General features: G+C 39.3%; 12 protein-coding genes and 1 long non-coding RNA gene across 22 annotated transcripts; 7 read left to right on the top strand and 6 right to left on the bottom strand.

The window, feature by feature from the left end:
- The first annotated feature begins 4,562 nt into the window (after positions 1–4,562).
- Positions 4,563–7,757, top strand: LOC132985362 (retinitis pigmentosa 1-like 1 protein). The gene is made up of 2 exons (XM_061052712.1): positions 4,563–5,182; positions 7,728–7,757. Exons 1-2 carry the CDS (start codon positions 4,682–4,684, stop codon positions 7,755–7,757), a joined length of 531 nt encoding a protein of 176 aa, XP_060908695.1. The 5' UTR covers positions 4,563–4,681.
- A 155-nt stretch (positions 7,758–7,912) lies between these two features.
- rp1l1b (rp1 like 1b) lies at positions 7,913–24,888 on the top strand. The gene has a single exon (XM_061052171.1). The coding sequence runs from the start codon at positions 7,947–7,949 to the stop codon at positions 23,952–23,954; it is 16,008 nt and encodes a 5,335-aa protein (XP_060908154.1). The 5' UTR covers positions 7,913–7,946; the 3' UTR covers positions 23,955–24,888.
- A 5,442-nt stretch (positions 24,889–30,330) lies between these two features.
- Positions 30,331–39,266, top strand: blk (BLK proto-oncogene, Src family tyrosine kinase). The gene is made up of 14 exons (XM_061052170.1): positions 30,331–30,437; positions 31,546–31,632; positions 31,737–31,827; positions 31,983–32,007; positions 33,764–33,857; positions 33,954–34,052; positions 34,163–34,266; positions 34,422–34,571; positions 35,053–35,205; positions 35,287–35,466; positions 36,075–36,151; positions 37,205–37,355; positions 38,314–38,445; positions 38,550–39,266. Exons 3-14 carry the CDS (start codon positions 31,738–31,740, stop codon positions 38,750–38,752), a joined length of 1,458 nt encoding a protein of 485 aa, XP_060908153.1. The 5' UTR covers positions 30,331–30,437; positions 31,546–31,632; position 31,737; the 3' UTR covers positions 38,753–39,266.
- Positions 39,267–48,986: 9,720 nt separating this feature from the next.
- On the top strand, positions 48,987–74,455 carry fndc4a (fibronectin type III domain containing 4a). Its single transcript, XM_061052168.1, has 6 exons — positions 48,987–49,483; positions 57,395–57,510; positions 59,707–59,911; positions 68,259–68,348; positions 70,999–71,132; positions 72,359–74,455. Exons 1-6 carry the CDS (start codon positions 49,408–49,410, stop codon positions 72,398–72,400), a joined length of 663 nt encoding a protein of 220 aa, XP_060908151.1. The 5' UTR covers positions 48,987–49,407; the 3' UTR covers positions 72,401–74,455.
- An 8,469-nt stretch (positions 74,456–82,924) lies between these two features.
- Positions 82,925–121,622, bottom strand: si:dkey-71h2.2 (low density lipoprotein receptor adapter protein 1). 2 transcript variants are annotated; one of them, XM_061052172.1, is made up of 10 exons: positions 121,282–121,622; positions 100,195–100,337; positions 97,871–97,983; positions 90,895–91,009; positions 90,436–90,508; positions 90,246–90,332; positions 88,897–89,024; positions 87,373–87,407; positions 84,368–84,396; positions 82,925–83,768 (listed from the first exon to the last, which is right to left on the bottom strand). In XM_061052172.1, the coding sequence occupies exons 1-10, from the start codon at positions 121,364–121,366 to the stop codon at positions 83,722–83,724; spliced, it is 855 nt and encodes a 284-aa protein (XP_060908155.1). In that variant the 5' UTR covers positions 121,367–121,622; the 3' UTR covers positions 82,925–83,721. The 2 variants fall into 2 exon arrangements, with proteins under 2 accessions (XP_060908155.1, XP_060908156.1); XM_061052173.1 differs by having other exon boundaries at positions 88,897–89,018.
- A 1,103-nt stretch (positions 121,623–122,725) lies between these two features.
- Positions 122,726–147,577, bottom strand: si:ch211-278j3.3 (E3 ubiquitin-protein ligase RNF19B). Of its 2 annotated transcripts, XM_061052166.1 has the most exons (11): positions 147,399–147,577; positions 138,611–138,921; positions 138,285–138,464; positions 136,699–137,195; positions 132,672–132,877; positions 132,354–132,501; positions 128,889–129,051; positions 128,413–128,527; positions 125,533–125,664; positions 124,697–124,964; positions 122,726–124,322 (listed from the first exon to the last, which is right to left on the bottom strand). In XM_061052166.1, exons 3-11 carry the CDS (start codon positions 138,435–138,437, stop codon positions 124,004–124,006), a joined length of 2,001 nt encoding a protein of 666 aa, XP_060908149.1. In that variant the 5' UTR covers positions 138,438–138,464; positions 138,611–138,921; positions 147,399–147,577; the 3' UTR covers positions 122,726–124,003. The 2 variants fall into 2 exon arrangements, with proteins under 2 accessions (XP_060908149.1, XP_060908150.1); XM_061052167.1 differs by having other exon boundaries at positions 132,354–132,495; positions 138,285–138,921.
- A 2,544-nt stretch (positions 147,578–150,121) lies between these two features.
- On the top strand, positions 150,122–159,825 carry znf513a (zinc finger protein 513a). 3 transcript variants are annotated; one of them, XM_061052163.1, is made up of 5 exons: positions 150,122–150,323; positions 151,592–151,728; positions 153,203–153,337; positions 156,309–157,067; positions 157,230–159,825. In XM_061052163.1, the coding sequence occupies exons 2-5, from the start codon at positions 151,689–151,691 to the stop codon at positions 158,177–158,179; spliced, it is 1,884 nt and encodes a 627-aa protein (XP_060908146.1). In that variant the 5' UTR covers positions 150,122–150,323; positions 151,592–151,688; the 3' UTR covers positions 158,180–159,825. The 3 variants fall into 3 exon arrangements, with proteins under 3 accessions (XP_060908146.1, XP_060908147.1, XP_060908148.1); XM_061052164.1 differs by lacking the exon at positions 150,122–150,323 and adding an exon at positions 150,393–150,647; XM_061052165.1 differs by lacking the exons at positions 150,122–150,323; positions 151,592–151,728; positions 153,203–153,337 and adding an exon at positions 154,758–155,381.
- Positions 159,826–160,224: 399 nt separating this feature from the next.
- On the bottom strand, positions 160,225–187,971 carry snx17 (sorting nexin 17). Its single transcript, XM_061052162.1, has 16 exons — positions 187,137–187,971; positions 181,753–181,827; positions 179,824–179,941; positions 178,254–178,318; positions 175,799–175,909; positions 173,307–173,397; positions 170,064–170,151; positions 166,954–167,023; positions 166,191–166,283; positions 165,723–165,926; positions 163,323–163,451; positions 163,013–163,090; positions 162,586–162,660; positions 162,458–162,499; positions 161,287–162,333; positions 160,225–161,244 (listed from the first exon to the last, which is right to left on the bottom strand). Exons 1-15 carry the CDS (start codon positions 187,194–187,196, stop codon positions 162,214–162,216), a joined length of 1,419 nt encoding a protein of 472 aa, XP_060908145.1. The 5' UTR covers positions 187,197–187,971; the 3' UTR covers positions 160,225–161,244; positions 161,287–162,213.
- Positions 187,972–188,607: 636 nt separating this feature from the next.
- On the top strand, positions 188,608–191,673 carry atraid (all-trans retinoic acid-induced differentiation factor). The gene is made up of 7 exons (XM_061052161.1): positions 188,608–188,745; positions 188,909–189,042; positions 189,371–189,439; positions 189,868–189,939; positions 190,054–190,175; positions 190,287–190,387; positions 190,502–191,673. Exons 1-7 carry the CDS (start codon positions 188,647–188,649, stop codon positions 190,604–190,606), a joined length of 702 nt encoding a protein of 233 aa, XP_060908144.1. The 5' UTR covers positions 188,608–188,646; the 3' UTR covers positions 190,607–191,673.
- Positions 191,674–192,069: 396 nt separating this feature from the next.
- Positions 192,070–198,783, bottom strand: eif2b4 (eukaryotic translation initiation factor 2B, subunit 4 delta). 2 transcript variants are annotated; one of them, XM_061052158.1, is made up of 14 exons: positions 198,699–198,783; positions 198,153–198,190; positions 196,763–196,943; positions 196,445–196,654; positions 196,262–196,344; positions 195,930–195,962; positions 195,345–195,436; positions 195,096–195,210; positions 194,060–194,136; positions 193,813–193,915; positions 193,535–193,662; positions 193,147–193,324; positions 192,831–193,011; positions 192,070–192,389 (listed from the first exon to the last, which is right to left on the bottom strand). In XM_061052158.1, the coding sequence occupies exons 1-14, from the start codon at positions 198,718–198,720 to the stop codon at positions 192,190–192,192; spliced, it is 1,641 nt and encodes a 546-aa protein (XP_060908141.1). In that variant the 5' UTR covers positions 198,721–198,783; the 3' UTR covers positions 192,070–192,189. The 2 variants fall into 2 exon arrangements, with proteins under 2 accessions (XP_060908141.1, XP_060908142.1); XM_061052159.1 differs by lacking the exon at positions 195,930–195,962.
- Positions 198,784–200,249: 1,466 nt separating this feature from the next.
- LOC132985037 (uncharacterized) lies at positions 200,250–202,892 on the bottom strand. Its single transcript, XR_009675018.1, has 2 exons — positions 202,048–202,892; positions 200,250–200,694 (listed from the first exon to the last, which is right to left on the bottom strand). It is a non-coding gene; the product is annotated as an uncharacterized LOC132985037 (long non-coding RNA).
- Positions 202,893–205,779: 2,887 nt separating this feature from the next.
- On the top strand, positions 205,780–215,933 carry nme6 (NME/NM23 nucleoside diphosphate kinase 6). Of its 2 annotated transcripts, none has more exons than XM_061052153.1 (6): positions 205,780–205,798; positions 211,853–211,948; positions 213,015–213,117; positions 213,341–213,380; positions 213,800–213,960; positions 214,922–215,933. In XM_061052153.1, exons 2-6 carry the CDS (start codon positions 211,856–211,858, stop codon positions 215,071–215,073), a joined length of 549 nt encoding a protein of 182 aa, XP_060908136.1. In that variant the 5' UTR covers positions 205,780–205,798; positions 211,853–211,855; the 3' UTR covers positions 215,074–215,933. The 2 variants fall into 2 exon arrangements, with proteins under 2 accessions (XP_060908136.1, XP_060908134.1); XM_061052151.1 differs by lacking the exon at positions 205,780–205,798 and adding an exon at positions 211,380–211,620.
- On the bottom strand, positions 215,371–222,971 carry baalcb (BAALC binder of MAP3K1 and KLF4 b). Of its 4 annotated transcripts, none has more exons than XM_061052155.1 (5): positions 222,521–222,971; positions 221,089–221,273; positions 220,157–220,378; positions 217,611–217,810; positions 215,371–216,261 (listed from the first exon to the last, which is right to left on the bottom strand). In XM_061052155.1, exons 3-5 carry the CDS (start codon positions 220,335–220,337, stop codon positions 216,097–216,099), a joined length of 546 nt encoding a protein of 181 aa, XP_060908138.1. In that variant the 5' UTR covers positions 220,338–220,378; positions 221,089–221,273; positions 222,521–222,971; the 3' UTR covers positions 215,371–216,096. The 4 variants fall into 4 exon arrangements, with proteins under 4 accessions (XP_060908138.1, XP_060908139.1, XP_060908140.1 ...); XM_061052156.1 differs by having other exon boundaries at positions 220,157–220,374; XM_061052157.1 differs by having other exon boundaries at positions 220,157–220,374; positions 221,188–221,273.
- Positions 222,972–288,065: the final 65,094 nt, after the last annotated feature.

Here is a 288,065-nt window from a genome sequence, read left to right as displayed (position 1 = left end):
TAGCTTAACATTGAAATATTAGTTTTTCATTCATGCATAACATTTATCCTTTTAACTAAACCGTTAACAGTCGATATTAATGCAATAACTTTACATTGCTTGTATTTGTGAACATCAGTTTATGCATTTATTGGAAGTATTTATCACACACTAGATTCAACCTGAGTTAAACCCCACAAGTGTTATAGGCATTTACAGTATAAGGGCTTTTTTTCAAGCTTTTGTAGGACTGTGACTTTACCTACCAGGACTCCTGCTGCACAGCAGTTGGACACTAATTAGACCTGATATTTAAACTGGATCCAGGACAGGGGAGGGCTAAGCCTGAGAGTCAGTGCACACGTGCAGGATTCATGGTTGTTAATCTTGTCATGGCGCCCTTCTATCACCGGATCCAAAATGAAGGACTGCTAATTATATTTAATTCAAATTGATGCGGACTACAGGTTCTCGGTATGTGATTTATTTGTGGTGTTTAAACTGTTTAAGAGTGTTTCGGTGTGGGAGGAGTTAGAATCACTCATCCGAGAAACATGTGGAGCCCTTCCTTATGTGGAAGAATCAGAAATTTAATGAAAAGATAAATCATATCTTCACAATGACTCCTTACAGAGCTGCTTCATGAAGCTTAGAACTGAGGGGAGGTGCCTTCCTCGCACAGGAAAGTGCACAGTCAAGATGACTAAACCGGGTTCTCTGCAGTTCTCCAGAGTCACTCACTCACTCACTCACTCACTCACTCACTCACTCACTGTCATGACTCAGCAGGGGGGCTGTTTTCTCCCATGAGTCAGGACACAATAAATCTGCCCCACCTCGACCCATCAAGCTCCTTAAGACCAAAGACAGATGGCATCACGAGAGCTTGCCCCGCTGTGCAGTATGTGTACATGTGTAAGCTTTGTGGGAGTGGGTGCTCCTGTGATGAAGCACTTCTTGACACTCCCGGCATCACAGGGAGGGGTCGGCACACCGCCTGTGGACCTCTGATAAGGGTTACCCCTCACGTATTCTGTGGCAGTTCCTTTGTCCTTGAAAAGAGTGAGCTGACCCCCACTGGTATTTAGACAAGGAAAGTGTGCTCTCAAAAATAGATCCAGGCGCTTTAACCTTTTACATGTATGAAGTGAAACATGTAAACATATGATTAGATGATTTTGGCCCTCAGAGATTTTCACATGTTCTGTCACAGCAGTCTGTCAGGACACTGCCAACCAGGCAGCTGGGTTCACGGAGGCCAATTAGCCTTCAGTTAAGATTACAGTGCCACGGAAAGACAATGGTAATTTAAATGACGCTGTTTGTCTTGATACGACCCTTGAGGCAGCTCTTCTCTTCTGTGATGATTACACAGCTCGACATTACTGGAGCTGGTGCCAATAGGGGAAATGGCATTTTAGCAGAATATCACTTAAAATATCCGATTGCTATTTTATTCAGGTTACCAACTGAAGCACAGAAAGAAAGCAAACTGAAAGACATGAATGCTTTTAACAGGAGGGAAGGGAACAATTCACCAACAAAATCAGTTATCATCACTTGAAAGAGCTATTCTTCAATCCACATTCATTTAACAATCTACAATACTAAAACACAATACATGCAGAGTGGTGGCTTGATATAAAATCACACACCTAAAAGCTGATTTTAGAAAGGTTGTGGAGTTTAGTTTTTTCTATTTTCCAATCGACACAAGATAAACACAACATGTCAGGGTTTTCTGCTCTTCAAAAAAAGAGAAAGTAATTCTGGGAAATGAAAGACACCAAATATGGGACATAAAACACAAAGCTGATGCTTTTTTAAATTCATTATAGGAATACAAATCCTTCCTTAATTAAAGGTATTAAGTTAGGCAAGGTTTACATTCAGATATGAATTGAATTAACTTCTCAGTCTGTCTGAAGAAATATTCCTTCTAAATGATCTTTTAGGTTTATTATAAATGTTAAAGTCATTTACTGTGTCACTGCTGACAGATCCATTCAAATAAATAGTCAAGTTTTGTTCATATTTTGAATACTTTCTAATATCTTTTTAACAGGTATAAAATATAATCCAGTGGCTAAATAATACATGTTACAGACAAATCATGTAAAAAAAAAAAGAAAGAAAAAAAGATCTGCATCCCTGTAAGAGGGCAAAAGTTGGCAGATATAGACAGGAACATTATGCCTAGTCATTGTCACTGAGCCTTCAGCTGCTTTCTTAAGGTGTGTTAAACTCCCTTTATGCAATGGCGAAGTCCAAGTCATGTGTCCAAAGCCTCAGCAGATTTCAGTCCAATCTCAGAGTGATTAGCAAGGCTTTTCATTCTATCCTTAGCGTCCCATAGATGTGATTAGCAGGTAGGCCCGCTTCTGGAGGGAGGCTTTTGAACTGGTTTCTTGTTCTCTCTGCGTGCATGAGCTCGGCTGTTTCCTTGGGGAGTTTACATCTTACACGCTGCAGCTTTGGAAATATTTACTTTCAGTTTGGTCCTTTCAAGATGGTGGATCATGTGAGTATATGCAACCTTTATTTGAATTTTATAGTTTGTCTGGAAATTCAGCAAATCTGCGTTTAATGGTATAAGTGCAACAACATTAATACCTTCGAAAAATAAATAAAAGAATAACCCCAATGACTGTACATGCAAAATGAAGTTAAAATTTAAGTCATGTTAGGTAGTACTTTGTTTGATTTCCACAAAGAACAAAGACACTACTTCATGTTCAACTGGATGAACCCAGGCCGACCTGTATGCAGGATTTTTATTCTCCTTGTTTTAACTTTTTTAGGGACCTCAGTTTGCAAAAACAACACCTTAGGGATAAAAAGTATTATTTTAAGGATCAAAGGCCATGTATGTTTCCTGGTCAAGTCGAATAAAGAAAAATACCTTTTTGCATTTGTAATCCATCAAGAACGAAATAGAATAATCTCTGCCATGTTACCAGTGATCAGCGACTGAGCAAACTAATGTAAAACACTGTATGTATGTTGTGTTATCACAACATAAATCAGATAACTCATATGTACCTTTATCAATTATTATTACAATTTCTTATTGCACTCACAAACCAGTCTGTGTTACCTGCAATGTTAGCGCCCTGCAAAATGCATTTTTAAACTTTTTTTTCCTATCAGGTCTGTTCTGATGTTATGTCCGGGCTTGTACTCAAAAGTCATGAAATATATGATTAACAATATCAGCATTCTTTACTATAGGACACAGATTATTTTGTAGATATTACAACAGCACCGTCTGTGGTAAAAATAAATCCAAAACAACCAACAGAAATAGAGTTGGCCTTCATAATCCTGGATTATAGAGGACAGACCAAAAAAAAAATCTACTCAGCTTACATATTAAGAGGACCAAAATAGTTTTTTTTGGGGAGCTGAAAATGAGAATATTGTAGGTTCAACCTCAAGACTGTGAAGCTAATGTTGGCAACAGGACATGCAAGATTATTTACAACAATTAATCACTTCTTCCTGCCAACATTTGCAGCCAGCAGAAACACTTGCTACTTTAGTCGGCATCTACAACATTGCTAATACAAGAACAAGGACAACGGCCAAACCTGTTCTTTCTATGTGCCAGTCAAGCTTAGCCTGTTTTCGAGTCACACAATCTGATTCATTTAAAAAAAAAAAAAAAAAAAAAAAAAATGCCTTTCCATCACGCAACAATGAATTATCTTTGCTTGTTGTGTTGTCACAGTATAAATACATTGTGCTTATTGCAGATATTGCTTTTTATATTTAATCCTTAGCATTTTTGAGAGCAGATCAAGCCGGCTGGGATTGTATTGTTATTGCATATATTCTTCAATGATAATCACTGAGGTGATGTCCACTTTTACACTTCACAGAGACTTAAGCTTGTTATTTAAAGTCACTTGTGGGATTTATTTGTGGTTCCATCCTCATTATCCCTGTCTTCATTTACTCTTTGATCCTCTGAACAGTCTGTACATGTAGTTTTTAACAACATGTGATGTGTATCCTACTTTAATATGTTGGGAGCTATTTGCAATGGTGAGAGATTTTCAACCGCTGCTACACTGAGAGGACAACTTTTCTTGGTCTTGATTTATTTGCATGTTTTGAGTAAAAATATATGACAGGATAAAATGTAGAGGAAGTTTAGAAAGTAAAATCGTGTAGGAGAGCATGTTAGTGTGTGACCACAGGTCAGCAATTGAACCATCCTCGGGATAAATGTCTTCAAAGATTCCCAGAAGATGTAAGACAGCATTAGGCTGCTTACTCCCTCAGCCAAAAGTTTTTCTTTGCATGGATTTTCAGTTTCAGATGAGCCTGATGTAAACCCAGAGTAAACATGTTTACAAACTACTTTAGACCTTAAGACTTTAGCCACAATGGGTTACCAAGAAACACTAAAATTGACACTTAAGTGCAAGAGCAAATTCACTGTTTGCACACAGGTTAGCAAAAATGTAAAAGTTGCATGAAAAGGAAGAAGGGTTTTCCATTATGTATTCGCAGAATGCAGTAATGTCTTGTTTATCACCACCTATTTGAATTTCTCTTTCAGCCTGGGATGCGTTGGAGCCATGCAGACGTGCAGTGCAAGCATAAGAAACATGCTAACCCCTTTTAGCGGTTTGCCTGAGCCCACCTGCTCACGTGACACCATCCTTCATCCAGAGCAGAGGGACTACCATCCAAAATGTCCTCCCACAAACGCAGCTTCCAGTGCTTCAATGCTTTAGGAAGCGAAGGCTCTCATATGTCTTCTCTTCCCTTTAAACATCACACCACCCGCCTGCCCAGGATCTGCCATCATGGCATGGTGGCCCGCCAAGACCCTCTGGAGGAATGCTACCTTTGCTCTGAGTATAGACACGCCCAGGCTCTGGAAGCGCTAGAGACTCAGGTCCCACCTTTTTGTCACACTCACCACCCCTATCAACACCACCATCCGCACCAGTATGTTCTCAGGGGGCCCACCAGGCCAGAGGAGCACCCCATGGCACATTCAGGCCACGACCGCCACATTCATCACAGCCAACACAAGAGGGTGGTTCTGGTGAAGAACAGTGACCCTGCATTCAGGAAGACCATCGTCCTGCACCGCAGGAGTCTACGCAGCTTTGGGCTTTTCTTAGAGGAAGTTTCTGAGCTCATGCAGTACCACATCAGGAAGCTGTACACCCAAGAGGGTCGCAAGGTAAGGACATAAACACCTGAAACTCAAGATTTGGTTGATTAATTTCACTGTATTCTCTTGCACAACCTGCAGAGCATTATGGAGTTACTTGATAGTTTAAAATTGATTCAAATATGTTTTAGGAAAACTCTATTTCTAAGATGAAGTCTATTGCCCTATAGTGAAAACCTTCCCATGCTGGTTAAAGTATCAAAAAGGCTGGTTGAATCATGAATTGACAGAAGCACAAAGGTTTAGGTTGTTGTTGTTGTTGTTGTTTTTGTATTAACCTGGCTTTTAAAAACTAAGTTGAAAAGTGAGTTGATTTGAATGCAGTTACATTGCTGTCATTCAGGCGTCAGATAAAAAAAGAGTGAAAGAGAGGCCTCTAGTGACAGGAATGACTTTGCTCTAAATCCCAGCTGAGAGCTCTATCATCTATCAGCCAGACTGCAAGCATACAACAATTTTAAAAATAAATATTTCTAACACCATGAATTGGGGCTGCACTGTAGTGTATCAAGCATTAAAAGTGGTGATATGGTTTGCAGAAAATCAATGGCAAAGGCAACTTCAATGTTGACTAAAAATGACCACAAATGGTGAAGAATCCCCACACATCGAAAAACCAAACTAGATTAGTTTATTACTTCATCACATTATCACAAATCCCTTTACAGAAATTAACATCCCAGGTGAATTGTCATGCTAGGTGGCATACAATTAAAATTATTTATGCAAATTGCTCTTCTGGTTTTATAATAAGAACAACCCTTAAATCAAAAATGTTATCACTGTCATCTTTTCTCATGTAAACTGTTTAGACCTAGGACAGTCAAATTCCTCTCATTATTCAAAGTTAGAGAGGATTCATGCATCATTTGAAATCATATTTCATTATGTGTTAACATTGAATGTCTTTAAAAAAAAGTAAATTGTTTCTTGTACTTTAAAACCTGGCTGAAATGGAAAGAAGCATTAAAAAGCAGATTTTTGTCAGCATGCGTTTCTGTTTATTTGTGACTGACGACTAAGTTTGCATTTACAAAATGGTAGTTTGCTATGTAAAATAATCCCTGTTATATATGTAGATTTATTGACATTTATAAAGCATGTATACGATATCAGTTTCATTTACTCTGCACTTAGTTTGTTATAATCTAGGTCTACTGGGACACATTTTTTGAGTGTGTGCATAAAGGATGAAAAACAGGGATATTCCCTCACACATACAGTAAGATTGTGGGTATCTCTCCAAACCCCATTAATCTTGGTCATATCAGAGCTATTTTTGAGAGAGGAAAAACAGGTCAATGTTGAAACTCCACTCCCGCCACTTTGATACCAGAGGTATCTCAGAAATGTGTCTTCCACAGGGGCAATAAATTATCTTCACTTTGGCTTCGTGTGACTGCAGAGGAAGCCATTCATCTGCCTTTACCAACAACAGATTTCAAATGGAAAACTGCAAACTCATCAAACTGAGTGTTCACAAGCAAATCAAATCAACAAAACCCTCAATATTAAAGTCTCTGTTCTCTTTTGAAGATGTCAGGTGTAAACAGAAGTTAAAGCAGCAGCATGTGATTTGAAGGGTTTTGAAATTGTTACAGTGCAATTGCATTATTTCAAATATATATAGACATCACAGTATAGCATCAAATCTATAAGATCAGTGTATCCCAACCTTTTTTTCCCAGATGTCTCCCCTACTTGTATCTCTAAAAAAAAAAAGTGGAGACCCCCCGGGACACACACACAAAAAAACCCTGATATACTGCAAACAAAGGTTGATAAAAATCCCAACACAATATAGGCCTACACACACATTTTCTTATCGAAAAGACTGAGAGACTATCCTGTTAATGTGTTTTAAGTAAACAGATCCAACTTCGACAACCTCTGAGCATACAAAGCCCAAATGCTATGTTCCTGGATTAATATATGCTTGTTTGATCTACACCTTTCACACACTCAGCAACCATGTAAAACTGCCAGTCAAAATCAATGGCTATTAGAAGTGACAGTGGCAGCTCAATAATTCAAGAACCCATCACATGTAATTTCCCAGAGATCATCCTGGCTTAAGATATTTGCCCAGTGCCTCACTGCTCAACTAAGAGCCTTCTGTTAACGGATTTGGATCAGTCAATGGCCCAAAGAGGGAACCAGTGGATTCAATTTAGTGTTCTTCTCCTTACACATGCTTCTCAAATGTATGCCCAAAAATGTTTTCTGACTTGCCATAGTATTATGTTTTTTTGAAAAACAGAAAAATACTAAACCCTGAAAACTAACTAGCATAAACTGACATTTTAAGAAAATAAAACCCTGACTTGATACTTAAATAATAAAGAAGTAATATAGAAAGGGGCCTCAGAAGTGTCATTCCTCATCTAACAAGAGCTATGTTTAACAGTTATATAGCTTAGTGGGTAGGATTGCTATTACATGCTATAACCTTCAGCAATATAAGTTATTCTGAATTAATTACTTTCTGTTCCTCTATTTCAGATCGACACTGTTCAGAGTCTTATTCAGTGCCCTAGTGTCATTGTCTGTGTAGGACGTGAGCCCTCTCACCCTTCCATCATAGACAACTTTCGGAAAACCTCGGATGACAAACTCCCAAAGCTGAGGGCACACATCAGTGGCTGCAATGACAGACATCAGGGTATGAGGACAATTTATGTCACAGACTTCCTTTTTTGTATATTGATTTTGAAATCAATCTTCGACTACATTTGAAGCACTATTCCTTCGAAAAGAATGTACTATTTACAATATGATTGTCTTGTGGACAGATCAAGTGAAAAATACTAATTTCATCCCTCTTTTTGTTTTCTGTCTTTTTCCGGTCATGATGGTAAACCAAGAACCGCCAACAAAGCAAAGTGTCATCAGTCCAAAACTGGAATCTGTCAACACACCTACCAGGCATTCAGTGTCATCTGACAAGTCCTTACCAGAGGGAACTGACTCAGGAGATAATGTGGATTCTGGCCAATTCACTGGTGAAGGAATAATGGAGGATGATATTGAGAAAAGGGTTCATGTGAATGAAGATGGCAGTTTGTCTATGGAAATGAAAGTACGCTTCCGTCTACAAAATGACAACACTATAGAATGGTCGACTCAAGTTAGAAAGACAACAGGCAGGACCTGTGATTACCTCCAAGGACATAATAGTCCTTATTTTGCACAAGTTAGTGATAGAAGCTGTTCAGAATCTGAAAACATCTCTGCTGATGAGCAAGAAGAGGCGTATATCCACAGACGCCATCAAAGACATATAGAGGAGCCACACTGTCCTCAGTGCTGCAGTCACTGTCAAGATTATGACATCTGGCAAAACATCAAAGGTACACATGGAGCAAATCGCCACATTCGAACATCCAGCTCAAGTGCATCCTCACATACAGTGGTCTCTAGAAAGACAGTGGTCGAAAGACAAACTATGTCGAGGTCAAGTGAAGAAAATTCTGAACAATTTGTGGAGAGAGAAACTTGTGTGAAGCAGACTGTTGAGGAAGCTGAAATGTTTGAGTATTGCACTACCAGGAGTAAAACTTGCTCACCAAGATGCAAGGCTCAATCCCCTGAACTGGACAACTTAGAGATATGTGTTGACAGTTCTACAAATGATCAGGCCAATGACCAAACTGCTCAAACATCAGAGCAAGATGCGCAAACAGAATCTGCTCTTTGTGCTTCTTCTGAAGTTTTATCTGGTATTGAGGAGGATGAAAATGATGATGTCCCACTTAGTGTTTCAAGAGCATCTTCTCAGAGAAGTAGACCTGGCAGGGAAGAGACAATCGGGAGTGCAGAGTTGGAAACAGGATCGCCATTGCATCATTCATCCCAGAGCTCGACCAGTAAGGCATCAAATGCCTCAGGGAACTCCAGCAGGTCAAAAAGATCCAAGAAATCATACACTTGTAAATGTGTAGTGTCTAGTGATCCTGAGGGTGATATTAAAATAAATGACAATGCCCGCGCTGAAGAAGAACATGAGATTCAAAGAGATCAATCAAGTGCCATGTCTGTCAAATCAAATGCCACTGGCAGATTAGATAAGTCTGACGTACAGATTACAAATTCTGAAGACCAAGAGGAGAAAAGACCCAAAAGTGCCATGTCAGTTCATTCAAATGCCTCCACAAAATGTAATTCTCATGTTGTGGATGTTGCAGCTGAAGAATTGCAAACATATGACGATGGTGAAACTCCTAAAAGGCCAAGAAGTAACTTGTCTGTTAAATCCTCCAAATCTGAGAAATCAATGAAGTCAGAAGTAGCAGCTGAACAACAAGAATCAGAGGAAAGAGTTGTTGAGGAAAGAGTCTTAAGCTCTATGTCTTCAAAATCCAAATCATCAATTAAGTCAAAGGGATCAAGAGTTCCGTCTCTCCTAGATAAAGAACAAGATGAGAAGGAAACAGAACAAAGGACACCCAGCTCAATGTCAGCTACATCAGTATCTGCACAGGAAAGCATTCCGAATCCAGCTCAAGAAACGGAGACAGAAGCCGAACAGAGAGCACAAAGCTCAATGTCTGTGAGGTCAAATGTTTCTGTAAAATCTAATAAGTCAACAACATCTGAATCTCCACCTCAAGAAACATCAGAGGAAAAATGTGCAGCATCAGAGTCACAAGATGCTGATGAAAATGTTGAGCAAGAAGAAGCTGAGGAGTCTGGAGAAAATCCAAAAAGAGTGCCAAGTGTTATGTCAACTAAGTCCAATACCTCTGCAAGATCAAATCATTCAAATAAGTCTAATATTCAAGACGAGGAAAATGCTAAAGGATCTACTCAAGAGAGAGCATCTACTGCCATGTCAGCAAAATCATCAAAGTCTAAAGCCTCTGAAATTGCATTGCAACAACATTCTGACGAAGTGCAAGATATCGACGCAAGAACACCCAGTCCTTTGTCAGAAGTGACATCAGATAAAGCTGACAGTGAAGAGGAGGAAGTGGAAACTGTTGAAAGGGCTGCAAGTACCAAGTCAGCAAAATCCATGAAGTCAGATACATCTGCAAGGTCCAGAAAATCAGAAAAAACAAATGCATCGGAAGAATCAATAGGCTCGGATCGTTCAGCTGAGGACAAAGAGGCTGAAAATGAAGAAAGTGGAAGAGCATCTAGTGCCATGTCATCAAGGTCTATCAAATCAGATGCATCTGCAACCTCTAGAAAGTCCAAATGCTGCGATGATATTAAAGTAAATGCAGATGAAGAACAAATGGAGAGAACAACAAGTGCTATGTCAGTTAAATCTAAAGCATCTACAAGATCAAGACAATCAAAGATGTCTGAACGTCATGCTAGAACAAGCTTTGACATTTCAGGTGATGGGAATGAAGGGGAAGGTGAAGAAAGACCACAAAGCAAAATGTCAATTAAGTCAGAAAAGTCAAATATTTCTGCAGAATCTAGCAAATCTAAATCATCCGAAATCCCAAATGAGGAAAGTCCTGAAGACAATGCAGCAAGTTGCAAAGATGATGTTGAGGAAACAGTTAGCTCCTGTGATGTTTCAGCTGAGCAGAACCCTGTTGAACATGATGAAACTGAAGAGAGAGCATCTAGCGTGATTTCAGAAAAGTCATGTAAATCAAAATCCTCTGCAGTATCTAAAGAATCTAAAGGAAAGTCTGACGAAAACAGTGATGATGATGAGGAAATTACAGAAAGACCGCAAAGTGAAATGTCAGCACAAAGCGCAAAGTCAAAAGCCTCTGCAGTATCTACAAAATCTAAGGCTTCTGATATTCCTCCCCAACATGATGATGACATGTGTGATGAAGGAGATACTGAACAGAAAAACAGTGATCCCCAAAGATCGCTGAGTTGCATGTCAGATAAATCCCACAAATCAACCGTTTCCGCAAGATCAAGTAGGTCAAAATGCTATAGCGTTTCAGACAAAGAAAATATTAATGAAAATGAGGAAGACAGGGTACCTAGTGCAATGTCAATAAAGTCAGCAAAGTCAGATGTGTCAGCCAAATCAACACATTCAATTAATTCTGCCAAATCTGATACTTCAAAACACAGTTGTGTTTTAGCTGAAGAAAATTCTGCTGCTCATACAGAAAATGGCGAAATACCTCCCAGCAATATGTCAACTGCCTCTGAAAAATCTATGAAGTCCAATGCTTCAGTATCTGGGAAATCAAGAAGTTCTGAAAAACCTTCTGACAACTGTAGTGAGGATTCTGAAGAAGACGCTGAAGGGAGATCAATGAGCTCAATGTCAATACGTTCAGTTCAGTCAAGCGTTTCTATAAGATCCAATAGGTCAAAATGTTCTGCTCGAGTCCTAGCTGAAGACAGCACTGAAAGCCCTAATGATGAAAATGACAAAGAGCAACCTGAAGGAAGAGCACCAAGCTGCATTTCTGTCAAGTCAGTCCTGTCACATGTTTCAGGAATATCTATAAAAACTGCAGAGAGAGCACCTAGTGCACTGTCAGCTAAATCAGGAAAGTCAAATGCTTCTATCAAATCAATTAAATCAGAAGCTTCAGAAATGTGTTCTGACAATAATACTAATATCCCTGATGGAGACGGTGAAGAGGAAACCCAAGAGAGAACACAGAGTGCAATGTCATCCAAAACTGCAAAGTCAAATATATCTTCAAAATCTTCTAAGTCAAAAGGGGTTGATGGTGCAGCTGAAGAAAATACAGCTGACAACAAGGAAGATGCAGAAAGGACTCCAAGTAATATGTCAGTCAGATCAAGCAAATCAGTTAAATCAAATGTTTCCCGGACATCTAAAAAATCCAAAGTTTCTGAAGCCCACTTGGAAGATTGTGTTGACAATCCTGAGGAAGAAATTGATGAAGGGGAGGTTGAAGGGAGAGCAGTGAGTTCAATGTCAGCCCGGTCAGTGCAGTCAAATGCTTCTGCAGTTTCAAATAAGTCAAAATGTTCTGCTAATGCTTCAGTAGGGAAAAGTTGTGATGACGAGCAAAATGAAGAAAGAGCACCAAGCTGCATGTCTGCCAAATCGGTCCAGTCACATGTTTCTGAAATTTCTATTAAGTCTAAAGAGAGAGCACCTAGTGCTTTTTCAGCTAAATCAGCAAAGTCTCAAGCTTCTACAAAATCTATCAGATCAGAAGCTCCTGAAGTTCATTGTGACAAAACTACCAAAATTTCTGATGAAGATGCTGAAGAAGAAACTCCAGAGAGAACACAAAGTTCTCTTTCAGCTAAGTCAGCAAAGTCACATACATCAACAAAATCAATGAAATCAAATGCTTCTGATGTATGTTCAGGCAAAGCTAATCCTACTCCAGATATAGGAGATGATGAAGAGCAAACTCAGGAGAGGGTGCAAAGCGCACTGTCAGACAAAACTGAACGGTCAGCTATCTCTGTAAAATCATGTAGATCAAAAGGGGTTGATGGTCCAGCTGAAGAAAATCAGTCTGATCATGATGAAGATGCAGTGAGGACTCCCAGTAATTTGTCAGTCAGATCATGCAAATCGGTTAGATCAAATGCTTCAAAGGCATCAAAAAGATCCAAAGCTTCAGAAGTGAACTTGGAAGATTGTGTTGACAATCCTGAGGAAAGAATAGTTGAGGCTGAGGGTGATGGAAGAACCATGACCCCAATGTCAGCGCGATCAGTACAGTCGAATATTTCCGCAAGATCAAATAAGTCAAAATGTTCTGCTGGTCAGCCAGCAGAGGAGTATTTTGAGAGTCATGATGAAGTAAATGACCCAGAGCAAAATGAGGAAAGAGCAGCAAGCTGCATGTCATCCAAATCAAATCAGTCACATGTTTCTGAAATTTCTATTAAGTCTACAGAGAGAGCACCTAGTGCTTTTTCAGCTAAATCAGCAAAGTCTCAAGCTTCTACAAAATCTATCAGATCAGAAGCTCCTGAAATTCATTGTGACAAAACTACTGAAATTTCTGATGAAGATGCTGAAGAAGAAACTCCAGCAAGAACACAAAGTTCTCTTTCAGCTAAGTCAGCAAAGTCACATACATCAACAAAATCAATGAAATCAAATGCTTCTGATGTATGTTCAGGCAAAGCTAATCCTACTCCAGATATAGGAGACGATGAAGAGCAAACTCAGGAGAGGGTGCAAAGCGCACTGTCAGACAAAACTGAACGGTCAGCTATCTCTGCAAAATCCTATAGATCAAAAGGGGTTGATGGTCCAGCTGAAGAAAATCAGTCTGATCATGATGAAGATGCAGTGAGGACTCCCAGTAATTTGTCAGTCAGATCATGCAAATCGGTTAGATCAAATGTTTCAAAGGCATCGAAAAGATCCAAAGTTTCAGAAGTGAACTTGGAAGATTGTGTTGACAATCCTGAGGAAAGAATAGTTGAGGCTGAGGGTGATGGAAGAACCATGACCCCAATGTCAGCGCGATCAGTACAATCGAATATTTCCGCAAGATCAAATAAGTCAAAATGTTCTGCTGGTCAGCCGGCAGAGGAGCATTTTGAGAGTCATGATGAAGTAAATGACCCAGAGCAAAATGAGGAAAGAGCAGCAAGCTGCATGTCATCCAAATCAAATCAGTCACATGTTTCTGAAATGTCTATTAGGTCTGGAGAGAGAGCATCAAGTGCTTTGTCCGGCAAATCAGTAAAGTCCCACGCTTCCACAAAACCAATCAAATTAGAAGCTTCTGAAGTGTCTTCAGACAAAACTGCTGACAACCCTGAGGAAGTAGATGTTGAAGAGGAAACTGAAGAGAGAGCACCTAGTGCTTTGTCAGCTAAATCGGCAAAGTCACATCTATCCACAAAATCGATCAAATCAAACGCTTCTGAAGTTTGTTCTTGCAAAGCTGCATCCAATCCTGGTGAAGTAGATGATGAAGACCAAACTCAGGAGAGAGCACAGAGCACCATGTCAGCCAAAAGCAAAAAGTCAACTAGATCTTCAAAAGCGTCTACATTAAAAGGGATGGATGAGCCAGCTGAAGAAAACACAGCTAGTGCTGAGAGGAGTCCAAGTAATATGTCAGTCAGATCAAGCAAATCAGTTAAGTCAAATGTTTCATCGGCATCTAAAAGATCCAAAGTTTCAGAGGCACCCTTGGAAGATTGTGTTGACAATCCTGAGGAAGAAATTGCTGAGGGGGAGGCTGAGGGGAGAGCAGCAAGCTCAATGTCAGCCCGCTCAGTGAAATCAAATGTTTCTGAAGGATCAAAAAAGTCTGAATGTTTAGATGATGATTCAGCAGAAGTACATCTTGAAAGTCCAAATGAAAGAAATGACAATGAGCAAAATGAAGAAAGAGCACCAAGCTGCATGTCAGCCAAATCAGTCCAATCACATGTTTCTGAAATTTCTATTAAGTCTAGAGAGAGAGCACCTAGTGCTTTGTCAGCTAAATCAGCAAAGTCACAGGCTTCTAAAAAATCTATCAGATCAGAACCAGTAGAAGTAAGATTTAAGAAACCCACTGATGGTGAAGAAGAACCGGAAGAGAGAACAGCAAGTGCCATGTCATCCAAAACTGCAAAGTCAACTATTTCTAAAAAATCTACCAATTCAAAAGATATAGATTTCTCAGCAGAAGAAATCACAGCAGATCACGATAAGGATGCAGAGAGCAGCCAATCAACAGCCTCAAAAAGTTGTTCCCATCACACTGCTGATACCACTGCAAATGCAAACGAAGATGAGCAAAGCAGATCAGAAAGTTCACTGTCAGCCCACTCAGTCCAGTCAAATGGTTCTGCTTCTAAAGACCCCCCTAATACTAATATTCCTAATAGTAGAAATGATGATGAGGAAATCCATGATAGGGCAGGAAGTGCAATGTCTATGAAGTCAAATATATCTGCAAAAACAAACAAATCAAAATTATCAGTTTCCTTTTCTGAAGTGAATACCGTTGCAGAACACAAAGGGAGAGTGAGTTCAATGTCAGCTCAGTCTGTCAAGTCAGTTCTTTCTGTTAAATCAAAAAAGTCCAAATGCTCTGATGGTCCAGCTAAAGAAACCCTTGAGGACCCAAATGAAGATGAACAGCAAATTGAAGAAAGACCACCAAGCTCCAAATCAGTCAAATCAACACAGTCTCATATTTCTGAAAGATCTATTGAGTCACAAACCTCTGGTGCTTCAAATGTGGCTGAACATGAAGAAATTACAGGAAGAGCCCCTAGTGCACAGTCAGCAAAATCCAAAAAATCCAATGCTTGTGAAGTATGTTCTGTCAAATCTACTGACATTTCTGGTGAAGAAGAAACTCAAGAGAGAGCCAAATCCAACATGTCATTAAAATCAAATGAAGAAAGTAAAGAAAGAGCACCGAGTTGCATGTCCACTAAATCAGTCAAATCAAATGTTTCTGTAAAATCTCTGACTTTGAAAGAAGAAACTGCAAATGCTGAAGAAACAACAATTGAGCGAGTACCAAGTGCAATGTCTGAGAAATCAAATTCTGAAAATGATCCAGAGGAACCTTCAGAGGCAGAAACTGAGGAGAGAGCCCCAAGTAACATGTCTACCAAATCAGGAAAATCAGATATTTCTGTTTCATCAAAGAGTTCAAAAGCATGTGAAGTCCCTTCTGAAGAAAACACTGCAAATGACAGACAGGAACCCGAACAGAGACCACTAAGCACCCTTTCAGCTAAATCAGCTAGCTCTGCCAAATCAACACAATCAAATATTTCAGCAAAGTCTCATAATTCAAACACTTCTATTGCCCCCAAAGAAAATCATGAGGAACATCGGGCATCAAGCTCTACTTCAGTCAGATCAGCCAGGTCCGATGCTTCAGCAGTATCAAAGACATCAAAGGCTTCCGAGGTACCTGCAGAAGATGGTGCAAACACTACTAATGAAAACATAGAGCAAGATTCTGAGGCAACAGCAGGTAGCTCAGTGTCTGTGAAATCTGGGAAGTCAAATGTAACATCTGCATCGACAAAATCTAAAGCATCTCAAAATTCTCATAACTTATTAAATGAGGATGATCATAGAAACAACGCTGAAAAGAGAGCACAAAGTGCTGTGTCCAATACATCATTGGTGTCCACTGGAAAGTCAAGTCAGAAAAGCACTGACATTTCAGCAGAAGATAGTGTAGTCGATTCTGAGAAGATCGATGATAGAGCACCGAGTACCATGTCAATTCAATCAGCAAAGTCAAAAACATCTAGGAAATCAGAGAAGTCAAAGGTATCTGGGAAGGAGAAGAGAACACTGAGCCCTGTGTCAGCAAAATGTGATCATTGTGAAATGTTAGGCAGATCTGCAGTCCCAGAAGTGACAGTTGAGGAAATCGAAGACCGAGCACCAACTGGGATGTCCTCAAAGTCTAAGGTTTCTGCACGTTCAAATAAGTCAGCAACTTCAATGGCTAAAGAAAAGAATAAAGAAGCACGGTCACAAAGTTCTTTATCCGTCAAGTCAAATCTGTCTATGAAATCTCGAAAATCAAAAACCGCAGACATTTTAATGAATGCAAATGAGGACACAGCTATTGATGTTCTGGCTACAATTGAAGCAGTGGACCATGAAGACGACAGTAAACCCACATCTAGTTTGCATGAAGAGGAGGAACAGCAAGATACAACCGATAGGAGGAGTTGTAATTCTAAAACAAGCAAGTCAAGCAGGAAAGAAATAAAAAATGCAATTGCAGAGGTTATTTCCAAGCCAAATTCTGGTGCAAATTCCTCTGTTTCAGAAACCTGTCAGAGTGCACAACAACCAAAAGGAAACAAAGAGCATGTGATTAGTCACACTGAGTCACATGAAAGTGATATGTCACAAACGCTTTCCAGTTCAGATGTTGTCAAAGACGTTTATGAGACTCCAGCAAATGGAGGAAACAGTGTTTCTAAGAGGACAGCAAATGGTCCATTGAAAGCTGCAGAAATCAGTGAAAGTGTTACTGATAACAAAAGTGACAAAAGCAGCAAATGCATACACAGGGCCGCAAATGATGTGGAATTTGATCTGGTCCCCTCTAGCCTACCAAATGCATCTCCTACAGAGGTTGTGAATGAATGGCTGAAAACAATACCCGCAGATAGTGATATGTATGACATGGATGAATTTCCGGAAAACTGTGATGGACAAAATAATGACAAAACAACAGAGGATTTTATGAGAACCGAGGATACTGACAACAATGCTAAATCTGCAGCTGAAAATGTAAATGACACAAATGAAGGCGATGTGATGAACTGCACTGCTGATGATAACAGCCAACAAAGTAAAGATATGACGAATGCAGATAATACCTGTCCTCAGAGAGATGACGCCTCAAAAATATTTCCCTCCTCTGTTCAAGTGATGAAAGTACTACTTAGTCCAAAGCTTGACAGATGTAACAGTTTACCAGAGATTTCTCAAGTGTATGGGCGTAAACTAAGCACTTCAGCCAGAGGTCTTCTGGATTGCCTAGTGAAGTTGCAGTTAATAGACCATGATCCTCAAAATGCAAATGAAAATGATGAAAGATACCAAGAGCTTATGAATATACTTAAGTCTCTTTGGCTTTGCGATCTTCCTGAACATAAACATGTGATAAAGAAGAATGATCATCAATCTGTGGACGGAGATTTCAATCATACATCATCCTCTGGTGTTGATGTCAACAGTGGCTCCACGGGCTCTGGGAAGAGTAGTGATGGTGTGAATGGGGATGTCTCCAAGCCACATACCACTGCAGATATGTTAAACAAAGTACAAGAAGTCTGTGAAGATGAAGCAAATGAAGATGCTCAATGTACATGTGAGAAAGAGGAAGAAATGTGCGAGGAACAACAACATGAAGACGGCCAAGCAACAGATGAAACCATCAGAAGCAATGATAGTCCAAGGGAACTACCTGAAACACCACCCTCCTCAAACAAGAGTTCAGGACATGACAGCAATGGTCCAAAACTTACAGAGGAGGTTGAAACCCAAGCGAACATAAAGTCTAACTCTCCTCCCCTTATTCAAAGAGCACAGTTAGCCAAAAGGATTTCGCAAGATCCGGATCCCGTCTGGGTCTTACACTTACTCACAAAAATTGAAAAGCAGTTCATGACTCATTATATCAATGCCATGAATGAGTTCAAAGGCAAATGGAACTTGGATGATAATGAACAGCTTGACATGATGATAAGTGAACTTAAAGTTGAGGTCCAAAAAAGAATCCAAACAAGCATAGACAGAGAACTGAGAAAAATTCAAGGTCGAGCAGGCCTACCGAGACCTCCTAAAGAAGCGATGACTCGTGCTTCAACAACGCAAACTGAAGAGAGAAGGATGAGGCTAAAGGTAATGGTCAAACAATCAATTGATCCCCAAGCAGATAAAAGTTATGACTCATCATTTAGTGACCAGCGCAGTGAAAATTATGATTACTGTCCGTGTGAAACATGTATACAGAGAAAAATGGCATCTCAGCCAGATCCAACACATACGAGTACTGCACCTGTTGTGATGGCCTTTGATCTGAAAAGGATTTTGCTGATGAAGAATGGAGACCCCTGCAATACACAGGAAAATTACAACGACACAAAGATAGCAGAAACCCTCGTAGAAAAAGTCCTCATCAACGCTGTAAGAGAAGTGGAAGGGGATGAAGTATACTCTGAAACAGATTATGATCTTGAAGTTGCAGCAGATGAAAAAGAAGAGAATCTTGCTCATGCAGATGATAATGAGGAACAAAGCAAAACAGAACCCGAATGGGCAACAACTGATCATGCAGATGATACACTGGAGAATGATGCCACCACTATCACATGTAACGAGTGCCAGGAAAGTGAGGAAGAAATTTCAGCTAAGGATTCTGATGAGTTTAAGGAACAGACTGGTACCGCCATCGCTGCTGAAGATATCAATGTGGCAGAAGAGAATTATGGGGAGACCACACTTGAAAACAAATCTGGTGAAAACGAGGCTGTGGAAACAGGGACAGTTTATGTGGAAGAAATGATTGCTACCACCAGCGAAGAAGAAATGAAAGAAGAGATTGCTGAAGAAGAAATTGCAACTGAAGATAATCCTGTGTCCACCCTAGCTAAGCATGAGTCAGACAAAGATGAAAGTGTACAAGAAGGGTCACTCTGTGATGAGGAGATTCCTGCAGATGATTCTGCAAATGAAGGCAACAACCTAGCTTCAGCTGATGAGTCATCAAAGGAGCAAGTTGAAGAAACAACAAATGAAGACAAGATGGATGTAGAAGCGATTGATGTCACGAATGAAGATGACTCAAAGGAAGATATAGCAGAGGAAGCAACAGCAGAGGCAGCTTTGGAAGCCATGACTGACCATGAATCAGACAAAGCTGAGGATGTGGAGACAGAGGCAGTTGAACAAGAAGAAGAGATTGCTGCAACTAGTGAAAATGAAATAGAGGAAGAGCCCAGTGAAGCCACCACGGCCACATGTGATCTGGTATCCACTGCAAAACATGACACTGATACAGAAATGGCTGAAGACGTAGATGCAGTTGATGATGAAGAAGGGCTTGCTTCTACTGCTGCAGATGAATCTACCAATGAGGAAAATGAGACAACAGCTGAAGAATTGTTAAATGAAGAAACTGATAAGACAACTGAAGATGAGATTGCCGTAGAGAAAGAGATTAAATGTGAAGATGAAACAAAGGAAGACACTACTGAAGATGAAAATGCAGCAGAAATTGTGGCAGACACAACTGAACATGAATCCAAAGAAGAAGGAGAATCTGCAGACGAAGAAAAGGCACCTGAGGACCTTGGCGAGACTGCTCCAACCAGTGCTGTTGGGTCTGCTGATAGTCCATATGAAGCCAGAATGGAAGAAGAAACAGCAGAGGAAAATGATGCCACGTCTGATAAATTGACACGGGAAGGTTCTGAAGAAGCAACCCTAGAAGATGACCTCGAAAAGGCAACTGCTGATACTAATGAGAATGAACTTGAGGAAAAGGCTGCTGAAAACACTACAGCTGAAGATGAAAATGCAGAGGAGACTATGATAGCAGTTACAAGTGAACATGAATCAGACAAAGAGGCTACTGAAGAAGAGATAAGCAATGACCAAGGAAAGCTTGCCTCTACCAGTGTAGATTTATGTGAGGATGATAATAATGATGAGGCCATAGCCAAAGAATCATTAGAACTGGCAGATGAAGAAGAATCAAATGTAGAGAGTGCTGGGGAGGCTGATGTTGGAGCTACATCTGAACAAGAATCTGAAAAAGATACGTTGGAAAACACCAGTGCAGATGAGTCTGGCGCTAGTGACATAGAAACAACTGAAAAAGCCACAACTGAAGATGAGGTTATTGAAGATAAGGAGATTGCTGCCACCAGCGAAGATGATGAAGCTGTCGAAGGCACAAGTGCAGATGAGGCCCTGGAAGCAGGGACAATTGAAGACGAGGCTGCTGAGGTTGAGGAGATTGCTGCCATGAGCGAAGAAGAAATGGAAGAAGGAGATGTTGAAGCCACCCAAGTCACAGTGGGAAGTGAAGAAGTGGTAGCCACAACTGAAAATGAATCAGATGTAGAGGACACTGCAGAAGCAGGGATGGCTGACGATAATGAAGAGACAGCTGCCACCAGTGATGATGATTCAACTGAAGCAGCAACAACAGAGGGTGAGACTGCTACAGAAAAAGAGATGGATGTCACAAGTGAAGATGACTTAAAAGAAGAAATGGCAGAAGCCACCAAAGTTGAAGAAAACACTGCAGAGAAGTCTGATGTGGCAGCCAAAACTCAAGATGAATCAAGCAATGATGAGGTTGTTGAAGAAGGGATTGGCGAGGATGCTGTCACTAATGATGAAAGTGAAACTGCCGATAATGATAATGCATCAACAGCAGAAGATGAAAGTGTTGTGGAAAAGGGTATTGGAGCTACCAGTGAAGATGAAACGGAAGATAATAGTGCTGCAGAGGAGGAGGCTGATGTTGGAGCTACATCGGAACAGGAATCTGAAAAAGATCCTGCTGTGGAAGGCACTAGTGCAGATGAGTCTGGGGCAGATGACATGGAAACATCTGAAAGAGCCACAACTGAAGAGGAGATTGCTGAATGTAAGGAGATTGCTGATGAAACTGGAGAGAACAGTGGATCAGAAGAGGCTGAAGTTGGAGCTACATCTGAACAGGAATCTGAAAAAGATGCTGCTGTGGAAGGCACCAGTGCAGATGAGTCTGGGACAGACGACATAGAAACGTCTGAAAAAGCCACAACTGAAGATGACATTACTGAAAGTAAAGAGATTGCCGCCACCAGTGAAGATGAAATTGCAGAAAATAGTGCAGAAGAGGGGGCTGATGTTGGAGCTACATCGGAACAAGAATCTGAAAAAGATGCCTCTATGGAAGGCACCAGTGAAGATGAGTCTGGGGCAGACTACATAGAAACATCTGAAAAAGCCACAACTGAAGATGAGATTGCTGAAAGTAAAGAGATTGCTGCCACCAGTGAAGATGAAATTGATGAAAACAGTGCAGAAGAGGAGGCTGATGTTGCAGCTACTTCCGAACAGGAATCTGAAAAAGATGCTGCTTTGGAAGGCACCAGTGCAGATGAGTCTGGGACAGACGACATAGAAACATTGGAAAAAGCCACAACTGAAGATGAGGTTGCTGAAAGTAAAGAGATTGCTGCCACCAGTGAAGATGAAATTGATGAAAACAGTGCAGAAGAGGAGGCTGATGTTGGAGTTACATCTAAAGATGATGCCACTGTGGATGGACCCAGTGCTGATGAGTCTGAGGAAAATGACATGGAAACATCTGAAAAAGCAACAACTGAAGAAGAAATTGCTGAATGTAAGGAATATGCTGATGAAGCTGGAGAAAAAATTGCAGCAGAGGAGGTTGATGTTGGAGCAACATCTGAACAAGAATCTGAAAAAGATGCGTTGGAAAACACCAGTGCAGATGACATAGAAACAACTGAAAAAGCCGCAACTGAAGATGAGGTTATTGAAGATAAGGAGATTGCTGTCACCAGCGAAGATGAAGCTGCTGTAGAAGGCACAAGTTCAGAAGATGCCCTGGAAGCAGGGACAACTGAAGATGAGACTGCTGGGGGTGAGGAGATTGCTGCCACGAGCGAAGGAGAAATGGAAGAAGATGTTGAAGCCACCCAAGCCACAGTGGAAAGTGAAGAAGATGTTGCAGAAAGAACTGAACATGGATCTGATGAAGAGGAGGCCCTGGAAGATGGGACAGTTGCAGATGATATTCTTAAAGATAAGGAGATTCCTGCCATAAGTGAAGAGGAAATGGACGAAGAAGATGATGAAGCCACTGCAGCTGGAGTGGAAGATAAAGGAGAAGATTTGGCAGAAACAACTGACCAAGAATCGGAAAAGGCTGTGGAGGCAGGGATAACTGAAGATCTGGAAGAAACTGCTGCTAGCACAGATGATGACTCAGCAGAAGGCACTGATGCCACCACGAACAATGAAGAAACCACAGAGGAGAATGATCACACAGTCGAAGTTAACGATTCTTCAGAAGAACAATCTGTAGAGGCAGCAACTGGAGATGAGGTTTCTATGGAAAAAGCTGTAACCTCTGACGAGGATGACACCAAGGATACTGATGAGGTTAGTCCAGTTGCAGAAAAAGAAGATTCAGCTGAAGAGGAAATCAGTACAGCTGACAATGAAGCATGTGAAGAGGACATAACCACAGATGGAGAAGAACTTGTGGAAAAGGGAGCTAATGTAGAAGCAGCTCCTGAATTTGCAAAAGAAGAAAGCTCCAAAGCTGCCACTGAAAATGAATCAGCAGATGTGAGTGATGAATCAGCAACAGATGAAAATGAATCTGAAAACAATGCGACAACAGACGCAAATGACACTGCAGGAGAAGTGGATTCTTCAAAAGTTATTAACGATGATGGGGGAGAGGAATTGGTGGACGCTGAAAACGATCTGGAGGAGTCTGCTGAAAATGAAAGTGATGAGGAGTCAGAAGATTGCACAGAGTCTGCAACAACAGGAGATGAGACTGAAGAGAGAGAAACAGCACAAGAAAAATCTTTAGGACCTGAAGTGACAGGAAACGAGGTAACTGAAGGGGAAGACTCCACTGATAACCCAGGAGATGAATCTGCAGAAGATAGCAGACAGAACCTTTCCGATGGGGAGGATGAAGAAGTTGTTGAGAATGCTGTTAGTGAATCGGAGACTGATCCTGACCAAACTGAACAAAAATCCGAAGAGAGTGAAATGATTGACAAGCATCAAAAAGATGCTTTAACTGAGACAAACGATGAAACAGAAGGCCCTGATGATGTGGTGGAGCTTAAACCAGATAAAGAGGAGGAGGAAGAGGAGGAAGCATCAGAAAACAATGAACAAAAAAGTGATAACAAACCAACGGAAGATGAAGATGGAGATACTGGGGAAAATGTAACACAATGTGAATATATTTCCATTCCAAATGGAACCCATGATAATGATGAAGATACTGAAGCCTCTAAAACTGAGGAGGATGCCAAGACATCCACTGAAGGCTGGCATGGAAACCAGGGAGAGTCAGCTGATGGAGAAGATGAGGCAGAGGAAGATTCGGAAGAACCCAAAGACGAAACGGATGAAGGAGAGAAAGAGTTTGTTCCAAGAAAGACTGACACTCAAGAGGCAGCTAAAAAAGCAGCTAAAAAGACAACATTGATCCCACTTGATTTGATACAAAAACTAAATGAGGAATCTGAGGAAGGTGCTTACGCTGATGTTGAAGACTCTGAAACTGACGGTAACAGCCAAGAAGAAGCTTCAAGCCTTGAGTCCAGAAGTTTGCAAAAGTATTTGTCATAAAACTGATTGACTCTGCAAAGGTTCTGGGAATCTTTTCAGGTTACAAGCAATATGCAGACTGAAGTCACTCACAATGTCACAATGTCAAGTTTCCAAGAGGTGACAAAAGAAGAACTGTTAAGAAAGAAGAAATGTAGATTTTTCTCTTCTCATTTAAGTTTGTGTTAACCTAGCACTACAGAAATGCAAGCACTTTCTCCTATCATTTGTAATGCTAATACTGTACACAAGAACAAACAGTACTGTTCATACAGTTGTATGAAAAGAGAATCTTTAATACTTGAATGTATATATTTTATGTAGGTTTGAATTTGTTTATGATCAACTAAATGGGATTGATTTTTATGCAATATAAGTCATAGAGTATTGGTTACATGTTATCTAATCCAACTCTGTAGTACTGTAGTTTTTCCTCCAAATTACTTAAGTGTATTAACACCTTTTGTGCTGCTCAAAATTGTTTTGCAGGACTAAGCCAGTCTGTGAATGTTATTTATCTAATCAAAAGCATTATTTAACAACTTTTGGTTCTAAGGGTAAAGTAAAGAATAATATATTTTTCTAGTTAATATTGTATTCTTTCTGGAAAGCCAGAAAATGCTGATATTATTGTGCAGAAACCATGTTGGTCATGACTGAATTCAAGTGCTGGATCTAAAGAGCGGAACAGGATGATGGTTAACATCATTGTATGTTTATATTTCCATCAGGTTACTGAGCAATAGCTTGAATGGTCTCTATAGCAGATTACAAACATATCTGAAAGGCTTAAATCATTTGCTGAATGTACTGTACTTATTTTCTCTGTTATTAAATGAACTTTCAACCAATTCTAGTTTTGTTGGACAAATTATAAACACAAACCAACACAGGTGCAGTATCAATATGAGCTACAGAGGTGACACTGAACACTACCACTGGAGTCTGACAGTGTCCTCCAGAAAGATTTTCTTCAGCCTAAATTACTGAAAATCAGAAGGTTTCTGGCCAATAATGGCTTCTCACATAGGCTACAGAGCATTTCAGCAGTTTTGAATATAAGTCATTGATATTTTCCATCCTATTCACAAACACAAGTTTGATGAGTTTCCGTGTAGAGTTATAGTGAATGAGTGTGCAAGTCTATTGAGAATTCATTCATTCTCTGTCTACTGTGAACCCCCTTACACAGGGCTGATGGATGTCCCTCTCTATGACTTTCCATTTGTGGTCTCTTGTGCTCATGTGACATACATAATTGGTGTCACTCTGATTGACTGCATTACACCAGTGTGAGGAGCAGTAGTACAACCATCTCAACTTCTGTCATTGAGCCATAAAAAAATCATACAACCTTTAATATAATCTTGACTATAATTGATGTAACAGTATGTTGAGTAGGCTTCTTTTGGATAGCATGGTTATTTACACTGTTATGTTAAGTTTAGCTTCACACAAATGTGATGGGGGGGAAGAAACTGACGACATGAAGCTTTTCAAAGATTCAATTCTGTCTTCCACGTATAAGTATGTCTCTTTAGCGAGATACCAATACAAATATGTAGGCTATGCCTTTAAGTTCTGTTTTAGAGGCTAACATGTTATACATGGTTTAATCATATAAACAGTAGCAAACAGCTGTTTTAAGCACCAAGTGGCTAACAGACAGATTTAGCAACAAACTACAAAAGAAAGTCAAATTATCTAGATTCAGCAATTTGATACACTCCCTGGTGGAGACTGAAAAGTAATGGATGCACGTTTCTCTTGTTCCAGAAACTCAACTTTCCAGAAACTCAACTCCCAGTGGTTGATAATGTGGATCCTCCATGTCTGCTGGTTCATCAGTCACTATAAGCTAACATTGCTAGCTTTAACAACTGTGCCAGCTAGCTAAAACGCGTTAGGTCTAGCTCACAGCAAGTGCAAGAGTGTAAAGATTTGGGGGAATGGTTTTTGTTTTTAGTCATTTGTTTGTTTCATTACTTTCAAGGGTAACACTTTCTCACAGGTGCTGTCAAATAACTGGATAATTAAACATTTGCTCTGGGTTGATGGTGGAGTGATTAAGGAATAAAATCAACATCCTTAAACCCTACTCGTGACATTAAAAAAAGACATCAACTGGGTATAACAATTTCAACAGCATATTGATGGAGGATGGATATTTAGAAGACTTCTTATCAGACAATATGACTGATACATTGATAAGTCAGCAAGCTGCAAGATGCTGGATGACCAGAATCATGTTGAAGTAGGTCTACCATGAGGAACAAGACTTGTGCCGAAACCAAAATGCATCCGTTTTTTTAAATTAAATAAACACTACTCCTCTAATAAACATTTAGCACAACTTTTTAAATAATGCAGCATTGATGTTTGATTTGGTGAAATCAAATCTATCCTTAAATCTTCTGGATAAGTCAAGAGTGTTGGAGGAAGCACCTGCCTGCTGGCACAGAGTTATTTCCACAGTAAACACTGGAGGAGTGAGGAACGTCATCCGGAGCACAATAATAAGGGGCTTTCCCGCAACCATGTTTACCTCATTGCAACTTGCCCCTGGAACAGCTGCATAACATTGCTCTGAGATACATTCCTTCACAACCGACTGCAGGTATCCTTTTTAATGGGTAAAAGTGCAGTTTTTGTGACTTAACATAACACAGTTATGGATGAAAACTGTAATTGATTCATTATGGAATCTTCCATCTATGCTTGTACTAAAATACAATTAAATATCAGGAAATAAGGTCATTCCAAAAAACAACAACACTACGTGCACATACAGTAATTAATTCCAAGGCTTGTTTGAAGTCTGCTGTGTAGAGGAAAAGAAGCCCATAAAACGTATGGGATGTGCTCACTGAATTAATTGGAGAGTTCAATTGTTCCTTGTTTATTGACAATCACTTTGTCTTTTAAGGCTAATGCAAGTCCTTCTCTCACTCCATGTGTGACAGAAGACAGAAATGGTTCCCACACGGACAGGAAGCTAAAGAGAGGCCTCTTGTGATGAAGGGGAGGGGTTGGGGGAATCAAAAATTAGGGAACGTGTGTGTCCGTGTGTTAATTTGTGCCTGTGCTACCTCATAAAATCAGAGATTTGATGTGTTTAACAGTACACTTTTATATTATATTTTTAATTTGATTTCAAATAATGAATTCCCAGTTTTATTAAAAAAAAAAAAACACATTATCACATATTGTGACGATTTGCTCACCCACATTGATGAAGAAAGTTCAAAGCGCTCATTGGCAGCATGTATGCTTTTGGCACAGTGGTGGTCAGGACTGTGTTTCTTAAGGAGACCCACGCTCCTGGTCTTTCCCACCGTTGTTCAGGTTATCCTGTGGGGCCACTTATGACCCTCATGCAGGCAGGATGCAATGTCTGGGGACCCCAACAGAGCTGTACACAAGCATCCGCCGAGGCCCTGGGAAGAAAACAAGAGGCTGATGGAAAACCAGGAGAAGGGCAGTATAAAGAGAAACAGCAGCTAGTAACCAGGACGCACTCAATAACACTCACAGTGCACCTGCAGCCTCTGTGTGTGTTTGTGTGTGTTTGTGTCTGTTGCTCGCTCAGAGAACTACAGCACAGTCCCCACACACAGCACAGGTGGTCCAAACAAAAACCTGTGAAGTGTTGCCCAGAGAGTAATATCCCCATGTTGCGTGTTGTATAAAGCCCCCCATAGGAAACAAACACTTCCGGTGCTGTAAGATTTATTGTTCACTGCCTACAACACACTCTGAATGATACCTTCCTTACAAGCTTCTTTGATTCCTCTTTAATAACGTTTAATCATAATTTATCATGCAGACCAGAAACAAAAGGGTGATAATAAATGCCAGGTAACTCAAGGACACATTGTTTTGTGTTTATGGTTCCCATTGCTGAAGAAGAGAGGTGAATTCCCTCTTCAGCGCATTGTATGGTGAGAAAAGGAAAGAGCTGGTTAACTGTAAAGTATGGTGTGAAAAACCAGAGCATTGTTACACTTTGATAGATTGACCGCACATCAGTTTGTAATTTTTTTTTCCTTTCGATGTGACTGACTTTGCATCTGTATTCACATCCGCACAATGCCCCTCTGCACCAGTTACAGATATACAAGCATTACGCAACAGAAATCCCCCAAAGTTCAACACTCAACGTTTCTATATCAGAGGTCAGTGTTAGGGTTATCTTAAGTCAGTATTTAGGGAAAGGCTGACAAAGTATCTTCAAATGGACCCACATTAAGGAGAAACAGGTTTAAGACATGCCTTTCTATGCCCTCTTGTGTTGACATTGTGGAACAGCAGCAAGCAGAAAACAGCACAAACAAAACCTCAGCCATGGAAAGCAAATCAGAGGTGAACACAGAATCACCTTAAATACATTTTGTAACTCTGACAACAATTTTAAAGTTAATTTAACAAATATGTTTTATTTATTCATTTGAAGAGAAAAGCAAACGTAAAACTAAAACAAAAAAGAATACATGTGTGTCAGAGGGTTAATAAGAGTGGTCATCTAAAAGAAGGGGTCTCTAAAACAAAATATTCTAATTATTGGTTTATCAATGCATAAATCTAAATCAGTTTCAACCAAATGACTAATGCTGCTTCATCATCCATGTTGAGTTAAATTACCAACCCATCATTTCAGACAATTATTTCATAATAACCAAGGTGCAATACTAGGCAGGGGTTAGTCACCATTACTATTCTGTTACGATTTTGTTAAATGTAAGATGACAATATGATCGTCGATTGTGTGATAAAAGCAAATACTGTATTATCCATTGCATCTATATAATAATGCACTCTGATTAAAGTTTCAGTTTATACGTTTGTCTAAATGGGATTTAGATTGATAGAGAAATGTATCCAATTCAGAGTAAAGATATGTATTTTCTTAAAAATAAAAGGCTTGTGTGTCATAGAAGGGATTTTTACAATGTGAAAATAAGAGAGCACAAGAAGAAGAAGAAGAAATATTTGAACCTAATCAAATTTGTTAAATGATAATAAAATATTATTCAGAAGGGCCCTAATACCTTGATTATGGCTCTCCGTAATAGCCTAAAGCAAGCCTTAAGTAGCTGTGTTTTCCAGTAGTATATTTACATGCCTGTAATAAAGGTAAAAGGATGGTTGAAAGGAGAGATTGTTGGGTAAGGAGGCCAAAGTTAAGAATCCAGGTACATTGTTTTTTACTTTTTAAAAAAGTAACATGTTTACTTAATAACATATAGATCTATTTATATAGCCTATATACCTGCCCCTGAACATTGTTTGTGGATTCTTCATTTCTAAGTCTGAGTTACAACAAGCTCAGAGTTCCATCTTGTGGTAAGAATGAGTTCTGCAAACAGTAAATGTGTTCCACACTTGGTTGTGTTGCTTTGTTGAATTGTATACCCGTACTTCAATGTAGCTGTGTTTTACACCACAAGAGGAACTGAGAAGTATGTCATGGAAAGCACTAACCCTTTAGCACATAAGTAGCCAGCACTCAACCACTTAAACTGTACCCTAGAAAGAGAAGATACACTTCATTCATTTTAGAAGGGATATTCAATTTTTCACTCTGTTATGTAGACATACTACACACACGCACGCACGCACACACACACACACACACACACACACACACACACACACACACACACACACACACACACACACACACACACACACACACACACACACACACACACACACACACACACACACACACAAGGAAACGCACTAATGGAGAGTTGTCAGTCAGTGTGAGTGTCTGCAGGAAAGAATGCCCGAGCAGTCAGGGGGACGGTACCTTGCTCCAGGGCACCTCTGTTGTGCTTAGAAAGTGAACTGGCACCCCTCCAGCTACCAGTCCAATTTCCATACTTGGCCCACAACAGGACTTAAACTTTCGACCCTCCAGTTCACAACCAAGTCCCAAAAGACAGAGCCACTGCAGCCTATTAGTCACACATACAGTACAGTACAACCTAACTTCTTTCACTATGGATCTCATTTGACATTAGACATTTCAGTAACAACACAGTAACATTTTAACAGAAATAATTAATTAATTAATTAATTTATTTTTAATTTGAGCAATAAACCTGACCTCGTTTGGGATAAATCAATGATTGAACAGATTTAGAAAGAATTGTTCTTCTCACTTTAATCATCCATTGACTAAAGTTTACTTATTGAGGCTAACCATCATTTGTACTGTTTTTAGACAATCTGGCACAGAAGCAACAGGGGGACAGAAATAAACAGACAAACTGTTATCTGTTACAAAAAACTCTCTGTGGCCCCCCAAGGGAGGCCGCGGTCTACACAGAGTGGAAAAAGAAAGAGAGAGAGAGAGAGAGAGAGAGAGAGAGAGAGAGAGAGAGAGAGCAGCTTTTAGAAACAGAATGAGCGAGTGAGAGTTACACACTGACAAGCTGTTAGTTCTCAATGAGGAAATTGAAACACTTTGCATCTGGAAGCCTTGGAGACAAGTTCAAGGTAATATCTGCTGTTTATTTGACATAAAAATATGGTTGTTAAATTAACAATTGTAAAAATTAAGTGCAAATTTTACAAGTGATGAAAATTAACTTTCATGCCAAGCCTTATATTGGCCTGTAGGGTTGCATAATTAGTGATACATTTTAACCTTAACTGTTTGGAAAACTAAAATCTTTTTTGGTTTAATTAAACATAAAATATTTTAAATTTTATGAAAAATAAATTCCAAGTGTGGGTGCAAAAGGCACAGCGGTTGCGAAGGTCAGTCATAATATTTATTTGTTAAATATAGTTTTCTTTAAAGCTGTCAGTTACTTACATTATGTAAACAGACAAGGGACATAAAGTTAAGCTTATAAGGGTTATCTAAAATATAAGCATAATATAGATAACAGCAAATATAATAACACAAACGTTTGTTGCTGCTAGCAGCTTGGTGACTTTCACTTGTATGAGCGCCACAGTTTATAAAATACATCAATGGATATTTTGAAGTAAGTATTTTGTTTGATGACAAAATGAAATTGTTTTTATTCCTGTTAAACTATTGGCTCAGAGCGCATTAAATTAGGCACAAAAATAATCTGCAAAAATAGAAAGTATGAAATCTAAAAGGACGATGTCAGTGTTAAGGAATTGGAATTTATCAACCATAAACTCAAGCTTTAGTGATACACATGGTTCATAAATTCTCTTTTATATAATTCATAATGTAAGTTGAACTTGCTTTTCTACTGCTCTTACATCTATGGTCTCTTCATTTTTAAAAATCTATCCTGGAGTTTGAGCATACAGAGCTCGTAATGTTTTTTTGGAAATACGCTCAGAAGCAGCAATAAAAGGTGCACCATAAATGAAAACATGCTAAACAGGGGGAGCTCAGTGTGCATTTCTGCTTGTTCCCCTTATCAGTATTTTATAGCTTTTTATTTTGACAATACGGCTATATCTCAACTGTAAATGCAAATACTACGATAGAAGATGAAAATGTGTTTTACATTTCCTCTTATGAGCACTAATTCATTTTAAGATAATTTGTACCCAAGAAGTAATACTGAAGAGACTTCTTAGTGATGGAAAAAGGTTTTTTTTGTTGTTGTTTTAGATTCAGGCATGAAGTCACAGAGAGGGCCGTGCAGCTGGGGGAGTGGAGACTGAGAGCAGCTTCAGTAAAGCTCATCTGCTTTATCAGGTAGGAATATAGAATGAACGTACCCTAACTGATGATGATAACTAACTAAGATGATTGGTGGTATTCTTGATTTAAGTGATCCTGTTAGTTTTCACATCCTGCAGGATGGGCTGTGCTTGCAGTGGCCAGAAACAAGTGAGTGAGGAGTTCTTCAAAGGAAAGCAAAATGCTTACACCTCCCACCCGTCCAATCACGTAAGTACACCGCTGACAAGGAAAAGACTTGACCTTTAACTTACTATAGTAGTGTACTTTGAATCCTTACCATGAATACTTTAAATTATAAGCCTTCAATGATGTACTATTATTTACAGATTGATGACTTATACATATATTGTTCCGTCCTTTAGGGGCCAAGTGGAAACTCGGATTATGGTAATTACTGCATTCAACACATACATCAAACACTATTAAAAATAACCAGATGGTGTGCTTTCATGCAGTCTCGTGTAATATTTATCCGGTCATTTAATCTTGTCCTCTGTGGTTGAATCTCCGGGAGCTGCATAATGCAAAAATGCAAAATTTTTTAATAATTCAATCTGATTGGATGAAAAATAATCGAAATTTTGGTCGCGATGTGCACAACACTGTCACCACCTCAGTGTACGTTGGGTGTGTGTCCTCCTTTGTGACATTAGTACTTACTTAATCTGTTTTTATATAAAAACATATGGTCTCACATGGTGACAGGGATTTGACTGAGGTGAAGAACATTTTGCCTTGGAATGAATCAGGAGACTGAGACTCTGAGCTTCCAGATGATGAGGAAATAGTGAAAAAGTGTGTAAAGGGTATTTTCAGATGGCTGGTTTCTATAAAGGTATTTTTGGAGCAAAACTCCAGAGCACCTGTGACAGTGGAAATTGTACTTGTAGAAAATAGTCACACATAGATTTTAAGTCACAGAGAAAAAAGCTTTAGTAGTTACAAACTTGTCGAATGTTTTGTCTCTCACAAACACAACTTAACAGTTACACACAACAGTTCATTTGTGAGCGGAAAAACCAGCATTTGAGACTCGTAGCGGTAGAATCAAGCAGTTGTAGTTATTGACTTGTGTTTGTGCTGGAAAAATATCCAAGAAAAAAAAAAAATATTTGTGAGAAATGTGTGCTGATGTGTTTTGCACCATATTCAACTGCAACAACTGTAGCAAAAATATGAGCGTATAAGTTTCCTAATTTGCGATTTGTAAAATATGATTTGTGCACCTGCAATAATGAACCCGAGAAGGTGTTACTGTTGTGTTGTGTTTGTGGGAGAGACCAAAAGTTCTACAAGTTTGCAAATCCTAAAGCATTTTTCAAGTATACTAATTCCACTGGGTGCTCAGGGGTTTTGCTCCAAAAATACTTTCATAGTTTTTCTTGAGAAGCGTCACTTAAGCTAGTGGGGATTCATTCTTAGTGGTATTCTGTTACATAGGCTGCCACCTACACCCGGGGAGATTCTTAAACTTTGGCTACAGAAGTCTTGGACTGACTGACACAAGTTGTGATCTAGTGTGGCCTAAAACAACTGTGACCATTGTGATACCTGGATTACAGTACTTTTCTTTTATTAAAGTGAGTGTAGCCTTATGATTACGTTATTCCTTGTTATTTATTGCTGCAAAGGAAACTGCGCTCCTGTTTTTGCTGATGTTGTTTCTGCAAATCTTCTCAAAGTGAGAAATTGTCAGAAAACTGCCAGAAAGATTAACATTGTTGAGGTTAACTCACTTTTTATTTGAATAACTTTCGGTGATTGTTTCAGTTGGTGCTGATGGTGCAGCAGCAGTAGGGTTTTGCTCTAATGCGGAGCTGGACACAAGAAATATGAACAATAATTACTCGGCGATGCCCTGAAGTGAACTACAGAATACATAAAATACAAAGAAAAGTAATTAATAAATATTATCACAGAGGCAGTTATTTTTTCATACCTTCGGACTTAAGACTGGTGGAATTTATCTTGATTTGACTGAAATTCTCAAACTTTTCATTTCTCAAGGTCTAAGGAGGATAGACTCACTTGAAAGGCCGGAGTAGCGAAATGCCACCTGCTGAACATTTTTAATCACTGATTCTAACCGTTACCATGGGTGATCGATCCATTTGGACTAACTCTTCGTTATACATGTCTTTAGATGAAGCTGTGTTTGTGGCACTGCATGACTTCAAAGGGACCAATGGCAGCGATCTATCTTTCAAAAAGGGCGACAAGTTGAAGGTTTTACAGGCGTAAGTGTGACATCGTCCTATCCTCAAGTAAACAGCATGTATTCAACAAATGACCCAGGGGTTCTAACCTGAGAAATGATCTGGCATGTTTTGTAGAAATGGAGAATGGTGGGTGGCTCAGTCGTTGACAACTGGCGACGAGGGCTTCATACCGTGTAACTATGTAGCCCGAGCAGATACACTGGAGGTGGAGAAGTGAGAGACAATTTCATACATACTGTCAGAATACAAGCTACATTGTTAAAGGTCTGCTGAATGGACATGTGTATGTTATTATTAAAAGCAGTGACTTTTGTTTTCTTCAGGTGGTTTTTCAAGGACTTGAGTAGGAGGGAGACTGAACGGATGCTTTTAGCCCCCGGAAATAAAACGGGTGCCTTTCTTGTCCGAGAGAGCGAGACGAGTAAAGGTGACCGCTGCAACCACAGGCTCTCTTTAATGATCCCCTTAATAAAAATCATAGTTTGCTTTGTGGTGTTTATCAGGAAGCACATCAAGAAATGTATTATTAAATCTAATTTTAAAACAGTTCTAAAGGTCGTTTTAATTTGTTTTTCCTTTCAGGGTCTTTCTCGTTGTCAATCAGGGATTATGTACCAGACCAGGGAGATGTGGTAAAACACTATAAGATCCGCTGTCTGGACAAAGGAGGCTACTACATCTCCCCCTCCAACACATTCCCGTCCCTACATGACCTGGTTCAATACTACAGCCGTAAGTTCAACACCGCACACATTTTATACATTCAATAACCTACAACATTCTATTGATCTTATTTTCCTTGAACAGCTTCATCATTTCAAAAAGTTACGACTTTGTGAGGGTCTTCAAACTTTTCACAACTCTGAAAGATTTTCATTTTGCTACCTGCTCTATAATCCATTTGCACTGAAGTCGACTGAGAGGAAGACTTCAAACCCTCTGTGGTGCATTATGCATTTCCTGTTTGAGAAGAGTGATAGTCTTTCCTCTCCGGTGACTTAACCACAAGATCAACAGCTAAATCTCTAACATGGCTGCAAACGCACAGAAACCAATAAGACACACGTTTAAACATACAAGCATACACAGACAAGCTTTCAAAGAGATTAAGGGGAACAAAACGCTTCAACCCTGCTCTGTTTTAGTAAGTACCCTTAAAAAACAGCTGCACAATTTGGTTCATTATGTTTGTCTGTGTGACGTTTGGGTGCAGGGACATCAGACGGCTTGTGTCAGCAGCTCTACGCTCCCTGTAAGCCCAAAGCCCCGCAGCAGCCATGGGCACAGGACGAGTGGGAGATTCCCCGAGAGACCCTGAAAATGGTGAAGAAACTTGGGGCCGGGCAGTTTGGAGAAGTGTGGATGGGTAAGAGAAAGATAATCCTATTATTGGCCACATCTTTATATGCAAGAGTGCGGTAAATGAGACCCTCGTTTGAATACATAGGTTACTACAAGAACACACAGAAAGTTGCTGTCAAGACGATGAAGGAGGGAACGATGGAGCCCGAGGCCTTCCTCCAGGAGGCGAACCTGATGAAGAAGCTGCAGCATGAGCGACTCGTGCGCCTCCACGCCGTGGTCACGATGGAGCCCATTCTTATCGTCACTGAGTTCATGATCAATGGTGAGACACAATGCAAGAGTGATGCACGGAGATTGTTGGTGATTAAAGATTCTCTAGTAAGAGACAATAATTAGTTCTATACATGGCTGTGAGAAAGGAATATATGGATGACTGTTGAATATGGCAGAGATTTTTATTTTTTAGCCTTCAGTTTTAAAAAAAAATGGTCAGAAATTTAAAAAAGGACACAATCATATTTGGTCAAAAATATTTTTTTTGTCTGATCAACAATCAAAATTCTTAATCCTGCAAATAATATTTACAGTTGTATTAAGAACAGAGGGAAGCTGACCACATCCAATGATTTGAGGAGCTGTAATCAGAGCATGATTGTCATGTTTGGTGAAAATAAATGATGAATTTGTCATCATTTCAGGTCAATGAAATAATCACAAAAGGTTATTGTTTTTTTTTTTTGGTTTTAAACAAAATCATGACTTCTCATTTCATAAAAAATGTAAAAAGTTGGTTTAGAATTTGGTTGCCTTTAGAAACAGCTGCCTCAGTCTTTCATTTTTGTGCGACTTCTTTACGTTTCTAAGGAACTACTACATGAAAACGTTATCTTCGGTTTCTGGTGATGACACAGTTGTGCTTCTTATTTACAGGATGTCTTCTGGATTTTCTAAAAACAGATGAAGGGAAAAAGCAGAAGCTACATAAACTGATCGACATGTCAGCCCAGGTAAAAAAAAAAAAGAAGTTTAATTCTAATCGAATATTTTACAGAATGAACCTCTCTATTTTGCATGTCCTGAATCCAAAGCTCTTTGTGACTTCTTATCATTTTCTAAACTCTCACATCTCAGCGGAATAATGAAAGGTTTTTCTTTGAAATAAGTTGAATATAGACGCGGCGGTGATTTCCTGGTGGTTAGGTCGCGCCCCGTGTACTGAGACTGTAGTCCTCCAAAATGGCGGGCCGGGTTCAAGTCTGACCTGCGGCTCCTTTCCCGCACGTCATTCCCCACTCTCTCCTGATATCCCACTCTATCCATTGTCCTATTTCAAATGAAGGCAAAGGCCCAAAAACAAATCAAACAAAAAAAGGAATAAAGGCACTTCTTTTCACTTTTCTTCCATAAAGCACTGTGCACTTTAAAAAACAATTTGTGTTTACGGATTATTTCGTCCTCAGCTACAAATAGACACACTAGCCTTCAAACTGGCCTCAGAGTCTATTTATACACACTAGCTGCTCCTCAGTCGCACTATGTTCTTTAACACCAGGCTTGATGAAGATGCGAAGACACATGGAAACTGTCAGCACACTGTCAGTGTGGTTTCTGTGGCGGAGCTTTTGCTCATCTGGCATGAAAACCTCACCCTACGTCAATTATTAACATCCGGACAGGAAGTAGTGTTATTTTCCATCCACAGCGAGCCCCCCCCCCCCCCCCCCCCCCCTCCCCCTCCTACCACCACCCACAATTTCTTTACCCGCCTAAAGAAGCTTTTTCACTTCCTGAGAGTTTGGCACTTCGCTGCTGATATCATACACGGAAACACAAGTTTACACACTTACTGCAGCTGTACATTTGCATATGTTCCGACCAAAACAACTGGACCCATTAACAGAGGAAAGAAACCCATACTGTCTGTCTGTAACATTTCAATTCATTCTATAGATTCACTTTAACATGATTCAGTGTATTTCTCCTATAACTTAAGACAACGTAATGAACTCGTAGCTTCTGATTCAGTTTCCAATATTCCTCTTTCCCTTTTTATACGACAGATCGCTGAAGGCATGGCGTACATCGAAAAGAACAACTACATCCACAGAGACCTGCGTGCGGCCAACATCCTGGTCAATGAGACGCTGCACTGTAAAATAGCAGACTTTGGCCTGGCAAGGATCATCGAGACAGAATACACAGCTCAAGAAGGTGCAGTATGAGCAGTGTTTGCCCATACCAGAGAATAAATGCACTCAGGGCAGCAGCCAGAACTAAGATCATAAGTTTTCCTCACCTAATGACCCATAACTTCCTCTAAATGTTTGCAGACTTCAAAGAGAAGGTCTTATAACTCTTAATCTTGTATATACGATATATTTTTACTTAATGTATTAAGTCAAAATGTACTTTTCCATAAAATGGTTCCTCTCTAGCAACCTGGAAGTCAACATTACTTTTAAAAAAAGTGCATTTAAATTAAAGGGAACAAGAGATTTATGCCTGAAGTGCAACCGATCTACTACTTTTTTTTAAAAAGAAATAAAGCATTATCCAAAGCAAAGTAAATCATTTTATATGTCTTAAAATATGGCAACCAACCAATGAAACAACTATTTTATTTACTCAGCAAATATGTTACAAAAAGGGACAAAAAAACAAACAGAAAAATGACTTCAGTGCAGGAGGCTGTGGCCCTGAACGCATCATTTCTATTCTAAAGTTAGAGGCACATTATCTCAAACATTACTCTGACAGACTGCTGCAGTGGATCTCAGGCAAACATGTCTCCACAGCAAACATTAGACAGGAACACTCGAGAGCCCATTTTAAAATGCATCTCTTTTTAAATGCAATATTTGAATTGTCTGTTTTAGATAAAGCAGTGCACTAATAAAGAAGGTACTTGTTGTATTTTTAGAACAGTTACTGGGAAAGTGACAAATACGAGAGAAACAAATGCAGAGTTGCTAGGTATACGCCTATCTGCCAATCAAATCTCTCTCATCTCTGGGCTCACACTGTCATATCACGCAGCGATAAGAGGAATTAGCAAACACACAAAGCAACACACTGACAAATTCCCAGCAGTCACCGCCCATCAGAACGCACAGCTCAATAACATAATCTCTCTCTCGGTGCTTTTTCTCACCCGTTCTCTGAAAACTAGGTGCAAAATTCCCCATTAAATGGACAGCTCCAGAGGCCATTAACTTTGGCACCTTCAGCATCAAATCAGATGTGTGGTCCTTTGGGATCCTGCTCACTGAGATATGCACTTATGGAAGAATCCCCTACCCAGGTATGAGGAGTGAGAAATAAATAAAAAGAGAGCCACATACTTAAACACACTCTGCAGCTCGCAGAGAAATACATCTCACAAATGCTCTTTTCATCTCTAAACAGGGATGACTAATCCAGAGGTGATCCGGTGTCTGGACAGGTTGTACAGGATGCCATGTCCTGATGGATGCCCTGGGGAACTCTATGACATTATGATGATGTGCTGGAGGGAAAGGCCTGAGGACCGGCCGACTTTTGAATTCCTTCAGAACACTCTCAATGACTTCTTTATTGCCACGGAGGGACAATATGAGATGCAGCTGTGAATAAAGAAAACATTTCCTGTCGATAACACGATACGTGCCTTGGATGCAAGAAGCGCAAGACCAACACGATATCCTCTTTTAAATGTTTAATTCCTTTTTTTGTATAAATATATATATTTTAAATGGACACTTTTTTTTTACACCTATCTGGAATGTAGAAGATATTTATGACTTCCTTCGTCACATCTGCTAAGAGTCTTTTTTACTGACTAACTACAGCAGCCATGGAGTATGAGCAGACATCATGAGGACTGTTAAGACTGACACATGATGACGAAAAGGAAAAAGGAAATACAATAACAGCACATGCATGATGTTTAAAAAGCCTTTGGACCTATAGGAAAGACTACGGAGGTAAAGTAACATTTTTATGGTACAGAAACAAGCAGCCTGAGATTTCATGCACAACATTTTGCACTAATACAAATACATCGGATGAATAGGAGCGCTTCCTAAAGAGAATTTTCAAATGCACAAATGTTTTTCTGTAAATAAATATTCACATTACTGAAAACTTTGTTTTGTGCCTGTGCGTCACTAAAGTTAGTTTGAGAGCATCACTTTTACTATTATTCATTTGAAGTCAGAGATTAGTGGCTACAACCTGTTTCACTAGTTTCTTGTTTAAATTAGTGATTGTATGATTGGTTGTAAAAACAATAGTTTTCAGATGGTCTAACCTCAGAATCAGGTGCCACCTCCATAATGAAAAACCACGACACAATTTTGGGTCATTTTCAACCATTTAAATTAGTTTAATAAAAAATGGTGCTGTTTACACCTGAGACGGAAAAGACAAAACATCACAAAAGAGAAAAGTACACCAATCATTTAAGTATTCAACAGGTTTGTCTTTAAAAGCAGAGTGTTTCAATCATTCATTGTTTATCCTGTTTCGGCTTTATGGCTTACTAAGTGCCAGCACTTTGCTGTACAAAACACACTGAGGGTTTTCAACAATTAATCCTTGATGTATGAAAACCATTTTTTTTGTATTCCATGTCAAATTTGCATTTCATGGCAATAGCGTTAAAGATAATTACTCATAAACTACCCCAAAGATGCACGTGCACTGAATCATAGGATATATTTCAAAATCCTTCAAAAGCACAGCATAGACCTATTGCCACAGCCTTTTTCCCAAGGCACGCATCTGTGTCCCATTGAACACATCTCTGCGACCCACTTGCAGGTCTCTACCCACCAGTTGAGAACCATGATTGTAAAGGGTTATTGAAATATGGGATTACTTCATTATAAGCAAGCTTTACATAAAGCTGAATGTGTAGAGGCCTCTTGCTCAACAGCTTTTTTGATGTGTTGAATTTAGACGTTAAAATGCAAATGGCACTCCGGTTGAAAGAATAATGAGAGTTTGTATAAACAGGATGTCCAATACAAACCTAGTTTAAGTCATGTTTAAAATAAGTAAATGAAGGAAAATGGGATATTGACCCAACCCTAAAAGACAAACTTTACATATTGAAAGTTTCCCCCACTGTGTGATTCTGAGAGACAACAGTAGCCTACAGGAAGCCTTTAAAGACACAGACTGAACTAAATTACTCTGGTTTTGATCCTTCAACTAAATGGCTCCTGGGGGGGGGCAGACAGTATCAGGAAGATAAGAGTGAAATGGTCGCGACAGCCAGGGGTTAAACCCTGCCACTTCCTGAGTGGACAGGGAAAAGGAAGTGTGAGTCAGCATTCCTCAAGTGCCACACAGCTAGAACAACCTCACAGGACGATTTGGATATTTTTTTCTGCTTCTAAATGTGTTTGGTTTTGGGTGGTTAAAAAAAACTTCCTGAGAAGATTTTTTTTTCATTACACTGATTGTTTTCTGCCGTAAGTCTCACAGTAATGATCAAGTTCTTATGTACCACTGGCCAGCTATATCCTGTTGTATCATCAAAACAGCCAGTAACAGCGATTGATTGGATGTTATATCAGTGAGCTCAGTGCTTTCTCTACAAACAGAGGCTGACATCAATTTTCAATCAATTTTGGCAGGTTTCCAAGTGGCACAAAACTGAGAGACTAGAAACAACAGCATCTTCAATTTTCCCCACAATAATTCACATATTCCATTAAATGTAATCAAATTAATATTTGTACGCATACAAGCGTTCATTGGCTGCCAAAACTAGGGTGATATCCATCTTTTTATAATCGCAAGCAAAGGCAGTTTCACGTCAGTTTAATGCCTGTGGTGTCTTAGATGTTTACTTCTGATGTGAAAATGAAAAATCATCTGAAGTCAGATGGGCCTTTGCTGACAATACAAATCAAATGCAAATTATGCAATGTTAGTTAAAAAAAAGACATTGAAAGTACTTTCAAATGGGGAGAACTGAAAAGGTGAAAAAAGCTCTTTGAAAGCAGTTACCATACTCTTGTCATCCTACAGGGGTCAGTGTCACACAATTTACTTTGTTGTCCTGTTTTAAACTGCCACCAATAATGACAGTATAATACTAGAGCTTTACATCAAATTAGACCATTTAGATTCAATTCAGAGAGGGGACTTGAGAAACGTTCTTAATCCATCCCCATTTGTGAAATCCACCATAACGTCTCATAATGAAAAAAAAAAAATACACTTGGCCAGGATAAGGTGAAAGAAAGATGATGATTGAAACCGAATCGACCCTAACAATTTGATGAACAATTAGCTTGGATTTAATATTCACATTGACAGCAGATAATTGCATCCTCTGAAGATGCTGTAAATGTGTGGACATACTCTGGACGCTATGTTTGAAAATTCCTCATTAATCCTATTTTAGACCTATCATAAAACCTGCAGCTATGTGCGAAGCTTCCAACAGTGTACAATATATATAATATATATTCTTTCCTGTACCATGCTCAGAGTCACAGCAGCTCTAACCATAGGGCCATCCTGCCACACAATAACCATATCACACTTTTCTGTTTTAGTTGGCTTTTATCTGTCTAATTGTCTTGGAGGTTTAATTTTACTGGTAGACATAAAATATTAGAAAATTATGTTTGATTTAAGTTTCTGTTATCCTGTATGACTCAAAAAGAATAATAATTCTAAAATTAAGCCTTATTCTTGCAGGGTAACAACTGCATTAGTCTGCTTTTGCTCGGTTTGGTAAATGTGAGAAACCATCTGTTGATAGGTATTGTATTTTTCTTTCAGAGAAACTTTCTGTGAATGTTGTTCTTCATACTAACACAGCAATCTGTTGTTTTCTGTTGTTACAGTCAGGGGGAAGCTCAAATGATGTGAAACAGAGGCGGATCAAAGACATGATCCAGGGGCTGGCCAGCGATAGCAATGGCCTCCCCTGAAATCTCAGTAGCCACCCCAAAATTCTTAATGATTGACTATTTGCCTTCACAGAGGGTGGGAATTATGTTACCATCAACTATTTTTTTTTTTTTTTTTGCAGGTTGCTAGTAGCTTTCTTTACATTTCTGTGTAGCACATTTCTTTGATTAGTATTTTAGGTTTTGACTTTGGACAAAAAAAGCTAAGAAAAAAAGTTAAGAACATTTAAATGACTCTACCCTGTTGCATTACTTTAAAGAAAAAAGAACACAATTAATACTATCTTCATGATATACTGTAATGTTAGGAGATAAAGTAGAGGTGATAAAAAGAGATAGAAAAGGTAAATAAATACTTTCATTCATATGTGTGTGTTCACAAACTTCATGCCACTCCTTCATAAATCAGTGCCCTAGTTTGGCAACCCTGGACAGTCTGGCTCTCTACTGCCTTTTTAAAATGTAGTAATGCTGGGTCAAACAAATGGCTACCATTATACTGCTTCCCAGTAGTTCAGCTACTAAATACAATGGATAGTGAATTCCAGACAGACACAAGAATTTCAAAGTAGCCTAAAATACTTGTATGGCCACCTATTAGCTATTAGACAAAAGCTAACATTAGCATAAACTTCTTCCTAACTGCTATTTTTTTCTATTATTGGGTACTAGCCTTATGTAAATTAGGTGACAACAGTAACCGCCAACAATAATGTTAGCTAGCTACACGACTTAAATGTTAGCTAAAAGTAATGTAAGCTTGGTAACTCTGTTTGCTAACTGTAACCTATTGTGAGCTGGTAACATTAATTTTAGCCTACAAAAATATGACCAAGTAAAATAAATGTTAGCCATGTTTTAGCTTTGTAAAGGGGAAGTTAGCCAGGCTAAGTAAACTTTAGCCAACACCTATGTGAGCTTGAACTGTAATGTTAGCTAACAGTAATGTTGGATATGGATCTGTTTAAAACTAATTCTAGCTGTTTTGACTGTGCTGTCAGTGCTGAGTCATTTGCGATTCAATATTTTCAGATTCCCTTAATTTAAAAGATTCACAACACTGTAAAAAAGCAGTACAACATTAAAACAACATTTGAGCTTACCATCTCAAGCAGCAAGGGGAAAATGGCCGCCGTGCAAATATGTCGGGTAGAAGCAGCTTTCTCACTTTTAAAAAAGCTATCTCACCGCACAAATCCTGATAACATCAATCTTTCAGCTGATGAAGCATGTGAACTACCATAAATAAATCTGACACTGAAGTATGATTGATAAGCAGCCTCACCTTGGAGTGAGCCATGATGTTAACACAAGTTGACAAGACATGTGGGATAAAGGTTGGGAGGCCTAATCACCCTCTCCCCTCCTCCTGTTCATCACTGCTGCCTTTCAGGAATAATGACGGGAAACGGCAGCTTGGACACAGATTGATGACTGATCTCTGCAGAAAGTAACACGTCATTAGCATCTTTTAGTATAACCCTGCTCTGTCCTGTGGGATGATAAAACAAAGAGCATCACCACAGATGAAAAGAGATGTGCTTTCATCTTACAATAATGTTGCTGTTGTCAATGGTATTCAATTTGGATTACGCTCCTCATAAACATGCTTTCTCTCCTGGGCTTTGATGTCATTAAATTAATGGCGTCCATCAATCAAGAGTGTTTGGTCCATTGGTTCTGAGGGCTCTTGAAACGATGACAGAAGAGGTGTACAGAACATTTTGCAAAATGAGCATTTGGACAGTTGAACAGAAAAAAGAAGGACGAGTCTGGAGAGGGAAACTATACTGTAATGTTCATGTAGCATACATAATCAATTGATTTTTTTTAAAACATTCTTACAATACTTTTTTGGGCCCTTTATCTCCTTATATTTTGGTTTCCTTATTGCTTGAAAAGAATACATCCGTCCCAGCACTCTTTCAAGGCAAAGCACCAAACAGCTAGCAGAGTTAGCTAGGCCTACTAACCAGGGAACACTTGTTGCTAAATAATTCAGCATCTAAATTGACAGAAGTTGGTGGAGACAAAATGAAACTAAAGGGAGAGTGAATATTGTAGTTATATTCACAAGGTAGCCAGAAAAACAACCCTTTAAAAAAGGCATTGCAAATATTCCTTTCTAAAGTAAATTATTATCATACCAAGTTGGTCACAAGGTCAGACTTCAGCACTTTACTTGAAATCTACTTGAAATCTGTGAGGCTGTTGCTGCCCTGATATCTGCTGGAAAATGTTTCTAATTTGTCTGAATGAGACTCAAGATATGGTATGTTTTTCTTCTTCAAGTACAGGTACCTAAATGTCCCTGCTCTATAAGATAACCATCACACAGTTGCATTTAGATATAGATAGAATGCTAGCGCATTCTTAGCCCCAACATAAAACTACAAAACCCTAATTTTCCAGGTTGTGATCAATAAAGTAGACATCCATCTATCTTAAGGAAGAAATGATAAATACAAAAAAAGAAGAAAGAAAGCACTTCCTTCTTGGCATAAGTTATAGATCTATACAGTAGGCAGATTATACTCGCTTTTTTCTGACCAAAATTAAGTCTTATTCAGGCGCCTTTCCTGCTAATGGAATTTTCTTTGATGAAGCCAATACAAAAGAAATGTGCACACGGGGCACATTTTACAGAAGCCTGCTTCCTTTGCTCGGGTTGATTGGGTAGGATTTGAGAAACCATCTGCTAGATTGATATTTCCTCTTGATATATGAGTCTATATCCATTCACTTACTGAAGGAGGCCTTTAAAGACATGAGGTAGCAGGAACCCCCTGCCCCCACACACACCCACAGACACACACACACTCACCCGACCCCCAACAAATATATCTGGTGATTGAACACCTCGGTTGTGCACAATGATGAGTCAAGGGCAACGGTAACTACAGGGAAATGTAATTATATGTGCACTAGTGCAGTTAAAAGTACTGATGGCCTATACGCAATGTTGGCTCAGAAGTGACCATATAATATAAGGTATCTCTTATTTTCCTACAATGACGCATTGAGCGACTATGTGTTTTAAACGAATAATGAAGAATCTGACTAATTATTGAATTGTAGTTTTAGAGCTAGCATCCGTCTCTCAGCTAAATGGACAGTAAAACACAAGGCTACAGCTGCAGACTTACCTAACACCTGATATCTGGTGTCATGGAGTCTTTTGTTAGCTCACAAACAAGACAGCTGATCATTCCTGATCAGTATGCAGTACCGCGTCTGCATGTTTTAAGATCCCTGCTGTCCTCATCTCCATTCAGTGGTTTCTGTAGCAAATGTCAACGTACATATTCATGTGTGTGGCTTTGACCTTGGATGGTCATCCGCTCAACTATATATTGAAGTAGGCTATATGCTTTCTTTTTTCCTTTTTTCTTTACATTCAATGTCAATAAGATGGAAAACAAGAAAAGTTGAAGTGGAGGTAAAGTGGAACCTGTTTTATTTCTGGCTTTGTTTGGACAGAAATGTACTTAAAACCAAATAACTGATTATTGATTTAGAATTGTTTTTTTTTTTCAATTTTCATTTTTAATTGAATTGTATATAAATCCCTGAGGGAAACACTGCTTTTACACCCTGTTATTGAGAGACATGCTTCTCACACACATAGGCCAGAATCAGACAGATGTGACTTTGTCAGGACTGATCATCGTATAGTGTTATCTAGTTTGTTTACTAATCCTTATATCCATATTAACTTAACTAATTTGTTGCCCGTAGTTATGTGTTTTTATGCTTTTATACACAAGCTGCTCCAGCCAATTGCCCTTGGTTGGATTAATGAAGTTGTTCATCGATTGATTGATTTATTTGATTGATTGACTTTCAGTGTATCATCTAGAGAGAAACACAGAAAGAACTTCACGTTTACACAATTTGTGTAACTTGTAAGGACACTTTCTGTGATAAAATCAAAGATAGTAAACAATGGGAGATATATACACAATGCTTTATCATTCCATTTTACTGAACAGTGACTGACACATCTGTGAGCCGAAACACTCCTCCAGCTTATTGTTTTCGACTTCTACACCGTTAAGTACCTGAGAGTCATCAGGAGGATGGACAATAATGAACCGTAAAACAGTCTGCAGTCACTTATTAAATCACTGCCATCCTCCTTCCTTCTCATTTCTTCTAAAGTTCCTTTACTGGGCACTGAACATCAAGCAATTAACATTTTGAGTCTGTCCTCCAGCCAGGGGAAGTTTCTTTTAGGCTCTTGAGATCCGGTTAGAAAGTTTGCGAAGTGATGACGAAGCATTACAGAGGAGAATGAGAAGTAAAACAAGGTATTTGGGATAAATGGGGTTCAAAACCCGGAAGAGGTTTGAAGGTGATCCTCTGCCTTTTAGGGGTCTTTTGCACTTTTACTTCCTTAATTTATTCATTAAAAACAAGCTCTTTATGACACCACCTGCATGCGTTCAATTACCCCCTATATAAGCGTGCTTGACATTAATTCAACAGTCCACTAATGTGAAGGTGACACCGTTTAAACACTATCACAGCATCATATATGTTTAAAGTATAACTCCTAATATCTCCTTTTATGTAATTAATTAAACCAATAAATAAATGACATGTATTGGCCATGAATGGATTCTTTACATGTATAAAGAGCTACATCATTTCTTTGGCAGTCTGTTCAAAGTGTTTGTTTCAGTTCCCAAATTCTGCAGAGGTGTGTGCATAATAGCTCTGACAGAGCGTCCCACAATTCATCAGTCATAAGTGGAGCTCCTACACTGAGAGCAATAACTCAATCCATTATGGTGAACTGTGTATTTTTGAAAAGAGCTTGACTTTATTAAGACCCCAAAACACACAAAACTAATCTGCCACTGCAAATGCATCCGCAACTGAGCAACAGGGGCTTCTTTTGCAATCAAGCAATTATGTTCAAAACAAACAACTCGGCCTACAAACAGGACAGAGTGGAATCAAAGAGAAGAACATGTTTCTGGGCAAAGTTAAGAGGCCAAAACCTTGGGTGCTGCTACGTCCCCCTATGTACACACATACATTAGTCCCTGCTAATCTTCCATCATTACACAGATCATCATATGATGTCAAATGAATTCCTTTCAAAGAGCTGATCTACATTGGAAGAGTTTTTCTTAAACCTCAGAGGTAACAAAATATTTGAACTATTTTAAATAATTTCCAACTCCAACAAGCCAGCGTCTCTCTGTTATGGTGGATTTATTACCTCTAAGCCTCTAATACTCTCCACTGGACACAATAACTAGTGATTATAGTCTTTTATAATGAAGGGACAAAGTTGCATACATTTTGGCTACAGCGCTACATCCCTCTGCTGATTCTTTTTCAGAACTGGACAGACTCAGCCAGAGGGTTTTTAAAGCCAAGAATATAAATCAAAGCGTAGTAGAGTTATTATCTGTATTGCTATATATGTGCCAATGCTGCCAACACTTCAAAGAATGGTTCAAACTAAGCACCTTGTTAATAAATCACACATCACTGTTAAATATCTGAGTCTCATGCTGACACAATCTCATGATTTCTCTTTACTTTAACAACATGATGTGAAAAAAGTCTCTAAAACCTCCAAACTGCTTTGACATTTACAGCTAGAAACTTTATTTGATTTTGTTGCGCTCAATAAATAACTGCAAGCTGAGAAGAAAAGGAGTAGTCTCTACATATAGTCTAAATCTCCTAAAAACCACATAGGCTATCACAAAAGAGTCGAGTTAATACAGTGCTTACTGCAATAGACGTTTCGGTAAAAAAAAAAGCTCTGATTGAGTTAAATGCCACAGAAATGTCAGCTACAAATAGACAGCTGTCATGGTAACTCCAACATCTCATATCTTGCTTAAACAACGTGTATATACAAAAGCCCCCCCACCCCTTGCTCTGTCTCCCTGCTTCAGCTCACTAAAGGACCACATGAGCTCATAGAAACCATGGCAACACCTGAGACGGAACAATTTCGGAGCACTAAAAGGTTTCAAGAGGTTAATTTTAGACGACAAAGATGTGGAAATAAAGTTTTAATGGGAACACAGGCACATCTGTCCTTGGAGTTATTTTTTCTTATTTGAAAATCGGAATTGAAATTTGGTTTGATCTGATTTCCCCCATAAGATGTAATAACCCCTGCCAACAACCACATACACACACACACACACGAATGTCTTTTTCTGTTCCGTCATAATAAAGACTGGCCTGCATGTGCTGGTAGCAGATTCTCTATAGCCTAGATGAGCGTCTGACGTGAAACGTGTGTCCCATGAGGCAACGCACTCATCTCATCAACGTGATCTATCTCTTTGATAACGTGCTGTGCGTCTGTACGGGGTGGTGCGCGCGCGGTGTATATACTGAATGGGAAGCATATGTCGACCTGCTGCTATTGCTGGGGTTACAGCACGAGGCACTCATAAAATAAGCCTTACAACACTTCAGGCTTATTAAGTTTCTCACAAAGTTCAGTGAAGGAAAACAAAGTTGGCTACTGCGGCGTCTTTTTTTTATGTTGTAGGTTATATCATACAGGCTACTTCTTCCAGGAATGTCAGTGAACACAACATAAACAAGCTCTAATAATAGCCCCTCATAGGTTAATATTAGATTTCAGCATTGCTACTGAAATATTTAAACTGTAGAAGTATGCTGCAGTGTGAGTGGCGGCTGTGTCAAAGGTAGGCGTATTTCTACCTGCTGCTCACTTCTCTCATGGCACAACACGGATGATTAATGATGTTGTGCTGCGCGTGCACTTGAGTTGAAGCGCTAAGTGCTCTGGACCTGGGCTGTAGAGGACTGCAGGGATGACCTACACCGCGTCCGTGAATAATAAAGCATCATTTAGGTCCGAGCCGTAATCGGTGAGCTGCGGACTGAGCTGCGAGGACATTCGGAAAACTTAACAGTGCGCTGCCCGTGGCGTCTCCTCCCGTGCCGACTGTGAGCGTCATCTTGCTCCCTTTACCGCGACCTGTTCATACCTGAGCGCTTGTGCGAGCCCAGGGATGATGGAAGATTCGCTGGGACGTCTGGTTGGCTCAGTCTGCCCGAGGACATGGGTGAAGGACTTGTGGATTTAAAAGCCTAAATGAAGAAAAGCCGCTCGGCAAAAATGTTTCTGAAGACAACATTTGATACGTGCTTTCGCTGGTTATCGATTTATTGACCAGCTTGAGACCGACTGAAGCAATAGAATACAATTCATTCATTCATTCATGAGAGGAATTCCCAACATGTTGTGAAAAAACAAAAAATGAACCGCTGTGATTTAGTTACCCTTCAAGCATTGGAGATCTGCGTTTAAGCGTGAGAAGAGCATCGACACCCGCTGAGACATGGCTCGTCTGATGGTTTTGGTCAACTCCGTCGTCCTGTTGCTTTTGGGCAGCGACATGTTCCTAGTAGGGGCAAGTAAGTATAAACCTCTACAGCAAAGGAGTCAAATCAATTAGGCCATACTGTGCACAAGTAGCCTTGTAAAATGCACCATTACATGCACCTTACAAAGTCTTACAAATCGTCAACTTTAACGATGCTCTTGTGTTTTCATCTGTACCTGATTTTGCACATGATCCCACATTATAATCAGGTTTACTAAATGTTTATTTTTTGTGTGCATGATAAAAAAAAAAAACACCCTGCAACACCTGTTTGACAAGACATAGAACATTTTGCAACCATGTTTTAGGTATAAGAAGGTTGTTATACGCTCTTCACCATTTTGAATCATTTATAAAGTAATACAAGTGTTTAATTTGGGTCTTACATTCACAGATTCACAACAATGTATTCACTGTAAGAATATTCTGTGACATAAATCAGTGTTTGCATTTATTGTTGAGCTTTTTTAGGAATTTACCTGCAGGTTTCTTCCAAAAGAGAAGAGGATTGTGAATCTGCTGCCACATTCAGCTTTCCCCATTGAGCATGCTATTTGGTATTTCTACAATTTTTATGACTTCAGTAGACCAATCATTCTTAAATCATAGCATTACAAAATAACCAGGTGAGTTTGAGAGTCTACATTGGTTTCAATGAAGACTAAAGGTTCTATTTAAGATGGTGCATTTACAGCTCGTATTTATTATGCATTCGTTCCATTGCAAGCTCAGCTTCTTATACGTATATATTCTATTTCTGTGACGTGTGCATCTACAGTATCTCTCTCTCTCTATCTCCATCTACCTGTCGCCCTCTATCACTTCCTCCCTTGCCTCTCAAGGGGACTGAGTCCTACATGCGGCAGCGCCTTGGGACAATCAGATTGGCACCACGGTGTTTCTGTGTGTGTCTGCCTGATACAAATATTCAGAGCTTTAGCCGTGCTCTGCACTGACATGTGGAGCGCAGGAGCTGCTCAGATCTCAGTGGAGTTCTGAAGGGTCTCTCGGGAGCAGGAAAACCTTCGATTAAAATTAGGAATGCAGCGCTCAGAAATATAAACTCGGCTCTTGCAAACGAGCTTCAAAGTGAATGAAAATAAAAGTTGAATTCATTACTGCCTGCCCTTTGCATGCCATGAGACTGGGGGAGTTTCGGTGGCACGTCATTCTGAGGACGTTTTGAATTAATTGTGAGCCTCTTTTCTCCACACTGAGATTGCCATAAAAAATTTAACTATACACCCACATAGGAAAGGGAGCATTTCAGGTTCTACAAGGAGTAAAATCTAGAACCACAGAGTGATGCAATCTCCCAAGGCAAAAATGAATTATTCGTCTTGACTGACAAAAACAACAACTAGTATCCATATTTACACAGTCTGAAAAACAAGACCGCTACAAAATGAATCCTACATGAGGCCCAGCTGGAGCTGTAAGCACTGAGCAAACGTGAATTAAAATGAATGGGATTTATTTGGAGCACCAGACTCATATCATTCCTCAAATTGGCAATCTGCTGTTCATAAACCTGGTGACACATTCTTGACAAATGTATTAGAGCTGAGTCCATCACAGTGGAGGCCGAGGTTTGCTCATTTTGTCATAATTCCATCTGCTGTCGGATAGTGAACGTTTAACAAGTATATCCTGTATTTCACATTTGTTCCCATGCTTATAGTGAAGCCAGGAAACCTAGCGGCATGTCAAATGAAGCCACCAACTCAGATTTTGTTCGTAAATCTGCTTTTAAACACCACAGCATGCTAGCCTTTACAGTTTTTAGAGGATGAAGTAATGTTTACTGCCAGCTTAAAGCTTCAGAGGTCAGGCAGTGATCACATTTGCCTTAGACTGGCACCTGCTCCCATACGGTCCTATACTGTCTGTCACAGGCTCAAAGGATGAGTGTACCTAAAGGAGGAGACAGTAACTTTCTGCAAGGCGGTGAAATGTATAGGAAATGCTGAGGACTGAGACATGCCTGGCCTGACAAGTCGTTCCATCTGTTAACATCTAAACCCCTTTATGATGTGGAGAGATTTAAGCAAACATCACAAACAGCCACTCACTCCTCCCACACATGGCATCAAATGTGAAAGAAAGGCCCGATATCAGGAGGGAATAGTGATTGGAGATGATGAAACAAGAAAATGGTCTTGAATGGTTATACAAGTATGTAGGCTGGCCGAGACTGCGGCTTAAGAGCTCAACTAGCAGCTGATTTGCAACACGAGCTGTGTGATAAACTCTCGGGGTGCATAGAAGTACATTTAGACTCCCAAGACACATCCAGATGAAGCTGTTTGAGGATTGACTGGGCAATGCATCAAAATTCAAGGCACCTGTTATGAGCCATTTCCTTTATTTATGAGAAGTTGGCGATTCTATCATCTCACCAGGGAACAAGGCTTTATTAGAATTATAACAGGATTACATCTTAAGCAGCACTTCAGCCTGTCACTTGCTCCGAGGCAAAAATATGATTGATAACACAGTGGGTCGATAACCATAGTAAACCACAGTGTTTGCTTTGTGAATGCGGTCAAAGATTTATGAGTTATGTAACTTTGGGTGTTTGATGTAGTTAGTGCATCGATCAATCCATCTGAAGGTTTAAGACTTCATATTTAGTCTCATTCATGTTCGACTCGATAGTGTTTGTAAAACCGACTAATAGCAGCTTTTTAGTATTTGGGACATTTAGATGTTTTTCTGAGTTCTTTTGAACGTAATGCTTCGTTCTGTGTTTCTGTTTCAATAAACCCTGAAGAGAGACCAGAGTTCAAAGAGGTTATAAAAGTACAGTGGCCCTTTAGAAGAGGTTACTGTGCTTTCACACATTTCAAAAGAAATTAGAAGAATTCAATGTGTGCTTGACCTCAAGATACATTAACTTCCATAAATAGTGGTAGAATATAAAGGCCTTCAATCAGTTGCTTAAATTAGAATGACACCATGAGGCTCACTCATTGCTTATCTTCATGGGGATCAACTAAACACAGAATTTGCTCCTAAAAACAGCTAAATGAAAATGCCATGTCACCTGTCAAATTATGTTCCCAGGCAATCCGACAGGAATTGTAATCTCCAATTCTCCATTCTGGTCTCATTTTTCCATTTCATTTTAATGAATGTGTCATGGTTAGCCAAGATGATCGCTTGTCATAAATCTCTACGTTCTTATTGTATGACCATATGAAACCTCCACAATAAATCTCTGCTGTGATGCTGTACAGTATGAACAATCATAAAAAAAAAAAACAACCAGGTGTAAATCAAGAGAAGTCACGCTAATGTGCTTTGCAAGCAAATATAGAGGACAAAACTTAAGATGCCGTGTCCGTCCCTCGCTCTAACAAATTCAAACTGGGCTCCTTTCCACGTGGCTCGTCAGCCATTCAGACATCCGGCCTCATTTTCACTATCTCTGTGTGCACTCAGGTTTGATGGGGAGTAGCTAATGTGCTGGGCTTTGGCTTTACACTATGATTCACCCTGGCAGTGGGCCCACATCCCAAGAGGGTCTTACCATTTGTTTGCACTGACACACGCCTCGGACATTGTGACCTATTGCTGTTTGATTTTACGTAGCCCGTTAGGTGGAGTGGGCCTTGCTCAGGACACGTAGTAGCCGACAACAAATATTGAAGTGTCCACAATGACACCTACTGCTGTAGAGGGGAAAGTCAAACAATCTGAATGTGCACATTTGGAAGGAGATTGGACCATCAGACTTACGTTTGTAGTAGAAAATCACGTCGTCTGTTATCTGCTCACGAGCCAACAGTGGTTCCAAACATTTGGAACTTGTCGTCTTATTCATTAAAATGGATAAATACAACAGTGGTAGTGTGCGGTACAGAAGCATATTGCTGCCAGAAGAAAAGCAGTAAATAATGGATCAGTACCATGTCATAAAAGAGTGTTGTTCCCTCAAGCATGAAGTTGATGTTAGGTGAATTGATACACATTAATCAGTTTTTTCAAGTTTTCCATTATATGAATATAAGCTATCACGTTATAAGTTCAATAGTTTTAAGCAATAAAAAACAGACTGAAAATATAGTGAAACAATGAGAAAATGTCTTGAAGTAACATAAAAGTGTCTAGAATTGACATGCAGATAACTTCTGAATATATCTATATAATATGTTTAAAATGTCTTGATATAAAAAGAAAATCCTGTTACATGATAACATTTTGTGAAGATGTGGAAAATATCTTGGATCAATCAACTTTTTGCATAATAAGTGATACTGATGAAGTTTTTTTTTTTTTTCTGAAATGGCAGCAGCAGTCCCTTCATATTAAAAATGAACTTGTCCTGTTAGACCTGCTCGAATGGAAACAACATATAGAAAGAGAGCACTTAAACATTGGTGATGATTCATGGCCTGCATGCTTCAACCAAAGTGTCACTTGCTCCATCGCCAGTAAATGACCCGCAGACGATGCATCATGGTTACCGGCTGCTTTTCTGCCCATGCGTGTCTGCCTGTGACCCCCATTACCTAAAGGACAATGAGCTGCAAGAGAAATGAAGGTGTCCCCTTCTAGATAAATGTTGCAAATGCTTCAGCAGCGTGTCTGTTAGAGCTGTACAACACAGGCTGACAGCAATGTAGCCCTGATGGATTTGCTTGCTAACTAATCAGATTTATCCTATCCAAGCAATTAAATATGCCTGTTGTTTTTGCCAAAGGGTTTTATTTATTCATACTTTTTTTGAGGGGCTGCAGCTGTAAAAATATAATCTTCCGTGTAGCTTTTTGAATTTTAATTTGGAAAGATTATGAGACGATATGAAACTAGAAGAATCATTTTCTCGTATTTAACATCTGAGGGTTTGTCATGAGCATTGTCCCCGCATGTTGTGATACTGACAATACATTCAATTACAAGCTCATTAGCGTAATTATAAAAACGGTGGTGACATGAAATTAGGAGTCATTTAGACATGGCTGAGGCAGAAGGACACCGAAACCATTATTGTAAATATGTGTATGACTCATACGCCGCAGCTCTCCAAAGATCAAGGACAAAATATATGATATGTAACTTGCCCTCGTTCTTAACCTACTGTACGTCTATCTTTACACATTACAGCACCCGCGTCCATAAAAAGATCCTCATTAAATGGATAAAATGACATAGCGGAGCCTCTTAACCTCTTGATACCAACGTGATCAACAGCAGAGCCCACTTTTTCCTCTCTGCTCTCTCCACAGTTCCATCAATATCCGTTCATGAAGGCCGAGCATTAGCCTGCGCTCTTGTTCATCTCATCCGCTCTCCTCTATAAAACCAATCTTTTAGCAAGCAATTGCACGCCATGCCTGTGTTCGACCTCGACCCTCCCGTGGTTTATAATGCCACCAGGGCTCAAAGGAAGTGACCGATAGCCTAGTGTGACCCGAGGGTCTTGGGCTCCACCTCAATGTCATCCTTTGCTCCCAACACGAAGGCCATCGTTGATTGTCTGAGAGATAAAACAGAGAGAAGTGCACAAGGCAAAGACGGAGCAGGAGAGAGAGACAGAGTGAGGGAGGGAGCGATAAAAGGGGAGATCTGGGCAAACGATAGAAGAGGGGATGTGAGAGGGACAGATATAGAAAACAGCAAATCATTTGAAATCGCTCCCAATTGCATCATTTTGTCTTACATCTTTCTCTCTCAAGAGCAATCTTTGGATGAAATATCGTCCTTGTATGGCACAAGGCCTTTGGCTGTCATCTTAAGAAAACTGTGTTATGGCTTATTAAATCCGTGCCCTGTGAGTTAATAAAATGTTTCAGATACAAATGGACCGTACAACTGTCAATTAGTACCTTATAGCTTTCAAATGAAGTGCTACAGAAAGCTTTAAGTAGAAATCCTTGATAATAGATAGAATTGCTATCTCTAGTGCATGTTTTTCATCTATCTATACATATACATGTATATTATCTTCTTAGTTGTAACACACATAAGAAACTTTTCTTTTAATGATTACCTTCCTTTTTTTCCTCTGTTGAACACTTTATCCTCAGTTAGGTCACTTTGAATCTGTTATTTCTCTATAGAAGTTGTGAAGCTTTATTCACAGACTCTGGAGGGTAAACTTTATTTATATCAGTCTGCAGAAAGTTCATTTGAGGTAGGTCTGTTTGTAATGTGAAAAAAAGAATAGAACGTGGAATCAGAAGAAGGGAAAAGGCCAAAAGAAAATAACAACAAACTTTGACAGTAACAAGGAAGATAACCTGAGTTTCTGCTGTATACTGACTTTAAGGAGGCTCTAGTGTTGACCTTTGCCATGGAAGCAGTTTGAACAGTAGAAAGTCAAGAGGGTAAAGGGACTACTTTTTAAAAATCAAATAATTAAACATCATTTTAAAAGTATATTCAGTAGTTTCCAAGTTAAATGTTCTGCCAAATGATTGGGCTTGGGCTTAGAGCCGGAGCTGAGGCGGGTTTTAAGCCTCTTGATAAACCGTTACATCGCGCCCACCTGTCAATCATGTCAGCTACGCGCCTAACTATGGATAACGCGTATCGTTTTCAAACTCAAATCGGAGCCGTTTTTAAAAGATTCAGTCCCCGTACAGTGTGTGCCAGTGATGACAATAACTAATCAGACCTATTTCATTTTTTGTACCAAGCAGTAAAAATGTTTATTTATGCTGTAAAAGCAGCTTTTTCGCCTGTTGTGTGTATGTGACTTCCGGTGATCCTGAAGCCAGCCTCAAGTTGACACTTGACGAACTGCAGGATTTTGCACTTCTGCTTCATTTTTTCAAGACCAGAGGTTGCTGCTTGGTTATAACCTTCATTGTGAGATATAACCTTCATCACTCTGTTCGGATTTCATTTTACTATAAAAAAAAAAAAAAAAAAAAAAAAACGGCTAACTTTACATTATCACATATCATAAAGCTGAAGAAAATGTCCACTCGCTTTAACCGTCCGACATTGCATCTGTGACTGTCTGTAACAACACAAAAGTCCATTAGACCCATGTTAACGACAAAAGCCCCGAAGATGGCCTCCCAGTCCCCTTCTGCCCACACCGTCCCATCTTACCTTTCATCTGGACAGAGCGATTGCTTCAGTCTGACTGTGAAGCCGTTCAGGACCCTCTATTAGATCTGTCGATTTCTTTTTATTTCTCCTGGCTTTTGCCTCCCAAGATTTTGTCTCCACTTTGCAATCAATGTGTCCACCGGCAACAGAATCATGATAGATGGCTGCAAAGATACAGGGTGATGAGATGTAACCCTGTCAGAGTGAGGAGGACAAGAGATAGACAGTGTGGCTATTTTTAAAAGGACAGACTGTCAGGTTGACGAGACTGTTTGAGTGAAGGAGGGAACATCTAAAACATACATGTTCGAAAGAAAAACATGTTTTTTAATACAGTTACTAAGTAGATGAGTTGACTGGTCAATACAGTAACATGGCCACATCTCAGAAACACACATTGTACATGTTGCATTCATTTTAAAAGTTCTAATAATCAGCCTTCTTTGAGACTGACCATCTGTGTTTGTCATCCCTTGGGACACCAAACCTACATCCCTGTTTAGACAAGAATTGTTTAAACCTTTAAAGCACTGACTTTAATTAATCCTGTAGTTATGAGTGATGGAAAGTATTAAAAAACACTGCTGTAGTTGTGTTATATGTTGAGATGGCAGGCTAATGTTTTATTTGACTGAGTAAAGTAGATCAGAAAACATTCGTGAACGGAAGAACTGAAGTTTATTTCCTGATGTCTAATTCAAACTGTGAAAGAAATCAGAGAGTAAACCAAAGCAAACACTTGTGGTGTGTTCAAGGTTCCATCACAAAGCTTGGACCTTTCCAGATGGATACAGATGATGTAGTTAATTTAAAATCTAGAGAAGCAATTAGATTTTTTTTAAAAAAAAAGCCTTTTTCTGTTTCCTCTCTCTTCCAGACCGGCCACCAGCCCCTGTCAACGTGTCCGTCATGCACCTGCGTGCCGACTCGGCTACTGTATCCTGGGAGGTTCCTGAGGGAGATATAATTATTGGCTTCTCCATCTCGCAACAGGTAAGTCCTGAACTTCAGATGTAAAGCAGGGAGACTATGGGAAGGTGTAAGAGTTCATTAAACCCTGACAATCCAGAACCAGCAGTTCTGGGAGGTTTGGAAAAGCAAAAGAATTACAAAGTCTAGGAAACTTAAATTCAGAGTTCTGCTTTGTTGTCTGTTAGATTTTACACACATTTTAAGTAAAAAAGCTGTCAATACAAATCGAATAGTAAACTTACCTGAAAGAGTGATCCAGAGACAACTGACAAAAGGCTATGAGGACAAAACAATAGTTTTATATACTTCCTGGAAAAACCACGTTTCTAAAAGCAAAGGTAAAATCTAACAGACTCTAAAGGATGCAAGAAATAACTTAAATCTTTTCATTCAGGCGTTAAAATGTACAATAACCCTTTACAGTTAACACTCAATACAGTTAATTTTACTATGGTAAGTTTATTTATTTTTTTAAAGGAAAGGAAAAAAAACCTCCCCCCCCCCCATGCAAACATCCCCCATGGTACAGTCCACCTTCCTATTACCTAGTGGAGAAAGGGGCATTCAGGTGTGTGTGTTAATGAGAGCACCAACCTTAACCAGGAAATGAATATCAAATTAGAAAACAATGATAAAAAATCAAAGCAAGAAGTGATATAATGAATTCTAAGAAAGAACATGTATAACCCACTTAAAGAGGAGAAAAGTGAATTTTGGCTGATAAACACATGTCAGTTTAACACAACAAAACAGTCCACTTGGTAATAAATGTTAAGAGTTTATCACCCCGGTAAGAGATAATGATCACAGCTGGTCAGCAGAACAAAAGCAGAACTTTATGTCTAGCATTTATAGTTTGGCAGGGAGCCTCCATAATGACCTGTAAAAAAAATCTGTTGGAACACCATTCAGCTAGTTGTCAGGATGAAGAAATGCCCCAGCAATCCATTTTCTACCACTTAACTGTGCTTGACCTTTGAACAGAATGGGGTAACATATAGTGTATATATATTTGTCCAACACTATAATGATAACCTCTTCCCTAACAGGAGTCCATACAGTACATTTTGTGCATCAAGCTAAAATGTTAGATGTATATTCTTCAGAACCCCTCCTGGAAGCTTTGCTAAGCATGCGGGAGGCTGACTAAGTCCTTTCTTCAAGCCTGAAGTCAGAATTAAACCTGGCATGGATGATTTATCAAGAGAAAACAAGGATACAACATGAATTGGCTCCACATAAGTGTGTGAAAAGCTGCCAAACAGCATTTCTGTGGATGAAACGATTTCAAAGACTTAAAAATAGGCAAACCATTGAATGTTAAAACGAACTGACAAGAGTGCCATATGCTGCTGTAATCATGTTTATGCTTTCTGCAAATCCAAACGTTACGCAACCATTTAACTTTGCTTTTCACTCTGAGTGGCTGAATGGCTGGAAAACGCCTGAAGGCCTCTCCTCAGGGCTCTTCATCATGTTTTGCTACTAAATTTAAACACGAATGGTAATTACCTTGAGTGTATGTGGCTGTTTAATCACTACATTATTCATTGTTTACAAAGAGTCACAAGCTGATTTATATCAACTCCATCAGTCAAGCAGGGCCATGAAAACACAGAAGACGGCATGTGGCCTAAAAGCCGCTTCATACTGTATGTAGACAGACTAGGGAGCATGCTAAGAGGAAAGCTCTGCATGAAAGAACAATGAATAAATCCCACGATCGTTTGGGTCTTGATTTCTCCAACAACATTCTGAAATGTCAAAAACAAGACTTTGAAAGCTCGCACCTCAACACTCGGGGGCTAAATTAAGCAGACTTTAACAACTTTTCAGTTTTCAGACAAGACTCCATATGGTGAAAATTAAGTGCCAACTGTTCACATAATAAAGTCCTCAGCATGTCGCTTCCAACCACCTTGAATATTTTCTGGTTGGTCACCTCCGTCTCACACTGACATGATTGACTTTCAGCATTTTTAATGTCCTGAGGGTGAACAAACAATGTTGTATTGCACTGGAAAGATGGAGTTCCCCAAGCCAAGAAACAAGTCTGTTGTAGAAGGAAGTGTCTTCCTTAGGGACACATTTCCAGGTGTTGGTATTACTGTTCTGTCACCATGATCACCTCTGTGTCCACCGTATTGACTATTGCGTTATTTATCGACTTGTTTATCTAACTCAAAGATCCATTCTGTCGTTTTCTGTCCCTCCCAGAGGCAGGAGGGACACATGCAGCGATTCATACGGGAGGTCAACACCACCAGCCGCTCATGTGTCCTTTGGGACCTTGAGGAGGAGACAGACTACATCATCCAGGTCCAGTCGATTGGCCTCTATGGGGAAAGCCAAGCCAGTAAGAAGGTCCATTTTCGCACCCTTAAGAAGACTGACCGCTTTCCCTCCAACAGCTCCAATCAAGGTAAGCGGCTCTGAGATCTTATTAGCATAGTATTAACTGTGTTACCACAATTTAAATCACCCTGTTCTCAGAGATGAAGCATTTACCAATATTAAAGCTGGTATAAAAGTTTTGTAGTATCCATATAAGTATTGGTACAGAGGTCAGCATACATGCATGTTCAAAATGACAATGCTAACAGGCCAGTGTTAAGAAGATACTGCAGGTCAGGCTGATGGAAAAAAAGTATTTTTTTTATGAAACATACTTTCAATGATTTAAATGAGCCTTTTCCTGTGAAAATGGCATTACATTGAAAGTCAGGAAACCACCAAGGTCATTAGGATTTATCTAATCACTATTGTATCCAATGTCATGACAATCCATCCATTAATTGTTGAGATATTTTAATCTGGTCCTAAATGGTGGACCAACTAAAGAGAGCCCAACATGTCATACATAGTGTGGCCCAATTAGCAAAGCAGAGTGAACAAAGAATTCATCACGGTAATTAATGTTCGACCAGTATGGATTTTGTAATTAGAAAAATTAAAATGTGTTTTCAAAGTTGTGTTAAAAGGAACAGTCCTTGTAATGAAGAAATATAGTGGCCCTTTATGTGCTTTGAATGTTTTTGGAATGATAAATCAACTCTATGGCGCAGAGCTTTCAGGGCTTGCAAAACAAAGAAGAAGGCTTCATTGGACAGATCAGCGTTTGTTTTGGTGTTATCATGGGAGCTGGTAAAATTCACAACATGATCACTTAACTGTTAGGTATTGCGTTAATTCAAAATCTCTCCTCAAGTCTACAAGATGCTATATTGTTTGTCAAAATGCAGTAGGCCTAGAGATGATTAGGTCATCATCGGTCATGGCAGCAGTTTTAAGTCTTTCATCTCACTCTGTTTACATAACCTCAAGTTCTGCTTTAAATTCTACAGTCTAGGATCTGCCACAGGCCTTTTTCCCAAGGCACGGACAAGAGCAAACCCATTACAGATTCTTTTCCTGTTGTTGCTATAAAGCCTCCTCTGGCTGTTGAATGCTTTTAAGCACCCTGACTTTAAAAATGAGGTATAGAGTAAAGGCCAGAGCCGACATAAGTGCAAGTAACCTGAAGCCTCGTCCTGGAGCGTCTCTCTGGGGGGTGCAAAATGCTCGCTCTTCTTACGGGATTTATTTTCTCCCAGAAACCAATTCATTATTGACAGACACTGCAAGCATGGCCGCAGGCAAGCTCCTCTAAATTTATGCAACTCTATATCACTCCGGGTGCCTAATCAGGATTCTGACATGCACTCTGAAACACATTGGATTCACTGTCTGGGCTCAGCTCATGGGCTGGAGGAATTATGAAGAGTGTGACCAACAGTAGCTCTCCATTTCCTACAGCACAGATGAAGAAAACCTATCTGGTTTATATAACAAGCCGAGTCTGCATTTTGGAGGTAACCATTCTGCTAATCTTTTTTACACTAGTTCTGCTTTGCTTATGGGAGGAGGCAATACGGTAACTCTTAAAATAAAGTCACCTTGCGTTTGACATTGGTCTAAGACACAGGCCTCATACCTCAAATTAATTTCCTCTCTTATCTCGTGGTCTGGTTGAGGTTGTTAGTGCCGGAAGTGCTGATGCAAGTGAATCATAGACATTTCTCTTTAGCTGACTCAGTTTTGCTACCATAATTCAAGGTGGGAAGATCAGTGAAAGAGAAGAAATAACCAGGCTCAAGTTCAGCACAAGAGCCCCTGTGATGTCCGTTCAGTCAATTTAGGACGTGCCATTAAACTCTTTGCATGTTTCTGAACATTAAAACCCCAGGAAACCGCTTTATGTGCTTATTTTCAAAGTTTAAAGCAATGGATTTAAGAGAGTTAGCCTAACATTGTACAAGCAAAGCGCTGAGCATGACAAGACCTAAAGCCGGTGATGCGCTACTTTTTCAAGACTCATGGAAAAGATTCACTGTGCAACATTAATTCGCTTTAAGTCATCCAAGTGGGTCAGAAAAAAGAGCCCATTCAGTGGATGAGCTTCATTTGAGAGAGTTTGTTTTTCGGAAGTGTAGAGCCAATCAGTGTCAGCTCTCTGTAAATCTATTGCTGCCTATTGCTGACTTCTCCTGCCCCAGTTTCAGAGTCCAATCACTTCCATTTAGTCCACTACTCAGCTTGTCTTTTTGTGTTTGGCCCTGTTGCATTGTATATTTTAACTCTGATGTTGTTAACATTTATTGTGGACTTCACCCTGTTCACATTGGACAATGACACACAACCTAAATCAGCTGGCAAAAAAAAAAAAAACATTCATAGCTATATTGGCTAATACTGACAGTTTATAAAAAATACTTAAGCTGAAAGGATTCATAACAAACTGAAACCTTATTAGCTTTGCTGGTGTAATATAAAAAAAAGTAAAACACTGATTCAAACAGTAAAACAACTCAAATGAGTCACATTTGGCTTCAAAGTAGAATTACATAACAACTTTATCTTAAAAAGAGCAGCTTCAAAATGATGATGATGTAGTAGGGAGGAATGTGGCTTTTTCCCTTCCATTTCTCTTAATCGTATTATTTTTGAGCCATGGAACTTGGTTGATCTCTCACGAGAAGGGGGTTAACGGTTTACAACTTTGCGTTCTGGCCCAAAGTCTTGACTGTAAACTTTCATGTCTTAGCTCATAACTCATATAGACATTCTTGCCAAGGCTAGAAAAAGAGAAAAAGAGTGAGTGACTGAGTAAGAACGTGGACATGAATTGAACCCTGACTGGTACTGATCATTGTCACCAATTAGAATCAAGGGCTGTTGTGGTCATCAGCACAAGATCTCCCTAGAAATATACTATCCTCAGAAATTCACATAACTCCTAAAACATCAATTTCTAAATGTCATCTCTTTTGTAGCTTTATCTCTTAAAAATCCAGAGCCCACTCTGAAAGGATGTCTACAATACTTCCTCCTTAAAATAACAACTATGTATCCTTCATAAACCTTAATGCACCTTAATCTAATGTGGCGTTTTTTGTACAGGATCTTGTGGCTGACCATTGTTCCCTAAAAGCCTTTTTAATCTAGCTGACTCCCCCCCCCCCCCCCCTCACAGAGCCATTTCAGAGATATTTTGTCACAGCCAAGTGCCTCCTATTGAAACTAAATCGATTTGTGGTCTATACCAGGCTTTTTCTGAAAGCAGGAGCTTTGATACCCATGAATCAATAATGCTTTTTTTTTTTCCTTCAATGTAATTCCCTTTGATAATGTAATTACATATTAGTGCATATGCTACTGAATTTACACCTGGTCTAGCCTGATTTAGATTCCATCTATTTCATATAAAGCATTTCCTGGCAGTATACATGCCACGTGATGCAGATGAATTTGAATTTAAATAGGCTTTAGTGGATTCTTTCTTCCTGGGATCAATATGCCTTACCACAGCCTATTTCAATTCAATTAGTTCCATGGAAAGCTTTTAATCAGAGTTTATATTTATGTGCTTTGCCTGCCATTCAGAAGTGATGCATGTGTTGTGATAAGGTTCTCAGTTTAAGATTGTTGTATGGGCTGTTTTTTGAGTATTACCTTAAATGTAGGGGAAGATAATTCCTCCATCATAATACTGACAACAAGAGATTCAAATGTGCGATATATCACTCTGTAGGTGATTCTCTTCAGTCATACATTTTTGTGTTTGTTACCATGCACAGAGATGCTCGATTCATTAAGAAAAAAAAAAAATCTAATTATGTCATCAAAATCATTTCCAGACAAATTAACACACTGACAGTGTTACCTGAGCCACTTAGCTGTCAAAGTGTTTCACATGCAGGAGAAACAAAAGAATCATTTCAAAGGATAAACGCTTGAGCAGCGAAACCTAACGAGGTAGGAGGTCCCCTTAGACACAATTACTGCATGATACTTCAAAGAGATGTCAAGCTGTCTTTGCTGAGTCAGAAAACACACCTCGACTCTCTCGTTAACTGAGTGAGACGAAGAGATACCACACACTGTTTGATGTCCGTTAAATATCCTTCTGACTTTATCACAACTGCATGCTTTATAAACTTTGTTTAAGGTTTTGAGTACATTCAACTGATATCATGTTGGTTTGCTGATAATGTAATATTTGTTGTATATCTGATGGAGATTTTTTTTTAATATATACAACTATAAGGTCATTTATGGTCAGTCTATGGTCCCCCGCCCACACACACACACACACACACACACACACACACACACACACACACACACACACACACACACACTCTCTCTTAATGTTAGAAATGTAATGTACTCAAGTCCAAGGGGCGTAGCCTTGTATTTTTTGTTTTTTTTGGTGCACAAGTTGTGATGACAGCTGTCATTTCTTTGATTGAATTGAAGAACTAACTTCTCGAAAAATATATGAAAACACATCAGAGATGTAAACGTTTGTAATTGTGACTGAACAGTTGAATGTAAACTCAAGTTCAGTAAATTTGCAATGACTCATGGGAAGTCTTGAGGAATATTGTAATTTAAAGATATATCTTCGATGTAAAAATAATCTTCGTTTCCAACAATGGTCCAACTTGTAGAAATGTTTTATTCCTTAAAGGGTTCTCTTGGCCAATTTGACATATTGAATTAGGGTCGGTGGCCGTTGAGCGGAATCAGTGCCAGTGCCATTTTCAACTTTTTATCAGACATTATTCTCGATTAGTAGGTTAACTATTTTACGAATGGTGTGCGACAGTGACGTGAAAATGGTCCCTTTGTATCATAACAACGGACCACCGCCGCCTGCTGGCATGGAGAGCTATATCCTCTCACGCATGCGCAGAACATACGTGGTGGTTGCCGTCGGCTGTAGTCTTTGCGATTTGTCCTAGTGCAACTTTTTGGCCAAAACAAGAGGCGACGTGAGGCATCGCCACAGACGGCCTTCGTAGCCACTGGTTCTTTGCCGTCTGCTTGGTGTGTCAGAACCTTAAGTTATATAATGCTAACAACAGCTAACGGCATCTGAAGCTATTTCATCATATTTATGATCAATGCAACATACATGAAATTCACTTAACAAATCATGAATCAAATGTATTTAAAGCCACATAAATTGTCAACAGTAAAAAAAAATCTACAATGAACACAACAACTCCCATGATGCCTTGTTCCTGGACAAAGTCAACAAATTGGTTTTTTTGTGTGTTACGATTCAGAGATCCCTTATGGCAGATATCACGTCTTCACTTGTTTGATATACAGCAGGGATAATACGTTGATTCAGTTGAAACTGTTTTACAGTGTAATGAAACCTAAAACAACACAATTTGTCAGTGAATGAGCAGGAATGAATCACATGATGCATCTTTGTGGCATCAGCACAGCTACCCTTGTGAGTTGTTAAACAGTTCCCCGACACGGTTCACAGTCACAAACAACAACATGGGATTTGTGGAGAGTAGAGGGAAGGTGGACTAATTATCTCAACCCTTAACTGTTGTGTGCCGTAAAGCACCACAATCTGCTCATTCTCCTCCAGCAGAGACCCACAAAGCATATTGGAGTGGGTTAACATCATGAAATATGTATGAAACAGAATAGTAGGACATCTATTCAGGTCATCATGTTCACTCGCTCTGTGCTATGAAATCAATGCGTCAAATATAAACATATACATCTTGTTTATCAGCACGCTGCACAGTCGGCATGAACACAAAGCATTTTTTTAAAGTTATAAGATTCAATATATCAAAACTTGAAAACTGTAAACAAGACGATACGTTCTGTTTGTAAGTCAAAGAAACTAGGAGACAAAGGCCTCAAAGAATGTATTCATAACTGACAGGTCCTTTCATGTGCTGTCATCATTCCAAAACTTCTATCTTCAGTTTTTCAATACCTAGAGATAACTTAGTAAACAAAAAGTAAAACAACTATTCCTCAAAGTTAAAAGTTTGTTGCAGGAGCAGTAACACACAAAGAGGGAATAAGGCTCGGCTTTTTAGGAAGACCAAAAAAAGCATCCAGTCTGTTTTTCATATATGCAGTAGAGGAAAGTTTATTATTGAGTGGGTTGGGTTCAGATAGAAAACTGCAGTTGTGGGATTAATAAACTGGAGGAGAACTCACAGCAGCTCTGACCTGAGTGATGATAAAGGCATATCTCATTTTACTGAAAGGGTTTGCTGGGTTAAATTCCACTCTGTCTGTATAGAACAATAAAATACATGTTTAAGTTGAGAGTTGTAATCATTTCTGGTCTTAAAACCCAAACCACTACAGGTGAATATCTTCCTCCTTGTCTGTTGAGAGTGAAACTACATGCTTCAAGTATCCCCTCTTTGTGCCCAAGCAAGATAACTATCTATAAAAAGATAAGCTATTGTGAGCTCTGAGTTAATACAGTTACGTTTCTTAACATTGCACAAAAAGTAGAAGATTTGGCAAGTTCATGGGCTCATCCCACTTACTCAGCTCTGCTGCTTATCCCACAAATGCATTTTCCTGATTTGTTACAAGAAATAAATAATCTACAAAAAAAAACACAAATGGGATGTTAAGTCGTTTCAACCATATAATAACCACATAATTACACTTTAAAGTAAAGTTAACACAGATGAAACTTGAAAGAGTGCTTTGCTTCAGTTTGTGTTTTTTACAACAGACAGAAGTGGAAAATGGCAAGATTGCATGACCCACCTACAGTCTAATGTGTGTTGTTTTTTTTGTATCCAGGGGGGCATTCACAAAGGAGCAGAGTCTCCTTAATTATGTAAAAAGTGTGTCCGCCACATATTAGTCTTTATGTATAGAAGATAATTATGTCAAAACCTGGCTACGAGTTGCTGAATCTGAATTAACTTAGCTGTTCATTAATCTTAAATTTAAGTTCCATTATTATGTGCATACTGTCTTTAAAAATATGAAAATCTTTGATTCAAATACTATGATCAAATTGGCTGCTTCTTTCTAGAATAAACCGTGTTCACACGTTTGTGACTGGTATCTGCCAAAGTTTAGAATGCTGTTTTATACATCATTCAACATTGGGGATCATTGTTAGTAGGACTCGTTAGTAGGATCGGCAAAAAATGACTTCATGAGTGAGTTCATGAGTTGGATCCCATTAAAAATGTAATGGCTATAATCAAGTAAGAGTGTTATAATATGTGTAGGACATAGCATAGAACGTCTAACTCAAGAACGTGGAGGGAACTGTTGAAGGAATATTGTTAGATTTTTCATCACACCAAACTTTCACTCGTCCCACATCGTTGTTGGAGACTGTGTGCGGAACATAATGTTGACAACGCTCATCAGTAATGCGGTGAAGTATGGAAAGGAATTAAATCAAATTTCAGCTATGAACATCCGAAGACTTGTGAGAAGATATATCTGGGAAATTCAACACAGGGAAACATACAAGGCAAAGACAGATGCCTGGCGGAAATACTTCTGGCGGCATCAAAGAAAGCTGTAAGGAGGACCGGATGTAACCTCATAATGAAAAGGAAATAAAACCGAAGTTAAGCAAAATGTTTATGGCTTCCTCCTTGGCCAACGTTTCACTCTTTCACCAAGTTTCATTTATCAGGACAACAGCTTTTATTTTATCTTGCTGACAGACAATACTGAAAATGTAATCTCCTTTGCCAGGGTTAAAAATAAATTCATTTTAACTTCCACGTTTCTTATCTTCCACATTTTTTATTCTGTTACCACTTCCTTCTCTCCCCCTGACATGCTCTGAAAATATCCCTCTCATGACTAAAAACAGTGGCATTATAGTTGACTTGTCCCCACCCACAGCTATCATGTAAAGAGAGCTGACAGTCTGGTGTTAGGGGCCAGTTTCTTGACAACTTGATTCACTAAAAGAGGCAATTGGGATGAGTGGTGCTCTGGAAGAGTTCCATCTATGCGGGTAAAGAGATAGTTTGAAGAGTGGAAATCAGCCCAAATATTCAATCCACTTAAAGGAGGATTAATGCTACAGGGTCAGACGGGAATGCCCACCACATTTTCTTTCCACTACAGTTTTTGTTTAATGGCAAAAAAAAGTCATGAGAGATAAATATTGAAAATCTAAAGTTATAGAAAAAACCTCACTACTTTCTTTGTAGTTTGTAAGTTCAGGTTTTACAGAGACGTTTGGGTGTTTTTTTCTACTCCATGCAAATGATTTAGTGCTCTGTTTGTGATGTAATTCTATTGAATTTCATCTTAATGTTTTATGTTCTGATATTTTCTGCATGTTATGTTGGCTAAATAAGAAGGGAAGGCAATAATATCCAGGATTTTGTCCTCAGTATTTTATGTCCCAGAGTTTGTATTTACAGCATGATAACCGTCCTTTCTGTTCTCTGTTCTAGATGATCCCACTGTGCAGGGCCTGGATAAATCGCGGCACCTACAAACAGGAGAGATGATCATAATTGTGGTGGTCCTGGTAATGTGGGCAGGTAGGTTTGTAAAACTTTGTGTGGACTGGATGTGGTAAAGAAGATTAGAAAAGCAGCAGAGAACCAGAGAATAGGACAAATGTCATATAGGCTCTTGAGCATTGACATCCTACATGAACAGTGTTTTTTCAGCCTATGTTCAGACAGTTTGAATATCTCACATGACAGATTTCTGGGTTCTTTTTTTTGTCCTTGCTTTTCTGACTGGTCACGTATTCCCATACAAAACAATACTAATCCAGCAACAATTAATTAAAATGTCAGTCGAAGTTTTAATTTTGTGAGCTTGTGTTGAAGAGCCGCTTTTGAAGAAATATGAGTCATGAGTGTCAGAAACAAAGAGGACACACATGCAGAAAAATATTACAAAATATACAAATACAAAATATTGAATTAAACAAAAAGGCAAAAACAAGGCTTACATCTTGAAAGTCTGCCAAAAGTCTCAAAACCAAATCAAAAGCAAAACAACAAGGAGCCATAAGAAGAAGAATGGACTCACTGGGAGAGTCCAGTAAGTCATATAAACTGACAACAAGAGGGAAGGAAAACTGAAACTAGATAGACACTGAGGTAATCAGACACAGGTGAGTCTAATGAAACAGGTGAAGACAATCAGGGCAATCAACACGGAGGGAAACCAGACAAAGGGAGGAAGTAAGACAAGACAAGAATGACTGGGGACAAGAACTACAAAATAAAACAGGAAACACTAAGGACACACAGAGAACTCAAGAATGAACGAGGATAAGAAATTACAAAATAAAACAGGAAACACCAAAGACTAAACTTGAAAAATAAAAAATAAAATAAAAATACACACATGGGACTTTTTTTTCCACATTAAGTAAATATTGATACACAAGAAGCTTTAAGCACAGAACTGTTTAGTTTGTAAAAAAAAAAATAGGGTGATACTATTTAAATAACAACCACAACATCCTGGTCATTCAGGGTGACAAAGTCTAATCCTTTAAAGGTTACTAATAGGCAAACTGTAAATCCAGTAAATTCGTATATATCTATATAAATCCAATGCCAAGTGTCAGATGCTATTGAGTAGTTGTTACCATTAGTGAAATTACATTAAAATCCTGCCTAACAAGCTGAACGTTAGTTGGACTCATCCCATGGTTCTGCAAAATGTTCAAGATTTACTGTCATTCTCAATGATGCAGACTAATGGTGCACATCTAAGAGGTTTTTCACACCTTACATTGTCTTGCAGCTGTACGATCAATACATCGACACACCAATCCATATGCCACTAATCAATAAACCATCATCCAGCAAAGGACCTGCAGGTGTAGGATCCCTATGAAGGTGATGTTAAGAGTCTATAAAACTAAGTAACGCTCACAATAAATCAATGCCTGACATCCCGTCCCTTTAAGGCTTTTTCAAAACATCACGCTCCTCTGAGTTATTCTCTGCAAGGAGGACCCTCTCCTCAAAGAAGCCTGAGTTTCCTTTTGAAGAAGTGTGCTGATTAATGAAGTGTTGAGGCACAATGAGAGGTGGCACATCTGACGGGCTGCCAAGAGCAGGGCTTCCCTCCCACGAGCACCAGAGTGAGATGTTAAATAATACTAATGAGAGAAAGTAACACGGAGGCTGCACGGAGTGGGAGTGAAAGACTAAAAATACCTCATGTTGCTTTTCCACAATGAACTATTCAATTAAGGCCAACCTAGTTTTGTGCATCAAACACCTCCACAAGTGAATAATCTGCATGACATTGTTTTCTTGTTGAAGATATACTGTATATTTACCACTACAAACATATAAAAGCAACACTTGGTTTTCTGTTTAACTGTAGTTCATATATTTGACCTTTCAACTGCTGCATCTCGAGAAATAAATTACAAAATAACAACCACATACAATGTAATTTAGCCAAACCATTTTGTTAAAAACTCTCTGAAAACACATCAATTTTATTTCTTCCTTTAATGAATGTAATGTAGGCCTATATGACTTCTAGAGCATAACATCTGGTTCTGTCAGTTTCTTCCACAGGGCCGAAATAAGGGATGTTATTTATAGAGTAACTCCCATTACCAAATCTGCAAAGCTGACGTTTTTACTGACCACCTGAGGAAAGTTTAACTGTATTTCATTTCAGTGAAACTGTGAAAGTCCTGCCATGAATGTGTTTCTGCTAGAATGCAGAGCACAAGCACCATGCACGGATAATAATTTGTAAATTAAATGAATTATGCCATGTATCTGAGTAGTTTTCTCCCAGCGCTCCTGCCTGTCATTACCAGGACAGTTTTTGAATATTTAATGATATCATTCTCATAGAAATTCATAACGTCAGTGAAGCAGGGAAGTTAATTGTAAGCTCAGAGCATTCATGCAAACTTGAAGCAGTACTGATTCTGGCAAATTGCAAATGCAAACAAAGCAAATCCCGCAGAGAACTACTGTCTTCAAGCTTCCCGATGAAGGCTCAGCCACCACACTCTCCTGGGAGCAGAATTCCATTATCCACATGACCTTTCAACGTGCGCTCTGAGAGGAAGCCGTGACATGTCTGAGAGTGACACTGACTGAATTCCTTTCCTCTCTCGTGTGTGTGTGTGTGTGTGTGTGTGTGTGTGTGTGTGTGTGTGTGTGTGTGTGTGTGTGTGTCACCTCCTGCCAGCTGTTATTGCCCTGTTCTGTCGGCAGTATGACATCATCAAGGACAACGACTCGAGCAACAGCAAGGAGAAGGCCAAGCCGTCGTCGGAGAGGAGCACGCCGGAGCACCACAGCGGAGGGCTGCTGAGGAGCAAGGTGAGCTGTGAGCATGACTTCCTCTGAATACACACAGGCTGATGTCTCCGTCGCTGTGAATGGATGATTCTCCTGCATGCTGAAAAAAACATCGTCGCTGTCTGTGTGACACAAGATTGGCTCCTGTGCTTCTTTGCATCCACCCCAATGAATCCTTTCAGCAGCTGTTTGTGTCACCATCCATTTCAATCACTCTGCTGTGTTGTTCTCACCACACAGCAGGCGTCTAACATAGGAGGAAAAACAGGTGCATTAACAACGTATCTATCCCAGAAATCCATCACAGTGTGCGAGCGAGCCAGTATGAACAACACTGAAACTCATCTCATGCTTACAGTGGATTTAATGTTGAACAAAGCTTCATGACTAGCCAAAAAAAAAAAAAAGACAATTGATGTTGGCCTTAGGCTTAGCCTCAGGAGAAACTACATGAATTTTCTCTCCCCTGCTTTTTGTCTCATTTAAAATAGATTATCAGCAAGTAACTGTCTGCAAGAATTAAAATGCAAAACGTTAATTTGACATTTATTTTAAAAGGGAATGTAAATTGTGACACAAAGAGAAAGAGCATCTTTACTATACGGTATATACTATATAACATATCTGAAGGTATCACATATGTCAATGATAGTCACCATAGATGTATTCCAAGCCAAGCCATGCTTTATGTAAATGCTACTTTTTTCACATCACATTGTCTATTTTTTTTGTTTGTGTTGTGGTTGAGTTTACTTTCACCCTCAGCATGTTCTGTCAAGCTTTGCCTTCCTCACTGCGTGCCTCTTCACACTGCCCTTTAAAGAAATGTGATATCATTCCTGATCTTAAATGTTACCGTTGTTTGTAGGAAAAGAAACGTCGCATGTACTATGAGAATACAAAGTATGTTTGAGGTTGAATCTCTGGGATGTTCAGTGAAAAGTGACGGAATTAAATGTTTTCATTACATTTTAATTAGTGTCGCTGACAAAGCGTACAGTCACAGCTCAGTAACAGAGGCCATGACTAATCTATGATTCAGTTAATTTACAATGAGTTTTGACCTCTGGCTACGATTTCACACAGCGACACATTAAGTTCTTTTGTTTAAATGTGTTGAGATTATGAGGAGGCTGGACGTTGATATTAGGTATCTTCTAGTATCTTTCAGTAGTATCAGCTCTGGTGTTTGTTGATAAAAAAGTATGTCTTTAATCCTGATCTGATCTTCACACATCTTGTTGCAGTTTCATCCCTCTGTGCCGTCCATCAACATCATTGAAGTTTGACAGGATGGAAGCTGAAGTCTAACCCCCCCCCCCCCCCGTCGGTCTTCTACCATCAACGCCACCCGACCTTTCTCCCCCGATGAAGAAAAGAGATGAGAGGATTTAAAGTTTCTGTGGGTCATCATCAGAGAATAAGGTCGACTGATGCTGTCTTTTATAAGACACACATGCATGCACACAGTATTCGAAGGGAAACACTGAACTTCAGTATGAACCAAGAGAGAATTAGCTTAGTGTTGAACTCAGTCAGCTGTGAATTGTAAATCAAACCTAGAAGTTTAATCAGTTGCACCATCTGGGTTTAAGCCTTGTTCTTGCGAAAACTCCGAAAAATCAGGATCAGGTCAAAGTTGCTGAATTCTACAAAACATTCGTCTTTGAATTGAGAAGTCTCTTTTTGTGTCCAACATCTCCGAATAAGGCGACTGGATTGTGAAGAATCATATATGGCCTAACATTTTTCTCAACAAGTTGACTGCTTCTTCCTATTTTGATTTGACGTTTGACTTCTTGGCAGGCAGTGTTTTAATGTGCTGGCTGTACAGGTCTGTTTATTTTCTCTAAGAAATTGTCTTTCTTTGTCTTTAAACGCCCGTGAGAATGCCAAAAATAAAAGATTACCTACAGATAAGCAACACAGCAAAGGATTAAACATTGCATTCTAGCATCATAGCAGGCAGGTAAAAGCTAAAGTTGTGTGTGAGTTCACATGTAAACACACAACTGAGTGAAGTGTAGTTCAAATTAAGGTTGCACAATAAATCTCAGTTTCATTACCGCTGCAGTTTTGAACTGACGCAAGGCACACACTGCTTCAAACTGCATGAATCAACATTAATAGCAGAATAAACATTTTGATCTGCAAGTGTCATGCATTTACACTCAGCATGTGAACGTTTGGCCAATCAAATGAAACCTGCTAGCTATTCTCTAGCCTCAGATTAGTTAATGTCAATTTTGTGAGGCTTCCGGCAAGGTAACTGAGAAAGCAGAAAAAGGTGAGAGAATGTGATGTGTAAAGACCTTGTGGTGAAGCACTTCTGGTACTTGAAATTATTTTGGATGCAGGTTTGAACAGCAGAAAAGTTCCAGCTGACATTTATGGTTCAATACTTCTTTTTATTGCTATTCCCTAATTATGGCCATAATGTGCAGCCTTAGTTAGGACTGGGCTTAAGTTTAGTTGGTGCAATTGACGGCATGTCTAGTCTAAAGGCTGGTCTTAACCCACACTGACGACTGAGTTACGGCCAGGCTTGGACCAGTTTGAGCGTCTCAGTGGAGATCCATGAGTCTTAACACATCTACATGTACACACCCTGATCCCCCACAATCCCCCCTTACAGTACAGTAGCTCCTGCAGGTTCAATAGAACATGAGTTCGTGTTAACATGTGGTGCAGTTAACATTGAGGTGTTTGCCAGGTGCTTGGTATGTTATTGCAATACAGAAAACACACAATACAACGTACCATCTCTGGGAGGCCTGTCTTCATGGCTTTAAATATAGGCAGTGTATTTTTGATATCGGCATGTGCAGTAAGACACTCACGTTCACCTTGTTGTAGAAAACTTGGCTTTAAAATGAATCTACATCTCTTCACTGCAACTAGGGTTCATCTACTGTCTCACCATCATCGTATTATTATGTGACAGCTGCGGGCAGATTGTTAATAAACAGAAAAGAGAATACATGAAAAACACAACATGTCTTTTTCCTATAGTTACTGATATTAAAATGCCATTTTCTGCCTAACTTAGCATTGTATTTTTTCACATTTCATACATCAAAAAAACATGTGTGTACATATTTCATGCATTTGCTAAATGAAGTTGCATGCAGGTCATTTGCCTGTAGAATAACATTTGATGTGCAATCAAAGTTAGATGCCAAAAATAGAGAAAATAAAGATATTTGAAGTACTGTGAAGATGTTTTTTTCTGCTGTTTTACCTGCTTTAGATCAGGACACTTCATATTATCCTCTAAATATTGTATATTTCCTGATGATTGTACCTCCTGCCATGTAAAATAAACCTTCTTTTGAATGTCCCAACTTACAAATGTGATGGGTGATCTCTCACTGAAAGATTTCCATTTTCTTCACCGTACATCAACTGTCACTCAGGTGCATTTGTTCATTCAATCTGGCTGGGACTTACGGTATGACAGAAAACTGCACTTCATGCACAAAATGTTTGCCAAGGCGCATCACACAAACTGTTTTAACCCTGGTAACACATTCCAAGGGCTACATATTTATCGGAAAGTGATAAAGTGGTTGAATTAGTGTAAAATCACTGCCTTCACTTAGAGATACTAAATGCATAGTGCATATGAGTGGTTCATTAAACCCTGACGTCAACAGTATTTTCTGCATGGCTACCGCTTTTATATAGACTGTATTTTGTACATGTGACACTTTCCTTAAAGAAGAACATTTTTTTTAATATTCCCACTGTGGTGAACACGTCAGCATAAATTAAAATCTCAAACAATAAAACCACAACATGCATATAAGAAATCTTAATATCTACCCCTTTCATTTCATGTTTCTGCCTTCTTCAGAATGTAGGACAAAAATGATGCTTTTAATATTTGACTTTTTAAACCAGGACTGACTTTAAATGGTAATGATCTGAAGGTTGTGGTCCATATTTCTTTTTTGCTTCCTACATTAAGATTCAAAGTCTTAGATTTACAAACAAGGCTGATTTTCTCAGTCATTCCTTAAAGGACAAGGTGGGCAGCTACCTGATAAGAAACTCTGAATTGTGATGTAAAGAATGACTAGACAGCCATTTGGAGGAGATAAGCTCATGTCTTGTTGAAGCACTTTGGTGTGAATGGCTTTCCTGATGTGTGGCTGCTTGGATGCTTTGAGTAATAATGTTATGACGGACTATTCGAGCAGGAGAAAGCTCAGTAGAAAACCTTGAGAGATACTGAAAACACTACTAGAAAGTATATCCTACAGTATACACTTAGTAAAGAAAAAAAACCCTCTCTGATAATAGCTGTCGCCTGTACTCTCTGCAAAACTTTTCAGGGCACTTTCACTTGGCCTTTAAATGTTCCCACAATCAAGTGTAATCACTCTAAAGTATCTAAGAATGAAGCTCATCTCAGAATAGAAAGTGATTACAGCGTCCCAGTGATTAATAATTAATATCATGTTTCTATCTCGCCCTCAGCAGCACTGCAGACCTTTTCCCATTAGTAGTGCGGCTGATTTATTGGCTGTTGTTACGGCTGAGATAAGCTTCGGTTTGATCTAAGATGTGAGATCCAAGTGTATATTGCATCTATAAATAAATAAATAGAATGTTATATATAGTTTTGGCATGGGGAGCCTGCTTTCATTATTGTAGCCCTTGGTCCCTTGTTTCCATGTGCAGGAATATATTAGCAGCCTCGGTTTCCCATCTGATTGAATGTACTTCTATTTGAAAATGGAGCAGAACCACATGGAAAAGAAGACCAGACATTTCAATTAAAGTAGAAATACACTCAAATATTAAAAATTATTGAAAGGCTTCCTAAAAAGTTAAATAGACTTTTGTTATTTGAATCATCTGTTAATAGTATCTATGCAGTTTTTAACATTGTCCTTTTCACTGTTTATTCAGCGATCTTTAGTTTTAAACTTGTGAGCTATGGGTTACTCCTGAATTTCCCCCAGGGGATGAATAAAGTATCTATCTATCTATATAAAAGTGTTTTTTACAAGGCTTCTTTGGTTTGTTTTTTAAGAGATGAATGGGAGGCTGAATTAGAAAAAAATAAAAAAGCTTCAGAAATCCTTTTTTGTAAATGTACTATTTTTGTAAATGCAACCATTCATGATAAACCTGTAGAACATAGAACATGTTTAATATTAGTTTGACCCTGCACATATAACTTAACACGGCAGAAATTGAACATGCCATGCTTCACTGCTCAATAAAAAAAGGACCTGCACAGTCATTACTTCTGACTACACTTTGAAACATTGGATGAGATGTCCATTATCTTCTTTTATAAGCAACTTTCTATGTGCACTAGTTCAAACTAATCTGTCATCTCCTTACCCTGTCTCAATAAATCCTCAATATCAAACTGTACAGCCATTACTTACACAACATTAAGCCATCAGAGCAATGTGAAACATTTTATCAGCAGCTAATTAGCTGTTCCTGAATTACATCAAATAGCCTGTTAGCAATTAATGACACGCTGATGAATACAGAAAGAGCTTCATTAGCTGATCCCAGGACGGCATGGAGAGAATAGACATTTCGTAATTAACACAACGCAATGAAATTCATGAAATATGATATAGTGACAAATTAGTCCTTCTACTTGTGTGGGGTTTTTTTTTATCCAACTTATCAAACCTAAATGTAATGTCTCGAGCCAGAGGTGGTTTGTGTCCCTGCTCAGGATGCCACACAGTAACAGTCAGTAGAGGGCTGTACAAGAAAGCATGTGCAATTATACCATCCACTATTCTAACAGTCACAACACATATAAATACTATCATATAATACTTGAACCACAATATGTTCTAAAAAAACAGGATTAACCCAACTCCAGCTTTATTTATATAGCATCTTTCATACATTCAAACATGCAGCCCGAAGTGCTTCACAAAGAACAGACACAGAAAGAAAGAGATTAAAACAATAAAGGAAGGTGATCCAATTATTAAAAAGGACCAAATTAATAAAAAAATAAAAATAATAAAATGTATACAACAGGGAGAAAAATCAGTAAATTAATAACACATGGTAAAAAGGTTGACTGAGACGGAATAAAAACAAGAGATCAAAGAACTGTGAAAACAATGATAAAGAAAAGTTGAAGTTGTAGAATCTCTCCTAATTAAAGGCAGATTAAAAAGGTAGGTCTTGAGTTTAATTTGAAAAAGGCCCAGAGAGGTCACCGGTCTGATTGAGTTCCACAATTTAGGAACATTAAAAAAACAGAAAGCTCTCTCCCCGATTCTTCTGTGGGTCACATGAGGGACATTTAAAAGGTATTAGGATGCAGGGTTTTTCTTTGACCACATAACATCCAGGTAGTATGTTTTCAGTGAGTGCACTGTATGGGGGGGGGGGCAATCAGACTGTCTTTAATCTTTGACTCAATAGTTCTAGTGTGGGTCTCCTAAATATAATTCTGAATAAAGAAATTGTTCATTCTTATGTTTGTACATAAGAAAACTTGTTGAGCAGTGATGTTCTTAAAATTGTACAAGTTAGAAAGGAAATGATGTCACTTTGAAGGCATGTTAAGTAACAACAGCTTACTGTGGTGTTGATCACTTTAAAGCACTTTAATCCAGTCATCACACTAACGTAAAGCCAGAAGAAGAGTAGCAACAACGCCATAAATGTGAATGAACACTGAGGAGCCTCTAGGTCTCCAGTGAGTTCTCTGAGAATATCAAAGTGCTACTTTCTTGCAGCGTTTCTTTGATGCTCCCTGCAGACTGATCCCCTTCCTGAACACAGAGCCTTGCTGCTCCACAGTCTTTGATACGAGACAGGACGGTCACATCGAGTTTTTCTGGACGGTCCTCCAGGATTAGAGACCAAACTTCTGAGGGCAGGAGTGCTGCTGAGGCCGCAGCTCACCTCCCCCTCCTCCCCTCCGGCTGCTTAAAGTGCAAGGGATGATTATAAAAAAGTAAAATACTGTATTCTAAAACTTTCTATTTGAATAGTTATTTGATTCGTTATTCTGACACCCACTCTGCAGAATCCCTGGACGTGATCTTATAAATGCAGTGTTTTGTTTTTCTCCTCTGTTGGTGCTGCACCATCTAATGAGTTTGGAGACACCCTGCAGCGATGCACCCACCCACATCTTTAGAAATTAAAATGATATTTGCATAGCTCCTCAAACAGTCATCACACTGAACAAACACTCACATATGGCATTGCCAACTCACAGATCTGTGCACAGTATGTTACCAGATCAGATTCAAGCTAGCAAAAACTGGAGGAAAGGCCCTTATCTGAACCAAAAATCTAAATAATGAAGTGATCCAGGAGCACTTGCACCAAAAACCTTCTTTCTCAAAGCACTTTAAAAGAAATAGTTCTTCCTTAAAATGCCATTCTGCTTTTGCTTTTTGAAAATTCTTTATCCTTGTCTCTTGTCCCGTCCCTCTTCCTTTGGGCCATGCTCATTGTCTACAGATTAAAGATTTATTAGGCTCACACTGATAAATATTTCAAACAAGTAACAGGTGCAGCTATACAAACATTCTTCCCACAAGCCTCCCTCAGTTTGCAAATGTTTGCTTGCTTGTATAAATAAAACGATTTGATTGGTGTTTAAATAGTGTACTGGATTCTGGAATGAAAATGTTCAAGGACTTTTCAAAACAACACGAACAGATACGCTTTTGTTTCCTGCACTTGGTACACCACTCTGTGAGGTTTTACATCACGAGCAGAGGGCGGGATGAATAGACATCGATGTGATTGTGTCAATTAGAGAGACGAACAACAGAGTGACCTTGCTTTGCATCGACAACAGAGAGCTGCAAAATGTTGGAGAGAAAAACAGTATGGATTAGATTCAGCTGGAATGTCTGAAAGGACCAACGATAGATAAAATACAGGCTCAGTAAAGTGTTTGATTTTTTTGTCTGCACTCAGAGTTGAGGTTGCGTTTGTTCAAAATCTTTTTAATCAAATCGTGGAGCAATTTTGGATTGAAATGGATTTTCAACAAAAAGATACATTGCATTTTATTGTCTCACACTTCTGAATGCCAAACTGTATATCTAGAATTAAACTCTATGAAAAAAAGATACTTCCTTGGAGTTTAACAAAACCAGGTCACAACCACTATCTACACAGATGGACATCAATCCAGTGTGAGTGCAGTAGAAGTTTTGTACAAACTCTTTTATTTTGCATAAATACATTACAAACCAGAACGGTTTACAAATTCTGTACACTTTTTACTCAGCTAATGACGATCACTTGAGGTTTCTACACCAATTGCTTTCATGATAACATCACAACACTGTTGGAAACCCACTGATTGCATAGATAAAACAAATAAGCACCTTGATTGGAAAGTAAACAGTGTAAACGTTAGTGGGTTAGCTCATCTGACAATTCTCCACTTTTTCCAGTTGAATTTGCGCCTCGCCTCGTTTTCTGGCCTCAAACCTCCGCACAGACTCATTTGTATTCAGTGCACTCCAGACTCCAATTGGCATGTTGTACCTCCGAGTGCAGGTCTGACACCCTCTCCCAGAAGGGAAACTGTAAGCTGGGCCACAAGAGCTGCAACTACTGGAGATATGCCGGGAATCTGAAAGAGCTGCATACCGTAAGGTGAGCGGAAACTATAAGGAGTCGATGTGTCGTCCTGAAGATTGAAAGGTGCCATAATATTATTAAAAGAGGGATTGATTGTTCTAAATTGAGACCTAGAGAGGTTCGACTGCAGAATCAAATTATACATTGACAATTTTGTTTGCTTGAAAATCAACTGAAAATGGAAAATTCTGGATGAAGACTATTCAATAGTATAAACCATTAGTGCCAATGCATTTACATGGCGCTACATCTGATACAAATCCAGCTTTTGCTATCAAGACATTACAGCATTAATCTTATGGCTAAAATTTGGCATGGCATTTAAAAAAATTATATTCTTGTTGCACTACTTAAACCAAACTTGCTTCCGAGCTCCTGGGCAGCTGCCCGCCTCCTAATACCACTCAATATCTCTGATTCAGCAGATGCTTCAGTATCTTCACATGAAACAAAATGCTCGGTCAATGATGGAGGAAAAAAATGTGAGAAAGTTTTAGTGGGGGGGGAGGGGTGGGGGGGGCATCTTCACTCGTGAAAAGATGCTGAGAGAGAAAATGAAGGCAGAAAAAATAGACTGAAGTTTGACCTTGAACTTCACAGTCAATGTTAAAAAACAAAAACCAGCTAACAGACAAACTGGGGGGCTGTCTATGAGATCCTAAGAGAGGACATAGAGCTGTCTTTAATATATGCAACAGAGCTGGTATTTCTGCCAAGCAGAGATTAAACAATGCAATTAAGCTTCATGGCGTAACCTGATAAGCCTACCAATTATTTGCCAGTGGGTGTCATGACAACACAGACCCCACTCCAGCCCGGCGTTCTCAGTCTCAGTCATGACGCTATAGAGACGCTAGAGAGAAGGGCCCTTCAGACAGACGGGTGGGACAATATTATATCCTCTTGACTATGAATGTTATCATAGTATGGGATAAAATCATTTGCAGTAGTAGTTCTACACATTACAGTGAAGAGAGGAAAAGACGAGCTGTGCCAGTCCATGTAAAGTCAAATACATTTGTCCTATTCTCTGTGCACGGGCTGATAATTAGTCAAAAATAATATGCAGTAATATAAAACATACAATTACATCTGTACAAACCGTCTAACCCTAATGCAAAACATACAAGCATCTACACAGTCACATCTCAATAAGAGTCCTAGTTATCTTAACCAGTGTGAAGCCCTGATCTACTCATCCTACTTCATTTATAATGATACAATATACACACACACAGATGTCACAGCTTTGACATTGAAAAAATAATGCGTATGGAAATATCTTTCTTTACTCTTATAGTGTGGCCTCGCTTTACAGTCATGGTTATAAGCTCACATCATTGTTATTCTTTCAACATCATCTCTATGTAGTGACAGCTTGCTGCATGAGGAGGTGACTGAATGGAGAGTAGTCGTTATGTGTTGCTTACATAAGATACGTTCAAGTAAAACAGTGATGAAACTGATTGTTACAGAAATATCAGGATGGTTCTGGAAGAGAAAGGTTATTGTTGTTGTGTACGGGGAGGACGGTTGTGTTTTCCTTTATATTACAAACACAATGTTGCATACAAAATTGACCTATTCACAAAAAGCAAGCAAGTACAGGGTACTCAATTTATTCACATTTTGAAAACTGATTCTTAATTCCTCGTTTGTGTTGCCATTTTATAGATTATATTGCTATTTTGTATATGTCTATTTTGTTCTGCGTTGTGTTTCATAAAAAAATATTACATATAACCTTGATGATGTCGTAGTGATGTCAATAAGCTTCTTTTTCTTTTTTTACTTAAATCATGTTTAACACAAAGCCTGACTTAAGATCTAAGGGGGTGGAGCTTGATATACAGATCTGTTTGATGAGGTCAGTCAGGGTCCAAAAGAAAGAGTACAAAAGACACTATCAAGTTGCATAATGGGAAATGTAGAAACCAGTGGATTTGTTTTGGGGTTACTTTTTTTGCACGTGAGCATGCTTCGCCTTCAATCTATTGCATTAAAACTGTCTTATTAGAGTTTCTCCAGTCTATTAAAGGTCACACATTATGCTAAATACATTTTACCATGTTTTTCTAACACTAATATGTGTTTCCAGTCTGTCTACAATCCCACCTAATTATGAGAAAAGTCAATCCTCTCTGTAGGGACTTGGGTTGGGAACCGGAGGGTCGCCGGTTCAAGTCCCAGACCAAATATGGAAGTTGGTCTGGTAGCTGGAGAGGTGCCAGATCACTTCTTGAGCACTGCCGAGGTGCCCTTGAGCAAGGCACCAAACCCCCTCCCCACCATCAGCTCAGGAGCGCCCACTGTGGGCAGCTCCGTCACTCTGACATCTCTCCATTAGTGCATGTCCATAGGATCCTGTTTGTGCATGTGTGTGTTGCATGACTTAAAATAGTGTAAAAACAGAATTTCCCCTTGCGGGGATCGATAAAGTAAATCTTCTCTCTTTTTCAAGCTCCACTTTTTAGAAAGTGTGCTCAAACAGGCTGTTTGGAGATTTTCCCTCATCTTCATTCTCGTCATTCTCACTGTAAACTATTTGGCATGGTGCGAGAAAGCCCGAGCCGCCCAAGCCCTTCCAGAGAGGGGCGCGGTCAGAGGCAGCTCATTTGCATTTAAAGCAACAGACACAGAAACAGCGTGTTCTGAGCAGGGCTGAAATAAAGCAGTAAATAGGCATGATAAAATACAGGATCAGAGTGGATTTTTAACAAGAAACTTCACACACATGTTTTGGGGAGCTCTGAGACTTATTTAAACTGGTTGAAAAGGAGAATAATATGTGACCTTTAAAGTGTATGATTAACTCAGTGGAGTACTTCCATTAACGTCAATATGTAGTTCTAGCAAAGGTTTTGAATTTTGGTTACAGCTTGATGGTATTATTTAATAGATAGATTTTTTTTTTTTGATTTTTTTTATCACTTGATCAAATTGATCACCTAACATATAACAAAGTAAAGCGATTTATTGATAGATGAGCAAAATCAGAAGTAGACAAAGGACAAATAAATGGTCATTTCGAGTCTTTGATTCAAAAAGAAAGCAGTCCTTGTGGTTATATTTTCTTGGCTACAAAAAACAGGCGTATGTATGCTTTCTTGTGTGATACATGATATACATGATATATGCCTTCCAGCCTCGTCAGTGACACAGTTATGGTTCAGTCAATAAAAAAAAGGAAGACAAACACATGCAATATGACTGTAGGCCTTCATTTCTTATCACCATATCACATTCCTTTTCAACAGTTAAATCAGCACAACAAAGTGCACACCATGGTTGATAAATGGTACCAATTTCCAGATGATTTTAAAGACTGGACTCTCCAGTGACTGGATGGCAGCTGTTTCACCATCAAACAACGAAATTAGACAACTCTTATGATTTCAGAATGAGATGACGGACTTATTTACACACAAATCGATATCCTGATGTACAGAAACTCACAATCAGGACAATTTTTGTACACATTTGGATTAAAGATGGATATTCTAAAGTTGGCATCCATCCTGGTCTTTACATCTCTGAGTTGAAATATGTATTTTTTCTTGTCTTGCAGTGTTGCGGTCACACATGATTCATCAGCTTTCATCTGGCAGTTGTTGGGGATGTGAAAATGGCAGGAGACGGCCGTTTAAACTGAATGGAGAGTGTGTGTGTTGACAAGAAGGCATTCACAGAGAAAGCAGTTTATAATATCAGGGTTTCCATTCGGGCTTCTCTGCAGCAGCCACAGAATATCAAACAGCCTCTCTGGTTCAGGTTTGTGCACAGGGGAGTGTGATGTGTTTTCTCTCTGTTCAAGTGTTGCATGTTTTTTCTGTTTTTTTTTTTTTTTTCAGGTTTATTCTGTTGATCTTGGGACCTGTGCTAGATTCCTGTCTCATTTCAGTGGTGCTGGAAGTTGGGCAGTCATTGCTGGCTTCTGTTATTCCAACTCTTTGCTGTGGATGTACAAAGGATTGTGATTGGAGAGCTCCTGAGGGGCTCATAGCTGCATTGTCAGAGACGGGTTCGGCGCAGGACTCGGCCAGTCTTAGACAAACAGAAAGAGAGAGAGAAAAGTCACTTTGCTACAGAGGTCAAAGGCAGTAAATATTGAGTTGTTGAACGGTTAAAAACTGGAATAAAAAAACGACAAAATGAAGCATGAGCATGTGAGTATTACATTTATTTTATTTCCTGAAATGACTGGGAACATGTTTAGGGTAATGTGAAGAGCGAGACGGTGGGAACACAAACTTTCAAATGTAGGCAAGGTTTAAAAATCTGTTTTTCCTAGAAGAAAAACAACAACATTTTGGCACATTGAATTATAATTTATATATTCTGTTCATTTAAAGTCTGTCTTTTATTACCTTAAGAATAATTTTTTTAGATAATAAGAGAATAAGAGTCCAAACCCAAATATCACATCTCAACCTTTCTGTGCATTTAAAGCATCTGGCCTGTTTTATTGATATTCCAGGTGGATTTGAAAGGTTCAATAACTTGGATGTGGTTTTCACAGGGGGCTTTGGCTTTGGAATGGGAGGCTGAGAATTAATAGCTGTAGATGGGACTGTACAGGACGGAGTGTTGTTTTTTTAAATGAGGTCATAGGCAACATGCAGCACTTGATTGTTTAAACTTACCGGTGTCCATCTCTTCTACCTCCATGTTGCTGCATTTCAAATAAAGAAAGAGGACATCATAAATATAGAAACTTGGTTAAACTATAAATGTGTGATTATTTTATTACTCAGTTCTTTGTGTTTCTTCTCATTCGTAATAGAATCTGTCAGAGCACACAGTCTGTGTCTCTTCATCGTGCATAAAGAAGCACTCAGAGAAGGTTCAAATGACACAAAAAAAGAACTCATAACATTTAGATGAGGTTAAATTATTTAAACATCCCAGCACCGAGCTGTCACTTACATAATAGTCCTCTTTCCTCAAAGGTCTCCTTTCATTTAGCAATCCATAATACAAAATCAAGCGTTTAATTAAATCCAGGTGTAAAGGTTGAACTTACAGAGCTTCTGTTTGAATCATTTTCTACTTCTCTTACAATTAGATTCCTCACAAAAGGCCTAAACCCTGACCCCATGCTCAAAGTCCTCATTAAAAAATGAGTCTACTGATGTGACTGCTTTTGTTCGAGCTCAATTTAGGGAACAATACAAAGCAGTGCTAGCGCCAAATCAGAAGCTGTAGTGTTTTAAGAGAAATGAAGTTAACCGGCAATGCAAGGACATCAAAACTGGCCAATGAGGGAACTTTAAATTCAGACACTCTTAAATGAAGATGAAACAAAGAAGGAGAGAGAAACAGCAAATTAAGGTTTGACAATGTACATGAAATAAGCAAATTTGCATTTCATCTACAGAAATAGAAGACAGTAAATGTCAGGTAGTGTTTTTGGATGAGACAAGAATCTGAAGGCTGATCTATGGAGGTCACTTTGCTTTATTTTTGCTTATTTATTATTACAGATCAAAGTTGCAGAACACTAATGCTCTCCGTTTTTTGCAGAAAGTTTTTTATGTTTTGTTTTTTTACTTAGCATTGTAGCTTTTGCTTTGAATTTGTTATCAAGCTGTCAAAGACGTTTCCATCTGAGCACTGGAAAAGGTTTCAAGGGACGAAGACAACAAGCCACTGCTGCTGAACTAAAAGCACTCCCAAATGTATTATGCAACACCAAAGGAGTGTCACAGGGAGCCATGACAACTCAATGTCATCCTGAGTCTTTGTAGTTTCAGGACAGATCTTCTTCTCCAACATTTGTGCATCTTCACAGCTGAGCTCCTCATCATGCTGATCTCTGCAGAGCAAGTCTGACCTAATACTCCACAAGTCGTTTAGCTATTCCTCTAGCATTTCCGAATCTGACTCTTCTCTAAGTGTTCCACAAATCCACAACCATGATCCACACTCCTGACTGGAGGTCAGCATCTCATCACCCCTGCTGAGAACGTCGTGGGTGATGATTTGCTTTCCTTGTTTGATCTCTCTTCACCGCGAGCAAGCTTCCACATTCTGTGTTTTTAATCTCTGCCTCTCATTTATTCCTTTGCTTTAACTAAAGTGTTTTATACTCCAGGCTAACACACCGATCTGTGAGCCGCAGGCAAGACAAGCTAATGAGCAGCTTTCTGTTAAATGTGAGGCGCTCCATCCCACTGCTGCTCTTCTCTCTTTTTTTGATGGGATAATACTGCTCTGCAGGAGACACACACCCACATGCACACACATCAGTTGGTTCTATAAGACACTGCAGGGCTGTGCAGAGGGCTTACACACTCTCTGGACTTCAGAGCCACCAGTTTGTTGTGAATAAAAGGGCGTTATTCAGAGTTTGGATGGGTTTTGAGGGTATAAGTATCATGTTTGTTTTATCAAAAATATACTACAAGACAAAACACTTCCTCTATGTGTCCATGTGTGTGCATGAGCAGTTATAATGCAAAAAGACTTATTGTCATCACACCTTCATGAGCCGAGTCTCACACTGTGGCCTCTCTCTGCAGGAATCTCACAGTCATGAAATGACAATTTCACACACTGTCACACTTGGAAAGAAAATGGAAATTGTTGCGCTGTGATCTCAGTTCTGTGATCAAGTGTTGATGCAGTGTGGACGAGAGGGCTTCCTGGCTTCTCTGTCAGGAATGGTGGCCATCATGTCAGCATGGAAGGAAGTGAGCATGTCTATTTCCTTCACTGGTTCAAAGTGGCAGAGTGAGTTCACAAGAGTCCAGACTCTTCTACAGTATAGTACATTAGCTTAGTCCTTGCGATAGCTTGTGTTCATTGTTTTGTAATGTAGAAAAAATTTAACAACTGAGACATGATTATCAATCATAATCCAATAAATAAGACTAGTAAATAAAAGAGGTAAGTCGAGAGCAAGTTCAAACAAGTTCAAACCAGGAAATGCTACAGAAAGAGGCATTGAAATGATTAATGTGATATAAAAAATGTGTTAAAATACAAAAAAAGAACTTAAGGAATTACATTTTGGCCTTGCAGAATGATCTTTGCCACATGATTCGGTTCTCAGTTTTTTTTTAACAACATTTTCTAATCTTTTTTATTTTTACTTCCTTTGTCATTTGTATCTATCTATCTATCTATCTATCTATTCAACCGTATATTTCATATTATTTTGAACTACTCATCAGTCCCTGATGAATTAAACAGGATGTTTTTCAATCACGAAATTAAGTTACCAAATCAATAGTGTTCACTAATCTGAAACCTTCAGACAGTTGTTTCATGGATTACTCTGAGAAAAGGAGCCTGCTGCATGTCACTGTGTGCGTCTGTTTCTCAGTGTGAATTTCAATAAAAAATACTGTCAGTCACTGTGCCCGATGTAGGTTTTGTTATTTAAAGTAGTGTGAAAGGTTTCTGACAGCTGACCATCACCCTCAGTGTGACCGACAGACAATAAAAGTACTTGACAGGATAAAAACGGGGGATCAATCCTCTTTTTGAGTCAGTTTCAACATAACATTTGTTTCAAAAATGTGTTTGTTTGTTTTGTTGGGAATATTTGAGGAATTTAGTGCACAATAAAAATCCTGTTTCCTGTTGTACATTAAAGAGAGTACTCCCAAAGTTCAGCAGACATGCAGTCATTTGTAAAGGTTACCTCGAGAAGGCATCATCCAGTCCATCATCCACGTCCTGTTGGCACATAAATAACTAAATAACACATAATAAATAAATCAATGCATGCATCAATTATTTCATATTACAGATTAGACTATTTCATTTCACTGAGTCAGCTGTTTCTCATAACTAATTTCATCCAAGTGGCACACAGATTCATTAATAAACTGAAGGGTCAGACATTGAAAAATGCATTTGTGATGTTTATGTGGGTAAGAGACTTCAACGAGATGGGAGGAGTTCGGAAAAAATTAGGATAAGGATATTTTTTTTTGCATTACAGTAAGCTAGGTCGTCAATCCAATTTAAATCTTTGTACATTGTTCTAATGTATAACTTCAATATGTCCAGTGTATACTTACACTACTATGTCATTTATGTAATGTTATTCAGCCCTCTGTAAGGCTAACATGAAAAACTACTCTAAGTCAGAGAGGTGAGCATTTAGAATCAAGACGGACAAGCAAACAATATCTCATTTAAATAAGCAGAATTTCCCCCCATTATTAGAATCAGGAAAACTATGTAAAAAAGGTAGATGAATGTGCGTGAGATCATGCTTTAGGAAAGGTATTCTTAATGATATGGCGACCTCTAGTGTTAGGAATCTGTAAATGCACACCAGGATGGAGACTGATGAGACTCAGCAGTACAAACATTTGAAATTCCTACAACAATAGAATGAAACTGCTCCGATTACTGAAAAATGAAACTGAAATAAAAAAGAACCCTCTAGCATATTGTCTGCAAGAGTTACTTTTTATTATTCACGGTGAACCCCATTTGAACATTTTTGAATTATGAATTAAATTAAGTAAATGTCATTGTTATAGGATCATGCTGAGGCTATAGCTAACAGTACTTCAGTCTATTTCATGACTTTGACAAAATAAATACTCTGCAGTGACTTCTTTCATCACTGTGAGACATCTGTCAACACAATAGTTATCTACATCTTGTTTTGGTAAATATTGACTCGAAGTGAGAAATTACATCCAGATTACATATAATGTCCTAAATTGTCCAAATGATGAGATGTCCGGGTTTCATTTCGCTTACAACTTCACTTACAGTTTTTTATTATTATTGAAGATAATGTGACGGTACTACCTTCATAGAAAACATACATTTTAAGCATGAAGACTTTTCCATAAGAGGAGAAAGACACTGATATTGTGATTTAAAAAAAAATCATAAAAAACATCTCAAAAGCTACAAATAGCTTACAAGCTAGCACCAATACTGACCTATGAGGATAATGGAAAAATGTTGACGACCTCATGAACAGCTTGTGCTCTAAATACATTAGCAGTTATTTGCGTTTATATATCCTTTTTTAAGATTGAGGACAGTGGCAGCACTAACACACAACATGTAACCTGAGGTGCTGTAGCAGAAACTGGATCAGAGGTATCATAAATAAACTGTCATCTAATCATAAAAGAGGTTTAAAAACATCATTTTGAATCCAATCCGCAGTTTGGATGCGGATGGTGTGACCTACCCAGGAGTCGTGTTTGATTGGTCTCCTTCGTGTCGGGTTGCTTCGAGGTGAGGGCGAGCTGAGTGAGGCGGAGAAGAAGGGCCTCCGCAGCTTCTCCTCCATCCTGACAGGCTTATGTGTCTCTGGATCTGACGGAGTTGTCAGGTTGCAGGCGAGTTGACGGAGGAAGTGAAGTAGCACAGGAGAGAGAAGAGAAAAGGGGAGACTTGTAAGTTTTCAGTCTGCAGCACAGCCATTACTCTTCAGCCTGTGGCACTCCCTGCTCTCTGAATTTAAATCTTTTCATCCATCTCTCAGTGCAGGATTACTCCTGAAGTCCTCCAGGCTTTCACATCACACATCTTTCTGGCCCTGCGACTCTACTGCAGGAAGTGGAACACGTTTTAATGGAGAGAATTAGGAAAAGCAAGCTATTAACTAAAAAACAACCTGAATGGTTGATTAAGTCACGTTTTTTGAATCCCTTTGACGCCAAAAAGGAGCAGAAAAACATTTTGACCTATAAAAATGTCAGGCCATTGGAGGGTGCTTAAAAACCTCCTGCTCCCCTGAATGACTAATGAGTGGCTTATAATTGGCCGATTTGTCCCTCGACGTGATTGACGGCCGTTTAATTGGCGTGTCAGAGGGTTCAGTGCTAAACTATGAAATTACTAGTCTGGCTGTTGAGTGCACGCAAGAACCAGAAAGGTCATTTAAATTATTATCATTATGGAGACGAACACAGAAGCTTTAATTCAGCATGTTTATGTTAAACTGTTTGTGAGGATTATTACATCTGGAAGAATTTACTCCAATGTATCTGCAACTACGTACTCTGAATGTGCAGCTTATTACCTTTCCCATTTTTAAAACAAAAAGTGTGATCATTGTGTCTTTACTGAAGACATCACATCATCTTTTATTCGTCCTCAAAGTGTTAAGAGTTTAAACATCAAGTGAAAAAGAAATTAAGACCTACCAATAAATATAAAAACCTCAAAACAAAATAATTTTTCCAGCAACAAGCACAGATAAATTAGCACTGGAAATAAACTTACATTACGTAAACTGACTAGTTCATCCTAACATTTCTAAAACTTTTATTCTTATGGAATCAGTTTAACTTGAATTCTTTATTTCTTAGTATTGAATGAATCCTTTTAGAAACTATTGTGGTCATGAGCGTTGAGTCACAGAATTGATTGTTTGTTACCAAGACAACCATGTATCTAGCAACAGTTACGCAGGATTAGCTGGGGAATGTCAGACTTTGATCTTGAACCCATCCAGCACAATAAGCTTCATGTCATTGTGTATATAAAACACACTGTGGCACACGGTGGATAAACACAATCAGACCTACACACCTCCTGGAACACACTGAGTGTCGGTCGCCTCCGTCTGCCCGTTGTTTGTAGCACAAGAACAGCAGGTCCGAGCCTTCTTACTTTTGTCTGCAGACATGAAGAAACACAAAAAGAAAACAAAATGAATCCTCCAGTAAGAATAGGTTTCATCTTTGTGATCCATCGCCTTCTCTTTGTTCAGTTGACTCACCTTCCTGAGCAATCTCCCACAGATCGAGGGCTACTTTAAATGCCTGAGCTACAGTTAATGTCACAGCCTGGGCCTGCAGGGGAAAAGGGAAAATGAACACAGCTTCCAAACACACAGGGCACAATTTAAAACATAATCAACAGTTGTGGTGACATTGGGTGAAGAATGTTTGCTTTAACATCTTCACAAAGATTATTTTACAATTTGCTGTGAAAATGAGATAACAGTTTTATTCTTATAGATTACTTAAAAAGGTTTCACTAACACAGGACAATCTTGTGAGCTGTGGGGTAATCAGCCACAAGATGGCGCCACACACCATCTACATTCAAGCTTCTTGCTGGTGCCATTCATTGTATTGTATGTACAGCACACAGTCCAGAAAAACTAGCTTTTACTCCACACATCAAGAAAATACAAACATAAAATACACCCATTTCAAAGAGTCTGATCACATACGATCTTCTTCTTCTGGCAGAGGAACGCATGGCACTCCAGGGTCTCGTTGAACTGACTCTGGGAGACGTAGGCGAAGACCTTATCCTGAGTTTTATCTGCTGTGCAGTAAGAGATTCTAGGAAAAGAGAACACAGAAAAACAAAGAAGCATTATTGAATTCACCAACTCTATAAATCCCACTGACATGATTGCATTTGAGATGATAAATGAGACACTGCAGCAGAAAGGAATCAATGTATGACATGAACGTCTCAAGGCAAACATCCTATTTATTTATATGACATGCATGCAAACAAAGAGAAATCCTGTTCTGTGCATTAGCTGGCTGCCTGCACTCTCCATCACACCTCATACATCAAAGGAAGCAACACAAGCATATATGTCAATACAGGGCCATAACTTTTCAACCCTCGACCTCTTGCATATGCATAAGGTAACTAATCATGGCTGGATGAAAGCAGTTGTTCTGAGTATTATGCTGATGAAGTCCCACAGCTGGGGATGGTGGAGAAAGAGACTGGAGAGCGGCGGTGACATCCACGAGAGATGCTACAAGCTTTCACTGGACTTTTCAGTGCTCTATATTTTCACACAAAGTGTATTTGATGCTACATTTTGTCCCAAATGTAAACACAATATTTCTTTGCGGATTGAATTGTTCAACAGTCATCTGAGCTAATAAACGTTCAGGTCAGTGTAAGAATATTGGAGGACAATGCGAAAGAACTAAAGATGCTAACTGGTATTTTGCCTTTAAATGCTCCGTCGCCATTATGAAATAAATGAACATAAACATATTTGTGATTGGGCTAGGCTAACTTTTGTTAAATTCTCTACATTCAAGTTTTATTTTTTTCCACTTTCACTACATAAAGTCCTGTGACACTGCTGGAAATCAGATGTCTGAAGTAAACTTCCTGACAGTCACGTAATCTATTGCTACTCCTGTTGAAATATCAGCATTTCTCGTGTCGGCGGGGGAAATGGAAAACAAATCTTGAGCTACGAATCGATCTCTGCTGTGACTGCAAAGCACTTCAGACCTCATTCCCAGCAGTCACACTGAATCTCACCTGGATCTTATTTCTAGTTTCAAGACATCTGAAGGACTTGCCTTCCATGTCCCATTACATTCAACGGTTATCTAAAACCAATCTCGAACAAATCCACCACCATCCAAAAAAAAACCTAAAAAAAGCCTGTATGGGTTCACTGAAACGACAGACATAGATCCGATGGATTTGTTTTGCCAGATTTTATCCAGGCTGTTAGAAGCCGTATTGATCTGGAGTCAGCCTGTGTGTCTGCTACCTGAACCAGCAGAGCGTGTCATGTTTGTGGCTTTAAATAGACGTGTAAAGGAGCCACAGAGTGACACCCTTGACCTTTGTCACTCTAATTAAACACACAACCTTTATAATGAGCAGGACAAGGACAAGATTTGGTGCATTTGACCCTCATTTCGCCCGGTATAACATTCTGCTACGCTGACAGAAGTCGTTGTTTGTCTCTTAATCACCTGGTTATCGATTAGTTTGAGACACCCATTGAATGTGATCTGCAGTGATTGAAGACTCCACAGGACTGCTGTAACCGTCATGTTGATGTCTAAATTATCTTCAGACAAAAATTCTACGCCGTATCCAAAAAAAAAAAAACAACTGCAGCTGGCAGCCACTCATCGGCAGCCCGACTTCAATGAGGAGCACTGACAGTGCAGCAATTTATTCGATCACACAACAAGCATGAAAATACAAGCCTTCACACTTTCCTCTCAGAGTGTTTGCTGGCTTGCACCACTGATGCATGACCCACATTGTAATGCCCCTGACACCAGCCTCTGTATTTCCCCCCTTTTCTTTCCTCCCTGATACAGCCTCTATTTGGACCTTAATTGCATAAAAATTAGCGGAGAGAAAAAGTTGAAAGGGGTGGCCTATTTAACTTGAGAAAACAAGTGTGATATAACCAACGTGCTTAATTTAAACTTAATTATCATCTCATTGAGATGTTGAAAAACTTTCTCTCCATTATATTCTTCACCACCTGAACTCGAGTTTTCTTTGTGGAATGTCAAGGATTTGCATCTTTGCAGTGTTTAAGACCTTAGTTGATTTGTTTTGTGCATTCATTATTATAATAAGATAATAATGTATATACTATACAATGGTTCAGTCTCATTGGCAGCAGCTTACTTTCTATCAAAATGAAATCAGAAACTGCAACAATGGTTGAGCATTTGTGGGCTTCTCACAAAGATTAGAGCAATGATGAGATAATCAATGTTTTGGGGTGGAACAATAAATCACAGTTCTATCTGAAAGGTCCATCTTTGAACTTTTTTGAAAGTCAGGTTAAAGTTTACACAAAGGTTTTTTCTAGTAATCACAGACAGGCAGATACTTAATGCAGCCAAAAGAGTCAAAGTTTGGGAATGAGCAGACTATTCTCTCTCATTCTCAATAAAAGAGACACAAGAGAGACAGAGTTACACTTTCACATTCCAACAAGAGTTGCTATCCAACGTCCACAAAATGTTGTTAGATGTCCCACAACATACAGCTGTAGGCAGAGGAGAAATAGGCAAATAGGTCAGTGCACTTCAGCGCCTGTGAGGATAAAACTTCAGCAGGAATAGTCTTCATTGAACTGTGTTTTCCATCAAAGTATTACATTGAATGTTGGGGAAATTATGTTTTCTCCTGTTAGCAAGAGCTAGACTTCTAATAGTGTTAAAAGGGACTTCTAGTAATGCATGGTTTTTCTTCTTATATGGAATCCATGTGACAACTATGTTACCCTGAATGAATACGTTTCATTGGAGTGAATGCACATTCAAGATTTCATCTGTCTGGTAAAGACTTACAAGCTTGTTCTTTGAGAGTGTGTCGGTGTGTAAAGAACTCCTAAAAATCCTTGTGTTTGCAGATTCAACTCATCACAGGACAATTAGAATACGAGAAATGAATTACTGCCAACCAAACAATGGATCATATTCGCGAAACAATCCTCGCGCTTGAAACAAAAGGCGAAGAAAATAATTGACAGCGTGGCGACGTTTTCACTCGGCATGAACAACAGAAGCTGAGCTGTCAGTCTGCATCATATCTCCAAAGAGGCTCTGTGGACTCGAGCCTTTGATCTCCTCTCTGTGTCGAGCACCGCTGTTTGTGCGGCAGCGAGGGAATATCAATGGAAATATTTAAATATTTACAGTTCAAAGCCTCAGTAAAACGTCACACATCAAAGCCATGTGTGAACACTGAATAAAGCAGGTATATGCTGTTCAACAATGCACTACTATTGTTTACTTTTCACGCTTATCTTAAGTTCAAATATGAAAAAGGAACATCAGAACAATTTGAAAATTCAAACAGAAAATGTTCAAATATTTCCATGAATGTTCAGACACACTGTTTAAGAATCTGACGGACACATCTCACAGATCTAACGATGTGTCAGAACATGGAGCCTCATTACCAGGTGGACTGTCAGTTATCTTTCAGCCCTTTAGTGTTGCTCTGATTGAAATGCGACTTGGACTCTCAGAGCTCCCGTCAGAATATGAATCAGTAACACCGGTCCAGATGGAGGCTCAACACCTCACAATGTGCTGCGCATAGGGATATGTAAGTATCACTGCGGTCATATAGGACGAAGAAAGAGTTACATTTAACTCCAGCATCTTTTTCTAAAGCCAACAAATAGAAATCTTCTTTTTTCCAGATCCGGTCTAAATCATGCCTCCCTAAAAAACATCTGTGTTCATACCTTAACTCCATCCGCCAGCTCTGAAATATTTTCACACCTTGTGTTTTGCCACCCTGTAAGTAAAAACATCTCTTGGTGTCGCTCTGAGCCTTATCCCTGCCAAACAGTCTGACCTGCAGCAGTGCTACAAGGAAGCACGGCTCGTGTTGGAAGTTCAAGCTGATGATGAAACTATTTCAAAGTCTGATATTGCAAATAAGACACACTGTAAGCTGAAAGTTTGCTGTCTGGAGCAGAGTGCTTTTAAAGTCTGCTGATTTAAATATCCTGATATAAAAGTGTGAAAACTTGAATGTAAATAACAGGATCATAATGCAGTGTGTTCGGGTGTGGGAGTGTGTGTGTGTGTGTGTGTGTGTGTGGTTGTGGATGGATGGCGGTTCATGCCTTGGAGGATCCCATTCCCAAAGAGATGCACAATATCTGTTTTCTATCCTCACTAAGCTTCCCCCTGAGGGAAACAGCCCGACCTCCACTAACTGTGAATCCGCAATTAACTCGACAAAAACACACATTTACATACACACTCTGTGTGTGAGGTGCATACTTCAATGCTCTCGAGTCAATTCATGTGTGGACAGGCAGTATGTGCAAACAAACAAACACACACACCTTGTGTTTCTCCCTCTTATTTGTTATGCACAATCAGCAGTCCATTTGATCCATTCTCTGAGAATCCTCAGTCTTTCACACTTCACTTGTTTTCTTGGCCAATAAATGGATTATGTGCAACTAAAATAAGACACGAGAAAGGAGGGGCAAAAGGGGAGAAGGTCTACAAGGAGGGTGGGGGTGGGGTCTCATAAAATGGGGGGAAAAAAATCAATGTTCAGTAAACCAAAGCTCTGCATGTGGCCACTTCAATCTCTCCACTATCATCACTCTGAAACTCGTGCAGTCTATACTCCAAAGTGGCCAATTAGTCGCGGGTATTCCTGGGTTCGTAGCTCTGTTTATGTTAATAAGAGCAGAAAAGAAAGGTCTATTATAGAAAGTAAAAATGAAAGGGGGAAGGAGATGACGGGAAGCGGAGGAGAGAAGAGGAGGAGATCAAAGACGAGGATGATTCCTCTTCGCCTGTGGCCTGTAAGCGCTGATAAGGTGGATCAGAAGGGGATGTGAACCAACACACAAACACACAGACACACACACAAGCACACACACCGATACACTCAAATGACTTATCCCTGTCTATATCACAGCCTGTTTGGTAATCACAGTCCAGCCATATGATATTTAGACTGTAATCCTCGATGACATGACGCCGGGGCCAAATAACAGGATGCTTTCCAGAAAGAGGAAACCAGCCAAACGTATCTCAATCGACACACACTTCACTGATTTGGTAGAGAGAGCTGAGCATGTAACTGAAGGGGGTTAGCTTTCATTGACGCTGAGAGACAATAACAGACCGCCCCCCCCCCCCCCCCCCCCCTCAGCGAACCCCTCCTGCCCTCACATTATTGCCTCCCAGTGAATTGATCAAACATGAGAATCACAACAGCTCTGTGCAGATCGTGGTTTAATCGTGCAAAAGGAGCCAAGGCGATGGACAGAGGGGAGCGTGACCTAGATAGAGGATATCATGCATCAGATGAAGCTGATTACTTAGTTTTGAGAAATCAACTTGAAGGATCCCCAGCACTGTCAGGCATAGGTGATGACTGTTTAATGCAAAAAATATGAATAGAGTTTTAATATTTGGTTCTTAAACAACACATTTCATAAACCCATGTTAACTGGATATGATTGGCGTCATATTGATCAAACATTTTTTATAGTGAGGCATGAACATGTTGAGGTAACTTTATTAACACTTGTAGTTACACTGTGAATTCAGTGATGGAATTCTTCGTGTTCTGCAAGAAATGTTCAATTATCTGCATGAAGCCAGAACTCCTCTGTAAATGAGGTCAGTGGGACTCTCACTGTGACATACTAAAGAACACTTCTTTTTTTTTTTAAGTAGACTATCTATTGAGTAAGAATTAGCTTGAAATCACATTTTGAAAAAGACTTTTTGAAATGGAGTGAACTGAGCTAAATTATGTCTAACATTGACGGCAATAATTACTTTATTATCACATGCACTATTACTTTTTAACTTGGGCTATATTATGTTTTAAAGGTTTTATGGTCATGTGCAGTTTTATTTTCCCAAACACCATCACCACTTTATTTTATCATGTAAAATGACGTTCAAAATCATATATCAAATATTCATTGTATATTTTTTTCATATCTTTGAATTTTACTATCAATACAACAGCATTACTTTTGTACTTACTTTGTTACTTATCTCATCATACATCTATTCAGGTATGGTCTCAATTAACAATCCACTCAAGACTTTATTATACTCTTCATGTTTTTGGATTTCACTTGTATTTGATGCTCTAAAGATCTTCTGTGTAACTATAATTAATTATTTTTGTTCTGTAATGTTGGAGAAAAATGGCACCAGAATTTCCTTTGTGATTAATAAAGTTATGTCTTAACTTATTTTATCTTATACTGAGTTTAAAGTCATTCAAATCTGCAACTTAAAAAAGCACTTGTCCTTATTAGTGCCTCCACACTGCATGCTTCTCTGTCGGTATTATAAAAGCTCATAGTGACAATGCTAACATGCTAATGTGATGGTAATGCTGACCATGGTCAATATACTCGTACATTTTACCAACACTCTATGTTAGACAACACATTTAAACCCAATCTCGGTGCTGGAGAAATGGGTCAGTGGGCCGTCGATCTGAAAGATTTTCAATTTGGAACGGAGTGGAATGCCTGTTCCCAATTTCACAACAATCTATCCAAGCCTTATTAAGTTTTTTCACTTTAAACACAAAGAATGAACCCTTAGTGGTGCAACTGTGAAGAGAAAAGATCTTAAATGCCAGAAGGATTCATCGTCTGGAAACAATGAATGTCTGCATTTAATTTTCATCTTATGGACATAGAGTTACTTCAGTCACTGTCTGGCAGACTGAAAGACAGAAGGACAGATGGAGCAATGAACAGCATGCTTCTCAGTAACATGGTGCTATGCAACTAGCATGTCTAAAAATATCTGTATTCAACTAGAATCTGAGTGCAGTCTGGTGCGGTACAAATTTGCACTCTGCTGGAGTGTTAGTCTCAACCAGCCAAACCACTGTGCAGGTTTCCATTTGAATTTTTTTTCTAATTTAGCACTTTTATTTACCTGTATATGGAGACATTTTCTATGAGGTCTGTCGTCTCCGAGTCTGTGATGATGATGCCTTTCGGTGAGACCGTCAAAGTTACTTTCCGAAACTTTTTAGAACTGGCTCTGGCCTGTGGAAAGGAAATACACGCATACATTGAAAATCAGACTGAGAAAATCTTGCCACAGGTGAAGTCAGATCTTGCCCGTCACTCTGACATATATAAAAGATGATCTTACATCTGATTACACACCAAGAACCCTCTAGTGTGACAGTTGCTGTGCAGAACTAAGCAGCCTGCATGAGTTGTCCCAGAAATGTGGGGAATTTATAAAAGGTGACAGAACGGAATGGGGGGGGCTGCTGCTATGTGTAGCCCAGAATGAGTCCTTGAGGTCGGGCTGGCAGCCATTCACTCCCCCTGCAGCTCTGCTCCATCTGGAGTTTCAGAAAAAAAGGGCCATATAGTGCTGAGCGTGCGGACTGCAGAGCGCCTGTTGACAATGACAATGACCCCCTTACTGTGCAATTAGCTGGCAAATGAGAGCAGTTTATTTTCACAGCCAGATGATATCAGGTTAAAAATCAGTAGAGTGACAGTGCTGGAAAGCAGAGGGGAAAGACGAGATGGGGGATATAAAAAAGCAAAGACTGCATCATCTATTTCTACATTCATGTTGCGTCAGAGCACTTATACTTGGACAGGAGGTGAACTAAAAGCTAAGAGTGAAGAGGCTTTGAGGATGAAAAAGGAGTTTGATCTGTGCTGGAACAAACACTAAAGGACTTCTGAAGGACAGCAGGTATGGTGCTGAGATTCTGTAGCAGCCTAAACGCCCAGGAGAACAGCACACTCTGCACTGCACTTACTACATGGAAAAACCATCATTATGATAAGAGAGGCAGAGTGTGCTGTGGCTGACGGTGGCAGCTCATTCATGTAGGAAGTGTTAACAATCACATTTTCTTCTGTCATGTTACTCGTGTTGTGCCAAAAGGCAAAATGCAATCTGTCAGCCTGAGATACGCCAAGTTCAGCGTCTCACTTATACATCAGGTCCCCCTCTGGTCTTGTCTTATCATTTACTGACTGAAGCATGTAGGAAATGGAAAAAGTCATAAATGTATTCAGTAATCCCATTCAGGTTGATTGGTTTCCAAGGGAACAGACAGAGACAACAGAGTATCTTTCTTTTGTGTCCTGTTGTAAATCAAGTGAATCTTAATCCTGCCATTAGGTTTGGTTGAATTTGTAATGAAGAAGCAGGAGATTTGTGATTGTCTGCCTGCACCACACTTTTCTTTCTGCAGAAAAAGCCAATAGAATAGACTTCTTATTGTTGGCAGGATTCACTGAAAAAGGGTGTACATGTGTGTGAGAATGTTAGAATGAAAACGTTTCAATTAATTGGGGTGTTTTGTTCGTCTAGAGCCTGAATGTTTTCAGAAAAATTGTCAATCGATTTCAATCTAAGTTGGAAAAACTTGCATCATTCTGATTGGATGCAGAAAACTGTGCTCAGTTAAATCCCCTGTTTGGCTCCGTGTTGTTAAGTAAACCTCATATCACTGCTTTGACTGCTGCACATGTGCTTCCATTGATAATCCTGGATGTAACAGCTGGGTTTCCATGCTGCCAAAATGACCTTGATAAAAAACATGAAGCCCACTGATGAACATGCCGAGACAAAAACAGTTTGAGGAAAACAACAAAAGTTCAAGTAAGGCAGGTAGATATTTTACAGATTCTAAACGTTTTTCATGGAATGAAGCGACTTTGAAGTCCACACTGATACATGAGTACTAAAATAAATGTTTTTCTACAGTCATTTTCAGACCATGAAAATACTTTTTCTGAACTTAAACTAAAAGATTTACAGCCATAAATTAGATTTCTCTATAAAAATGCAGGCATCCTTTCAAAGTCTGTGGTACATTAGGTTGTAATGAAGTTATGTGAAGATACACATTTCCCTGGTTCAAAAGAAAGAGGTGAATCACATCTAAAATTTTAAAAAACGTATTGCCCTTTAAATCTTTCTGATAATGTGCACTCTAGTTTGAGGCGTTAATTTCACAAAACCACAGGAGAATTTCTATAAAAAGCATCGCTGTAATTGAAATCGTCACAATGTCACTTGTGTCTTGAAATTTCACGCTGCAACAAAGACGCCGACCTTGCAGACTGAAACGTATGCAATGTTGCCAACATCAATATTCACACATTAAAATCCATTAAGTTATGCAAGACTTGTCGAGCAGTGTCTCTTCAATGTCGGACTTAATATAACTTCCATTTTTAAGGCTGTGCGAGTCTGAAGCGGACCTGACTGTGACTCACCGTGGCAACAATTCTGCGAATAGCAGCTGAGGCCATATCCTCTCCTTTAGGCTGGCCCACCAGAGTCATACCCAGGTACTTCACGTTGAACACCATCCCCTCCAGCAGGGTCTCCTTCGTGTCTGTCCAGTTCTCTGGCAGCTCTGCTTAGACAAAAGACAGGAGATCATGAAATCAACAAAATGCTCCGGTTAAGTTTGTACAATAAGAGTCAAAGGTATTCAAGACTACAAGCATCTTTTTCATATTGGGAATGGGTTCTCGCATAATGAATACAAATGTGAGAAAATTCAATAGTTTATGAAGGGTTGCCTGAATGCTCTATTTATAGTTAGTGTCAGTCTTTTATGTTGGTTGAGCATACCGTTTCCAATACTCAGCACTGACTGCATGATCCTCACATTCTACACTATGCATAAACTTTATGAATTTAAAATGCATCTCTGATACTACTAACTGAGCCTGCCTGCTTTCACTGCTTGATAAGTAAACAGTATTGATCTCAGAAAATAAAAAATGCTACATAGACCACAAACCCTGAATCCACTGGGTTCTGATAGACTGCACAACATGGGCATCAATATCCTGCTGGGATGTGATTTCCAACCAGTGGCACCAAGCTGTACTCTAGCTGACCACGGTGCACAGAGGAGGAGGAGGAGGACGACTGTGGACATGAAGAGAGCTCCAAATATGTCTAAAAAAAATGTCCATTAAAACACAACATCCTGGGGGCGCCGGTAGCGTAGTGGTTAGTGCATGTGCTCAATATACGGAGGCTGTAGTCCTTCTAGTGGGCAGCCCGGGTTGGACTCCTTTCCCGAATGTCATTACCCACACTCTCTGCCTGATTTCTGGTTTGAAACTAACAATGTATGGATGGACATCAGGCCACATTTCATGTGAAAATACAAGTTTCAATAACCCAAAATCAACCCATAGACAACAGCTAATATTAGCATTCAACCGCAGCTGTATTATTAATGTTTCACAGTGACAGGCGTATGATAGCAAGATGAAAATTCCAAGCTAATGGCACTAGTAGCTAATCACAGTTAGAATGCTAACAAGGCAAATTGATACAGTAATGTAAACCAACACTTACTTTAGCCAGATAATGTTTTTTAGTTTACACAAATTATTGTCAAATTTGCTTCAACATTTTCACTATCCAATACATTTTGAGTAGCTGGTAAATCAAGAATGTTGATGTCATTTTTTAACCTGGAAATAAAATGTATTTTAACAGCAATCAAACATTATGACAGCATCTGACCTTCTCATCCTTGACATGACTTCAGAAGAAAATGGCCACTGAGTGAACATGATGGTTAGTGTTCTACTCCTTTCAGAGACATTTCTGTTCACTACATACACACTGACATTGAATTAGGAGGTTTAGATTGAAAAAGAGTATGGACAAAGAAGAGCATGTAGGGAGAGAGTGAGACACAATCAGTGTCCAACACTCTGTTCTGCAATACTGGCACCAAACTCTCCACATGGGCTGATGGAGCCATCTGTCACTGGCAGGCCCCATGCAGCTGTGAAGGCGACCAGCAGAGAACACCATCCCCTCACGACGCGTCCAACAACTCTGAATTATTAACTATCTTTAGTCAGACTGAAGGGGCTGCTTTAAAACCAATGAATATATTTGATGACATTAAATGTGACTGCTGTGGTTCGTGGTGAACAGTAAGGTTTGTTCTTTTGATGTCCCGGATCAGCGCTATGTGAGGGTAAGGATTAAAGGTGTCATTTTAAGAGTTCATTGAACCAAGAGAGGTTCTCTAACGGTTTATCGATCCAGGAGGAAGGAATTCATCCCCCTTTCCAATTTCCATGTGAGCCAGAGGTCAAGTTCAGCCACACAACCAGCACACATGGTGTTAGTCTTTGGCACTGAACGCTGAAGGAACACAATCAAACAAAGGAAATGATTCCTAGACGGGGTTATACTGTTAAATGTATCTTAAGGAAATGAATGCTCCTTTATTCAAAGATTTATTTAGGAAGGACAGTGGATAGAGTCAGAAATCAGGGAGAGAGAGTGGAGAATGACGTGCGGGAAAGGAGCCAGAGGTCAGATTCAAACCTGGGCCACAAGCTTGGAGGACTAATAGCCTCCATACAGTACACAGGGTGTGCAAACTAACCACTGTGCCACCAGCGGCCCTAGGATTTTAATGCTCTAAACATCACAAACAGAATTTAATTCACGTCATATGTATTGGGACCTGAGCTTACAAATCGAGAAAACTAGAGATTTTTTTTGTCCAATACCACTCTATTAAAAACTGTTTGGTCTATTTTTACATATAAAGGATGATGCAATTGGAACCTCATCACCAAAAATGACTTATAGGAGATAAAGCACCTGGTGATACAAGCCAGATTTCAGCTTTCACAAAACCATAATGAAAACATGGAAACTACACTAAATAAATTAGACTTTTTAAAAAAATCATTTTTTAAATTAACTTGGCGATACTTGGTTGCTACTTTCAGACTAACAAGCTCACTATCAACTGCTAGGGCCAAGGAGTAGTACAGCTTGTATTACTACACTATTTAACCTTTTGGTATCACAGATTAGATTTGATGGTTCGTTGGAAAGCATACCATGTTTTGTGTCGTAGCCAACATGTCTCCAACATTCATCTTCTCGGTTGCCATAATTGATTATTATTATCACTTTTTTTATTATCCTTTTCATCAACGTAAAATCAAAGACCCATTGAGATCCATTAGTGGAGGCTGTGGATCAGTGGTAGAGTCGGTGGACTCTCTGGGGTTTGATCCCCAATGTGTCCTTGGGCAAGACACTAAATCCCAAATTGTGAAACATGTGAATGTGTGTGAATGGATTAGTTAATACTGATGGATACTTTCCTTAGCAGCCTCTGCCATAAGTGTGAATGTGGTGTAAAAAACACTAAGTATAGAAAAGCGCTATACAAGCTCAAGTCCACTTAACATTGTAATTAATAATTTGAGCAGTAGGTCTTCTGTTGGAGCGAAATCAAAATCACAAGAAGTGATTGGGCTTACCAAAGAGTCAACTCTCAAAATCAAAAATATAGAGTGCTCAACCCTGAACCAGTATGGTTTTGGTCATCCCAAGCTGTTGACTTGTGGTCAAGAGATTTACTGCCTGGCTGCACCCTTCAAAATGTCACAGCAGCACAAAGCTGAAGTGCTACAGTCCATATTGTGTCTTCAGCAGACGACACACATGAATTATTAAAGAGCTCCATGTTGATGCTGCAGGGTTTCCAATATATTATCCCCCTAAAAGAGGAGCGCTTAAATTTTTAATAAATCCTGTGTGTGTCTTCAGAGGGGCTGGGACTGATAAGAGTGACAGGAACAAGCGGGGGGAGGCTAATTGGATTTTAACACGTTGAGGGAAATACTGAGGAAGAAAGAAATTGTGCAATATGAGCTTTTATTATTAGCATCCTGTGTGTTGTGATGTGCCTTTGAGTGTGTGCCAGGGTGATCTAATTTAAAATTACACAAAACAAGATTAGGAAGGGCCGGGCTGTGGCGGTGCACCGATGACGTTTGCATCTTTATTAAACTGATGCCTGGCAACACTTCGACACACCGGCTGTTGCAGCAAGTGTTCTGATACCATTATGTTCTCACAACAGCCTCAAAGTCGGGACGCACTAAAGGAATCAATGCATTGCAACAAAGAAACAGAGCAAATGAACATTTTGCTGCACTGGGCCTCTAGTAACACAAGTTATAACACCATTGCCCTGAGATGTTCAGCATTGTAAAATATTTGAAAGTCTGTTGAATGAGCATTTGATAAGTGTAGCACTTCACAGTAGCTGATCCGGGCTGTTGTAGTAAAACAAGTACCATGTGCTCTGCACGCCTTCAGCTACATGCAGCGATCACCAGCTGTCTCTTTGAGCTCCATGCTCAGTAATTGAATTTGCACCAAGACGTCAAAAACGTACCCGGGTGAATTCTGCTCCAGCTGAACACCTCCATCGACTGTTAATTAAAAAAGCAAACAGGAGCGGGAAGATACACACAAGCAAGTCAGGGCATATGCACTGCGGGCACACATATGATTATTCCCAGGATAATTGCAGAAACTGTTTGAATAAGTGTGAGCTTCAGGGTCAAACTGCAAAAAAAAGAAAAAAATCCTTTTTAGAATTTGCTCTCAGATCAGTGAATAGGCTATTTTTATCAGGCGGTTTCACACTCTATCTTGGTACAAATCCAATGAAATAAAAACAGCATCAATATGTGAGTATAAGGAAACATTCAGCCTGCTTTTAAGACCCAAGTGACACCCCCATCCTCCAACATCCTTCTTGATCTAATCTCTGTGCCGTACTTTTTTACTCATCCGATGGAACTTTGAATCTAGGACACCACCTTGACAGAGAAAATAGGCCGCACATTCAGGGATGATGGGCTACCATGGTATGTGAGTCTGTGTGTGCGTATGTGTATGTGGGTGGGGGTATATCTGCTTTTCTGATTCTGCCCTGGAGGAGGGGGGTGGGGGTGTAAAGCTAAGTCCTACCTCTCAAGCTTTTCCTCCTCTTCTTACCGTTCTCCTAATTCTATCCCTCCGCTCAACTTTCTCACCTCACTTCCTCTAGCTCGGATTGAACCCCCCCCCCCAAAAAAAATTTAAAAATCCCCCTCCTCACATTTATCCTAGAGGTTGGCCTATTAGAATGGCCTGGGAATATTGAGTACCTCTCATGTCAGAGCTACAGCGCCAACTACTCCTCCAACATTTACTGTACCACATCAACAATAGCAAAGATGGAGTCCAAAAGACTTTGTTACTAAGCAACAACAGATTCACTAACAGCTCAGCAGCAGCCAGGAGGCGGTCCCTGATAATGGCGATACTGAACACCTTGGCTAGGCATCAAAAGAAGTGTACAAACCATATAACGGTATCAGATAACAGAAGAATTACCCTGGAGAACCACATGAAGCTCCCAACTCAGGAATCCCATAAACATCCAATGAGAAAAAATACAAAACTGTGTCATGATTTAAAAATTATACCACTTCGCCTTAACTCCACAGTCCTCTCAATGATTGAAAGTTTGCTGCCTTGACAAAGTGTTGCAAAAGACTACAAAGCAAGTCTTACAACAGTGAGAAACTGCAGCAATGCTGTAAAATATTAAAAAAATGTTAAAGGCCAATTTTAATATACATATTCCATCTGCAGGACTTTTTTTCTGACCAATAGTTCTGCACCAATAATCACACTTTCACTGTTATTGCAATATGAGCATTCAGATGAAACTCATTACTAACTCTGAATTTTTGCAATGCATAATTAAATTAATTTATGTAAAGAAGCAATGATTTCTCACTCAGTATGTGTACATTTTATCCTCTGGATGACGGCCTGAGCATAACAGCCACTCTAAAATGTACTCTTTCGTTTTTTGTTTATAGCGCTTCATATCCCTAACACAACATTGAACAATGCAATCACTTATTTTGCTCATATTGTGCAATCCATAGATCTCCAAATTATACAGTAAACGTTTCAAATTTAACAAATCCTTAAAATGTATGTCTGTTTATGTCTAAACAGAAGAAGGTTTGGCCTTTTTGCTTGAAAAAGTAATTCATCAAAACAATCTTGGAAAAAAGAAAAAGTACAAAAAATAAAGACACTTACTTTCAGTCTATCTGCCAATCATGTCAGCTTTATTGTTAAAGTGACAATTAACGTATCAGTAAGACAATTTCATGGAAGTATGGCTTAGAGAGGCAGAAACTAAAAATGATGAATTAAGGTCCCTTCCTTCATTATGATCACTAACCCCAGAGCAGCCATCTGCTTGTTTGCCATTAAATCACTATTAATTATAATTCCTGTGTGTTTTGAAGCTCTTTTTAATAGAGATTTCATTGAGCTCAATGTGACGTTTTCATTTTCTGCTGCCAAAACCTGTCAGACATAGACGCATGTTTGCAAAAGCAATAAAATAGATGATTGAAATCCTCGAAGACAATAAACAGATTTAATATGCGTCAAAGAAAACACATTCAAAGCACACTGGAGTCGACAAGGCTCTGCACACAGAAAACAATTTCCTTCAAGCTTTTATTTCATTTTCCCTGACTGGAAAATACCTCATGGGTAAAATAATCCAGGTTTATGAATCAACTGTTCGCACCAGAGACTACGAATGAATCAGTTCTTATGTTTCAGCATGATCCCCTTTTCACTGATCTGCTCATAAATCGCTTTCCATTTTCAATTTATATCTGCTGTTAATCAAAATGATGATGATGTGGGTTATCGGTCTGTCTGAGCAAATGAAGACACTACAAAGTGGAAGCTGTTTAGGATAGTTTTGGAATATGAAGGAAGAAATAAAAAGTTTGTCTAACAACCACAGTGAGTCGCTTTATTATTTATGGCAACAACTGCCAATCAGAAAACACAGAATCAAACATGAGCTAGCATAACTAGGCTAATTGTAGCCAGTAATTAGCCTTCATAGCATGAATTTACCAGTATAAGAAGGGGAACTTTTTAATATACATAATTTAAAAGGATAGTCAAATGTGTGGGTAATTCGTTTTCTACCATCATTAGCCTAGCACAACGACAGCTAGCTTGGCTCTGTTAGAAGGTAAAAAGTAGTTGTAATTTGTATGAATTAGTATAATAAATTAGGTTTGTTTAAACCACACAGAGTTAAATAATAAGTTGTGGTTTTACTGGACAAAGCCAGGGTAGCTATTTCACCATTTCCAGTCTTTGCTAACACGGCTAGCAAGCTGCTTGCTGTAGCTTGATATTTAACATTAAAAAAAAAAAAAATCACAGTATTCATCAAGTTTAAGCATAAAGACAACAATATTTACCTTCATGCCAAGCAGTTCTTTCAACTAAATATGTAAATTAAAAATTCATTGTAAATGAACCAGTATTGTGTTCGAGTATAATTTCTGTGTCGAGTATAGTGACACTAAACTTGGTATCGGTATCGTAGTCTAAACTTTGGTATCATGACAACACTACCGTGTAATTATTCATTTAAAAACAGCATTTACATGTTAAGTGTCGCTTCAAGCATAAAAGATAAACCGTAAATTATTCAAAAAGATCACAAAGAACACAATCACAACTTGATGAAAGACAGTCTTATAATGTCTTCGATGGTAATTGCCCTTGACATCAGTTATGATGCAAAACATAAGCCTCGACCCCCCCTCCCCTCCCCTCCCCCTCCACCTCCACCTTTAAACAGGAAGCGTCCTCCAAAGGCTCTGTGAATGCTTAATTAGACAGGATCAAGTCCATATTTATATTCTGTATTAAACAGCCTTATCTTCTCGACTCTAAGAATATGTTTTGTCCTAAGAAGTGTCCAGAGAATTAAATAAGATTAGCTATTATGCAGACAGCCATTATTACATACTCCAAATTAAAAGTCAATACAGACACTGAGTAATGTTCCTGGATGACTTCCTGTATTCTATTTATAGCAGGCATCCAACAGGGGATAACTGTGATAATATGTGCTCTGCAGTCAGTGACAGTTGGTCGTGATGATGTTGGCAGGAAGACTGAGCCAGATATACAATCTTTGTTTTTCATGTCCAGGGTGAAGAATTCACATTGAAGGGTAGCACCACAGTAACATCCACTTTAATGGTGTTTTTACCTTAAGGTTCTAAGTTAGACCGTGCTGGTTTGGACTTTAGCCTACATCTTGTCTTGGACTTGGATGTTCCTGCAGCAGCACTTTTGTAGGACACTAAATTAAACTTAAAAAAAACAGCAGGGGGAAATGTAATGTACATAAATTCTGCTTTAGTATTGTTTTTAAATCACCAGCCACGTATATCATATTTGAATAAAAAAAAGTAATCCCCTTCCAAAACCTCTTTCAACAGCAAATATCTCTCCCTCCTATGGCGACAGGCAGCAGCAGCAAATATTTTAAATTAACAATTTTTCCCAGCAAGGAGCCTCTCAAATGATGACTGCTCTCTAAAGATTCACAAAAAGAGTCACAAAACTTAACTGTAAAGGTATTACTTTAGTAAAGTAGACCAGATCTGCCCTTACACCAGTCACTATGAGCTGCCTTAACACATGACCATGATAACTTCCTTTTTATTATTACCACATAGCCTGTTTAAAAGGCAACAGCTACCGATCTCATATAAATCATTTTTGAATTATTCTTTTGGGTCGTTGGGGAGTGTTCTGACTAACAAACTATTTCACTGTTTGGTTATGAGGACAAGTTGCCCCCTCTGTAATTAAAGGCCTTTTCCGCTAACACTTTTGTAAAACCATTTAAATGCTCATTTATCTGCTTCACCATGTTCCAATTAATCAAACACAACAGCGCAGGAGGGGAGCTTGTGCGTTACAGACTGTTTGTAATCTGCTGACAGTTGTAGTTTATCATTGACTAAAGGGCATTGAAAATGGAGGGAGACTCGCACAGTAAATGTCTACTGAAAGTGCTTTGGATCACTTTTATTGGGTGACTCAGATTCCACTGTTTGTCTACGCTGACATGCTGTCGGTTAAATTATGATTTTCACACAAAAGCAATAAAGTAAATCATTCTACCGTATGCATGATTCATCCAAGAATAAATAATTCAGGTTTTAAAGACGTGTTTAAAATATATTTTATAATATCAATACGTTTAAATGAGAAAAAAGGGGGAGAATAAACTGAATTCAAAGATACATGGAGAAAAAGATTATCAGGACTTTTAGACAAAAGGAATAGTCAAGTTCACTTGGAGAAAAAAAATCATGCCAAAATAATGAAACTCCATCTACAATGCAGACACTTTCAAACAGAGGGAAATCTTTCCTCACATATTTCTTCCTAAAGAATAATCGCTAAGCACCGTGGAAGTATTGTTTCCATTAGCAATTCAAACAGGGTATGATTTTCTCTTTGCTGATACTAATCTTCTCTCCCTGGAGTCTGCTGGCTCCCATTTCAGCATCTCCATCATCTATAAATAGCTCTCATGACAGGAATCCATTCATTAAAATAACAGATTTCATTTAAATATTTTGTTTTTTTATTAAGTTTAAAGCTGTGGATAAAAAAAAACAGAAATCTCAGGTTCCTCGATCCCAAATTCCCATCCATTATCACACTGAAGCCAAACAAGTCACCTTGAAGAGGAGCTGCTGATCTAATCTGAGACGGTGTATCTCTGCAACCCTTTAACAGCTGAGGGCTTCCCACAGGAATCCCCTCTAATGCAGTAAAACACTTTAGACCCTTCAGCTGAGTGATGGAAGGTGGTCTGACACAGGCGGATACCGCAGACTCTCAGGTCTCAGGGGAATCACAGGGATTAGAGGAGTAATCAATGTTAGTGCTTGAGCTGAGATGTACAGTTTAAAATGACTCACTTAAACTAAATGATACCCATCTGCTTGGTATATTTCTTTACTTTTCTTAACAATTCTAATGTGTACGTTACAAGATTCTGGGTAGCTTTTGGTTTCAGAAAGTTGCTGTTCATAAGGGGTGTAAGTATACGTGTGGTTTCAGAAACAAGGGGGGGATTAAATCAGTTTTTCTAACCAAAGACATAAAAAGGTCAGTGATAAACTATAAATAAACTCCTGCCATTATGTTGGCATATATTTGTATGAATCCAACAAATAATAAAGTATTACAAAAATGGTTACCATGTTTACAAAAGCATGTACTCAACAATATTATGTTTAAAATTGATTATTACCAAAGACAACTACGCAGTTTTTTTTTTTTTTACATTTTTAGCTGATTTTGAAGTCAACAATCATCTGGCTAAATAATTAATATTTAGATAATCAGAGGAAAGTGTTAATGCTGATTCAAATATCTCCCTAATCAGCTCTGCTCCATTTAATTGACAGCCATGAATTCACTGTGGCTTTATTTGTGTGCTTTGTTTTAACCAGAATTCACACAAATACTGTTTTAAAAAAAAAAAAAAAAATAGGTAACACAAGTTTTCCATTCCACCTTAGTGATATAAAGTTATTTTTAGGAGTCGGGGCTCCTCGGTGCTCTCGATGCTGAGCTCAGATGGGGACATGATGTGTCACAAACGGTGAGTGGTGTTTGAATTTTTCAGGAGAACAGAACAGGGAGATGGGATTCAGCTCTCCAGTGGAGGAGTAGGTTCAAATGATATGCACTCACACACACATTCACACACACATATATTCACAGGCATCTGCAGTAAAAATCTCCCTCTCACACACACACTGGCAGAATAATGATGGATAAGACGGTAAAAACAGTCTTTACACCTGAGTGACACCATCAGTCTAACAGACAGCTGTCAGATATCAAACAGTGAAAGTACCTGGATGTTAGGACCCCACTGTACCCACTAAACAAGAGGGTTGTCTAAGTGTGTGTGTATGTATGTGTGAGTATATATGTGTGTGTGTTACTGTGTGAGAGTGTGATGTTGCAGCTCTCCGTAGATAGGGCCCCTCAGTTTCGTGGTGTTGCATAATTCACTTCACTTCAGGGCAGGGAACTTGTTGGTGCTAAAAACAGCCCAGAGAGAGAGCCTGCACAGAGCAGCAGAATAGTGATGAGCTGTATATAAGTTTGAGTCATGTGTTTATGAAGGTGAAACAGGGAGCCAGGCACGTTTACATCCGAGCTAGGCCGTGGGAGTGAACGTTGCCATCATGAAATCCATATCTGCTTCACATGATCAAATTTAAACTCAGAGATCCTGGAAGGCTTTAAAAAGAACATAAAAGTAACCACACGTTGAACCACTAACAGCAGACACAATGCATGTAACACATGACAACATTTTATACACTTGCCATGAAAACAACTCGCAGGGGTCTCACGAAGAAAATCGATATAAAATATGATGTGGAGCAGTTTTTAATAACATGAGGCCAAGGCTGAAAAATCAATATTTGTGGAGGGCAACTATGAAGGAAAATCGCTCGCAGCTGCAAATGTAACAGGCACAAGACAGCATGAGGAAAGAAGAAAAAAGTACTGTCATGAAAAATTGGATTCAGAATATGAATTTAGAGTTCAAACAAAGACGCAACTAAATCAATACATAAAGGTAATTGTTGCCCCAGGAGGGAAACTTTGACATTTTCCAAACTAAACAGAAATGGGATATTGAAAGATTTAAGAAAACGCTGACACTCCAGCAGCACAAACAAACACACGAACACACAAACATCTCAGCGATCCCTCACACCTTTGTTCCGACAACAGAGCAACGTAGGATCCACGTTTTCAAAATATCGTCGGCTAAAAACATCCCCTGTTATCCTTAAAGCACGTGGAAGAATTAAGGTGAATCTCCTTGGCACTTTGGGGATTTTAAGGCATTAATACCAAAATGAGAGCTGTGGAATAAAAGGACAGATGGGCAACCTGCTAAGCTTTGACTAAACCAAGACCTAGGACAGAAAAAGAAAAGAGGCATTATAACATTTCAAAACAGCCATGGCAACCTCAGGATTATAGCACAAGACGACAAGCGCAACAAGAAGAGCGTTTAGTGGAGGGGAGTACTTGGCGACCCAGCGTGGGGTAGGAGTAGTGCTGCGTTCACCAGCACAAACAAACAACAAATAAATGCTGCACAGTTTCATGTAACCTAATCCAAGCATGGTTTGTGTGACAAAATCCTAAATACACATGTTCTATATTTACACAAACAGAATCATATTAAATTGTTTACATCATTTCTCACAGCAGATTGCTGTTCAACACAAGTATAATTCTGCTGGAGGTTGCTGCCTGTTAAAAGAGAAGCTTTTCTGTGCCACTGTTCTCTTCCTTTCAACGTTTAGCTTAACTTTGTTAAATGTTTTCATAGCTTCCGTAGTGATAAGCAACTGAAAAGAGAATGAGGAGGGGAAATCTGGAGGGAAAGCCGACCATATTTCGAGGTAAAATAATATATTTGATATATACATTATTAGCTAAGCACAGACAGCAGCTAACGTTGGCATTCAGCCACACAGTACATAATATTACAAGTAGGAGCTGGTTGGAAGCTAATGGTGCGTTCCATTGACCGTGGAACTCAAATCTCTAAGCTGGGAATGATGTCACATCCGAGTTAATCGCGTTCAAGTTGCAAGTCAAACAAGTAACATGGACGCCCCCAGGAGTACCTTTGTTTTGTTACTACCTGCTGATAACATCACACTACGTGATAGTTTACAGATACAGATAGAACTCGCACGATACTTTCAGTGTGAATGATTTAATCACACCAAAAGAGGACTAAGCTGCTAATATACACAAAAGTTACAGCTTAAAGTTTCCGTTACTGTTGACGCACGTAGCAGCCATGTTGGATTTTAAGTTTCTGAGTCAGAATTCCGACTTCAGGGGGGCTGATGACGTAACAGACCGGTAAGTCAGAATTTCTTACTTCCGAGATCAAATGGAACAAACCATAATATTACTGTTTGAGCAACATGATTCAACAGGAGGGGTGTAAATTCCTGGCTGATCATTACTTCACTTCTTGGCTAACATCAAAAACATTAAGTATGGTTCAATGTCAATACAGATTTTCACTATCAAGTTACTCGTGTTTACTGATAGACACAACAGTACAATGCTATGACTTTAGCTTCCAAACCAAACTGCGACATCAGAGGAAAATTGCAGCTATATGATAACAAACAACAAGAGGGTTACACTGTATTTGTCCATATTTCATTGTAATCAATGAATGAATTGCATACACATTTCAGTCTGAACAGCACTGTTTAGTAGAACACAATTCATGAGCCCTCATTCTAGCATGGTTTAAAACAACACAAATCACACATAAGCAGGGCTTTATATGGGACAGGCATAATTATACGTCATCTGATGTCACTAACAGTGGGGAAGAAGGCTGTCATTAAAAAAAGTGTATAAAGTTCCACAGAAAAGAAAAGTTATTGGAGAGAAGTGGGAAGCCTGTCTGTGCTGAGCTGTCACAGAGTTAGCTGTGCTTTTTGACAATAATCCAACTAATCACACTGTCAGAGGATTTAGCTCATGTCGTTCTCTTTTGACAAACTTGAAAGGGATAAAAAAATAAAAAAAAAGGTCATGCACTCAAACATAAACCCTCTCTGGTGTTACTCTCACCGCTAAACAACACATCATTTGAAGGTAATACTTTTGTGTTCTTACTTTTTTGATAAATTCATTAAACTAACTGTCCATGAAATGGGCATTGGCTAACGAGTACTTTTCCATGGTGAAAAATACAAAATCCATTTCAAGCAAATTAACCACTTACACAGAATGCAGAGAAGTTAATGTTTCCTCTCTGGTCAATAGAAGGCTGCTGGAATCCCGATAATCTACTCTGAAATGGGAGCTCTTTGAATCTGTGAAATGAGAAACCCTGGGCCTGCACAATGGGTTTTTAGAACTCAAATCATAAATGTGATGCAAGCGGAAGCTCGCAACTTGGGACAGCCTCTGATCTTAGAATTACAAAATCCATTAGACAGGTAACTTTCCCCAAAGCACGCTCCATGAAACCTCATTAGCAGCACTTTATCATCTTATCTGTGCTCAGACTGTGACTGGAGTGTGCGAGCATGAATTATGCAGAGTATAGGCTGGAAATCTGCTCGGTTAAATCATTGGATGACACACTGAAGCTCAGCTCGGAACACATATTGGCTTGACTGGTCTTATAAAATGACTGAGTGTGTTCTATATCCAATCTAGATCTGTGGAAGTGCAAGGTGCAATAAATGGATTTCTCCTTTAAACAACAAGAGATGATGGACCGTGAGGTTATAAAAACAACTAAAGCTTTGCTGTCCTCTTTGAAAATACTCACTTAGAGTTCACAGTGTGGCATCATGCTTTGACCATTTATGTAGTTGATAATGTTTTTCTTATGCAAGGACTTCCTGCTTCTTGCTTTAGAACTGAAAGTGAAGCCTCAAACAGTTGCCTGAACTATTTATCAGGGAGAGTAGTACGCAAGCCGACTGACAGAAGCTCCATCACTAACAAATATTGGATAGATTAAAGCTTTCTCTCTTTAAATACATCTGATGTCTGATGCTAAAAATAAAACACTCAGAACACTTTATACATAAAGAACACTTCCTGTATCTTCAGCCCTGCCTCAAGTTGTTCTCTCTCATTCTAATTCTTGGTGCTTCATTTTGTGTGTGTGTGCGTTTACAGAGCCTTGCTGTAAAGGTCATTCACTAACCTTTACTGTAGACATCATCTTAGATAAATCATGCCCCTAACCCCTGGAGAGGGAGCATTGGGACAATGTAGAGGTTCAGCGAATTAGTCCCACTAGTTTCTCAAAGTTTACAGTGGTATAGGGCTGCACAAGAAATCGCAATGTCAACGTTTTCGCAATTTGAGCATTCACAATAAACACATCGCCAAAGTCTGAAATAACTGCGACAAAAAAAAAGGAATTATAATATTGAAAGAAGAAAATATTCTCATCACAAACTGAATTTTACAATACATGAAAGAAATATTTGATATAAACAAGAAATTATTTCTCACCTGTTGGAAGCAGACATTGCAATACTAACCATGCTATCAGCTACCGTTAGAATAATTGGTGCCAATTGTGTGATAAAAGATGCACTACAGCTGATATATTGCAGCAGATAGGCACAGAAACTGTGAGGTCATAGCTTATGCACACTTTTATATGTCTTTATTTACTGCACTGCATTTGGTTACTGAAATATTGAACAATGTGAGCACATGTTGTGCATTTTTTATGGTTCTGGTTCCATTTTCTACATGTTTTATAACATCATGCAGCCCTAGTATAAACCAAAGAAATAAATTAAATATTTGTTCTGCTAACTGTATGTCATAGGCTAGGTTTCTGTAATTTGAATCGGCTTCTCAGTCAACACAGACAGGGTTTTTTTGGTAATCCCCGGCTGTGTTTTTCCCGCATTTAATCTGCATCATAACACAGACAAAATGCTCCATCAGACCCCAATTATCAACTCCTCATCTGGAAGCAAATGATCCCTAATGACTTTTCCAAACCCTAATCCCTGTCTTCGTCCCTCTCGATCACACACTGTACTGCTGACAGTCGCGTGATCATCACCCAGTATATTCCCACCATGCCCTCCCTTTGCCTCTGCTCATCCTCCTCCTCACTGCATTGCCCCTGACTCATGGGTAACCGAGTCTTAACGAGCCATTGAGAGATAATTGCTCCTCCAGGGTCAGTGCTAACTGACACCACTGCGTCCTGAACGCCATTCAGACATGACCCTGTCAGCTGTAATACAAGCGCAGGCTTGGACTCACCGCCTTATTTGTGCAGTCCACTCGTTTCACATAAAGCTCTTTAAGGACTTCAAAGCACACCAGTAAAAACTGCATGTTCTGATATTTGCCTCAGAGCTTAAAAGCCTTCAAACAAAAACAGTCTTTATTGTATTTTTCTTTTATATTGATCAAAGCGCCATGCAGCTTAAGCCAGGTCTGATATTTACAACCGTAACAATACAACATTTTTTCTTTTCAAACCCAAGGACAAAGTCTTACTGGATTTAATGGAGTCTGTCCCAAAGCTACACCATCTCAAACTGATGCATACAGCTTGAACGTCCTTGGTGCCAAGGGCAAGTGTGTGTGACTTCTGAGATACAGAAAGGTCTTTTTCTGCTGCTCTCTGACGTGATCCAAAGAAACGGCTTGTACTCCAGGCACATGCTGTGTCCTCTGCCATTCTGCCAGGGGCTCTGACCTCAACAGATGATGACTAGCGGCCCACGAGGGGCGACGGGAGAGGGCTGTACATGTCAGTGCTGTGCTGGCAAGGGAACTGAAGACTGTGTACCAGTCCAGAAATAGGTTGTTTCATGGTAGTAAGCTGGTGTGAAAATGTGATTATTTACTCGTTGAAAGAGTTCCTCTTTACATTGCTACGGCAACATGTCTACAGTACCCGATCATCCTGGATTTAACTTACTTAGCATGCAGACTGTGTGGGTCCTCTGTGGTTTGTAAAGAAGGTTTGCAGTAGATTCATAATCATGTGGGAAACATTTATACATGTTAAAAAAAAAGGAGTGCACCCCCCAGTAATCTTCCAACACACTTCAATTGGCAAAACATATGTACCAATAATAGATCATGCAACTCCAAAAACCCAACTACAGCATCAAGTTCTTTATAGAAGTCACATCACCACTCACAGGCTCTACCGTAAGAGCATCAGCCATTGTTCATATTGTCCAACTGCATTATAACTACTTGCTCCATGCCTCTGCCTATACATTCAAAACGTCTGGTAGGAGATCATAAGCAGGTCCTCTGCGATCCCCCAGCATCCCCCTTAGACCCATCATTGCAGAACTTGGTGATCTCTTCCTTATACGCACTTCCAAACACCGCTCACAATTCATATTAATGTCATGAACCGTCGGCTTAAAAAGGTCATATTACTGGCTCAGTTTACTCACAAGACCACTCAAATCTGGAAAAACTAACAGCATCACTTCACCTGAGGACACCTGGTCGCCCTTTTTGCAAAACCTTCAACCATGATCCCGCCAAGTTCTCCACACATGGTTCCTCGTGTATGTCTCACATCGGATTGTAAAGTGTTACTCTGTTTGATATCTTTTGTATACATTTATATATTTGCCCGCGTATTAAAGATACAGGTCATGAAGACATAGGTGGCGATTGCATGTATGTTTGTTAGGCTTCATTTAGACTTTACAGGACCTTTATGAGAAGACGTACAACACTTGTGCAGAGTTTGGCACATGATTCAACAGAGGAGGAACAGTTACAATAGAACAATGTCTTTTGTTCTCCAAAATGCTGCTTCAGTGTTGTACTTCACAAGATTTTTTATGTATTTTATTGTTGTAGCCTTTGGTTTTAACCTCTCTTTTGATAGTTAGATGTAGAACACATGTCGCATGATTAAAATAATACAATTAGAGGTGGGAGCTGGTGCAGATAATAATCAGAGGTTGTAGGTTTCTTTTGGAAGATTGACTTGAGAAGAACCTTCTCAACAACTTTAAATTGTCTTGTTTAAAGTGTTCAAAAATTTCTCTTTATTGGTCTGCATAGGAGGAGAAACTGAAGTCATTGATGTATTACTCTGCTCTTAATCAGTCAAAGCAGGTACAGTAAGCTTTTTTCTAATTTTATCTCAAGACTGTCCCTTGTTGCTGCAGCCTGAGCGCTGACCTCACTGCGTTCACATCAGACTTTTGCTTCATTGGATGTTTTAGAGGTATGCTCCTTTATCTTTCCCAGTGGGATGGCTGTCATGACATCTACATGTGACTCTTGGGCACATTCAGTCATCGTCTAGACATTAAACTGACAGGTGTAATAAAATAAAATCGGAGGTGCATGTCATGACGCTTTTAAGACCAATGTATCCCTCCATTAAGTGTACCCTTAAACTGGTGCTTAAGGTCAAGTGCTAATACAATTTGTATTAAGTAAGTGTGTTAAAAGGGTTTTTCCAATGGGCCTGCACTGTTCTATTCAGTCAAATGCTTCTGTCTCACCTCACCCTTAAAACAAAGCATGAATGTTTAAGCTTTAACATCGATAGTTTGGGATATAAAACACTTTCTCTCTCTCAACAGTAACTCTGCTGCCTGATGTTAATTTAATCTGATATTGATTCTCCATTAAATTACAGAGTATCTTCAACATATCTGTTCAACAACTTGGCAAGCCACAGTTAAAATAAAGAACCTATCGACAAATTAATTGCACAGTCAATAACCGAGGTTACTAAACTAAACCCACTTTACAATGTGCTTGAAATGTACCTCAGCCAGTAGACAGGACACGAATAATGAATCCCTTTTTTTTTTTTACTTTACTCACACTTAATTTGCAGCTGCACAGTTGCCTTATTTGCATTCCTTCAGCCAGCTTTGTCGCATTGCCACATGCTGGCATACAGATGCTGTCCTCTCTCCAAATTGCCTGCGAAGTAGCTTCTGGACATCAGCAGCCTCCCTGTCTGTGTGTAACCCTTTGTGACTGCTGTGTTTCACGTTTTTTCCAGCCTGATTCCTCTGGTGTCTCTCAGACACAAACTGCTCCTGTCATCAGGCAGCTGGATTCTGCTGTGATCATCCTGCTCTTCCCCCCCGTTGTCTTTCTGACATCAACAACAGTCAGGGAAGAAGAACACGAACCAGAGTCTCTTGCTAACAATGTGACTCAGACAATATCTGTGTTCAGGGTTTGTTTGTCATCTTTTGTTATCATGAATTACCCATGGCCAAGACAGAGAGAGATTGTAAAGTGATGATGCTGGAAACAAATATCAAAAGTTTTAGTCCATCAACCACCAAGCAAACAAACCGTTTAGGAAAAACTGTCCTTTAACGTTGACATTTTCTTCTTAAAAGGCAGAATGTGCACATAAATACAGCAGAAATCAAAAATATCCTCTGTAAATGTCTCTCTGAGTCATGACTGTCTACAATGAATGAGAAGCGTGAGTCTCACCAGCTGTACAGATGTCAGAGCCGCGTATACCTCATGATCACATGGACGGGACGGCCTTGTGTATAAAGCCGTTTCAATCAAGGACTAAAGAGAAAAGAAGAATAACAGTCTACTCACGGCTTATTTGGATGTCACGTAAGTGTTTTCAGATCACGGTCATTCCGTGTAAATCTATGTGCAATATGAAGCTATGAGTCAAGCAAAGTGTGCTAACATTAGTCTGCTAACACAACAATGAAGGCCACGGGCGATTGCAGCACGTGCAAAGGACAATTTTGTCCACCGCTTGCGCTTAATGGTGCTTTTATAGTGCGTTCTATTTGATAACTCCTTCTTGCTAACGCGAGTGGAGGGGGGTTAGAGGTGTGCCGCTGGAGGAGAACGGAGGCTTTAGGACAGCCGAGGTGTCGCCAAACAGCCATGTGTTTTGGTTTAGTTCTGGTGCTCAGGTGCGACATCTACTGGATCAAAAAGTTGCACATTCTTCCTTTAAATTCAGAAACATAATGCATCCAAAGCCATTTTAGAGACTCATTTAATTCCCAAGAGAAAACTTTTGAGTCCCACAGCCTTAAAACTCATTACTTCATTTATGTAGAACATTTCCTGGAGAGAGTGAAGACACGGAGCACGCTCTCCTGGCTGTGAAATTAATCAGTCATGTTTAATGGAAGCTGGCATGGACGTCTGATTATCTACTAAGCAGGAATCCAGGATGAGGCAAAAGCAGCATGCTAGCATTTAAGGCAGTGAAGAGCTCACAGGCAAATGTAGCCGCAGGGAGGGAGCGTTCAAGACAACACTTCACACATCGGTGAGACAGCAGAGCTGCAGGCAGCAGGGCAGCCCCTCTCTCTCTGCTATCACTGATGGTGTGACAAGGTTCAATGCTCTGACCCTTCAGTCAGCCCTCACAGCCTCCTGTATTTCACTAGACCCCAGGCGCAAGCATGCACATATCATATGACACATCTTCCATTATTTGAATAACTAGGAACAAAAGATACAGTACTTTCAAATCGGCTACTGATAGTGATTTTGTTGCACTTCCCTTATTCCTTCACAGTTGTCTTTCAGGTCATTTGAATTGTCTTCTGAGGATGAAAAACTTCAATATGGGATTTATAGTATTGTATTGTATGTGTTTATAACAGTAGGGCTGGGCAATACGGATCAAAACGCATATCTCGATATTGTCTTGGGGGGGCGGGGAGGGGGCGATACATGATATATTCATACATTTTTATTCAAAAAAGAATAATAAAATCTATTTAAGTTGAGTTCTAAGACAAATCGCCATGGGCCAAACGCTAAATGTCTTTCATTAACAGTCGGGTGCACAATGTCAACATGGACATGAAAAATTACAAAAATATAAACTAAAATAGGTGAACTGCTAGTTGTACGGATGACACATAAAACCATATTTGAATGCAACATAAACTATATCGATATAAAACGATATTGTCTTCCCTGTCATCTTTTTTGAAAATATATCGATATCTCATAAAATCTTCATATATCGCCCAGCCTTAAATAACATGTAGGGACGGCAGTAGCTCAGTCTGTAGGGACTTTGGTTGGGAACTGGAGGTTCAACAGTTCAAGTCCGGTCACTGACCAAGAAAATTGAAATTGTCCTGGTAGCTGAAGAGGTGCCAGTCCACTTCCTGAGCACTGCCAAGGTGCCATTGAGCAAGGCACCGAACCCCCCAAAAAACAGCTCTGAAGCGCTCACTGTGGGCAGCCCCCTCACTCTGAGACCTCAATTAATTGCACGTCCATAGGATCCTGTTTGTGTGTGATTAATAAAGTATAACTTATAAATTATTTCACCTTGAGTGGCTCAATGTTATATTGTAATCTACCTCAGGTTTATGCATTATGAGATTAAAAAGTAACAAACCTTTCAATAATTAATCAAGAACTATGTGATTTTTTTTATTTATTTTAGTCTACAAGTTTCTTGTTTTGTTTGTTCATAATAAATTCAATTACATGTGTACAGTACAACACATATTAATCTCTCAACTATTAGTCACTGAAAAGTTCACATTTGTATTTGAATTTCCTGAATAAACAATTAGAACAATTTCTCTATTAAAACATCTTGGTCAGATTAATTCTTTGTGACTCAAATAATCGATTATTCGGTTAATTTCCGGTGTCCGTTTGAATTCGCTAGTTTTTTTTTTTTTTTAAAGCCACAGCTGTTAAAATGGGAAAGGGACAACTTGCAGTGGGAACAGCTCACACGGAAGTAAAATAAACCAATAACAATTGAGACAAAACTACACAACACACCACAAGAGGCTACAGCTTGTAATTGTACTGTTTTTGTTTGTTACTGAGAAACAATAGTAGGCCTACATTGAGCTTGGATAGATTTGGCAACAGGACAAACAAAAGCTCTCGAGGAAGAAAACACCAACAGCAGCCAGAGGCACAGAGTGTCCTTCTTTTTCCCTCTCTACATTTTTACTGCTTCTGCTTCATCGCCAAAATCTTAACAACATTGTAACAAATCCAAACATTAACACACTTCTCGTCTCACTCACTTTCGTGCTTTGAAGTTCCCCATGTGTGCCGCGGGACTCCGGGGCTCTTGATAATCGCTCTGCCGGCGGATTTGAGGGCATCCATCCCGAGGTGTGTCTGCTCTCCGGCAGGTGGATTCCCCAGTCTCCGGACCACGAGGGGGGGCGGGGGGGCAAATACAGCAAGCCGGAATCGACGGTGGATGCACCAACAGAGAGGAAAAGACGGAAAGGAAGCTCCAGTAATATAAGTTCCCACCCTTAATGGCTGTCGTTTGCTCTCCACGCACAGACTGAAGAGCCCAGCACGTGCACCTACTGCACCGCTGCCAAAGTTAAGGGCGTGTCCTTCCAACCTTGATCATCTCACAGTCACCGAGCGCCCTTTAAAGTGCTCCAGTCTCAAGTCCTTCAGGGAAAAAACATTACCGTGGAAAAGATTCACTAATGGTCAATGAGCTTACAATTGCTTCCACTTTCACAGGAGTTATATATGGTTTATTGACTATTACATGACACACTGTATCTGTTCTATAAAAGAGCTGCATTATCCCTTTATTATAGTGACCTGCACCAGAAACAATACGCTGTTGTTTTTTGATTCACTTTTCCCTGCCTCCCCTGGTTGTTAAGGTGGGTCAAAAATATCTGCTAAAATTAGATGGTGAGAATACATTTAATCGAGTAACTCAATGTTAAGTTATTGGGTACTATAGGGATATAGTCAATCCATTTAATGCTGTTTAGGCCTATATATCTAAACTACATTTCAGAGGCTGGAAGTGACTTTAATATGCCTTTTAATATAGATTAAAAAAAACATTGGCTTCAAGTTAATTCAAACTCTCCAGTGAATATTACACAATACATAATGATGTATTACTATGAGTGTACAGTAGTATTAAGAAATCAAACTTGGGACCACCTTCTCCAGTTGAAATATTAAAGTGATGTTAACTTTTTGACAATGGGTACTTTGGCGTAAATTTATGCTCAGTATCAAATGATAGTCAACCAATTGAAACTAATGCTTTAAACTTCAGTATGATGGCGCCCTCTTCAGATTGAAGCTTGTAATTACAAGCTTGCCCCCCCCCCCCCCCCCCCCAATCTTTTCAGTATGTGTACTCTGTAGTAATATTTAAATGTTCATTGTACAGTACTAAAAGAATGTGTTAAGTTCCTTCCAACAAAATAAATGAGAAATTACTTTTTAAATCATCCCTAAAATAATACAAATACATGTTTGAGCGTCATTGTCACCTCAGCCTATATGTGTTTTTGTAATGGATCATTGTATATCAGGACATACATAACAAATAACAGGTGGTTAAAGATCTTTGAATTTGACTTGACATTTAAGAGTAAAGACTTCAAAACATGTGCAAAGATATAGTCTGCAACATCCCCAGTTTGGTTTCCAAGAGAAAACAAGTTCATGACAGATACAAAACATGCATTGCAATTTTGTCCTTCATGGTGAAATCTTTATTTAAATTCTCTCAACAACTCAGCTCATGTTCTCATGTCACGTCTGAGTTCAGATCTTACAAATATTTCACACTCAGGAAGCTAAGCAGCGCATGTGAAGTCATGTATTTCTCATAAATCATCTAAAAGGGGTTGTTAGAGTTTAGCCTGAGGTGGCATGCTGCTGTTGTAATTTGGTGCTCTGTGATCATTTGAGAGGGTCTTGAGTTTATATTTAATGCTTTAGCTGCACACTCTACTGCAACTACACTGCTGTGCGCGTGGGCATATACAGTATGTGTGTATGTGTGTGTGAATGTGCATGTTTGAATCTGCTTGTGTGTGTTTATCCAGCACACACAGCAAGTAGCAGAATCATGCAGCCACTTTTGGATTTAAAACTTGCCAGAAAAACACTGCAGTATTGCTGCCTTGTTGTTGCCTTAATTTTAATAGAAAACAATCTATAGCAATGTCTCCCTCTTTAGAGTCTCGGAATACAGCTGCACTAAAACAATGCAAAAGTGACATTGCCCTCTGTCTGCGCCCATGGAAGACTGTGGATTTGAGATTAAATGTTATCATTGATGGTGTTTCTAAACCTTCTGGTTATTTAAAAAAAGAACTTCCATAATGTCACAGAGCACCTTTCACTCCAAAAGAGAACAACAGGTTCAGGCTTCAACAGTTCCAGATGTCATTTTCAACTGGACATTTTTCACAAAAGAGTGAACAGACAGTGAAGCATGCGTCATCTGTTAATGGTTCCCCAATTTAGGTTTAACCACTGCATCATAAAATCCTTGGAGGGAGGTGAGGTCGCTAAAATAAGTGTAAGAGTGGACAGAAAGAGGGCTTCATGTAGATGTATGACAGAGGGGGCGTAAAATAGATCCTAACAGATAAGACAACATAGAAAAATAAAAGTGTGAACTAGTCAGCGAACATGCTCTCAGCCACTTCTGTTTTAGATGCTATCCTGATGTCTGCAAAACAGATTTTCCCTCGTCAATATTTCTATCATTGTCTCATGCTTTAAGTCTCATACAAACACTCTCACACCCTCATGTTTTCATTTGCTTTCTCTTATCCGCATCATTCTTATAGGCTGGAGCTTGAAGGCATCGTGTGGGAGGGCCTGTCTTAGAAGCAGGAAGTGGCCTTGGACAACGATTCTCAGGTCAATCCAGCTGGAACATCAGCTCATGGATTTGTTTTCATCCAACAAACCTGCCTAATCTTCAACCAAGCACAAAGCCTGCATCAGAGGACCTCATACACCATCTATTTCAAAGACTGGGTAAACTGTCCCTTCATATGCTTCTCCTTCTTCCCCTCCTGGTTTCTCTCTTCCCTCCTGCTCCTCTCCTCCTCCTCCTCCTCCTCCTCCTCCTCCTCCCTCTTGTCTTTCTTCTGGTTCAGAGGCACACAGGTAGTCTTGGGACTGGGACTGCGAGTGTCCCAGGGACTGCGATTGTCCCAGGGACTCCACTGACAAGCTTCGGCTAGACAGGATGCTACTGAGGCTGGACTGGCGGGCGCCTCTTGGATGGGTCTCAATTTCAACATGGACCTCAATATTGGTTCCTTCCCTGCAGGGACATAAAAAAACACATAATAAAATCCACTTAAAGCTGCCTGGCAATCATAATGTTAATTACTTCAGGAAGTTTATGCAATAAAAATGGCATTCAGTAAACATCTGCCACAGTCACATGCTAGACAAACAACAGGCTTATATACTGCAATTAGCTCTTTGGACATGGACTCAAGTATTAGATGATTTATCCATCTAAAAAATTAGGAATCCCCAAATTTATTACAAATTATCTTTATGTTTTGGCAATCCATCCAAAAGCTATCAAGACATTTCAAACTGAACCCACAGTGTTGGATGGAACAACATCACAGTCTTCAAAGCAATGCCTTCAGCAAGGCTAAAACTTTGCCAAAAGACAAAATTCACCTCAAAGCAAGCGCTTGCGTGGCATCGAGCTTTCCATCAGGCACAATTACAACCTCACAGTCTGATTGGCTGTTCTGCTGGGTGTACTGGGGTTTAGAGGCGTCATCAAACACCTCGTAGCTATCTAAATCTGGGGGTGTGATGCTTGTACTGGGGAGTACACCAACTTCCTGTACACTGACTCTGACTTCCTGGACGCTAGTGTCACTGGACGTTGGGTTGTTTTGACCCGTCCAGTGGTCGCTGACCACATGAGAGAAAAGGAGATCTATAAGAGAAGGAAAGAGTTCATCAGATCAAGCTGCACAACAAAACTAAAATGTACAAGTTACTTGTTTCACTAGCGAGAGGCTGGAGATGATTAGCTTAGCTGAACAGAGAGGTATAAAGTGGTGGGAAATTCAAAAAAATGCCTTCCAGCAAATCCAAGGCACACTTATGTTGTTTGTTTGAACCCCAAACAGTTTGTTTCTTAACTCTCATTGTTGTTGCCAGGCAACCAGCAAGATGACAGGCATTTACTGTGCTTTGTTTTTGCTCAACAATAAATATTTCCAGCACTCAAGTCCTCATAAAACCCCAGCTTGTAGTTTTTATAGTATTGTTTGTGTACTGATTAATCAACCAAGATGTAACAAAAGCATCACTAAGTTTTATAGGTGCTGGATTTTTTTTTGTTAACTGCTTCATGCTGCTTCCAGTCTTGTTGCTAAGCTAGGCTAGTAATCTCCTGGCTCCAACTCCATAACTTATAATGAAATGAGGTTGGTAGAAATGTCCTTATCTAGCTGTTGAAATGAAAGCCAGTAAATCGTTTCTCATAATGTCGTACTCACAGCTGGCTAAGTCCTCCAGTTGGATTTTATGTGTTTCAGGGGGCTCACTCTGCGGTCGACACCATCCATTTCTACAGAGCGACATGGGGACCACCCCATAGACATAAGTCAACATTAGAGGAACCCCAACACCTGCAGGAAAACAGAAACGTATATGAGAATTAAAAAGGCATTTCTTGCAAACATATTTCTAGGGTTTTTGTCAAAAAGTTCCTTTCAACAATTTGATTTCAGATACTTGAATCTGACAGACTGCTTACACACTGGATTATGGACTTCCCATAATTCAAGCGCACATCATCTACTAGTAGACCCCCCCATGCCTGAAAGATCCTTTCACCTTTTAATGGCTTCAATTTCCAAAATACAAATTTGCAACAGCTTTTTCATATTGCTGTATTGTCCAAATGAAACACAAGAGGGCGCCCCTTCTGCTTCACTGGGGCCCCCACGTAGGACAAATTTGCAAAAGTGTTGTTGGCAATTTAGACTCCATAGTTTTTCAATTTTGGTTTTACAAATAATGTTTGACAAATAATATCAGCACAAATATTTTCTGCAATCTCTTTTAATTGGGGGAAACCTGGTGTAACATTAATCATCAATTGTACGCATGTATTTGAATCTTCTGCTATCTCTGAATATTACTTGCAATTATTTATCAATTGGAATCATTTCATCAATCTAATTTAATCAGTCTGATCTTTGTGTGCTTTGAAAATAAATGTTATGCTATTCATATTTGATCTAAATCATTGTCGTCAGTCTGTTGATGCATATTTTCATTTATCAAAAGATGGTGCTGCTGTTTTTTATTTCATTTGGGATATTTCCTGGTTTATTAAAGTATATAAATGAATATGCATTTATTATAATGGGAGATGGAAAGACAAGGTCTTCCATGTACAATTCTGACAATACATGATAGAATACATAATACAATATATAAAGTAGTATATGAAGTACTCACTGATGGATCATCTGCTTTAATGTAAAGTCTAAAATACGAAATAACATAAGTTTGATTTCTCCCCGCTTTCCTTCATAACCTTCCAAAAGTGCTTTTGAAAAGGACGATGGGCAGCAGCCCCCCCTGTGCTGTGTGATTATGCAACCTGTGATTGAGATAGGAATTTGGGAACACAAAGCAGAGTGACGACCAAACAAAGGGACATCATTAACACAGCGGGAACTTGGACGCTAATGACACAGCAACGGGGTGAAACCAGGGCAAGAGGATGAGCCTGCCAGCCTGTGAGAGGCTGTGTGTGTATGTTGGTCTGTGTCTGAAGCGACAGGACAGTGAGCTGTGGCTGAAATATGAGAAACTAAATCACAACTGTAGGATGGTGAAAGCGCCAAAAATAACCAAACATATGATAAAGAAAGTGAAGCTAAAGTGGCAAACAGTCAAAAATGAAAATGGGGATTGTGATGCTAACAGCAAGCCGATTCTAGAGTCTGTTGGGGCATCTAGGCGAAAATGAATTGGGGGGGCCCTCCAACCAGCGTTCATAACCCTTATGTCTGCCAGCCAATGCTTACTCCTCTTCCTCTTATTTTCCTGTTTTGTCTCCTGCAGCTATTTTTCTCTGGTGACTTTCATTGACAAACTTTGGTTTTTCACAGCCATAGTGCATCTGACGCTTAGCAGGGCAACAAGAGTGAGTGCTGTCTGATGGGGCACTTAGGGAGGGTTCCGACTGTTTTCACATTTTGGGCCACTGCTTTGCTTTAAAGTTTGTGAGCCCTCAGGGGCCCCCTACTGGTCTGGGGTCCTAAGCAGTTGCCTGCCTTACCTGTTGAAAGGCAGCGTGTCTGGCACCAAGGGGGTGCAAAAAAGAAGAGCATTCCATGTGGCTTAATCCGTCTGACTTAAAGTGTGTGTTCTAGTAAAGATTGTGACACTGCAGCAAGAAGCTGTGAGGCTGCTAACACGTTAAGGATTTGTTTCTCGCAGCCAGGAACTATAGGTTACATACTCAAGCATCTAGCATGAGTCATCAAAATGCTACATTACACTTTATGTATGTTTGGTATTTAACGCATTTAGAAAGTTGCTTACCTTGCATACTCATGACACTTTAAGATTAATTAATAGTTTTGCCATTTGGTAAATCTACTTGTATGATGAATATGACACTCCTGCAGTTAGCTAAATTCAAGGACAGACAGGGGAATCAGGTACATAGGCTATGTCCTAAGCTAACAAAATCCAGCTGCTGACATCTCTGTGTGATTTGCTTGTCAAACTTTTTGCTGGAAAAGCTATTGTAAAGTAATTTATACATTTTTGTTTTTCAATTGACACACCAGGATAAATGTCCCAGGGTCGCCACAGGAATGAGGGAGCAGGGAGGAATTATGATAATGAACAGCTTTACACAAGTATACTCACATGATTATTGATGACAAAAACTAATGATGTAAATTCATACATGGGATATATAAATGTATACTGCCTAAACATGAAACAATTTAACTAAAATAAGCTACTTGCATCTGCAAAAGATACCTTCATATTAAGCATACAGATAGAAGAGTTGGGTCCTTTTTTGGGGGCAATAAAATATTAATATGCTTTTTTAGATATTTTGGTGTAGTTCATGGAAAAAAAATGTTGTTTTTTTCTCATAACCATGGAAGGAATTATCTTGCAGCACTCTGCTGATCAAACCCACATGGATCAATTTTATCTTGAATTACTTTTTTATCCAGATGAGTTCTCGCCTGAAATAGTAAACAGGAGCTCTATAATTAAAATTGTGTTTCAGGATCAACTGGTGGCTTTAACGACTGCTTTGTTATAAAATAATAACAACTCATTTTAATTCTCAGTCTGAAGGACTGAGGGCAGCCATATTGTTTGTAGTTCCTTACCCACAGTGACAGCTGCTATGACCGGCGACACAAACACTGACATCATCACCCCGCTCGCTACAGTCAAGTAGTGCTTACTTCCTGAGATATTGTTTTTCTTGCAGCGACCATGGACCTGGAAGGTAAATGAAACATAAATGAGATCATAGAAATATAATTAGTTCCTTATTGTTGTCTGCTTCTCTGCAGCCATCACTTATCCATGTCCATCAGTGCATGTGTCCCAGCATGCATGAGGGGAAATTAGGAAGTGTCCAGGTTATCACAGAGCAGACACATTAGGATGGTTTATATATTTACGTTAAGTACTATCTCATGGTAACAAATAAAACATCCAAGAGAGCTGTATAGAGCCAGTTGAGGTCCAGCTTGTTGATTGGCTGACCAGAACACAATCTCAACAGGTTCCTTTAAACATTAAATGCGAAAATGATTCAGTTTTTTATGTGATTCAGGATTTTGAGGCTGTTTTGTACCTTGCGGCCCATGTAGATTGGTATGCCCACAATGATGACTGGAATGGCGATGCCCGCTATGAGGGAAATGACCACAGGTGCTCCAAGCAACATGCCCACCTGCCACAGAACCTTGCGGGTTTGAGACCATGGCTTCTTCCCCCAGAAAGTACATCCTGAGGGACTGAGACACACAGAAGACACAACAGAGGGGAAACTCTTATCATGCAAAGCGTTTAGAAAATACATTTTGTTTATTAAAACCCGGAGCATTTTGAAACCTGTAATCTCCAGACTTTTCCTCTAGTTCACCATGAGGTCGACATTTTTTTATTTGAGTCTTACATGATAATAACTATCATGTGAGTTGCTGTGTAATTTAATTTTCCAAGATAAAATATCTTAATCTTAAAGCTCCTGCGAGGAACTTTTGGTTTTGTTGATTTTTGTGACCCCTGTGGATAAAGTGGTATCGCTCTTCTTTTTGCTGATTTTGTTCTGTTCATATTTATTGCTTTTTTTTTTTGTTTCGTTTTTTGTTTTTTTTTACAAACCAAAGAGAATCTTTGTTATGGAGAATGAAAAAAAAAGCTTCTTCAGCAGTGTGCTAGAGCAGCTGTTATTTGTGGTTGGTGCTAATAAAGAACTGTTAGCATGCTAACAGGTTAGCTGAGGATAAGGGGACCTAGGGCCTGATTTACTAAAGGTTTGCGTGTCTTAAAACGTGTGCAAACTTGATACCACCAGCAAAAAATGTACTATCTGATCTACTAATGGCCCGCAGTGAGGATTGCGTCTTTAATATGAGCAAAACAACACGCATTGTCCATTTAGTATATGTTTGGCTCAATGAATATGTAATATGGGCCGTTTCTGTCCTAGCGTGCAAAATACTGGGAGGAGAAAATGCAAAGAAGTTAAGTTAGTACACGCATTGCGATTGACCAAGCCTGGCAAAAACTGCGGTGATTATGAAGGTGTCTGAATTTAACACCTTTGAAAGGAACGTGCTAAACCAGGAGCACAGCGTTACGCACAACAGGCTGATGTTATTGTAATGAGGAGGAGACATATGGGGCGCCGATTGTAAAGTTGCGCACACTACAAATAACAACAACATTTCTCCAAATTTAGCCCTAAAACATCACTTTTTATTCACATTTAGAGAAATATTTGTGAACTTTGTCATATTTACTTTTGTGAATAAAAATGTAAGATAATTTCATTGGCAAATATAAATGTTAAATATTATATCTAAGAGTTAAATGTTATATATAAATGTTAAAAATACCTGATTCTAAATATTTAGCTACGTTTCTAAACATTTAGTTTACATTCTAAATATTTAGCTTTGATCCTATATATTTAGCTAAGATTGTAAATATTTATAATCAAAGCTAAATATATAGAATATAAACTAAATATTTAGCTAAGACTCTAAATATTTAGCAATGATTTCTAAATATTTAGCTAATATGCAAATTCACTCTACCGCCCACCGGAAGCACCAAAATAAAAGTTCAAGGATGCGATCCAAGCATTGATCCTGTGGCCGACAACGAAGAAGTAGTGCTTTGAAAACCCTGAATTGCAATTCCAATATTCTCCGCTAATTCGTTCGACATTTTCAAAATCCCGCCAGTCTCCTGTAGGAGTCCCTCAGAGCCAGGAGCATGACTGTTGGTTTTATTTTAACCCTAATAGTGCAGATCATTCTTACTCATATGACAAGTAGACCCAATCATGATCATCCTCTTATTTGTTAGGTCCTCGTGTTACAATGTTCCTGGATGCTAATATTGTTGCTGTTCAGAATTCACGAGAAAATAAGAAGATTGAGGGGTGTAGGTTTAAAAAGCATAACTGAAGTACAACATTCAAATGTTTGACCAAAGGGGAAATGCATCAAAAAGAAACATACACATAAACCTTTAGTAGCTCCTGAATATTTCAAATTAAGCAAACGTTGACATGGGGAACATAAATAATTCTCCCCTTCAATGCTTTAGAAACAAAAGCACTATTGTCATGCAGCTTCATTGCATAAACACAAAACAACGTTTTTTTGTTTATTTAGAAACGGCTGAAATGAATGTGTATTGACAACAACACAACACTATTATCTGTCTGTCTGATGGCTGTCATTACACCATTAGCTAAAACTGATGACCTCATCTGCCTTGTCTCTTCTCCTCATATTACTGTCGTTTGCAGCTACCAATCAACAATCTTACAAACTGCTGTTAGATAAATGGAAAAGCAGGTTATTTATGTCGGTATATGTGAAGTCAATCACTTACTGCAACGTTTGATGCATTAAGTGTCGCCTTCATGTTCTTCTTCAAGCTAGTATTGGACTTTGCATTGTAATTGTAACTGCCAACTAACGCAGTACAACACTGACTGATGCTGTTTGGTCCTAATGAAGCAGCAATTACATTCTAGGAGCAGCAGTGACAGTAAACAACACAAATAGCACCTTAGGTCTATGCAAGTTTTCAAAGCATGCATTTTACCGCAGCAAATGTCACCTTGAGGTTGTGAAAGCCTTGAGTGTGGGGAATTATGTAGAGATATTAAGGTTGCGCTCTGTTGCTCTGACTTGGCAGATTTGCAGTCAGATGCTAAAAGCTTTGCCCTTCTATAGGACACTCGGTGTAATATTTAGTGTGAAAGACACACAGGGATTAGAGGAGGGAAACATTGCAGAGGCAGGGGGATATAGGAGGAGAGGGGGTGTGAAAAGACATTAAAGGATGAGTAAACATTTATATCCACACTTTCAGTAGTTATACTTTCCTCCTCAAAAAGAGGAGGGGTTAAACTTTTACTTTAAATGTAACAGACCGGCCTGCAGCTAGTCTTGTAGCTTGAGTTACACATTCTCAACATTCAACACCAGATACAAATCATATATTGATGACAAGTCAGCACTGACTCCCTTCCAGGACTGTAAAAATCAATGAAAGCAGCTTGTAATCAATGATGTAATGCCCGAGTCTTCCTGACTGACCCATTTTAAAAAAAAAATCTGAATACAGTTTTAGAAAATACATATATTAATTATTAGTATGTATGAAAGTGCCTTCATGATGAGGCAAGTATATTCTGTGATTTTTTTTCCTGTGGAAGAACTAAAGAAAAAGTTCAGTGGTTTACATTTCATACTTGTGCCACCAGGCACTTTCTGTGCTAACAGTGGGATCAAATTGTGCTTCTCTTTCTCTTGTTTTTACGTGCAGCACTTTCTCTGTAGACACTGCTACCTAGATATATTATTACAGGAATCCAATTATTGATTTTTAATTTTTGTACATTATAATTACACTTCCTAATATTTAGCTACAAAAGCCATTGCTATTCACAATCACACCACAATAATCAAACAGCGTTGTAGGCACTGGCAATTCTATTGCAGAGCACCAAATGTAAACAAACAGCATGTTGAGCCATTTGTGTCAGGTGAGCTGAGTGTGGGCTGAGTACCTGAGGTAGTGCACGTCGGTGATCTCCTGCATACACAGCCAGCAGAACTGACAGGCACACACAGTGCAGTTCATACGGTTACAGCTGCCATCATTAGTCTTCATGATGTAGGCACCACAGCGAGGGCATGCTTTGATCTCCTCTGCATCTTCGGCAACAGAGTAAATATGTAAGCAGTGGCGACACGTTTTGCAATATTTATGTTGCACTTTCTTATATGTGATAAGAAATCCAGGAAAAAAAGAGAGGAAAAAAAAAAGGTTTTCGGTTTTGAAATAAAGACAAGAAGGAGGTAACAACAGTTGCTTCTGGTCTTACCTCCTCCAGGTTCTTCATTGAAGACGTACAGCGTGGAGGCGTCGTTGCTTCCCGAGGTGTGGCGAGCTCGCTGACGACGGGCCTGGTCACACGTCTGGTTCGGGTGCCACAGCTGCCGACAGTGGTAGCAGAACTCGGTGTCACATCCCTCACGGCCACAGCTCAGCTTGGGACACTCTGCACAGCCGTAGGCAATCACTGCATAGCTGAAAATGCAGATGAAAATGAAGTTAATGGATCCCTACGGGGAATTCACTGCTGTTAGTGTGTACTGCAATGTCTTGCAGCAGTAAGTTCTGATATTGCATGATCGCCATGTAATTGCATCTGTTCAGCCTGGTGAAGCACACAGAATTGTTCATTGTTGTCTTTGTTCATAAACATTTGTTTGCATTGTGCCTCAAAGAATCATGTTTCAAAGAGAGATACGACCATCAGTGGGATGAGTTTCCTGAGTTCAACACCTGATTGAAATAATCCCATGCTTTGATCTTGAACAGTCATTATGATGATAATGTGGAACCTGACGCCCATGGACCTAATCTTCACTCCTCAGAGGTGACATTAAAATAAATTTTAATATTTAAAAGATCATGTGATTCTGATCAAATACAAAGTGAAAGTGACTGAGTGATTCACGGAGCCTTAGGGATTAAGGCAGTGCTGCTCTACTGTGAAGTGCTTGAAAAGCTCCTTCAGGCTTTTCCATTCAGCATCTCCAGCCTTGTGTGGTTATCAGATTTATCTGAAAGGTAAAAGAATCAGACAGACTTGAAGGCAACGCACAAGAAGATAATTAGGCTGCTGCCTGGTTCCCACTCAAGTGTCAGTCTAGATTTGAAATGGTGTCTGATTCTGTGTTTGACACTTTTGGCTGAACAACAAAGCGTGGACTAGCTTTAAAAACATTCCCAGGTACCTACCTTTATCAAAAACCTGCAATTACTGGACAGTTTTGCTTTAAAGCCCTGCCACACTATGGATTGCTATGACATTACAAAAAACATACAGTACCAGAGAGGACAACTTTGGAAGGTTCAAAATGAAACATGTGTGATGCCACCAGACATTTAATTAGCGCCACCATAATACACCAATTGATACTTCTGTTAATTTCATAACTTGTGCTCAAGAATGAACATGCACGGAAAACGTGGAACAGTTTTACTCATTCCATTGATTTAGTTGGTGGCATTGGTGTGCCAAGAAACACAGGATTATGACAGAAACACTAGGACAGAAGAAGACTTTTAGCAGATGTTAACTAGGCCTGAAAATATTCTCTGATCAGCAATGCAATTTTTCAATAAGGAAAATGCATTTAACGCATGTATTAAGACTACAGAATTCACACATGGCACTCTGAGGGGAGAAACTGAATGCAAACTTCTTATACAAAATACAAAAAATACAAGTAATCTCTGCAAAGTACATTTAATCCATTTTTAAGACAATTTTAGGGGACAAAAGTTCAGATAAGTTGGTATGAGTAACATACTGTATATTTAAATAATTTAAATTAAAATCTCTCTTACCACAAAGCTCTGCAACTAACCCTAGGTTATTGAACATTGTAGGTATAGCCTACACATTATACCCAGAAAATCAAACCAAAAACGCTTCATTCCAGAGAATAAAAATCCCCTCAATTTCATCAAACTATAAAAATGATGAATATTATAGTAATTCAAAAATCAAAACAGACTTAAGGAATCCCATGTGTAATCCATGCAGTGCGGATTCTGTTTGTGTGCAGTTTCTTTTGAAACCATCTACAGTAGAATCAGTAGCAAAAAAAACATGACCAAATGTGCACACGTAGATACAAGTGTGTGGACACACAGAGCACACTTTCTCAGAGCCGACATAATCTCCCACTAAGCTTCTGTCACTAAGACCTCAAGGAATGTGTGTATGTTGGGAACATAATAATACACAAACCATAACTGAGAATGACCAGTTTACATAATGGGTCAACTCTTCTAAGGCTCTTTTATGTGGGAACCATTACAATTCAGAACACCCTGACCTCTACTTGTAAACATTTTTTATAGGTTACACTATAAAATTCTGCAGATTTTTTTTCACATAGGCTACGTTTGAAATGTGAGCTCTAGTTTCCCTGTTATATTTAATTCACCACAGCAGCAGACAGATTGGCGTATTGATTTTTCTCCACTCGTTCATCATGGCCAGGCTGTGAGCACTGACAGTCAGGGAGACAGACTGTCTACCAGTCCTTGTGCATGCATGTTTTTGACCACAGATATTCACCCAATACCCAGAACAACATGTGCACACAGCCACACACTTTATGATTTCCCATCAGCAGCCCTATCCTATTACTTATCCATAAATTGTTAAGCCAAGGATCATTGTCTGTACATGTTGCAAACAGCAGCAGAAACACGAGAGTTAACTCAGAACATGTTTTGTGGTGGTGTTTCATTGTGGTCTACCGATGCCGCTAACTTAAATTCACTGTATTCTATCAGAAGACGTATTCTCTCTGAAATGCTCAGGGGAACAGCTCAAATGCTTTCATTATGTTGTACTGCTGTTTTTCACAGCCTGTTGATCCATAACTGAAAATATTATTTCAAATTCAGAGACATATGGCCATATACTATTTACTTCCACTTCCTCATATTATTATCTAATATATATATTATTATCTAATATTACCATTAACATGATAGAAAAGGTGCACCTTAGAGCTAGCCTAATGGTAATTCTAGCTTATCAACAGTAATTTTAGCTAGGAGCTAGTTAAATAGTATAGCTGTTTGGACCTTGATGTTGGTTTTCAGTTATCAAAACAACATATTTAATTCATTAGGACAGCTAAATCACAACAGCTAACATGGCCATAGATCCAGTTCCTGGCTAACATCTCTAGCTGAAAACATCATTAGCTTGGAATCCTTGCTATTTTAATGATTAAAATGGAAGTATTTGGAAACCCTCAAATTATAATTCAGTGGACTCGTTCTCTCAGGCAGAATCCAAAGAAAGTGCTGGAGCACACAAATTACTTAAGACAAATTAACTTTGGTGCAAAGGACTAATGTTTCAACGCACTTTTTTGAAAACACTGTCGTCTAACAGTAGCTAAAACCAGTTTCTAGCTAACATAACGTAGGAACTGTTTTTTCCATAGCTGGTTATCACATGTTCTTTTTTCAACTATTCATTGTTTGCAGTTACTCAATCTACAAGTAGTGAAACAATAACACTTTGTCAGGTTTTATATGTACAATTTGTAACCTAAAACACAGCTGTACAACATTATAACTATTAACAGCAACCACAAGGAAAATGTCTGCTGTATGAATTTAGGGAATTGTTGATATTACTTATTAGGATGATGATGATTCTTCACACCAACCAGAACGATTGTGCAATGAAACCTGAAATACTAAATATAATCCTAAGTATATCAGGCACACCAAATGGCAAACTGATTAAAGGTGATTCTTCCTTAAAATCCCAATGCAGAAAGCTTGGTGTATAATTCACACCCATATTAGCCTTACAAGAAAAATGCTTTCTTCATTATTCACATAAGTCTGTTCTCTTTCAGGATCTGAAAAATATTTTGGTCGCAACAAAATGTTACAATGATTACAGCCTTGAGATTTATGCAGACTCAAAAGGAGCTTTCACTCGCTGACAGTTCATCCTTTGAAAGCTCTGTCAGTCATTCTGACAGGGGAAACTGCACCAGTTTTGTCTTCCAAAACATGAAGCAGGTCGTGGGTTTGACAGGAGCTGCCATATTGTAACACATAAGTACTGTAGGGTTCTTTTCTTGTCTTTTCAGGGGCTACAGAACAGTTAATTATTACTTTGTGACTTGAGATATTCATTTTTTTTTTTTTTAAACATGACAATCTAGAGATGCTGTTATTTGCATGTTTTCAGCCTTTCCTCTCCTTTAATCAATGATTTTCTACTCAATTGTTATAATGAGCTTTTTGCAAAAAGGTAGGTAGGAAACATTATTTGAAATAAGGCTGATTCTCACCTGCAGTCAGGAGCTGGACACCAGCGAGTATCTGGATCAGCAGCCAGGAAACGTCTCAGCTGGTACTCCTCAAACCGCTCAAGCAGTGCCTGATCATCCAGGATGGCACGAACATCCAGTGGCGCGAGCGTCTCAGGGCACTGCGGGCATGCAATGCACACCCTGCTCTCTGATATTTCTATGCGCAGGTACTGGCGGAGACAGTCGGAGCATGTTCGGTGAGAGCAGGAAGAGAGACGTGGAAAGTGGCAGCGTGGTTGGCTGAGCAGGCACAGAGGGCACTCTTCCAGGTGTTCATCCAGGAGCTGCTCTTGGGAGGAGGAGGAGAGTGACAGGACGCCAGTGGAGCCATTGCCGGCCCCACCCACGCACTCAGCTGTAGTAGCACCATCCTCGCCAGCTTCAGCTGCTGTTGCTGCTGATTGACCTCCTCCTTCTCCTCTTTCTCCTCCAGAAGCTCCTGATTCTCCAGCCTCCTCTGCCGTGAGTTCGAGTTCCTGTGAACAATCACAACGATCCAAACATGCATTAGAAACGTCCTGATACATTTGAAAAAGTGAACTTTGTGAAAAGAGCAATGCTCTCTCAAATGGAGCATCGTAACTGAAAATCACTCAGTGAAGGGGAGTGTGTATGTTGCTAGATACTTCTTCTATTTGGTGTAACTTGGTTTCTTGGCAACATGATTTCCCTAATTTACCAATTAATTAAATAAACACTTTAATGGATTTGGGCTATAACAGTATGTGAGTTGGAGGAAGCATGCAGACGCTAATACATCAGGAGTTAATCATCTACAGCCTCTCCTCAGGTTTCTACTTTCTTACGCAACAATTGTTTGGACATCTAGTTTTTTGCAACAGAACAGAACAACTAACATGTTTCAGTCTTAACAGTAATCTGAATAATTATTTATAACTGAACAACAAACTATTTAGTTTTCATTTTCTGACTTTATATAATGAAGGATGAAAACTAGCAATATTTTTACTGAGTCCTACATTTTCAAAGGAGGATCAGTAGATGATTGGGCAAAAAACGTTCAAAAAATTCATCCGTAAACAATCCTTAAATCTAACTTGAGAACATTTAAAGAAGCTATATTCAAGAAACCACGACAACACATTACACTTAGAAAAAGTACTGAAAATGTGTATGACCACTTTAAAAATATTTTGCAATTAATATAATTTAAGCCACCACTGACAACAATTTTTGTAAACTTAAAAAGTGCTGCAGATTTACTACAGACACTTCATCACATCTGTACAATATCAATTAATTTTTCATTTTAATAGATAGAGGATTTTAGGCAGTCGAAAAGTATACTAAACTGAAAAAACTGAATGTCACTGTGTTTACTTAAGCCATGATTACGCCAAAAACACCAAACAGTGCTGTTAACAGTCTGTCTCGAACTGGAAATTAAAAAACCAAAGGTAAACATTTCATTAAAACTACTAAATTGATCCTATTTGATTCGATGTGAAAAAAAAACAAGGAGAAAAAATACAACATGGATTTTCTCCCTAACTCCCACTTCTCAGTCAACAAAAACAGTGTTCCACAGTATCCCTCAGTTTTACCTGCTCGGGGTGCTCGCTCGGTGTCAGGGTGATGGCCACCTCCTCTCTGGGCCGGGCCTCCACAGACTTCTCGGGCATCGCCTCTGATTTGGGCTTTCTGCTGAAGAAGCTGAGGAAGCTGAGTGGCCCCGTCTGCTGCTTGGGCCTCTTCATGGTGTTGGAGTGGAGAGAGAGCAGCAGCTGAGGAGGGCAGGCCAACGACCATGAGCAGGATGCAAAAGTGTGTGTTTAAGTTTGTGTGTGTGTGTTTGTGTGTGTGTGTGTGTGTGTGTGTGTGTGTGTGTGCAGTGTGTATGTGTGGGCGGGTGAATGCAGCGAGCTCTCACGGCTCAGAGTCTTCAATCTGGGCGGCTGCTCTGCTGAATGTGGGAGAAAGAGCGGGAGAGATGGAGGGGTAGACAGCGGGGAGGAGGAGGTAATCCCTGCCTGACGGGGGCATCGCTGATATGGAGCCTGTCCGAGGCTGGGTCATGTGACAAACACTCTCTCTCTCTCTCTCTCTCTCTCTCCTCTGCCTTCTGTCCCTCCTCCTCTTCCTCTTCCTCCTCCACCTCCACTGCAGTTCCCTCGGTACGAGCTAGTCCTTGACTGGCCGACAGTGCTTCATCCTTTTAGGTCTTTTCTTCAGTCCTTTACCCTGGAAACAAACATCACAATCATGACTAAATAACCGTGAAACAGAAATGATAGGATGTGGATTTGGCCGAATATTTTCTTCTACAGAAGTCTATTCTTGAAAAGTGGAGCTGCTAAATCCATCACAGGCTTTGGCGATGATAAAAAAAAGATCTTATATCAACTTGTAATGACATAGAGCTTTACAATTACAAAGTCAAAAGAATAAAAAAAAAATACTGCATTCATGAATACTATGATTTGACTTTATGTTCAAAATGAGTATGATTACAAATGTTTAAAAAACTCTATATCAAATCAAATATGTGAGACATTTGAAAATGGATATTAATTATTTTCTAATTTGGTGGCCCTTTTCTCTTCAATGATTTTTCTTCTTCAGCACAAATTTAAAGAAAGCAAAAGAAAGGAAATTCCTTCTGCTAGACAAATGCACCCTGTGACAAAGTGTTGCAAGAAGCAAGCGGGTAATTCTTTGTTTTAAAGGTTAAAATATTATCCTGCCCTTCATGGATGCCATAAACATTATCAGACGGACTTTATTTAAACCGAAGCAACAACATAATAAATTAAATCAAAAAACAAAAACTGCTTCAGCCACGGCTTGCTCAATACATATTCTATTCTCTTCATATTTCCTCTCTTCTGGACGTTTATGATGTAAGATAACCTCTCTGTAAACCTCTCATACATGAATATAAATGTGTTATATGTTAACCTTTTCTTTGATGGAGTTGCATTACACAGAACAACAGAGGTAAACGGAGCATAGCTGGCTCAATCAGATCTGTTTCTGTGCTTGTTTCACTTCATCATCATTAGCAACTTATTCATATTTAATTACTGCAGAACAACTGCACATAAATACAAGATATATTATGTATGAAACCATGTGCTCAGTCCCTCACATTAACTGGAAACCTGAGCAGACACAAAATCTGAATGTTCAAAACCTGACCTTTTAAAAAGTGTTACAAAAACAAGACATTCAAAAAATAAGCTTTGCCATTTTCCCTCATTAATCCCTTTTTTATATATCCCTGGAGATCCATTTATATGGAGTAAACCTTAAGAGTCCCTGCGACCCGGCCGCAGACATGAGCAGCAAGGTCAGAGCTGTTAGACACAGCGAGCGAGCAGATGGGTGAAGGGAGTTGTGACTGTTTGAGGGAGACGGAGGGTGAGGAAGAGGAGAGGCAGTTGAATGACGGCACAGATTACTCATTCTGTCTCGATTAGTTCTCAGTGAGCTTTCATAATCAGAGCCAGAGAGCAAAGAGAGTGCGAGGTGATTCATGTAGGCCTAGACCAGTGGTTCTCAAACTATGGTACGCGTACCACCGGTGGTACGTGGGCTCCCTGTGGTGGTACGCAAAGAAATCTCCAAAATATAAAAAAAACAAACCCGTTCAGCATAAAACGCCAATTTTTTTTTTTTGTATTTATATCAAATGTGTTTTTCCCTCTAAACTAATCTAGTTTTTGCAACAAACAACTTTAATCTGTTCAATTTATGCTCGCGCACAGACATAAACAACAACAGGAGTACGCCTCGTGTTTTGAAAAGTTCCACTGGATATTCCTTTATCGTTCAGTACTGAAACAACAGCAAGCAGCTGTAGGCCTACAATAACAGATATTCTGTTAATGTAGGCCTACATTAACAGAATATCTTCTTTTTTTTTTTTAAAGGCAGTTTTGCTATGTTTGAACGCAGAGACTTATAATAAAGCGGCGCTGTTTGCACCGAGCCTGCGGAGCGCGCGTCTGCACTCTCACACGCTCGCTCTCTCAGGCACGCAGCAATTTTATGAATAAATGAAAAATTAAATGAGAACAGGTCGGAAATATACTTGGGCCCAGGTATCGTGTTTGTGCGGGAAACACTGGAGACGAAATATTTCCAAACAGGTTGTTGGTATAAAGTTGTCATTTTTATTGTTCTGCACTTTTGTGTGTGCAAGTTCTAGCGCTAGCCCTTAGTAGTCCTATAGTGTGGCTGCCAGCAGTCAATAATAAATAATATTATTTTTATGAATTAATTTGCCTCTTGCGTAAAATGTGTGTAGAAATAGGCCTACAGTGTATTTTAACGTCTACCATAATGGTGGTACATGGAGAGCCAAATATTTTCGGAGGTGGTACGCAGTCTAAGAAGTTTGAGAACCACTGGCCTAGACCAATTAAAATAGCTGTCTCCATATCGCCACTACTTCAGATCAGACCATGGAAACCACACCAGATACACTATCATGATGGATAGCCTTTGTAAAGATGGAAAAAAAAAAACTTTATCATATCCCATTTTTCACCGCAATTGGCAGAGGCAGGTAATGGTTTCAGTAACTATGAGCTCCATCTTTCTTTAACCAGAGTTGCACAAAGCGTCTGGATACATGCAACAACACAGAGACGAGGAGTTGGAGTCGTATTTATATTCCAGTCCTGTGGATATGTACAAATCGACATGAATAGCACGCTGTTCTTGCAGTAGCACATCATTATATATGGTAATTTGAGAGTATAGAAAATACATCTTTTGCCCTTTGGCAGCATAACCTGATAATTAGTGTAGATATTCTGGATGCAAGTTTTTTTTTTTTTTTTCCAATTGTTGCGCTGCTGGAAGTACTGCAACTGTGTGTTCAGCTGAAAAAACAGTGAGCCCAGCACATAAGAACATATCAAAACTACTGAAACCAGGGCGTGTTTGGTGTACAGTTTCTCGTATTGTGTTTAATGCAACAATTATCTGTTCAACATGGCTTCCATTTGTCATTTGTCAACAAATAACTCTTAAATGTATCCACTGAAAAATGTATCAGTGAAACATTACAAAAAGTACATCTTCAACAAAAAGTTATACTCATCATTTATTCATATTTTAATTGTTATATTTATATTCATTTAAGTTCTTGCTTTATTTTTTGGACCAAAACACCAAGACAGATTCCTTGTATGTGTAAATGTACTTGGCAATAAAAAACGATTCTGATTCTGAAATCATTGTTTTGGTTCACAAAAAGGGAGAGAATAAAATAAACTGGATGAAGTCTTTGAAATAATGTCTCGTTTTCTCAGTCCAAAATCCTGAAAATAGCAGTTCCTACTTTTGAGATTCAGCGATTATTAAACCAGCTGTTGATTATTTTTTAGTTTATCGATTAATCAGTCAGTCAATTGTTGCAGCTACATTTCTCACAATGAACAAGATGAAGGAACAGATTCATAGAGTATAGAGTTTTGCCAACACAAATTTGTTAACGAGTCTCAAAGGGCGAGATTACACATCTTCATCTTTGGATGCAAACAAGAAACAAAATGGAATGGCATTTGATTTGAAGAGCCCATACCCAGACGGTTGATGCTGGCATTGCTTCTAAGAAAATGCTGGAGACAAAATGCAGAACACAGAAACAAACTTGCAGCTCCAGTTTCAAGTTCCCTTTAAGATCAAACAGTCGAGTTACATTTGGAAACAGCTGTGAATCCAGCTGTTTCTGGTCTTTTCGATCTATGATCATAAAATCTTGATCCGGTATTAGTCCAGTTCAAAATGAGCTTTCAGACTTTTACATTGTCTTTCCTATTAAGGGAAGCCTTTGTTTGCAGACACAGCAGTGGAGCAGTATGTGTTGAGTGAGTCGCCCTCTGTAGAAATGGAAAAACTGAATTCCCAGCAACAATACATGTTTTTTTAGTTTTTAGTTTTTATCAAGGGTATCTTTTCTGCAGCCAATCCCCATAACCTGTTTCTGCAACAATCATATCCCACTGGGACTGACTTACTTAGCCAAAGCACAGGATCCAAAGCAGCAACCTCTGTGATGAACACATCACTGTGCTGCTGTTTATTTATAGAAATGATTCCCACACATGAAGACATCAAACGCACATATAACACATTCAAAGGAGCTGAGCTTGCATGCAGCAGCATGTATATATATCTATATATATATATATATATGTACCATCTCTACACATTCAAGTAGACACGCTCAAACACAGACACGCACACAGATGCATGTACAGGAAAACACTCTCAGGACTGAGTGGTTTTTTATGTGTTTTTGATGGCTCAGTAGACTTTAAGGCTCATCACTGCACACTAAAAACGCAGATAGTCAAGTTATTAAAAGTGTTGATCTGCACAAACCTTGTTGATTTTTTTTACACAGTAAAGTAAATATGAAAGATAAGCGGGCAGAAAGACCCAACCCAGTTTGAGAAAGTATGCAGAGATAAGGTAAGTGCTGCATGGTTATAGAACTTTTGGTATAGCTTTCTTTTTTCTATCTTCTTTTGTCTAAACCTTGTTTTTTATAATAGATCATTTTCGCCTCGTGAATCCTGTGCAGAACATCTTTTGCATTTTTATAGATCATCGTCTCGAATCAGATCATCTATCAATCAAAAAGTGCTGACATCCAAACACACATTTTAGATATGTGGATGAACAGACAGGAATAACAGAAAACAGTCTTGGTAATGATATGCTGTTCGTTTGACCTTTGGATTTGCAGAAATGTAATCGAGGTTTAAGTAGGCTGACTCAAATTGAAAAAGACTGAATATAGTAACAAGCAAAAACCTAGACAAATAACAAGCGGTCTGGGAACATCAAGAGTCTTCATTTAGCATTTTTAAATCTAAATGTCCCAGCACAATGTCTTCAATCAGTAAAATGTGATTTGAATAAAACATGGTCTTGTTTGACTGTTCGCTGTAGAAACCAAATAAAGTGCGAACACGTATGAACTCGCAGAAAAATGTTTTGGAAGTAGTGGTGGAGCAGATAAAAGTTTGTTCTCATGTAATAGTTTAAAGACTTAAAGAAGTGTTGGGCACCCTCACAAAACACGAGGGACAACACAGCTTACATCACAAGGCCCGGACCACAGATGTTGCTGGGAAAGAGAGGGAGCATATTCAGTTTACAGCTTAATGCGTTTCTTCTCTTGAATGTGTGTGTGTGTGTGTGTGTGTGTGTGTGTGTGTGTGTGTGTGTGTGTGTATGTGTGTGTGTGTGTGTGTCTGTATATATGTATGTATGTGTGTGTGTGTGTGTGTGTGTGTGTGTGTGCGCGCGTGTGTCTGTGTGTGTGTACAGTATGCTGTAAAATTCCCCCTGAGGCCAAAGACACTCTTGAAGACTTGACCTCTCCTCTTTCCACTGGATCCCTTGCTTTGATGTTTCATACTTGACTCCCTCACACAGACTGAACAGTTCACTAACACAGACTTGTACACAAATTACAAATTCTTAAAGTGTCACTGGGGATTATGGGGAATAAATGTACAAATACAAAATCTGGCCTAGAACTTGTTTTCTGTGTGCTAGAGTACAAAGAGCTCAAACACGTATTCTTCTCTTTTTCAAGAAGATGCTTTTGGTCAACTCATGTGTCACACTAGATCAGCTTTTAATGTGTAGAAATGCAGAATGAATAATAACCTGCTGCTGCTGCTGCTACATGCTTGAGAAACACCTACAGTTCTTCTGAGAGTTAAGTTGCACCACTGCAGAAGGGAGAAAAAAATCAATACTGTTGAAGTGAGTCTCATGGGAGGCAAATAACCCACTTTAGTCCTGAAAGACAAATCCTCAGAAGAGTAACTCTTACTGCAGTGTTTCCAGTTAAGGGGGGGGGAGGGGTTATACAATAAAGTAATCCAGACCATCCTTTCTTAATTTGCCCAATGAATTTAAAACAGTAGAAAATTTAACAGTCTTTTTTTTCCACTAAGGCAATCCCTCCACATTTTCAGACTCTGTTTCAGTCTGCACTGCAGGAAGTGGCTGTTCCCTGTCTTTCTATGGGGGACTTGAACAAGATGGCTGCTTGACCTTGTGACCTTACGAGTGAAAGACACCATGTCGCTACATCAGCTTGACAAAAAAAAAAAAAAAAAAAAACAGCGCTTCTGCCTCACACACCTCAGTCTCAATTTACGGCAGCGCACCCTCATTTCTAATTCATTTCTAACAGGCAGAAGGAAAGTGATCCTTTGGCCAGCAGCATCACCACAGATCATTACATAATGCACTAAGCCTTTGGCTGGAGTCGTGTTTTCTTACCTACTAACATGATTCAGCAGGCTAATTCACATTTATTTCAATCAAACAACAAATACGTCACATCTTTAAACACATACATAGAATAAAGTCCAGGTGTGTTTGAGGTTAAAAGGAGAATTACAGCAGTTTTTCCCATGACATAAGCCTAATGATGTCACAGGGGTTATCTAAGTTCAACATGAGCAGCCCAATTGTCTCCTGAGCACAGACATGTAAAAGAACACCGAGCCCTCAGTCCTGCTACATTACAGAGAAAGACTTACAGATGATTTATTTGTAGGCATGTTTCCAAAGTTTAATATGTTTCCATTTGAGGTTGTTTCTTTTTTTTTTTCTGCATCTCTTTACAGATGTTTTGCATCTCTTCGTATGTAACTTTGTTTAGCCTTCAGTATCTTGTTTTCATTCTGTGTATTTTCTCAGCCAATTTATAGTAGTTGTCTACATCTCTCTGGAGTCCAAATCTGTCTCTTTGTAGCTGTTTGCATCTCTTTGTATTCGTGTGTATCCATGAAGCTGTGTGTGTCATTCTGTTGTCTTTTATGTCTCTGCGTTATGTCTTTAACCCTAATTGTCAATCTGAGTCTACTTGTTTCTCTCTTTGACATTTTGCTATCATTATCTGTCTCTTATTAGTCCCACTTGTTTCTTTGTTGTCAACCTGGACATCTCTGTAGTTGTTGTGCCTCTTTGTTAAGGCAATAGACAGGTAATTAGACCGAATCTTTGAGCTTAAGTTTAGGTCTAAGGGACTCTGATCAATTTGATCCCTGGGCCTGTGTCAGGTAATCCATCCCTCTATTTTAGGCGTTGTGGCAATAAACAAGTCTCCAAATTGCGAGATAAGCCACGTGTGTGTTAAAAATGTACTTCAAAGGTTTGGGAAGCATGGACATTTCCCAGTATAAAAGGTCAAATAAAATGAGGCTATACTGTAGGTTTTAAATGTAGTATTTAGTGGTTTTAAGGCTTGACCCACACTTGTGACAGAAATGTGATTATCTTTGCCTCTAAAGGTTAACAATTCCTTTTCCACTTTCCTACTTTGACCACGATCTTCTTGGGTCCCAAATAGCTTTTAACACTTTCAGTGGATGAATGAGGGTCCTGTTACTTTTACATTTAACCTACACAGATGGTTGGCATCGCATCAACAGAACATTATATTAAATCCAAAATCATTTGAAACTAAAGGCAGCTCTGAAGGTTTCTTTTTTTTCTCAGCACATTCCTCTACTGCATTCGTTCATCGAATCTGGACAAAATGTTCAGCAAGTAATCCAATGCATGCAGAATAATTTTTTGATTACATTGTTGCGTGCGAGATGTCAGACATCATTGTCAATAGGTTTGAGCAAATCATGTGACATCAGATCTGCCTCTTGCTGAGTGATGACAGATAAAATGACAATGACAGATGGGTTTATTACACAACCAGCAGCATCTGCCTAAATCATTTCCCCTCGTTTTGAAAAAAAACCAAACAGAAAATAAATAGGACACCTTTTCCCTGAATTTTGTCCTCAGCATGAACCGTAATACCATTTCATCACTTCACTTTTGGGTGTTTGAGGACACTTGTTAGGAAGCTGTTGCTATGCACTCAGTGAACAGAGAAGGAGGTCAGTTTTCTAGTCTGATGAGCTGAGTTGTGCCTTTAGCGGAGGGAAACCTGATGATACACCATATTAAATATCTGTTCATTGGACACAAGCCCACATCAGCAATGCGGGTTTCAGAGGCATATGAGTGACCTCAGCACAGACACACACACACACACACACAGACACAGACACAGACACACACACAGACACACACACAGACACACACACACACACACCTGTACTCCGCGGCATCCTTCACCAAACGATTCTTCTGCACCATGTGGCGCTTAACAATCTCTTATTGACCTCTTATTTATGTTATTGAATAACCACAATAAGAATGATACAATTTGAACATGACGTGTTATCATTGCAACTAGTATCCTCTCGGACTGTTATAACGATGCTGCATGTATTCTGAGTGACGTAAAGATTAACCGAATATTCGATTAGGGCAGGCCCTGCAGGTTACATATAGGGGATGCACTTGTACATTTAAGGTGCTATTAAAACGCGCTCATGATATGCAGCCTTGCAAAACCTCCCCATTAAAAAAAAAATAGAATATTTTCACTTCCTTTCAAAAAAAAATAAAAATTAAAGACAGGTCTGTCTAGGACATCAGTATGCTATTACAGGGAGTGGCATGTTAAATAGACTACGTATTCGCATTCAACTCCACCTCGTTATATCCATCAGAGACATGAGTAACAGCGAGAAATTAGCGGTCAACATGCGGCTTTGAAAGTCTGCAGATAAAACACAATAATTTCTATTACGTAAACGGTATCTTACCTCTGTGTGCGGCGCCTTCTCTTTGCAGCGTAGAAATCAACAACTGACTCCTCCCCTCGCACTAAACAGTAGCAGAGAAATCTCCTCCTCCTCACTGCCGCACAGACAACACGCTGTATGTCGCCGCCAGCGCTGCATAGAGGATGGGAATCCAGCGGTCCATGCAGATGTGGTTTTTGGTGCAGGGGGTAGACCCGGGCTGAGGCAGAGGAGAGTCGCGGTGAGGAGGAGAGCCGTCCTCAGGTTCACAGCTGACTGACGGCTGAGCTGTGCGGCGGCCTGAGGGGAGGCACACTGCGGTGACACGAACCAATGAGATGACGCAGAGACCCAGGATCTCCTATTCATAAATGCCCCAGTCCCATCCAAAAAAATAAAACAAAAAACAGGGGCTTTCACATGTATTCAGTGCCAAATGTACACACATGCCCTCTCTTTTTAAGAAGTTGTTTCACCCTCCTTATATTAATTCTTATAAGTTTTTGACAGGTAATATGATTTTTTTTTTTTAACTCAGGGGTTTCCGAAAGTTCTTTAAGACGTCCTTGGTATAAACGTAGAATCTGTGATTACAATGTTTTTGGACATTACTTGATGATTTTTGTGTTAAAAATGTAAGTTGAAAAATGTTGGGTGTTTTAAGTTAGAAATTGCTGCCCCTGTATGTTTGCACTTTTACATGTCGAAGCAAAAAATATCAGTGAGGAAGTTATTATGTTTCGTTTGAGGAAGATAGATTCAAAAAGTGTGTGCTACATGACTATGCACAGTATTTTCTTTCTTTTCTTTCTTTTTTTTTTAAAAAAGGACCACAATCTATTTTTTAAATATATTTTGTGTATGGGAAGGTGAAGTTGTGGAAGTAAAAAGGGCTGAACTCATCAAGCGCTCTTTGAGCAGAGCAGCAGGGGAGGATCAGTGCCTGGCATCAAAGGCCATGTGATATATACTCAACGAAATAGACTACAACATATTTAAAGAATTTGAAAACATAGCAAAGCATGACTTTAAAAATGTAGATATTTGAAAAAAGTAAATGAATTCTCAAACTACTAGATTTCACAGCAGTGGCTCTTTTGGAGGGAAAATGTAGCACCAGAAAAGTTGTAATACATTTGTATAGCAGCCAGAAGCTAAAGTGTAATACTATAATGTTACGTTATTGTCATTAAAGATTGAAAAGAGGAATGCTTTGTTTAATACCAGAGGGATGAACTACATTACAGACCACTTTTAACAGAGAGGCATGGCCTATAGCAGAGCTCTGACATCTCTGGAAATGGGTTGGACAGAATTGCTTTAGAAATTATGTCCAGTTTAAGTTTGTCCATGACACGAAGCAACTTACAGCTAGAAGTATTTTAGCTTATTATGAAACAGGCTGAAATCAACATAAAAAGTAGGCCTACAAAAGCTTACTTACTCTTTACTTACTCATGTGCAGGACAAAATAACCGAAGGATCAAATGTCCCTAATGTTCACAAGGGCCACAAAAATCAACACAATTCAAGAGTTCCTCACAGGAGCTTTAACAAATGATTAACAGACGTTTGTTGTTTTTATTGAAATAGCTACCAATCTTTTTTTCTAAAGTATTAAGCTATAGAAGAGTCCTGTTACAAGTTCAGCACTTTATTTTTAATATCCAAACCCTGAGATCTAATTTTTGAGTCGAGATATTGAGTCAGAAATGCCTCCGTTTACATTTTATATAAATGAGATAAGGGAAACTTAAAGTTAAAGAAGGATTCAAGATAAGTATGATGAGGCAAAACGCTAGACTGTAACTATCAAACTAATTAGTTTCGGAAACGGAAATACGAACCAAACGTAAATAGTAAAGGTGTCTGAGATGCATCTTTAAGAGACATCCGGTATGCAACACCTAGCCTTCAAAATAGAAGCACAGAATTAAAATAGGTAGGCTATACAGTTAGTCTATGGTATAAATGCTGTACAGTTCGTACAGGAAAAACAAATGTAAAACTTACAACATTTTTAAATGATTGTTTTACCTAGAAAATGCCACAAAAAGCAAAGAGTAACAATAGCCTACATCTGTTTTGATACCCTGTATCATTGCAGTAAATAGTAAATGCATTAGGGATGCAAGGATCTATCGGATGAACATTGGTGATATCGGCCCATCTGCAGAATAATAGCCTATAGCATGCACCAATGTCAGTAGCTGATGTGTATCACTATCTGTTGTGTCACAACAAGTTAATGCTGGCAAACTAGTACCAAACCTCTGATTCAGATTATAGTTATTTTTTTATTGGGAAGAAGTTTGCTGTTTGTCAAACTCTATTTGTTTCTACTGGGAAATGTGGAAGAAAATGTTGGCAGTACTAGAGTCTTACATAATCTCTGGTAGAGATCCGCAAAATGTAGTTTGTAAGACATGATCCAGACATTTCAAGAGGAGCGACTACTAACTACAATTTAAATGCATCCAAAGAATTACAAAAAGTAATGAAACAAACATTAGTGTAGGAATCAGCCCTGATTTTCACAATCAGTGCATCTCCACTATGTATCTGAACTTGGGTATATACACAGGCCTACATCTTTTTATATGATAAAGTCGTCAAACAAAGTAAAGCTCAAAGGATTAAATAGTGTTTTGAGAAGGAAACCTTTTTGTTCATTCAAACTACAGGTCACTTTTAGAGAGAGATTACACAAATTGCTTTTAATCTGAAGGTTTCGGACCGGAAGTCATTTTGTTGTTGCTGCTGTCGGATCTCAGACGAATCAGAAAATCAATTAAGTTATGAAAAATACCATTAATTGCCTTTCTTTGTCGCCGCAGCTCATGAAGAAATGGCGGATCTCCAGACTTTGTACATTTGCTGCGTCTAATGGCTCGTACACACGCGATAGAAACCCTCTCAATCGACAGGAATATTTACGTCTTTCAGGTGAGTTAGCTTGACAGCTACTCGGCTAATTTAGCTTTAGGCTGTAGGTTAACATGTTTAGCTGCGGATTGTATTCACTGAAGATAACACCTGCCAATCATTAGCTATAACGTGGCTGTGAGGACGCGTTTTGTTTCGCCTCTTATTGGATGGCGCAGCTTCGCTTATCAGACGTTTTTTTTTCCTGACATTTCTTGTTGTGAGGTTCAGTGACAACATCAGCTAGCTGTATGCTATGAGGACATGTTTTAAAAAAATGCTAACTCGCTTGATTGCTCTCTGTCGGACTGCAGAGCTAATGGGTTAGCCTGCCATTTTGCTTAAGTAAGCTTGAAGGCTAGATACTGGGGGTGTAAATGTTGTGTGTGTGTTAACATGAAGTTTAAACTGCAAAGTGTGTCATCTACCAGGATGTTTTTGCAGAACATGATAGAGACACTGCAGGCAGAATAAACAAGGCTTTTAAATACGTGAAGCAGCTCCAGGACGTACATTATGTTACAATAACTAACTTACAATGACATTACTATGAAGGTTTCTGTTGTGTCAGGTTATATCATGTGGACACATATTAATGTAATGACATCATCGCAAGACTTCTGTTACCCAGAACAAAGACTGACTTTCACATGCAAAGTGGTCTATGCATGGTAATTGATTTATGTGTGTTGACCTATCAAAAAGCAGAACTTGTGACTGAAACTATTTGTTTATTCAGTGGACAGTTTATCATCAACAAAAACACTGAACAAAGGTTGTTGCAAATGTATCATGTGAGTGATTTATTTAAGAAAATGAAGAATAAAAAAAAAAGTCACTGGTCCAAGCTTCTTAAAAATGATATTAATTGCTTTTCATACTCATCCCTGATTATTACATATTACTTCATGTATGTGTGGGGTTTTGACTGTAAGGAGGATTGGTAGGACACTTGTCAAATGCCCACTGTTGGCACTTGTCCTTTTTAAGCCCTGGTGACAATTTTAATACGTGGAACATTTTTTACACGCCTCAAGGTGTCGTCACACATTTTTACATCAGGTGGAAGTGGAACTTATTAAAGACTAGGTGGCGGCGTACATCTCTAAACATCAGATTCATTAATCGCAGGGTGGTGGTGGTGGTGGTGGTGCCATTAAAGTGAATCAGTAAATTGCGACAGCCGCCGTTGGCTGTCAGCCATCCATTTTGGACCGATGGCATCATCAATCGACCCAACCCTATTGCATAATAATTTATTTTTGTTTCTTTTGTCTTTACATTTAAAGAAATACTGAAGACTGTCTTCCTGTCTGACAAGAATGAGCTGATGGTTGTGGAAGTCTGCAAGAAGACGTTCCAGAAAAGAGAGAGGCTGACCGGAAGATGCCAAGAAAAAAACAACAGAATCCACAGCCAGTCAAGTGTAAGTACCAGGGACTTGGAAGAGCTTTGTAGTGTCCATGGCTACATACCGGAACTAGTTTCCTACATCTGTATTCTAACGACGAGCCGCTGCCGTGGCTTGATTGTTCATCTTATTATTTAAAAACAGTCGTCTGGTTGATGGCGGGGTCGATTACAACGTGCGTCCTGTTTCACATCTGAACCCAAGGCGCTGCTGATGGAGTGCTCGAGATGTTTCACATCAATCACACTGACCTTCATTTCTGTGACTAGTTCTGCCGTTTAATCCATCATTAAATCTTATGTCAGAATAAATGTGAAATGTGTTTACTGCATGACAATTCTCTAGTATAAACAGAGGCGGTCACTACTCTAAATGATGTTAACCCCCTGTTATGTATAGACAGGACGTTATGTGTGTTTATGTCCACAACATTCATTCAGAATCTGTTGTATGAGCCTGATGTCATCTATTTGTACTAATTTATTCATGAAGATATGGAGCACTGTCTCGTTGATGAATATTGGCATCATGTCAAACCCTGTAATGACCAGCAGATGGCAGCATTGATTGAGTTTCTTGAGGATTTCTCATTAAGGGCTTAAAGAGCACAATGCCCTTGAATTGGCCTCATTGTAGTTTTCTGAACAGTGACATCTGTGTGATGGTTGTTTAGACGCCATCAAGCTGGAGGAACCAAGACCAAGAATTTCAGGCATCATTAGCTGTGACTGCGGCAACGGAGCCCCATCTGTCTACTGTTAGCGTTTCACTTTACTTTAGAAAATGTTATTTTCTCTACTTTACCTAAGTAAATGTAACCATCACACTCGATAATGTTGGACTTTTACTTTTTACTGCCTAATTTAAAATGAATGGAAAATGTTGTGATGAAGGAACTTAGGGCAGCTGTAAAACCTTTTTTTTTTTTTTTTTTTTACCAGCAGAAATAGAAACTAATTACTGACCAAGACATTTGTTGCAACATGTGAATGGTCTGTTTGTGTGGATTTTTGACATCTATGTAAAATGATGTAATGTGTTTTATTGCATAGAGTTTAAATCCTCAGAACAAAGTTGTATAATCAATGAAAGGTATATTAAGTTAAATGTAAGGCAGCAGCATTCTCAGTATCATCAGCTGTAATTCTATGTGTAATATAAATATGTCAAAAACATTTTGTTTCTGACTTTTTATGATTGGAGCTTACAATAGCAGCAAATGAATATTTTTAAATGGAGATGCAGATATTTACGGATACACTCAGGAGTTAATATGTGAAAATGGTAATGATTCTAGTTGATACTGTGAATCTCCAGCAGCTTCAGGGCTTGTTGCTTTCTGCTCTCCATGTCTTAACGGTTTGCCAAACTTACTAATGCTGATGCAGATTATTTTTTGTCTTTTCTTTTCTTTCTTTTTTTTTTTTTACAACTGAGCCATTAGTTAAATGATAGTCATGTAATGTTGTTGATTTTCTCCTCTCTGCAGTGGATTCTGAAGATGGTGTAGCATTTGAAGCTCCAGAAAACCTCATCTTAGACACAGACTTCCTTCTAGGAGACAACCTCGAGTTTGATGATCCTGATCATGAAGACAGGATTCTAGGCCTGGAAAAGTTCTCAGGTTTGTAATCCATTTCTAAACTCATAACCTAGTATTCAGTTCTGGATTGCACAAAAGCTCAGTTAAGGTTGATTGGGCAACATCAGAAATAAGGTTTGTTCCTGTTATCCTCCTTTTTCAACCAGTTTAAATAAGTCTCAGAACATGTCTGTGAAGTTTCTTGCCAAAAATCCACTCACTTTAGCACGCCTGTAAACCTCTTTCTGGAGGGGGATGTGGCTCAGGGGTTTCTCGCTCCATGCTTTATTGTTTATGGTGAGAAAGGCAGACTCAGACCTAGTCCACATGTAGGCGGGTCTTTTTGAAGACTGAGGTTTGTCTGTGCGCTTTGGCCTTCGTACACATACTACCTGTGTTTTAGATCACTGAAAATGCACCTTTTGGAAAACTCCTTTCCAGGGTGAAGAATGTCAGAACCTCAGTTTAAGGTGTTTATGTGTAGACAGGGATTGACGTCATTGTGCGACGCTGGCTGTCACTTTTGTTTACATGAGAGTAGTGCTATAGCATGCGTTACCAAACTAGTACTCTCACTATGTTGACGGGCAGAGGCGCCTGAACGGACAACTTTGTAAAATCAAATGGTCATTGCAGAGGAATGGCGAGAAAATTTGAGCATGTCAAGGACAAAAAAGTTTAAAAAGTTTAAAAAAATACCCGCCTCCGTGTGGACTAGGTCTCAGAGGGCAGAACGAACACCTACCTGGGGGAGGGGTAAGTGCCCTTTATGATGTCATGATGTCACTGAAGGTGTTTTTCAACAAAGCACAGCAATAAAAACAGCATTTTCCATTTAACTTAGACTGTTTGTGTCGAAATGTATTGAAATTAAAACCATTTTATTTGTAATCACATTTCAAATTGTTTTCTGGGAATCTCTTTTGTGAAGCAGAAAAAATTCACATCAGGTTAGAAAAGGCGATACCAGCTGCTAGTAACAAAGAGAGAAACTTAGAAAAGGTAAAGACATTGGAAGGCTACCTCAGGAGAAATCAGACTATAATTAGTATAATAATCAGTTTGATGTCTTAATGACAGTAGCTTAAGAGTCTGCCTTTTGTACAGAGTCGTACCATCTACTTCTCTGTTTTCCTTTTTAGTGTCGCCCTGCTTTCAAATATTGTGTGTTCCGGTTCTGTGTTAGTATCATTCACAGGCATTTTCTCTCATGTCCTGCAAATGTGTCTGCTGATGAAACAGTTAAGATAACAGGAGAAACACAAAGTTATCGTTAGTTTTAAGTACACGTGTTCAGAAAGTATGATAGAATTGTTATGTCAGTTATTTGGATGGTTTCGACTCTAAAGGACACGCAGCAGAGGTGGTTTCATTTGTACCACAAAGAGGACTGGTACGTTTGTTTTTGATGATGAAGAGTGCCCCCGCCCCCCCTCTCCCCCCTCCCCCCCTTTGTGCCACAGTAAGAGAAAGGGAACTAGCGGCTCTCTCTTTCCCAGCATGCCTCTTTGTCAGAGAGAGTGATCTGAAAAATGGGAAAGTAGAGAAAGGAGCTGAGACGCCATTATTATATAATGGTCATAAAAATAGGACCATTACCATCAAGGACACCATTATAAGAGGGTACGTATTCATCATCATCATCATCATCATCATCATCATCAGCCCCGGCTCCCACCACCATTACCGTTTCCCCCTCATCATCATCATCATCATCATCATCAACATCATCATCATCATCATCATCATCATCATCATCATCATCATCATCATCAGCAGCAGCCTCACCATTATAGTCATCATCATTATCATTAGGCTGGTAATCATCCACGAGGGGTTTCCAGGGGGCAGATAAAAGGGCAGCGTCGACCCTCTCCTTCCTCACATCCCGCCTCAGAGTTTGAGCAGTGAGGTGCTTTTCTTTTAGCTCCCTGGCTCTCAGTAGAGCCGACTGAAGCCACAGTGAACAGGGTGGTCTTCAAGCTTTTCTTCATCCCTTCAGGGAAAAGTATCTCTTTTTATTATTTTTTTTTTACTTTCTTTTGTCTGACTGCTTCAGATGGAACGTGATCTTGCTGGTAGCTCTGTGAGTATCAAACGTTTCTCTCTGAAATGTGACTTTCCTTCGCTGTGAAGAGAGAGCACATGTGTGATGAAGTCACTTCACTCAGGCTGCTCGTTCTTCATTGATCAGAGAGTGTTGATCCTTTCATTGAGATCCGTCGGCAGGGATAGTGTTTGAATTGGACTTGTGCTTCCAGGGGTCTCACTTTTAAACCGTGTTTCATGAAGATAAAGTGTGTAAGTAGTGTCTCTGGAAGTCTAGAGTCGTCTTTTTATTAGGATGCTCTTTTTGATCTTTGTATACGTGAGTCTGGTTCTGCTCCAGGTTTCAGGATTTTTTTCTTGACACTGTTGCCAAGTGCTTTAACAGGTGGCTAAAGTCGGGTGTCTGTAAATAACATAGCAAAGATTACCGTCTAGACCGGCTCTGTGTATATATGCTCTGCATGTTACATTTACTTTAAAATGAAAATGATGAAGTCACATTTTATTTTAGTGATTGGAGTGTTGAATTTGTCCACAATGTACTGCTTCAGTGATATTTTTACTTTAGAAACACATGAAATAGTTATATATAAATGTTGTAGATTTAATAAATAGCAGGACAGATATATGCTGAAATGACACACAGACTGTCTTTGAGATCACTTACTACTCATACTGTATAGCGCGTTTGCCATTTTGTAGTGCGTCCTGTCTGAATGTTGAGTTAGAAATGTTATAACTTATGTAGAAAAGTATGCCACAATGCATGCTATCAAGAACTATGCAACCAGTGGTGACTTCTCCAGCTCTTTATCACCCATCACCATGCATTGTGCTCATATTAAATGATCAGACAGTTAGGATTAGTGAAAGAGAGAAAGATTTGGGACACACCCTAGACTGGGTTTTTTGAGATTAAATGTGCAGTGTTTGAAAACGTCTCTTTCCCTTGCCGTCTGTACAGAAGTAGCAGCAGAGATCGGTTTCTCCGTGTACCCTCTGGCTGATGAGGAGAGCCCTGCCTACAGCCAGCTCAGCATGGAGAGTGATCCAGAAAACTCACAAGATGCCACCGACAACGGGAGGGAAGACAGATCGTCCCAGTCAGAGTCCGGTTTTCCTCCCTACCTGTCATGCAGGGGCTGCGGTCAGCTCCGCGATGAACCTTTAGGACCGGGCATAGACCTTCTGGGTCCGTACTGCCTCCGCTGCTGCAAAGCCTCAAGGGAAGCCAAGAGCACGGACTTCTGCTCACCTTTTGGGAGCATGAGTGGGATCCGCTCAGGTTTGCAGCTAGACAGTGACGGCGTGGGGAACGGTATGGTGGACAAAGCACTGACGGCCGAAGACAAATTCCCCAAACTGCACTCATGTCACATCTGCGGCTTCTCCTCGCGCTACGCCAACCACGTGAAGCGTCACATGAAGACGCACAACGGGGAGAAGCCCTACAACTGCCCTCTGTGCACTTACGCCTCGGCCCAGCTGGTTAACCTGCAGAGACACCTGCGCATTCATACCGGCGAGAAACCGTACAAGTGCGACAGCTGCACCTTTGCCTGCAGTTCTCTGGGCAACCTCAAGAGGCACCAGCGCATGCATGTTCCCACTTTGGGGGCGGTGCATGACACACCACAACAAGCTGCCAGTGGACAAAACATCCTCAAGAGGCATGTGACTGGGCAGCGAGCCAATGAGGAAGTGTCTGGTGCTTCAGCCAAGGGTAGGTATCATTTCCTCAAACAATTATTTCCTCATCTCCATAACTTCATTTTTTTTATACTCAACACTCATGAAAATCCTCTGGCCTAACGAGATTATATTTTCAGAACTATTTTTTGTATAATTATGTAATCAGTCACCTTCCTATTTTGTGAATTTTCAGAAGTTGTGAGGCCGACTTCAAATCTAAATCTGGGCACCCAGAACGACTACCTGCCAGCCTTTGATGGCTTAAAGGGGGCGTCACCACCACCCGTACCGGCCTCTAATCCGGCACCTAGCCACCAACCTCCACCCCTGCTGGAGAACATGGGAAGTGCAGGCGGCAGAGTGAACAGAGGGGGTGTAGCAGACAACGCTCCCCTCCCGTCTTCACTTTTCCCTTTCACCTGCCGGCTGTGTGGCGTTGTCCTTGAGGACGAGGACGGCTCCTCCGCCCAGATCTGTGCCAAGTGCACCCTCGAAATGCTGACTAAAGACTCATCCTCGTCTCCCAACAGCCCAGGAGAGCGCAGTGACAAGGTTTACACCTGCGCCTCTTGCCCTTTCCTCACACACTACCCCAACCACCTGGCACGCCACATGAAGACACACAGCGGCGAGAAACCGTACAAGTGCCCACAGTGCGACTATGCCTCAGCGCACTTCGACAACCTCAAGCGGCACCACAGGGTGCACACAGGAGAGAAACCTTACAAGTGCCATTTGTGCGACTATGCCTGCGGGAACCTGGCCAACCTTAAGCGGCACCAGCGTGTGCACTCAGGCCTGAAGCCATTCCAGTGCGCTGTGTGCAGTTACAGCTGCAACCAGAGCATGAACCTGAAGCGGCACATGCTGCGGCACACGGGAGAGAAACCGTACAAGTGTGCGGAGTGCGGCTACACTACTGGCCACTGGGACAACTACAAGAGGCACCAGAAGAAGCACGGCCTGGCCACAGACGGCTGGGTCAAAGTCCCGGCGACGGGCCATGATGAAGAACAGGAAGTGAGGAAAGCGATGGGAGCAGGCAGTCAGACTCACAGAAAAGAAACAGGGGTCGATATGCAGTTCATGTCCAGAGAGGGAGGACAGACGATGCCCTCATGCTACAAACTGGAGATTGTATAAAATAAGAAAAAAAACTCAGCAAAACTAAGCTACCAGCAACTTGTTTTATTTTAGTTTTTTTTCGCACAGAGCCTTTATATTGTTTTTAAGTGTGTGTCATTCGTTAAGTGTTTGTCAGATGTCTTCAAAGGCTGCTAATTGTTTATTTGTAGAATCTCGCACAATATGGAAAAACTATGATTTTGAATCTCTACATCCCTTTTCGGTTTGAGATAGGTGGATGAGTCGGTGTTAAGAGTCAAGAAAAAGGGAATTTTCTTCTTTACAAGTTGACTGTCTCATTGTGTAAGTTACCCCACACTAGTCTATTACAACATATCTCCCTTATATTACCACATACTATATGCCACTTTTCATCCTATGACAGAGAACACTACCAAATACACCTCGAATGAACTGAACGTGTGCACATTTTCTGCCTGGGCTGTTGAGTTGCACTGTGTAGTTTGTATCAGTTTTGACTTTTATATTAAGACAGACCTGTCCTCTTTTTTTGTGCCCAAAATACCATGATTTGTTACTTAGTCGTTGTCTCTCCCCATCCCATTATTTACCCGACTTATCTTTGGTTTGCGTCGTCAGGTTATTTAAATAATTTGATTACATTATTACAATGTAATCAAATGTTTTCATGAACTACACAGTGCAGCTTAAGTCAAGATGAAAGACGGCTCCTTGGAAAGGCGGATGTTGTGCTCTGTTTGCATTGGAGCATGTGCCTGTGTATGCACTACTAGCAAAGTGCTATTCAATAGTACTGGAATTGTCTTACACTTCGTCATTGTTTCATTTGTTTGTGTTTACGACTAAAAAAACAATCTCCAGTGTCTTCAACTATAAAAGTCACTTTTGCCAAATCCCTCAGCATTACAAAATGTGATCTGGTCCTCTTTAACATTGTAAAGAAAGAAAGAAAAAAAACTTCCTTTTTAAATTCTTAGATTGCATGCTCAGCGTTTTGAAAGAGCCCAGACTTGTCATTTTTTTTCGTTGAAAGAAAAAGCACAATGATCAACTTACAGGTGCGTTTGGAAAGTTTACAAAAAAGCTGCAAAGGGAATAATGTGTTGACATCACTTTTGTGATTTGGCATGTTGCCAATACAATTTGTGTCCTCAACTCATTTTTTTTTTCTTTCTACATATCGTTACAATTCAAATGTGCAGGACATTAATGTGTTCATTTTGCTGCCTTAAGCAAACCACCTTTGTTTTGATCACTGCTGACTATGAAATTAGCCCATTCTTGTGTTTTTACTTTGAAAAAAATAAGATGACACCATTAGTGAGCATGTGTGTGTATCATAGTCGTCTGATTTTTCTTATATGACTGTAACACACTGCATACTAGACGTGCATACTTAAATATATAGAGTTGTCTTTTTCATTTTGAATGTGTGATGTGTCATGTAGGTATCATGGGGAAAAAATAGGGACTGTGATTTTTAATTTGAGTCTTTTTGAATTACTATTATATGCAAGAGAGAGATTTTTCAGGTTGCCAACTTTGTGTGACACGATGGAGCGCCCATTGATTAGTACTGACATCCCCCAAGTGTCCATTTTCTGTCTTTATGCAGTGTCTCATAAATGCCTTAAGTGAGGATTTTTGAAATAAACATGTGGAATTTATGTCATTGAATGTCAGACAGCAGACTGAATCTTTGTTTTTTTTCCTCAAAACTGGAATGTTTGTGAACATGTTAGCATGCTGATGTTAGCATTAAGCTCAGTGCACATGGCTGCTAGCGTGCCAGCAGTCATACATCAACAACTAACTATATCATATCATACTAAACATGTATATACAATGTAAATACCAGAGTCAGATTGGGCTGATATTTGCTTTGCACTGATAAATCTCTTTAAGCACTTGCGGTGTAAATTGACAACCTGATTTCATATGCAGCGAGGCTTTTCTGTAACAGAAACTGTTGACTTCTGATTTTTATCTCCTGGTTGCTCTTTGCATGACACATCTGAAAACGAACACTTCATAATGATGAAAGCAGGACGTGGACCATAAAGAAAGCAAAGACCACAGTATGATCTGATTTCAGAGTTTATTGTAGCATCATGATTCCTGTCACTGACCTTTTACACTTCAATCAAAATGAAACGCAGCGGAATGAAAGTCGATACAGTCTTCATGAAATCTGATATTTGTTGTTAAAAGTGATGCTGATGATAAATGCACTTTCAATTTGGCACCTAACACACATTAATGAACAAGCAGGACCTTGAAGCTTCCACATACATGGAATTTGACAGGAAATTAAAAAATGATTGGTAATGTCAGAAGGAGACATTTATATTGAGAACATCATGCCGACAGTTTAGGCTACCAGTGAGAGTAAAGCTGCTGATAGGCTGGTATCCGTTTACATGTAGAGGCTTAAAAAACACGATGACAGATGCTAACAGCTATAAAAATGGAATGACGTCTTTAAAAGAAAAAAAAAAGCGGGAATTGCTCATTTTGTTGCTCGCTCACTAAAAACTTTGTTCTCCAGCACTTGTGATCACATGAGCGTCTTCATCGAAGCACCTTATCTTCTAAATCCTCTGAGATGATTGGCACGATGTACATACTAATTACAATGAACTGAAGCCTGGAGGAACGCTCCTACGACGCCATCACTCGCCCAAAGAAAAGACAAAAGAAAATCAGATGCAGAATTTGTAAACACTTTACATTTGAACTAAAAAAAAAAAATGCCTCTACACATAATGTAAACAATGATACATGTTAGTCCATTTCAACTTTGTGTTCTATACAGCTTAGATTACATTTGATCTATTGGATTACAATAAGCTATTTATGATAACATATTAGTAAATGTTCAGAATACTTAATTGCATGTACATAATATAAAAAGTGACATTGTCATAATTTTTTATGTTTATTTTGTGCAAAATGCTTTAGTAAACTATAATTTGGCATTTATGAGAAACCTTTAAAAAATTGGTCCTTAAAAAAAAAAAAAAATCTTCGATGGATTTAGAGAGCCACACACAATGTTTAAAGTCAAGCTTCCACTCAAACATTCATCTCCACCTGTAATACTGTGCAAAACGATGGCTTCAGCGAGTGCAAGCAGCTCCGACAAATCAACCATCCATCAAGTTCGGCAAGATTTAGGAAACACCGGCTGACACTCGCGCTTATTTGAAGTTTCAACCAATGTCTTGTTGAATGATACGGTGGCCCACGAGGCAAAATAAAAAGTACGAGTTAAGGCATCAGACTATTTCTGAAGGCAGTATGAGTGACTGTGCCTCTAAAAACATGACTCATCATCTGCTGAGATATTTACCGACTTGGCACATGAGGAGCGTGACACACTTACAGTATAAAAACATGACATTTTGGTATTTCGCCAAGCCAAACGTTGATCATACATAGAAGTAAGCGGTTGCTGTGAAATGTCTACAGTTTTTTTAAAGTCAGTTTCAACACATTCACTGGACTCTTGATCATCATGACCCCAAACATCCAGCTCTGCTGTTTTATCACTAGTGCCAGGTCGTACTCAAACTTTGGCCTTCTGGTTCAGAGGGAACATGCAGCCACTAAGGGAGGATCTAGCAGGGTTTTTTTCTTCATGTAGTTTATATTTTAGACTTACGTTGTACCTTAAGAATGTAACTGCCTAATAGTACTTTTCTTCTGCTGTAGATGACACACCAATGAATCCGAAGTAAGACATTTTCAGACCTTAATGTACTGCAAGCGTCCCTATTTGAGTACCTGTAACTTTACATGCTAGTTACTGTATGTGGCCACGAGTTTAACAGCACAGGGACTTTGAAATTGAAATGATTGAAGCTAAAGTTCAAATCTAGAGTAATATAAATGAATCTGTCAAAGATTAAATGAGAGCTTAAGGCAGCAAATTCTCCAGGAAAAAGCTACAATCTCGCAGACTTGGACACCTGTGTGGTTCACATGGCTCGGCTCAGCTCAGCTTGTAATCTTTGTCGGCCCAGTTGCTGAGAGTGGGCGATGAAGAGGGGCGTGGGGCGGATCATGGGTTACAGGTCATCGTCCCCGATTCCCTCGAAAGCGTAGTTTCCATGGAAATCGTCGCCGCTGATGTCGTTGGCGGAGTTGGAGGCGCTGATCCCTCGGAGTGACACCGAGTTCAGCTTGGTCTAAAGAAAAAAATCAAAGATGTATTTAACAGTGACGGTGATTTATTAGAAAACATTTTAAGGTTCTGTGAATAAATTCTCTCACACCATCAAATAATTTAAGGGTTAAAAAAAATCGACTCACTGAGAGTTTGACAATTTGTTCACGGTTCTGGTCAGGAGATTCCTGCAGCAAAAACAACAGGAGTTCAATTATTCTGCAACTAAAATCTATCAAAAGTCAAAGTAAGAGCATGCTATTCCTTTTCTCACCAGTAGAGGGGGGGATTTCACAGCTTGCTGACTGTCTGTCCTGTGGATGGAGCCGTTGTGTCGTTTCCTCAGCATCTAGAAGAGGATGGAGACAGCAGCAGAAGCGACAAAGGTAAAAAAAAAATGTACTAAATTTACTTTAAGATGTTTTAATTTTAGCACTACAAACCAATGAACTACTAATCCCATAATCACTACATTAAAAAAGAAAGATATTTTTGATAAATGTGTTCTGCTCAAAAAGAGGCTCTGGCTCTTTTTATGTGTTATCATAAGTAAATCTATAATAAAACATGTCATATCTAATAGGGGAAGCAGGTGTAACATCCTATGCAGATATGAGTATCTTAATATTCAAAAGGATGTGGACATTTTGCTGATATTTAATGACATCACTGCACTTATGAAATGGATACGTTGTATGTACCTTCTTTATGCTGCCGCCTGATTTCTTCACCATTAATTCGTCCACCATAGACTGAAGGCAGATACTCATCATGATAGCCTGAAAACACACAATAAAAAAAAGACTTCAATCATTATGATGATGGGAACATATCTTGTTTGATGAGTATTCATTTCAGTGTGGTTTAACATCTTTTAAGACATTTTGAAAATACATAGCGGTCTAGCTTGAGTGTGGCTTGAATGCATTGACCATAACAATCGCTGTGATTTAATGCTCTACTACGCCTAATGCTGGTAGCCCCCCACGCTGAGCCCGTCTGACTGTTTACCTGTTGACTGGTGATGGTGACCCACTGCAGGCGGTCCTTGCTCATCAGATACTCGAAGGCCAGCTCCAGCTTGACTTCACATTTGGATGAGCTGCAGGGATTTGTCGTGCCGTTTGTTATCGGGACTTGCTGCAGAGTGGGACACAAAGAAGGAGAGTTAGGATTCGGTCATCATCAATATCTTCTTTTAAATTAGCAATGCCATGCACCACAACTGCTATCATCAACCGCTTGGGATTTATTATTTAATTTACTCTACAATTTCCATTTCTTTGTCAATCAAGTGAAATATGTCATCCTTAACCAAACCCCAGCTTGCATTCTTAAGCCTGCTATTCAACATCATCAACTGGAGGGTTGTGTAAGCAGCTAGATCACATCTGCTATCCTTTATCTCCATGTGTAAGCTGCCATTCTTAAGCTGCTGCATCACCAACCACAGGCACCCAAATCTAAAGGAGACGCGTGCTAAAAGATTAACGTGGGTGCAAAGAGAGAAAGACAGCAATATGTGCAAGTGCAGAATTTTAAATTCCTTCACGAATATGTGACACACACACACACACACACAGCTCCCTGGAGATGAGCCCTCATTCCTCATTAATGGAGCCTCTGCTCCTCACTGAGACAGTTTCCTCTGGGCCAGAAAGTGTCTGCACCTCCCACAGTAACAACACACATGAGGATAACATAAGGACAGTTACAGCCAAAATCAAAGCTCTGATACACACACACACACACACACACACACACACACACACACACACACACTGTTTACACATGTTCTGCCGGATGCAATTTGAGATCAGACTTGGAGCGGGGGCTATAGCACTGCACCGAATGTGATGTTTTGAATAGTTAGTCAGAGAGGAAAGGGCTCATTAAAATGACTTTGACCTCTTAAAATGCGCTCAGGAATTAAACACCCCGCTGGACAGCGAGAGGGCTCAGTCCATAATCAGACGAGTCAAAATGTATTTTAATTTTAGATGTGTTGCTATGTGTCCACATCTCTGTGCAAATGTACTTTTGGAGAAGCATAAAAAGCTTCTGTGATTCACATAATGACTCTGCTGTTCCAATGCTGATGCAACGCAAAAGTGAGCAGTGTTCCCATCACCATTTAAATGAGGTCTTGCGACTGTGAATGTTCATCTTTCCAAACGCTGGCTGGAATGATGTGGATAGAGCTGCACGCCATGCTTTTGTCAGCTTTAAAAAAAAAAAAAAAAAATAGATCGTCATGCTGTCTCTTTTCAAGATGAACAACTGGTTGGAAGCAGGAGAGAAAACATGCAGATTAAAGACGGATTAACTGTGAGATGCAGGATGGATGAAATGTGTTGTAGGTGTAGCACTAGCTGTAGCTTTGAATTCCTCAAACTAAGCAATTGGGAAGTTGAACTGGGAATTGCCCATAAAAAGAAAATGGATCTAAAGTTGGCATTTCTTTTTAATGTACCCTTTCTTAACATACTATTTAAAGTCAAATGACATCATCATCAGCTCATCAGGAAAAGCTTTTTTTACAAATGTAAAGCTGACTGTGACTGATGGGTCATCAGCCTCCAACAATTCTTGGAAGATAACACAATGTAATTATTTTCAGTTCCTTTTATCTCTCTCACTGACAGTGAAACATCTTGCATTGATTCATTACAGTGAATCAGTGAGTAATCCTGATGAATCAATCAATGTCCTCCACTCAACTGAGTCTAACAGCATCTCATGTTCACTGATCAATTCAGTCACGAGGTGACCGAATAAACAAGCCTCATACATTCGTCTTATGGTCTGTTTTGTGTCTTTCTTCCTGTAAAGTTTTACTTTGAAACTATGTATTTATTATGATGTCATTTGAGTTGTTAGGGCAGGATGTAAACAGAGAAGCATTGTAACTGTTTCCACTACAGACTGAATGCAAGCACTATTCCTTCACATCAACAGACAATTATAAGTTTAAAGAAAGGATGCTAGTGTGTGTGTGTGTGTGTGTGTGTGTGTGTGTGTGTGTGTGTGTGTGTGTGTGTGTGTGTGTGTGTGTGTGTGTGTGATGCTGGTGGATCGATGCAGCACCATCCTGTGTGGGCTGTGTGTTTGGGTCATTGGACTGATGAGGATGGATAGTGTGGAGGTCAGCACTTCAGCGAGAAGTAGGAGTAAAAACTACTGCTTGGCAGAACTCAAGACATTTGTTACTGCAGCAGCGGCGGCGACGAAAGGAGGTACATAAACAGGCTGCTGCATCTCTACTCTGCCAGCTCACCGTTTCATAACAATATGGAGAGATTCCAATTGGATTATTACTGTTTTATTATTATGAGATACAGAAACGCTTCAAGGCGAGTCCACTCCCCCTCACTTTCCCACACAGACGCACACTCACAGAGTTCCACTTACAGAGGACGTGACTCGCCAACACCTCATGCGGGTGACCTTGAAGCTCCCCTCCTTCATCTGCTCGTTGGGCAGCTTGACGTGGAAGTTGAGCTCGTTGTTGCCGGCGCTGACGATGACTTGGCAGCCCTTCTCCGGGAAGTCGGTGATACAAGGGTCAAACTTTATAAAGCCATAGTATTTGAGAGTCTGACCCAGGTGGATGAACTGGGAGAAAACGAGGAAGAAAAAACATTATGAGGCTTTTATTTAAAAAATAAATAAATAACAGTCTTTGTCTAATCCCCAGAGAGAATACCTTTGAATTCTCTGCTGAATTATTTAAAATTCTTATAAGGGGGAAAAAAGAGGCTAACTGCATCACAGATTGCACTTTTGGCTGTTCTCGACAGAATTATCCTCTGTGAAACAGCTGTACCCAAGGAGACTCTGTAGCGGGCACAATCATCTGGAGGAGATGCCCTTGCTTACTTCTTTCTTGGAGCCTTTCTCCTGCAGTGATTTGAGCTGCCTGTGCTGGTCTTTGTTGACGAGTATCCAGCCTCTCTCGATGTCAGACACTGTCTGAAGATACAAAAGGAAGAAGTAGGTCGTCATCTTTCTGCATGGGTTTACAAAACAAAAGCAGGTTTTCTGTGTTTCTTTGGGTACACATGGGAGAAATCACACCCTAATCCTTTGATGTAAACAGTGCGGGTCAGCGAATAATTACGCAGGAACATGCACACTCTTGCAAGCACTGTTTATTTTCCCCTTGATTTCCTTTAAAAAACCTTTCCTATTAGACGTGCAGGCAGCACTCAGCAGTTCCAGATTTTAATCAAGCTCGCAACCCCCGAAAATAAAACTGCTTAACACGACAGATCACAGTTGTTGCATCAAAAGCGATGTGCTGCTAACAGGATCACAGAGGAACACAAAGACGTACGAGAGTCAAGGTGCTGCAAAGTCAGAACAAGCTGACATCGCTAACAGAGAATAGAGGGACCCAGGGGACAGACAAAAGCATTTGGAGGCTCAGAGCAAAGCTTGGTTTGGCTCTCTTGTTCGCTGGTGCCAGGCAAACTCAGAACAGAAGCTAAATGAAAACAAATTCAATCACGCCTTGTTCTAATTTCTGTTTGCTTTCTACATCCCAAGGCGACACTCATTTGAAAAAGGTATTTTTGAGAGCACTTTAGCGGCTGAAAATAAACAACAGTGTCTGGATCAGCCAAGTCATGTAGCCTCTTACCTGGGCATAGAGCAGATTCAGGCCCACTCTGTTGTCCATGACATCACTATCGTAGGCCATGTCCCAGTAGCTGCAGAGACAAAAGACACAATCTTTATTAATCTATTTCTATTATGAATTACATTCAACAAAGAGGCACGGCTACAATTCCACACCTACTTACAAAACCTGAAATAGCTTCTATTTGTCACTAAATATATCATCTGCTGTGATTGTCTGCATACCATGAAAAACGACAAATCACACACATCTCAAAGAAATCCTCATCTCTTAATGAGTTTTCACCCGGGTCAAAATGCATTTAGTTTTTTAAATACTTTAAGAAGTACCAGAATGTGAATATGAATTTTCCTGGATTCTTTCATCTTGCTAATTTTGTGGATACATTATTTAAATCTGTTGACCATCTAAGGGTAATTCTTCTTTTAGGTCTGTGTAGCTGTAATACACGTGTAAGACATCTCATAGCATCAGAGCTATATGTGGATTGGAGCCATGTGTATGTTGTGAGCTGAAAGGAAACGTGATTTACTGAGGTTGAAGAAATGTATATGTTTGACTTTTACAAGCAGATGTAATGTCATCTTTCTAGCCTATTAGAAGTGTACCGAATTAGAAAGGAATGTGTAGGCTGTACCTGCTAACAGAATATAAGCACTGTTAACATGAAAACTGTGTCAGCCGTTTGTGTTCGGTTGCTATTTACAACAGAACCACCCCAAACCCAACACAGAATCCTATGAACTCATGAGGGAATGTTTCATCCTTCGCTTTATCTAACAAAATCTTGAACCTTAAATTAGGTAATATACATGTTTTTCTACAAATATCTGAATTGTCACTATTAATAATGAAATGCCTAAAACGACCTGACATATAATCGCCTTTAAAACCATTCTGTTACACATGAATTATTTGACATATTTCTGAAATTAATGAAATGAGAAAGACTCGCAAACTCCTTTCTGTTTCACTCATTGTCCAGTGAGTGTGGTGTAAACATCTACATTAACCACTTCTCTCCCTTGACACTGGGTTGTCTGAAGGGCATGTGTATCAGAGTGGTTTCTGAGGCAGCACTGTGGATGTATTAGAGGCTGTTTTTTTTTTTTCTTCTGGTAAATCTGTGCAGAGATGTGTGGGTGCTGGAGGGCAGTCTGAAGAGTGGAGCGTGACGTTAGAAAAAAAAAAATGCATGAATTCAGTTTGAGGAGAGGGAATCACATCTGGGATTACATATGAACATGGCCAAAAATGTGCTTCAAAAAAAACAAAAAAAAAACAACACAGCAAGCCAAACATGTTTTAGACTTTGAATTTAAAATGCTCATGGGCAAAAATCTCATTACACTCGTACACAGCACGTTGCTGGGGGGCATGAAAATTTGACATGTTGTAGCTGCATGACACCAGGGCTGCTAGTGGAAGCAGAGGTAGTTGATGAGAAGCAGGATGCATGACTACTTCAGCTATTCAAAGCAGGTTAGAGAAGAAGACTGAGAAACTGTGATAGGATGAGGGAAAGGGAATAACAGAATACAGACAGTGGATTCATTGAGAAAACCTGCTGAGGTATTTTAATTAATTTGATTTTGAATGAACTCAATGCAAATAAAGACTACATGCCATATGCTGCATGTTTGCTTTAAAAAAAAAAAAAACATACATGTGTTACTGCTGATATACAAGAACTCATGAATTAAGTTACGTTTTAATTTCTTGAATTCTGTGAACAAATAATTACAGTTTTTTGGGTTCGAGGTTTCACTGGACACAGACGACATTGCTTCCATTTTCAGGGTGCTCTGTTAGCCAGAAAACAGCTTTCTTTTTTACTTCTTTTGGACCAGATCCTCCTCTGGATCTCGTACACTAGGGGTCTGTTTTTCCTCCACCTCCACTTGTTAGTTCTACATTCATTCTTCCCTCGCTGCGCTACACTCCTCAGAGAAACTAGGTCAGGAGGACTAAGAGTCTCCTTGAGGCAGGAAGAAAGTAAACATCCTGTGTACCTCAGTCAGCAGGAGGCTGGGTGACGACACGTGAGGAAGTAGAGAATTGAGGGGGGGGAGCTTTGGTCTTTATTCGGTAGAACAGTCACAGAGAGACAGGAAATGTGGGGGATGACATGCACCAAACCGCGTCAGGATCGGGACTCTGACTTGCCACCAGTGAATCGAGGACAGTAGCCTCTGTACATGGGGCACCTGATCCACCAACCATGCTACACCGGTGCCCATTATGGATGCTTTGTATTTAAAATTTAAAAAATTCTAATTTTGTGCAGGAACCAGAATGATTGTTGATGCTGAGCGGAGCATTCCTCTTCTCTCTAGTGCCAATAACCTTCATCTAAATCTACCAACCTATGAGAAAAAGGCTTTTCAAAACATTTTGGTACTGTGTAAGGTCAGTTAAGAGACTTTATCAGAGATGTGTCGGTTACTTGTTGTGGGAATTGATGCTTTGAATAATTTTCAAGGATTCAACTTGCTCAATGTCGAGTCTTTTAACACATTTTTTTAACACACTCTTATCTGGCATGTTATGCAAACTTACGAGTATTTTTAAGTTTTTCCAAAAGCAAAAAGTGGAAATCATTCAAAAGAGTTGTTTTGTTACCCACAGAAGATATTCCCCTTTATGATGAAGAGAATATCAAACATGAAAGAATGAATACTGTTCTGAGATCAAACTTTACATGTCCCGGTCTCATCCCTGATTTTTTTCTTGAGCCACAGTCAAGTGCTCCACCTTCCTGCTCTTGATAACGATCATCAACAGAGAGATAAATTGTCAAACAAATGAATCTGGTTTCTTTTCCAAATTAAATAGCTCTTTGTAGAAGATGGTGAAGTCAGATAAAACAGTGGGCTGCTCCGACACATTAAGAACGCATGCTTCACTGCAGATAAGGAATTAAAGGAGCAACACCCAGAATGACACATTTAAACTGGTCCACTGAAATAAATGATACCGCATTTAGCAGTTCAGTTTGTTTACTGTAAACCAGCTGCCTTTATACTGACTTAGATAAATAATACATGAAATGCAGTAATAATTATTATTTGATGCAATACAAAGTCATAATGTGAGCAGGTGGTGGGTACCTTTTCCGCAGGATTATGTGAAATTCAGAACTCCGCAGACTGGTGATGGAAACATAAGGCAGCTCAAACTCCTGCAGCTTCCGGACAACTGAGAGAGAGAGAGAGAGAGAGAGAGACAACTTCAGTTAAGTCCCAAGGACATGTAGATAATGATGGCAACAACAAACAATGAAGGATTGGAGAACTCCATCTGGACAGGTCCCAGGAGGCTAACACTTTTCATATATGTGAGTTTTATAATGTAGAAAAGAAAGATAATGGGCTCTATGCGTGCGTGTGTGTGTGTGTGTGTGTGTGTTTGTCCCTAATCTGCAGCTGTTTCACTGCATCCTGTTCCCTAAGGAGAGTGGAGGAGATCTCAGGTGCTTAGCCATGCTGCTGCTGGGTTTCCAGGCATCAACAAATGAGCACAAAACCTCAAATCCAATGGCTGAACAGCCCTTCAGTTGGCAATTATGTTCGTTAAAGGATTTTTTTTGTTACGTCCTTTATAGGCTAAGATGCTTAGAGGAGGCAGGAAAACATACGCGTTACTTTGATGTTTGAGAATCTCTGCAGAGACTTTCAAAAAAACAGATGCTAACTGAAGGCTCAAAATGTTTTGGAATCTTTTTTTAAGCAATCAATCTGTAAAAAAGAAAGTGAAAAAATGTGGAGAAGAACAGCAGCAGAACTATTTCCAACTGCTTCTTCTTGACAAGTCTTTGCATATTTTACTTCACACTTTGATACACACAGACTTGTGGAGAACGTACCGCCTGTCAGAGAGGGACTGACTCCTCAGAGCTATCCCGTCGTGTCAATACTCCCACCAGTTTTGTTTGAATCGTGGCCTGCTGCGCTGGATTTATTCTAGTAGTCGAGTCATACTCAACACATGGCCGCTCTCTTTCAAACAGCTCAGAGTTTCAGACTTAAGCTGTGCCAAGAATATACAACATGCCTGCAATATTTTACAGATTCCTCCAAGTTCACCTGGCAGGGTTTAAAGCCTGCCTGGAGAGGATTTGGCAGGAGGATTGGGGGAGTTTTTTGGCAGGTGGAAAACGGGAGAGGAGTTTTTTTTTTTTGCGGGGACTAAATGGGTTTTGAGCGGAGAGGGCTGTGATGAAATGGAAAGAAAGGGAATAGAAAACTGAAACATGTTGTGATCTGACTGTGTTGTATTCATTTGACATAAAATGTGGGTGAAAATATCCCGCATGATTGGTGTTCACAAATTAATTAACCCATTAGTGCAGACAAATGTGTCAGCGCCTCCTGGGAGCTACTTTGTATAGTTCAGAGGATTACATGAGAACAGAAAAGGATTTAAGGAAATGATAAGAATGAAATCTGTGCCTTTAAAACAGTACAACAGTTTAACTGACGTGTCTCTTAAAGATGTGGAGTATTAAAGACGACAAAGAATCTGTGACTACACAGCTGAGGCATGGCTCAGAAAAACTATGGCACTACCAGCTAGTCAAGAAAAAGACAATCATGCTAACATCCAGACATCTAAACGTCCATCCTAACTGCTTCTGACTACAGAAGAATACAAAATAATACTCACATTTATAGATCAAATAAAAACTTTTACGCATAAAGAAATTATTTTTCTCTGAGTACAATCAATAAAAAGTTGAAAATAAATTTACCTAAAAAAAAAAATTTAGAGTAGAAAATGAATCATATTTAGAATTAAATATTATAAATTTCGATGTATTGTAGGACTACCTGCATGTTTTGTGCAACATACAACACACTAGTGTGGTCATTGGTATATTGTTGTATATATTTCAAAGGTTAACAAATGTAGCAGGCAGGTCTAACTTCTGAAACCACAGATGCATCATGATGTGACTATTATATTGGGCATCTATTATCAAATGTGCGAAGTTGCATAATAAGATAAAGGTCTTTGTGTCAAGTTAGAATTTGAAACAAGTAAAAAAAATTAGGACAGCACTTATATTGAATTTTAAATGCCACCCAAACATTTCGAGCAGACACTCTTCATCAGCGTGTAACAGGCAAAAGTTATCATTTCAAAGATTTATGTTTGAACGTCTTATTTTTTCATATCCCCTCTCCGAGTGTTCCCAGGATGTTTTCTTTCTGATTCTTATGATGATATTTGGCTGCTGTGACTTCACAGTCTGACAACTGATAAATAATGCACCTGTTCATTTATTTGTTGACAACAGACTTCACATATAGACAGTGAAGAACTTTGGGGATGCAGAGTTGTTGGGAATTTTTTTAAAATTTATGCACAAACACATTCCCGAAAACACAAACAAAAGATTGGAAAGAGAATTATAAACAAATGTTTTCTAGATTTAAAAAAAACAAGTACTTTCTTCCAAATACAATACTATTTATTTGTCTATATCTGTCTCTTTCTGGCTGAAATCAATCAATCAGACTGTCTGCAGAAGAAGTGGACTCCTCTCACAGTCTCCAGAAAATGTACTTCAATCATTCAAAGTTGGCGTTGAATGCCGGGCTGTTTCGCAGCTGAAACGAGCTTCTTGTTTTTTTTAGAATTCCAACTGCAACAATTGTTTGTCGCCCTGATGAGTTTATTGTGCAAGCTCACGCCAGTCTAAACACTGACTGCATTACTGTGTTGAATGAGCAAACCCACATACACACAGGCTGATTCTAACCGACACTCTGTGATGGTCCTAATACATGAATGATGCATTAAAGCCAAAGATACAACAGGAACTCAGATAGAGCACACAAACCCTCACAGGCCATGCAGATCTTTTAAAAATAAACCCCAGTGAAAATCCAAACAGAGACACAGATTTAGAGAGCTGCTGAACTGCTGCCAGAGCAAACTCTTTACGCTTCATTGAGGGGAATTTAGAGTGTAAGAAACTTTCTGCATGAAATTACAGAACGTAACTGTCCGTAAGTGTCCCTGTTTGAAGAACCTGTACTCTGAGTACAGGGTTATTTGTGTGTGTTTACAGAGAGGATATGATAAAGTAGTACATTTCAGATGATTTCATGAAGTTGTATTGCACATTTAGTTTATTTGATAAACATAACATCCTATCTGATGGTCAGGATTTTAAAAAAGAAGCTCTTAAAATGCCTGAAATAAATTCCAGACTGACTCTAAATAATCAGAAATATTAAACTAAAGATTTCGTCTACTGAGAGTTTACTCTGCCTTCTCCTATTTCTTTTAATAATAATTAATTTGGAGATTAAACAATGCGTTGGGAAACTTGCTCTGCGACTTACATGTTAAACCTCCGTCCACACCTTCTCGAACGAGGAAGAGGCTGAAGTAACCCACGAGGTCGTCTGGAAGGTCAAGCTTTGTTGCCACAGTCTGCAGAGAGATGAGAGGTAAAGAAGGTTCATGTTCAAGGTCAAATGTAATAAAGTTATTCCTATGTAAAGAAGTGAGAGTGTTTGAAGAACAGACAAGATGAAAAATAGATTTTTATTTAAATGAAGATTGTACTGTGACAGCTGGAGATCAAAAACTAGGACAAAACCAGCACAATACTTCATATGTCTTTTCCAACACCACACTTCAAAAGTCATTGATTTGAAATGGGGATGAAGTCTTGAAGTTTTTCACAGCATGATTATGTGTTTCGGCTCTGTTTTGTTATCTGCATTATTATGATTCTGTTTAAGCTAACTTAGGTGCACCATGAAAGCAATATCTCTTTCTGAGACCTGCATAAAGCATTATCGTAACATTCTCACACAGAACAACAACTTTATCCATGATAGAAAAGACAAATCAATGCTTTATTTAAGCCTTTGCACACTGATTTGGTCTTTTTTTGGATGCGCGGGAGAAACCTGTCACACTGAGTCCAATACGTTTATTTTTCTCTAATTGAGAAAATTTGCAGTATGACACAAAATGTCTCGTACACGCAGAGTCATCAAGCAGTTAAATAGATTCTGTGGTTCTTTCACTGCTTAAAAGAAAGAAAAAAACGGGTCCATTGACATCAAAACAAGACAAGAGCAAGGAGAGTTCCGCCTGTTCATAAAGGAGCTGCAGGATTATCCAGGTGTATTTCAGGATGTCAGTGGTCCAGTTTGATATACTTCTAGCTATACTGGAAGCATACATTTAAAAAAAAAAAAAAAGCCCACCAATCACTGATTCTGACCATCAGCTGGCAGTATGTTTAAAGGGGCTATATGTAACTTTCAAAAATACTGCGTCTGTAGTGATACCGCATGGCCGTTAGGTGAAGTGCACCAGTAACCTGTTGCTCGCTCTCCCTCGCGTGCTTGTCATACGTGCTCGTACGTACACAAACGAGCATCATCATCGGCCGCAAAACACTGGATATTTACCGACATAATGTTTACAGAGGAGGTAAGTGGTCATACACATGTGAACGTCTGTGAAGGAGTCTGTGTGTCTGTATTCATTCTCCATCCTACAAACGACACGCTCTGCAGACACTGGCTGAGAGCAGGAGTGTGTGATGAGTTTGTCCGCCTTTGAGAGCTCCTAGGGCGGATAGAAGTGTGTGGAAGGCGGCCTCTGGCTGTAGGGAGTGTGTGATGAGTTTGTACTGTTGATCTCTGTAAGCGGAGCGGAGTGAGGAGGACGTTGAGAACGTGCATAAAATGTCACTTCCTGGAGCTTTCGCGGAAAATACGACCCAGGGAAAAATGTTATACAGGCAACACAGATAGACAGTGAACATCTACTTTTTCACATCAGTTCGCTTATTAATAGGTGATAAAAAAACGATTAATACATGTAAAAAGTTACATGTAGCCCCTTTAAGATAGGGACACTACTCACACATACATACTACAGGGATGGATGTGGAAAAAAAACGCAGAAAATTATAACATACGTCAGCATGCACACATGATTGACACAACATGAGATCGTACTTTTAATCGTGCGTCAATTTCAAACAGAAAAAAACGGACTCAGTGTTCAAAGGCCTTCACGGTCATCTGTGGTACTTTTTTATCTTTTCTCTAAATTTAAACTCCTTAGATTCAAACAAGTCCACAAAGATCCTCCATGTGAGTACAGTTGTTGGTTTTAGAGACAACACAGTCCTCCTTGTTTTGAGATCTACTCGGACACCTGCTGAGGTGAACAGAGGTTAACTAACTGTGGTTAATCTTTCATAAGAGCACTTTAAGAGCCACCTAACACGCTGGATTTACAGCCAAGAGCAATAAAGAAAACGATTATGAAACATCAGTAAACTAAGTTTCCTGTAGTGATTCTCTTCAGATTGTGTGTGGTGATGGTCAGTCAGAGATAAGTGGATTTACTAATAAAGTTGCATCACAGTTAGTACTAGATGTAAAAAGAAGCACATATTTATATGATCAAGGTGTTGGTTTTCAGGTTTTCATTCATCATCTCATCATAATCTCTAGTTTGGTTGTTTGATCCAACCTACTTTATTCCAGCCGCTCCTCAGAGGTTGTAAATAAACTCATAGATGATGACCTTATCAGGACTTAAGGCCTCTTATCAGCACTAATCATATCATATCATTTCCAGCTATAAACACAAGTTTATGATCAACAAACACCTGATTATATAACCTACTCTGAGCATCTCATATAACAAGTAGAGCACCAGTTACTGGATATACACACTTAAAAAAAATCTTAAACCTGACACTTTTTATAATCAAGTTCAAGTACAAGCCCCCGGTAGTGAAAAGCTAGCATGTCTACTGTTTTGTTTATGTGCTTTTGAACAACTTTAGAGCACTCACATCGAGGACGTCCTCCGTCTGATCCGAGGTCAGGATGTTGACTGTGACCTTCTGACCGTTGGAGAGGCAGATGTCTAAAGAGACTTCTTCTGTGGGAATCTGCTGCGTCTCCTGCGGGAGCAACACAAAACACAACAGGCTTTCCTTAAGCTTCATGGGTAAGCTACGTGTTTTCATTCTTGTAGGTCGATAACAAAAAATGTAACAGAGGGACATCAGCAGACGGAAATGTGAGCGGGTCCGAGGAGAGGAAAGTATAAACACATCATGCAAGAGTAATTTACATTTACTGGTAATATATAACCTCTTGCAATTTGCTACAGTGAGTCTGATAAGCTTTAGACACAAAAATATATTACTAGTGCAGCTGTGTATATTCTAGAGACAAGACAGGAACCACTCTTACCAAGTTCATTGACTAAACAGACTGAAGTACATATTAGTGTCTAACTCTTTATAACTTACAAACGCAAACAAGACTATCAGGAATAAATAAATTACATAGTTGACTGAACCTGCTGCCGTCTAGTAGATCTCAGAAGAAGTGATGAACAGCATACTGTACAAACAGCCCGTTTTTCATTCATTCATATTTGGTTCATTTGGTTTCCAACACGGTAACACAACATGCATCATACACAAAGAAAATGTGGTACCACTTTGTCCACAGAGGGCGCCAAAATCAACATGAAGAGAAAGCTCCTCCAAGAGCTTTAAGAGCTTTAAGATTGAGACAGAAGCAGCAAAAACAAACATCCTGCTTGATCGTGTCTTGATTCAGATTATCTTCATGACAAAATGACTGTCCCAAAAAAAACCAGTCAAACTTATTTTCAGACAGATTCAGCTGACAATGGGGCAGATAAAAAAAAACATCATGTCATGTCAAGTACAACACTGAAATGTGAAATGCATTAAATGCAAAGCAATTAATATCCTCATAAAAGTGATAGCCACATCCAAACGTCTTTGTTTGCTATTCAGTTTTCACATTCATAAATATGCTGAATTAATTTCAGCTTTCCATTTGACTCAAGCTAATTATTAATAGATTGTTTTCTATTAACAAACATGCAGACTTTTACTTCCATTCAGTATTAAGAAACGGAAGAAAAAGTCTCCTAAAGCCCAAAGTCCAAAGTGATGTTTTCCTTTTGGTAACAATGGGAAGCTGGGAAGAATAGCTGAGGTGATTTTTCATTAACATAAGGAGAAAAAAGAAGATATCAATTATCTAGATTGCTACAGATCCATTTTCTTTCAATCAGCCTCTTCATCATCTGACAGATTATTGCATACCTAGTTCTCCCCTCCAGTTGTGTAACCATGTCAAGAGAGATGAGAACGTGGTTTTCATCAGTAACGGTGCATTTGTTTTTTCAGTTTTTCCCTTCACTGAACAAGGCAGGTGATGAAACAAAAACACCCCAAACGAATGAATAATTAATAAGGAAAATAAACCAACTGCCAAAAGGGAATAATATTTAAAAAAAAAAAAAAACACTGATAGCTTATATTATGGAGTATAAAATCTTAAGCTCAGCGACTCATGCCCTCAGGCAGTCTGTCACCACGCCTGTTAATTCATCTCTGATCATCCTTGCTCTCTCAGCAGGGGGGGGGTCTCTGACAACATCCCCTACTACTGAAGGTTCAGATGAAAATTACGAGGTGGGGTGGTAACTCATCTCCTATTCTGCACCTGCTGTCCTCGCAGTACATAAGGAGCTGCAGGGGGGAGGGGAGAGAAGAAGACAGAGGAGGAGGAGAAGGAGGAGGAGGACGACGACGACGACGACAGGCAGAATGAGTGTGACACGGCTGCAGACGGATGAATCTGTCTGTGAAGGTTATTGGATTTACAGCCCTCCTGGCAACACGGGTCACAGCTTGAACGCTGAAGTCTCAACCTCTCTGCCTGGTCTAAATAAGTCATCAACACCCGACCCATTTGAAATGGTCTTTAATGTCAGACAGCAGCAACAGCAGCAGCAGAGTTTGTTCTCTTAGAGCATGGTCCTCTTTGTTTAACATTTTAGTTCTGCAGAAAGGACTTGTTGGCCAATGAGGTGGGATGAATCATCTTTTCCATTTTTTAATGACATAATAGTTCAAGAGAGACCCAGCTCCCACACGATGCGACTTTATTGCTGCTGAATGTTCGCGCTCTCCCTTCAGTTTTTATGTTTATAATTTCTCACATTATCTGCACCCAGAGCCAAACATAGTCTGAGAAAATCACAACATCTTCAGATGTACAGATGGCCTGACCCAAGAAAAACTGTGACAAACACGCAGAAGACAGCTCCCTCTTCACTGGACCACAATGCCAAAAGTAATTACTGACCGGGCAGAAATGAATGCATCAGCCTTTTGGTTCAAGGAGCACCCCTGCTGACCACAGTGACACAGCAGAAAACAGACAAGTGCAGGTACAGGACCAAACTCTACCAACCTGCTGTGCTTTCCTTAAGAAGCTGTTGAACATCTCACTGGCTCCAAGTAAAGGATCCTGACGCACTGTGAAAAAAAAACCCACAAAAGGAGGAATAAGAGAGACCAATCAGGAGAAAGAATCATGTTGTACTATTCAGTGCTATGGTAAGTGCAGAGGATGTCATGAAAACATTCTTTACTCAGCAATCAGTTAAGGGTCTTTTACAGGATGTAAACAAAGACCTCATCAGGCGGAGATATTCTTTTTAGTTTCCCTCTTGTCGCAGTTTTTAACTTTGCTGCGGTAAAATGGGTGTGAATTTTGTCAGGGCGACCTATCTTAACTTGCAACAAACAAGTGTCCAGTATATGCAGGGCATCACTTGTTATCTGGCAAAGGTTAAATAAACTGTTAATTATTACAAAGCAGTTGAATCACATTGTAGTAGTGTCCTCTTTGGGTAAATAGCTGATGAGATGTTTTTTTGCTCATGTCCTTTGTTTTCTAATGAGGTGGTTTTCAGCTGCAGAGCCGTGCATTTAATTATCTGCATGATAACCCTGCATGACTACAACATGCTCACAGTGTGAGTGTGAGTGTGTGTGTGTGTGTGTGTGTGTGTGTATGTGTGTCTGTGTACTGTACACTATTGTCCTTTAACAAATGAGTCTAACCCTCTGACAAAATGTCAAACTTGTAAGCCATCTGCGTCAGAAAAGATTGTGTTTGTGGCCGTTCATTTTCCATAACTATGCAAAAAGCCATGATGTAACCGAGCGCACTCGCAGCCAAGAACACCCTGTGTGCGTTTGCTCCCAGACTATGAGCAAATACACACGAGAACAACGCTTCCTTGTTCCGCTGTAACTGCCAGTGCTTGAGAGGATTAAAACAAACCCCTTCGCATTGCTAACTGCGCCACTTATTCATGTGTGTTTTGCGGAAAGTTTACAACTGACTAGTTTGCGAAATTTGCGAAATTTGCGAAATATGCCGAAAATTCCCCCAAATCCGATATCAAATTGGGTGCTGAACGTGATTAATATTTCCTTTTCTAATCGGCCATGAGGAATTTGGAAGTAAAAGGTAGTAGTTCTCTGCTTGTTTTTACACCCAATAAACATAAAACATTTAAAAATCCTTCCAGGTCTGCAATCCTGGCTAGAGGTTTTATTTTTTTCACATCAGGTGTGTCAGCATAACTCTGTCCAGTGAGGCTTTGGCTCAGTGTCCCAGCTCAGCCTGTGCTCACATCATCAGTTCTTCAGTGAGACATTTTTATGTTTTCATGTGGCATCAAGAGACCAGTGTGTGTCTGTGTTTGTGTGTGTGTGTGGCTGGGCTCCCCGCAGATACCAAGCCAACTCATTCCTGTGATTGTTGTGGTTGATTTTTTTCGCTCTCCACATAAAGAACAAATACCCGCTTACTTAAAAATGGTGAAATAAAACCTCTGGGATTTGAGTCCTGCAAGTCAGGGAAGAATTGTATCCAATTTAAACCCCTGACAAAATCAACCACATTGAATAGAAATGAGACAGAAATAAGATGGAATGCAAGACGAGCCCATTCAGCATGAATAACCTACCAGCCTGCATGTATTTCTCCAGCTGCTCTCGTCTCTGTTCGACCTCGGCAGGAGTCAGCGTGAAGATCTTCTTTGGAGGGAAAGCAGGCACCACATTGCTGCCATATTCTTTCTTTATCTGTTGGGTTCAAAACACAAGTAGTGAAGGTGAGTTTGCAGGACTGCAGGTAATACGACTGTTTGTAATCTCATTCATGCTGGATGGCTAAATTCATTGTTTAATGAATTTTAGAACATCTGTGGAATTCGCCTAAAGCCATTCACTTCAGCACAGAGCAGCCTTTTCAAACATACTCGTGGATTCCGTCTTTTAAGAGGTTTATTCATGCTGCTCAAGATGAATCACAGGTTTATTTTAAGGTTTATTTCATCGACTAGCTAGTGAAGTTTCCATCCCTCAGCACAAACATACACACACAGAAACACATACACACACATCTGGAAGCCTGAATGTCTAGTCAGTCCAAGTTTACTTTGTCTTCCAGCTTCTTGACTCATTTCTTCCGACTTTCTATCACTTGAGGGCTGGCTGCTTTGAACTGTGCACGTCTCAAACTATTAAACCCTCACACATGTAAAAAAAGACAAAAATAATTCACAAATTAAATGTGCTTTAATTTAACAGAGAAAAACTTGACATGACGCTCATCATGAGGGAATTCACTTAAGTCCCCCCCCCCCCCCGATTGTAAAACTACCTCATGCTTTGCACATATGGTGTAAAGAGAGGCCGGGCAGAGAGAGAGTGAGAGAGAGAGAGAGAGAGAGAGAGAGAGAGAGAGGTGATTTTCACCTCAGTGTTCTGCCCTTTGGTATTTTCCGTACGTCAGAGCCTACACTGGTCACACATACCAATAAGCTCCCACAGCCACACACACACTGAAGCACAGGTTAGGGATGTATCCACAAAGTGGAGCTTAAATCAGAGCTAGGACTGCGGCTTTTTAGAAAATCTTTCCTTATTTGCACTCTCGATTTAAACAAGTCTGTATTTTTTTTTTTTTTTAGAAGTGTGACTTTGCTAAAAATCATTAAAAAGAGGAAAACAATAGAAACCACTAACAATCACATTTTCCCTACATGAGCTGTGTGTTCCCAGTTATCATTAATGTTTCAGGGTCAGGCATTCGCCACTGTGGGGTTGGTCCTTAAAGATTCAAGTGTGTCGTCCCCACACCCTGTTGCCAAGCAACACCGGCAACTGTCAGCCTGGATAACACAGACTTGAGGAGGGAGATAGCAAAAGTTTGGCCACTTGCTTGCTTATTTATTAATGTGTGAAAGCAGGAGACATGTCTATAAGACTGCGTTATATACTGCAGTGTACATTTTATAGAGCAAAGAGCTCAAGGGTCCAGCAAATAAATCTCCCTATTCAGAAATACGCAACCCCTTCTGCAACTGGACTTGTTTCTAAATATGTACATAAAGACTTCTCACAAATTAGATCACAATCAGCCATGGCACTTCGAGAAAAGGTGCATGCCGATTCCACTAAGTGTCTTATAACAACGCCAACAAATGTCTGAGGCTCCGTGTGAAGCTGCAGTAACGCAGAGACCAGGCAACCAAACACTTTCCATCAACATTTCTTTCTCAGATTTGGTTCCTTTTTTCCCCAGCAGGTGAAGTGGAAGAAAGGCCAAGAACATTCCTTCCATGTCACCCGCCTCCTCCTCTAACCTCTTTCACAAACAATACCGCCTATTAACATGCAATAGTCTTTGAGTCTGGGAGGAATAACACAGCACCAAACTTCAAGCGAGCGTGGTCGTGATTCAAAGTGATGGGAGGGCAGCGTATTGACCGTGCGACACAGAGACGAGCGAAAGGTCACGTTGGGTGGATGTGGTGGCATTTAAACAGCTCTCAGTGCAGCTAACATGCAGGACTGCAGCACTAAGTTTATTATCATGGTTGGAGGCTTACCTGTTCATGGAGGCCCAGAAGTTGACTGTAGCGTACTCGACAGTGCAGCACTCCATTGACGTGGATGTTGTAGGCCTGTGAGAAAAAAGTGAGGACAAAGTTAAGGAGAACAACGGTGTAAAGGTCTGACTTCAGAGCTGCGCTGATACTGAGAAGAGTATCAAAATTGCCCCGCTGAAAACGGGGGGGGGGGGGGGGGGGACTGTACTGACTCCATAATAATAACAGGGTGGTGCTGTTGAAGAATGTAATGTAAATGGTAAATTGTCACACTACCCATTCACACACTGACGGCAGAGGCTGTTAAGTAAAGTGACCATCAGTATTAACCAATCCCATACATGCATATTCATACAACGCCGACGAAGCAGCAGGAGCAACTTGGGCCCAAGGACACATCGGGCCTGTAGCTGCAGGAGCTGGGGACCGAACCCCCAACCTTCTGGTTGAGAGATTACTGACTCCTAACAATACTACTACTAACAATCAGTTTGAAGACATGAAATAGAGAAAAGAGAGAAATTAATGAATTAACTATAGATAGATTTAAAATGATAAAGCGTAGATAAATATCAGTAAGTAGTATGAATTACACTTCTTATTTCTCTCACAATCTCAATCCATCTTCTAGTTTCTAACCATGGAGAGTTTCCTCACTCCTTGACTTTATTAAGGAGGGCCAAACAAACAAAGTGTGAATTGGATTTGATCAAACCCTGCTGATTTCCACAGAGGAAAACAGAACCTGCCGCACAATTTTCAATCACAACAACGCCTTGTTGAATTATGCAGAGGCTAACAAATACAGAAAAGCAAGAGTCAGGGGAAGGGGAATCTTTAGCTCCTTCTCACTGGCACCCCTCCGCTTGTTTTGACAAGTAGAGAAAGACTTTTCACTGGATGCTTCTGTGCAAGAACAACAACAACTGGAATCAGCCATCCAAAAATCTGCTATCCATCATGGTTAGAGCCAATTTGAAAAAGAAAATCTTTTAATTTTTTCCATGTCAGATTCTTTATTAAGTGTTATAAATTACTCTAGATAAATGGTTTGGTCTGAGGTTAAAGAAAATCTTCCAAGTTCGCTCAAACAGAGACTCAGCCAGAGGGCAGCATGCCTGATTTGAAAAAGTATTCTGTTTTAGTTTTCTCAAGGTCATCACTTCCACTGTAACAACAACAACACCGTCATCACTGTTAGAGAGAAATCCTGACACAGACAAAAAATCCAACACTAAAAGAAATCAGAAGTCATGGTTGAAATTAGCTTAAACTCTTCTGTTGTGATGAAAAAATAACAGCTGGGGCTAAATTGCACAGAATAATCATTATCGATATGATACTTTTTACTGACTTGTGGTAATAACGATCATAAGAATACTCGCTCCTTATATGTTCTATAGCCTTGATCAGGCTGCGTACGGCTCTGGCCGAGGATGAGAGGAAGTGCTTCTGTCTTGCTTGTTCGGGGATTTCCCTTTTTGGCATCAATGCAAAAACTGGTGGCACTTTAATCTCCTTCAGTGGATATCTAAAGTCTACATGTTTGGTCATCTGTCAAAGAAAAAGAACAAAAAAAGTTCTGAAGACGGCAGACAACCCTGTTTCATGTAGTTGCATCTCACTGATGATCTAAAGTCAACAGAAGAAATAAAAAGCTAAGTGAAAGTCGTGAAAGAAAAGAGGAACGATAAAGAATACGTGACAAGGCCAGTGAGTGAACTAAAAGATGCACATGTCAGTAGGATCCAGGCAGGAAGGAAGAGTGAGTATGCACAATGTCACAAAATAAAGCAGCCCACAATTTTCTGGGGATGTTGTGCAAGCAATGAAACCTGTGTTGTCCCAAGTGAAAGTTTGAGTTTAATTAAGAAATGCTTATAAGCAGATCTTAGCGAGGTCCACTTTGTGTTTGATATTTAACACAGATGATGGGCGTTAAAACCAAAACACAGGCGGAAAATACAGCTAGGAAGAAGAACTGCTAGTTCAAACTAAACAAGAAGAGAAAAGTCAAAGACACAACCAGCATCAGCATCAATGATCTGAACACATCACAAAACACTATCATGAAAAAAACTTTGCAACCTGTTTAACGTGAAAGTGAAAGGTCACCAAACCAGCAACACACACTACATGAAACTCAGAAAAAAACTTGAGAATTATGTTCTCAGAATGCAGGAGAACATGCCGTCTTTAGATTAAGCTGTACAACATGGAATTCAAACGCGGAAAAAGCATATTGTAAAATCTAAGTAATCCAGATTTAAGAGAACACGAGTACAAGAAATAAGATTGGCTTGCATAGAAAAAGAAACACAGCCCTAAAAAAAACATGTTGGCCATACTTATGTACAAGTCAAACTAAATCATGGGTATGTAACATTAATGTCAAAATGGCTTTTCTTAAAATATTCTCAATATGTAAGATGAACATGCTTAGACATTCTGTGTGCAGTTTTATAAAATTCAGTAACAGTTTTATAATTGAGATACTTTCAATCATGAAGTAACTCAGAAGCACAATACAAATTCTCAATCAAGTTATAATATAACCCTATACCCTATATATTGTCTTGTATATAAGATAATAAAGTCAGAAAAGCTTTAAAAAGTATCTTTTCAAATCAAGAAATGAGCACATATTGGATTAAATTTCTCATCTTACTTACCAGTACATTTTCCTTCATAGAGTTTTAATTATGTGTGTCATTCATTTGTCAAGCGAGTTAGTCAAACATTCTCTGGTTTTAGTTTCTTCAATTCAAGTCAGTGAAAGTTCTTTTGTCAAAATGTACAGCATATGAAAATAAACGAGGAGTCATTAGTACTCATTCTGTTCTGTTAGGTTGAAAAAATGGAAGTCATTTGACCTCATTTTGGACAACGAGACGTAATGTAAACCGTTTTACAAAAAGTATGAACCCAAGGATTAATCCTCAAATAACTGGCAAATATTCCGAAAACAATTGTTTGTAGCAGCCCTATACTTAACAAATGTCTGACTTAGAACTTAACATTGCATTTAAAATAAATGTGTAGTCTGGAGTTGACAGGAGGCGTCCGTCTGTTTCCAGTAGCCGTGCCCCAACACGTGATGTGTGTATTTATGCTCTTTCTTTTCACATAAAACGACATGTTTGTGAGATGAGATCAACTCAGAGGAATACTAAGATAGTTCCTTATCTGAAAACATTTTCATCTTTGTGTCCCTACATGTGAACATACTCTTGACTGTTCGATTAGATTCAGGCATGTTGTTGAGCACAACTAACATAGTTAACAAAACTATAAACAGAGGCTTGGTTCTTATGTCCCAATATGTTCTTTAACCAAAGTAAATGAGTCACTATCACTTAGCAGCAAATTCTCTCTCTCTCTCTCTCTCTCTCTCTCTGTAACACACCCACAAACACCCAGAGACATTACAGTACATATCACATGAAGCAGAGAGGAAGTTACAAGTCTACAAGTCTACAAGGCAAGAGGAAGTGTGACCTAGCTCTTGATTTGTCTCTGCTTGCACAGGAATGGCACCCTATTTAAAAACTTGCACGCAAAGCTTGTTATTCTAAAAAGCTCTGTGCAAACGCGGCAGATTCTGTGGCCTGCTGGTTCAAAGGTAAACAGCCCATCTCTCAGCATTACAATCAAGCAAAGTCCCTTCCTGTTGGCCGGTTAAGGGAAGGTCACATTGACAGTCACACGACTGCCAGGCAGCGAGGTGAAAAGCAGGCACTTTAAAGTCCCCACTGCAGTACAGCAAGAAAGTGTGCTCAGCCAAGTGGAAAGTACTAGTACTAGATGGCACCGGTTTAGAAACAATTTCATTTTCTACAGCAAGACTGATGTGTTGAATTAAACTACAACAGATCAAAATCAAATTCCAGCATAGAAAATATCAATACTTCTAGAAATATATGGCAAAGTTGACATCTTAAGCAACGCTGGTGCTTCTCGAAGCAGATACAACTAAATGTTAATGAGTATACTCCAAGATACTGTATGTCTCCTATCTCTGGAGCACATGGAGTCCAGATGAAAAATTGTTGTTAGCAGGTGTATGACATAGAGAACAGTCATTGTGTGTCCGCATGGAAATCAGATGTTATTTCACAACATCTGCGGATTATGAGAGCCACAGCACCCTTCTTTAAAACATCTGACACCAAGTCTTCTTCTAATGAAAACTGTTTGTGATGCTCCTTGAGATTTTTTTATTTGCTTTGGTGTTTGTTCATAAAAACACAGATTCATAAGTAACTGGGAAAATGAACCAAAACTGTTTCCTAGCAACATAATGACTTGCGGGCATGGATGGGGGGCATGTTAATAGACACATTCATGCTGGCGCTACTGTCTGAATCATCAAGAACAAGAAAAGGAGAACCTGTTTGGGGCTGTCAGTAATTCTTTTGAACAATAGTGCCTCTGCCAAGAATTGTGTCCTCACTGTTTCTGTCACTGGTATAAGAGGAAAACAGCAGACTCATCTCCTCAAGTTTAAAAAAAAAAAAAAAGAAGTTCATGGTGCTTCACTGCAGCTGTCCTTGACTAGCCTCCATGAATGATCCTCTCTGAGCTCTACAGAGCATGTCTACCAATGTGTCAAGGCAATGCAAGGTGTAACAACACAACACAGTGGCAATTGAAGGTGCTATAAACATGGCATAAAATAACATTTACAAAAAAAAACAGGAGGAACACAGAATAGAAGCAAAGATGACCACGTAAACCATGTAAGATGATGCAGCCAAAAAGGATTAGTCTACTGCTCTTCATGACTGCTGTTGTAGGCAGTTATATATTTAACTGGGAGTTGTTAGAGCACTAAACAACAGAGTTAAGCAATGCTGGTTGTGTTTTTTTTTCTCTAAATAGAAAGGAGGATTGCGGTATTATAGTAGAAAATCTGAGAAAGAATTTAAAAAGGGAAGAAAGTGCTGACTTAAACCTTTTCAACAAAAAAGGAACTGTGTTGGGTGGCTTTACACTAAATACGATTTTGTAACACAACAAGTATGGCAACAATATAACACACAGCTGATCAAATTCATCCTGAAATATTAAGTCGAACCATAGTGAGGACTGAGGGGTTATTTCCTGATGAATGGCCTTAAAAGTTTCAACAACTATGCCCCTATTTTTTTTTTTTTTAATCCTTGCGAAATATGGTGCCTTCATTTAGTTACAAATTGGCATTTTGTGGACTAAACTGAGGCTGTAGCTGGATGTTTTGATGCATTATGTAGTAGTGTGCCCTATGGTGGTGAATCCCTGCTCTTGCAGTGGGATCATTTATAAAGGGTAAACATAGAAAGTCGTGAAGCCTGTGGCCGCGAGCTTAAGTGAAATCAGGTAAAAACACAAATGATCACGCTCACCACATAGGTTGATCCATTTTCTCCCGAACGAACCTCCGTCTCGGGGATGGAAAAATGCATTTTGCACTCAAACACACACACTGCAGTCTGCTGCCCAACGAGAGTTCCTTGAACGCCACCGCAGCTCACGATGGAGAAGAAGACAACACAGTTTCTCCACAAAGTCCACCACTGCTGCAGTGACTGTCGGCGGTGACTACAGAGGAGGAAGGGGGGGTCTCACACGATACATCCACTGGACCGCAAGTCCAGGGAAAGCGGTGCCAGGCCGGGGGGAGACTGCTGACGACTTTAAAATCTGCCAGAAAACTCATGTACGAACTAGCACTGGCATTAAAACTTCTCCCACGTCAGTGTCAAACTTTTCTCACTGCCGTTCCCGCAGCAGCCATGTTGCAAGTGTTAAGTAATTATACCTTCACTACTGGCGATGCAATATTCCTTTCGCACACTTTTAAGTAATATGTGAGCAGTTTTAAATCCCCTACTGTCGCATTTGAGTTTCAGCGTACACAGGTAGCTCCGTTCATTAGCGTTTCCAGATGAAGTTCCCCGGATAAAAGGTGCAGTAGATTTCTCCAAAACACAGCGTCGCAGAGCCGATGGCAAACCTTTCGAAATAACAAGGTAGACACTTGTACTTGTGTTGGTTTTGCTGGGTTTTTCCTGTCTCCTAGGTTTGCTGAAGAAAAAAATCCGTAAAGTGACGGAGGAAACTCATAGATACAATGTGACAAAATATCAGAGAGAACACGTAGATGTACCATCACCCTCAGACCTGCTGTGTGTTCAGTGCACCTAGCGGCCCATCAAGAGACATTGCAACAATCCCTCTGGGCGAAACCATCTAGCTTTCAGCCAGGGGGGGGGGGGGGTGATGCAGTTAGTCCTGTTAAAAAATAAGACTACATTAGCACGAGTCCTATTTATTTTTCGCACTCGATGACAAAATATGTTCATTAAATGTATTCCATGAGCCACAAAAATGCTTAGATCTATTTTTTGAATCTCTTAAAATCGTTAAAACCTGAAGTGTCCACTTTATTTGGTGAAGACCAATGTTACAGTGAAAGCGTAGTCAACATTCATTACAATCACAGAAATGCGTACAGCCTACATATCGTAAACATTTGTAGGAAAAAAATCTAAAATATCACGGTTTATGTTGATGAAAATTAGATTTCAAAAAACAAGAAAGAAGTGCTCGACTGCTTGAAGGGTTTTCATACAGAATGTATTCCTTACATTAAAAACTACAGTCTATGATTAAAACATGTCTTAGATTACCTGCAAAATGATTGGTATATAAAACGACATTTCATACGCTTATAAACCAATCAGTCGTTAAATATAAGTGTTTTTTTTATTTTATTCAAAACAATCGTAGATGGAGACATTTAATATTTAAAATGTAATGTATGCGTAATTGTAGCGCAGTATGTAGAAAGACTAGAGCAACTTCCTGTCACATGTCCGCTACAGTAAAATCCAGATCATATGACTTCAGGCTATGAAAATGAAAGCTTGGTGCAGCCAGCTGAAACCTGTGTTGCTTATTTTGATCTTTAATCTCTGTTTTTACGCAAGTTTTCAGCTGACCGAGCCGCAGGTAGGCCTACGCCTTTCGTTTGCCAACATAACAACTGTAGTCTTTACATCGATGAGTGAATTAAACACGGTGTAAAATGTCTTGTTTTGATGTTTGTACAGCCATTGCTGGGACTGTTGTTTACAAATGCACTTTTACCTCTTTGTTATGGTTCGTGATCCAGGTATGTGAGCTCTGCGGCGGCACCGTGCTTAATGGCTCCGTAGTGGGTCAGTTTTGCGCCTCATCAGCCGGTCGGGTACACGGGCGCTGCTGCTTCAGAAATGACAACACAAGTGGCCATGAACACATCATTGGGTAGGATTTTGATGATGCCTTCATGGTTTATCAGAAATGTAGAGTTTATATTTTATTATGCCGGGTAAAATACAGCCTGGGAACAGAAACATGTGTAAAAGTAAGAGCTATCCAAAACTTAAACATAGGCTACCTATGAATAACTGGATAAAGAAATAAATCCATTATTTAAGAACATCAACAAAAATGTGCTTTTTTTTCCCTGTATATGTAATTTTGTTTAATGACAAAAACCTCTGGTCCATTTAATTGGAGTTGAAAAAGATTTAAAATAGACACGTAGGCCAGGCCTAGTTTTGTAAATAATGTGACTTTTCTTTTTGTGCAGATTGGATCTGTCCAATTGTTCACTTGCTCGGGTGGAGGATCTGCAGGGGGCGACAGAGGCATTAATGATGTATGTACAGTCAAATCCATTGTAGATTTGGTGAAACTGTGTAGAAACTGATGTGATGGAGTGTTACTGATATTTTAAGGATAATAGGTATTTGTACAGCGTGAAAATAATGCTGACAGTGTTGATTATGGCGTGTTTATTTGCTTCACAAACAAACAGAAAAGATGCGGGGCTGACACGTGTAGTCTTACTTTGACAACTTTGAATTACAATTTGGTAGACCCAACCCCTCTGGCAAGGACTAAAATCCTCCAACTTAACCTAAAAAGATCTAAATAAATAGAACTAAATATATAATAATATAAAGTAATATAAAGTACTAAATATTAAGTACATCATAAGAGCACTACTAATATGCAGTGAATGTCTTTTTTAGTTTCAATAACCATTTCTCCCAGTTTGTTTATTTATACATTTTTCCTTTGCAGAGACCTCTCACTGAATCCCATAGTCAACATCAGTGACACAGTCTTTCAAGGATTTAGCGAGTTAAATTATGTGTAAGTATTATGTGTAATAACATTTTTAAAAAATAAAGTAAGATGCTCCGGTATTTTTAAAGTCATTTTAACTCTTTCATTTCAATTAAATTACATTTTTTTGGGTCATTATAGGATTTTGCCACAAAAAATAGATTGTCCTGGAGGCAACTCCTCCTGGGAAAAGGTCGAGGTTAAAGAGGGAAATCGTCTTTGTGAAGGGCAGAAAGATATGTGCAATCAGACTGGACAGCTGTGTAAGTTTCCATCTCGTCATTCTTCCACTGGGACATAAATCTCAATTTACTACAGTGGCCTTCTGGTGATATGTGACATCTGTTTATCTCACGATTGTTGACGACCCACAGCCAGTGAATGCCCGGAGAACTCCCTGTGCGCCCCCTACGGCCCTGGCTTCTTCCAGTGCAGCTGTGCTGACAACTATCATGGGTACAAGTGTCTCAGAGAGGTCGGCTCTGTTCTAATCATTCACTTTATTCTGTACATTGCTAAGTTAAATATATTGGTGCACTTGGATCTTTTAATAATTTAAAGTCATATTTTTATTTTTCTCATGATTTAGGGGACGTTCCCAGCTCTGCTGGTGTTTGGGCCTCTTGGAGCATCGACAGTTGTGGTCTCTCTCCTGCTGTGGGTCACCCAGAGGCGGAAAGTCAAGCCACTCTAAAAGGTTGAACTGCGGTCAACATGTTCATGTGCAATGATCGACCTAGCTGAAACTGACTGTTCTGAAAGGGAAAACTGACACCAAGTGTGGTAGACCCCCAGGTTTCTATTCATTATTGTACTTTTAGTTTACTTGAACACCTTCTGGTGGGGTAGCTATCCATTTTATTTTGGACATTTAAAAAAAAAAAACTAATGACTGCGTTTTCAGGGCATTTTAGAAAAGAAATGATTATTAACATGTTACCCCAAGTTTTGAATTGTTTCTATTTATTGATATTACTACTGTTGATTAAAATAGTACTTTAAACGCAGTGAACTGAGGCAAGATGTGAATGAAGTTTTGTTTCAGATCATTCTGAAGATTTTCTTAACGTTTACTGTGCCAAATATGCACTGAATATGTCCGAATTCACACAATGGAACTTGAATGTACTTTGTCACATTTAAGGAAACTTGGTACAATTTGGCGAGTTGTGTATTGCATGTTTAACATGTACAAAGGAAAAATCAAGTCAGGTTCTCTACGTGTAAATCACTGAAAACTGATGTTCAACTTGGATCTATGTTTTCAATCTTTTACATGATTAAGTTACATTCAAATAAGTTTGACGAAAAGGGAAAAACTGAGTTGAACTACACGAGTAAATCATGTCGTTGTCACCGACTGTTTCTAGCCTGGTTTCACTTAAATTGTTGTTACACTCCACAATCTGCTGTGATGTCCATGTCATTTTATTCTTAATTTATCTTTTACCCTTGGTAACTTGGCAAACGTTTTGATGTTGACACGTTTGCAGTTCATTTACTTCCTCCCAATGACATTGAGAGAGGTGATGTGAAATGGGAAACACAAAACACATTCCTGTTTTGCTTGACCTTCATTTGACCGCTTTTATGGACCTGAAAACTGAATCAATATGAACTAATGCATCGACTGCTGGCTGACTACTGTTAAAGAAAACACTCGGTGTGTAGCTGTGGATAAAACCCGGCCCTCTCCAAGTTTAGTTTCCCCTCTTCTGTTGTCATTTGTGCCAAAATGAAATTCAAAGCATGGAAGTATCATCATGTGTGGACTTTTTGATCAAAACATTAAATGAGCTGAGCTCTTTTGCAAAAAAAAAAAAAAAAAGTTTTACAATCTGTGTCACACTTTCTTTATTCCATTCAATGGATCAGGTCATTCACTGGAGGAATTTAAGTGGAGGTCACAGTTATTACGTAACTATTTCTGGCTCATTTGAAATTGCATGTTGTGGTTGATGCAAGGAGAGTGTTGTTAGCTGCAATTACATTTTATCCTTTAAATAATGGCAATTAAATAGTCTGTAACAAGGATAGTTCACGACAAGGATCTATTGAGGCATCTTGCCATCTAGTAAATATATAAAACTCAATTAGCAAGGGTGATACACCTCTGTAATTTAGGAATATTTCCCATAAATACACACATGGACTCTGTTTAAAAAGCTTATGCCATTTCAGATATATATTTATTGCATGCTAAAAGCACGATATTTTGTGTTGTGTGCAGACATCCAAGCGCAAAAACTCCGGGCTCAGGCTGCAGCGGGAGGTCGTTCACTGGTCCACGTTTTTGACTCGCAGCACAACAGGGACCGAAGTGCACGGGATCATTCCTAGATCTGTGATGACTAGGTCCACAAAATCAGGCGGCGTCACGTCATACACCAGGTTCAGCAGGCCGAGTAAGGGCACCTGCTGCCAGTGCTCTAGCTGGGTCTTCCCTTTCCGTGTCACGATGAGGTCATCGGGGTCATCTGGAAAGCACAGATGATGATGAACTTTTGAAGTGATACAGTAAACACTAGCCCATTTCAGGGCTCAATATTTACGGCCCATGTGACGTCTCGCCTTCAATGTGAATGTCACAGGGGGGAGGGGTACAAAGTGGTCTGATCTCTTTGCCACCATAGGAGTTAGTAACAAGGGCGAGCCGAGGGAAAACAAAGCTCTGTGTGTGTGTACGTGGAGCTCCTTCTGTTGCTTTAAACATCATACGTCCGCTGTAACGCGATATGTGAAATCTCACCCTGGGACACCAATGTTACTCCATTGTAGAATCAATATGATCAATATAAGAAAAGACCTAATCTGGCAGAGCATCATTATGGCACTGTTGTAGAATCGCAATCTGAAAAAGGCTACAGAGACACTCTTAAGATATAAAAAAAACAAGCTACGTCATTTTTAGCCCTTACCTAGTTCATTGGACACAAAGGAGTCGGTCTGCACCCTCTCGCAAAACTTGTAAGTCTCACAACACACCAGCACAGGCACGTTAAAGGTTTTGGCCACCAGAGCTATTTGCGACGTCCCCACACGAGACATGACGTAGCCGTTGGCCAACAGGGCGTGAGCACCGAGGAACACCTTTGATACCTATGAGATCAATGTTCAAGGCATTATTACAACATTTACAAATAAAAACAAGGGAGTAAAAAAGTGCAGGAATTTAACTTGTTAGAACAATACAACGTGTGCTTCTGTTTTGGGGAAATGTGAACACCTAGTTACCTCTGGAAGGATGTAGGAGACAGCTGATATGAGGACATAGGTGCAGCTGATGCCTCTCTGGACCAGACGCCTCAGAGCCTCCCGGCCCTCCAGCCGAGGTCTGCTGTCAACCACGATGACACGGAACTTCCTGTCCTTCTCAAAGGCCTCGCACAAAATGTGGTTGACCAGTGATGAGCTGAGCAGAGGGAGATCGCGGCGGAGAAAAAAAGGGAAATGGAAGTTTTAAGGGTGGTTAAAAGTAGGACTTGCGGCCTGAATATGCAAGTTATGCATTTATTTAACACGACAAACAATCACACTATGACTAGTAACAGAAAGCTGCAGAATCTGAAACTAACCAAAAACAAGGAACACAGATATTTTCATGATATTTTTCCTGGCTTACCATCCGTAAACTAGGATGACATCCCCATCACTGATCTTTTCTATGGAGTACTTGGCAATAGCTTTAGCAGCAAGGACGATCTTCTCATTAATGTAGCACTCGATACAGTTCAGCAGTTTGGTTTTAGCCTTAACAGACAGAGAGGAAATGTGTCAGGGTGAGATTGCAAAGAAAAAAAAGAGTCAATCAATTCTATTGGATGAATAGAATCAGTTAGCTTCAACATGTTAGGTTTATGACTTCTGGCTAAATTATGAAAGACAAAGTTGGATAATAACCTCTTCTTCTTTGCACTGACTGGGGATATTTGAGATCTCTTTTTTGATGTATTTGATTGCATTACCCATGCTGGCTGACAGAGGGCGACATTGATTCAGAAAACTGCCAAAAAAAAAGATGACAAAAAAAGGTTATTTTATTGTATTGTTAAATTTCCAATCTTTCATGAACCTAAAATTATTAAAATTAACAGATCATAATAGAAAAGAACTCAAACATGAATAACACTGCAGCAGTTTTTTGTACCTGATATATGGTTTCAGTTTGTTGACCAAGTCTCTTGACAGCTCCTCATTTGGAGGTGTAGTATAGTCCCTTATGACCTGAGCAGAAAGAAACTTTACTTTTTAGAACTTTAAACACATCCAAAATGTCACATAAAAGTCAAGTGCACACTAGAGAGTGCAACATCTGATCACACTGTGGTGATGTTGATGGCTGCTAAAAAATCAACCTTTTTTCTGTGTGCATTCGCTCCGCCATGGCACCTACTCTGAAGCAGAGGCTAAAAAGGTTCCTCTAAACAGGGTACTAGGAACTAAAATAGTTCATAGTTCCTGCGGTGCAGAATGAAGAGGAGGAGAGTTTCAACAGTTCCTAGAACTATGAGGAAGTTCCTGCGGTCCAAAAAACACCTATTGTTTTTGATCAATGAAAACTGTGGAGTAATTTCAACAACTTGACGACAACTGAACCTTGAGCATTATATCCAATACTTTGAACAGTCATGAAACATAGCAGTTTAGTTTTTTTCATTCTGGAGTGTCAAAAAACAGCTTCCATGTTTGACGAGGTGGAAGAGGTGAGAAAGAACATACTGTAGATAATAAAGGGAAACCTTCCTGAAAATGTACGCGGCTGCTCCCATAGCAACCCTACTGATTATTATTTTATTATTCATTTTTATTGCAGTTTATATTAAACACATCCTTAGTTTAGATATGAGTATCAAGGTAATGCTGTTTATACGCTCAAAAGTATTTTTATACTTGAAACTAAGTTCCCCTAGAGTGCGTATAAGTTAACATGTAAACAGAAGCAGGATGTGTCGTTGCAAACAAAGCATGTCGTGAACTGACAAGAGTTTTTCAATAATATGGAATGATCATCGGTTTTAATCACAACAGTTACATGAATACAACCTTTAAGGCAATATCTACAATATTTACAATATCTGTTAACATCTTCCACTGTCATTACAGAAACACTTCAACGTGTAAAACCTTGACTTGTTGTTGTTGCTGTGTTATGTATATCACAAATAATATGCTGTGCCGTGTACCTGTTTGAAGGCATGCAGCAGGGCGACGGAGCGTGCGTTGGATCCTGCAACTATTCCCTGTGAATACTGGAGACCCAGCCGAACAATCACAGGATGAATGACTGTGGAGGGAATGCTGCAACAGACAAAAAAAAAAAAACAATAATAATCTGAGATTAAAGGTAATTTTATGAGATTCAGTGGAATGAATCAGACTCTGCTCAGCCAACACAAACCACCTACTGCACTCTGCACAGTTTGTCAGTTTACCCGAGTTGCTGTGTTAGAGGGGCTTTACGACTGTACTGGTGGAGATGAGAAAACAGGCTGACTTTGTATCCGTAGTCTGACCGGAGAGGGATCTGTAACAAAACAGATGAGATTCCACTGCCATTAATACCAAGTCATTCATAAGAAAGCTGAGATTATGAGGAAAGGAAAGCATACATCAGACACACAGCAAAGGCAAAGGCAAAAAAAAAAAGCAGATAAGTCTGAAAGTAAAAGTTAAGGGCTAAGAGTGATGGAGGAATTCTTATATTACTAATCTGAGGCTGCTCTGAAATAAACATAAACAGAAAGTTGTTCACATTAAAAAACAGATGTTGCAAACTCTCTCCAAACACAAACAGAGCAGAAAGGGATTTAAAAATAAACCAGCACAGCAACCAGCACAGTGTTTCAAAACAGAAACAAACAACTCCTCAAACAGACACATGCCATCGAAGCCCCGCTTCTGCCTCAAAGAACTAAACCAGTCGATGAGCATCCTGAACCCTCGAGTGATGTTGCATCAACAAGTTAGTAAACAGAACAAAATTAGATAAACCTAAATGGCACACTTAAGAATATGACCTTGGCATTTGAATCAGCATTGTACCCTGGTGTCTGAAAGAAATGTGAGTACAAGCACATGCAGTTAGAGGACTCGTGGTTAAGTGAGGATTCAATGGTTCAAAAGCCCACTATTCTTTGTAGCACTATTAAAGCATGGTAGGTAAGATTTTGAGAACTTGTTGCAAATCTCCTAAAGTAAATAACAATAAATGACAAAGTCTTCATTTGTATATTACACAAATTATACAGTATTATACGTATTTCTATAGTATTAAAACAACTAAGACCCATGCAATCCCACATTAGTTTGTCATCATACTGATCTTTAAATAACAGATAAAGAAGCTAACCTGTTGTCTTTCCAATTTCTTTGCCAGTTTCCTTAAAACCTCCGGGTTGTCCACCTGCACGTGTTCTGGAAGCCTCTTCACCACTGAAAACACAAGAGAGATGTAAATCTTTCCACTCTTTCTATCGTGTTGCTTGAGATTGTCTGCATGATCATGATAACGACCTGCAGGCTTTTACAGTACCTGGCTGCAGCTCACTAGGCGGTGCTTTCGGCTTCCCCGTGGCCGCCTGCTGTCCGGCGTCTCCCTTCTTGCCCTGCTTGGAGGCCCTCTCAGCCTCTTGTCGAGCTCTCCTCTCAGCTTTTAACTCCCCTTTGCTCTTAGCTGGCTTGTCTGCCGGGGCAGCAGTTTCTGGTGCAGGCACAGGAACAGGAGCAGGCACTGCTGAGGGGGCTGAAAGACAAAGGGAGCAGAGTTATTGAAGTGATGTACCACAGCTGGAAAAGTGTGTACCCATGTACAAACTACAACAACCATTAGTGCTGTCAATATAATAGTCACCTTTTTGGGTATTGTTATGTGTTGTGGGCTGGGCTGATGGAGGATCTGAACTGCTTTGCTTCTTTTCTTTCCCCCCTTCCTGTGAACCCTTGTCATCTTTCTTCTCTTTGCTTTTCTTTTGCTGTTTCTTCTCTTTCCTCATTCGCTGCTTCTCCTCTTTGGTCATCTCTCTGCCTTCATTCTAATAAGCAAACGTGTCAAAAAGAGGGTCAGAAACTATAACACAATTGGGCCTTATGTATCAAGGTTGGGCAATGTCTACCAACTTGGTATTAGACCATTTCCAGGGACAATCACAGCAATGAATACTGATCTTTTTGTAATGCCACAAAGGTGTTTTATTAAAGGTAAATAATGACATTTAATCTAAAGAACACAATTGACCATTTTTAAAGTCAAATATAAATGTAAACCAGTACCCAGTTCAAAAGTACACATTAACAGACTTTACCTTTCAAAAGGCTGATATAACTTTGATATGCCTCTGGTATTTGAACATACAGTCATGTGTGTTAATGAAAAATAATAACAGTTGCCTAAAGATTTAAAAAATGTATCAATAAATAAAAAATAATAACCAAGTTCATATTTGGGATTTTCCAAAGGTTATGCAGACAAACAGCAGAGGAGATCAGTCAGCTGTCAGAGAAAAGCTCTGTGATGTACTTGAATAGCATTGTTTAGTAGAGGTATGTACATGATTCACATGTTTTACTCAAAATGAAATGACTCAAATGACATACACTCATTAAATCGTCATCTCCATATAAAAAACAACAGCAACTCATATCTTGGTTAAAGAAAAGGCTGAGTGTGGTGTTAAACTAAAGGTTAGGATAGTAGATGTCTGCTTGTCAATCATTGGTTAAGGATGATGGATCTCCTATTAAATATGAAGCCATAAGACAATGACAACAATCAAGGAAATAATAGATTAGAATAGAATAGAATTACTTTATTGATCCCAAACTGGGATTGTAGCGTTACAGCAGCAGGTTATCCAAACACACAATATGAGTAAAAAACACAATGTTAGCAAATGTAAACACAATATAATATTAAATACAAAGTAAATAAGTACTAAAAATATAAAAACTAAGAATGTGAATATATACAACCAGGATTTAACTAAGTATTACTAGTCTTAAATAGGAAGATTAAATATGGAAGATTAAATGTAAATGTGCAAAAACAGAGTTGTAAATTAAATACGAAAGATTAAATGTAAATGTGCAAAAACAGAGTTGCAAATGGACAGTATTGACATAAGTTAAAGTGCATGAGTGTAGACATATAATAAGCAGAAACTATTCAATATAACGGCGAGTAGACAGCCAAATGAAGTGAACATGCAGTGCAGGGATAATTTGTAAATTTAACATAAACTAACCTTTGCTTGGACAATCCCATCCTTCGGGCCGGCTCCCTCTGCAAAACAAAGATAATGTGATTACATTTGGCACACTATACTTGTACTCCATCTGTGGTAACAGGCAGCACTGACAGGATGAACCTTTCATTAGAAGTCCATCCTTCAGTTGTGGTGATGCTGTCAGCGGAGTGTATGACACTGGACTTGAGATGTTTGCATCATGCTAAAGACACCAGTCTCAGAGCCGGCAGACTACCATCAGCCGTAAAGCGCAGCGACGACTTAAAACAGCACCATTACCTGTTCTGTTAGTTTAGAAAAGAATTAGGAAAAGATGATGCAATAACACCGCGATGTCAAGCCACTCTGTCTGGGGCTGGTGATTTGCTTGCAGTGCTAACATTAGCAGCACCAGCTAAGGGAAACAACTTTCCTACAAGCCAGTCCCAAACACCAAAAACAAGAATAGAAATTGGAAGGTATCTTGAATCTGTGTTTACGGAAAAACGTATCGAACTACCAGAAAATATCCATAAAGTCCAGCTGTTCCACACTCAAACTCACCTGGGTCTCCACTGTCAGCCATGTTTACGCTGCCGCTTCACTTCCGGCCGCTTGTTGAGGAACTACTGCCCCCCTCCAAAAATGATATTGACCCCTGGTGGACAAATGAAGTACTTTCATCAATCATATTCAACACTTTTCTTTTTTGAATTGGTTTTGAGGCATGAGATAAAAATAGATTTGGATTGATATCTCATGGTAAATTATAATAATTATTATTCTTTACTTTTTGTAAGTTTTGAGCTATCGTTTAATCGGTTTGGGTTACTGATTTTTAACAAGTGTTTGCTTATTGTTAGACCAACTCCTGACAGTTTTACTCATTCATTTCAATATCCTATTGTTTCTGTATCTATGAATTATTTATTCTTATATTGCCTTATTATCTTACATGTGTCCAACTTTCAACAATACTTATAATAATTATTCATTTGTCTGTAAATCTCCCTCCCCTGCCAATTACTCTATGTACAGATGATTACATCATATTCAGAATGAGTTCAGAATAGTTCCACCTTGTTTTGTTCTGAGCTTTATGTTATGTAAATAAAGCACTCATTCAGCCTTGACATTTAAAAGTCTTCATTTTTAATTCCATGCCAAATATGCAGCCATTTATTCTCTTTTATGTTTACAATTTTGAAACAGGCCTACTTACTACAATATAGTAACTCAACATGTTTCTTAAGCCAAGCAAATGACAGGCAGAGGTGTCATCTATTTCAAAGAATCTTTAGTTCAGTGTCGTAATTGTTTCGTTGGGGGATGTTGACTAATTGAGTAATACAGGCTTCAAGCATTGGACTATAATGATCTAAGGTAGATTTCTTAAAATACTGACCACTGGACTGAGGAGCATTATCATAAACAACAACAACAAAAAATTCTGAACATCATAATTATTTTAGGGATCGCAGTTCTTGCTTTGTAATCTGACTGCCAATGGGTCTTGTCACTGTGATTTAAAACAAATAAACAAACAAAAAAAGGGATAAAAAATCTGTTTCGGTTGAAATTAGATGATACATTACATGTATGGTGATGAAGATATCAAAAGTAATGAACGATATTGGGCTTTGTGCTGATGTGCTTGCGATACAGTTTTAGGGACTTTTTTTTTAAACATAAAGAAAATGTCCAGTTTCATCTGAAGGAATGTCACTTATCAGCATTACATACTTTTATTTAGCCTAGTATTTGAAATGAGTGAAGACAAAAGTACAAAAGTACAGATGAGTGCTCTAACAGTGAGGATATAAAGAACAAAGTTTCACTTGTTGCTAAATAAGTACAGTTAATACTTTATGTCAATTACATATTATTGAGTTTATGTAAGTAGCATACTTAATCATGAGACCTGTCCACAGTCAAACCTATTGTCATGTAAAAAATACTCAGAAACAGTGAGATGAGTTTTACATTTAAAAATAAAAACATAATCGTAAACCAGAATAAGCACATTTGAGTTGGGTTATCTAAGGATTTTTGACTCTTTGATAGAGTCTTTTAAAATTAGTTGGCTTTCTTTCACATGCACACAAAAAAAATCACCCTTTTTTCACATCTTTAATTTTATTTTTTAAGCATCCATTTCCATACAAGAAACAAGCGACATCAAACAACTAAGATAAGAAATGATTGGTCATTTATCAGTAGACTAACACCTGTGTATAAGTAAACGGTTTTTACACCGCACGGCCTCTGTGTCTTTGCTTCTTTCACGCTGGTGTCTGCTGACTGAATTCACGACGCAGTAGCTGGTTGAAGGGGACCAAACCTCACAGAAACACCTGACTTGGTTCCGTTTGACCAGCCACAGCAAGGCGTGTTGCATCAGCGAGACAGAGGGAAAGTAAGGGAGGAGGAGGAGGAGGAGGAGGAGGAGGAGGAGGAGGAGGAGAGAAAGGGAAGGATATGAGAGAGGAGAAGGAACAGAAATAGAAGCTGGACATCATCTTCTGGAGCAGTTCGGCCATCGTGTCCTCTTCAGCCTTACCTGATGAAACACACAGAGAGAAATATCATCAGTGACTCACTCACAAAATACTCTGCATAGCTACAGAATAGCAACAAGCGCTGCCATGTTACCGAGCAGACAGTTCCTATTTAGAGACATGGAAACCCTGACAGCTGGTGACATCGCCCTACTTCCATCCAAATCCGGCCTACAGGAGCAAAACCTTCACCCTCACTGACAGCTCTCTCCCTCCCTCTCTCCCTCCCTCCTTCCTCCACCCTTCCCTTTTTGAGGGTCCTGTGGGTGCTATAATGGGTGACAGCTGTGCTCTGTCAATCCTCCTTGACTGTCAGCCGGTGGGGCTGGGCAGGAATTTTTTCAAGAAGTCCCTGAGATCTGATGAGCTGCCCGGGGAGTAACCCTAAACTGCACACGCGTGCCTGAGCTGAAGGAGAGGGAGCGGGCCTTTTCACCTGTTGTCCTGACACACACACACACGCTCATGAACCCTGACCTCCCCCCTCCCGTCTCATAAAACAGACAAAGGCGAACTCCAACAACTGTTCTGAATGAAAAATACAAGTAAATCCTTTTTTTTTTTTTTTTTTAGATTAAATATGAAATTTGTAATCTTCCAGTGTGGTTGATGCTCTTGTCCCCTTGAAACCACACACTTCCTTACATTCCATAAGAGCTGAATTAATATGGGGATATAAGGAAGCATGTCCTCACAAGGGGCAACAACTGGATTCCACGCTCTGCTCCTCGGGGCACAAAGCAGCCTTTCATAGCCACACAGATGCAGAGAAGCAGGAACAACCCGGCTCAACAATGGTTAACTGTGACAGAGCAAGATGTTGGGGGGGGGGGGGGGGGGGGGGGGGGGGGGGGGGGGTGGGAGGAGGGGTGGGAGAGAGAGAGAAGGTGGTTGATGATGGCGGCAAACACTTGTTCAAATTTTTCCTCTAAAAGGCTAAAAGATAACGTTTTTTTTGGTTTACATTTGTCGAAAAAGCGGCTTCCTTGAGGCTTTGCTGTTTTCTTGCTATTTGCAGGGCTTTCTTGTTTTAGAACACAGACTCTTAAAACTTCTAGAAAAAAGACGTGTGTCTTGCTCTTAAATGAAATACCAACCCCTGCTTCTCTTTGAAGGGTAATGCCGATGTGGTGATGCTGAGCTCCCTCATGATTAAATAACTGTGGAGGGTGAGGTAAACTCTGACTTTCAGCACGCAAAGGTCACAAATCTAAACATAACACCATGCCAAGTCTTTCTGATTTGCTGTGGGAACAATGTGCTCTATACAACTGTTTAAAGAACGGAAATGAACAGAAAGCAATGGGTAAATATTATCACAATTAAGCATGGACGGTTTGAAAATCTTAACTCACCTTGAGGTCTGTTGCGTCTCCTCTTGTGCTCTTCTCGCGAGCAGCTGGAGTTGAGCTGGAGGCCTCTTTAGTCTGGCTACACTTTCTACTTGTGACTACTTCTTTGATAAATCTAAGCACTCCACTGCCAACCAAATGGCCACATAAAGACTAACCTTTCACTTTGATAGAACTGTGAGAAACAAATGTCAGATCAATAAAATATCCTGATTATTTCCTGTGTCACACCTCAGCTTCCTCTCACCTGTCAGAAGTGTCGGGCTCCTCCACTGTGGCCCCCGAGTCCATCGTAAAACTTGCAGAAAGACTAAAACTACCAGTTTGACGCCTGATTCTTACTCAAACTGTGGTTAAAATCAAGGAAACTAGTAGGACAACAAGTGTGAAGTTAATAACAAACTATAACCAACATAAAGAGCTAACTTGAAATAACAGAGATCGACCAAAAACACCTGAAAAAAAGTCCTGAATCTCAGAACAACTTTGCTCCTTGTACCAAAAGCTTACCTTTACACCAATTATAAGCCCTAACTCAACTCAAAGGGTCCCTCTTCCTCCTTTAAACCATTCAATAACTCCCTCATGCCCCTCTCTTCCCTCCATCTCAGCTCTCCTGTGAATGACCATCCTCCTTCGTTTCTGACCCGATGGATTGTGCACACAGCAGGCCTTGCAGATCGGCCTTTTCTATCCCGCTCGGGAGCGCCCCCCTCCAAAGCGGCCTCCCACCTGTTGGTGTCCTTTAGAAGCCCGGGCCTCTCCTGCGCCTCCTGTCCGGCCCAATCAGGGCCCTGACAGGGGGGAGCCAGCCTGTGAAATCACACCTCTCAGCTGTTCACACTGGGCTCGAGACACCCTACACCCCTGCCGTTCCTCTGTTCAACCCCCCCCAACCCCACGGACCCCACCAAAACCCCACCCTGCATGTATTTTACACCGAATGTCAATGGCTGCTCCTGAGAGTAAAAAAAAAAAAGGGGGGAAGGAGAGGGATACAAGGAAACAAGGAAGCAACTGCAGGATGGGCGGGTTTTATTGGGTTTGGGGGTACAGTGGAAGCAGCAGTTACTGCAGGCCGGGAGTCCCAGCTGAAGACAAGGTTGAGTTTCAATGTAGTTTGGTTTTTGCGTTTGACTTAATGTCATTGTATCATTTACAGTGCAGGAACTAGTGACTGTTATCAGGCGAACCTTTGACAAAAGCTGTTTTTAAGTGACATCATGATGTCTTGGGTTGCTTTCCTTTGGGAGAAAGCCCAGACGAATCAATCAATCTGCTGTAATGTAAACCTCTGTTAATGAAGCTCAGTCAATGATATGTGAGGAGTGTGAAAATGTTATATGGGTGTTCTCGTGGCCCTATAAAACCTGAGCAATAAATCCTCCAGTGGCTACAAGGTGACCATCCTGCCGCCATGACACTTCGATACAACACTGGATGAAACAAAAGCATTTGATCTGCGTTTGAGGGGGGGAACGTACAGGAATGGGCAACACTGTATAAAATTAAAAAACGATTTCTGCTCAACCGTTTACCCCCTGAGAGTTCGATTTCTTTCCTTTTACTTGCTCTTATTACTTACTGAGTGATCATAAAGACTCTGTAGATCCTTATATGACTGTTTTGGAGCATCTGTGCGACCACACAGTGACCAATACTGTAGAGGCCGGGGCTCAGGGGTTCATTTTCCTCTGCTGCAAGCACAAGCCGCTCCGCTAAGGTCAACACCTGTGTTCTAAAATCAGAGCGGGGTTGGGTGTGATAGGAACCCGGGCCTCATTCACAGAAAGCTCCAGCTCAGAAAGGGGGGCTTATATTGAAACCTAATAGTCTCGCTATTTTCGAGGCACTCGCCGTCCACAAATAGCCCCCCATTGCATCTTTGTAGCTCCTGTTTTTTTTCTCTCTCTTTCTCTCCTAGCACACAGGATGTTGTCTAAATTGGACAGTTGTTTTATATTTCCCATGGCTTCAAGCCAGGGTGTATCACAAATGCAACATTTCCACTAATGTCAGCTATGCACCAAGGCCCGGCCAGATATATCTCGGTGCTGAGAATATCAGATGACTTTTGTTGTTGAGTGGATTCTTTGGTCGCTCATACCGGACACAATGGTAAAGACACAAATCATAATCCTGCTGTTCCTCCTAACAGCTGATCACTGTCACTTACGGCGGAGGATAAGCCAACAAAAAGATCAGATGAGGAGCGTCTCATCTAATCATCTGTTCCTCTTTCATCATGTGTCACACATCATGCAAATAGATCTCATCTTACTCTGTGATTCTTCTCGCATCTGTCAACCCCTCTGCTGCTTTATTTATTTTAAGGTCCAATCATCAGTCTGGTGATCATTTATAAGACGGTTAAATCCCCCAAAAACCTTCAAAAAAACGTTTGTTGTGAAAGGGATAGCTCTTGGCCCTCATTTAAAGGAAAAACTTTTTCCTCAGCTTATGATTGACTCTTCCCGAGGTCTTTTGTTCTGATTTCTTTTGTTTTTTTAATCAAATATTCGGCAGCATGTTCCATTCAATTAGGGCTGCTGATTTTAAAAGTGTATGAGCTTTATAAGAAGTCAAAAGAGTATCACATTGAAAGGTTCCTAAAACTAAAACAGGCTCGATTTTGACATGGTACCATCTTTTCCTTGAGTTCCAAAAGTCTGCATTTCAGGGCTTTAGTTCAGCCCGATACGGTATGGTACTGTATGGCATGTCACGATACAATACGATATGATGAGATACAATGTGATGGGATACGATATAATGAGATATGATACGATACAAAGAGTACCATACGATATGATGCGACACGGCATATCCTGACACGAGACGATACAAAATGAAATAATAACGTACAACACATTACAACATGATTCAATGATTCAAGAGGATATGATGCAATGCATTTTTTTTGTCCCCTCAGGGAAATCTGTCTTTGACTCGATTTCTAATCACATAAACTGCAAAAACAAACACGTGGCAGAGAAAACAAAGCAGCACAGAACAATGACAAATGCATAATGGCTGTTTCTTCATGATGCCCCTCAAAAATCTAAAGTATATCAACATGCCATGTTGCAGCTGAATCATGACTGGTCTTTAGGAGCTGCATTTATCCATCAGCTGAAGAAATATTTATGGAACAAAACGTTGGCATTTTAGGGATTTGGAGAGAGGGGGAAACTTTGGGGATTTGACCAAAACTTTGAAGGTATAAAGAACCCCTCTGGGTGCCATCGTTTCTCAGAGAAACTGAGAATGTATGAATCTACACCTTTATCATTTCTTTTGAGTTAGAACATGAAACATTTGAGGTACGTTTTTAAACAATCTTTTATAAACTCTGTGGTTTCTTTTGTTCTGTGGTATGAAGAAAAAAGGACTGTGCTGTTGCATGGGTTGTGGAAATAATGACTGTCACCTGAACTTGAAGTTTTTAATTCAACGTGTGATTAAATGTAGGATTTAAATTTCAAATCTTTTTTTTTAAAAGAACAATTATTGATCTAAAATGTGAAGAAGATGGCGCAGAGGCTCTGCAGTTGTGTTGCATGTAATCTACAAATTAGGTCAGTGAGGTTATTTATAACCCATGTTCACATACCGGGGCCCCCGTTTGCTAATCACTTTGTTCCCCCCTCTGTCAGAGCTATCTAACCCCAATGCCAACGTCCCAGCACTGCTTCAGCGGAGGTCACAACACACTTTTCTTGGCAGGAGGAAATAATTTCCCTCGGGACATCAGGTAGGAGTTTAGCCTGACTAACCCCAGAGTGGTTCCTCCTGCAGTGGATAGCATGGATTTCCATTGGTATAAATAAAGCTGCAGCTGACACCAGATCAGGTCGTGCACATGCACATGCACAAGACGGGGCGACCTGGCAGAATATTGAACTGTTCTTCAGAGGAAAGTCTCTACAGGAAGTGTAGAGAAGACCTGACATTTCACTATGATTCCTAAAGCAGGTTTACACATTTTTTTAAAACATTAGTTTGAATTTTCCTCTAGATTGTTTTTGTTATTCTGTAAGACTGAAAAATATTAATTTAATTATTAGATTTAGGTTGAGTTTTTCCACTACCCATATGGCTGGGAATAAGGTTTCAACAAGTGATTCTATGTTCTAAGGTTTTGTTTGTTCATCTTTTTTTCTGATTAACCTAAATATACAAAACATAATTCAGTATACAAGGAAGAGTATTCAATACAGCATGAACACAGACAAAATATACAACACACACATATTGACAGTCTAGATAGCCTGCTGGTTAGTCCAAGAGGAGAGTACTTTTTCATACTGTTCAACTTTCTTCATGAAAACAACACATGCTTTCTATTGCTGAATTAGAGAATGCTCTTGAGTGCATTGCCCAAAACTATTATAATCATCTGAGAAAAACAGTTTTTTTGTTCTTTTCTGGAACATTTTAATGCTTCAATGACAAACCAACATGCAACAGTGATCTGCATGATCCTGACAAAGATAAAACAGTCCCATGTTGCTGACTCATTAAGTGCGCTCTGACATGAATGCCTTCTCTGCGTCCTTCTCTGGGCACACCAGTTGCCCGGCCTGAGGTTGACACAGCTGTCACAGAGAGAGCTGGTCCCCGTGTGGCGGAGCAACGGAGCAGAAAACGTCAAAGGTCAGCGGCATTTAGGCTAAAAGAGGGAACAGGTGAGGGAGAGGTGAAGGCAGTTCGCTCCTCAGAGAGAATCTGGACGGATGCTTTGAGGTCATTAGATCTGAGAATGAGGCACTGAAAAAAAATACTTTACTTTAAATACTCTAATGATGCAGACAAAGAAGCTGTGTTGAGTTGTTTGATTGGAGTCTTACAGAAACAAAGAGAAAACTCTCCACATATTTGAGTGAACTGCATTTTATAAAAACCTGACGAACAAATAAAAACAGTTTAAACTACGGTGAAACATCAGAAAATCGAAGACCAAAACAAAAGGTGGTCACACTCGATTACATCAAAGTTTAAATCATTCAGATTTCTTGAAATGTGGCACCCTCATTAGCCTCTGATCTGTCACAAAAGGTGCGATGACAGGAAACAAATCCCTACATTTTCTCACCAGGCAAACAATTAGGACATAAAAGGGTTCTGGGTGTCACACTTTGGCCTGTGTCTCCATTAAATTGCCCTGATGTGGTGTGTGTGTGTGTGTGTGTGTGTGTGTGTGTGTGTGTGTGTGTGTGTGTGTGTGTGTGTGTGTGTGTGTGTGACAGTGAGGCGGCCTCTGAGTGACCAGGTGACACAATGTGGAGGATCAGTGTGCATCAAACTACACAACTCGCACCAAAGCATTTATTAATTTTACACAAGGAAAACTTTCTGTTTTTATTTAGATTTTACCAAAATATAAAGATCTGCCTGTTTGAACTCTAAATAGTGTTTTGTTTTGTTTTTTTACCATGAAAACACAATGAAGACCTACATTTAGAGGATGTTTCAAAAGTCAAATTTACTATAAAGCTCTGTAATGCATCAACATTTCATCTTTTGAGACCCACGAACAAGGACAACAGAATACATCTTTAGTTTGAATATTGTTTTTCTGCATCGGGACTGAGCGTACAAATGCATCTTGATCATACTAGAAACTACTCCGTAGTCAATTATATGTGTCAATTTGTTTTCTCCATAGTTAGAGTGTTAAGGTTATACGCACCAGACAATAACTGGTATCAGTGTATAAAACAGCAGAAAGGACATATCAAACTGAATCTGTTTACCAATATACCTGTGCATTAAAAGTGTCACCCATGGATGCACCAATACAAAGGTCTATAAAGAGCAGCAAAAAGAACACTCAGGGATGTGATGCAGCAGATGAACAGTGTGTGCTGATGATTGTGTAGTAACATCTAAATGTCTCACTATAAGGTATATAATCACATATGATGAGGCTTAACTTTTCTGAGCCTTTATGACACTTATTCTAGGAGACATTGTGACAAAAAATACAAGTCTTATAAAACGTCAATATGTATTTCTGTGACAGTTGTATGCAATGTAACTTGAACTTTTCTGAACGTCTCAAAAATGTGTCAGCCATCACAGGAAAAATGCTCTCCCTCATAATGCTGTACGCGGAACATACTTTGACATGATCCTGTCTTTACTGTGGCTCCTGCTGCATGGCTGAATGTGGAGGAGCCTGTGGACGCCCAGGGGCCTGTGGGGGTCGTCAGTCAGCTGCCGGGCTCCCACCAAAAGGGGACGACAACTGCAGGAGAGTCAGCAGCAGCAGCAGCAGAAACAGCAGCAGAAGTGGCAGCAGATAAAACAGAGATGTGGGGGTTTATGGAGGCACAGAGAGGGGGAGGGGGGAGGGGGGGGGGGGGGGGGGATCAGCTGAATCAGACACCCAGCTGAGGATGTTTAACACAAGAGTCAGCAGAGATCAAGACTGGTGACTGTTCTGTTCAACTTCTCTGACATTCATCCTGAAAGCTGTTAAAACAATGCATGGTTTTAATGTTTTTCATCCCACAAATATCCGGACTTTAGTTTGTGGGGGTCCTGTAAGTCTAGCAGGGACCCTGATTAAAAAGAGGGAAGGGAAGATTTTGATCACAGCGATGATTTCCTTCTGAAAAGGTTTCATCCCAGTTGAATTTGGCTGCATATGAGTCCTGAACAAAGAAAGTTAGAAAGTTAGTTTGTTGCACTTTTTGCTGTGAAGTTAAGAAATAAATTCGACCATGTCTCCACTACGACAACATGTCATAGCTGTACAACCGACAGTTTTACTTCTGTTTAGCGGGCAGTTAAACCTTTTTTTCTCTTGACACTTTTACAGACACAACAACATACATAAAATAGAGTACTAGTTAAATAATGGCAAAAATAATGGCACCAAGTATAGGAGCAAGGTGCCACAGAAAATGATTTAAATGAGGGTTAAACTTTCTACATAAACTTAAATATTACTAAACAGTGAGGTGTCCACTCAGAGCACTGTGAAATAAAAACACACAGAAGCTTCAGGTTTTATATCCAAAGTTAAGAGATGCCATTCCAACATATAAGTTAACATGATGAGTCACAACCCTTAGTTATTAAGCTGACACTTGATTGAATTAGCTTTGATTTCTTGAGATTTATTTTATATATTAACTTGTTGTTCATGTCATTATTGACATTAGTCTCTTATACATTCTCAGTCGTCTCTCTGGGTTCAGAGCAAACAATGAGGCTTCTGTTTGAAACAGCCAGTGAGTAACTGCGGTCATAATCTTCACCAGCAACATGTGTTACACTCTGTTACTATAAAGCTTTACACATCATCGTCTTCATGCATGTATTGAGTCCCCTTTGCTCTCCTGTTCATCCACTTAAATAGAACAATGTAAAATAGCTCACAATGCTACTCATGATACTACCTCTTTGCTACTATTTTGAAATGTACTTTTTAACCATTTATCTGCCAGGTTTGAAGTCATTAGTTTTCATTCATATTATAAATCATTTACATGAAACGCTTTGAAAGTACAACAGATTGTAGATTTCATCAGTTCTTCTCGTCATGTTTCTGGTGTGTCTGAGTTGTAAGCAGTTCCAACAGAGAGACTTTAACCCTACAAACTTCTTATGTTTTATTCTTTACAACTTTTTAAATGATGTAATTTGGGCACTTGTGACGTAGTGGTTATTTTGCGCGCCCCATGTACAGAGGCTGTCGTCCACGAAGGGTTGGTTCGAATCCAACCTGTGGCGCCTTTGCCGCATGTCATTCTCTCTCGCCCCAGTGTCCAGCTCTATCCACTGTCCTGTCTCTCCAATAAAGGCACAAAAAGGCCAAAAACAAATCTTTAAAAAAAAAAAAAAAAGAAAGAAGAAGATCTAGTTATTCCCCATAAGAAGCAGAGATAAGAGTAAGGTCCAGTAGTGTTATCAGAATTTTTGAGGCAGGAATTACATTTCTCCCATTAGACATCTGACGACCTCTCAGCTTCATCTCGTGACCCTTTGGATTGACCTGAGCCTCAGGTTGCAAACCTTGAACTGGCCAGCTGCTACAGTAAATTGCTGCAGATCGATATCAATATGTCATGTTTTATAATGTGCAAGTCGCAATGGCCCATTTTAACAACATACATTCTTTTTCTTTGAATGTTTTCAGTACATTAAACAGACCATTTCTCATTATGGTTCATATTATTTTTACAATTTAAATCATCTAAGTTCTTCTCTGACAAAATTCTACATGATAAATAATAATACAAAACGTATGACATTGTTTGTTTTTACTGTATAGGTACATAGATTTGTGTGCTATATCTTGGGAAATGACTCCATTGAACCCCTCACCCAGCCAACACCTCCTCTCGTCCTCTCCATCCCCTTCATGGGTGGTAACAGCTGTGGTATCACCCCGAGTCACATGACATGGGCAGGTGGGAGAAACCTATGTGGGACATCCACCCCCCACTTTCTTCCCTCCTATTCTCTCTCTGAATGTCAAACCTCGCGCACACGGACATATACACACAACCTCGTCTTTTCAAGGGTGTGGCCATTTTGCATTGCTGGAATGTGCTCCGTGTTTGTAACTCATACTGTATGTCTGATCTCTCACATTGATGAAATTCCACAGACAGAAATCTCCCTCGATGTAGTCACTGCTTGTAGCCGTGTGAGCTACCAGAGAGCATCATTAGTGGTCTACTCATAGCCTAAACATTTCCCTTTCTATAAAGATAATCTGTCACTGATTTGTCAGGACATTTAAACAGGCCAGCCTGTTGGCTTTTTGAAAGTGAAACTCAGAAGCTGTCATGATTATGAAACATTGTGATTATTAGTTTTCGTTGATTTTTTTTTTATATATTCAAAGAGGATTTTAGGATTTTCTTTTGCACGATGCATAGCTCATGAACAAAGTCACATTTTAAATCAAAGTGTGAAGTCACATGACAAGATAAATGTTTTAAACGAGTAAATGGGGTTGCAGAAACATTCAAAGATCTGAGGAATGTTTTTGGCTGATTTATTATTATTATTTGATCAATCTGACTAGTGGAGTCCCTAGAATATCTGATTCAATCATTTATTACAAATATTGGCAATATGAGAAAAAAACACAAGGTTCTTAGAATCACAGCTGCACTAGTTAAAATGTATCCTGTGTCACTTTGTCAAATCTCTTGACTATAGTGAGCATGAGTAGAGTTGAAAAAGAAAATCTACATATTTATATATATAAAATTGAGCGGTGAAATTTGATTTGTTATTTTTTTTATATATTTTTATTGTAATTGTTGCCTCTCGCAGTGAGGAACAAATGAGCCGGTTTAGTTTCCGGGGACAATATTAAGCAACGGACTGACCCGTGAGGCGAGAAGTCATTCAGCAAATATCGCACATTAAATTTAAAATAGGCCACCGTTTAAAATTTGGCATGCAATTATATAAACCGAATGAAATAATGCGTTTTTTCAGACACGAGTGGGAGGCTTAATGTAGTGACGAGGATATTTCTATTATATATATATTTATATGTTCTTCTCTTTAAAGTGACCATTATTTTGGAAAACAATCACAGCAGAGGTTAGTATCTGTCAAAGAGTGAATGTGGAAGGAAAGTATTATTAAACAGTGAACAGTGTAGTTTACTTAAAGACCCCCATCAGTAGGAAAATCGTAACATAAATTGTTGTTTACAACTGCTTGTATAGCTTTAATATGTACAACTAGCTACACCTGTGTGTCACCTGTGAGTTAGATACATTTATGAAGTGAAAGCAGTAACTTATGTTAACTTGTCATTTATCTCCTGTAGATAATGTTGCTCACAGCTCGCAGCCTGTCCAAAGTGCTCCAGCTCACCCTGGCGGTCATTAAACCGGATGCTGTAGCTCATCCTCTGATGTTAGAGGTGAGCTCACAACACACCTTGTCTGGTAGTGATGCAGTCATCTTCTAGACTATAAACAAAACATTTGTGTCACATATTCTATTTGTTGTTGCTTTTGTTACTTAGCTAGTTACATGTATTTATTTTGAAAGTTAATTGATCAAGACTAAAAAAGAATCCAGACATTACAGAAAGTTTGCTCTCACTGTTATTTGCTTCTTTTGTCAGTATATTTTAGTATATTTTACTTATTTGTTTGAAATAACTAAATAAATAAATAAAATTAAATAAAGTTCTTGTACTCACTGAATATTTTCAGGCTGTATTCAGTTCTGATACATCACTTAAGCAGTTGGATTTAGAGCTTTTATTCTGAAGGGCTGGTCATCATGGGAAAAGGAACATCAGTTTAGCAGGATGAACATATTATGTGGCCCTCTTATAACATTCACTTAAAAAAAAAACAAAAAAAAAAAACTATATTGACTTCCTCTAAATACAACTCAATAAAGTACAACTCAACTAAATAAATAATCTTTTCCCTGCTAAGAATGCATCCAACATGGCCAAACGATACACAACCAGCAAAAAACATGCCCTTAATTCAGATAAATATGTTTCCAATACTGTCAAATCATTTTAACAAATATACATTTTAACTGAATTTGATCACTTTTAGTAGTTTCCAGAATTCCACTATTTGACTAAACAAACTTTTAGTAATTACTACGAGATGAATTTCTGTATTTTTGTATTGTAGTTTTCTTTTAAAGGCCTCAAAGCCACTAAGTGGATCATGAAATATTCCATCAGACAGAGATCCTATTTCTAAGTCCCAAACATTTGCACAGTTAGCGTCTGTTGTCATTTTGTTACACATGAGAAGAATATAAAGTCCAGCAGGTCTGACAGTGGAGAATATAATAACACTGTAATGCTTCCGTCTTTTCCTCTAGTGCTCTAAATAAATCTAAACACAGAACCCTGTCTGCTGTTCCTGCTGATCTAAACATATGTCGACACTGTTCATTTTAAATCTTTACAGTTTGACACAAATAGTTAACTACCACCGTTTTCCCCCCCTCAGGCTCTTCACCAGAGAATCCTGGACAACAACTTTGTGATCGTTCGATACAAAGATCTCGTTTGGAGGAGACAGGACTCTGAGAGGTTTTACGCTGAACATTCAGGTGAGCACACGATAAACAGGTTTAAAAATGAAGTTCTGCTTTAGTGACTCAAACCAAACAAGGGAGTCATAGAGCCATTGGAGTGAGTCATTCCTCCCTGTATTATGTAACCACACTTTGAAAGGAAGAAAAGAAGGCGTCATGTAAGGAACAGTATTAAAAAAATCCACAAATTGTCTCGTCTCAAAAGTGGTGAACTTTGTTGTGTCTGTTTTGATTTTAGGGCGATTCTTCTACCAAAGACTTGTTGAATTTATGTCGAGGTAAGCCTTCGAAAAGACACCCATGAATGTGAAATGAATGAGTCGTGCTTTGCTGGATTTTGTTAGTATTTGCAATGACACATAACCAACCTAGCTGACCCAGAAAATCCCACCTCCCCTGCTGTGATGCTCGATGTTCCTGCTCATTGAGTCACCAAAGAGTCAAGCAGACTGCTAAATTTAGCAGAGCACCCCTGCAGCATTAGCTCCGCATGGCCGCAGAAGATATCAAAAGGTGCTTGTGTTCCCATTGGTCGTTTTTGTCTCCGTACAACAGTGAATCAGTAGTTGCCAGGGGTAACTTTTCTCTGAATGCTCTCAGTGTTTGAGAGAATCCAGTTTCAGCTACACACATGTATGCTTACGTATTATTTCACTGTTTTGCGCTTATTCGAACTGTGATCTAATCTTTCCCACAGTGGTCCCATGCGTGCATACATTTTAGCCAGAGAGGACGCCATACGTCACTGGAGGGAGCTCATGGGACCGACCAAAGTGTTCAGAGCCAGATTCACCTCGCCTGCCTCCATCAGAGCTCAGTATGGACTCACAGACACACGGAACACCACTCACGGCTCAGGTAGGACGTTTGCTCAAGGTCATGTTTTTACGTGATCGATTCCTCAGTCTTTAATGTACAGGCCAGCATTTTTACAACATGTCCTACTCCTACATGCAGCAGCACACGGGCTGCACATAATACTTTCGCACCAGGGTTACCTTTTGCAGACAAATATAGTGGGTAATTGTAGAGCAAAAAACCACAAACTGCTGTATATTTAACTCTTATCTCTGGGGCTCTGGATGGTCCTAGCTGTTATGTTGCTCGCCCCATCTACAGAGGCTGTGGTCCTAATCTCAGCGGCCGTGGGTTTGAATCCAACCCTTTGCTGCACGTCATCCCCCACTCTCTCCTCCCAGCATTTCCAGTCTCTTTTTTGCTGATCTGTCATATAAAGGCAAAATGGCCCACAAAATCTCTTAGGCGAGTTGCGTTGTTAAATATTTGGTCCCCTTTATACGTGCCTTTATAATATCTGCCCTTTTTAATTGCCATTTAAAACTTGTGCAATCAATCCCTCAGTGAGAAACATTCGTCAACTGTCAACACCCATGGACTGAAAAAAAGAGGATTGACGATTCTTACACGTCTCCTTATTGAAAACACACATCAGTGTAAATTTAATAGAAATCAATCAATTAACTGATCACATCAAATAACGTGTCATATTTACGTTATAGAGCACAATATTCACCCTCTGCCATTTAATAACTGTTTAAAAACAGAGTGGGATATTTAAACCATTGGTAGAACCCTGATAGGATCTTTTAAGGATGACGTAAATGAAGATAATTCATCAGTTTTTAACATCTTTCTGTGTTTAGTAAAATAATTAACAAAGGAGTCAATTTGGACTCTAACTGTAGAAACCCTGTAGGTCTATTGATCAGTTCAGTCAAGCTTAACGCTGTGTGATTGGTGCACCGACCACTGACTTGATGTTTGAAATTGTAATTTCTTAATATCTATTTCTCTGCAGATTCTGTTGAGTCGGCACAAAGAGAAATCCTTTTCTTCTTCCCTGACTTCTGCACAGAGGAGTGGCTGGAGAAAGAAGAGCCATCATTCAGATCGGGACAAATTCATTATGACCAACAAAAACAAATTCACACACTATCAGAGCAAAGTTGACCCTAGAACTGCTGTGTCGACCCCCTGAAGGACCACTTAGTCACTTTGCAGTCATTGTTCATACAAAGTGCAAGCTGCAACAGAAGGTGCTACAATGCTAAACGCTATATATGATGCAAACTGGGGAAACCTAAAAATCAAAAAAGTGCATGTGTAACATTTTTGATTTGCTATCAGTGTTCCTCAAAGTACCAACACGTCTATCTCATGTTTCTGTCATTAAACTTTTTTATTTTTCTTGAATTGACCTCTGTAGGTTTTAGAACCTTTTGTAAAGGAACGTCAAATAAGCACTGACAATGTTTAGGTCGAGTTTATTGTCGTTATAAAACACAAATGACTAGATATGAAAATGTAACACTGTTTGGTACAAAACAACACGATGAAGTAAGACCATTTTTCTCACATTGTCATCACAAAATCCCATCAGGCTTCACTGTAAATAGTGCAATCTTCACCTTCACCTTCCTGAGCCATACAGATTGTAGCACAGCACATGCCGCGCATCAGTGAGAAAGAACTGAAATCCTTCCTGTAGTGTTGATTAATTCTGTTGTAATAGCTTCAAAAATATTTATCATAGCATATGTTAAAATTGGGCTTTAGATGCTGTACAGTTCACTGCAGGGATTTGAAATGTGCCATATCAGCTTTTCTTCAATGCTCTCAAACATTCTGCTGTGCTTAACCCTGAAGTCTTTCATTTTGGTTTGATCCTTCAAGTTAAATGTTGTGTTTTAAATGTTCTCTGATCAACAGTTTAACATTTCGATGTCTTCAATGTGTCAAAGTACAGTTCAACGTTGTAACAGGCACCATAGAAATACATAAGACAGATTAAAGTACAACACAGCCTCGTTCTTTCTTCTATTGTTTTTGAAGAAAATGAGCCGAGACCACCCAAACAATCATCACTGTCCTTTCATCAGCCATCCGTCCCCTTAAAGAGTTTTCCCACAATAAAAACTCCCATCAGGTCTCTTTATTTCACAGTTTTCGTCCTCTTGTGGCTTTTCATCAGTCTCAGGTGTTTTGTGTGGTCACCTGTTTGAGGGCCTCCACAGGTTTCATGACCTCGTAGGTGGTGAGGGACTTCTTCACCTTCCCGTTCTTGTCAACCTGATGGATGCTCTGCGTCACAGTGATGGTTACCTGCTTGGTCGACATCCGATTGTCCTGCCATTTTGTCTGGAAATGAGGAAGAGTAGTAAATTAAAGAAACACAACAGTAACTTAGTGAAGATAATCTGTTAACAAGAAGTGAAAGAAGCCTCTTTGTTTCCTCTTTGTGCCTCAAACATTCTTTCTAATGGCCAGTAGTAGGCGACTCCACTGGTTGCCAAAAGAGGTCTGTATGGAAGTTCTGATAACTAACTTTGTTGTTTTCTAGAACAACTTTAACAAGAGTGATCTCAGAGCTTAGTTGTCCAAAACCTGACTGGAAGACATCAAAGCAGTTGTTCAGTGCCAATAAGTAATTTAACTGTTGAGAAACAGCTCTTTTCAAATACTTTTGATTTGATATATGCCTGTAATTAAAGTCTTGTCTAGATTGTTCTTTTTCAACAGTGGTTTGATGACTGCTGTTTTCAAGGCCTGTGGGAAGACACCTGAGAGGAGAGACAATTTGATCTGTATCAGTTCTTCTGACGCCATGACTTTGAGAAACTGTAGGTAGAATATCAAGATAAAGCACAATTGTGTCATGGTGTTTAAATTGATTTTAAGTGGACACACTAGTTTCACTAAAAGAAGATGGCAAACTCATTAGAGGCAAGTTCAGGTGCTTTTGACACAGGAGGGTTTGTCAGCCTGTGGACAGTAACAAACAAGGCACGTGTTTTAATATTAGTTTCAGTGATGTTATTAGAGAAGAACGATTGCTTTGGACTCCTCAATTGTAAATTATAAGTGTGAAGTCTCTCTTTATAGGTGTCACAATGAGTTTGGAGCTTGCCATGGCATGTATCCAAGGAAACAATTTTCATTGCCAGGGACAACCTTCACCTTATTCGGAGCAATGGATTCAAAAACATTTGCCATTTGGACTTGAAGCTATCTACCAACTCACTGACTGAGACCCAGGCTAGGGCAGGAGTGGAAGAGAAAAACCTAGTTAAAGATTCCACTGTTGTTTTTAGTGATACACTGTTTTGTGATTACTTCTCTTTGACTACTTGTGTGTGTGTGTGTGCACAGACAGTTTGTGCTCTCAAAGAAAACACCGGAGTGGTTAGACAACCTTGCAAATGTTCTGACCCTTGGAGATAAACAAGTACAGAGTGTTTGACTCCAACCCTCGGCACTATGCCAACATAATCGTTCCCCACTCTCTCACCTCGATTTCCTACTCCATCCATTCTCCTACCTACAACAAATGCATAAACGCCCTTACAAAGTAATCTAACAAAAGATCTATCACACCTACGAGAATATCTCCCTACTCCAATCATGATTTTGAATGAATCATTGAATATTTACAGAAATGCTTTTATATTACGTATTGACTTTTAAGTATTTAAAGAATGTTGTCTTACAATCTCTTCTGTGTGTAGGACACTTCTACGTTGCACTGTGGTGCCTGCTGACGGTGATGTTGTCTCTTTAGGGGGAGAGCCCAGTATAGCAGGGGGGCTGCTGGGCTTCACCTCGTTCAGGCTGGCTTCAGACACGGATGAACACACCTTCAGGTACGCCTGAGCAGGCAGAGGGAGGCTGTCCTCAAAGAAATCTGGAACTGATAAAAAAAACAAACAAACAGTGTTAGCTCCTTATAAACATCGGACTCTAAAAATGAACCTCAAAATGATAAGGCTTCGTTAAAATCTCTTTGCCCCATGTTCCTAGGATGGACACATGAGGGCAGCAGGTTGTGTTTTTTGCTGGATTTGACTCTCTGACTGTGAGGATCATGGATCATAAACTTACAATACATATTGACCAAATGAGGTCCAAGTAGACAAAACTGCAGATTGTGCATTAGTGAGTTATTTATTTCTCTAGCCATAGCTAACAGTATGACGCCTGTACAAGCTAACATTTGAATGGCTGATAGGACTTTGTAAAATGTGTAAATCAAAGCATTATATGAAGTTATACGATCTTTTGCGTTCAGCTATGGAGAAATAAAATAACAACTATTCTAACTTTTTTTTATTTCATATACTTTATAAACCCCTGAGGGAGATTCTGGTTTTTACACTCTGCTTCTCACAAAACATAGGCCAGAATCACACACATGCACAAACAGAACCTGTGGACATGCATTAGTGGAGAGATGTCAGAGTGGGGCTGCGCCACACTGCTACACAAGGAAAGCGCCAGAGTTAGTTGGGGGTTCGGTGCAGCAGTGCTTGGGAAGCGCCCTGGCGCCTCTCCAGCTTCAGAGTTTTGGTTCCGCACCAGGACTTGAGCTGGCGACCCTCCGCTTCCCGACCCTAGTCCATACACACTGAGCTACTTGCCACCCCGCCTTAATTAAGGAAGCATGTGTTATGTTCCTGTAATAATTGATGTAGTCATACTTAAATGACCATTCAGGAGATTATCCACACTCTATCAACTAGTTTACTATTCGTATGAGTCATTAATTGTTGTTTGTATGTTTCCATGTTATCCTGTCATGGAGTACAAGTGTGTTTTTAACTGTTTTTGGTTTTAAATGTTTTTAAATTGTCCTTTTTTATTAGCCCTGTACAGCACTTTGATCGAAAACGCTTTATAGATAAGTATCATTACTGTTATGATCATTCAACCAAAAACCTGGAACTGAAATTCGTTGGACAAAGAGGAAACAGAAGCTGACTGATATATAATGGATCCTGAAGTAAGTAAATCAGGAGCTCAAATCTAAATATAACAGCCTTTCTTACAAATTCAAGGACAGGATCATTGCAATATGTGAGCTTTGATAGAGGACTACTTAAATGTGCATTAGGCATTTATTCATGACTATTGATTCACTGAGTGTTTTTCTTTTTATATTACAATTATCATTATTATAATGTTATTTATAAATTGCATAGTGCAGACCTGGGAAATGTGTCATTCAAACAGCATTAGTGACAGGTCAGAGCGTGCAGAAAGCTTACAGGAGCATTACTACCACCACTGAGCTAATGTGAGTGAGTTGGTGTTTTACACAAAGACATGTTGTGGTATTACTGTTTGTTTAAATCTTTGGGGTTGCCGGAAGCTGATCGATTTCTGCCGATTCCCGATCCTGTTTCATCGCTACAAAGTGGAAGCTTCAGTGAATTTTTTTCTCTCACAATCACATCAAGGCTCCTCCTCAGCTTGCGTGCTATCACAGCTCTATCTGTTGCCATGAGAGACAGGTACTGTATGAGCACTGCAGCGTTTGATGTGGCTGCCTTGATGTGATTATCCCTGTAAACTGTTTCATGTCCTCCTGGCCTCAAAAAAAAAGGCACACAAGGTTCAAGGCAAAAGATAAATTAGCAAAGAACAGCATAATTATGGGCAGATTGGTCTGTGTCTGAGCAGTAGGTGTTGACTAATTACACACCTCAAAGAACAAAGGTTTTTAGAGCATCCTTATTTCGCACAGCATGAGGGCTCTGATTCAATTCTTCATCTTTATTTCAATTTACCGAGAGTAAAAATGAATTTGTCTTTGGATCAAACGAGCAAAATATCTAAAAAGCAGACCTGCCGGTTTATGTGTTGTACACTTTGATTTAATAGAAGTAAAAAAAAGGAGCACTCAATGCTAATCCATTGTAATAACTGACTAATAGTCTGAACTACCCAGGCCCTGTGTGAACAAAAACTAACACAACTAATATTGTACTTGTGATTAAGCAATTACTAATACTGAAAGTACATCTGGTGCCTAGACCGATGAATTTAATCAAAACAGGCTTTTGAAGTTTGTATGAGCCACAAATGGAATACATTAGGATGCAACAGATACATACAACATTTGGTATGTATGAAACACTATGGTATACATATGAATAAGACCCAATTCATACAATCATAAATATGCAACCCCCTTTTTTCAGAGTTCAGCAAAGTATCCACTCATCTTGTCTACTCATCCATAATTGTTTCTTCTTACCGGGGCTGATGGTTTTCTCAGAAGTGAAGCAGGCCTCCGAGCCCTCAGAAGGGATGCTCTGGATGGACGACAGTGGGATGTCGGTGTCCGTGCTTGTCAGCCACGTGGACTCTGTCTCTTTGGTCCAGCTCTCTAGGTATCGAGGCTCCAGAGCATCGGTCCTGCTCCCCCCACAGCCCATAGCTCTGCCTCAGGACACCTTCAATCTCCTACTGGACCTTTCTTCACACAAAGAAAACCAGCGGCAGTCAAGTCTGGATTTCAGTGTAATCACAGCAAGCTGTTAAGTTGATCCGCCAGGTAATTTATTGTAGTTTTTGATAACCATATCCCCACCCCAACAGATATACTGCTGTCATAAGTTCATCTTAAAACAGCATTAACTTATTTGTATAACTCACTTTCTATGTGTATTATGCATCCTATTAATACATACTCCATGAGCACATTTAAAGAATGTAAATTTTAATAAAGTTTGCTATCCTATATACCGGTATAACTCATTTTGGGGACAAATCAGCCCAGGTTTAACATGCCAAGAACAAAAAAACTATATTTATTTATTGGATTGGAGGACAGGTATTATTTCTTATATATTATTATAGTATTATTAGGTATCATCAGATTTCAAGAATGGAACGGTTGTCAATGGAACTTCAAGGTTAAAATATATTTCAGGAAAGGTTACGTGGATCAGGAGGATCTCCTACTCTCCTCTGTCTTATATGATAGTACACTAATTGACCTTGGGTTTTGGTATGTTGTGGGAAAAATCATACAATTTGACGATCTCAACTTGGGCTTAAGGAAATTGAGATATACTTTTTTTCCCCCTTTTTACTGAATAAAAACAACAAACTGAAGAATTCAAACCTACAAATATAAACACTTGACTTTTTCTTTTCTCACTGGTCACCAACATAAACACTTACAGCACAGCTCACAGCTGCGTCAGAAGCATCAAATCTTGTCTATCCATCAGTCTGTCTGTGTTCACTTTGTCTGTCTCATTTACATATTTTTATCAGCACCTGAAGGCAGCATCTTCTGGGGATCAATCAGGTCAAGCAGACCATGTGACACAGGAGCAGGTAGATCACCCAAAGCAGGGCCTCACCTTAGAGAAAAGGAGGGAGTAAAATACTTTATTATTATTAACAATAAGGTTCATGGTTTCTTTATTAGTACCAGAAGGTAAATTTATACCTTACAGAGATAAATACAACACATTATATAAAAACAATAATAATGTTTCCTTGAATGAAACATTAATGGGATATGGTATCAGCATGTTGATCAAAAAGCATTGCCTAATCAAAAATGAGCCTACTCCAAGATTTTTCAGGTTATATTTTACTAAAGGTGAAAGAGATACAACCCACGTAGCAACCTTGGAGGCAATATTATCAGAGGCAATGATAAGGACCTACGTTTTGTCTGCTTATATTTGTAGGAAGTTGTCACTCTGCCAGGCGTTCAGATAGTTAAGAAAAAGTATGTCAGTGTCATCAGGCTGAAAAGATACATGCTTATAACATGGGCAAAGAGAAAAATATAAAAGGAAAATAAAATAGGACCCAAGACGGATCCTTGAGGCACACCGCTGGACAGAGCAGCTGTTTCCAAATGTAAGGACGAAGTGACGCAGAAAAACATCTATCTGAGGTAGCTGGAGAACCAATCAAAGGCACTCCCAGAGACATCAACACAATTATAAATAATAATAATAATAATTTTTTGGCACACTATGTTCACCATTAAAACGGCTCTTTTTACTCACTAAGGGGTGAGTTATTGGCTCTTTTGTTGCTTATGGTCCTTCCTGTTGCATTGTGGGATGTATTGTTTTGTGTTGATGCAGCCACATCTGTTGTGTCAGTTTATTGTATTAAATGTGCATTACACGACTCCAACTATCTATCTGTATATAAAAAATTTACATTTCTTGTCAAATATAAGGCTACAGAAAAAACTCATCTGCAGACTTCAATCCCACCTTTTACGGTTACAGGACCTATCTGAATACAGTCGTTGCTGTACTCCTACACTAACACATCCACACATAAGCACCCTATTGAAACATATATTACCAGTTTTAGGTATTCTTATTTTTTTTTTAGAGTCATTGTCAGTGCCAATACACAGTCATGGCGTCGCCTGCAGGGTGCAAGCGATGCTTAAAGCGCAGTAAACGCACACTAAAATCTATGTTTTAAGCAATATAGCTCTCACAGCAATACCATCGCTACGGGCCAAGATGAAAATAATGATAGTGACATTTATCAAAACACCAGCGATGTAAGATGAATGGCAGAATCGCAAATGAACGCTGCATAGAAGGCTAAATGATGTTTAAAGGCTTACTAGTGCTGGGGTGTCCGTGTTTTGTGTGTCGCCCCGGTGCTCCTCCGTGTCGTCTGCTGTCTGAAGGACCTGTAACATGTTGTCAATAATAAAACTCCCCACGGGGGCACGCTGAGCGTCCTTCCGCTCCTTTATCCATCCTCATCCCCTCTTCATACATTCGCCTTCATCCAGCATCTTTTCAATAAGATCAGGTGCTAGCTGAGGCCGCAAATATGATTACAAGACGTTTACCCCAAAATGCTTTTTCCATGGAAAAAACAACAATGTAGATTTTAATGATCATCACGCTGTGCGCTCTCATTTGAATTTCTACTTGTAAACCAATACGCATTCAATTGATGGGGGCCACATTTAAACTACATAAAAAATAGTTACAATAATTAACTCCAATGTCTTAGCTGTCTTAGCTCTAATCAGATAGAATAGGCCTACTCACTTTTTAGTGCTTAATAAGCTTGACTGAAAATATAGAACGGTTTACTATTGTGCCCACAAGGGGGCAGTCAAGACTAGCAAAGTAAAGACTATTCAGCCTACGTTCAGCTACAGTATTTATTGAAATACTGTAGAGATGCGATGACGTGAGCATTTGTGTAATTGGTGGTTATGTTGTTGAGATCTACACATCTTTTCAAATCATACCACTACAAGACACACTTACAAGTCTGGAATATATTGGATCTCTGGAGCTCTTATCTGAACCTGTTAGTTAACCCAAATCAACAAGTGTAGCCTTTTTAAAACATTATGTTAAATAACACACGTAAAACCTTCAATATCTAATTGTGTAGGTTTTTAATTAATTGGCTGCTTGAAGTAATTCATTTGGATTTCTGTTTTTTTTTTTTTTTTTCACAGCAGACATTTTGTCATACAAGCAAAACCACAGGGGTAACTGATAACACATCAGTGAATCTGTTGTGTTCAAGAGTCTCAGTAAGCAGTATGCCATAGCTCTCAGTAAGCTATGGCAGTGAGTCAGCATGCACAATACTGAGAATTAATTGTATCAGTAGTATTAATTACACATGTGCTTTTCCTTCTATGACATTTCCGATGTCCAATAATGACATATCCAATAATCCAATGCTAAGAAGAGAACTGTAATGTACAGGGCAACGTTGTACTGGAATTAAATGCCACTACATTGAACCCAGATCACTAATAAGATGAGTTTTAAAAAGAGATTAAGGAACGCAGTTATTATAAAGAAATCAGTTTGGTCTGCATGTGACTTGTATATGAATGTGAATAATATTTGGTTGACTAAGGTAGAAAAAGTTGTAATGCTTATTAGGTAAACTTTGAATCATGTAAGTCCTCATGACATCATGCATTGTCTGAATGGTATCAGTCCTTGGTTTGTCTGTGATTGTATTTTATTTTTCTACACTAATGTTGTCAATTTGATTGATCATATTTTTGTGTTGCTGTTTTTTTTGGACCCCAGGAAGAATAGCTGTTACTGCGGTAACAACTAACGGGGATCCGATGTAAATAAGTAAATGTCAAAATGCAACGTGTGAAAAAAAGGCTTATCTACATCATGTGAAAGTAATGCCATCCTGTAATATCCACTAAAGCTTGTAGTAATCGATTCTCTCCTAAAGCTGCACCTCGTTTACTGCTAATGAAACTTCTCACTCGGCAGCCACATTAACATTGATCAAAGTTCTTTTCTTTGGACTTCCGATTCCCGCAATAAACTGAAGAAACATTAAACAGTATCTCACGTCCCGCTTCATTGAAGTGATTACATTCTACAGCAGCTAAGAAGGAGTGATCCACTTCTGTAAATGGAGCTCATTTAACTTCTGATGTGTCAGCTGTCATCGAATCACACAGAAGAAGAATGGAGCTCCGACTCTAATATCAATTCAGTAATGAGGAAGTTTGCCGGTTGTTTCTGTCACACAGCACGCCTGAGAAAAAGATTTAATAGGCATCGACTTCCATCCATTAGTTCATAAACAGTATTTTTCTGTGCTGGTCTGACTTGATGCAATTCAAAATCAAAGTGCAAATTTGGTGCAATCCTGATACTATGAGCATTTTCATTGTGTGAACCCTCTATGTTAAATTTCAGTCAAAAAGTAGACACAGACACCTCATTTATGTAGACACAGAGGGGGGGATTATCAAAAACGACTATCTTCTAATTGGAGTCTTGCCCTTTTCATCCATGATTCCGTGCAGGTCTGGCAGCATCTGAGCTCAATACAATCCCTGTGACTTCTTGTGCTCATTCCTTGTCTGCTTCCCTCGTCAACCCGGCCAATGAATTTGCTTCCTGTGGACAGTGTGGTCAATATTAGGCTGGACAGCTTTGATTTGTATGTCCTGCCCCTCTGTCCTATTGGACTGCCGGTTCAATAGGCCCGTCTTCCCATTACCCTGGCGATTAATGTGGCGCACTGCCAAACGCTACACTGGAGAGAATCATGGGTAAGAGCTCTCAGCTGCAAATAAGGATTCATGCCACTGAATCATATTGAAAATATACTTTAGATCAAGTTTAACCAATACAACAGCCTTCTTGTCTGCCTGTGATACCTTTAGACTTTGTTTTGAATGCAGTGGCCTTATTATCTTCATTTTTGGGAATACATCGATTGACTTGGTTGGATAATACATTTCACTCTCATAACTGCCATGAAACAAACTTCTTGAATATGAAGCGACAACAATATATCCTTTAGCTTAGCATTAACAAAACAGACAACAGCTGTGCATGAGTCACCAAATCTGCCTTCAAAACTCAAATGAACGAATGAGTTTATTCCCTTTTTTTAATCTGTACAAAGAGCATTGAAAGCAGAAATGTGTGGGTTTTATGTGCCTCACAAGTTCATTGCCAGGATTACACTGCTTCCAATTCCCTACGTCTCTTTCACCACGAGGAGCAGTGTTGTGTCTTCAAGTTAGCCATCCTGTTTTTGAAACAGAAGTTGTCCATTCATTCCCTTAAAAACAGTACATTGATGACCAAATTTATTGTAAACCCAGTGATCTTTTCCTCTCTCCGAGGCCAAGGCAGCGTCATAATTAGTTTTCCACTGATGTAACTGAAATCCCAGTGAAGGTTTGGATATGGCTGCTTCACTGCTGCACATTGGCTCATTCAATCCCCTTCCTCACAGAATTTGACGGAATACATTTCTTTCTCCGGCCCTGCAAAACTTTGCAAATCAATGGAGAGCCCATTTAGTCTGCTATCAACCTTTAGCAGCTGCTTAAAACGAAGCCATGGAGGGGGAGGGTGACTGGAAAACAGAGTTTAAGTTATGTTAAATTTGCAGCAATTGTTTAGTTTGCCAACTCGGCCTCAAATTGAAAAAGAATGGGTTTTCTGCATTTATATAATAATCCAACATTTTACTCTCCAACACATCTATATATTTCTTTTAAAAAAAAGTTATTCTAGACAGTTTTATTTTGCTATGAAGGAAGCAAAAATCTCCATAAATGCTACTGAGATGTTATCGTGTTCGCTTGTCCAGATTCCATCAGCAAATTGTCGATTTCGGAGCTTCCAGCGAGACAACAAGCGGCTTATCCAGATTGAGCGTTTGCCTGGAGGTTGTGGTTCAGCGGCATCAATCACATCTCTGGTTCTTTTTTTTCTGGCAAGAGACACGCCTCGTCTCTCCCCTCTCCTCTCCTTCTCCCGGACTGGAAACGACAATCTCCCCCGTCTGCAGATGAGCCGAGCCAGAGATCTCTCAGGAGGTTGTGTTCTTTCAATCCATCATGGTGTGAGCAAACATGACGCCTTTTCATTAGTGCAAAGTGCTAGAGAGGAGAGGCAACCACAACGCCCCAAAATCAGCGTAAGGAGTAAACACAAAAGTATTTTATAGCCAAAAGTGATAATATGAGATATGGATGGGTAAGGCTTTATTGCTCTTAAGTTTATTAAGCCCTCGGGCGAACAAGAAGATTTGTGGAATTAAGAGTCACGTTTTATTGCTTAAGCTTGCCGTTAATAAGAAAATTCAAAGAGCTTTGTTTTACAATTAATTATTAATTTCTTAAAGCTTTATATTATAAGAATAAGTGGTATGTTTTCACAGCATCATTGAGTTTAAGTTGTATAAATCCTCTTTCCTGTTAACATTTCAGAATGTTTACATTCATATATTTCATCATATCTGGATGACACGGCCTTTTATTTAAGTTAAAGACAGTAGATAAGTTGTCTTAGGACATACTTGGAGTTCAAAGTCTTAAGTGTGAGAAGCCGCCTTTGACCCACAAATATTAATATTGCAACCATAACATTGTCATTCTCCATGACTGATTCATGTAATTTTCCTCACTGTCATTTAAATTATCAGAGGAAGTGCTAGAAATCGATCTTTAGCCCCTCTCCTGGCCTCCATTGATATTTCTGCCTTTTTAAATTCTGGTGAAGGCTGGCTGATAAATGCTGCCTTTGCACTTTCGGTGCTTCATTCATTTTATCCGGCTAAACACAAAACTCTAATCCTATCAAAGGCGGGGAATATTCCAGAAAGGGGCATTAGAGGGGATCATACTGTAGCGAGCGAGAGCATTAGTATTCATGGAATTTCTTGGGACAGACTCTTAGTTTAAGGGAAATCATCTTGGGAAACTCATTCACATAAACATGAACTTTGAGTAAGCATAGAGGCACGCTGAATGGTTTCAGATAAAGCAACAATTAGGGCTTGAAAAGGTTATGAGGTTTGGGGATTTTCTAAAAATGGACAAGCAGTCCACTTAATTATTGTTTCCATGTAGGAATTTCTAAGGTCATCAATTTAGTCAGTACACACTTCACGCTTCTCTTTATGAGACTACTATAGTTGTGTATACTGACCATCCTCTCATCTGCTCCTTTTCTGTGAAGCCTATTTTCTGTTCCCAACGTTTCACTATAGCAGTCTTTCTCACCCCGTCGGTGAAGGAAAATAGTTCTTGCCCACCCTCACCTGAAAAAAATTAGAACTAAAAAGGGCCAAGTTAAAATGTATGACAATACCATTTAGATTCTGAAGATTTATTTCCCATATGTTTGTGCAAACACAGGAATAGATAGCGTTTATTTACTCTTTCAATCCCATCTCTGACAATGCGAAAAGCCAGTCATAGTTTAGGATTTTAGATCGGCACCCATTGTGGCCAATTGGATTTTAAGGGGGTCCCAAGCGACGAATGCTCCTTTTCTGTGCATGGCCACACCCATGCCTGGGCCACCTGCGTCCCCCTTTTCATATTGCCACGCCCCAAAGTTCGAGAAGCACTTTACTATGTGGACTCTACAGAGGGATTGTTTGTATTGTTGACACATAGCTTCTGCACTGATCCAGAAAAACAGGGAGAAAGAACATTTTTGTCGAGCACTAGTTTTGCTCTTAAAATCCTTACAAAGTGTTGTGGAACTGGATGGCTCTTTGTTTCATCATGACAATGAGCGATTTGATAACCAATAGAAATACATTTGCATCATGGTGTCAATAAGGCAGCTTGGGATCAGTTGTGACCTTCTTTATCCAGGTGTGTTACAAACAAACAACAACAACAAGTCGGTACGTCTTGTAGAAAGGATCAAAGAAGTTACTGGTCCTTGTTTAATGGAATCCTGTATGAGTTTGTAAGATGAAACAAAGCAGGAGGTGAAACATGGTCAGGTTGATGGGTTGCATATTTTTGCGTTGATTCAACAACAAAGCAAATAATATACATGCGTTTATGTTACCTAAGAGTGTTCTGCAATATGCTAAGTTCTTGCATTAGCATGTATTTCACCTGTAACTTTTAGAAGCCCCCCTCCCTCCCACTATATCTGATCTGCTTCACCATATACTGACAAATAAGCTCTTGAAACATGTATTCGTCAAATGGTATGTAATGGAAATTTAAACAGTCATTGATACGAGTTACATTTGGAGAAAGTCTGTAGAATATGATCTGAGAAAATCTTCTGAGAGTGTACATCCTGATTGATTTCTTGTCACTTTTTTTGATCAGAAACAATGACAAAAACAAGAATCTTTTACCGTGAATGTTAAGTGAAGGCTTGGTCTTCTTTTCTCGATTCTGAGAGCTGTGTTTTAGTTTGCCTAGAGGGTGAAACCAGAAGAAGACTGAGATTAGTATTCAAAGCTGTACATGGTGGATAATTTGGGAGCCAAAACATAAAGACTCTCTTAAGTCTGAGATTGACAGTCACAAAGTCCCAAAAGTACAGGGGCTATTTCTGTCACTAGCAATAAAACATCCATCAATTAACGCTGTAATATCCCATAATATCTGTGTTAAAGGCCGCATGGAAACCAGAATAAATTAGAATGATGTTGCCTGTAGTTGAAGGATTTCTAAATAGATAGTGGAGCTGTAGCAAAGCGTATAAAGTGTTCAAAGATGATTATGAATACATGTGTGAGACATTGTGAGTTGAACCACGAAGGAAGTTTTAAGCCGTACAACTTGCCTGATTCCAAGGATGGGAGTTTCTGTTGTCTGCTGTCGGGTTCCATCAAGGCCGAAATATTTCAACATCTACAAGCTGGATTGAAATACAATTCTGTACAAATTAAAACAAATTCAAGGCTCGAAGTCGAGGTATCCTGACAACTCTGGAGATCCTCTCCGTCTGCCTCCACTATCAGGTTGACATTTGAGGTTATAAGCTTTAGCACCTTGGTTTTTACTAGTTTGGTGAAAACTAGCGTGTAAATAGAAGTGTCATCACTAATCCATTATGTATTGGAACGTGCAGTGAAGTAAACGCAACTTAATTCAATTTTCTGCATTCTATTTTTGTCAAGAAGGGGAGGGGGACGCAGGTGCGGAACCAGGGGTGTCTCAAAGTTTTCCCAGAAGGATAACCATAATAATGTCAAGTGGTAGATTGGATAGGGGAAAAAAAACACAGAAACTGTTTAGAGCCACAACAAGCTTCCTAAATGAAATAATGCACTGAAAATGAATAACTAAACCACTGAGGCCAAACAGCTGACTCAAACCAAAATTGTCCAGGAGACCCAGAAAGCACTTATCAAAAAGCAAAGGATGCCAGGGAGACCTTTGTTAACACAAAGTTACACTCTGGGAGACAGGCAATGGAAATCTAACACACACAAACTCGAGAAACCGCAGGAAGAAAGTCCCTGAAAGTCGACCTCTGAAGGTGAGATAATGAGTCAGCACAGAGCAGTGAAGACTCAGAGTATATAAAAGCTCCCCACACCTGAACTTAATCAAAGCCAATCAGTGACACAAACACACCTGACTGAAATGAGTTGATTCTGTCACCACTCTCACTGAGCAGAAAGAGGGAGGGCCCTCACAATTTTAAACATAGATATCTAGCCTTTATTATGTATTCATCCATGATCGATTGTGCTTTATTACCTCATAAATCAAAAGGGTAAGCATTTAAAAAACATTTAAAAAACACATCCTTTTTTTTGTTTTTAGTATGTTATGTGAAAATGCAACAACGCTTTCCATCATCATCAGACAGGTTAGGTGAAACCTACATGTAGAGAAAATGTTTGTTTGAATGACTGAAGTATCTTCATATTATGGGAAATGATTGTTTTCATTGTTTATTAGGATCCCCCATTAGCTTCAGCACATGGCTACAGCTACTCTACCTGGGACTGGCAACATAATTAAACAGATTACATACGCATATTCCAAACAAAAATGGAACCAAGTAAAGTGAAACATGTAAAAGTTAATCCCTTCCCCCACACGCCCTCTCACAACCCAAGATTAGATACAATACAACCCAAAATGAAACAAAAACGATTTGATACAATACGACAAGATACTACATTAAATGATACAATCCAATAGGATACCATTAAACATGACACGATATGATCCATTAACACACAATATGAAAAAGGATACTATTCTTTAGGATATGATAATACATGTACTGATAGGAGACGATAGTACAATGATATCATACGATAAGATACAATAAGATACAAAAGAATACGATTCAATAAGACACATTATGATACAAAAAGATGAGATATTCTGAGACATGGTATGATACATAAGGATGATACACAATTATACAATACCATATTCACCATATGATACAATATCATATGGTACAATACAATAGGATACAAAAAGATTCAATACAAAATGTTTAACTGGAGTAAAATAAAGCCAGACACTATTTAGACATATTGTGAAACTCTGAATCTCATTATTTGCACAGCTACTTCACAGCATCAGTGACATTTTGAAAGTTTCATTCTTGGCACTGATGGAAAGAGGGAGCCATGTCAACTGCCATCATAAGCCAATGAGCCTATGAGATAATTTGGGTAATTAGTCGCTCAGTGCTCATTTAGGAATGATAACGTTTTCTCTCCAGGGGAGACGTGAGACATTTATAAAGTCAATCAGAGCAATCAAATAAATACTTTAGATTCATGTCTTGCTATTTTTATCGGAAGTCGTCAATGTCTTTGCTGACAGACAGCAGATTCAAGACCTCCATAAGTTCTGTGTCATTCTGCATGTATTAATAAAATATTTATTACATGAAACTATACAGACCCACCAACAACACCTTGGGGGTACGAAAGGAGATTAACATCTGACTCCAGGCTCTTCACTATCTAGTCCCTCTAATTAAATTGTGAGTGGTGTTGCTAGGATACAGTGATGATTTGTTGCAGATACAGGGCACAATCTGGCAACCCTTGAGTGTATCAAGTCATCTTTTTCCATTGTTTGTTTTGAATCCTTGTGCAACACGTACTGATTTTATTCCTCGCAAGTGATTGTTTGAGTCGAACATCTACTGAAACACACTTTTAAAACACGTCCTGCTTTCTCTCCTGAGGTGAAACTGCAAACCGACAGCTCGCTCACTCAGAGAGAATCAATACATTTCAAAATGAATCCACATTACAGGGTTGCAGAGGTGTGTGTGGTGATAAAAATATGGCACTCACTGTGCAGCAGATGGGGTTGTTTCATACACTGCTGATTCACTGTAATGGGAACAGGGAGCATCCTTAGCTTATAGCCTGATGTATGCTTCTCACAACTCAAACAGACAGAAGAGGTGAGGGCTACAAGTGAAACACCGTCTAAACTAATGCTATATCAGTGCAATCTCTAAAGTTTACAGTCAGGTGTAGTAATTTATTAAACCACAAAAGCCTGCCTTACTTATCGCCTTGCATTCTTTAACCCGTCCACAACAGGCCTAAGCTGCATGTCTGCACAAAATGATTTTTTAAAGCAACCGAAAAAGGTCATAAAACCAAACCCAGGCAGCCACTTACCTTTAATGGCTCATGTAAAGTAAATGTAGGTGAAGTCATTGAAGTAGAGTAATAACAGTGAAAGCAGGAGCAGGAGTTTGTCTGACTGTACATCACCACAGCACGGGTGGATAGAAGGTATGAAGGTATTATAAAGTGATGCTTCACTATGTGCTGCTGCTGAGTTCAGAAAATGGTGACTTTGCTTAAAGCAACAATATCTAGGATTTCAGCTTTTGTGTTCAATACGACATTTTTTTGGGGCACTTGCGGTAATGCCATGCAAAGTGTAAATCACACTTAATTAAAAAAAAAATTGATCTCACCTAAGATTTATTAAATGTATTTTTTTCTTTTACACAAAGTATTCAAACAAACACTGATGAAAGGAATATCTTTGGTAGACAATAAAAAATCAAAAGAAAGCTGGATTGATTTTTAATTCATTCAACAGTAACAGCTTGTGCTGATCTTATTGAGAGTGAATGAAGTGCATTTTTGGAGAGATGTTGAAAACTACTTCTATAAATGCCGTTGACTCTTCTGGTTAGAAAACAAAAACTAAAAAGTAAATGAATGACTCAAAATAATTACATAAAAATTCAAACGGCTGGTTCACCAAAGAGTCATATGACGTGGTAGACTATATGAATATTCAAAACGTTGAAAGTGTTCCCTGTACATTCTGCTTCCTAAAAGGCAGAAATACAAAGACAATGAATCATTTCCTGTAAGTGCTACATTTCAGAATAATTGCCTCACACGGCAATGGCAGCATGCACAGCGACATATTTTAAACGCCTTCAAATTATTTATGAAGCCAATTAAAAACCACTCTGTATTTTTACCTGTGTGTATTTGTGTGGAAGCACAGAGAATCTAAGCACCACTTTGTTTAAAGAAACAAGAAAAACAAACTAAGATGCCAAAATGTGACATCGTCCCGCTGATTGCTGATGGCTGTTCCCACTCAACATTCATCTGATGTGACACCAGTGTCAACTTTCGGCAGCTTTAACGGTGTTATTGAGTGACTTTGTCATTCATCTTGGCAAACACTATACCGCTGATTCATGTCTGTCTACCAAGCAGTTTGCACCTGCTGACAAAATCACATTTCACACATCAGTTCAATGTCAACAGCTTTGAGTCTTCATTTGGATGATGATCCTAACTGCAGGTGATGATGCTAATTAACCTGCTGCTGACACACAATTAGACAACTGTGAATGAATTTCCCCTAAGTTGATAATTATTACAGTTATTATTTTATTGGAGAGTTATCACTTATTAGCTGATTTCATATGATTTGTCATTTGTGCTCAGCAAGAAAACCTTCTGGATTAACAACCTCGCCTTGAGTAACTGAGAAATCACAGACACTTAACTTACACATAATCACAACATTAACCAGCCACATCAACATGAAACAAGACTCAGCGACTTGTATCGAGCTGGCGGCTTCGTCAGACTGAGCAGCTTTGCTTTAGAATTTTGGGGTATTAAGTCAAAAAACAGATTGAAAAGGGATCTGATAATGGAGTTAGACAGTTGGGCATTTAACCCCTGCATACCAATCACATGAAAAAGGCTCCTCCTCTGGCTAAGTGTGAACGGTTGTGGGTGTTACCCAAGCGGCAATCTCCAGTCTTGAATTAAGCCAATGTGGAATCGCAAAATCCTGTAGTTCGTTGAGTGTCCACTAGAGGCTGGCTACAGGAACTTCGGAAGTCACATACACACAACAGGCAAAAAAAGCCGTTTTTACAGCATAAATTAAAGGCAGGGTTGGTAATACATACACTTTTTAAGATTTTGGCCTGTCTGAGCCTGTCGTTAGGTTGACTGAAAGTTCGACTGAGACAGCATTTTACTCTTTCATTTAATTTCATTTAACTCTCTCATCCAGGTCTACACTCCCTCCCGCCCACTACGCTCTGCCAATGAAAGGCGTCTGATCCAACCTTCACAACAGGGTCCTAAGACGCTGACTAGACTCTTCTCCTCTGTCGCCCCCCGGTGGTGGAATGAACTTCCAAACTCCATTCGATCTGCAGAGTCCCTCTGCACCTTTAAGAAAAAGCTAAAGACCCAGCTCTTTCATGAATACCTACTAACTTAATGATGATGGTTTCGATATCATTGATGATGATGATGGTTGTCACGATTGTTTTTGTTTGATAACGATGACTTATAAGATGGTTTCTATACTGATTAGAGCTCTCAAGAACTGCCATCAATGTTATGCTTTGCCTCTGGTCACTTCCTGTCAGCACCTGTGTGTCCAATCAGACTCAAAGCTGATCGTTTGCTCTTACTGACATTGTTCCCTTTTTCTAGATCCTTGCTTGTGTTGTACTTACTCTCTGATGTACGTCGCTTTGGATAAAAGCGTGTGCTAAGTGAATTGTAGAATTGTAGCATTTCCAACATGGCGGCGACTGCCGATGAGCCTCCAGAGACCCCTGCCGTAACAGATGGCTGACGTCAGGTTTCGTCCATTAATAGCAGTCTGTGGTGTTACCGAGGTAACTGAAGTGGTCTCTTTTTGGCTGCTGGTCTTTAGTTTGGGCTGTTATGACCTATTTTAAAGGGGCAGGTGTTAAACTGAAACTCAAAACCCACACTATAATGGTGGAGGGAGTTTAGCTGCTTATAAATGTAGCACAAGCTAATGCTACAGAGTCACCATTAAGCATACTTTTATAACCAGTATAGACATCTCAGCTAATGTTGCATGTGTACTCTATCTGTTTGATATGATAAAGACAGCACTATTCTGTGACCAATTGAAATGAATATTAACTGTAGACAGGGCTTCTGCTTCCTCCTCTCATTATAACTTAGACAACTCAAGCTAAATGTTTGCTACTTTGAAACGCTGATTCTCAATGGCGCCATTGTTATGTGCACAGCCAGGCAGATATGTATCAATATGGGATAGGCGTAAACCACACTGTCTTCAAAAATGACCCAAACAGCAATATATGCAGATTTTTATTTAGATTTTCTAGTAGTATAACATTTACATTAACTCAGATATTTTTGGATGCTAAAGGTGTCATGGTTTGGTATTATTTAGTTTTTTATTTTCAGTGTTTAGTGTTTCTCTATGTTCTAGTGGGTTTTGTTCATTCTTCAGTTCTGTGTGTCTTCAGTGTTTCATGTATTTTATTTTGTAGTTGTCCTCAGTGTTTCTTGTGTCCATTCCTTCCTCTGTGTGTTTCCCTCCATTGTGATTGCACTGAATGTCTTCACCTGTGTTATTAGTCTCACCTGTGTTTGATTACCCCTTTGTTTATTTAGTCTCTGGCTGTTTTCGAAACCGCATACTACATACTACTATCTAAATCAGTATGCAGTATATACTGTATACTGCATACTGAGTTCAACAGTAGTATGTAGTATGACAGCCAGTCGTCGGTTATTTTGCAGTATGCTTGGCACGGTTAAACTGATTTTACTCAGCTGTGAATAATTTGTAGTAATAGAGCAAGCGAAGCACCCTGTAACTGCAGCTGCTTGTCCAGCTGTGACACATACACTGTACAGTCTACAAAGCAGGAAAATACGAGGTGGTAAGACATATAAATATATGAACATGTCATATTTGTTATTGGTTCATAATGTGGCAAGATAATCAGTCACCGCCACCGACGAGTTCAAACAGCTGCGCTCCGGCATTTTGATCTCTGACCTGGCACTTTGCATTGTGGGAAACAGTACGCGAGGTAGACTGGTCCGATGCATACTGTACATTTTTCCCGAATCAGTATGACATCCTGGTATTTTTGGCATACTGCGGATCTCGCAGTTGTTCGCATACTGCATACTGCATACTGCATACTGCATTTTGGCCAAATCAGTATGTACTAGTAGTATAGTATGCGGTTTCGAAACAGCCTCTGTGTTTCTTCCCTTCTGTGTCAGTTCATTGTATGTGTTTGTCAGTGTCATTTGTTGCATGTCAGTTTACCCGTGGCGCCTTCTTTTGTTGGATTTTTTGGTTAAAGAATAAATAGTTTTAGTGAATCCTGCATCTGGGTCCTCCTCTTCGTTTTCGCGATCTGCGACAAAAGGACACACATTAAATTGATAATGAATTCATTTTTCACTGTTTCAAGTTGAATTTTAGAGGCTTTCAGCATTCTTGTTTGCTGTGAGGGCTGAATGTTTTTAATTACCAAGCATATTCATGCCAATGTGACCCTTGATAATGACGATAATGTGAGTGAGTAATTTGAATATACAAGGACAACATAGACTTGATAAAGCTCTACCTGGTAGTTTGGTTAATAAAGCAAGTTGACCCACGCTGCAGAACGGGATTCCTGATGCATACAGTTTTCTTTCAAACATACAACAACAGTTCACTGGCTTAATTACTAAAGATTCATGATACAGTTTCCATTTGTTCGGCCGCTGTATGAAATTTCTGAGGAGCAAAAAATGAAGAGCCAGAGAAGAACGAATGCAGCCCCTTATAGGAAAGATAGATGATGTGTCAGGGCTGAGGATGTGATTAGTGTGAGCATGCAACACAGGGGGAGGAAACAGTGTAGAAGACCTTCAGACCTCACCTCGAACTCAGCTGTCTATCATACTTCAGAAACCATGGAAACGCCCCAGTGCGGGGTCATTGGTCAGCTCAGTCTCCCTGCTGTTTGTCTCCTGTGAAGAAAAGTGTGTGCCACGTTCAGGCTTCTCCAACATGAATGATGAGGACATCTGGAAGCTGGAACAGTTAGCCAGCGCACAGTGAAATAACCACATACAATATTCACAGTCAAGTGAGTTATTTATTAAAAGCATTAATGTTGATATATTTACTGATTCTGGATTTTAAAATGAGAAGATTTCTGGCTTTTCTTTGTCGTATGTGAAATAAAACTGAATATATTTGGGTTCTGAACTGTTGATTTGAGGACACTTGTGTCATCAAATTCAGTGACCAAACCTTAAAGTGAGAAATCTGCTGATGATTTGAAAAAATAAAATGAAGATACAATTGAGTAAACCCTGTGTAGAAGTTAATATATTTTATGTATTCATTTCTGAAGATTTCAAAACTGAAGTATTTTCTAAAACGATAAAAGTATGGCTAAAGAAGGACAGTAAAAGATTAAAAGACATCTTTGATTTAACACTCAAAATTTTAACAGTGAAGGTTTTGCTGTTGCAAGCTTGATCAACAGTAAACAGAGAAGCTACATTCTGATTGGTGCATACAGCACAAATCAAATTAAAATAAAATCTCAAAAGTACAGGAAGCAAAACGGGTCTAACTTCAGCATGAAATGTTCACTCATAGTAAGATGAATATAAAAGTGCTTCAGTGGTTGTTGTATTTATCAGCTTTGTTTTACTGGGAAACTTTGTAAGCAGGCGGTAGGAGTAAACTGAATTAAGAGCAATACATTCGATTGTACAACAGTTTCCTGAGGGCTGCTGACTTCTGATAAATGAGCTTTTTGTTCTGTTCTGCATGAGCACAATGTTTCTCTCTGCACTGACAGTGTGCAGCAGAGGTAGGGATTTACTCAGAGTAAGTCAGACCATGTTGCCTGACCGTTTTTTTGTTGTGTTTGTAAAATTGGGCCTGATATATCTGGGGGGAAAAGTCCTGTTCATTTATTCATCTGTACTTGAAAATGTCACTTTACATTTAGTGTAATAGAAAGATTTAAGCCCACTGGCTATTCCATCATCTTAACCAAGAGCTTAAAAAATCTTGGGTAGTATTCTTTCAGACCACTTGGTGGCAACAGTGTCTCATGTTGTTAATGCTCACTTTAAATACATTTGATTAGATGTAACTCAGTAAGAGAGACACGTCAGCTAAAATAAGCACCACTATGTTTATTTTGTTTGTCTTTTCAGAAGATGGCTGGATGCTGGATGCTGCATAAATGTTTTCTGATGAGCCATTTCAATTAGAGGTCTTTATTTTACACTTGTGTTATAGAGCAAATTTATTCTATGTTTCCTTGATTCAAACTATGAAAATCAGTGCCGGGCCATTGTAGGAGAGTGGAACCACAATATTGTAAGATTTAAGTTGAAGGTTTCTACTACACTCTAGAGCTTAAAAAGTGGGTTATGCAGTTTGGTCGGGGAACTATGAATTTTCTTTTTCCCTTTTTTTTCTGAGGTCTGAGTATGACCATGGAAAGTGAAATATGCTGAAAGCATTCCCGTTTCCTGATTCCTGTGGTTATTGGTCACAACTGGAACATTTTCACATTTTCATTTCCTGCATTGGTTTTCAAAGAGGTTTTGGTCCGAGAAAAGGATCCATTAAAAATGTAATTGGTTCCACAATAGTGTGTTTGCTTTGTTTATTTATTCTCCTCATGATGAAAAAAGTTGATTTTCACAGAAATGGTGAATTTGGGTTTTTATAATGATGTTGAAGGACTTTGTTAGGATTGATTTTGTTCTTTTTTTACGAGACTGAAACTAACAAAGTCAGCACATGGAGCATAAGAGACATACTGTTGATACAATCAAAGGCTGAACTCTTACTGTACTCTTTTTAAACTGGGTCAACAGGCTGATGAAAAGGACACAAAACTCAAATTGAAGAATAGAGGTTTTGGAAATGACTTAATGGTCTCATCTTGAACCCGTCATTGAACCACTGCAGTTCACACTGAGAATAACATCGTGCTAATAATAGAGCTCAAAGAGCTACAGGCTCTCACGATGTGAGTAATTAACAGCCGCTGGATGCAAACAATTCAACTATTCCCTGTTTCAATTAATGCACCCAACCTCTCCGACTGGGTTGAACGTCTCTGTTGTTAATGAGGCCTACTTAAATGTCAGCTCATGACACTTATTTACACTTCTCTACACATCTATGACACATGGCAACTGTATTATCCAGTTAAATGTCAAGGTCTGTACTATTCAATCCTCTTTGACTTCTCCTCGTTCTTCCCAAGCCATTAGTCACTTTTATATTTTCTCACTTTCATCCTGTTGATCTTTACGTCTCTTTACGTGGTCAGTCATTTTAATTTGTAATTACGTTATTATGTCAAGATCCTCAAAAGACGGCGAAACAGACACATAGCATGGTTTGTGTTTTCCCCGCTGTAGCTTCTTCCTGTCAGTCAGAACACTACTTTTGTAACAGACAGTCTGGAACCACATGAGGTAAAGATACTGAATATGCTACACTAATACATATAAATACATCAAATACAGAATCAATCAATCAGTCAGTCCAATTCGATATTCACCATTGATAGCCTCGAACATTCAAAGTAGTATCATTTTTAACCCTAACAAAAGCTTTTATTCTGAAGGTATTGTGAAATATATGTGTTGTCAATGTTTCAAACATGGTTGGTTAGATGTTTGATGTCAGGGAAAATATGTTTGTTCCTTTCCTTGCTTTTATTTGAATTAAAATACCCAAGAACATCTGTCACGTCTACTATGAAGATACAGCCATCTGACCAGTTAGCTTAGCTTGTCCAAAACCAAATTGTGAATTCTGATATATTGTTGTACTGCAGGGTTTCCAGGTTACAAGTGGGGAATGTATTTTTTTGTAATAATTACTACTGTGGTCGGCAATACAGTGGCCCAGAAGATTTACATCTGACAATCTGCTAGCTGAAACAGATACATTCCCTTCAATCCCTGTAAATGCACAAACAATGAAAAGTAGAGGGGACAATGCAAATCCCAGAATACAAATGCAACAGACAAAAGCTTCATAACCAGTCACCACAACAGGATGAGCATGTTTCTGTTGTTGCTTTGGGTGTTTTTTGGATTTGATTTATAGATTTGCATCATGTCTGTGGTTCCCGTCTATATTTTCCTCGTATAATTCCTTTGGTTTGTTTTAGGGTGTTTGTCTGTGTTGCTCACCGCAAACTACAAACAAACAAGATATACTATTAAAGCTTCTTGGAAGAACATTTACTTTGTGTGAACATTGGTGACCCCTGTGGAGCTTATCTCTTGGCAGATCATGACCTGTACATATGTAAGTAGTCATTTCTGAAAAAGAAAATCTCATCCTGCTCTCTTTCAACATTCAAACATATCACTTTCTGTGAATCTTTTTTTTGCAAAATGTAAACAAAGGCTCGCTCAGCAGCATGTTAATACTTGGTCTGACACTTGGCTTGACAGTGACAAAATGACTATAAAGTAAAAGTTGATCATCCCGGTCTGCTTTTGTAGGTCATAAAGAGGCATCATTAATGTCATTCTTTTTTTATAACCAGTTAAAAAGTCCTCACAGCAGCATTAATGAGCAACCTGTGAAGGATCTATAAGGCAGATTTAATCTTTCCTTGTTTTCAGTCTTCTTCCTATGTTATGGCCGCAAACAGTGACTTCATATTCATTATCTCCCATGAAAGATTTTCTCATCTAATGTCTGAAAGAAAGCAAAGGAGGTTCCTGAAGATTAAAGCTAGTGTAATTGCAGATGGATGTAATGTACACAGCAGGACATGTGTTATGCTATTTGAGACAGACGACTAATATTTCTCTTTTGTTTTGACCTCAAGCCGGTTTTCAATTTCATTTGTTAGTCCCTTTATATTCACTTTAGATTAAGCTCTCCCCTTGCACAAAACACAACTATAATAACACCATTTTGCTGCTACGCTAAACAAAATCAAATCACATATTGGATAAGACAAAATTATTTCCTCAGTGCAATCCCACGCTGCGAGCTCATAACTGGAAATAAGCTGTTTTTCAATTGTGTTTTGTTTTCAGCATGAGAACGTTTTAGAGCGAGAGGATGTGTGTGAGAGAGAGAGAGAGAGAGAGAGAGGAAATGATAAAGCGCAACACAAGATTATTCCACAAAATTATCAAACAACATCGGGATCAATTTCAATCAGCTCACTTGGCCTCGGTCTCAACTTCCTTAAATCTATAAAGCATCCGTTGAAAAGGGTTTCTTGGCGTTTATTGACACAGATTTAGGAACATCCCTGCATACTCCTGCACTTCATCACAACTTGAGGAAGAGCAGCATCTTTGTTCTGCTGTAGCTTTCTGAACCTTATCGGAGCGGCCTGTGAGAAGAGCGAGGAAGATGAGACATGGAAACAACAGCAGCTGATTACAACCCCCCCACTCTCTCTTTCCTTGTTAAAGTTCAAGCATCCCACCAGAGATTATAACTTTTCTGAAGTTGTACGTGTGAATGTGAACTTGTGTGGGGAGAGGCCTCTTGTTTATTCAAGCCCCGCTGCGGAAGATCCTTTTACTCAGTCAGCTGTATTGATTAAAACTTGAATCAGGAGGCGAGTTGGGATCATTCTGACTGGGGGGGTGGGGGTGGGGGGGGGCAAAGGTGGGGCAGAGACTCAAACAATGACGGCAATGCAGAGTCACCATATGGAAGCTTCAGGCTGGGAGCCGGCCGTGGTGGTAAGAAGTTTAAAGGCCCTGAACTTAAACATGAAGTGAGAAGATTATACAGCAACAGGCTGTGATTGTACCAATGCCTTTACACAACCAACAATACCAATGAAGACCACCTGCAGGAACACGGATTACTTCTTTTAGTTATTATGCATGTCACCTCTCTCTGGGTCAGATTTCAACACAGCCATTTAAAGCCTGCACACCAGAGGAGCCTTTGCTTACACAGTGACTCAAGCATTAGACTCTGTAAATGAAGCGGGACAAGCTTTTAATTCATATAAAACTAAACATATATAAAAGACGAGATCATTAAAGGGATAAGACATAATTCTTTCTTTACATTACATTATTATTTAAATTTCATTTTACATAACGTAGTTAAATCTGAAGCAACTATACATTTTGAGTATTTTATTGTTGCAGCTTGTGGATTTGAAAAGTTGCTTTGTAAGCAGTTTGGAAGTGAAGTCCAACAGCTTAGGGGTCAAAAGGTCAAAAGATAACTGAGAGTTTAGAAGATGATTAATAAGAAAGGAAAGAAAAAAAAGCTTACCAATAGTACCTCTCTCTGAAACTGAATTTCTTGCATTAAAGGATATTTGACAACAGGTGACAAAGAGATGTAAAGGAGCAACATGTAAGTATGACATGTAGCGTTTAAAATTGATACTGCAGTCCAAATTGCATTGGAGAGAGCTGTCTCCCCCTCCCCCCTCCTATCGTCTGTTGCCATGTGGCAATCCCAAAATGATGCGTTGTATTTTGTAAGCTTATCATACTAATGTCAAATCTTAAAGGCCTTTGAGAGAGGACGCTGTGGGGGCTGTGCGTGGCTCTCAAACCCATTCATGCCGAGCTGAGCTTGCCATTATTGCATGCTGCGCTAAATTAAAAAGATGTTCTCCGTGATGTCACCTCCGCACCTCCAATAGGAGGGAAGATCAGATCACACCAAAATGTGTCCCACTTTCCTGAGTTCTAGTTTACAGACCTCCCGGGCCATCGGAGAGAGAAACCTCTAGTTTGTAAAGAAATGTCCAACAGTTAATTGGGCGCACCAGGTGTGTTTTAAACAGCAGCAGAAATGTATGTCGTGCTTGTGAAGGGGCCGTTATAGAGCTGCAGCTCCTGGACGAGCCAAAACTCCCCCACGTCCTGTCCTACCCTGAGGATCATCTTCTTCTTTGCTGCGCTTCCATCCGTAGCGGATGAAAGGTCAGGGCTTGAAAAGTGGACAGATACAAACATACTGTGCTGTGCATTCAAAAAGTATTTATTTTCCCGACTACTGTTTTGCCCCCCCTCATCTGCTCTGAGCCCTACTCCACGGCGTGCACAGCGCACACAGCGTCCTATCTGAAAGGCCATCAAAAATGAAAAGTAAATTGTTGGGTGAATGAAGAGGAGTAAAAGTTAAATCATACCTTTTGAAAGGTCTTGGAGTTAAATTTGAAGTATCATAAAAAAGAAAATGATCCCCCATCAGTAGCTGATGCAGGTAACTTATCCATGTTTTGAAACACATCCTGGTTGAGACAAACCTTTTTCATCAATGTCTGTCTACACTAAGTGTATTATTTATATACGTGACTATTGCTGCTGATGAGAAAAGTAGACCCCTCTGGCTTTTGGTGATATTTTGCATTTCATCGGCGTGAGCTTTTCATGCATTACCAACAGAATTTAAATCGATTTCTGTCTGAAGCTGCAATCGACAAACATCTTCTCATCATATTGGCACAGAATAACTCACGGGTAACGGCAGAATTATAAAGCCGAACAGACGTATTGCTGAACAAGAGAACTGCCGGCAGATTTGGGACACTTCAGGGGGAATTTAATGCATGCTAATTTCTTGAGAGCGTAAAAAAATGTTTTATTTCTTGGTTTAGATCAGCAGATATATGATGTGAGACGTGCCCCTGCTACGGTTTAATGAGACTGCTTTAGATGACGGAGAAGATAATTTAGTGCAACGCCTCACTGATGCTAACAGGGATGAATTACATCCCAGACTTGTTTCAGTGCGTCTTACTGGGCAAAACCCTGAGTAGCCTTTAAGCTCATGCACACAGTAACGCACGGTTATAAAGCATCTTAACGTTCTCACACAGCAACTGAATCTGTCAGGGCTTGTTGTTCAGAATTATATTTTGTTTATTGCAATGTTTAGATTTCATTTCCTTCTTATTTTGTCTCATTCTTCTCTGGTGTTGCTTGATTACCTTGAGTGTTTTTTTTTAGTTTATTTCTAAGGTTGGTTTTTAGTGTTTCCTGTTTTATTTTGTAGGTTTTGCTCCTGTGTATCAAGTCTAGGGGTGCGTTCGAATTGTCCCTCCTATCTCCTTTCACTATCCACTTTACCTTAACCCCGGAAGCATTTAAGTGGCGGCCATGATAAGAGCCGTTCGAATTCTCTAAAAGTTAAGGAAAGGTGGGTCAGTGCTTCCTTTATAACCTCCTTTAGCATAGGATACACTGGACCATCCTTTACGAAAAGGAGATGAGATATGCTGCCCCACAATTCCTTGCGGCCGCAACATTTAAGGCGAGTCGCGCAGCCGACCGTTCACGTAAATGAACGATGATCGGAAAGTGACACAGATGATGTTTTAGTCAACATCATCTTTTGAGTCACTTAAGAATGCTTTGTGCAGTTGTACATTTGTATGCTTAAAATATTATGTGTAGGTTATATCTTATATCTTTCATCATTAATGTAACAATTAATTTCATACAATCATGTTTATTTTGATGTTGATTTCTGAGTGGACAGGAAGGTGATGGTTTCACTTTTGTTACTCGTAGCCTGGTAGTCTATATTGCTTTTATTTCAATCCCAACCTTGTGGTGATTAGGATTATTTCACCGGTAAGAAGGCACAGGGGAAAGTTTTTTAGATGCGTTTTTTGTAGTCCATTTTCGGAACATTGTAGTTTCAACACGGCGGACTCACGTCATTAACCTCCGCCGGCCCGTCGCATTTAATGACGTCGCCTAGTGGAAAATGCGGTCGGATTGTCAGAGCAACGAGATCGCCTTTCCCTAAGTCCTTTATGAATTCTCCTAACATCTTTCCTTGACCTCATGACGTTTCCCCGGGGGTTAAGGTAAAGTGGATAGTGAAAGGAGATAGGAGGGACAATTCGAATGCACCCTAGTGTTTCTACCTGCCCTTGTGTGCTTCACTTCAGTTTTGATTGCCCTCATTGTCCTCACCTGTGTTTGATTACCCTGTTAGTCTCTGTGTTTCCTTACTTCTGTGTCAGTTTATACATCTATTTAGTTGGTTTGTGTTTGTGTGTGCTCCTTGTGTTTTCTCACCTGTTTCATGGACTTTACAGTTTGGATCTTTTTGTGTCTTTTAGAGTTTGAACGTGATTTTTTGTTTAGTAAGCTCATCTTGTTGTTTTCCCCTTCGTTGAACTTTGTTTTGTTTCTTCGCTGTATAGAACTATTATGTTTGTTTCATTAGTTTTTTTTCCCTTTTTTCAAATAAATACTTTCGGTTCCTTTTCATTTGTTTTTGATTGTTTCTACTCTCTGTGACCACAAAGAGAAGAATGACTCACTTCAAAGATCATTTGTATTTCTGGGTTAAAAGTGGATTCAAAGCATCTACATCTTGAACAATATATTGGTCCTAGTTGATTTGTCAATTTTGTTGCGAGAAAAAAAAAACATAATTGAATGTTTGCACGGTAGAAGTTAATTTGTTTTTACAATGTTTGTCTCTGAAAGGCATCATGATGAGCTTTACCTGCATATAGCACATACACATAGTAAAAGGTTGGCTAGCCTAGTGGTTATATCGCTCACCCATTGTACGGAGGTTAAAGTCCTCAACACAGCGACCGTGGGTTTCGAATCAAACCTCGGCCCTTTGCTCCATGACACCCCCCACTCTCTTCTCATTCCCATCTCACATTTCCTGTCTCTCTTCAGCTATCATATCTAATAAAGGCAACGAGGCCATCAAAAACAGGATATATAAAAAGTTGGAAAAACTTGTCTTTGTTTGAATTAAGGTCAGTGATTTTCTGTTTATCTCTTCTTAAACCAGTTTTATTTGACAGTCAGAACTGAATTATGAACTCGTTATCCTGCACCAGTGATGAATTAAAGCTCAAACTCCAACATCTGAGACAGTCACCGCTGTTTGTCAGAACAAAGTCTTTCAAAATGTAACTTGTTCATTGATACAACACTTTCACACATCTAGTTCATCAAAAGAGCTCCTTTGGAAGGAGGGTCATTCTGGAGAAAAAGTTAAATAGAAATATACTATCATCAAGTTTCTCTCCGACATTTTCTACTTTTCTTATTTCTTTTCAAACTTTCAGCTGGCCCCTATGAATGTTTTATACTTGAAATAGCCATGAACAAAGAAATTGTCACACAGCAGACTGAGGATGTTCACGCTTACTGCATTACAACTTTCATAATCCTTTTGGCTCTGCTTTGACTTGAAGGCAGAGAAGTGCAGCAGATTTAAAACATTAAACAATGTGTCAGTTTTTTTTTACATTTAGCCCCCAATCACAAGTAATCTGAGAGGATTAAAAACCCCATCTAATTCAAATGTTTTAACCCAAACAAAGGGAATAAAATAACAAGGGTAGTGATACATTTTATTTTACTTCAGACAAAGAAGGCTTCAGTTCTGTCCACATCATTGATCTCCTCTAACTTTGTTCTGTGTTCAGTTAACTCCTTGAACTCCAACACAAGAGAAGTAAGCATTTCAACAAAAAAATCTTCGCCACAATGACGACAAAGAACACTGACACGTACAACATGAGGCTCCAGCAATAAGAATTGGAAACTACTGTAAACTCTGTGACTTTTTTTAGACAGACTAAAGAGGTAGAAGCAGTGTATGGTTTAACTGTGATTTTATCAGCATTTTTTTTTTGTTCAGGACGTTCAGTCAGACCATTTCTCAAAGAGAGACAAGGTAATGAGAGGGGATATAGACGTAGACTGCATTTACTTTTCTTTCTAGCTGACATATAGCAGTGAAATAATGCTTTGTCATGCTGATAATTTATGATTTTTAATTTACAGCAATTTAATTTATTATTACGGTGCCGATCTTTCCCCCTCCTGGTTCTCCAGTGAAGACGCTCTGTCTATATGTCTTAAAGGGTGTTAAAAGCGATTCACTCACAAATCTCTTTTGTTCTACGTACAGCACTTTGGTCAGCTGTTTCTGTTTTTAAAAGTGCTTTATAAATGCATTTGATTAATTGATCAATTGGTTGACAAACATTGATACAACTGTAAAAAAAATATCTTGTTTACCCAAGAGGAAATGTTGACTTTATTATCTATGGATGCATGGAAGATCATCATGAGTCAATCTTAGACAAAGGTAATCCATTTTAAAATTCCTTTTTTAAATATTTAGTTCTCTAAGCGGGAGAATATGAAGACTAACTGAGTTTGAGATTGATTTTTGATTAAACTGTCATTTGTCGTAAGTACTGAGGTAAAGTCTTAGATGTGTGCTGTGTCAGTCAGAGGGAATGAACACATGTAAAAAGCCACGGGCTTGTGGTGCTGATTTATTGAAGTTTACTCATCACTGCCTGCTCATAAATTATGTCTACATCCTGAGTCATCGCACATTTATTCTACATCAGTCAGATGATATATATATTATTATATAAATATGACCAAGTGCCTGCCTGTCTGCCTCCTGCTTTGAATTATTCAGCCATCCAAATCATGTGATCCTGACAGTAATATTAATATATCATCGTACCCCATGTTGTCATTCATAAAATGAAGCAAGGATAGTTCATGATTTTTCTGACCGTCAAAGAAACCAGATCAAATTTAACAGTTAAGTGCAATGAACAGCCAGCAGACACTCAGCAGCTTATTGTTCATAATAAAGCCTCAATGTGGCTTTAACTCCTCACCATGAAACACTGCCTCATGAAATCCACCATGTGAGAGATCCAAATCAAAAGGCGTAGCATCACATTTCATCATGCTGGTGAGTTTACAACGAAACATACACTCCAATGAATAATATAAAAAATATGTAAAATCGAATACCCTGACTAATAAGCCCAACTAAAAAATAAAAAAACAAACACCTGGAACCAGTCTGAATCAGATGAAACTATGTGTTCTTTCCAGCAGTCACTGTCTGAGTGTCCATTAGTGAACAAATGAAAAGAAGCACACCTGTGCTCTCCCGCTCCTCGACAAAAAAGGCTCTCATCAAAACATGCAGATTCTTCTTTCCAGCGTGACAGGTTTCCTGAATGACCTTTGATACCAAAAAAAATATGCTCAGATGATTTTACAATTCAGCTTTCATGGCTATAAAATGAACAAAAATGTTAACGTGAAGCAAGAGAAGGGAATTCAAATGTACTACACACTTACATGAGGGTGTATTCATGTTGTTCACTTTTGAGTGGGGAAGAGAAGATCCATCTTTATCCAAAACTAACATTTACACTAACAGTTTTTCTTTTACGTATGACCCTAAAACGACCATATATTATTAGATAATGTTCTTTTTAATCTTTCTGAAATGAGTCTTTTGCATGTCAGTTTTCAAAACACGGGTAAAACGCAGTTTACGTTTGTACGAAAGGCAAAAATGCGTCGAAAAAGCTACGTTTTAAAAAATAACCACCTACGTGTGGACCAGGTCCAACGTCCACCATCAGCAGTCTCTTTCTCTAAAGCGAACCACACAGGCGACAAACAGAAATAAAGAAATGAAACGAAAAACAAAAGAAACAAAATAGATAATACCATGTGCTACCGTGGGTTTGACAAAGTGTCGGTATATGGGTAGAAATGCAAAGTGATTTTATTTTCTCTGAGTCATTATCATCAACCAGCAATGCAAAACAATGTCAAACCAAACTCATATCTGAGTGAGCAAACATGGCATTCATTTCAAGTGAGTCCCTCAATGTTAGACTCAGCTATCAGCTTCCCATGGTTTTGGTATAACTGTGGCACTGCTAGATCAATAGAAATGTTCTCTTTATTATCTTTCTCAAACAGACTTATCTCAGACCTTAATTTAAAAAGCCAGATGATAATGGCTCCATTTGTGGGTGAGCACTGAGATGGAAATAGAGAGGTCTGTTAGCCATCAGAAGAGTCACTCTGAAGTCACAATATCTACTGAGGCAATATCTGCTCGATATATCTCGTCTTTATCTCCACTGCTCTGTATCCAGTGACCAGTAGAAAAATGGTGGGGCCAACATTTCATTTTCCATTAGAAGTAAATGATGGGGAAAGCAAACACTACTCTGCTCAAAGACATTTCATTTACTTTGTAGGATTACAGGCTTTACAGCAGTCCAGTCTTCCTTTGGTGAAAAGTTCAGATTGCAGAAAGGTCGCTAGGGTATTTAACTTAAAGACAGAGCGCTTCAAACAACACTGAGGAAAGTCTCTGATACGTTATCTTTCAATATGAATGATAAAAATGACTACTCCACCACTACTCCACCAGTTTTCCAGAGTGGAAAAACGCAGAATGTGACCACAACACCAACTTCACTGCCAGGTTTGAATCGAAACACAAAAGCTGGTTCATTGTGGCAACAGAAACATTTGTTTTCTCTTTCCATTCAAACATCTTGTGGTTATCTTTCCCAAACACAACAGAGCAGTGGACATATTGTGTTCGTGCTGCACTGGCTCTCATGACGAGTCGGAGGATTGTATGTTTGCTTGGCCAAACAAATAATAAAAAAAAAAACCCTCTTTGGAAAAAGAGCAGCTTGCAGACCAGAAGACTAATGTCTCAGGAACACTCAGTGCAGGGAGAGATGAAATGAACCTCAGAGAAAAATGAGACAAATGACTCCTAAAATGCTTGAATATGTTGAATATGAGACTCCTATAGTTATAGAAACCCATATCTTTGCATTCATAATAATGTACAAACATTTGTTTTGTAAATTCACAGTAAATATTACACATTTCCCCAGGGGAAGAAAGTGGACCTTTATAGGATTATAGGTAGAGGCGCCGCTTGTCAACAGGCAAGGCAGGCAACTGCTTGGAGCCCAAGGCCAGTAGGGGGGCTCCCCGAGTGCTGACAAACTTTAAATCAGTAGCAGTGGCCCTAAAATGCGCATATCTCACAATGACAGTACGAAACCTCCCTAAGAGGGCCCCATCTGACAGCACTCACTGTATCAATCAATCAATCACTCAATCTTTATTTGTATAGCGTCAACTCATAACAAGTGTTATCTCAAGACACTTTACAAAAAGCAGATAAAATACCTTACTCTTTGTTTTTTAATATTACAAAAGAGCAGGTAAAAAGACCTTACTCATTGTTATGTTACAAAAAGCAGGTAAAAGACCTTACTTATTGCTATGTTACAAAGACCCTTAATCCATCATGAGCACTTTAGCAAAGCAGCAAAAGTTACAGTGGTAAGAAAAAAACTGCCTCATTAAAAGACAGAAATCTTCGGCTGTATCCCCGGCTCATAACGAAACAGCCTTGACAGCCAAGACTGCGCCGGGCTTGAAAAAGGGATAGGGGGAGATGGGATAAGATGCAGGAAGAGAGATAGGGAATAGTGGGGAGGTGGGGGGGGGGGGGGGGGGGGGGTTGTTGTTCAGGCAGGCTGTCTATCAACGATCCCGATCCCTGTAGTTGCCCTGCTAAGAGTTGCACGCATTCTTGCTGTAAAAACCAAAGTTTGTCAGTGAAAGTTAACAAAGAGAAACGAAGAGGAATTATCCGTCTATAGGGGAGAAAAACGAAACAGGGAAACGATAGGAAGAGGAGTAAGCAGCAGACACGATAGCAACAAACTCTGGTTGGAGGCCCCCCCCCATTTTGCCCAGGGCTCCAACAGACTTGAGGCTCGCCACTAAGTATAAGATTTCTTTAAAAAAAAAAAAACATTTGTAAGGAAGTAGCAGGTTCACGCATGAATGAGGGGAATAGTAATTTTGTTCATCTTTTTGTTAAATGTATTATTCAAAACAAGTGACAACTATACAATCATTTCCCCTTTAGAGCCGTTACACACATTACCTGCTTGACCATCACAACATACAGCAGAGATAAATGTGATTTACTGTATTAATGCCCTGGTCCTTAAGCTTGATAAGAGCTTTATCTGTTATCCACAAAATAATCCCAGCGTCCTCATACTGTAGGCTCTTTGTAATGGATACCCAAAGTACTGGGCATGAATAAAAGGCCGCACTCAGTCTTCAAACCTGGAATGAAAGCACTTGAGTGTGCATAAATAAATTCAGGCCGTCTTGCTGGCTGCTCTGCGCGCAGCAAAAGCCAAGAGCGGCCGTTTTCAGTAATGAACAAAGGTGAGGCAGAAACAAGGCCGTGCCAAGATGTGTCGGCACATTTGTTGCAACTCTAATGGCAACACTTAAACTAAATGCAGAGTCATTTCAGACCGCCGACTCTAAAAATATCTCATGGAGGCTTCAGAAAGAGGAAGTGCTTACCTCTGCTGCTTCTGACAGAAAGAAATACATCTATGGTTAAAAAACAAAAATCATAAAGCAGAACATGTAATGTCTGGATTTGATTCAGAACTTAATAAGAGATTATGTGCCAATTGTATTAATACTTTTCTATTCCTCTTCAGCTCTGTTACTAGATCTATTACTAAATTATCTTCAAGTTACCACACAGATCGAGGATAGGTTAACCCGCCAATGCATACAAAAAAACGTCAACACAAAGCATGAAAAACGATCTATTTTCTAAAGATTGAAGGGAAGAAGCAGAGAGGCAGAAACTCTAATATGAGTGCAAAACGTGACAAAGCATCAAACGAGCAGCAGAATGGAGTTTGATGACCAGAGAATGAACACTAATGTACTTAGGTTTCTTTATGTAGAAGGTATAATATCGACTGATATATTATGATGGTGTATAGTTTCCATCTCAATCAGCTTTGATGTGTCAAGAGGATCAATACTCAGCCTCTATTCAAATGCTTCTGCTCTCTGTTTACTGTTCCACGCCTAAAAACACTTATTTTCACCTCAGGGGTCATTTTATCACTTCTCTCAGAAAAAATCATTTTTAATCATTCAGTGGCAGAAGAAAAACTGTCATAGAATGAAAGCTTTGAAGTTGTTACTGTATACTGGCATACGGGTGTTTGTCTTACATTTGTCAATGTTTTATTTTAAGATTTACTTTGGGGGCTTTTAGTGCCTTTATTGCAGAGACGGGACAGTGGATGTAGTAGTAGGGAATGAAATGTGGGAAAGGAGCCACAGGTCTGATTCGATTCCGGGCCGCCCGCTTCGAGTACAACAGCCTCTGTACATGAGTCACACAAGCTAACCACTCAGCCACTGGTGCCCAGATATGTAAATACACAAGTATAAAATGTTTTGTGTCCAAGTTATTAACACTATTATTGCACATTTCTAAGGAATATATATTTTGGGCTGTGTTTCTGTTTTTTTATTTTTGCTACTACTACACGACTTTCAACCAAGTATTTCTTAAATTATTTCTCAGCACTCTCGTTTGTCAATGCCTCTAGATTACTTTTTGGGCTTTGCCTTTGTTCAGACAGGACAGCTAAAGATAGACAGGACATGAGGGGGGAGAGAGAGAGAGTGAGGGATGACATGCACCAAACGAAGACAAGGACTGTATCCTCTGTTCACGGGCCGCCTGCTCTACCCAACCGAGCTAAACCAGCGACCCATTTCTCACTTCTCTCTGTACAGTATGTGACGTTCTAAAGCTGTTTAACTCAAGAGTCCCCCTCTCTGTAAGAAACGTTCCTCAAAGCGTCAATGTCAATATAACATAAGACATGTCCTTCATTTTGAAATGTCACGCTTGAATAAGTACCAGAATGCCTCACTGTGAGCTCAGTGTTAGGGTAAGGTATAATGAGATTGTTACCTTTCCACGGGTCATGCTGTATTTGCAGATCATGTTTTCTATTCTGAGATGAAAAGGTTTAAATGGTCCCCTGAGGAAGTAGAGTGAGGCTCTCTTATTTTCTCCAGTATTGAGTGTAAATATGAAAAGATTGAAAACAATAGCTCGTAAATATACCAATTTATGGACAATCTGCTCACTGATATATATCACATAGGCAATTGTGCTCAATAGTAATGTTATATATATTTTTCAAGACTGCAAACATTTTCAAATGTGTAAACTCATGATGTTTCAACTGTTTTAAGTTGTGACCCGTCTCTGCTTCAAAGGCATGTCAAAGCTGGATGTGATCCCTACCTTCAGTCTGTACTGAAGTGTGTTACAGAAGAAGAAAAAAGTCTGAATATTAATTGAACCTGCTCTCTGAAAGCCCGTGGGAGTGCTTAATAAATGCAAATGACTTGAGAGCGTGTGAGAGGCCAAAGATTGTCACTTCATTGGTTAACTGCTCCACAATTACACCGCTCTATAAAAAAGCAGGGTTCACTCACCTGTGACATGAAGGCTCTTATAAAGTTGCCATGTGACCGTGAATTACGACCCGTTTACGTGCAGATCTGAAAAGAGCCATCGCTCAGTGTGCTTCAATTAACCTACGCAGGGTGTGGGGAAGGGGCCGAGGAGGAGAGGGGGAGAGGGGGTACAGGACACAGAAAGATGGAGTTCAATTAACCAGACATGTGTGCACATAAGAGGTGCAGTTTCCTTGGTATCCATGCACATAATCCCTTACACCAACTGTGATCTATGGTAACATTCACAAGGATAACCGGTTATTGCAGAAAAGATAATATTATAAGATCAGTGTTTCCCCTACCATTATATTAGGGGGATGGCCCGCCCCCCCAATGGCCCCCCCGCCCCCCTTGGAGGTCAAGTTAATTAAAAAAAAAAATATTATTATAATTTTTTTTTTTTTCTTTTTTTTCTGTTTGGCTTTTTGTTCCTTTATTGTACAGATGGGATAGTGCATAGAGTCGGAAATCAGGGAAATAAGTCATTCAAGGATACCTTTCCGATAGGACAGGACAGCTGTCATTAAATGTAACGCATGAACACCAAGATTCCTTCAAGTGTTTTTGTCGGCGTCCGTCTGCCCGCACCTCCCCACCCCTCCCAAAGCTGTAAACCTAGGGGAAACACTGAAGATAATAACTGTTTCTATATATGCAGAGCTATGTTCACAGAGCAGTCACTTCTCATAACTTTAAGTCTGTGGAAGGTGACACACAAAGGAATGCAATGTGTACAAGGGTTTCATCATCAGCTCAAGGCACCACATCCTGAAAATATATGCAGATGTAAGGTACGGTGGCTGTCAGGGTCAAAACGCTTAATAGCCAAGAAAATGTTCCATAAGAAGAAAGGGACAAATTCAGAAACAATACAGAGTCAGCAAAACATGAAAATAAGAAAATAAAAACATTAGCAAGCTGAAAATTTGCAGAAAATACACAAATAACCTCATTTAAACCAAGAAAACTAAACAAAAAGATGCTTAAGATTACGTCCTTACATCTGAAGAGCTCATGGCTTGTTGTGGTGTTTATTTGGACTTTTGTATTAGTTTTCGGTTTTGCATAGGTTAACATTCTGAGTCGTAAAATAGGGTTACACACATTAAATACTTAATGCCATTATATAAATGCAAATTTGACATTTAAAGAGGGTACAAAAACTGAGGTATATGTGATGTATATACAGAGGCGCTGCTTGTCAACAGGCAAGGCAGGCAACTGCTTGGGGCCCCAGACCACTAGGGGTGCACTGATGGCTTAAAAACCTTTAACCACAGCAGTGGCTCAAAATGTGCAAATTTTGCAATGACAGTAGGAAACCTCTCGAAGGAGGCCCCGTCTAAGAGCACTCAATCTCGCCTAGCTAAGGGTTGCGTTCAATATAGCTGTGAAAACAAAAGTCTGTCAATGAAAGTCAAAGAAGAAAGATGAAGAGGAATTATCCATCTATAGGAGAGAAACAGAAACAAGAAAAAAGAGGAGTAAGCGTCGGGACACTGGCTGACATAATGGGGATAAATGCCAGTTGTGGGGCCCCAAATAATTTCTTGCCTGGGGCCCCAACAGACTCTTGAATCTCCACTGTGTATATATGATGCCTTAGTTTTCCCCTCATTTCCTTCAGATCAGCTGGTAAGATTAGAAGACAAACTGCCAAGTGACACTCTCACCCTGAAACGTCTCTCTGTCAGGATGCGTGTGGAGTGCTTGAGGTGCTCCATATCTGACAGAGCTGTATAATATTCCCCTTTAGTGTAACCCGGAGTGACGGAATATAAACGACACGTCCAGATTTAAGTTTCTGATAGAAGAATAAGAGGGAATCACACATCACTCACAGTGCTTATCCCTATCTTAGACTTGATTTATTTGGTCTATACCTTTAGGATTAAAAAAAGGCATTAGGAGCTCCTTTAAACTTAAGAAGGCTTTTTTCCTGAACAATTTGTGCCCAATCATAGCAGAGACATGAATATTTGCATCCAGAAAGTTGTTTGCTCCCTGCTTGAAAGGTAAGAGACTCTTTGGTCTGCTACAAAATTATTTTTGGCCAAACTACACTAATCACAGAGAATCTGTGCACTGTTGAGCAATCAGTGTGATGCAATCAGAAGGAAAATCAAGGGTATTGAAGCTCATCATGTCTCATCCTAAGACTCAAATTACACAGGGTCTGAGTGTGAAGAGAGGGGCTAATAACCCCTTTCTCTGAGGAGATGAATTTCCAGGCAGTGGGAATATCTCGTCTGCAAGAGACTGTGATCTGCCGTGTAAGCCTGAGTTAGAACTTTTTTAAAATAATGACACATGATGGCTTTGGAAATATGTTAACATGTTGGAAATTTGAGGTTTATTTCAAATTGACAATGAACACCTTTATCCTGTACATCAATTTTTAATTAAATGTAATGTGTATATTTTTTACTGCAAAGTTTATAAGCTATCTGAAAATAAAATCTTTGAATTAATTTGTAGTTATTTATCAGCCATACTTGTGGCAGGTCAGGTTGTTTCATCTTACAAGTTGTCCCCCCTTTTCATCCCTTTTGGAAAAGGACAGAAATGTTTCTGATCTACATCAAGCTGCCCAATCAGCTGGCATAAACCAAAAGGTGAAAAAAAAAGAAGATTCATATTTATAATAACCTACATAATTAATAAACATTTCTGAAACATTGTGAGCCTCAATGCATTTGTTTACCATAAAGTAACTTTGCTAGAGGGAAGAACAGACCTTTTACTACAATTTATAAATAATTCATCAAACTCATATCACAGGTAATCAAAAACCTGTTTAAAAGCTGAATAATTCAAAACGGGACTCCTAACAGAGGGTTCATACCTTAAGGAGAGGAAGAGATGATTAATGGTTCACTCAAACCCATCACACTGGTCCCTGAGGAAATCAAACATTTTACTTAGAAATGAATGTAAGCGCTTGACCGTTGTAAAATGACACTACCTTAAATTGTTTTTCCTATCATGTAAACGTTTAACAGTGGACATGTAATATTACTGTAGTGTGAAATGAGAATGGGTGTAACAGAATTGGTATTGGTAATGAAACATCATGGTTAGTGCATGCAGTCATACAGCATCAACTGAGTGGAGAGAAAAGGCTACCACACATGACAGTACCCACCCACACTCTAATCCAGTTGGCGGTAGTGCTCGTAACAGTTTGCTCACCAATATTAAAAAGTAAACTAAGAAGAAGAAGTCACAACAAAACACACAAAGAACAAAGAGTAATACACGGTAGCGAGATAACACGGCGGAGCTCAAAGACCAGCCTGCTTCTTAAGATCAGGTATTTGGGGAAACTTTGGGTTTCACGGTGCGCTTTTTCATTGGGAGCATGTTGACAATGTTATAAAAATTACAAGGCATCACACACTGGTGTCACTCACCAGAGCTAGCTATTTCAGCTATCTCCCAGTGACTCAGCACTCTTCATCAACTCGGCATGATCATTATGAACCATCATTTCAAAGACTCACAAATTCATCATTGGTCCTAGAGGACATTATTTAATTTTGTCCTATATTTTACATTTTATTTTATTTTTTACAACAAATTATATAGGCTATGTTTATTTTTCATATCATTATTATTAGAAATCTTTGGGTGTAACTAGTTCTGAAATGTAAACCAAAATCCCTGTGGTTCACAATGAAAGAAAATGTGTTCCACAGTCTCCGTATCTCTCTCTCACAAAATCGACATGAGTTCTTATTCAAGTTAAATGTCATATGTAACGTGCCAGTAAAATAGCAGGACAAACATAGAAACTGTACTCAAGTGTTAGAAAGCTTAGCAAATTGTCAATGTTGGACGCTACACTTTATTCATACACGATCATCAAGTTACAAATATATTGTGGTCAATGTCAAACCATTTATCAGCAATTAGTCTGAGTTCCCGCACAATTTACACAGTATTGTTCAGCCTGAAACTGATATAAAAAAATGTTACACAGAGCATCCACCCCCAACAAACACAGCAACAATGTGTGTTATTGCAGCTTTATTATACAATAACCCCAAAGCCGAGAAGGGGCGCCACTCCATACTGCTGCTGCTTTTTATGTTTGCCCACAAAGCTGTAACTCTCAGAAAAAAGCTGGTTTTATGTCGGAGAAACGAGAATGACATCTAATTCCCCTCCATTGCCCAGTGGGAGCGAACGAAAGCAGCTTTGAAAGGGCACTGATCTAAAAAGCCTCTGTGATAAACATGCTGCGGCTTATTTCCTGGTTATGATCTATCTGTCGGTCACAGAGGGTCTCTGTGAGGGATTTTGTTCATTGTTTGAGTTGACTGACCAAACACTCTGCCCCAAAGGTATTGTAGCACGCTTTGCTGGAGATTGAAAAGCCGCAATTTTTCTTCTTGACTTTTTGCATTAAAGCTATTGAATTTTCCACTTCAGCGTAAATTAGTCTCTAAAGTAAATAAAATAAATTGTTGTGGTTTTCCCATGTGGTGTTCGGTTGTTATTTAAAGTGTTTGTGATTATGTTTGGCTGCTACATTGGCCAGGTCCCTCTTGTAAAAGATATGTTTAAGTAAAATAAAAGTAAATGAATGAAATAATCTATTAAACTTTGTTTATGCAGTGGTCTGTCCAGAATTTTCTCACTGGGGTGGCCCAACTGGGGTTCTTACTTATTCAGGGGCTGCATTAAGTACATGTGCAAAAAGTGATATGGTCAGATATCTTCTTTTTTTAATACTCTTTGCCTACATTAATGTTATCTACTTTAACCACTGACAATCAGTCAATCTTTATTTGTATAGCGCCAATTCATAACAAATGTTATCTCAGGACACTTTACAAAAGAGCAGGTAAATGACCTTACTCAGTAAATCCCACCATTAACTGGTCAGATTGCCAGTCATATGGGGGGCAACTGGGATGGCCAATCAGGTGTCCGTTGGCGCCATGCAATCCCATGCTACCTCCTGGAAACACCCCTGTCCCTATGAATCTGTGCTAAACTCAGGCATCATCAAGACTTCCCACATTAACACTTGTGCTTTGGCAGCAGAAACAGAACAAGCTGTAAAGTTTTCTAAGACTTGTTGGCTTTCCTTCCTGATTAGATTACGAGTCTAACTCGTAACCAATAATGAGCACAGGACGTTGAGATGAATGCCCCTTGTGCCCGTTCATTCTTAAACTTCAAAGTGGATTATCCTGAGGAGACTGTTCCCTAAGTTCAATGGCAAGTCTGATGCAGTCAGTCCTCAGTTTGACTCCATGAGTTCGAAGTTGTGGGCAGAGTTAGCCAAACATGAAAGGACTTGTGATTCTTAACCGTCAAGATGTTGTTAATTCAAAACTGCTAAGGAGAGATTGTGTCCACTTGTGGGAGGATAGTTCATAAGACATAAAGGGACTGATTGTCTAAAGGTTTGTGTATGTTAAAATGTGTATAAACTTGATATCGCTGGCAAACAAATGAGCGAACTGATCTACTAACAGCTCGCACTGAGGATTGCATCTTTCAAATGTGCAAGAAATCACCCAATGTCCATTTAGAGCATTTGCCTTAATGAATATGCAATATGGGGTGTTTCTAACCTGGTGGGCTAACCACTGGGTGGAGAAAATGCAAAGAAGTAACTAAAACTTTGACCTTGTTATAATTCAAGCAAAATTTCCTAGTTGATCCCCTGCAAAGCGCACACCAACTAAACATGCAATTTGTTGGAGCGAACACACACTCTTTAGTAAATCAGGCCCAAAGAGTAAGGCTACATTTGTAGCTCAGTTTCTGGGTCAGAATGAGTTACTGAACAGCTAACACCCTTCACTGATCATATTTTACTGCTTTGAAGCCAATACATGCATTTTATCACAGGGCCAGGCAATTATTATTACAAAATATATTTAAACAATCTTAATGTGATTTATGGCAAGATAAATGGCCAATCCTCAGCAGCAACAAAAGGAGTAATTGCACTAAAATACTTGTTGAAAAGAGTTATTTCTTTATTTTTTTCTGCCTATATGTATAAAAACTTGACTGTGACATTTATTCAATATCATTTTACAGTTTATTTGTCTTGCCATATTGTCCTTTTCCCACACTGTACGTCATATGATACAGACAAAAAGTTGATCAGTGTCCTCCTGTCTATCTTCACCTCAGTGGTGCAAGCAAGAACCAAAGTCCGGAAATGAGCAGCTCATGGATTCTATGTGTGATGGTAAATGCTCAGTAGTTCAGGCTTAGGGCAGACGATGATTTACAAGGCCTCTAAAGTCACTCCAAGACAACGTGTTGTGCCCTGAAAAAGGGTAAAATGAATAAATGGACTCAAGACACGATGCTTCCTCTGTCAGCGTCATGCAGAATGATTTAATTTATCTTTTTTCAAAATGATCCACATAGTCACAATGGTGCTTTCTTTTCACAGGCAAATATGAAACATAACAGGTAAGTACAATAGAATAAAATAATCAACAGTGTTGAAAATACAAACAAAAATATCCTGTCTATCACTTTACTTCATATTTCTTCTGTTGAACAATTTCTTCCTAACAAAAAAATATATGTGCTCACTGACACGATTAAACATGACTATTCTCAACCATGACTATTCTTATAAACACTTTCAGATTCTTAATCTTAATATACACACACGTCCAGACCTACACACGCGCTCATGCCAACACTGACCTCGTGTGGTGACATGTGGACGACATACAACACGGAGCTAACCTAGCTTAGTGTCTTACTGAACTTTCATAAAATGTAAATACAACATTTTAAACATCAACCTTTCTGTAAGTTCCTAACAATAAACACGAAAACATCTCTAGAAACATCCTCTGTAGATAAACACAGATATATATTATCTTTTTACCTGAAAAAGGGTAAAATGAATAAATGGACTCAAGACACGATGCTTCCTCTGTCAGCGTCATGCAGAATGAGGCATCGCGGCTGAGAGCTCCCCCTTCCGGCCTCGGCAGGCATCACTAATCAATCACATGCATTATCTCTTGATAGACATTACAGGTAGATGACAGATTCATAAATCTTGGCAGACATATCTGTATATTTCAAAGGTTTTTAACAAAAAAATAAATTTTAAAGTGTTTTAAATCCTTCAGACTGAATCTGTTTTAACACTGATATCTTTTACAAATTATTAAACTTAAATGAACTTCTACAATTGTTTTATGACATTTTTTACAAGAATTCGCTGTTTTATGTCACTAAAATCATATTTATTTCTCCATGAATTTATTTATAACTTATCAGTTATTTCAAATAAATTACACCTATCACAAACGCATTGTTTTTATCAGGTCTGATAAAGCATAAATATGTTTTCTACTACAGACTGTATGAAAGGAGCTGACACATTAACGGGTGGCATCACTGGTTAGTTTTGTAGCCTCATGTTTGGTTAGGTTTACAGAGCCACACACAAGGCAATTTTTGAACCACAGGGTGGATACACATTATTACACCTCTACTCCATAAAAAAAGCACAGCCACACCCTAAAACATCCCCTTTTTTGTCAATTTTACGCTAAATATAATCTCCCTAAAGACATTTTGCATAAATAAGGAATCTGTAGGTGAGGGTGATGATTGTGGGGCGTTGAAAGCATTCTAGTATCTGTTTGTGGTCAAAGTAGTATTTTCTGTGTTTCTGTGGCTTTGGATGTGCTCAGGAAAACCATTGTGTGAAGAGCAAAACAGGCTAAACACATTGGCTGTAATGCACTCTTGGCACCCATTGAATATTGTCTACATGTGGATGTTGATGAAGATGTTGTTTTCAAATCCTAGACAATTCTCAAGTTTCAAGTTGCTGTCAACAATGACCAATCTGGACATCTTACTACTGTACCCGAATGCCCTGAAAACTTGGCCGTCCCCTCCAGATGCTTTATTGGGATCAGTCAATGGCCAATGGGTTTTAAATGTTGCCTTTGAATGGCATTGTGATTTTTCAAGAAGAGTTGGAAATAGTGATTAAGACTGGAAACACATTGAGAAAATGTCACCTGAAGGAGGTGCAATATTTTAAATCACTTTGACTCAGATTGTTGTCTAACATACATACCTGTTCTGTTCAGTTTTAATTTTTGGTATCTTTTATTCATTTATTGTTTGAAATTGTTAATGATAATCTAAAAGGTACACCTACACTCGTGATATAAGATGAAACCATTGATGTGGTTTTTTATTTAAAATGTATTTATTTGACAAATGTGGAGCTGCTACAGTATGTCTGCTGGGTATGATCAAAGCTTGAGCCTATCAAAGACCAATTAGAGTGCCAGTTGCAAATCCTGAGCTGAGATCAAAGCTGGGGCTGCATTACACGACTGCCACTAGGATAAGAGTAACTAGATCCCATTATTAGTGTGAGCACATCCACTAATGGGGCTTTGCATGAAGCGATCCATTCTTATTGCGAGTGTGGTGCCGGTGTGTGTCGAGGTGTTGTGGCCAATCTCTCGGCTCAGTGAAGCAGGTAGTCGGTTCTTACTTTTCTCTTTTGAACAAGACTTTTAAACTTTGTGTCATTACTATTTTCATTATTTTCAATGAATCATAGAAGGTGGAGCTGTGACACAACATACACTATAAACCGTGCCACCGTGGCATTGAAAGTCAAAGCAGATACTGCAGAAGAGATTTTTGCTATTGCAGTGACACCACCTGTCCCATTTAATCCAGACATGCATTATTTGATGGATGAAGCAAATTTTGTAAAGAGTCTGCGATGTTGTGAATGAGAGTGATGTAAGACCAAGGGGAAGAAAATGTAAGCAAAATGGATTACAGGCTGTCGTGTGCCCTTGTTCCAGAAAACCCCTTAATAAGGAAATAGAGGAAGAACAAAATGACATTCACTGTCACACAACATTGTCTTCCTTGTTTCCTCTGAACCAGGTGTGCAGATGAGATTTGAACCTAGTCAAACAAAATGCTAATAATAAGACAGTTTAAATTACTTAAAATGTATAGACAGAAATTAGTGATGAGGGTTACATTAATATCATGCATGCAACCCATATCCAACCAGTGTACTATTACATGTGATGACGTCATAGCTCATGGTATCTGAGCTGGAGCTGATAGCTTTTAGATCTATGTACTCTGCTGATGTCTTCTTAAACATTCTTGTTGAGGCCAGGCAGAGACTCCTCTGAAAAAGACTTACTAGATGACCAACTGTACCATGGTTCACAGTATTTTGTGCCTGCTTGGTCTGAAAAAAAAACAAGCCCCAGCGTCAGTTGTGTCTGCAACAAATCGGAAACGAAATATCAAGTTGAGACATCCAGTCTTTGTAAATATCTGCTCGTGAATAATCACTATGGAAGCATAGGAGACTCTATTGAAAAAGAATAGCTAGGTGCAGTTAAAAGCCAGAGCCATCATAGAGGCTAAACACATTGGCCACATCCAAAGGCTATCAAGGATCCCATTTGTTACCTTGAACAACATTTTAGCTTTTAATAATCTCCAAACAGATATCCACATATAGGTATCTATCTGCTTGCTTAAATAGAAACAAACCAAACCAAATATCTCCCTATGCCCCACTGGGTTCATGAGTGTAGTATAATGAACAGATTCTATGCTAGCAAAGATTATAATGCGACATCCATATTTCAATTGCACGGAAAATGTTTGGTCAAAGTAGGTGGCAAGTTTCGATATTGACTGATCTTTTCTACTTTACAATACCATATGGATTTTTCTCAAATCGACAACAGATGGTAATTACTGCTAAAGCTGCTGCTCTGTGAAACAACTCATTGGTTCTTTGAAATTAACATCTGGCTCCATCATCAGTTGTTATACACAAGTGACGGAGAGGAGCAAAGTACGGTAAGTCAGCAAAAGTGTTACTGCCGAGTCATGTTCCATTTCAAAGGTGCATGTAGACCGTGTCAAAGGCAAAGCATCTTTCTAAACGGCCTGACCAGCATAAACAATGCGACGATGACTCACTTAAAAAGAAACTCATCCATCATGTTTACTATGACAGTTGGTGCGCTCATTGCATTAAAAACATATACAGAAGACACGCAGGTCAGTTAATCAGGGTAAAACACAAAACACAAAATGTATTCTGGTCCAATTCAATTAACAAGAAGTCATTGAGTGTATTCTCATGAGTTGAGCAGTGACACACTCAGGTGTAATTACACTCTGTCGAAACAATTCTCCTCATTCAGGAGTGAGTCAGGGAGTTGAAGTGTAGAGTATTTTCAACAGATGCTAACCTAACTCTCCGGTGCCTCGACTTGTGCTGTTTATCTACCAAACAACAGCTAGTTCCAACCAAGTGATTTGATTGGACAAGAGATCTTCCATGTGCGCTGATACAAAGTAGAAGACCACTGGGACATAAAACTGTGTGTGTATCACTCAGCCTCGGGTTTTCTGAATACTATTAATTAACATTACAGATGATCTTTGTCTAGATTGATCAAGCTTGTTCCTCTGAATCCCACATGGCACCAAAAACATGATATAACATTCAATAAACATTCATAATATAAAGTAGCTGCTCTATAGAAAGTGTCTGAGTGTCTGCTTCAAACTGACACATGGATCTGCTCTCTGTGGAGTGTACCGACATGAGGGATCTTTCCAGTGTTGTCTGCAAGTTAAAGGTGTTTTGGTTAGTCGAAGGGGCGGGCCATCAATATACCCGCTCCACCAGCCAATCCTTTACTGCACACACTCTGGCTCCAAAATATCGTTATCATCACAATATGTAAGTGCCCATTGCCGGGGCGTTTTCCTATCACTTTTGGGGTGGCAGTGTCGGTGCAACTTTGAAAAGGAGACAGCTATGGAAAATGATTCTTCAATGTGTCAGCACAGGTGAGCAGCTCTGTCAGAGCCTCTGACAAGTCCCCACCCCCAGCACATCAGCTGGCATGAAACACATCGGCCACACTTAACGCACCAATGGTAACGGCTGTCAGGCAGCTGCCTTTCATTCTGCGAGCTGTCCCAGGAATCCATGAAATATGAACCCTTCCAAGTTGCACAGACAGACGATAATTAATAATGAGATCCCAGAGGAAATGGCTCTCTCAATCAACCCCCGTAATTGTGCTGGTTTGGTCAGGTTTGGTCATCAACTTAGTGTGACTGATCATGCAAAGAGCATAATTACCATCGGGAAAAAAAGGCTGCTTGTTTTGTTTTGTTTTATTCCACTCTTAAACCGCAACCGACACACCTTGAACCAACTTAGTTTCAGTGAATTCATTATCTTCTTTCTACTGATGTGAAAAAGAGTTCAGAGGACATGACACTGCATGGTCCCATGCTAATTATTTAACGTTGTCATGTATTGCATCTTAAATACAGTACAGGGGTGCAAGAACTGTACATAGCCCAAATGATCAAAGGTTCAGAAGGTCCAACTCACCAATCTTTGTTATTTAAAAAAATAAATGTGTACTTTGAAATGATGTGCTTTTTGTAACTTCCCATGAATGTATTTGTTGAAAATGACAGCCTATATGAATCTAAAATAGAAAGCTGTTGACTCATATCCAAAACAGTTATCTGCAAGTCTTTTTTTTTTTTTTTATCATAGAAGATATTATTCTGAGTAGACTAAAACATATCTACTCTCCATTTTTTTTCCTGAGTTACTCAGACTTTGCTTGTAGCCTGAAATGGCATCAGTTTTTGCCATTGCTTTTTGGCTTTTTGGCATTGCTGTGTGTATGACACTTTATGCTCTAAGCTAGTCTCAGCACTGTTACTGAGGGATTTCTGTGCTGTCTTAAAATTTAGAAAACAAGACATCTCACTACAAGAGAACGGCATTTTCTGAACAGACTGGTGTGTTGCAGTGTTTTGCACATTGTTTCCGTGTTATTTTGGAAAGAAGAAAATGAATTCATATGAAGTCCTTTAACTATATCTACAAGTTTGCAGAAGGGGTATAAGCAAGATATCATATCAACTATCACCAGCTTTTTTATTCCAGATATAAGTATTGTGAATACATGTTCTCAGGCTTCAAAAGTCAGAGATAACTGCTGCTACAAAAGGGAAATTACATTACCTAAAAAACTGTTACCTAAAAATAGCTGCAAAACAGGAATGAGAAAGAATTGTGGCTGTAGCCAATCCTTTTTGTCACTCTCTGATAACCATGGAGGATTGGTGGCTCAGCTGTGCAATAAAAGGGCTGAATTAAGTTAATCTCTTTCCCATTGTACTTGTATTAAGCAGTGTCTGAAGCAGTCACCTCTCATGAACACATTGTCTATCAGAGGTGAGAGGATAAGCCGTGTTTAACAATGCAAAGTATCTCCTGTCACCATGTTACTTTTGCAGCCAATAAAAGGGTCTCCACTGACATTTCATCACAAAAGGAGGCATTATTGTAGGTTTGAATGTGAACATATTGAAAGCACAGGGACATGAATCAGGGTTAAATAAATGACATGAGCTTTGTAAGAAGGTTGCTCCATCAGCGAGCGGCTAGGAGACTTTTTTACTCAGTTATGATCAATTATCAAAAAAGACACTCATCTTTTCATAAAATTGTCTCCCTAGATCCTATCAAACCTGTTAAAGATGAATATTTTTGAAAACAATATATGACTATAGTGTAGAGAGTAAGTGATATCAGTTTTAATAAAAAAAAAATGGAATACATTTCCTATTATATATATTTTTGGATGTAAATGTTGATAATATTCATCAAAGAAACAAATAACAGAATCACAAAAAATAAAAAGGTTGTAATATCAAGGACTGAAATAACATAACTCCTCAATTGAAACAGCACTGAGCAGCAACCTGCTTCAATTAATTACTTCAACACTGCAGTGGCAATGAATATTATGGCCGCGCTCTCCATGAATATTTACGGCTCAGCAGGCTTTGCTTTTTCATTGCAGAACTATTTTCATTGAACAATAAAAGTCATATCATCCTCTGGCGAGAAATCTAATCCAATCCAGGTAATTGAATTCTAATAGTGTTATTACCTAATTCAGAGGAAGACGAAGCGACATTATTTGTTTGGGAAATTGCCATCCGCTTTATGCACCTATACAAAAGCAGCTCTGCAGCCTTTAAGTATGAATCACTTTTTCTTTCTGAGGCTGTCAACTAATGAAAAAAAAAGGAAATTGGGAGTCAGGCTTTTTTTTGGAATTCAATTCTTTTTTTTTTTTTAGATCCAGGGAACCTGTCATTAATGTTTTATTTTTCATAAATCTGTATACTCTTCTACTAAACATTTCCTATGTTTAAGGTAATATATGTTGAAAAACTTGTGGAATTAAATAACAAAAGATTAGAAGGTTGAATGTCTCAGCTGACGAGTAAAGTAAATATATCATCTAGTGAATATTTAGTGATATATATTATATTAGTGTGCCTGTGAGGAACTTTCAGTTTGTGTCATTTTGACGACCCCAAAATGGACAAAGTGGTTCTTTTGATGTCATTGCTGATGTATAATTGCAAATGGGTAGTGGTATCCAGTAACCAAAAATGTCAACCTGCTGTCTTTTAACCAAAAAACACATCACTCACTGTAAATCTTTTCCATAAAAAATGCAATGAAAGACTTATTTGGTGTGCTGTTAATCCCCTCTTCTAAAGCCTATAGCAGGCGGCAAAGTTTAAAAGCATTACAAATAAATATATGGAAATAATGAATCTCCCTACTGATGAAATTAAAGCCAAAATGTATGGAAATGTTTGATTCTGTAGAACAATTTTCACTTCAGAACATATCACCTTTACCTAAAAACTTTGCACTGTGAAGATAGACATTAGATTGACAGAAATTAGATTGGGATTATCGCATAAATATCAAGTGTGCATAAAGGAGGTATGCTGCTGGTAGAAAAGTTGTTTAGAAGTAAGATCAAACAAAAGAGGTTGTGCGGTGGTAGTCATGGTCATGCTGTTATTTAGTACAGCAGCACTCTACCATGTAAAATATGATCAGATCTGCTGCTATTGTCATTCCTCTCCCTCCCACTTTTCTACTCTATCCACTGTCCTATCTAAATAAAGGCCATATCCCAGAAATGAATCCCAAAAGATCATGTACTTAAATTCTCAGAGAAACTGCAAACACCTTGATCTACTCCCTTTCTCTCATTGAGATGAACTACATGAAGTCCTATAGTCTATGATTCAGAGCTGTCGTCATGCAGTTTATATTCAGAAATAACAAGATCAATCTCCGTACGGTTTTAACAAATGAATCCGTTGATAAATGGAACACTGTAGAGTCTGAAACATTATAGAGTCATTTTCGTTGAATGTCATTATTGACCTTCAACCACCATGTATAGGCTTACAACATTCATCAAGTAGCACAGAGATCAATACATAGATTACCTTCAGAAACACTAAACTGAGTGACACACGCCAAGGTCAAGCTATTTTTACTAGTATGTCATGGAGGACACACAGGATAAGGCTACATGTATTTGACTGACATGTTAAATGATTTATATGTAGGAGCTACATACAGGTATATGTAATGTGTGCGCCTCTAATGATGATCAAAATCATTCCTGAAGTTTCTATTCTATTTGAATATAAAACAGACAAATGGAGGGCAGGAGGGTCATACTCGTGGTTGCATCGGTTCAGGAAGTAAAGACACAGTTTCAGTGAAAGAAGAGGGGAAAATAAAAAATAAGGTTTAGCTCCCATCTGTCATCCAATCAGGGGGCCTCTGCCATTTTAGCACCGGTCTCATTTGCCAGTTGCAGATTCAATCCAAGCATGGTCGCTGCATTCAGACACAGGCAAGCCTCAGGTTGTCACTTTGAATATGTTTATGTATTCTCATTTCAGGAAGTCTGCTGGAACATGAAGACAGCTGCTTCAAATTGATTCTCCTCTACAAATAAGTTGGGGGACAGAATGGGAATGGAGCATCAAGAATAAATGTGGAGGCTGCATGCTCTGTGCCTTCTCTGATGCTGCTTACAAAACACATCCAGGAAGCAAAATAATGGAACTTCGAGAAGGAGTTTTTCCTATCGTGCTACAAAAACAAATGTATACTAAAAGAAAAGTACAGACAAACTAATACTGCATTTTGCAAGTGATAATATATATTTGAGTAAAAAACCTTAACAAAGTTTGATTTTCTAAAGGGTTTCCTTAACTGTAGTTTTTAAAGAATAAGGGGAAATAAATACAGAGATTCAGATATCTTACACTCTAAGAAGAAACTTAATTTATCTGTGTTGGTGTTAAAGATGTGCGTGTTAAGTTAAGTTAAAGTCATCATCAGTTTTTAAATAAAACTGATGATGACAGAAATCGGTTATGTACACTAGAAGCATGCCTTAAGGACATGAGTACCTGGATGACCAGATTTTTTTTTTTGCTGCTTACCTCTGACAAGACTGTATATAATGTGCTTGGCCCCAAACCCCTGAGGGAGACGTTCTGTAATGATATAACTGCCAGATGGTATCATTGGTGGAAAATTGATTGGCCACGCGGTCTATACATCTTTTATAATGGGAGTGATTTCCACACATGAACGTAGTTAGTGAACTCAGCCAGTAGTTTACCACAAAAAAGAGACTTGACTGACACTGTTGCCCCCTGCTGTGTGCTGCCTCTGACTTTGGTCACATGAACACAGAAAGAGGGGATTTCTGCGAGTCTGGACTGTAATGCTGAAGGATCCCCTTGAGGGCTTTTCATTTGTGAAATAAGCTTCTCAGTGTTGCAGCGTTTTGTTGGCTGACAGCTGAAATCCGCTCCCTTCATGACCACAACCATATCAGCACTTACCATTAATGACACTGATGCTTTGTCTTCTTGTCATTGCTGTGATGTCGGTATTGAACAGCTGTCAGCACGGACAAATGAGAGGATGCTTCTCATTTGATCTGCCGTGTAATGACACAAACAGAATGACTGGAGTTCTATATTGTAAATTCTTTGATAGATAATGCTATTTCTCAACATATAGACACTGAATACTGTCCTTAGTTTTCCTATTATTTCTATTCATATTGTGGGAAAATACATTTTAGCTTTTCACAAGCAGAACAAATTAATCAATTATAATTTAATAATGTATTATTTATTGCTCAGGATAACAAAAGACCCAATTTATTTTGTTAACAATGGTCTCTTTAAAAAAAAGAAAACCAAACAATGATCATGGCAGGGGATGATAAATATCACATTCTTGTGTGTATGCATTCAGTGATTAAATGAATTGTTTTCCTCCCTCATGAATCTTGCTGCTTCAGACCACATTTCACCCACTTTATTCCGGGTACAGTCTGTGCTCCGAAGATAATTTATATGCTGTGAATTTATACAGCAGGTAGGGTAAAGTCAGGGCTAGAGAACAGAAGTCTGAAGATACAGACGTTCAGGTTAGAATGAGCTTTTCATAGACCCCTAGGTGAGTGTATCCAACATATGGAATTAGGACTTTTTAGTTTAAATGTGCAGGTTCTTTCATCCCCCCAAAAATGTCAACATTTTGCACCGTCACTTTATACAACAATGTTGAGTCAAAATAAACAATAAGAGTTTCAAGCGACAAGTGAATAGAGAAAAGTGTGAAACTGTTTAAAATATGATTTAATGAGTTCAACACGGGAGGAACTCCTTCTCCGCCTGTTTGACATTGTGGACTTGGCAGTCCTAATAGACTTCTGGAAAGATTGCCATGTCAAATGACTCAGCACGGTGGCTCCAGCTTTAGTGTGTGTGTGTGTGTGTGTGTGTGTGAGAGAGAGAGAGAGGGCTTATTAGAGTACAGAGAATGAGCACCTCAGATAGAGAAAGGAAAAACAATAAATCAATAGCAGCTATTGATGCAGAGGGGTCCATTTTTATTCAGGTGCACTCAATCTTTAAAAAAGCTTTTGTAGCTGCAGGCAATCACTGACACACTCAGTAATCACTGATTAGAAACAACTAATTACAACCTGTTATATACATTCACACCAACAGAGAGACCTCAAATGTGACTTTACCTTTTTAAGGTGAATTTTAAAGACTATATTCAAGTTCAAAATTGAATTGTTGGGGCGTCAGATAGCCTAGCGGATATGTTGGGTGCCCTATATGCAGAGGATGCAATCCTCATCTCAGCAGCTATGGGTTTGAATACGACCTCAGCCCTTTGCTGCATGTCGTCCCCCACTCTCTCCTCCTAGCATTTCCTGTCTCTCTTCAGCTCTGGTAGCCAATAAAATATGTAAAAAATTGCCTCCCCCACCCAAAAAATACATTTTTTCAAGTGTTTTAGAATCCTTGTTTCTTGCATATCAAATTCTGGTTGTTTAGATAAAAAAATAGTTTTTGTGAGGAGCGCTGCCCTGACTGTAATTTCTCAGTAAATCAGTAAAAATAATATTACATCTGAGCATATCTGCAGAAAATTAACTGCCAACATTTTTCATCCGGCTCTTTCTCCAGTACTGCATGCTCCTACCTAAATATGGCTGTACGGATACAAACAATATTTGAATATCATCATTGGATAAAGTGAATGCATGCAGTGCTTTGACTGACAGTGTAACTTGAATGGGGTTAAATATGTCCAATGGGAAAACAAATCTATTAAAGCATGTTATAATGATTTCACAATTTTAATCTCCACCTAATATCAGTGTGTATTTGTCGCATGCATTTGACATCAACATGGTTTCATGTGATATCAGAACAAACCTTACACGATTAAAAACTCTGTTATTCATAAATAAATAAGACTCAAGCGGGTCTGATATTTTACTTTGATGACATGTACTTTACATGAGTGTGTTGCCTTGTTTTGACCAACCAACCATTAATAAAGATAAATATGCAGTTCCCCTCAGTTCTACTACAGTACATGCATTGGTTTATTGTTACTAAAACAGGGATAACAAGAGAGTTAATATTTGACATTTATCCAGAGTACAGTCACAGAATCGGTAAAAATGCAGTTTGAAATTCTATTTCTGCTTTAATGTTTCCTTAAAATGTGGCTTGATAAGTCCAATTCTGTCTTATGATTCACATTATAAATGCAGATGGCATAAATTAAACAGCTATAATATCTGCCCTGATGATATGCCCTTGCTCATCTGTGCTGTGTTTCCAAACAGCTCGTTTTAATAGCAGTCATTTCCATCACTGTGACCTCAAATTATCTTAAACACGACATGGTCTAATTACTTCTTGCACTGACCTGCAATTTTTGTGAAAGGCATGCAAATACTTTTTTGATTGTCAACATTGATGCTACATGCTGATTGTGTGTCACAAATGTTGATCATTTGATTACAGGGTTTGTTGGTTGTGTGTGGGAGCTCTAATTTCAGCTGGCTGTTATTTTCAATGGGATATTTAAATACGAGTAATAAGGAATTGGTTGGTGCTCAAAAGGACTTTGAATATTTGATGTGATCCACGGATGAACGTAAGGATGACCCTCAGAGAGAGATGATGACTGGCTGCTGTCATGGTTACAAGGTTGCTAATTTATCTTTGTAGACATCCTCAGAAATGCAGGTCATACAAAGACAAGGCCATGGACACATGCATGAACACTCACAACCGTCCAACATTATTAACATATTCCAAGATAAAGACTTTGGACATTTTCACAGTTGTGTACTTTTGTTCTAACTCAACTTGTCTTGCTCTGAGAATTTTGCACCTTTTGTACTATAAACAATGGTTCAGCGTTTATCGCGGTCACAATCGTTCATGGCACTTTTTCCTGAATTGACAGTTTGGTCTTGAATCACAGCTCCTGGCAGAAGAATATTAAGTGCTTGTTGGAGGGGGGCTGCAGAGGTGACTCAAAGCTGACGTCTGCCCTTGAGGCTAAGCAGCACTCTTCTGTACATGTCTCGCAGGCATTGCTGATGTGACGGGTTGTTTGTGTGCAGTGTGTGATTTGTGAAGACAGGTCAGGTCATGACACCCATTTCTCACCCTGGAAAGCTTTGACCTGCTTCTGGAATTTATTGTGTCTCAAAAGGGCAATATTTTGTGATGCCAGCATTTTGTATTTGAAATGATCCACATAAAAAAAGGAAATAGAAATCTGCAAATTCACAAAAAGTACAAGTATTACAAAATTTGAATCTCTTTTCCATTTATGAATATGTGGCACCAACACGTCCCTCTTCTATCCTAGTGGTGTCAAAATAAATAGACTTTTTATCTGTTTGTAGAAAGAATATGACTTCTGATTTCATTTGACAGATCTCAGGAGCTTTGCTGCCGAAGTTGATGACATATTTCAATCCCTTTGGCAAGGTTATAAGTACGCCAGTGTCTGTGTAGTATATTACATATTGGGTGATGCTCCTGACAAGGCAGTTGGGAATACAGATGACTTCTGCTTCTGTCGGCCTGGACCTGTGATTAATACTGACGATACAGTTCCATGGTATTGGGGAAATTGGCCTCAACACGTTTCATCTGTTAAGTGAACGACAGAAGTAGAGAGAGGGTATAGCTCGTTTAGATGTTGTCATTCAGAGGGGTTGAGACTAACACACAAGTGAGTCGTACATATCAAAAAACAGTTTCCCAAAGAAGGAGAAGAAAAACAAAATGGAAAGACATGTGAATACTTGATTTGGTGCAGATGTCATAAAAGCTACTGTGGTTTGTATATTTGGGACTCTAGCTGTCTGGAATATATTTATATGAGTGCTACTGAATCAAGGTACAAGCTCATTGATTGGCATGTCATAAATGACTCATTGGGTTATGCCATTGATTACTGTCAGCAGAAAGGTAAAATATGGCACATTCAAAATAATGATTATCCTTCATCCAAAATGATCCTCTTATTCAAACAGTGGGCTAATCACAGCAGCAGACAGTATACAATGTTGCAGCATTGATCAGTAACACCAAACAGCTGCTCAAGAGGTGACTGATATTAGAGTTGATCTGATACTATCTGATCAATATCAGCATGCCTAAAATGCTGTATTGGAGTATTGGCGAATACGGCTGCCAAATTTTGGACTTTTCAGACAGATCTATTGATTCCAGGCATATTGCCATGCGACAATGTCAAACATAAACAGTAGGATGCTGGCAGACAGTGTTATAGTAAGAGCTAGCAAAATATCAGGAATCTTTGTTTTTCCACTAAAATTATGAAATATAATGTTTGGGAATAGCATTCAACAAATGAGGCATCATAGACATAATAACCATAAACCATAGGTAAGGTTATTCATTTTTGTTAGTTTTGTTCTCTAACTCTTTGGATAGTTTGATCACATTGACTTTAATCTTCTCACCTTGACTTCCACACACAAAAGACCCCCCAGATACAATCCGTGACAAAAAAAATCTATGATCGTATATCCGAGCCGTGAGGTTTGTGATCCGTTGCACCACTATATCGAAACGGTCCCGAACTTATATAGCAGGAATGCAGAGCATGTGTCAGACACCACTGGCAACATGTCGTGCTGGGATCAGAGCGAGCTGGGATTGTTCATTAGTTTATCAATCACAGACAGTGAGTTAACAGAAATTGATCAAGAAAAAAACGCTTATATGGTCGTCAATTACACTTGAGCAAACGCAAATACAAGGGTGGGCAGGCCCGTTGTGGTCTATGCTTGGGAAAGACTGTGTGGTCAGATGGTCCTCTTTCCTATTTACTGCACACCTGCATGAAAACAGTGGTGTTGGGGAGAGGGAGATAGCGGGCTGATGCGCACGTGATCCAGACTTATTCTGATGTGTCATCTCCTGCCGGTCTGCACACAACTTTTCAAACATTTGCAATGTAATATACAGGGGAATTGCAAATATTGGCAATTTGTGCGTGATTCTCCAAACTTTCAGGTCTTCCATATTTTAACACTTTGTGCACATTTCAAACAATCCGGCGCCGAAATTGAGGCTCTGTTATAACAACTCTTTATTGTAAATGACACATTATAAGAAGGGTCCCAGTTACATGAATGTCCTAATTGCATCATGAAAGAGTAAATGTCATGAGTTTTGTTTGGCTGGGTTTAGAAGGTGAAATATTATTAACTTTCCCCTCAGTGAACTTCTTTCCCCTTTTCAGCTTCAAATGACAGCCGAGCATCTCATCAACCTGCAGCAAACTGCAAACTGCAGCATTTTTTTTATTCAAACAGCCTTCAGACGAGGGCAGTTCTGATGTTGGTCTGTTGCTAGGATACCAGTCACCTCACTGACTAGCTGTGATGTAGCCCTGATGAAACGCCTGATGGTCAATATCTAAAGCCTCCCACATTAATTGTCAAAGACCTAATTACCTCTAATTGTAATCGCAGATGTTAGACCAAAGCAGAAGAAGAAACTAGCCGCTGGGGACTTGAGGGTTTTCAATTTAACAGCAAACCAAGCCTTGAAGTTAAAAGGAAGAAGATTACAAACAGGTTGGATGAATTATTCAGATTAAGAGAAAACCTTGTCCCAGGTGAAGAGAAGGGCTGCACTCCTCATCAATCATGTATCTGTCTGGAGCTGACAAAATGTGTTTAGGTCTAGATTCAGGATATCTGAGATAGCTGTTGGTTGGGGGTGTGTGTTGCAGGTAGCCACGTATAAAATGGGTGGAGGTGGGAGGGAGGAATAATTGACATGTCACCCATGAGAAAGTACCTCATCCTCCTTCGTCCCTTTGAAGTTCAGAGATTTATGATGCAGTGATTCACAGACATTTACAGGTCTGCCATCATGCACTTCTTTTGCAGGAGACAGACACTCCCTCGAGGCTCTGCAGTCCGATGAGAATAAAAAAAAATATTCTGCATTGCTCCTCACAGGAAAAAAAAAGTTAATTTTTTTGTGAAGATTTAAAAAAAGGTGCATTGTGTTTCCAAATGACCTCATTTGTTTGTTTCCCTCTTCTCTTTAACAATAACATCTCAGGTCACACTGTTAACGCTCATTAACAAACTTCATATTAATGGCAAACTTTGGCTTTATTCCCTATGATAATCAAAACACCCTTATTGTCCCATGACCTCTTTCTCTCTATCACAATATGAGCATGAAAAGTCTCCCCAACAATACGGCTGTTTTAATTTGAAGAGCAGTCTTTGGCAAGTAAACATCCGCTGACACTCTGTCCTTGTTTGAGATGCAAAATTAATCCATTATTGATCAGGACAAGATATATATAAGCAAGCTAGCATCCTGTGCACTGTCTAAAAGCCAGAAGTCCATTTGATAAAAGCTATTACAACCTTCAAGCCCCGACAAATATGGCAGCCAGAATGATGGCTCAACTCCTCAGTGTTGACTTCCACCATAAAAATCAATCGGGGAAATGTCATTTGGCCATACGAGTGGAAAATATTGCCTTTTTAATAGCTTTGAATATTACAGGGAAGGAACTGTGAAGAACTGTGTCTATTTCAGATGAACCGCTTTGATAATTAATAGCAGATTTGCATGAAGAACTCATTCTCGATGAAGTCAAATTAGCCGTCAAAGTCATTTGTTCCTGTCAAAATAAAGGTATAAATATTTACTGTCCTCACAACCCCGAGTGTTGCCTCTGAAACTAAACGCTCGTCCACAAACAGACCTAAAGGGTTCATGTTTTGTTTTCAATGTATTCAATTAAAGAGACAAGACACAATTACGGTCTCCATCGGGGATTGGAAACAATCATTATTAGTGCAACTAGATTTTCTATAAGGAATTACTTTTTTCTGATAAAGAGGATTTTGTGTATATCCTTCATAGACACTCCATTTTCCAATATGTAAGTGCTCTTTATGCATACATTTAATTGAGCACTCTATTGGGGAAATCCATGCTTGCCCAATTTTCAATGCACAGTGGAGAAAGACATTAATCAAATAATATGGACTCATTTATTTTACATAGTGCAGATCCCAGAACAACAATTACTATCACTCATGTAAGACTTTCTGGCTTGAATTCCTCCTTTGCAGAGGCTCAGCATCCAATAACTATCAATTTTATTCTACACATCATTGCTTGTCTTATGAGGTTGGTTATAACTGCTACTATTCCCTTTCAATAATGGATGTCATTGATCAGCCGAGAACCAATAACCTTGTATCATCAAAGGAGACGCAAGGCTGCGCAGATGAGGTCCACTAATCAAAGTGAAACATGGGCTCAGGTTTTTTTTTTCAAAACGCTACAAATGTCTTCATCTACATGTTATATTGGATTTCAACATTTCAAAGAAGTGCCGTCTTTTGAAAGTCACTCTGAGAAGTCAGACTGCAGAAACTACGTACTGTGAAGTAGAATTTGACTCATGTATTAAAGTTGTTATATTCAGGTCTACTTTCTTAGAAATAAAAACTCCATGTGGCTTTTTGCAAACTGTCATTTATTCAAACTGCCATTATTTGGCTATTTTTTTTTCTGAAATATGTATAGATTAAGAATAATGGAATCCTAAACTAGGACACAGTTTGATGAGGTCGTGAACCTATTTTAAAAGTATTCAATTTATGGTCGGCGTTATTAAACTATGGTGCACTGGCAAACAGAGATACAATACTGAGAAAACAAGTTTCCATTTCAGCTTCTCATTATTATTTTTATCGCTCTTTTTTCTCTCTCTCTCAATAGAGTTTCTTATTTACATATTAACTGACCACCTAGCTAATGAGAAACTGCTTGCCATTCTCTCCATCACAACTGCTCGAGGCCAGGTTTAGATTGGCTGAGGAAAACTGGGGAAAAAAATGCACACAGAAGCTTTCTGTTATTCCCATTTGTCATTGTTTCCACCCCGTTATTACATCCTTATCCTAGACTTACATGTCACTGCAATTTGGCTATGAAACTCAATGTTATTATTCATAATATTTTTAGAGCACAAAACACCTACATATAAATGAACTCTACACTATAATGGCTGGCCAGAGCTGACTTTTCTTCCATATTCATATTCCATATTGTTCATTTGTGTGTCTAACAAGCATTCATTTTATGATCTTAGTTTTGCATCTGAAGCACAAATTTGTACAAGACATATCGTCCAAAAACAATCGAAAATGCAGTCCACTGAACATTTATTGCCCTGTCAGTAACAAACCTGGCTTAAAACACTGCTCACACTGCAATGTACTGACGTTGTATTGATGTTTGTGTAAAAGAGACAATATAAATTATGCATTTTATTTCAAATGAAATTGGATTCTTATTCATAGCGAGCAATGAGAGCAGGAACGTTGACTCGTCAGCAGCACAGACGGCTGGTGTTGAGGGCGTATTATACACATCTGATTTGTACGATCACTCTGCTGCTCCAGTATAAACACTGCGAAAGAGATGAGTCCAGGACAGCAAAGTGGGTATTAATAGTGCCAATACTGCATCAGCAGGAGGGAGCCCATTGTGTGTGTTTTGTGTTGTTGTGGCAGAGTTGACTGAGTGACGGTGAAAGACTGCAAATACATTCTCCCCCATGACGAACTGTTTGTACGCGGGTCTCTCCGATGTGCACCTGAAGTGCTCACAAATATGTTGTCATGCTGTTCAGGAAACAACTTTCAGGACAACTGTGAGAACATCTATGATTACATGAGTGACATTCAGAGATCTACCGCAGAGCCAAATATAGAAAGTTAAAAAACACAGGGTCATATTTACAGTGAGGCAGCTCGTCGCACATTTCAGCAAAGTTCCTTGCGTTAGAAAATAGTTTGTAAGCTCCCTGAGATGTAATGTTTTCAGGGAATCACATCAAAATTCTTCATGGCTTCGACTACCAGCTGTGAATTTGACAGATATCTGTGCTTTTAAAGAAGCTTTGCCTCCAGTGATGCAGCTTCAAGATGACATATCGCTGCAGATGTTACGGGTAAACACAACCTTAAAAAAAAACAACAACAAAAAAAAAAAACACTACATGATGACACTGTGCTCACTTTTACCTAGTTCTCAAGCGTGTTTTTTTTTCTTCTTCATCATTACGCCTACAGTACAGACCAATTTGGATTAGACGTCACGGTTACATCACAGCCTATAACATTCGTCCTAAATACACAAAAACCCTCTGACAAATCTCAGTGTTCATTGTCCTGTACATGATGGCAAAGCTCAAAACTGAATGGGTCAAGTGATTGGAATGCCTTGGGCATTGGAAAAAAATTCCAGATTCACAGTTTGACTGGTGTTGAATTAACTGGTGACACTGGCGGATGTTCAGCAGGAACGGCTTTTGAGGACCCTTACTAACTTTAAACATCTTTCTCCTGAATCCTACTTCAAGATGCATGTTCAGAACAATGCAAACGATTGTGACTGGTTAAGAAAAGCTTCTTGTCTGTTTTACGTATCAGTATCCAATCACATGAAAACCCACCACAAAGTGATGTTCACTGAATGTGTACAATCTGTTGCCTTCAATCAAACATGAGCAAGTACAGATTGTGTCACAGGTTAACACAACAAGCACGTCTTTCCCCTCTACTTTTAAGCTGTGTTCAAACACATCCATTAGACTGTGTGAAGACAGATAAATGCAGTGGACTTTAGAGGTCCTCGTCTTATCAACTGGGCTATTAACAGTGGCTAATTTCAGGAGTACTGACAGTTGGACTCCTCTACAGAGAGGTAATGCAAAGTGGCATCTTTACTCACAGTGCACAGGAGAGATGTGAAATCAGCCACACCACCTGCCCATGGTCTTTGCCACGCTTGCTTTCAAGATAATGAATTTCTGACTCATGGTAGGGAGCTCCACTTCGCCACACTGCACAGCTGCAGCACTTCAGCACTTCAGCAGAAGACATTTTTCTAAATAGGCTCATTTGGCAGAGGCTCTGTCACCGGAACGATCATTTTGCCAAACTGCAAAAGTTCAGAGTCATCTTGTTAAAGCAAAGTAAATAAGAAGTTAAATGCGTAGACACCAGGGGGCTTTCAGTCATAACAATGACAAAAGATGACATTGAGGCTAGTGGGGAAGTAGTAATGTAGCCAAGTAAAGTTTAAGTTTTTATTACAGCAGCACATACAGCAACAGTACGGCAGCTTTCAGTGGTAGTTCATGCTTTCTTAGCAATTGTTGACGTCACATCCATTGATTCCACGGCAACTGTAACAACTATGAAATTAAGGATTTCTAAGGCTTTGATAACTGTTGGAAATATTTAAGAAAGTGTACTCAACCAAAACAAAAATATGTAACATAAGTTTAGTAAATGTTTAATCAATTATGATATTTGTGTGTATAAATTCTAGGAGGTCAATGAGGTCAATGTGTCTCCCAGAAAAATAATCTTTTTGCTTCAATTGTACTTTTAGTTTGGACGTCAGCAGGTAGTTTATACAATATTAAGTATTTAAGTTTTTTTTGTGTACCACCTTAGTTTAGCAAGTAAGTATAAAAGCATTTGCTGACTCCCCCCCACCATACACACACACACAGACACACACAAAAAATGCAAGGGACTTTCACTAAAATGTCTTGAATGAAATATATATATTTCTTATTCTAAATTAAATTAAATCGTATTCCTGTTCATATCGGAGAGATATTGTCATCCAGTGCTAAGATGGTAACACCTTTTACATCTTAGTTTAACATGCTAACATGCTAGCATTTGCTAATTAAATCCACAAATGCAATGGAGGCTGATGGAATTTTAGTAGGTGTAGGATGTAGTTACATTTGATGATAGCACAGGGTGACAAAGTCAAGTGAGCGACACTGCACCACATCTATACATCAAGTGCTAAAACTAAAACCATGGCAGTTAACCTTATACTGATGCTGGATTAAAGTTGAGTGGATGACCAAAGTCACTAGGATTAATCCTCTTAAGACCATGCGTCTGATTTCAGTTTTATGACAATCTATACAAAACTGGCCTGAGAACTTTACTAAAATCTAAGAACTAAACATCTTGATGGCATTAGAGGTCGAGTCAGGAGGGACCACAAATATCTGTTTGAAACGTCCTGCCAACAAATCTCTTCTGCCAGGTATTTGGACAAAATGTGCAGCAAACTAGGATGTGATGAGTTTACGTGGAATATCAGAAAATAAAAGAACTGCAATAAAGTGTGTACTAGTGCCTGAGTCTGTCAGTCTGAGAGCTGCCTCAAGCCTCAAATAAAGACATGGCTGAGCAGGCTGAAGCGTGCTTAGTTATTACATTTGTGAAACAGAAACAGAGAACTGTTTAAGGGTTCGCTCTCTGAGTTTAATCTATTTGTCAGCCTTGGGGGAAATTACCTCCGTGGGGTGTTGGGAAACATCTCCATTGAAGTTGAACACTGGAGGCTTTCAAAACTGTCAGTCACAAGTAAGACTTCAGGGCCAAAACATTATTAGTCATGCCCCCTGTTTCTTCTCACAGTGGAAGTACATCCTTCACTCTGCCACTGCTTTCCATCTCTTTCATCTAGGCCTAATTAGCACCTAATAGGTTTATTTGTCACACTACAGGAGCATAAAGACTTTTGATAGAGCGCTGTTAATCACTTTTTTAAAAACAGTTGTTGGTTCTTTATGATCTAGATTATTCTGCTATAAATTATTTAATATTTAACTCGTAAATTTGGATCGTTTGTGGCATTCCTTTGCCACTAAATGACACTTCTGCAGTGTGCGTTGTTTAGGAGAGTTACGGTTCTGTATGAGCAGTCAAAGGGTAACTCCAGTGTCTGATCACTTTGAAACACACATATGCCCTCTGCAGCAGACAGAGGTGAAGATTAGACTGTGTAAATTGAAGATCTATCAACTTGAGTGTAAAATAGTATGCACACAGAGACAAAAGAAGGGGAGTCTGCAGGGAAACATGGAAGACCTGGTGTTCCTGGTTAAATGTGGAGATCAAGCCAGAGGTCGAGCTGTCATCACACAAGACTACAGAGTAAACAGAGTGGCGACAGAACGTAAAATGCTAATTTAACCACCAGTCAACACATTTAGTTTGTCAAAAAATATATCTTTGATTATAGATTTTAGTAGCGAGTGTTTTGGAGTTCTAGGGGGCTAAAAGTTAGGCTATGGTGGATCTGCTATTTGAATGTAAAACACGTTTTTATTTGTTTGTAGTTAATGTATACTGATTAAGATGCAAAGAAAAGGTATGAGCTCATGAGACCCTGTGTCTCATTTGTCACATTGTCTCCGACACATTTTCATGTGATCAAAATGTTTTCTTTGCCAAAGACAAATGAGATGGAAGGTTTATATTCCACTCAAATATTGAAAAGGTATCATAAATCCGTGTTTTATGGTGTCACAAGCTTCTTTAAGTGGGGGTGATGAGACTTACAAGAGTACAGTGCGGCAGCTTTTTCAGCATGATAAAACCTATAGACTTAATTAAAATAAGTTGTAAAATTGGTGTCAAATGAGAAGAAAAAAATGTATTTGTAGCAAAACAATAAATCATCCAGGACTCCTTAATTGACTTTCCATTTAAGTGACTTAAATGTCTTTTCACTTTCACTTACTGTGATGAGAATGAATTAGGGAATTGCACTGAGCTGAGGAGGGCTCCTTAAAGTCCTCTATAAAGTTTGTGATTAAAAATGCTGATATGAGAAGTCATCAGCAAAGCGCTAATTTAAATCTACAAAGCTAGAGGAAAAGTTTTTAAGAAACACACAGAAATGTTTTTTTGTGTTTGAGCTCATGCTTTGAGACATTAATAGGTTCCAGTAAATAATGGTACAGTTTAAACAAATATATACTGCTCCAACCAAGTCCAGGAGCTTACTCTTTGACAACATTATCATGTGATGAACTGTTTAATCCATAGCATGGCACATCATTACTGATTGCAATTCCCCTAAGCTCTATTTATTGTTTCACATGTTCTGTCAAATATGTCTTTCACATTTGCTAAATTCAGATAATAATAGGTCAAATTGTATGAAGAATCATGTTCTATTGTAGGACTAATCAACAAATGAACTGATGGAAATCAATAAATTGTAAATTGACTGCCCAACAATGGTGGTTGCCATGTTGAAAATGCTGACTCAGCCTAAATTTAGGTCAATCTAGAAACAGGCAAAGGGGTGGAGATAAGGGGGCCTTAAACCTTGAGGCATTCAGCTACAACGTGCTCACCTGTCAGTGAATTCGGTCATTCCCTAATTATGCAAATGTATGTATTCATTGTAGCATTAATATAATCTAAACAGAGAAGTTATTCAAAACCTCACCCCCTGTAAAAGGTGAACCAATGAAGTAATGAGCTATTCAGATTAAACTATTTTTTCCACCACATCATTAAAGCAGCTTTTGGAGACAGCCTCAGGTTGTACTTTCTTGCACTTCCACATTGGCTTCATTTAACTCAGTGCTACAAAAGTGGTAAGTGCTCTGGAAATACTTTTGTTTGATGAAGTCCAGGGCATTTTAAAGGAGACATCTCAACCTCTCAAAAACCAGTAACTAGGCAGTAAAAAGGCAGTAACTTTTTCTCCTTAGTAGTGGGCAGCACAGGACCCCTCGTCATTCCTTTACATCCATAGAAATGTCTTTCAAAACAATAGTGGAACTCACAAGAGTTAATGAAAGAGCAAATGAAACTGAAGGCCTTATCAAGCTTTTCAAGAAAGCCACTAACACATTGATCAGATACAAAAAAAACAACATTTCAAACTGATTCAACCAGTCGCTTTGTTTTTAAAGATAATTGCCAACAAGCTAATAGTCCTCTTTCCAGCCCATTGTCTGCGTATTTGTTATTCTACAAACAAACCCCGTCCATACCCTTCAAAACTAATAAGCTTGTCTCCTATTTGCATAATTGGAACGTTTCCTGTGACTCCGACTTAGAGCTGAAAGCAGTGAAAAAGCGTTTGTAAACAGAAATGACACTGAACAAAGCGTGGTAACCTTGCCAGCTTTAACACCGATCAGCCGTGAATTTAAACAGCTCTTGCCAAACGATTGAACAGAGTTTTTTAATCCCCACAGTTCTGTTTTTACAATAGTGCATTTACACTGTTTGTTTCTGTTGCTGAATCTGTGCTGGCACCTCTGTCAAACATTACAATAAATCATTTGAGGGTGTTCTCCTCAGACATATCCTCTTCACTGGATAAAGACTTTGTTTAATATGTTATAAGACACAATATAAGAGACAAATCAGGAAGACAGATCGTCAGAAAAGATTTAACAAACGATCCATCAATTGTTCTCTGAAGTGCAAGCTTCAAGAAAATGACTGAATTATATGGGTCGAACAAAGTCACTGACAATCATTTATGATCTATATTATCTTAAATGTTCTATCGGCTAGATATTTATGTAGAATTCACCTGATTATGCATAACAGATTTATGGTATTTCTTCTACTTAGGAATTTTAATATGGGGAAGGATATTTCTTGGTTCCTTGACTAGGATGCACATATAGCCTGGCACTCCCACTCTCTCCTCCTAACATGTCCTGTCTCTCTCTACCTGTCCTATCCATAAAGGGCATAAATAAAAATGAATCTAACCTGGATGTACGACTCAGGATGAAAACACCACAGAAAGAATCACGACTTCGGACCAAGTTTGGTGAAATGGGCCTAATTTCTCAAGTGACCAAATCAGATTTGATAATCCATTTACCACACCAAAGTCTGCCAGAGCCCTCAGTCCCAATAATCACTATAATAGAGGAGCGAGTCTGAGCTACAGAGCGTTCAGCAGGAGCCATTAGTGGCTGTTATACGCCAGTGTGGGGAGTGTGAACAGAAAGCCCAGACAAAAAAACAAACCACCTCTTATTAACCTTCTTCATACCAAGCAGCACTTCCTCATATGCAAAGAAATACTGAGGCTTTGACAAGTTCAATACAAAAAACATGTATAAAAAGTGATTGATTGTTAATCTAGTATTGTGCGTGTACTTTCCACCAGTAAAGAGCCACAATGTGAGCTAAATCATAGTTCCCTGCAGTCAACACGGAATCTGATATAAAGAGATGGACGACAGTGTTTGACCCTGAGTAAAGCCGTGCCATCAGCGTGTTTTGAAACGAAGCACAGTAATGTGAGAGGAGCACGACAGCATTGTCCCGAACTGAGCCCTTGACCCAGAACAGTACACACAGACAGACGGACGGGCTGTTGACCACACTGTTTAGGTAATGCATTGTATAACTGTCATCAAAGGGTATGAAGGAGACACATGGCTGGAGGAGAATGCAGGTCAGGGGGAGTCCTTGTGTGAAATTTAAGTGAACAAAACCTTCTTATGACACGTTTCTTTGTGGAGGATGAAGGCTGGAAAGAAAAAACATCCAGAGACTAAGAGTGAAACCCATCGAAGGTCGAGTTTTTACCTTTTTGTCTGTTAAAGCTATTCCTTGATTTTTTTCTCCAGTTGTTTTATTCCATACTCGATACTCGACATAACACAAACACACAACAATGACATTGCTGTCCACTGAACTTGTTTTTTGTAATGTTGTTCACTTCTCAGAGATCATGTTGCTTTACAGCGATACATATGTTGATTGATGAGTGCAGTGCTGCAACTGCTTTAACAAAGTTTTACAGATGAAAAAATAAATGTTTCCTTTCTTTGAAGTAAGGCAGAAGGCTAACCTTGTGATGAAGAATGACCGACAAGGCAAACACTTCTTCTGAGAGTTGTTGAGCTACAGTCGAGACTTTGAAAAAAAAAAAGAAAGGAGATGCATAGGGAGCTTTATTCAACGTCTTATCACACATTGAACAGTGAATGTTTTCTCCCTTATGGTCCTGACTGCAGCAGCTTGTAACGCTAACTTCTTACTTCTCTGCAGCATTGACAAACAAATAAACACTTTCTTACAGCTGTACAAGCCAAACTGCTGCTGAAATCAGACGCACAAAGCTTGACATAAGAACAATATAAAATCCCTGAAGCGGCGCTAGTGGCACATAGATTTTCAGCTTTTTTTCCCCACCATCAATTCAAAAGCTATCTCAAACGTGAAGGTTCATTATGGTTCTTGAAAACAGAAGTTTAAAAAAAAAAAAAAAAGATCATTTTGGAGACCAAAGGTAATCACTATTTTAGAAAAAAAACATTTTCAAAAGTTGTAACTTTCAGAGTGTCAACAGTGTTTGGGCTGAGATGACATCTGTCCTGAGGTTACTAAAAGGGATAGTTCAGGTTGTTGGCTGAAGTGTCTTGTCAGTGCATTACTTTCAGTTTATTGAGGTCAGAGAATCACCTGTTAGGAGAAGCTGGCGCGGGTACCTTCATGGAAGCTAAACCATATACAGCTGTGGACGGGGTTCAAAGTAAAATCTAATTTAACCACCTAAAAAAGTCCCAACTGAATATCATCATATCAATGACACTTTAGAGCCTTCAATAAAAAACAAATAATTGTCAAGACTTCAACTTGGTGTCAGGCAGCTCTTCATTTTGACTTTACAGATTCACTTACTAAACAGTTCTGTAATCCTGAGCATGCAGCACACGCTCATTGTGAAGATACTTTCATGAATGAAACCCACAGAGGATTGACTTCTGCAGGGGTAGATGGAGACGGTCCACAAGTTTCCTAAAACATGGACTGTACTAATGACCATCTACTGAACATAATGTACTCGCCTTTGTAGAAGAACACTATACAATCCCATTTCACAAATCCCCAACTATCCCTTTCATTTTGCAAGGTAGCAAGGATGCAATCAGCAAGCTTAGTAACAGTCCAATTTTATACAACACATTTTATGTGTACATAAAAGTTTTTATCTGACAGTGAAGGAAAATGGAAGATCAGGCAGTCAGCAAAATTAAGAGAATCATTCTGAACATAAATTGTTTTACACTGTTGGTCTTCAAACCCAATTTCTCGTGTTTTTTTGGGTAAGTTTTTAGTACAGAGCATTTACGCAGAGCATCAACTAGATTTGAGATAACAAAATATACATCAAAATCATACCACAGACATGAGAAAGACACAGCCACCAACATGATTCCATTCTATTGTGATCCTAATTTAACATGTTGCCAAAACTGATCCCATATCTCCGTCGTCTTCCCTCCAAAATGTATTTTCCCAAACATGTATTCACATGTTGAGATTTAAACCATTTCGTCAGTCCATTTCTTCATACAGGGACACCTGTTGCCCTTCCAGTTTCGCAGCTTGCGACTGTGATAATTCCAACCTTTAACATGCTAAATTTGTTATTTGAGGTACCAATGTCTCGTCGCTAAGGAGGCTGAGTTGTGAGTTGTGGGTGCAGCGGACGAGTGGCACCAATCCACTCCCCAAGCATCTCAAAATTATTACACCAGAATGGATGCAACACACTACATTCCAAGGTCACATAAATATTCTTACACTGATTGCTATCAACAATTCCCATCCTATGTAATCTCAATGGTGTCCATTGATATCTGTGTCACATTTTATGGTGAATACGTTTCCCCCTCGCCTCTCTGATGATTTTGCCCGAGTTTGAAAGAATGTCGAGTTAATCATCACCTTCAGTACTATGTGCAAAGTCCTTGTCCATAAACAGCCTAGACATTTGAATTCTGGGTTTTCCTCTTATCCCATAAAAATCATTAAAACTTTTGTTATAATTCTTGTGTTTTGAATGTAGAATCTTTAATGGTATCATAGTGGAAAGATAATTAAACTGAGGAGCTATAACCATTTTAACCAGGTTCACTTAATGTAATGATAATGTTAATGCTCCCCATTTATCTATTTTTTTTTTTTATCTTCAAATCCATTATTGGGTCATAATTTAAAGCAACCTTAGAATCTGACTGAGTTTGACGTATTTAAAATTCCTCCAGTGTTTGGAGTTGCTCTGATTATATTTACCAATGGTTTGCATAAAAGTATGAAGCGCAACGGAGAGAGGGGGCAAGGTACAACCCTTCTACCTTGGGAGACTCTGGCAAAAGGGGTATTCATGCCATTAGTCATAACTGCAGCCTAAAGACATTCATACACTATATTGATCAATGACTGAAGGACTGGGCCAAACCCCCAAAAAAGGCTAAGCCGTATTTATGAATTTCCACTCTACCATGTCAAATGCCTTTTTGGCATCCAGGGAGATGACAGTAACTGGGACTCTACTCTGACAATTCAGCCGAATTAAATGTAACAGCCTCCTTAAAGTGTCAGCTGAGGACCTTCCCTTAATGGCGCCCACCTGATCAGCATGCATTAAAGATGGTAATACTATCTTTAATCGTAAGGCAAAATTAGGTTAGTATTTTGCAAATCTTCATTGATTAGACTAAGTGGCCTATAATTTGAAGGAATTGAATCCCTCTGTTTTTGGAATTAGCCATATTAAGGCTTCATTGGACATATTGAGAAAGGATTCCAGATTAAATGCTTCTGAGTACAGTCTTGTTAAAATGGGAGCTAATATATCCAGAAACATGTTGTAATATTTGATGGGGAAGCCATCATGCCTGGAGACTTCCCCACTATCATGGATGTGAAGGCTCGTTTTAACTTCAATCTCAGAAGTAGGTGCATCCAAGGACTCTCAATGTTTTTGAGAGAGTTTAGGCAATTTTATGTTTGAAAAGAATTGATCCAATTTGTTCTGTTGTTGGTTCATCGGTGAGGTATATTAGTCTTCAGAAAACCCCTGAAAGACTCCCTTTATTTCTTTAGACAATAACACTAACACATCCCCCCTTTTTTATCAAAGGTATTACACTAGTGTTAGTCTGTTGTCTCGCCAATAGTTTCCCTGCTTTGTCAACCTCTTCATAAAGAATGTTGTTGTCAATTGAAACTTCAGGTTATTAAAGTTCAAAAATTTAAGCGACGTTGCAGTTGAAGACAATTTTCCAAAGTAAGAATGATGCTTATATGTGTTGAAAGAGTTTACTACAGTCTCAATGGATGATGCTAAAATGACGTTTCATTTTTAATGAAATGTGCTAATGTGCCAAGTGGCCGTTTACAATGTCAGTAATAGAATATATTGATGCATAAAAGCATGTACAGATAATTGTTTTAGCAGAGTGAAAAACTATAACGGGCAGGCACAATGTCTCATCCTCCAGTAATGGCCTGCAGAGTGATAGCTCAGCAGTTCAGCATGATACACATACACATCATCACACACACACCCACAGAAATGTACTGACATCATCAATATATATGCTCTCACTTTCTCCATAAAACTTGACTTACGGGTTGTCAGTTTGTCTCCTGTTACCTCTTGCCGCCTCCTCGATCTTTTAGATCTGAAAGGCGACCACAGGGTAAACAAATAAATCCTCTCAGCAGGGTTTTCTCCCCAAACAAAGAGCAGGTGGAGGTGTCTGGACACAGCACTCCATCCCGTCTGCTCATGTGTACTGCAAAATATTAGGGCAGGAAAACTGCACTGAAATCCACAAGTAAGGCATTAAAGAGAAGTGAGTGACACATAATCATGAAATGCACATAAAA

This window comes from Labrus mixtus, chromosome 12, assembly GCF_963584025.1.
Source record: "Labrus mixtus chromosome 12, fLabMix1.1, whole genome shotgun sequence".
NCBI classification, from domain to species: domain Eukaryota; kingdom Metazoa; phylum Chordata; class Actinopteri; order Labriformes; family Labridae; genus Labrus; species Labrus mixtus.
The sequence above is the reverse complement of the archived record's forward strand: the minus strand, read 5'-3'. Positions and strand labels throughout refer to the sequence as shown.

Bases quoted from the DNA above. Each gene is read 5' to 3' on its own strand.
- LOC132985362 (XM_061052712.1), top strand. From the start codon at position 4,682: ATGTCCTCCCACAAACGCAGCTTCCAGTGCTTCAATGCTTTAGGAAGC. The intron at 5,183-7,727 runs GTAAGGACATAA...TTGTCTGTGTAG, and splicing joins ACACCCAAGAGGGTCGCAAG to GACGTGAGCCCTCTCACCCT.
- rp1l1b (XM_061052171.1), top strand. From the start codon at position 7,947: ATGATTGTCTTGTGGACAGATCAAGTGAAAAATACTAATTTCATCCCT.
- blk (XM_061052170.1), top strand. From the start codon at position 31,738: ATGGGCTGTGCTTGCAGTGGCCAGAAACAAGTGAGTGAGGAGTTCTTC. The intron at 32,008-33,763 runs GTAATTACTGCA...ACATGTCTTTAG, and splicing joins AAGTGGAAACTCGGATTATG to ATGAAGCTGTGTTTGTGGCA. The intron at 33,858-33,953 runs GTAAGTGTGACA...CATGTTTTGTAG, and splicing joins AAGTTGAAGGTTTTACAGGC to AAATGGAGAATGGTGGGTGG.
- fndc4a (XM_061052168.1), top strand. From the start codon at position 49,408: ATGGCTCGTCTGATGGTTTTGGTCAACTCCGTCGTCCTGTTGCTTTTG. The intron at 59,912-68,258 runs GTAAGCGGCTCT...TCTCTGTTCTAG, and splicing joins CTCCAACAGCTCCAATCAAG to ATGATCCCACTGTGCAGGGC. The intron at 68,349-70,998 runs GTAGGTTTGTAA...ACCTCCTGCCAG, and splicing joins GGTCCTGGTAATGTGGGCAG to CTGTTATTGCCCTGTTCTGT.
- si:dkey-71h2.2 (XM_061052172.1), bottom strand. From the start codon at position 121,366: ATGGATGCCCTCAAATCCGCCGGCAGAGCGATTATCAAGAGCCCCGGA. The intron at 84,397-87,372 runs GTAACCTTTACA...TTTGAAATGCAG, and splicing joins CTGGATGATGCCTTCTCGAG to CAACATGGAGGTAGAAGAGA. The intron at 83,769-84,367 runs GTAAGTTTAAAC...TGTTTGTCTAAG, and splicing joins GGTAGAAGAGATGGACACCG to ACTGGCCGAGTCCTGCGCCG.
- si:ch211-278j3.3 (XM_061052166.1), bottom strand. From the start codon at position 138,437: ATGAAGAGGCCCAAGCAGCAGACGGGGCCACTCAGCTTCCTCAGCTTC. The intron at 132,502-132,671 runs GTAAGACCAGAA...CTGTTGCCGAAG, and splicing joins CAATGAAGAACCTGGAGGAG to ATGCAGAGGAGATCAAAGCA. The intron at 125,665-128,412 runs GTAAGGAACTAC...GTTTTCCTGCAG, and splicing joins CATAGCAGCTGTCACTGTGG to GTGTTGGGGTTCCTCTAATG.
- znf513a (XM_061052163.1), top strand. From the start codon at position 151,689: ATGCCAAGAAAAAAACAACAGAATCCACAGCCAGTCAAGT. The intron at 151,729-153,202 runs GTAAGTACCAGG...TCCTCTCTGCAG, and splicing joins GAATCCACAGCCAGTCAAGT to TGGATTCTGAAGATGGTGTA. The intron at 153,338-156,308 runs GTTTGTAATCCA...CCGTCTGTACAG, and splicing joins AGGCCTGGAAAAGTTCTCAG to AAGTAGCAGCAGAGATCGGT.
- snx17 (XM_061052162.1), bottom strand. From the start codon at position 187,196: ATGCATTTTTCCATCCCCGAGACGGAGGTTCGTTCGGGAGAAAATGGA. The intron at 170,152-173,306 runs GTAAGTCGCAGA...TCTCTCTCTCAG, and splicing joins TGTGGACGGAGGTTTAACAT to TTGTCCGGAAGCTGCAGGAG. The intron at 163,452-165,722 runs GTAAGTGGAACT...CCCACTCTGCAG, and splicing joins GTTGGCGAGTCACGTCCTCT to CAAGTCCCGATAACAAACGG.
- atraid (XM_061052161.1), top strand. From the start codon at position 188,647: ATGAAAATGAAAGCTTGGTGCAGCCAGCTGAAACCTGTGTTGCTTATT. The intron at 189,940-190,053 runs GTAAGTATTATG...GGGTCATTATAG, and splicing joins TTTAGCGAGTTAAATTATGT to GATTTTGCCACAAAAAATAG. The intron at 190,176-190,286 runs GTAAGTTTCCAT...GACGACCCACAG, and splicing joins CAATCAGACTGGACAGCTGT to CCAGTGAATGCCCGGAGAAC.
- eif2b4 (XM_061052158.1), bottom strand. From the start codon at position 198,720: ATGGCTGACAGTGGAGACCCAG. The intron at 196,655-196,762 runs GTGACTATTATA...TTTGTCTTTCAG, and splicing joins ACATAACAATACCCAAAAAG to CCCCCTCAGCAGTGCCTGCT. The intron at 192,390-192,830 runs GTAAGGGCTAAA...TGTGCTTTCCAG, and splicing joins CTTTGTGTCCAATGAACTAG to ATGACCCCGATGACCTCATC.
- nme6 (XM_061052153.1), top strand. From the start codon at position 211,856: ATGTTGCTCACAGCTCGCAGCCTGTCCAAAGTGCTCCAGCTCACCCTG. The intron at 213,118-213,340 runs GTGAGCACACGA...TTTTGATTTTAG, and splicing joins GTTTTACGCTGAACATTCAG to GGCGATTCTTCTACCAAAGA. The intron at 213,961-214,921 runs GTAGGACGTTTG...ATTTCTCTGCAG, and splicing joins GAACACCACTCACGGCTCAG to ATTCTGTTGAGTCGGCACAA.
- baalcb (XM_061052155.1), bottom strand. From the start codon at position 220,337: ATGGGCTGTGGGGGGAGCAGGACCGATGCTCTGGAGCCTCGATACCTA. The intron at 217,811-220,156 runs GTAAGAAGAAAC...TTTTTTTATCAG, and splicing joins TGAGAAAACCATCAGCCCCG to TTCCAGATTTCTTTGAGGAC. The intron at 216,262-217,610 runs GTAAGACAACAT...CCTCATTTCCAG, and splicing joins TCCTACACACAGAAGAGATT to ACAAAATGGCAGGACAATCG.